This window comes from Pipistrellus kuhlii, unplaced genomic scaffold (assembly GCF_014108245.1).
Source record: "Pipistrellus kuhlii isolate mPipKuh1 unplaced genomic scaffold, mPipKuh1.p scaffold_m20_p_8, whole genome shotgun sequence".
In the NCBI taxonomy this organism is placed as follows: Eukaryota; Metazoa; Chordata; class Mammalia; order Chiroptera; family Vespertilionidae; genus Pipistrellus; species Pipistrellus kuhlii.
The window spans coordinates 33,850,614-34,124,586 of NW_023425584.1; the positions used below are offsets into that span (position 1 = coordinate 33,850,614).

General features: G+C 47.0%; 10 protein-coding genes, 1 non-coding gene and 1 pseudogene across 30 annotated transcripts; 6 read left to right on the plus strand and 6 right to left on the minus strand.

Moving 5' to 3' along the window:
- The first annotated feature begins 14,714 nt into the window (after positions 1-14,714).
- On the plus strand, positions 14,715-25,268 carry FGFR4 (fibroblast growth factor receptor 4). Its single transcript, XM_045576601.1, is given in 19 exon segments — positions 14,715-14,979; positions 17,454-17,596; positions 18,236-18,499; positions 18,588-18,659; positions 18,774-18,940; positions 19,399-19,522; positions 20,048-20,238; positions 20,359-20,497; positions 20,827-21,017; positions 21,118-21,263; positions 21,352-21,473; positions 22,698-22,808; positions 22,891-22,953; positions 22,956-23,080; positions 23,435-23,557; positions 23,638-23,708; positions 23,944-24,081; positions 24,359-24,464; positions 24,562-25,268. Coding segments are annotated over 18 exon segments (2,391 nt in total). The 5' UTR covers positions 14,715-14,979; positions 17,454-17,505; the 3' UTR covers positions 24,709-25,268.
- Positions 25,269-52,533: 27,265 nt separating this feature from the next.
- Positions 52,534-186,525, plus strand: NSD1 (nuclear receptor binding SET domain protein 1). 11 transcript variants are annotated; one of them, XM_036424009.2, is made up of 24 exons: positions 52,535-52,727; positions 54,702-55,645; positions 84,135-84,270; positions 89,148-89,320; positions 92,591-95,150; positions 104,042-104,166; positions 107,976-108,246; positions 109,430-109,539; positions 112,270-112,345; positions 117,452-117,570; positions 118,499-118,642; positions 122,827-122,950; positions 127,448-127,648; positions 129,744-129,923; positions 137,539-137,695; positions 139,730-139,935; positions 143,292-143,404; positions 144,650-144,919; positions 146,411-146,527; positions 149,076-149,217; positions 153,127-153,233; positions 156,385-156,589; positions 159,812-161,074; positions 186,354-186,525. In XM_036424009.2, the coding sequence occupies exons 2-24, from the start codon at positions 54,719-54,721 to the stop codon at positions 186,362-186,364; spliced, it is 7,737 nt and encodes a 2,578-aa protein (XP_036279902.1). In that variant the 5' UTR covers positions 52,535-52,727; positions 54,702-54,718; the 3' UTR covers positions 186,365-186,525. The 11 variants fall into 11 exon arrangements, with proteins under 11 accessions (XP_036279901.1, XP_036279902.1, XP_036279897.1 ...); XM_036424011.2 differs by lacking the exon at positions 186,354-186,525 and having other exon boundaries at positions 52,557-52,727; positions 54,702-54,815; positions 55,556-55,645; positions 159,812-164,387; XM_036424013.2 differs by lacking the exons at positions 52,535-52,727; positions 186,354-186,525 and adding an exon at positions 53,106-53,220 and having other exon boundaries at positions 54,702-54,815; positions 55,556-55,645; positions 159,812-164,387.
- LOC118711078 lies at positions 71,036-72,889 on the minus strand (annotated as a pseudogene).
- Positions 91,815-91,921, plus strand: LOC118711906. Its single transcript, XR_004985865.1, has one exon. It is a non-coding gene; the product is annotated as a U6 spliceosomal RNA (small nuclear RNA).
- LMAN2 (lectin, mannose binding 2) lies at positions 160,433-196,264 on the minus strand. Of its 2 annotated transcripts, XM_036424019.2 has the most exons (9): positions 195,868-196,264; positions 195,579-195,697; positions 190,961-191,078; positions 190,327-190,406; positions 190,001-190,162; positions 189,780-189,894; positions 188,127-188,246; positions 186,354-186,518; positions 160,433-161,074 (listed from the first exon to the last, which is right to left on the minus strand). In XM_036424019.2, exons 1-8 carry the CDS (start codon positions 196,061-196,063, stop codon positions 186,358-186,360), a joined length of 1,071 nt encoding a protein of 356 aa, XP_036279912.1. In that variant the 5' UTR covers positions 196,064-196,264; the 3' UTR covers positions 160,433-161,074; positions 186,354-186,357. The 2 variants fall into 2 exon arrangements, with proteins under 2 accessions (XP_036279912.1, XP_036279911.1); XM_036424018.2 differs by lacking the exon at positions 160,433-161,074 and having other exon boundaries at positions 185,870-186,518.
- RAB24 (RAB24, member RAS oncogene family) lies at positions 164,244-169,207 on the minus strand. 2 transcript variants are annotated; one of them, XM_036424023.2, is made up of 8 exons: positions 168,879-169,207; positions 168,732-168,800; positions 168,451-168,529; positions 168,276-168,343; positions 168,099-168,198; positions 167,844-167,894; positions 167,645-167,707; positions 164,244-164,753 (listed from the first exon to the last, which is right to left on the minus strand). In XM_036424023.2, the coding sequence occupies exons 1-8, from the start codon at positions 168,993-168,995 to the stop codon at positions 164,659-164,661; spliced, it is 642 nt and encodes a 213-aa protein (XP_036279916.1). In that variant the 5' UTR covers positions 168,996-169,207; the 3' UTR covers positions 164,244-164,658. The 2 variants fall into 2 exon arrangements, with proteins under 2 accessions (XP_036279916.1, XP_036279917.1); XM_036424024.2 differs by lacking the exon at positions 164,244-164,753 and adding an exon at positions 167,194-167,539.
- Positions 169,501-172,659, plus strand: PRELID1 (PRELI domain containing 1). Of its 2 annotated transcripts, XM_036424021.2 has the most exons (5): positions 169,501-169,646; positions 170,186-170,411; positions 171,621-171,734; positions 171,845-171,923; positions 172,141-172,659. In XM_036424021.2, exons 1-5 carry the CDS (start codon positions 169,555-169,557, stop codon positions 172,287-172,289), a joined length of 660 nt encoding a protein of 219 aa, XP_036279914.1. In that variant the 5' UTR covers positions 169,501-169,554; the 3' UTR covers positions 172,290-172,659. The 2 variants fall into 2 exon arrangements, with proteins under 2 accessions (XP_036279914.1, XP_036279915.1); XM_036424022.2 differs by lacking the exon at positions 171,621-171,734.
- MXD3 (MAX dimerization protein 3) lies at positions 172,907-177,804 on the minus strand. 3 transcript variants are annotated; one of them, XM_036424025.2, is made up of 7 exons: positions 177,588-177,804; positions 177,313-177,419; positions 176,912-177,017; positions 176,246-176,275; positions 176,004-176,118; positions 173,451-173,634; positions 172,907-173,375 (listed from the first exon to the last, which is right to left on the minus strand). In XM_036424025.2, exons 2-7 carry the CDS (start codon positions 177,380-177,382, stop codon positions 173,263-173,265), a joined length of 618 nt encoding a protein of 205 aa, XP_036279918.1. In that variant the 5' UTR covers positions 177,383-177,419; positions 177,588-177,804; the 3' UTR covers positions 172,907-173,262. The 3 variants fall into 3 exon arrangements, with proteins under 3 accessions (XP_036279918.1, XP_045432787.1, XP_045432788.1); XM_045576831.1 differs by having other exon boundaries at positions 177,562-177,682; XM_045576832.1 differs by lacking the exon at positions 176,912-177,017 and having other exon boundaries at positions 177,588-177,705.
- Positions 196,265-200,302: 4,038 nt separating the features above from the next.
- RGS14 (regulator of G protein signaling 14) lies at positions 200,303-215,468 on the plus strand. 4 transcript variants are annotated; one of them, XM_045576575.1, is made up of 15 exons: positions 200,306-200,524; positions 207,345-207,366; positions 207,555-207,733; positions 208,036-208,128; positions 208,217-208,360; positions 209,216-209,359; positions 209,464-209,575; positions 209,895-209,986; positions 210,456-210,659; positions 212,550-212,626; positions 212,861-212,987; positions 213,071-213,152; positions 213,272-213,511; positions 213,696-213,891; positions 215,455-215,468. In XM_045576575.1, the coding sequence occupies exons 1-14, from the start codon at positions 200,480-200,482 to the stop codon at positions 213,884-213,886; spliced, it is 1,752 nt and encodes a 583-aa protein (XP_045432531.1). In that variant the 5' UTR covers positions 200,306-200,479; the 3' UTR covers positions 213,887-213,891; positions 215,455-215,468. The 4 variants fall into 4 exon arrangements, with proteins under 4 accessions (XP_045432532.1, XP_045432531.1, XP_036279909.1 ...); XM_036424017.2 differs by lacking the exon at positions 215,455-215,468 and having other exon boundaries at positions 200,311-200,524; positions 213,272-213,318; positions 213,397-213,511; positions 213,696-214,412; XM_045576576.1 differs by lacking the exon at positions 215,455-215,468 and having other exon boundaries at positions 200,303-200,524; positions 213,397-213,511; positions 213,696-213,838.
- A 12,091-nt stretch (positions 215,469-227,559) lies between these two features.
- SLC34A1 (solute carrier family 34 member 1) lies at positions 227,560-241,145 on the plus strand. Of its 2 annotated transcripts, XM_036423263.2 has the most exons (13): positions 227,561-227,701; positions 228,936-229,065; positions 229,203-229,352; positions 229,435-229,563; positions 229,634-229,777; positions 230,709-230,820; positions 230,941-231,136; positions 231,216-231,311; positions 237,611-237,680; positions 237,887-238,054; positions 239,179-239,295; positions 239,375-239,499; positions 240,134-241,145. In XM_036423263.2, exons 2-13 carry the CDS (start codon positions 228,957-228,959, stop codon positions 240,638-240,640), a joined length of 1,923 nt encoding a protein of 640 aa, XP_036279156.1. In that variant the 5' UTR covers positions 227,561-227,701; positions 228,936-228,956; the 3' UTR covers positions 240,641-241,145. The 2 variants fall into 2 exon arrangements, with proteins under 2 accessions (XP_045432494.1, XP_036279156.1); XM_045576538.1 differs by lacking the exons at positions 237,611-237,680; positions 237,887-238,054; positions 239,179-239,295; positions 239,375-239,499; positions 240,134-241,145 and adding an exon at positions 232,597-232,839 and having other exon boundaries at positions 227,560-227,701.
- A 1,570-nt stretch (positions 241,146-242,715) lies between these two features.
- Positions 242,716-243,577, minus strand: PFN3 (profilin 3). The gene has a single exon (XM_036423279.2). The coding sequence runs from the start codon at positions 243,175-243,177 to the stop codon at positions 242,764-242,766; it is 414 nt and encodes a 137-aa protein (XP_036279172.1). The 5' UTR covers positions 243,178-243,577; the 3' UTR covers positions 242,716-242,763.
- A 1,064-nt stretch (positions 243,578-244,641) lies between these two features.
- On the minus strand, positions 244,642-259,260 carry F12 (coagulation factor XII). The gene is made up of 14 exons (XM_045576539.1): positions 259,140-259,260; positions 258,728-258,785; positions 248,657-248,756; positions 248,438-248,508; positions 248,110-248,220; positions 247,843-247,974; positions 247,577-247,681; positions 247,121-247,286; positions 246,846-247,020; positions 246,368-246,606; positions 246,040-246,176; positions 245,786-245,935; positions 245,074-245,222; positions 244,642-244,943 (listed from the first exon to the last, which is right to left on the minus strand). Exons 1-14 carry the CDS (start codon positions 259,194-259,196, stop codon positions 244,776-244,778), a joined length of 1,818 nt encoding a protein of 605 aa, XP_045432495.1. The 5' UTR covers positions 259,197-259,260; the 3' UTR covers positions 244,642-244,775.
- Positions 259,261-273,973: the final 14,713 nt, after the last annotated feature.

Below are 273,973 nucleotides of genomic sequence, written 5' to 3' on the forward strand. Positions count from 1 at the left end.
CTCAGAAGGTCCCCTTGTTTTTCTCTCTACATAGTATCCCCCAGAGCTGTGATGGGCAAACTGCAGCTCTCAAGCTAAATGCTGCTCTTTGGTCCCTTGAGTGTGGCTCTTCCACAAAATACCACCGCCTGGCGAGTCTATTTTGAAGAAGTAGTATTAGAAGAAGTTTAAGCTTAAAAATTTGGCTCTCAAAAGAAATTTCAATCGTTGTACTGTTGATATTTGGCTCTGTTGACTAATGAGTTTGCCGACCACTGCCCCAGAGGTAAACACTACTTTGACCTCTATCACCATAACTTAGCTCTGCTTGCTCTTGAATTTTATAAGAATGGAGGCATACATCTATTTTTGCTCAATATTATGTCTGTGATTTCATCCATGTTATTGTGTATATCAGAAGTTCATTTTTTTCATGCTGTGTGTTAACTTGTTATATGAATATTCCACAATTTAGCCATTCTACTGTTGATGGACAATTGGATTGTTCCTAGTTTTAAACTATCAATATTATAAATAAAGCTGTTGTGAATCATTTTGTCTGTGTTGTTTAGTGAACATGTGCACGAATATCCCCAGGAGTGGAATTGTTGCATCATTGGTAGGTACATTTTAGCCTAAATACTGCCAAATGGTTTTCCAGAGTTGTTCAACCAACCTACATACCCACCTGGATTATGGGAGAGTTCCACTTATTCCATATCCTTGCTAGGTGGTTCAGTTGGTTGGAGCATCCTACCATACATCAAAAGGTTGTGTGACTACCCCCTGTTGGGGCACACACCCAGTCGGGACACACAAGTAGGCAACCGTTTGATGTTTTTCTCTCACCTTGGTGTTTATCTCCCTTCCTCTTTTTATAAATATCAACAAAAGCAGCCCTAACCAGTTTGGCTTAGTGGATAGTGTTGGCCTACAGAGTCAAGGTTAAATTGTTAAATTGGTTAAAATCAGCTGCCTTTTGCACCACCATCCCCCCTCGGTTTGTGACTGTAACTTGGTTGTAGTCACATACTGAGGGGGGGTGCAGAAGGCAGCTGATTATTGTTTCTCTCTCACCGATGTTTCTAACTCTCCCTCTCTCTTCCTCTCTGTAAAAAAAAATCAATAAAATATATATTAAAAAACAAACAAAAGCATCCTTGAGCCCAGCTGGTGTGGCTCAGTGGTTGAGCCTTGACCCATGAACCAAGAGATCACCAGTTCAGTTTCTGGGCATATGCCCAGGTTGCCAGCTCAATCCCCAGTAGAGGCATGCAGAGACAATGTATCGATGTTTCTCTCTCTGTCTCTCCCCGTCCCTTCCACTGTCTCTCATAAGCAATGGAAAAATATCCTTGGATGAGGATTAACAACCAAAAATATTGTTAAAATATATCCTCGGGGAGGATTAAAAAATAAAAGTCCTGACCATTGTTCTCAGTGGTTAGAGTTGGCCCCTGCACCAAAGAGTTGGGGGTTCATTCCTTAGTCCGGGCACATGTGGGAGGCAGCCAATTGATGTGTGTCTCTCTCATGGATGTTTCTTTCTGCCCCTCCCTCCCTTCCACTCTCTCTAAAAATCAATAGAAAAAATATCCTCGGGTGAGGATTAACAAACAAATAAAAAAGAAGCTTTCCAGCCCTGCTGGTGTGGATCAGTGGTTGAGCATCGACCTATGGACTAGGATAGGGGTGTCGAACTCAATCAGAGAAGGGTCCAAAATCTAAAATCCAGCCTAAATCGCGGGCCGAATGGTTTACTGAACAGTCATAAACTGTCATTGTGATGGAAACGCAGCGGAGTGCAGTGATGACAGCGCGGTGCGGGCCACATTGCAAGGCCTGGCGGGACGGATTTGGCCCGCGGGCCTTGTGTTTGACACATGTGGACTAGGAGGTCAGCTTGATTCCCGATCCGGGCACATTTCTAGTAGAGGTGTGTAAGACGCAGCCGGTAAATAATTCTCTCTCATTACAGATGTTTCTATCTCTCTCTCCCTCTCCCTTTCTCTCTGAAATCAATAAAAATATATATGTTTTAAAAGCCACCATCTTTTCTCTCTCTCAAACACTCACTCCTTTCCTTCCCCTTTCTTCCCTCAAAGCATGCACCTCTGCTCTCTCCTAAGCTCCAAGGGTTTGTAAGTTGTTTCCTGAGTCAACACAACCCGCTTAGCTCACTTTTTCCACGGCTCATTTCTTCTACCTCTGTGACTTTTTAAATAAACTTTTGCTTGTTTAAAAAAAAAGGAAAAAAAGGAGAAAAAAAGCCTCCTTCTACTGCTGGGGCATCTCAGCTTTTCCCAGGCACCCCAGCCTCTGCAGCCAGTGACACCTGAGGGGACTGATGAACTGATGAAACCGTGCACGTAAAGCTCTTAGTCTAGAGCTGGCTGCAAAGCAAGTGTTGGAATGTAATAACCCCTCAGTGCAGACACAAAGCTAGCTCATACAGCAGCCATGGGGTGTGAACAGGACACTGGTCTGGGATTTGGGATCCCTGGGCATTGGTCTGAGCCCTGCCACCAGCTTTGTGGGACCTGAAGCCTTGATATTTGCTATGAAGTAGAAGTTGGAAGAAATCACAGTTCCCAGCTGGAGTCCTGAAGAGGTAGTGATGATGGGCAGTTGGGGTTCTTCCCCGAGGAGGTAAAGAAGGCCTTTCCTTCTTCACAGTGGCCCCTCTGAGGCAAGCTGCTCTCACTCCTAACGAGACTTTCTTCTGGGCAGTCACTAGCATCAAATACAACTTCTCCAGCACTGGTTGGTTTGGCTCAGTGGATAGAGCGTCGGCCTGCAGACTGAAGGGTCTCAAGTGTGATTCCGATCAAGGGCACATGCCCGGGTTGTGGGCTCAATCCCTGGTAGGGGGCGTTCAAGGAGGCAACCCATCAATGATTCTCTTTCATCATTGATGTTTCTATCTCTATTCCTCCCTCTCCCATCCTCTCTGAAATCAATAAAAATATATATATTTTTTAAATACAACTTCTCCCTCTGACCATCTGTCCACATAACAACCTCACTTACGCTGCCCTGTGCCAAGGCCACATTATAGAGAGCACATATCCCTGTTCTGACACTCCCAGGTTCCATGTCCACAAATGGTGCTTCTTCTGTCCAGGAGCTTCACACTAACAAAGCAACTTCCAGTCCTGTAAATGGACCTGTGCAATGACCCTGATGGCCACTAGATGGAAAATGCTCCTCTATTATTTATGTTATGTTACGTTATGTTATGTTATCTTATGATGTTATGTTGTTATGTTATGTTATGTTATGTTATGTTACCTTATGATGTTATGTTGTTATGTTATGTTATGTTATGTTATGTTATGTTATGTTATGTTGTTATGTTATGTTATGTTATGTTATGTTATGTTATGTTATGTTATGTTATGTTATGTTATGTTATGTTGTGATGTGATGTGATGTGATGTGATGTGATGTGATGTTATTTGCTGGACAAAGTAGACCAGCCTGAGGACCTTACTGTTGGGTTTAATGCAGAAGAGACTAGGATGACTTTTCCTGAGCCCCTAAGGCCTCCTGGCCCTTCCCTCAGGACATTTCCCTCCAGAGGACACCTCTCTTTGAGAGCTCTAATTTAGTCACCTACCTGGGATCACACCTGATGTCTGGCCTACTCATCAGCCTTTATCTAACTCTTCCTTTGGGTAGCATATTTGCTCCATTCTTAGACCTTGTGGTTTTGAGAGACTGATCTCACTTCCTGGTTCATAGGTTGATGCTCAAACACTGAGTCATGCCTGCTAGGAGCATCTACATTTTTTTAAATCTTTATTGTTAAAAGTATTATAAATGTTCCCTTCTTTCCCCCATTGACTCCTTCTAGCCTGCACCCGTCCCCCGCCCCAGGCCTTCACCATACTATTGTCCATTGAATTTTTTTTTTTTAGGCTTTTAAAATAACATTTATTTATTTTTTTTAAATATATATTTTATTGGTTTTTTACAGAGAGGAAGGGAGAGGGATAGAGAGTTAGAAACATCGATCAGCTGCCTCCTGCACATTCCCTACTGGGTATGTGCCCGCAACCAATGTACATGCCCTTGACCGGAACTGAACCTGGGATCCTTCAGTCCGCAGACCGACGCTCTGTCCACCAAACCAAACCGGTTTGGGCAGCGCCATCTTCTTTAGAAACCTCCACACCACGAAGGCCAAATGGAGGGAGAATCAAATGTGCAGGCTGAAGCGCAAAAGACAAAAGATGAGGCAAAGGGGTCACTGGGCGGGGCAGGGGGCAGACTTCCAGCGATCAAGAGAAATTGAAAAAGAAAGATGAGGCAGAGGTCCAAGCAGATTGCTAGTTTGTGCGCCCATCAAAGCCACAGAAACAGAAATAGGAACGCCCGAGGCCAGGGCTGCTACTACCAATTGTTGGACTGCATTCCTGTCTGGAACTTCTTAATGGACTCAGAATAGCCATCGCCATCTCATCACTGAGACCCCCTTTTGAAAGACCCACCTTGCTTGTATAAAAACAGCCCTTTTTGGTCCTTTGTGTTGGACCTGTGATAGTCTGGACTCGTTCTGTTCTCAGCTGTGGCTGAGTGTAACGTGTACAGTAAACCCTCTCTTCCGCTCTCTTAGCTGAAGAGAAAAAGACTCATTCTCTTTCCTGCTTTCTTTCCTCTGACTCTGTTCTCTGGCAGATGCTCCCTCACAGGTGACAAAGAAGGCTTCCCAACAGCTCTGGGTTCCAGACCTCCCCATTTAGCAATACCTTCCCAGTCATTTGAGCAGAAGCCAGGAGGACGGAGGTCATTCATATCCAGGCCCTAGGAGCTGAGGGTGGGGCTCCTTAAGGAAAATCCTACTTTAGGAAGAAAGGGATGATTACCTGGTTATTCTGGGAACCTTTATTACATAATAAACCACCCTCAAACTTAGTGATGTAAAACATGTGTCCTGGCTGGTGTGGCTCAGTAGTTGAGCATCGACCTATGAACCAGGAGGTCACAGTTTGATTCCTGGCCAGGGTACATGCCTGGGTTGTGGGCTCAATCCCCAGTGTGGGGCATGTAGGAGGCAGCTGATCAATGATTCTCCCTCATCATTGATGTTTCCATCTCTCTGTCTCTCTCTCTATCTCTCTCTCTGTCTCTCTCTCTCTCTCTCTGGAAGCACCGATAGGATTCAAACCTACCAACAACCTCTAGGTACATGGAACAATGCCCAAGCAAATGAGCCACACCAACCAGAGCTTTTTGCTTTTTTCTTTTCCCCCTAATATGTTTTTATTGATTTTAGAGGGAGAGGGAGAGAAAAATCCATCAGTTGCCTCCTGTACACACCCCAACCAGGGACTGAACTCATAACCTGGGTATGTGCCCTGACCGGGAATCAAACCAGCAACCTTTCAGTACACAGGACAATGCTCAACCAACTGAGCCACATGGGCTAGGGCCAAGACCACATAATCTTTTTTTTTTTTCTTTCTTCTTTCTTTCTTCTTTCTTTCTTCTTTCTTTCTTCTTCTTTCTTTCTATTCCCCGTTGATTTGAGAGAGAGAAACTTATTTATGTGCCCTGGCCCTGGATCAAACCTACAACCTTGGCATTTCAGGACGACACTCTAACCAACTTAGCACCCTGCCAGGGCTGAGGCCATGTAGTCTTAACTACCCTGTAACTGGGTCCCCACCTTGCTTTTTCCCACCTCTGTATAACCCTCATTAAGTTCCCTCCTTAGTCGCATATGCATAAGTAACACTGCAAACTATTATTCTCCACTGCATTGATCTCAGTGTGTTGAGATCTTACTTCCAGGTGTATTTTCTTTTTGGCATAAATAATTGTTGGTAAAAATTTTGAACAGGCTTGGATGTTCTTACTTCGATATTAGTGATTCACTCTGACATTTAGAAAAAGGTAGAAGTGTGAAGTGTGACTTTTGAGAGTAAGTCATAAAAGGGCAGTGTCAGTCCCTCCTGGATCATCAGCTCCAGGGAAACCAGCTGGCAGGTTGTGAGGTCACTCCCGCAGTCCGTGGAGAGGCTCACATGGAAAGAAATGGAGGTCTTCCACCAGGAGCTAGCCAAACGTTTATTTTAAGTTTTGGGGCTATTTTTATGCAGGAATAGATATCTAATACAGGTCTTCATCCTAAAAGCAATGGGAAGCCATGAAAGGTTTCAAACAAATAGGAGCAAGAACAAGATGAATTTGCTGACTTATAAACAATGAGTTACTTTTGGCCTAGGAGCCAAAAGAGGATAGTGGAGACATAACGGAGAGAGGAGTTTCTACCCAGAGGTCATTTATTAGGAGTCTTTTACTTATGAGTAAAATAAGAAGTCAAATTAGCTTAAGAAAAAACTTATTTGGCTCACATAGATGAAATGTTCAAAGAGGTAATTTTGGCTTCAGGCATGGCTCCATCCAGGCACAGCTCCATCTCTTGGCCCTCTTATTTCCTGTGTTGGCTTCATTCACAGGCAGGCTTTCTAAAGCAGCTCTGGGCTTATATATTCATAACTCAGTAACCTCTGAGAGTTAGTTTCCTATTAGTTCCAATGAACAACTCACATTGGCCCTCATTGGCCCTGCTTTAGTCACGTGCTCATCCTTGACCCAATCACAGTAGTCTGAGGGGGGTGGCAGTGAAATAGTCACATTAGCCAAGGTTCAGGGCATATACCCACCAGGAGAGCAAAGAAGAAGTGTTGGTTCCATCCAAACCCCTGGGGACAAAAAAGGGGTGCTGCAATAAATCATAAATTCCTAAATGGGAAGATCACACTCCAGGCCTATAACTTCTTTAGTGAAAGGTTTTTAAGCCAGTCTTGTCTATTGTCCTTGTGCATCTATTATAGATTAATACACCTTTGAAATGCCAGAAGTAATATCTCTAGAAAGCATAACCACCCTTAAGAGAGCACATAATCTTGTAATCCAATCCTCACTTTGCTTTCTCCTACCCTAATGGATCTTCCTTACTTCCCTCCTTAATTTCAAATGCATAAAAGAAACTACAAAACTGTCTTTCTTCGGAGTATTTGAGATCATACTCCCTTGTATGTTGGCTCAAACAAACTCATAAATATTCTCTGCAGGTTTGTACTAGAAATAGGAGAGGGCCAGGACCTCAAATAAAAATGAGGAGAGAGAAAGAGAGAGAGAGAGACAGAGAGAGAGAGAGAGAGAGAGAGAGAGCTACTATTTACATTTTGCAGAACACAAAACTGAGGCTTAACATTATCTAAGGACACACATTTTCAGGATTCAAATCCACAGCTGTCTGGCTCTAACACCCAACCTTCCACCACTCAGTTGCTGTCCATGTCACCTCCATTTTGAAGAGCCAGGCCAGACCGCCACAAAACCTGTAGGGGAAGCCAGGGTAGAAAAGGGTTGGGGGAAAAATATTGATAGTAAGAACAATTGTCAGTTCTGAGCAGCAACTGTACATTTCCCTGTGTACTTTTCCTATATTTTAGAACTTTCTCAAAATAAAAATTGTTTTTAAAAAATGAAAGAAAGAAGACAAGAAAGCACGGGGCTGGGTCAGAGGAAGGAACTGGGCCTGGGCCGGAGCGGGGCCGGGGCTCAGGGTAACCCTTCCACCTAAGAGCCCAGTGTTCCCTGGGCCGCTCTGTCCAAGAGCAACATGGTGGGCACCAGGCCATGTCTGCCCCCTCCCCACAACTCTGCTCCCAGGCAGGCGGGTGTGGGGCAGCGGCCTGGCCTCAGGAGTCCCTCCTGGCCCAGCCTGGCACTCCAGGAGCCCAGAGTCAGCAAACCTCTGCCAAGGGCCTGGCACTTCATAGGTGCCCCATCACTGCTGGTCAAATGGGCAGGAAAAGCAATGCTCAGAGCCAGCCCCCACTCATCCTCAGGTGAATTGCCTCCTTTCCGGCCACAGTTAAGGATGGGGAAGAAAGTGGGCTGATGTGTCAGCAATCCCAGCTCTCCCTCTGTGACCCAAATGGTAGGGTTAAAGTCTCAGTTCTATTGTTCACTTGCTGTGTGACTTTAGACAAGTCATTCCATCTGCTCCTCACCTACAAAACAGAGCTAAGGATCTCTACCCTCACTGGCTTGGGAGAAGGATAAAAGGATGTAATGCATGTATGACACCCAGCCTAGCAAATGCCTAGCACATAATGGGAGCTCAGCTAAGGTGTGGACTTCGGCTCTACTTCCTGTTCCGTCTGGTAAAACCTACTTCTCTCTCTCTCTCTCTCTCTCTCTCTCTCTCTCTCTCTCCCCTTTCTCTCTCTTAATATTTTAATTGATTTCAGAGAAGGGAGAGGGAGAAAGAGATAGAAACATCAATGATGAAAGAGAATCATCTATTGGCTGGCTCCTGCACCCCCCACCCTGGGGATCAAGCCCGCAGTCCAGGCATGTGCCCTGACTGGGAATCAAACCTTGACCTCTTGCTTCATAGTCACTGAGCCATGCCGGCCAGGCTCATCTCTTAACGCATTAATTTCCTCCAACATCTTGGAGTAAAAGAAAGCATGAGGGTGCCCATTTTCTGTTGTGGTTTTTTGTTTGTTTGTTTTAGTTTTGGTGTGTGTGTATGTGTGTGTGTGTGTGAGAGAGAGAGAGAGAGAGAGAGAGAGAGAGAGAGAGAGAGAGAGAGAGAGAGAAAGAGAGAGAGCCCGTGCGCACGTGTGCACATGCCCATTTTCTGGAGGGAAAAACTGAGGCAGAGATAGGTTAAAGTCAGGAACTGAGAATGGCAGGCTCCTGAGTCCCTGACTGGTGACAGTCTGTTGGCAAGAGAGTGAGACTGTGAGAGGGAGACAGGCCTGGATTCAAACCCTTGGTAGATCTCCTTCTGTGCTCTGTTTACTTATCTATGTCTTCCCACTAATATCAGCGGCTCCTTAAAGGGTACAGGCTGGGTCTGATCACTGCATTATCCCTAGGATTTAGAATAGTGCATACCACACAACAAGCCTTTGGCAAATGAATGAGTGAATGGATGGCCTTGTGAGAGCGTCATACTCCGTGGAGGGTCCGTGTGAGAGGTGGTGAGCGCCAGAAGGGCCTGGACAAGGGCGGTTCAGACCCAGCGGAGAGGCTGTGGGGGGTTTGCCAATCGAAGGGACTTGGGCACATCAGGAGGCAGCCTTTGCCTTGTCTCAGGTATACTGGGAGGTGCCTGGAAGTTGAATGAAAGCTGCGTGGGGTCCAGTTCCTGCTGGCAGCTCACCCCGCCGCCACCCCAACAAACATTCACTAAGGGAGCCAGCAGAGGACCAGGGGTGGGGGGCGGAGTTTCTCCAGGAGTCCAGGGGGTCCGGTAAAGCCCCCTCTGGGCAGGAAGCTTCCAATTGCTGGGCACCCCCAGCGCCAGAAGCCTCCAGCAAGGAGGGACCTGGAGGAGGGAAAGTAGGACAAGCTGTTTTTACTTATTTATTTATGTATGTATTATTTTCTTTTTGTTGTTAATCCTCACCTGAGGATATTTTTCTATTGATTAAAAAAATATTTTTTTATTTTTACAATATACAAAATAAATATATTACCAGATTGTAGTACAAAATAATTAGCCATTTACATGCAATAAACATTAATATTTCAAGAAGAAAGGATTTTAAATATAATAATATTACCCAAACTGTACTAACATAGTACTGTATATTACAAAAGTTGTAGGAAATATTAAAAATCTGCAAATAAAAGGATTACTTCTATTATATTCTAAAATATTTTTTCTCTCCAAAACCGGTTTGGCTCAGTGGATAGAGCATCGGCCTGCGGACTGAAGGGTCCCGGGTTCGATTCCGGTCAAGGTCATGTACATTGGTTGCGGGCACATCTCCGGTGCGGGGTGTGCAGGAGGCAGCTGGTCGATGTTTCTCTCTCATCGACATTTCTAGCTCTCTATCCCTCTCCCTTCCTCTCTGTGGAAAATCAGTAAAATATATTTTTAAAAAAATTAAAAATAAAAATAAATAAAATATTTTTTCTCTGGATCTGTTTTTGTTCATCGGTTTATGTTGTTCATTATATTCTACAAATTAGTGAGATCATATGATATTTATCTTTTTCTAACTGGCTAATTTCACTTAACATAATGCTCTCCAGATCCATCCATGCTGTTGCAAATGGTAAGAATTCCTTCTTTTTTAAGCGTAGTATTCCATTGTATAGATGTACCACAGTTTTCTAATCCACTCATCTGCTAATGGGCACTTAGGCTGTTTCCAAATCTTAGCTATGGTGAATTGTGCTGCTATGAACATAGGATTGGTGTTTCTGGTTTCTTGGGATATATCTTTCTGATTGGTGTTTCTGGTTTCTTGGGATATATTCCTAGAAGTGGGATCACTGGGTCAAATGGGAGTTGGATTTTTAATTTTTTGAGGAAACTCCATACTGTCCTCCACAGTGGCTGCACCAGTCTGCATTCCCACCAGCAGTGCACGAGGGTTCCTTTTTCTCTGCATCCTCGCCAACATTTGCCCTTTGTTGATTTGTTGATGATAGCCATCCTCACAAAGTATGAGATGGTACCTCATTGTCATTTTGATTTGCACCTCTCGGATGATTAGTGATTTTGAGCATGTTTTCATATGTCTCTCAGCCTTCTGTATGGCCTCTTTCCAAAGGTATCTACTAGATCCTTTGCCCATTTTTTGATTGGATTGTTTACTTTCCTTTGTTAAGTTGTATGAATTTTAGAGATTAAACCCTTATTGGAGATAACATTGGCAAAGTTCTCCCATGCTGTGGGCTTTCTTGTTAAACTTTTTATTTTGATGTAGTCCCATTTGTTTATTTTCTCCTTAGTTTCCATTGTCCTAGGAACTGTATCTGTAAAGCTATTGCTGCAACATGTGTCTGCTATTTTGCTGCCTATGGCTTCTTCTAAGATTTTTATGGTTTCCCATCTTATGTTTAAGTTCATTATCCATTTTGAGTTTATTTTTGTGTATGGTGTAAGTTGGTGGTCTGGTTTCTTTCTTTCTTCCTTTCTTTCTTTTTCTTTCTTTCTTCCTTCCTTCCTTCCTTCCTTCCTTTCTTTCTTTCTTTCTTTCTTTCTTTCTTTCTTTCTTTCTTTCTTTCTTTTTTGCAAGTATTTGTCCAATTTTCCCAACACCATTTACTGAAGAGACTCCATTATATGCTCTTGCCTCCTTTGTCAAATGTTAATTGAGCATAATGTTTTGGGTTGTTTTCTGGGTTCTCTGTTCGGTTCCATTGGTCTATATGTCTGTTCTTGTGCCAATACCAGCAGTTTTAAGAACAGTGGCTTTGTAATATAGCTTGATATCTGGTATTGTAATCCCTCCAACTTTGTTCTTCTTTCTCAGGATTGCTGTACCTATTCAGGGTCTTTTTTTATTCCGGATGAATTTTTGGAACAGTTTGTTCTAAGTCTGTGAAACATGCTGTTGGTATCTTAATAATTGGTGGGGTTTTTTAAAAACATATTTTTATTGATTTCAGAGAGGAAGGAAGAGGGACATAGAAACATTAATGATGAGAGAGAATCATTGATCGACGGCCTTCTGCACCCCTCCCACTGGGAATCAAGCCTGAAACCCAGGCATGTGCCCTTGACCAGAATTGAACTCGGAACCTTTCAGTCTGCAAGCTGACACTCTATCCACTGAGCAAAATTGGCTAGGGCTGCTATTGGTATCTTAATGGGGATTGCATTGAATCTATAGATTGCTTTGGGTAGTATGGACATTTTATTGATGTTGAGTCTACCAATCCATGAACACAGTATATTCTCCCATTTGTTTATGTCTTTTTCTATCTCTTTTTTCAACTCCAATGATTTTTTTAGGGAGACTAGAAAAGAGAGGGAAAGAACAGAGAGAAACACATCCATTGGTTGCGTCCTGCACACACCCCTACCAGGGCCTGGGCCAGACAGGTACGTGCCCTGGACCACGATCTAACTCAGAATCCTTTGGTCCACAGGCTAACACTCTAGCTACTGAGGCAAACCAGCTAGAGTAGGACAAGCTGTTTTTAAAAGATAGCCAATTCTCTTCTGATTTATCATTGGGAGGAGATTATCCTTTTGTTTGACAAGGAAAAGAAAAATAAAGGAAACAAATCACTATTTTTTTAATAAAAAAAAAACTTCTATGTAGTTTACTTCAATGTTTCTAATTTATGAGAATAACTTCTTTTTTTTAATATATTTTATTGATTTTTTACAGAGAGGAGGAGAGAGGGATAGAGAGCTAGAAACGTCGATGAGATAGAAACATCAACCAGCTGCCTCCTGCACCCCCCCACCGGGGACGTGCCCGCAACCAATGTACATGCCCTTGACCGGAATCGAACCCGGGACCTTTCAGTCCGCAGACCGACGCTCTACCACTGATCCAAACCTGTTTTGGCGAGAATAACTTCTTCTTTAAAAAATATATATTTTATTGATTTTTTACAGAGAGAAAGGGAGAAGATAGAGAGCTAGAAACATCAATGAGAGAGAAACATCCATCAGCTGTCTCCTGCCCACCTCCCACCGGGGATGTGCCCGCAACCAATGTACGTGCCCTTGACCTGAATCGAACCCGGGACCGCTCAGTCCGCAGACCAACGCTCTTTCCACTGAGCCAAACCAGTCTCGGCCAGAATAAGTTCTTAATGCTACATGCATCAATATTTAATTTGGAAAGCATAAGCAAGAAGATCCACCATTTTACTGGGACTACACAATTTAGCACAGTACCAGGCACCATACTAGAACAACAACAACAACAAAAAACACCCAAAATTGAAGTATGAGTGATGGCAGACGTTCTTAAACTCCAGGGTATCAATGAACCTCCCAATACTATCGTATGTATACAGAAAGTTGTGTAGTGCGTGCACTTTTCTGGGGAGAGGTCCCACCATTCCAATCAACTTCTAAAGAGGCCAAATAGCACAGAGCAGAATTCTAATCCCCTTCCCTATATTTTCAGTGAAGAAAGCTGTGGATGCACCTCAGGAAGTTCACTCCTGCAATTTTCATGGAAACAGGGTAGAAAGGAAAACAAATAAAAGTAACTTGCAAGGACTGGGCAGGAGAAAACTCCAAAGTACTGCTTACCTTTTAAGTTTAGTAACCTGTTCTGGTTTAGAGAAGAGAAACGGGACCTGAGTGGTAATATAAGCTGGAAGCAAGGAGACTCTTATCAGATTTTTCAAATCCTTAAAACACTAAAAACTTAACTATAAACAAAGCAATAGCAAGAACTCAAAATGCAATTTAATTCAAGTCCAGTTTTCAGTATCTGCACATTAACAACTTATTTTTATTTTTGAATATCACAGACTTCAATCAGAATATTTAAAATATTTAAGATATATACTGCATGCGTCTAACAAATCTGACATAGGACAGGTATCCAGTTTACTTGCATTATACTCTGAAGTTTTAACTGAACAGCCAATTAGCATATATTTATGATCATTAAGTACAGGTAACAATAAAAAAGGCAATGCATTAATCTGATGACATCCTATCACTGTGCAATGTCTATTAACAATACTACCCTAGAGCACAGGCAAAATGTAGACGGAGGACTTTCCCTCAAAAGCAAGCTTAAGGGATTAAATATCATCACCATCGTCACTACTGAGGGTTAAGCTGCTGCATGTAGGTAGCGCCCTTTCTTCCCAAACATTCCCCCCATACGGCCCACAGTCCCTTTCTCCCAAAATCATCTAACTTCTCACAGGAATCCTCATCTTCTAACATCTTTTCATCTATACCTTCTTCATCGTCCTTTGCATCTACTTCCTCCTTATTTTCGTCTAAATATTTTTAAACATCTTTTCAACTGCATCTTCTTCCTCCTTTTATCAGCATCTTCAAGTCCCTTTTCATCTGCATCTTCTTCAACCACTTTTTCATCCGACTCATCATCAAAAAAATTTTTATATGCATCGTCTGATTCTTCCTTATCAAACTCAGAGCCTTCCTCATCGATAACTTTTTCAGTGCTACCATCCTCAAATTGTGATCGTTCAGTCATTTTCTTTTAACTCTTTTTCAAGGCTTTAAAAAACAAACAACAACAACAAAAAAAAACACCTCATCACAGCCATTCTCACTTTAATGGGCCTTTTAGTTATGCAACTGAAGCTTCCATCCTCCTCCCCCCACACCCTCCTCCGGAGTAAGGGTGAGAGACTAGGCTCCTTGACATAACAATGGAAGTGGAAGCTGCTTTCCGATGGCCAATGTCTCCACCAGCCGAGGGCTAACTGGGGGGTGAGCTAAGACCCCAGTTGAGGGGTTCCCTTTCTTCTCCAGGAGCCTTCAAGGAGTAAAGGGTTTGGACATCACAGGAGTGCTGGGCAGAGATCGAAGTTCGGCTGACCTCCTATTAGGTCACCGTCAAGATCCTCAGGAGGAGGGCACCTACTGTGTGCCAGGCTCTTGAGATACAGTGGTGAAGTCAATAGTAATTGAAAGATTAAAAAATTTTTCCCTGGCCAGGTAGCTCAGTTAAACGTTTAATATCACTGGGAAGGTTGTGCAGAGATTGGACGGGAACGGGGGCAGGGGCAGTGTGCTAGGCACTCCATGGCGACTACGCAGAAGACAGAGGAGCCAGGCTGGGCCACGGTCTGCAGCGGCGAGAACTACAGGGTCTTGTTCCGGGAGGGTGTTGAGCAGGAGATGGAGAGCAAGGACCAGAGTAGAACTTCGGAGTCCGGCCTGAATGGGGCAAAAGAGGCGGGGTCTGGGGGGTGCTGCAAGCTGGGGCGGGGCCTTTGGGATGAGGCTGCTCCGGGTCGCTCGGCGCTCTTGGGTTCAGGATCTGGCCTCCAGGTGGGTGGGATTCCGCCCGCAGCAGCGCGGCTGTCAGGACGGCAGGTCCGGAGGGGCCGGCCGAGGTGGGCGGGGCGCCGGGCCGCCGGCTGCACGCGGCTTTCGCAAGCGCATTCCCCGCTCTGCGGCCGCAGGCGGAGGAGCGCCCTGCCTGCGTCCTCGGTCCCCGCCGGGCTGGGGGATCAGCCTGGGCGGGACTAGGACCGGGACCACCGAAGACCCAGGTGAGCCAGGACCCGGTGCCGGGAGCTGTCCCGCGGAGGCTCCAGGTGCACCGAGATCGCTCCCAGCCGCCAGGGGGCGAGCGGCGACGGGGCTCCGGGAGCTGCCCCATCCCAGCAAGGGGACCCGGGTGTCCGCTCGGCGGGGCGGGTGGAGGGGGGCGGTAAATCAGTAACCCGCCGTGCACACAGGGCCTTTTGTCCCGCTCCGTCCAAAGAGCACCCCGGCCACGGCGCTGGTTACTCATTGCCCACCGGGGCGGGGGCGGACAGGCTGTCTCTGCGGCTCCTCCTGGGGACCCGCCGACTCGCACCTCCCCCCAGGGCGGCGGCGTAGGGGTGAAGGAGGACGAGCTCGCCCGCTCCTCGGCTGCTGGGGTGTCTGCGCGCCCCGCGTGGCGATGAGAAAGCTCAGGCTCGAAGAGGTGCAGTCCTTTGCCCAGGGTCCCCCAGCGCGGGGGGTTGGAAGTAAACCCTGGACAACCTGATGCCAGAGTCAGGCACTGCGACCCCCTGTCCGCTTGTGACCTTGCTAAGGACCCTGGGGTGACGAGGTCAGGGTAGCCTGAAGGTGAAAATGTATCGTCCACTGGCCTCCCAACCGGAGCTGAGCTCCCTGCAGAAGTGAAGGGGGGGGGGGGTTACCAGGAGGGGCCACGGAAACGGGGTGGGCGCCGAGAGAGTGGCATCTGAGCCAGGTGGAGAAGAGAAATGGACGCAGAGGTCAAGAGACAAGATGTGCCCAGTTTTGAAAGCAGGTGGTTTCAGTGCTGAAGGTACTGGAGGAGCAGACTGTGCAACCTGCATGGCCCAGGCAGGGAGGGAGGCCAAGGATGCTGTACCCGCTGGGCACGGGCAGCCATTAAGGACTTGTAAGCTGGTGGGGAGGGGGCTGACATGGCAGCCTTGTAATTTTTAAAGCCTGCTGGAGAATAGAGGCCCACCCTAGAGATGCCTATGGCCTGCCCTGGGTCCAGAATGGGCTGGAAATGGGACAGGGGTGAGGACTGGGGATGAACAGAGATAATGCTCCAGCTGCAGAGGCAACCCAGGGAAGAGGGAAATAATGGCTTTGCCCAGAACAAGCCAAGTGTCCCCTGCCTCAGAGCCAGAGCTGGACAGGAGGCTGTGGCTGAAGAGAGAGAGTGTGGTGGGTTTCCTGGGCAAGGAAGACCCAGAGACATCAATGCCCCGACTGTCACCCAGCCCCAGGTGATAGCCAGTGGGTCTCCGGGCCTACACTGGTCCCCCTCTTCCCCTGCCCTAGCTGACGCTCAGTTCTGAGGGTGAGGAGACATCCCTGGTGGCATTTGGAGGAGGATAATCAGATGGGGTGGGTGTCCCGCGGAGGCTCCAGGTCACTCACACCTGACAGGACCTGGGTGTGACTGGCAGAGGGCAGACCCTGGGTGACAATTATAGGGAGGAGATGGGGAAGGAGACCATTCCAACATTCTGTGTACCCAGCCCCTACATACATTCTCTCTATATCTATTTTTTTTAATTATTTTATTGATTTTTTTTTTTACAGAGAGAAAGGGAGGGGATTAGAGAGTTAGAAACAACCATCAGCTGCCTCCTGCACACCTCCTACTGGGGATGTGCCCGCAACCAACGTACATGCCCTTGACCGGAATCAAACCTGGAACCCTTCATTCAGTCCACAGGCCAACGCTCTATCCACTGAGCCAAACCGGTTGGGACTACATACATCCTCTTTTATTCTCAAAGCAATCCTGTGAGGTCAGTGACCCAGACATGGCCAGGCACAAGCAAGTTGGTGAGAGCTAGGATTTGAGCTTGGTTCTGTCAGACTCCGGAGTCTTCATTCTTTACAAGAGCCTGCCTTGCCTTGCCTCAGGTGGAGTGGTGGGGACACAAAAAGCAGAGATATTCCCAGGCTGCAGTTCTGGTTCAGAAAGAGGAAGGACTGCTAGCCATGGAGTCTGCTGCCTTGTCAGTAGTAAGCACCCTGCCGTTGGAGGTATCCAAAGCTGGTCATGGAAATGTCAGCAATGCTAATAAGGAGTGGGGATCAGATCAGATAATATCCAGATGCTGCAGTTTGGCCTTGTATTATATTTCAGATTTTTTTTTTTTTCTCTTCAGAAATAAATTCATTTATTCAGCAAAAAATAAATCATGTGTGCTAAGAGTGAACAGAAGATATGTTTCCATTCTCTGCTTGCCTCCAAGGAAAGAATCCCAAAACTGCCCTCTCTGTGAACTTGTGCCAAGGTCTCAGCAGGACCAGTGCAGAGCAGGAAGCCCCGCCCCGCCCCGCCCCCCTGCACACCCTACTGTGCGGCAGCCTTGGGCTCTGCAGCAGCAGACCAGCTTCCAGTCTGCCCTGCCGCTGCCTGGCGGGGGGCTTGGAAGTGACCAGCCATTTCCTGTCTCCGCTTCCTCATCTGCAAAATAAGGGACTGGCAGCAGCCACGGTGCGCATGCAGCAGGAGCTCTTCTCCCTGTTTCAGGAAGGCCATCGGTGGGAAACCCAGCCCGGGCCCCGGGAGCAGCAGGAAGAAGATGCCGTTGCTGCTGGTCCTGTTGGGGGTCCTCCTGAGAGCATCCTGGGCTCCAGCTTTGCCCTTTGAGGCCTCTGAGGAAATGGAGCTGGGTATGACCTCTAAGGTGGGAGAGGGTGGCAGAGGTGGGAAGAGTTGGCACCAAAAAGGGGCTGAGCAAAGCTGGAGAGGATCCTGGCCCAGGCCCTGGGGAGGTGGCAGCAGGTGGCAACCATTGAGACTCAGTGTCTGGCTCCCAGAAAGCATCCACCTCTCTCTGTGTCCGCGAAAGAGAACTGGCCTTGCAGGGCCCAGGGCCCTGAGCTGGGCTGCAGAGCTGGTGGTGAGCCTCTTGGGTGTGTGTGTGTGTTCTGTGTACCGTGTGTGTGTGGCTTGGGAGGCCCAGACCGCACGTGTGGTATGTGCACTGGGAGGATATTATGCCTTGGAGTGGTGTGATGTGTGTCCTGTAGCATGTGCCGTGTGTGTGTGTGTGTGTGTGTGTGTGTTGAACAGGGTCGTGTTCAGCCCAGCAGGTGTGCTACTCACCGTGTGTGTGCTGTGAATCAGAGGCATGGCCTTACCTCTGCATGCAGCATCTATAGCATGTGGTTGTGTGTATGTTGAGGGCCAGTAGGTGTCTAGCATGTGTCTGAGGTGCTCATGCCCTGCATGGGCAGCATGTCCTCTCTATGTGGGGGCTGCCTCAGCTGGGGCTGTGGGGCTCACTCACGTCTGCCCTTGGCCCACAGAGCCCTGCCTGGCCCCCAGCCCAGAGCAGCCAGAACAAGAGCTGACCGTGGTCCTTGGGCAGCCTGTGCAGTTATGCTGTGGGAGGGCTGAGCGTGGTGGCCACTGGTACAAGGAGGGCAGTCGCCTGGCACCTGCCGGCCGGGTACGAGGCTGGAGGGGCCGCTTAGAGATCGCCAGCTTCCTACCCGAGGATGTTGGGCACTACCTCTGCCTAGCACGAGGCTCCATGTTTGTCCTGCACAATGTCACCTTGGTTATGGACGGTAAGGAGGTCTGGCAGGGGCTAGTGGGTATCTAGGGAGAGGCTCTTCCTATCCTGCCCTCATATATCTCCCTCTATCCCTGACATAGACTCCTCGGCCTCCAGCAATGGTGATGAGGAACACAATGGCCCTTCAGATAGGCATGTTTACCCACAGCATGGTCAGTACAAGCCCTCAAGGACTCTGTCCCTGCCTCCCAGCTGCTCCCTGAGAAGAGACCTGTGTGGAAGCACGTAGTCATCCCGAGGCCGCTAAGTTCTTCCTTCCCCTCCAGCACCTTACTGGACACACCCCCAGCGCATGGAGAAGAAGCTGCACGCAGTGCCTGCTGGGAACACCGTCAAGTTCCGCTGTCCAGCGGCAGGGAACCCCACGCCCACCATCCGCTGGCTCAAAGATGGACAGGACTTTCACGGGGAGCATCGCATTGGAGGCGTTCGGGTGAGTCTCCGGGTTCCAAGGCCACCTGCTCCCCCACCGCCCCCTCATACCTATAAATCAACCCCCAGTTCCTTCTCGAATAAAGAAGGCCACTGTGTGGCCCCAGAAGAAGCGCAGGCCGTGGACTTGGACAGCTCCGGTTCAAGTTCCCACTCTGCCACTCTCCGGCAAGTGACTTAGCCTCCGGAGTGACTCCATTTCTAAAGGAGGAGGGATCCCTGACCAGCATCAGTAAGTTTGGGCAGCTCATTCTCATGGTGAGACCCTGCAAGGCCAGCTCCAGGCTGTAATGAGGAAACTGAGACTCAGAGGGCAAGCTAAAACTCAGGGCTCAGGCATTTCTTGGAGTCTTCTCCTTTGTCCCAAAGTCCCTAGCCTTGCCCTCTCCCTCTCTCACCCTACTCCCCTCATGGGCATGAGTTAGTGACCCCTCATGGACACGTCCACTCCCCCCGCAGCTGCGCCATCAGCACTGGAGCCTGGTGATGGAAAGCGTGGTGCCCTCAGATCGTGGCACATACACCTGCCTTGTGGAGAATTCGGTGGGCAGCATCCGCTACAGCTATCTGTTGGACGTGCTGGGTGAGCGGATGGGCGAGCGAGGCAGGGTGGGGAGTGGAAGCCCAGAACTTGCCCTCAGTGAGAGCCCAGTCTGGCAGGCAGCATGGACTGAGTCTTAGATGACACTCAGACTGCTTAAAGTTTGCTGTTGGGGTGAGGGAAGCACAGAGGGTGAGTGGGCCTGGAGGAGCAGAGGTTAGCCAAGAAGAAAAGTAGGAAAGCCATTGAGGCAGAGGGTGTGGTTCAGCAAAGGCCTTCAGCGTAAAGAACAGAATGCCTTCGTGGGGAGAGGTAGGCCCGGGGTTTGGCATTTTCATGGGGAGCCAGGCCAGGAAGGGTTCTGAATGCCAGGCTGAGAAACTGTCCTTGACCCCGAAGGCAATGGGGAGCCAGGGAAGGTTGAAGCAGGGTGAGCAGGAGACAGACAGGTCTGAGCTGCGTATCAGGAAGGTCTCTCTCCCTTGAGCTGGGGAAGTGGGAGGCAGGTGACCAGGGTGCCTCTGTGGGTGCCGCTGGTCAGGGCTGACGGCCCGGCCCGGCCCCCAGAGCGGTCCCCGCACCGGCCCATCCTGCAGGCAGGGCTCCCGGCCAATACCACAGCGGTGGTGGGCAGTGACGTGGAGCTGCTATGCAAGGTGTACAGTGACGCCCAGCCTCACATCCAGTGGCTGAAGCACATTGTCATCAACGGCAGCAACTTCGGTGCCGACGGCTTCCCTTATGTGCAAGTCTTGAAGGTCCAGCCCCTGCGGTGCCTGAGCCCTCCCTACCCTTCTCCCACGGTGGGGAGGGTGACTGCCGCTCCCTCCCTGGCCCCGGGCCCTGCTGTGACCCCTGCATGTGTCTCCCACCTCCAGACAACAGACATCAATAGCTCAGAGGTAGAGGTCCTCTACCTTCGTAACGTGTCGGCCGAGGATGCGGGCGAGTACACCTGTCTGGCAGGCAACTCCATTGGCCTCTCCTACCAGTCGGCCTGGCTCACCGTGCTGCCAGGTGAGCCCCTGAGGCGGCCAGAAGAGGCTTCAGGATCCTGCTCTGATGCAGCAGGGGGCTGACCTGCGGGTGGACGTTATCCCTTGGCCTGTGGGATCTAAGCTCGGGACGTGGTGTGTGTGGTTCTGTGTTGGATTCTGCATGTAGCAGACCCTCTGCATGTCAACATGTGACTGTCAGTGGGACCCAGGACGACGCAGGACTGGGTGTCATTACAGTTTTCTTGGTGTGTGCATCCTGGTGTGTGGTGGGAGCTGTGAGGGCCTGAGGCAGAGGGCACAGGGTCAGCCATCTGACCACTGACTGGCCAGTTGTGTGTCTGCGGACAGAGGAGGACCTCGCGTGGATGGCAGCAGCGCCCGATGCCAGATACACGGACATCATCCTGTACACGTCGGGCTCTCTGGTGTTGGTGGTGCTCCTGCTGCTGGCCGGCCTGTACCGCGGACAGGTGCTCCACGGGCGCACCCGGCAGCCCGCCACGGTGCAGAAGCTGTCCCACTTCCCTCTGGCCCGACAGGTACTACGCCCCCCCGCCCCCGTGTCCCACAGGGAGACTCTCGGCAGCCGTCCCACTACAGCTCAGTGCCAGCAGGCTAACCAAGCCTCCCGCTTTGCAGTTCTCCCTGGAGTCAGGCTCCTCAGCCAAGTCAAGCTCATCCCTGGTGCGGGGCGTCCGTCTTTCCTCCAGCGGCCCCCCCTTGCTTGCTGGCCTTGTGAGTCTAGACCTCCCGCTGGACCCACAGTGGGAGTTCCCCCGGGACAGGTAGGCTGTGCTGAGGGAGGGTGTGGGTGCAGGCTCCAGGCAGGAAGGACGCCCGGACGGCTGAGACCTCAGCTTTCTTGATTCCTAGGCTGGTGCTTGGGAAGCCCCTGGGCGAGGGCTGCTTTGGGCAGGTGGTGCGTGCAGAGGCCTTAGGGATGGACCCGGCCCAGCCTGACCAAGCCAGCACCGTGGCCGTCAAGATGCTCAAGGGTGAGTGTAGCGGCCTGGGGGAGGTACGGTGGGCTTCGAGCTGACAGAAGGAGCTCATAGTGCTATCAGTTGAGCACTAGGGGCCAGGAGAGGCTGTCGGATCCCACCCACCCTTGGGCCTGAGACCCAACTCCTGAGCCTCAGTTTCCTCATATGTCCCTACCTCAGAGGTTCATAAAAATTCCTGATGCATAAAATCTTACCCATTGGGATGATGGTGACTCTAAGGATTGGGGGTAACTGGGGTTTACTATCCCCTGTCTGCCCTGACCCTATGTAAGCTTTGACCTCAAGTAACCTTGTCAGCTGTGTCGGACACCACCTCATTCCCCCCAGGCCACACCCTCAGCCTCCCCCAGGGCCCTTCCCAGATCTGTCCTGTTGTTTCTACCTCTCTAGACAGCCTTTCTGCTTAAATTCAGTCCCAGCCTCCAAGCAGGAGCCCCAAGGTGCCTAGGACACCCCTGGAATCTACCACAGGGGCCTCTCACCACTGTCTCCCAGGCCCCTCTGCAAGCACCCAAACCACTGTTCTTTTCTCCGCCTCCTTACTCCCAGCTCCCCTCTGCGCAGCTGGGGCCACCTGGCACTTTCCCGGAGGCAGAGATTGAGAAATGTGCATTGCGACGTCTGGTGGGGAGGGTATGTCATTGGCCCAGGGCCACAGGTCAGCCCTGAGGGCCCGCCCCTGCTCCGCAGCCTTCTTCCAGACCTCCCCGAGCTGTGCCCCGCTGGCGGCTCCTTGAATTCCCGGGCCAGATGGACGCCAGCCCCTGGTCAGACAGACCTCAGGGCGCCAGCCTGCTCTCCACTCCCAGGAGCTCTCACCCCATTCAGGGACTAATGCCAAGCCCTGCAGACAAGCTTCCTTCCTGCTCAGAGCTCTTCCCCCTCCTGCTTGCTGGCCCCTCGCAGGCAGGCCTACTGCTTTTAGATCCTTGATTCTTGTTGCATCCTCACAACTGCTCTGAGAGGCAGGGCACGATACGGTATCCATTTCACACAAGAGGATCCTGGGGTTCAGAGAGGTTAGGTGACTTTATCAAGGCTACGCAGCCTCGTGGGGACTCAGTCCCAGACCTTCTTGTCTCCTGTCCTCTCCGCCACCCTTCAGCCTACCTTGTGTAGTCACCCTTCATGTCCTCTCCCCCACCTACAGCCTTCATGTCCTCTCCCCACCCTACAGCCTACCTTGTGTAGTCACCCTGGCTGTCGCCCTTGCAGACAACGCCTCTGACAAGGACTTGGCAGATCTGGTCTCTGAGATGGAAGTGATGAAGCTGATCGGTCAGCACAAAAATATTATTAACCTGCTGGGTGTCTGCACCCAAGAAGGTGGGTGAGGTGGGCCTCGGGCAGGGGCGGTGGTGGCAAAGAGCACAGCCTTGGCAGCCGCCCTGCCTGCTCACCTTCGCAGGCCCCCTGTATGTGATCGTGGAGTGTGCTGCCAAGGGAAACCTGCGGGAGTTCCTGCGGGCCCGACGCCCCCCGGGCCCGATCTCAGCCCTGATGGGCCTCGGAGCAGCGAGGGGCCACTCTCCTTCCCTGCCCTGGTCTCCTGCGCCTACCAGGTGGCCCGGGGCATGCAGTACCTGGAGTCTCGAAAGGTGAGGGCGGCAGCAGCACTTGGGGCCACTCCCAGCTGCTCCATCCCCAGGTCTTTATGACCCTGGCATTCAGTGTCTCCCGCTTCTCCCTCTCTCCCCTTTCTCGTTACCCTGCGCCCTTCTGTGTGTAGAGTTCAGTGCATGGCCCGTTCCGGCCTCACATACTGCCTCACCATAGGCAGGGCAGGGGAAGAGGCCACATGACAGAACGTGAGGACCCTGACGTTGCAGTCTCGGGTCTCCCCTCTGCATCCTGACTTCCTCACCTGTAAAACGGGTGACGATCCCTACCCACCAAGGCGACCGTGGGGTGTCATGTGTCCTAATAAGCCTAAGTCCCTGCCCTGTCCCCAGTGCATCCACCGAGACCTGGCTGCCCGTAACGTGCTGGTGACAGAGGACAACGTGATGAAGATCGCTGACTTTGGACTGGCCCGAGGCGTCCACCATATTGACTACTATAAGAAAACCAGCAACGTGAGGGAGGCAGGGCAGCGCTGGGGGGAGCGGGCAGGGCCTGTGGGACTGGCACCAAGGCTTCCTCCTCTCCCCTCCAGGGCCGCCTGCCTGTCAAGTGGATGGCACCAGAGGCCTTGTTTGACCGAGTCTACACACACCAGAGTGATGTGTGAGTCCTGGGGGCTGAGGGTCCTGAGTGTCTGCCAGGATCCTTATACTACCCCCCAGAAAAGGCAAAGCATTTGCCCCAAGTCACATAACCCTGGGACCTGAGGTGGACCAAACTCCAAAAAAGGCTCCTACCCCCACCCCCGTTTGGTGAATTGTGCCCACAGGGGCCCCCTTTCCGGCCCCAGGAGCAGGGAGCGAAGCTGTGCCCTGCTGAGCCCTAGTTCTGCCTACAGGTGGTCGTTTGGGATCCTGCTGTGGGAGATCTTCACCCTTGGGGGCTCCCCATACCCTGGCATCCCTGTGGAGGAGCTGTTCTCACTGCTGCGGGAGGGGCATCGGATGGACCGGCCCCCGAACTGCCCTCCAGAGCTGTGAGGCCATGCCCTACTCTCCCCCACTTTCTGGTCCTCACCCTCTGCTCTGACCTAGCCTCAGGTCTGGCCCTGGGGAGGGATCAGCACCAGCTCACTGTGACTGCCACCTCCTCAGCCCAGGCCCAGTGGGAAGGTCCTGGCTCCTGTGCCCTGTCATCCACCCCTCAGGACACCCCTCCCCTTCCCCACCTTCTCTGCCCACCCACGCGGGGCCACGAGGTCCTCCCTTCACTCAGGCCTGTGGGTGCTTCTGACCCTGCCCCACCTCTCTCAGGTACGGGCTGATGCGTGAGTGCTGGCACGCGGCTCCCTCTCAGAGGCCCACTTTCAAGCAGCTGGTGGAGGCACTGGACAAGGTCCTGCTGGCCATCTCTGAGGAGGTACTCCTTCTCTCCCATCCTGTGACCCCCCTCGGCCACTCCCCTTTGGGCTTTATCTGAGCTGACTATCAGGGCTCACCTGCACTGTCCCCCGCAGTACCTGGACCTCCGCCTGACCTTTGCACCCTACACCCCAGCCGGTGGGGACGCCAGCAGCACCTGCTCCTCCAATGACTCTGTCTTCAGCCATGACCCCCTGCCACTGGGGCCCAGTTCCTTCCCCTGTCCTGGGGTGCAGACTTGAGCAGGAGCCTGAGGTTGTGCAGGCAGGACATCCAGCAGCCATGGGCCTCCCGGATCTGCTGCAACCTGGTGGTGCTTGATCTTGGCAGCCCCAGTCCAACTTCAGGGTGCAGTCCCAGGTCTCTGGTTTTGCTTTGGGGAGGTCTGTCCTTGGCCCTGGAGTCCCTAGTTGAGGCTTCCGGCTCTGGCCTTGGGTTCCCAACTCAGAATTCAACCCTAGTCCCAAGGCCCAGCCCATGGCCCGAGCATTCTAATAGCCTGAATACAGGGCTCTGCTTGGCATCCGGGGCCTTGACACTTGATCCTGATTCAGGGCTTTGGCTGAACCTGGCTGCAGGGCTATCCCAAACCTCCCTGCTCCCTACACCAAGAGAGATCTTGGGCCTCTGAAGCCCCTTCTCCCAGGCCTCCCCCCACTTCCGCTTTGCTGCTTGTCCCAGCACCTGGGTGGAAGGAGCTTTGGCCTCTGCGCTCCTAGCTGACCCTGGAAGACTGCCGAAAACACAGAAACCAATGGCCTTTTATAAATTATTTTTTTGAAATAAACCTCGTTGTGCCTGATGTCTGCCTTGCATCCCAGATGGAGGGGGGAAAGGGTGGAGGGATCCCCAAGCTGGGAGTTCTGCCTAGGTGACAGGCTGGCAGGGCTCTGTGCCAGGCCTTGGGTTCACATCCACCTCCAGTGCCTCAGGGTGGACCTCTGTCTTGGCCTGTCTCTCACTCACACCATCTTGTATATGTGATGGTGTGAACGAGCGCTATGGGCAGAGGAGTCCACACAGCACCATCCATCCACAGGGCGGGGCTCCTGTACCCTGTGCACATGCGTGACCTGGGGCTGTTGCCAAGGGAGCTGGCAGTGCCCCTCCCCCATCTGCTCAGCATTAACCAAGCTGACAGTTAACACAGCATGAAAGCCCAAAACCCAACCCCGAGGCTGCCTCCTGCTCCCACGCTCTGCCTGCCGTCAGGCTGGGAGCTTGGGCCGCGCAGCCCCGCCTGCCCTGGCCGGTCTCCGCGGCAGCAGCTGGTTGCCGTCCTCCGGGCTGGACTGCAGCTGTTCCTGCCTGCCTGGTCCTCCCCTAGAGAGCCCTCAAGGCCCTGTTCTCAGATGCCCTTGGGGTGGGGGGAGTAGAGAGGATCAGCTTCCCGGGACTGAGCCTGGAACCTTCCTCAGTCCATCCCAAGGGTTACTACTGCTGCTCCCCGGCCGCTGAGCCATGGGATGAGGGTGCCTGACCCAGCGCCTGGCTTTCTCCTGCCCTGTCCTCCTGGCACAGGGCTGTCCAGAATTTGGTGCTGGAAGACTGAGCAGCACCTCATGGCCATGGTTCTTTCCTCCTCTGGGTCTCCTCATGCCCTGTCCACGTCTCTCTGAGTCCCCAAACCCCCCATGGAACTACTCATCTGCCCCCAAAACGGCATCTCCTCCAGGGGCCTCCATCTCAGAGAAGGCACAGACCAGGAGCCACAGAGTCACCCCCAACCCCAACCCCATTCCCGAAGGAGGTAGAAACACAGTGGAAGGTTCGAGGCCTGACACTCCCAGGATCCCAAGGCCAGTGCTGTCACTTCTCCAGTGGTCACTGCCTTCACTAGTGTGAGTGGGTGCTCCTCCCTGCGTGCCTCTCTGGGCCTGGCTCTAAGGTGAGAAGAGGCGTGGGTGAGCACATGTGTGTGTGTGGGGGGGGGGGGGAGCAGACACCATGCAGAATTCATGAGTATTTCAGTGACACTAGTGCTTGGGCTTTGCTGCAGCCCAAGGTCCCCTTCACTCGCATTCCCCTGCGGGTGGCAGGTTCCTAAAGCAACTCTTGGCTTATGCACCTCCTGCACTCAAGAACCCAAACTGGCTCCCTGGAGCCCCTAAACTTCCTGATTGAGCCCCACCTTCTCTGAGTCGTCCCCCTGGATGCCACTGATCAGTGACTATGTCCTTCATCAACCAACCAATCACAGGAGAGGCAGGTCTCTCAGAGCCTGGAGGCAAAGTGTTGGTTGGGTAGTGTGTAAAAACAAGTGGGTAAGAGATGAGAGTCCCCATTTTCCACTTCCTCACCATGGGCCCACTGCCCTCTCAGACTCAGCCACCCCCACTCTCCCTCTCCACAGCCGCACCAGATAGACCATTCTTCCCATTTAATGGTAGGGAAACTGAGGGATGTCACAGCCCAAGGTTACAGGATGGTGCTCCAAAGGAGCTGAGTTGAACCCTCCCACCCCACCCCAGGTTCCCAGTGGGTCCTGCACCATGAGAGACCTGAGCCAGGTCACTCAGAGTGACGGGGCAGCTGCTGCCTGGTAGGTTCCAAAGGCCAACAGGAGCTCGGCTGCCCACCCTGTGCCCCCTCCCTGCCCACCTCCCTGGCAGGCACACACTTGCTAGGCCCCTTCCACATTCCTGATGTCGCATGTAAGAGTGAGACAGATGCTGCTAATTCCCGTGCAAGCTCGGCTGCCTCCCCTCCCCTCCCCCGAGCCTGCTCTGGGCAGCACGGCAGCAGCTGGAGCTGGGCCCCTTGGTCAGTCTGGATTCGGAGTGGCCTAGCTGTGACACCGGCCTCGGGAGCCTGTAGCAAAAGCATCAGTCACTCTGGACTTTGCCATGAAGGTATCAGTCAGGGTTCTGATGAGAGCAACAGATAGATAGCCACTGCTATCTGGGAGCCGAAGTCCGGGGACAGGAGGCTGCTGGTAGGGAAGGTCAGGTGGTCATAGTGTGGAAGGGGGGCAGCTATGACCGAAGTTACCCTCCGAGCCTGAAACACAGGAATGCTGCCACGCCTGGAGAGTGGTTTTAAGTGCTCTGTCAACAACTGGGATTAGGAGGGAATGGCCTCAGGGCCGGGCTGCCAGGATCTTATTCCTGCCTCAAGGCAACTCTAACAGAACGGCATTCTTGTCCTGCTGCCCAGATGAGGACAACTGAGGCTCCGGAGGAGAGAGTGGCTGGGCCGGGTTGCACAGGAGTAAGTGGGAGAGTCGGTGCCGATGACCGGCTGCCCTGTCCCACGGCAGAGCTCATTCCTGCAGCCCCAGTACCCTGGCCTTTCCAAGGACAGTGGAGGCTGGGTGTGCACAAGCAGGGACATCTGTTCATGGAGTGTCCACACTCAGGGGTGAATAGACATTCAGGAGGAGCCAGGCCCAGTATTTTGGGCCCCAGCCCACTGCCTTCGGTTCCTGCCACCTCAGGGCCTTCACATGGGCAGGATGTTCCTCCTGGGGCACACTCCTCACCTTTTAAAAAATATATGTTTTTATTGATATTTTTTAGAGAGAAGATAGAAATATCGATGATAGAAAAACATCGATCAGCTGCCTCCTGCAGGCCCCCTACTAGGGATCAGACCCACAACCCGGGCATTGTCCTCACCAGGAATCGAATCAGCAACCTCTTGGTGCATGGGATGATGCTCAATCCACTGAGCCATGCTCTCCTCACCTTTTAAGTGTCACGCAAACCTCATTTATCAGGTGCTCTCCATTCGGACCCCTCCCAGTTTGTCCCCCCCTTGCAGGCTGTGACCCCTATTCAGAGGTGCTCTCAGTCTCCTTCTTGCAAAGAGAGCACAGAAAGCCAGCACTACTTGGATGGATTCTGAATCAGTCCTGAAACCTCAGCATATTTCCAAATCACCTGGAGGCCCTGGACTGCTGGTTCCACCCTAGAATCTCTTATTGGGTAGATTTGAGGTGGAGCCTGAAAACTTTCAGGGAGTATAGCTGCTGGTCTGGGGCCACACTCTGGGAACCAGGGTTTTTATAGAGGTGTCACGTGTTCGAGGTTGAAACGACTCAACAAAAATTCCAATATCACAAAAGGTTTTCAATGAAAACCAACCCCCCAGTATGCACTCTCTTGGCTTCCTGAGGAAAACTGCCCCCATTCTCTGAGTCTTCCTGAATGCTTCCTGAATGCTTGCCCTAGACCCAGTTGAGTGGTTACTGTCCTTGTCCCCTAATTCCCCACCCCGGGCTGCACCTGGCAGAACTGAGGGGCAGTAAAGGGTTGAAGAGATGAAGGAGACCCATTCCCACGTACAGACACACTCAGGTGTGCACACTCAGCCACACTGCCTGTCTCTTCCCACACTCCAGACTCCGAGTGGGATGGGAGACCCCTCCCCACCCCAGGCCTCCACCTGCTGTAGGATTTGGCCTAATCCCGAAGGGAGGCAGCTGCAGCTCTCTCTGGGGGAGAAGGCTCCCCTCCGAAGGAAATCTCCTTTTATTCTCTTGCTGCCGAAATCTGACCTTCCTTGGCACCTGGGCCCCACAGCTGGGGCCTGTCCCCAAGAAGTGACTGAGGAGGAGGCGTGAAATCACCAACAGCTGAACTCACCCAGTCTTCCCCCCATATCCTCTCCAAATCAGTGGCTGCTCACATTCCATGGTGCCAGCCCCTTCCGGCCCCCCAGTGCCAGGTGCAAACGCGGATACTTTGGGCCCAGCCTGACCTGGCCTTACTGATCTCACCAGCTGACCCTTAGGGTATCACTAGGAGCTCCCCTCAGCTCTCCAGACCACACTTGTACCCTTCAGGCCTCAGCTCAGTTATCCCCTCCTCCAAGAAAGCCAGCGTAGGCACACCACTTCCATGCATGACTGAAAGGACCCATGTATGTCTCCCCTTCCCACTTGGGGCAGGGGCCTCTGGCTTCATCTCTAAGAATGCAAGTCCAGTCAGTGCAGAGGGCCACGCTAAGGCTTGTCCAATGACTAGGTGATCTGGTAAGGGGGACAATGAGGCCCCTTACCTTCCACAGCTGAGGCCCCTAGGAAATCAGGTTCCAGAAGCGGAGAGTTGGCTGGCAGGGCTAAAACGGTGAGACCCATATTGGACATCAAAACGCTAGAACCTTCACAGAGGGATAGCTCTTGGATCTTGGGGAGTTGAACAGAGATTGTTATTATCCCTGAAGGACCGACCCACTGCATATGATGAGGGGCTTTTCCAACACAGCCGAGCTTCTGTCCCCTTCCAAGCAACCCCTGAAGACCTCAATGATGGATGCCCTGGAATTCTGTATTCTCTATTTATTTATTTATTTTGGATGGGGGGGGGGGGTGTCTGGAATTTTCTAGAGAAGCACTAATAGAACTTTCTCTGGTGATGAAAATGTTCTATAACTGTGCTGTCCAAGACAGTAGCCACTAACCACATGTAGTAGCTATAGCATTTGAAATGTAGCTCGTGCAACTGAGGAGTTAATTATTATAATTAATTTACATATTAATTTAAAGAGCTGTGTATTGACAGAACAACTCTAGAGGTTTTACAAAGGGGCTGCTCGGAGTGCAATGGCAGGGAATCTCTCCCACTCACACCGCTAACGTGAAACTTCAAGGTACAAGCAGTGTGCATAGTGCGTAGTGCACTCTCACCTGTGTCAGATTTGTGCCTGAGGACATAGGGATGCAATCACTGGGGCAGGGGGCCACAGAGGTTGGTTCTGAAGAAACTAGGTGACAGGGGTGAGACAGGGAGGGGACCTTTGTTTTTCTTTATGTTTGAACCTGGTACATGCATTACTTATTTTCAAAAATTGAAAAATTTTTCCCGGAAATAATATCAGAGAAGAAAAACATCCCCTCTGAGTATACACCAGCTTCCAAAGCTTCCTGGCCCCCAAACCTCAGGCTGCCCCAGAGCCAGCGTGGGAGCCTCTGACCAAGTACCCTCCACAATTGTCCTCCTGCCCACTTCACACACCAACCAAAACTGGAACCCAGGGCTGCGGGCTAAGCCTGAGCGGATCCCTGCTCACTCGCAAACTCCCTGCACACCCCTCCCCCATCTAGTCTTCAGCCCCAGTGGCCTTCCTGTTTTTCCACCATCCTGAGCTCAGGCAAACCTCAGGGCCTTAGCACTTGCAAGTCCCTGCCTGTCTGGAATGCTAGTCCCCTGCTTCTTCCGGATGGGTGTCAGAACTGTCTATCAAGCATTGTTGCCATAACTGCTACAAACATCTTTGTCCCAAGCATTTTTACCACAAGCATTTTAGCCGCCCAACTAATTGTCCTTAACAACTGGTTGACAGTTCGATTTACATTCGGCAGACAATGTATTGAAGCTAGCTGTCAGATTGGTTTCATCCTCATGAGGAAGTTCTCGCCCCTTCACTTCCATTTTTATATTATACTAGTGGCCTGGTGCATGAAATTTGTGTGGGGAAAGGGGGTGTTCCTCAGACTGGCCTTTACCCTCTCCAATCTGGGACACACACCCCCACCCTAAACTGGCAGTTGGACATCCCTCTCGCAATCCGGGACTGCTGGCTCCTAACTGCTCACCTGCCTACCTGATCACCCCTAACCACTCTGCCTGGCGGCCTGCTCACCCTTCCCCTACCCTCCCCTCCTGGCCTAATTGCCCCTAACCGTCTTTGCCTCAGCCCCACCACCATGGCTTTGTCCAGAAAGATATCTCCTGGTCTAATTAGCATATTATCCTTTTATTAATATAGACTAGAGGCCTGATGCACAAAATTCGTGTAAGGGTAGGCCTTCACAGCCCCAGCTGCCAGGGTTTTGGCAGCCCTACCCCCTGCCCACACCCACCTTGGCCTGGCACTGCCTGCATCTGCCACCACACACACCCAGTTCCCTAGTTCTGGGGAGCCCCCCTATCGATAGCCCTGCGAAGGGTGGCATGGGCTTCCCTCTTTGGGGCTATTGCAGAGCTCCCCCCATTGATCGCCCTGCCTGGGCCTCCCTCTGCAGGGTGATCATGGGGTGAGGGCGGGACCCCGACCAATTGCATCGCACCAGCCTTGGCTAGCCTGGTGTCAGTGTGTGTCATAGCATGGTCATTCTGCCATTCGGCCGTTTGGGCAATTTGCATATTATGCTTTTATTATTATAGATAAATCTTAGCCCTCATAATGTCTATACAGTGAGAAGTAGACCTGGTGACCTTAAAATAGTGGATGATAAGGACGAAGAATATAGCCAGATTGTAAAGCTCCTTGTCAAGCCAGAATGCACGCATTCTCTACTAGAAAATGATAACATACTAGTTTGCAGATCCTTAGGTAAGCACAGTAATCCCTCCCACCCTAAACACTCATCCCAGCTATGCGCAAATATAAAAGGTGGCTACTAATTCACAAGTCTTCAGAGAGTGCTAATTATCGATTCTTTAGTTGGAAACTGACACCTCAATTAACAAAGGACAAGGACGAAAGTGCCAGTGCCATCCTAAAGGAGGAAATAAATCAACAAGCAAAAATATAAAGTATACTATGAATGAATACTTCAAAGACAATGTATTTAAATTCTTTCCCATAAAGTCGTTCGAGCCTGCATGTGCCCTGACTGGGAATTGAACCGTGACCTCCTGGTTCATAGGTCAACACTCAACCACTGAGTTATACCTGCTGGGCTAATGCCTCTCTTTTTAAATTTTTTTTTTCTTATTTTATCTTTTCAGAAAGATTACTTTTTGGCCAATTAGTTGTGTGGCAAAAATGCATGTAGCAAACATGTATGTTTATAGCAAAGATGCTTATGGCAAATATACCTAGAACATGTCAGAACAAAGGTCAGCTCCTCAGAGCAGCCTCCCCCAACCACCCCGGCTAAAGTCCTCCCTCTGTTATTCCATATTTTAGCCTCTTGTTTGTTCTCTTCTGTAATTACCTTGTTTGTTCACTCTTTACCAGCTGCCATCTCACTAAGAGGTGAGCTCTGAGAGGTCAAGAGGTTTTCCTGTCCACATTTGTACCTTGAATGTACTTCATAAACATTCGGAACAAATATATGTTGAATGAATTTCCCAAATTCAAAATTCAAATCCCAGGCTGGTGAGCTGATCTCAAAGAGGCTCCCAAGCCCTGTAGGAACTGGAACAGCGCCCCCCCAAACATACTGCAGTGTATTTAATGAATCCTGCAATGTCCACCGAGGATCAGTCCACCCCCTCACCTCCTCTGCCCTGGAGCCTAGTCCTCTGTGGAGCTGGGAACCCAGAGGGGGCTTGGGACTGCCACTGTCCTTAAGGTCCTTCAGGCTCAGGGTGTCTGCTTGTAAACAGCACTCACCCACACCGTGTTGAGGACAGCATGGGGCACAAGAGGCCAATATCTAAGGAAGGCCAACAAATCCATAAAAATAAAAAAAAGACAGACACCTCCAAACAATACAGAGAGGATATGATGAGGTGATTGGCTGACCAAGGAAACCTAAAGGTTAGGTTAACAAACATATGAGGAGATTCTGAAACTCAAAAATAATGCAAGAGCCCTAGCCTGCTTGGCTCAGTGGATAGAGTGTCGGCTTGCGGACTGAAGGGTCCTGGGTTCAATTCTGTTTAGAGGCACATGCCCAGGTTGCAGGCTCAATCCCCAACAGGAAGTGTGCAAGAGGCAGTCGATCGATGGTTCTCGCTCATCGTTGATGTTTCTTTTTTTATATATTTTTTAAAAATATATTTTATTGATTTCTTTACAGAGAGGAAGAGAGAGAGAGATAGAGAGCTAGAAACACCAATGAGAGAGGAGACCAGCTGCCTCCTGCACCCTCCCCACTGGGGATGTGCCTGCAATCAAGGTACATGCCCTTGACCAGAATCAAACCTGGGACCTTTCAGTCCGCAGGCCGACACTCTATCCATTGAGCCAAACCGGTTTCGGCCATCGTTGATGTTTCTATCTCTCTCTCCCTCTCCTTTCCTCTCTGAAATTAATAAAAATATTAATAAATAAATAAATAATGCAAGAGATGCTCTCACTTTGCAATTTGACAGACAAAAGTTAAAAAGCTAGAAAACAAATCCAGGAGTCACGGGGCTATGGGGGTCTTCCTGGACTGTGGGCACAGACATTCCGGAGCCATCTGGCAGCATTCAGCTAATTACTGTATATAAACACATGTCCTATGATCCAGCAATTTTGCCCTGAATATACACACACACCCCAATTCCTCACATATGACCAGGCCGGGAAAGTATGGGAGGGGTTGGAGGCCATTAGGAGTCCCCTGGGAAGTGGATAGATAACATGTGTGGAGGACCCAATGGACAAATAGTATGTCCTGGAGAGACATGGAGAGACCTCAGACTCCAAGTGCTAAGTGGAAGCATAAGAAGTGGAATGAGCTCTAAAGCATAAACTCATTTGCATGAAATAAATTATGACAACCTTGGCAGGCATGGCTCAGTAGTTGAGCGTCTACCTATGAACCTGGAGGTCACAGTTCAATTCCCTGTAGGGGAACATACCTGGGTTGTGAGCTGAATCTCCAGTGTGGGGCATGTAGGAGGCAGCTGATCATTGATTCTCACATCATTGATGTTTCTATCTCTCTCTCCCTCTGTCTTCTTCTCTGAAATCAACAACAACAACAAAAATATTTTTTTAAAAATCAACCGATGAGTGCATAAATAAGTGGAACATAAATGAATGTCTCTCTCTCTTTTCCAAATCAATAAATAAAAATAATAAATAAACAAAAGCTCAGAAAAGTGCTGTCAGCTGCAGCTATGAGTGTCTACAACAGGAACTGATCCTGATCTGGCTCAGGGAAGGGTTCCATGAAGAAGTGACAATTGAGTTGAAGGAGGTGAGCACTTGGTCTTGTGATGAGGGGAAGGAAAAGAATTTCAGGCAGAGGGAACAGATTCTGCAAAGGCCTGGAGGCAGGCAGGAATGGGAAGAATTTCAGGCATTCCAATCCGGCCACATGTGGACAGTGCACGTACTAGTACAATACAGCATAAGGGAGTCCATGGCCCCAGATGAAGTGACCACACAGTGGGCCTTGCAGGTTGCAGGATTTCATCCTTAGGAAGTAAAGAAACTAGAGAGTGGGGGCAGATGTGGGGAGACAGACAAGGGGACTGTTGCAGCATCTGGGGTAGAGATAGAGCTGAGAACTGGGACAGCACTCCCAGTAATTGTGGTAGGAAGGATAGAAAGGTGGTCAAGAACAAGCAGGTGAGAAGGGGCCAAGACTTGGGTGACCAGGTGGAGTCCTTGTGAATGCTTTAGAGCACATGTGTCAAACACAAGGCCCGCGGGCCAAATCCGTCCCGCCAGGCCTTGCAATGTGGCCCGCACCACGCTGTCATCACTGCACTCCGCTGCGTTTCCATCACAATGACAGTTTATGACTGTTCAGTAAACCATTCGGCCCGCGATTTAGGCTGGATTTTAGATTTTGGCCCCTTCTCTGATTGAGTTCGACACCCCTACTTTAGAGGCTAGAGGGAGGGTGCATGGAAGGCAGGGCAGATAATGGTGAAATTTTAACTCAGACCAATGTGCTCAGCTTAACCTGACTCTCTCACCACCTTAACTGTCCTTGGACCTTGCATCCAAACCACACAGCCCCTGTCCCTTGGCCTCTTCCTCTCCTTTTCCTCACCCACCTCTTCTTTCCTTTCTGGTCTTTTTCCTAATACACAATAGCACCCTGGGAAGGGTCTCCAGCTCAGGGAGCTGAGTGGAGGGACACACCGGGGTGATGGTGCCACCTCCTGGCAGTCACAAGGAGTACAGCATCTACCTTCGGCCAATGTGAAAGTGGGGCTGGGGGCCTTGGGCTGCACCCATGGAGGTTTCAGGTGGAAAATCTGTGAAGAGATGTCTTCCCCTGCTGGTGGTGGCGGGTCATTCTGGAAGCTCTACTTTTCAGAGTGATGCTGATAAGCCCTTCTCCACCCTACCCAGTTGAATAGATGATGAGCAAACTACTGTAACTACTCCCCACCCCTCACCTTTCCACAGCCCTCAGAATTGGGTCCAAACTCCTTAACACAGCACATAAGAATATAGCCTGCGCTGAGGGAAGGGGGTGGGGGGCGAAGGGGTCCTAATATAAGGTGACAGGAGAAGATTTGACTGTGGGTGGTGGGCACATGGTATAATATACAGATTTTGCAACATAGAAACCCACACCTGAAACCTATGTGCTCATGTTGACCAATGTCACCCCAACCAATTTAATAAAGAAAAAAAGACTCACCACCACCACCACCACCCTACCACCACACCACAAAAAAAAAAGAAAGAAAAGAAAAGAAAGAATGAATTTAGCCCTAGTCTTAGGCATGCCTCATTCTCTTTACTTTCAATCCTTCCCTTCATCTTCTCCCTCCCTGCAACGTGTGCACTCTATCCCTTTGCATGGGTTGTTCTCTTTTCCAGGAACACTCTCCCACTCCCTGTTGGTTTTCCAAACTCCCACTCCTCTTTCAGGCCTCCACACCCCTCCCTCCCACCCCCCATTCCCCAAGAGGAGACCTTCCAGCACCTCAGCATTAGCTAGGCAAAGAGAGGAGTGCTTCAGGCAGTGGAAACAGCATGTGCAAAGGCCTAAGATGCCTTCAGGGAGATGGGAGGAGACCATAAACCAGAGAGGATGACAGAACTGTCAGGGCTGCATCAACAGACCTCCACAGCTCATAGGCTCTAGTTAGGGGGTGAGTCCACAATGAGCAACAGAATTTTCTGCAGCAAAGGATTAGATTAGAAAGGTCCATACAAGTGAGAAAAGCAATGAAGAGGCTGGGATGGGCATAGGCAAACAGGCAAGGGTTACATAGATGACAGATGGTGGAGTTTGGGTCCCTGAGCCTGGGCTCTAGCCTGCCAGAGGGGGCCCAACTTACTCCAGTGTGCTCCACACCCTCCTCACTTCTCATCCCCTGGTGTGAGGTCCCCAATCACTGCCTGCTCCTCAAAGACAGCACCTGTGCCTGGCAGGAGCTGCCATCTCATTTTATTTTTAAAAAAATTTTAATGTATTTTTAAATTTCTTTATTGATTAAGGTATCACATATGTGTCCTTATTCCCCCATTACCCCCCACCCCTCATTCATGCCCTCATCCCCCTGGTGTCTGTGTTCATTGGTTAAGCTTATATGCATGCATACAAGTCCTTTGGTTGATCTCTCCCCTTTACCCCACCGTCCTCTACCTCCTCTGAGATTTGATGTTCTGAATGATGTTTCTCTGTCTCTGGATCTGTTTTTGTTCTTCAGTTTATGTTGTTCATTATATTCCACAAATGAATGAGATCATGTGATATTTATCTTTTTCTGCCTGGCTTATTTCACTTAGCATAATGCTCTCCAACTCCATCCATGTTGTTGGAAATGGTAAGAACTCCTTCTTTTTTATAGCAGCATAGTATTCCATTGTGTAGATGTACCACAGGTTTTAAATCCACCCATCTGCTGATGGGCACTTAAGCTGTTTCCAAATCTTAGCTATGGTGAATTGTGCTGCTATGAACATAGGGGTGCATATATCTTTTCTGATTGGTGTTTCTAGTTTCTTGGGATATATTCCTAGAAGTGGGATCACTGGGTCAAATGGGAATTCCCTCCTATCTCATTTTAGAAGAGGACAGAATGTTTGGGTTCAAAGTTGTTAAGTCAGTAGTGAGTGACAGAGATTGGATTTGAACTTAGGTCTGTGTGCCTCACCCACCATATTAGGTGTCCTAGCAGTTACAGGCAGGGCTCTGTCACTTGAGGGCTGTGTGGTTTGGGATGGATCATGTTACCTTTCTCTGCCTCCAATTCCTCTACTACTAAAATGAGAGAAATCCTAGTTACCTCCCCTATGAGGTTTTTGAAAGAAGAGTATACAGAATAAATGCTCATAAGAGCCCAACACAGTACCAGGCACACGGTAGGTGGTCAATATTGTCCCAGGAATGTTGCATGCTCACTGGGGAAATGTGCTTCATGCTTCTGTACAGGGGGAGGCCAAAGAGAGCTCCTGGAGGGCTGAAAGGGAGGAGAAAGCAAAGAGAGCATCTCAAGGTAAGTCCAGAGTTAAGTCACCCTGAGTTCCAAGCACAGAGTAGGTGTCAAGGGCACCAGCTCTGAAGGGCCTTGAATGCTAACTGAAGAGCCACCAAAACTCAAAATTCTGGAGTCAGAGAAGGCACAACCACAATGCCCTCAACCAAGAGGTGGGATACTTTCTCCTCCACCGGTGCCAGCACTGGCCTTGGAGGCCCGAGGGAGCCTGGGCAGCAGAAGAGGGCACTGGTGGCAGAGAGCACACTCTCAGTCTTCAGAGAATGCCAGAGTCCAGGCTGGAGAACCTTCCAAGGCTGGAGAACCTTCTCTATGTAATTCCCCAGCTAGTCACACGATGGCGATAGTGCATCAAAAAGCCCTGGTTTTCCTTTCCAAGTCTTTCAGCCAAAATAGCCAACTACCAACGCCCCCTACGTGCCTCTAAGAACCTTATGGAGAATTCTTGCCTCCAGAATTTGAACCCTGATCTGTGTACTTCCCAGGCTGGCTGCAGTTGCTGCTTATCCTAGGATGGCAGTTTGTAGGTGTCTTTCCTGCCTCCAGGAAAGAGACTGGGCAGTGGTGTCTTTGCTGAGCTGATAGATTAATTTGCCTGAGTGTGGAATGTTAGACAGGACAAGGGAGACTTTCATAAGTCTCTCTTAAGTTCAGCTCACTTACGCAGCTTTTGCATTGTGAGTGACAGTTGCCATTCCTGGAATAGAGAGAAGTCCGACTGAGGGACAAGGTAACTAATATTGATTGAGCACCTCCTTTGTGCCAGACACTATGCCAGATATTCATTCCTACATGGACTCAGCACACAGTAACGAAGCACTCATGGTGTGCTGGTCATGGGAGACATGGTAATCCTCCAAGTTTTTGACACACAGCAATAAATAAATATTTATATACTATGTTATATATAAATATATATTTTAAGACTATATTTATGTTTTAAATCAGCACTCAACTTAATAAATATTTATTGAAAAAATGACCTACATTGAGCTTTAGATACCCCTGAGACTTACAGATAGTGAGTTTGGAGCTCTGAAACAAATTTAGGCTAGAAATGGAGGTTCAGGCATTGCTGGCATTTAGGGGATGCCAGTGATGGAGTAGATTGGTTCCTCCGGGAGACTGATGAAGGAGCAGCAAAGCGGACCTGTTTGCTAGACAGGAAAAAGAGGAGAAGGGAGGAAAGCCCAGGATGTGGGAGCATGGAAAAGGGCTTGTGAAAGAGCTAGGGGGAACCAGGCAAGAGTGGAAGTCCCTGGAAACCTTGTTAACGGAGTCAAATGTAATCTGACGTAAACAGCAAAGACTATGAAAGGCCACGAGATTTGGCCAGAATGGGACTGTTGGTGACCAGCCAGACTGCCTAGGATGAGGAAGGAGTGGAAGGAGGGAACCCAATAGTAGGAGATGGGGGAGAAGAGCGGGGCCTGACTAGTGGGGCAATTGGGATTTTTCTCTTAAAACGAAGGAGAGACTACACTGTTGCCAGCATGGAGCAAGAAAACAGGGTTGGGCCGAGACCGGTGTGGCTCAGTGGATAGAGCGTCGGCCTGCGGACTCAAGGGTCCCGAGTTCGATTCCGGTCAAGGGCATGTACCTTGGTTGAGGCACATCCCCAGTGGGGGGTGTGCAGGAGGCAGCTGATCGATGATTCTCTCTCATCGATGTTTTTAACTCTCTATCCCTCTCTCTTCTTCTCTGTAAAAAAATCAATAAAATGTTTTTTTAAAAAAAAAAAAAAAGAAAGAAAAGAAAACAGGGTTGGAATTCCAGAAGAGCAAAAGGAAAAGATGCGCAAAAGGTAGAGGAATCCCTACTTTGGTAGCTCAGGTGGTTTGCAGTGGTTCTCAACCTTTCTAATGCCGCAACCCTTTAATACAGTTCCTCATGTTGTGGTGATCCCCAACCATAAAATTATTTTTGTTGCTACTTCATAACTGTAATTTTGCTACTGTTATGAATCATAATGTAAATATTAAATATATATATTTTCCAATGGTCTTGTGTGACCCACAAGTTGAGAACCGCTGCTGTAGAGCGTAAGACCATTGGAAAACGCAGATATTTACATTATGAAAGGCCATAATGTTGTGGGGGGGTTTTAGTTTATTTTAAAATATATATTTTATTTACTTATTTACATAAAAGAAGGTAGAGGGATAGAGAGTTAGACACATTGATCAACTGCTTCCTGCATACCACCTACTGGGGATGTGCCCACAACCAAGGTACATGCCCTTGAACGAATCAAACCTGGGACCCTTCAGTCCACAGGCTGATGCTCTATCCACTGAACCAAACTGGTTAGGGCACTAGGCACTTTTTGAAGCTCATATTAATGTTAGATAGGACAAGGGTCTAAAGGGCTAGGTCAGTGGTCGGCAAACTACGGCTTGCGAGCCACATGCGGCTCTTTGGCCCCTTGAGTGTGGCTCTTCCACAAAATACCACGTACCCTAATTAAGTTAATAACAATGTACCTACCTATATAGTTTAAGTTTAAAAAATTTGGCTCTCAAAAGGAATTTTAGTCGTTGTACTATTGATATTTGGCTCTGTTGACTAATGAGTTTGCCGACCACTGGTCTAGGTGGTTCTTACTAAATGCTGTTCTTACTAAATGTTAAAATGTATTTTGCAGAAGCAGCTGTAACCAGATGAGCTTGAGGCAACCCATTCTGATAAATGTAGCCAACTGCAAAGAAGAAATCCATGTGTCATTAACCAAATAGTGTATATAAGCAATGGCTAAGCCTCCCTTCCAGGAGACAGAGCTTTGGATGTGAATTCCATCTCCTTTACTTGCTGCAAGTAAATAAAACTGCCTAACAGCAGCAAAGTCTCATTTAAAAATATATATTTATTTATTTATTTATTTATTTATTTCAGAGAGGAATGGAGATTGGGAGAGAGAGACATCAATTATGGGTAAGTCATTGATTGGCTGCTTCCTGCATGCCCCACACCTGGGATCAAGTTAGCAACCAGGGCATCTGCCCCCACCCAGAATCGAACCATGACCTCCTGGTTCATAGATTGCGTTTCAACCACTGAGCCATGCTGGCTGGGCTCATTCATTTTTAAATATATTTTATTGATTTTTTTTTACAGAGAGGAAGAGAAAGGGATAGAGAGTTAGAAACATCGATGAGAGAGAATCATTGATAGCTGCCTACTGGGAATGTGCTCGCAACCAAGGTACATACCCTTGACTGGAATTGAACCTGCAACCTTTCAGTCTGCAGGCTGACACTCTACCCACTGAGCCAAACCGGTCTTGGCTGGGTTCATTCTTGAATAAAATACCACAAGCAGTGAACCCCTTCAGTTTGGCAACATTAATTCTCAACAACTCCATCTGTCTAAGGTCACAGAACTATTTAGTGTTGGAGCTGAGGGTACAAACCAGGCCTCTTGGTCAGAATCTGTGTTCATAACTCCACAGTGTGCTGCCTCTCAAGCAGCAGCACAGGCAGCTGGCCCACAGAACTCTGAAGAGGCTAGCAGTGACAGGGCGGGTCTTCCACATCCAGGCACCAGAGGAGGCCAAGCCCATAGCTCATAGTGGCTGAAGGGTGGGGAGGGAGAGGAACAGGTAGATGACAACGCTGGACTTGCAGATAGGACCACATCTTGCAAGGTGTGTTAGTCCACAGTGAGGACCTGGTGTCAGCACAGAGGAAGCGTGTGATTGGGTGTCTGTCCTAAGAATGTTTCTAACCCCTCACGGCCACAGGCTCAGGATGCAGAAGGCAGCAGGGGCCACTCTCTTTCATGGGTTAGCTTTGGTCACTATCTAGGCTGGAGATCTAGGACTCAATGTAGTCCAAGTCCCCTGGCTGCCTTAGGGATCCTGGGGCAGGGCTGGAGATGCCACACTCTGAGCCCCACCCTACCCCCCACCTCCTCCTGTCTGGTCTCATCCTTTGCCTTAGGCTCATTAATACAATGAATTAAGCCTTCTGAAATCACTTCCATCTTCCCATTGGCTATCCTACCTCTGTGCTTCCAGTTTTGGGTTTTGGGTTTTGGTTTTTGGTATAGCAAAGGGAGAGATTTATTGAAGAACAAGTACACGTGGGGAAGAGAAAAGAATCTCACAGCACAGACTCCCACAAGGGGCGGGGGAAGAGTCCCTGTGTTTCCAGTTTTGATTTTAAGGACTCCCTATCAATTAAGGCCTCTGCAGATCTCCCTGGGAGGGGCTTATTTTCAACTCTAAACTCATCAACTGACTTCCCAGGCAAGGGACCAGGATTTTTTTTTTTTTTTTTTTGTGATGGGGCCAGGGCAGGGCTTTTGTTGACTGTCAGGCTTCAGGTAGTAATCTCTTTAGTTTTGTCTTATCACCAACTCCTCTGGAAACCCCCTGGGGGATCTCTTCCTTAGATTTCCCCGGATTTCTCATCACCACTCCCATCCAATCAAAGACTTCAGGTTTTAATTCCTCTCTGATGACCCTCCTGGTACTCTCTCTCAACTGATTCTTCCTCCACATCTTCCAATTACATGTATGTTCAACCGATAACATGACGTCAGCCCCTGATAACCTCCAGGCTCTCTAACCCTAACATGCCAGAACACCAGCAGCTGCCTTACTTCAAAGCATTCTTCCCAAAAATGTTAACCCAAATCTAATCAAGACTCTGACTTAATGTCCAGTTAAAAGGAAATGCAGCGGCAGAGGAACAGGTTAAACATCATCAAGAGATAGCATCAGCCAATGGCAAAATGTGGGGCCTTCTTGGATAACTGGCTTGGCCACCTGCTTATTTCAGTCTGGTTTTCTTTAAAAAAATAAAATAAAATAAAAAGAAGAAGAAGAAAAGTCATGGAAAACATGAGGAGGGAAATTATAAGATCCTTGATTAGTATATAGTTCAGGAGAAGTACCATCTACCAAAGACATTTTGGGAAAATTTGAATATGGAAGAATATTAGGTATTAGAGAATTATTACTGGGTGGTATTGTGGCTTTGTAGGAGATTATCCTGATGATTTGAAGAAGTTCTGCTAAGTGTTTAGGTGAGAAGTATCAGACTGCCTGTAATTCACGTGGAAATGGTTCAGAAAAACTCTCTTTACTAAACAAATTGACCTATGAACCAGGAGGTCATGGTTGGATTCCTAGTCAGGGCACATGCCCAGGTTGCATGCTCAATCTCCAGTAAGTAGTGTGCATGAGGTAGTGATGAATGATTCTCTCTCATCACTGATGTTTCTATCTCCCTCTCCCTTGCTCTTTGAAATCAATAAAAATATGTTTAAAAAAGAAAAAGAAATAAAATGTTGCTGTGGTCAGGGGCCCTGTTTTGTGGCTTCTTCCCTGTCTCTGCCAACCTGAGCCCCCAGCCATTACTTACTTGTACCCTCTCCAGAACTTGACCTCTTTCTTGACACTTCATCTGATACCCCTTGCCCCACAAAACCCTAGCAAGCATGTCAAACTCACGGCCAGCATGCCACATGCCAAGTTTGACATGCTTGCCCTAGAAGGAATCCAATAATGAATCAATGGTGCCCACCAATTAGGCCTAACACTGGGCTGGGGCCCTAAGGTCACTCAGCTGTCCTCAGTCCCTTCCTTTCCTCTCAGTTCCTACCTCTCCAAGAAAACAGAGGCACTGGGTAGAACGTCCATCAATTTCCTTCCCTTTCCACTTAAAACAGAGCTGAGCCCCACTTTCCTTTGTCTACAAATCTCAGAGGATCAGGGGTTTCTCCTCTGCACCCAGGCCCATGACCTCATGACTCTATTCACACACCCTTGATTTCAGTGATCTCTTGGTCCTAGACCTTCAATCCTCCCTCCCAACAGCACTGTACTCACTTAAGAATTTGTTTATTCAAACCACAAATATTTATCAAGCATCTACCTTGCACCAGGCCTTATTCTAGTCTAGGCAATGGGAACACAACAGTAAATAAATCCTAATCCCTTGGTACTTCCATTCTAGACAGTGAGAAAGATGAGGGTGGAGACAAATAAAGTCAGGCAACCAAAACTGTATAGTACTGGCATAAAGATAGGCCTGTCTGGCCAGCATGGCTCAGTGCTTGAGCATCAACCTATGAACGAGGAGATTATAGTTCAATTCCTGGTCAAGGCACATCCCCAGGTTTCAAGCTCAATCCCCAGTGGGGCATGCAGAAGGAAGCAGATTAACAGTTCTCTCTTATTACTGGTGTTCCTATCTCTCTCTCCCTCTTCCTTACTCTCTGAAATCAATTATATATATAAAAGATAGCCCCCCCCCCAAAAAAAAGAGGCCCATTGATCAATGGAATAGATCAGTGATTTTCAACCAGAGTCCCAGAATAATTTTTTTTTTTTTTTTTTTTTTGGATGGGGGAAATTTTCACTGAGCATGCAGCTTCAGGAGGGACACATATGGAACAGTAAGGGAGAAAGGGGACACCCACCAAGCCAACCAGATTAGCTGAATCAACCCTGGTGATCAGTGGGATGACATGTTGCAGCCAGATCACCTTCACATCCCACAAGATTTTTTAAAACATGCAATACTTGTCCAACCAGTGTGGCTCAGTTGGTTGAGCTTTGTCCCATGCACCAAAGGCTTGTCATTTTGATTCCTGGTCAGGGTACATACTCAGGTTGTGGGCTTGCAGGAGGCAGCTGATTCACGTTTCCCTCTAACATCGGTGTTTCTCTTTCCCTCTCCCTTTCTCTCTCTCAAATAAAAAAAAATAGATTTTTAAAATCTTTTTTTTTTTAATTAAAACGTTTGTATTTCAAAGGATACCGTCAAGAAAGTGAAGACAACCCAACCCACACAATTAGAGAAAATATTTATAAATCATATATTTGATAAAAGGATTTGTATCTAGAATACATAAAGAACCCTAATAACTCAACAACAACAACAAAAGACAAATCATGCTGAAACTGGTTTGGCTCAGTGGATAGAGCGTCAGCCTGCGGACTGAAGGGTCCCAGGTTTGATTCCAGTCAAGGGCATGTGCCTTGGTTGCGGGCACATCCCCAGTGGGGGGTGTGCAAGAGGCAGCTGATCGATGATTCTCTCTCATCGATGTTTCTAACTCTCTATCCCTCTCTCTTCCTCTCTGTAAAAAATCAATAAGATATATTAAATAAATATTAAAAAAAAAAGACAAATCGCTCAATTTGTAAAATAGGCAAAGAATCTGAATTGAGCCCTAGCCGGTTTGGCTCAATGGATAGAGCATTAGCCTGTAAACTTAAAGGTCCTGGGTTCAATTCTGGTCAAGAGCATGTACCTCAGTTGCAGGTTCAGTCCTTGGCTCTGGTCAGGGCTCATCTGGAAAACAACCAATCAAACTGATGTTTCTCTCTCTGTGTCTCTCCCCCTGGCTTCCACTCTCTCTAAGAATCAATGGAGCCCTAGTAGGTTTGGCTCAGTGGATAGAGCCTCAGTCTGCAGACTGAAGGGTCCCAGGTTCGATTCCAGTCAAGGGCATGTACCTTGGTTGCAGGCACATTCCAGTAGTGCAAGCCTTGGCTGGCCTTGGTTACCTGAGCCTCAGGCGGCCCAGGGCGGCTGGGCAGCTGTCATCCAAGGCTTGCCTGTGCCTCAGGTTGGCTGGGCAGCCACCATCCAAGGCTTGCCTGCAACTTAGGCCAGCCTTGGGTGCTAAGGGGCTGAGGGCGGGTCCAGCCACACCGGCAGCAGGCCCAAGGAGTGGACAAACCCTCTTAAGGGCGGGTCTGGCTGTACAGTATGCCTGCCATCCCCCCAGCCCCAGCAGGTCCAGCCACACCGTGCACCTGCTGCCCCCCAAGCTGGGCTGAAAGGACTGGGGGACTCCAGTGGGGCTGAGGGGACTGGGTGCTGCCATCTTGTGGCTATGTGCTTGTAAATTTGCATATTCCCTCTTTATTATATAGGATGGTCAAAAGCACATCCATAGAGACAAATAGTAGATTAGTGGTCTGCAAGGCTTAGGGAAGGAAGGAATGGGGACTGACTACAAATGGACACAGGGTTTCTCTTTAGAGTGCTGAAAATGCTCTGAATTAGGTAGTGGTGATCATTGCACAATTATTTGTGAATATATTAAAAATCATTGGATTACATAATACCACTGATAAAGGTTTAATCTCCAACATCTACAGACAGCTTACACAACTAAATAAAAGGAAGATGAATGATCCAATTAAGAAATGGGCAATGGACCTAAATAGAATATTTTCAAAAGAAGACAGAAGGAAGGCCAAAGGCACATGAAAACATGCTCAAAGTCACTAATTATCCGAGAGATGCAAATCAAAACAACAATGCGGTACCATCTCACACCTGTCAGAATGGCCAACATCAACAAATCAACAAACGACAAGTGCTGGCGAGGTTGCGGAGAAAAAGGAACCCTCATGCACTGCTGGTGGGAATGCAGACCGATGCAACCACTGTGGAGAACAGTGTGGAGTTTCCTCAAAAAACTGAAAATGGAACTCCCATTTGACCCAGTAATCCCACTCCTAAGAATATATCCCAAGAAACTAGAAACACCAATCAGAAAGGATATATGCACCCCTATGTTCATAGCAGCACAATCTACAATAGCCAGAATTTGAAAACAGCCTAGGTGCCCGTCAGCAGATGATTGGATCCAAAAACTAGGGTACATCTACACAATGGAATACTATGCTGCCATAAAAAAGAAGGAATTCTCATCATTTGCAGCAACCTGGATGGAATTGGAGAACATCGTGCTGAGTGAAATAAGCCAATCAATGAAAGAGAAACACCACATGACCTCACTCATTTATGGATAATAAAGAACATTATAAACTGATGAACCAAAAGATAGATATAGAGACAGTAAAGCAACAAGCAAACTGTCAAATTACAGTGGGGAGGGAAGGGAGATCTGGGGGAGATAATAGATCAACCAAAGGACTTGTATACATACATATAAGTACAACCAAAGGACATAAAACTCTGGGGAGGGAGAGTATGTATGGGAGGGAGGAGGGCAAAAAATCAATAAAATATATTAAAAAAAACATCGGATTACACACTTGATTTTTTAAAATATATTTTTATTGATTTCAGAGAGGAAGGGGGGGAGGAGAGAGAGAGAGCGAGAGCAAGAGTGAGCGAGAGAGAGAGAGAGAGAGAGAGAGAGAGAGAGAGAGGAACAATAATGATGCATGAGAATCATGGATCAGCTATGTTCTGCATGCCCCCTATTGGGGGGTTCAGCCCACAACCCGGGCACGTGCTCTGACCTGGAATCGAACCATGACCTCTGGGTTCATAGGTCAATGCCTGCAAGGCTGGATTATACACTTTAAAAGGGTTAAAATTTTATTGTATGTGGACCCTATCTAAATAAAAGAAAATTATAAGGAAGAAACAATCAGATAATTTCAGAGAATAGTAATTGCTATAAGTCACTTGAACAAAAAGATATAATAGAGGGGCCTGGGTCAAAAGTGAGGAAGGAGCCAGGTGTGCCCTCTCTGAAGAGAGAGACTTTTGTGCTGATTGACAGGAAGAATCCTGGGAGATCTGGGAGAGGAGCCTGCCAGGCCGAAGAAACAATGAACACAGGCCCCAAGGTAAAATGATTTACACAAGACCAAGCCTCTTCAGCCTTTAGAAAAAGCCCTCCCTCTTTAGACCCCCTCTGACAAGTGGGGGGTTTTCCAATCATGGTTTTTGCCTAAAGTCTTTACCTGAGGGATATAAGATTTTCCAGATTATTCTGACCATGATCAGAGTTAAGGAAACAAGTTTCCAGACCTTTAACTTTCATATGAAATTCTTGGTCTGCCTGAGAAAGTACCTTTCTCCTGGTCTCCTTTCAGACAGTTTCCCACTCATAAGAGAAATCAAATGAATCTCCCTGGTAGGGCACCTCAGGAAATAAGGTGCTGGGAGAGCTTCCCAAGGACATAGCTCATGACAGTCTCAGGGCGAGGTTCTGACCTTGTCAGTCTGTCCTAGAATTAGAACCCAGCAAGGACATGGTTGCCATGGGGCGCATTTGAACATGCTGATTGTAATTAAGGAGTCAGATCTTTTCTGATAGTCAGTTGGCTGAGGGATTTGATGAGGGGGCCTGGCTTTGCTATTTTATTTTATTTATTTATTTTAAAAGAATAGTTTATTGATTTTTAGAGAGCCAGGAAGGGAGAAGGAGAGGGAGAAACATCAGTATGAGAACACAACATAAATCAGCTTACTCCTATACATCCCACCAGGGATTGAGCCTGCACCCTGGGCATGTGCCCTTGACCAGGGAATGGAACCCACAACCTCCTGGTACAAGGGACAACACCTAACCAACTAAGGAACACTTGCCAGGGCTGGCTTTGCCATCTAGACACAGCCCTATAGGTAAATAAATAAATAATAAATTAAAAAAAAAATATATATATATATATATACATACATACATTGAGTGGCCAGATTATTATTATCTCTGAACACATAATAATCTGGCCACTCAGTGTATATTCTAAATAATAAAAAGCTAATATGCAAATTGTCCCCTTGACTAGGAGTTCAACCATCCATGTCCAACCATCCATGTCCCCTCCCCACTGGCCAGGCTAGCCAGACCCAACCCATGCACAAATTCATGAGCCTCTTATATATATGTGTTCAGAGATCATACTAATCTGGCTACTCAGTGTGTATGTATGTATATATATATATACATATATATATATATATATACACACACACACACACACAGACACACACACACGTTGATTTTCAGAGAGGAAGGGAAAGGGAAAGAGAGATAGAAACATCAATGATGCAGGAGGATCATTGATTGGCTGGCTCCTGCATGTCCCCTTACTGGGGATTGAGTCCACAACCCAGAGCATGTGTCCTTGACCAGAATCAAACCTGGGACCCTTCAGTCCACAAGCCGATGCTCTATCCACTGAGCCAAACCAGCTCGGGCAGCCCTGTAGGTTTTGATTAAAATTTATTTAAAGTGCACATGCAGTACACCCAAAATTCTATTATTTGTAATATATGAATTAAAAGAAAAACAAAATTAGATGTCAACTTTCAAGTGTGAGTGGGTTATATACACACTATTTAAAATTCACAAAAGGGAGACTTGATAAAAAAAAAAAAGAGAGAGAGAAATTGGAAGACTATCCACTTCATTAAAGCCCTTACTCCAGTCTCATCTCTGCTTTTATCTTACCTGACCTCCTTTAGTATTTATTGAGCAACTTCTGAGTATAAACTTTATGCCACTCCACCACCTACCAGCAGGGAGCCTTTCACAAGCTTCTTCTTTCTTAGCCTCTATTTTCTTTTTATTTATTTATTTATTAAACTAGAGGCCTGATGCAGGAAGATTTGTGCAAGGAAGGGCCTTCCTTACCCTGGCTGCCAGCACCACCTTTGCTCAGTAGCATCATCCTATATACCAAGGTTGAGGGTTCAATTTCTAGTCAGGACACATATAAAAAGCAACCAATGAATGCATGAGTAGGTGGAGCAACAAATTGATGTTCTCTCTCTCTCAAATAAATAAATAGGAAAAGAAAATGTTTCCCCAACACTTGCTCTGAGCTTCTATGTTCTGGGCTTGGTGACTGAGGTTAGAGAAGCATAAGCCCCGAGTCACCAAGTGGCTGAGCCCAGATTTTGGAAGCCAATAGTTATGTAGAGGCTGGTTCAGGGGGTGGAAAATGACTGTCTGCAGGGGTGGGGTCAGAGAAAACTTCCAGGAGGAGGGCCCTGAAGGATAACTAGAAGCTTGCAAGATAGTTTTGGAAAAAGTCACAGGGTCCAGCATCAGCACAGCCTAGAAATGCTGTGTGTCCTGGGGCAGTAAGTACACTGGGAAACCAGGAAATTGAGGAGAGAAGAAAGGCAGATAGTGAACACCAACATGGGCTTCTAAAAGAGCATGTTTGAGAAAAAGAACACTTGAAAGTGGAAGCTGGAGTCCTTGTGGCTCTGGCTTAGGCAACATGGTCAGGTTAGCATGGAGGGCCATATGGCTTCAGATGTGGCCAGGTGTTTCTTGATCTTAAGCTGAAGCCTGATCCAGTTCTGGGGAGTCCCCTGGGTGTGTGTGGTGGAAGGGAGTGGAGAAGGAAACAGCTCATGGACCCACCAGAAGGGATGACTGTGCAAGTCATCAGCATTTGGGAATGATTACCAAAGGCCTTCGGTCTCTCCTAAAAACTGGCTGTTCAGTCAGAAAGCAGATGCTGCTCGTGTACAGTGTACAGTGGGGATGAAGAACTCCCACCCAGGTGTTGGGTTAGGAGTTTGGCTTTGAATAAGTGACTCTTCCTCTCTGAAATATAGGGATAGTAATAGTGCCCGTCTCAGGGTTAAATCAGAGGGTGTCTTAGAAAGTAGCTGGCACAGAGGAGGAGAAGCCCCAATCCTGGCAAATCCCAAGGCCACGCCCTGGTCAGTGTGTCTCCAAAGTCAGGATCCATTTCTTCTGGACACTGCTGGAGTGAGCTTTCTACTGCATAGATGCAAGCCTGAACTTGCTCCCTGACTTTTCATGGCTCCCTACTGTCCTCCAGATAAAGCCTAAATTCTTTATTTGACCAACAAGGCTCTGCACGAACACGCTCCCATGGCCTCCCCCATCCTTGCCTGAGGCCTCCTACTAACCTCTCAGTCCCCCCCTCACCCCATTAGCTTCTGGCCACACTGAGCTTTCTTCTCAGTGCTCAGCTCTCTGCTGTATTATTACTTATCTGTTCTCACAAGGCTGTGAGGGGGAGCTCAATAAGTATCTACTGATTTAATGAAGTGGTGGGGGGCAGTTCTAAGAAAAAAGGGTGGCTGCTGTGGCTCAATCCCCTGCATTGAAAGGTCTCAGGTTTAATTCTTGGTCAGGGCACATGCCTGGGTTGCAGATTCCATCCCCATTAGAGGTGCATATGGTAGGCAACTGATCAATGTCTCTCTATCACGTAGATGCTTCTCTATCATGTCAATGTTTCTATCTTTTTCTTTCCCTCTACCTTCCGCTCTCTCTAAAATCAATGAAAGCATACCCTTGGGTAAGGATTAAAAAATAAATAAGTAAAGCAGTCACTGTACACTGGCCACATTTCTTTCTTTTTTTTTTAAACTATATATTTTATTGATTTTTTACAGAGAGAAAGGGAGAGAGCTAGAGAGCTAGAAATGTCAATGAGAGAGAAACATCGACCAGCTGCCTCTTGCACACCCCCGACTGGGGATGTGTCCACAACCAACATACATGCCATTGACCAGAATCGAACCTGGGACCCTTCAGTCTGCAGACCGACGCTCTACCGCTGAGCCAAACCGGTTTCGGCTAGCCACATTTCTTGACAGGTATCTATGTCAGCAGGGTAGAAATTCTCAGTAATCATAATTTAAAGATGAGGTAACTGAGGCTAAGTTAATCTCATTTTGCCTGTCTGGCCCTAGCACACATAACACTGCCAATCTGACTTTGCACATAGGAACCTTCTTCAGGGTACCTCATTGTCTTCAACAGAAGGAGCAATTGGGGGGGGAGGGGAAGACAGTGCCCCCTCACCACTCTGATTCCCTTTGAGAAAGCCTGCTTGCTGTCTTGGAAGGGCTTGTATCCCAGCATTTACTGTGTGATCAGGTCTTGTAGTGTGCCTTCACCACTGGGCGGAGGGCCTTGCAGAGCAGGAGGCTTAGGGGCAACTTGAATTCCAAGCCTGTTCTGGTGAAGATGGGGAAGGCTGAAGGATGGAGGCCCAGAACATCGGCAAAAGCCGCTTTCCCAGGTGTGCTCAGGGTTAAGATATAAGGGCTGTGGGTGATCCGCTCCACACACAATAATTATGTACATCTACTAAGCTCTGGGAGCAGTGGCAGTCACGTGGCTCTCGAGGGCGGTGCTCAGCTTTTTAGATGGAGTTCATTGTAATCCCTGAAGGCTTTCTGGAGGAGGTGGGACTTTTTGCGGTGGCTGATCGTGGTTCTTTCCGAACAGTGAGGATGCACTTAGCACTCTAAGGAACCAGCTAGATCCCTAGGTGAGCTTTTTTTTTGCTGGGGAGCAAGCCCAGGGCGTTGGACCGGGTTGGGGTAAGGACCTGGGGAGCTGAACTTGCGAGGTCAACCTAGGCTTGGGTTTCCCGACCTGCCCTTGTGCTTTCATGGATGACCGAACGAACCGCGGCCGTGCTAGGTAGGCCGGTGCTGTGGGGCCGCGCAAGCTGGGTGCAGGCCTCGAAGTCCGGAGCGCCAGAGAGCAGAGCGCCCCGGACCGGGGGGTCAGGCCAGCAGGCTTGTCCGGGCCATCCCCGCGGCCCCCCCTCCCAGCGCTGGCCCACCGGGGGCTCCGGGTGCCCGGCCCGCAGGGGCAAGGCGCGCACTCCTCGGGGGGCCGGGCTGCGGAGCAGGCGGCCCAGCGCGTCTCCGGTGGCACGAGAGGGCCATCTGCCTGGGTGCCGAGAACTGCAGTGTCCGCGGTGCAAGGCGCGGTCCCTCCGGGGGCCCCCGGCATTGTCCCCCGTCCCGCGCGCACGCCCCGACCGACGCTGCCCGCACCCGCGGTCCGAGTCGCTGTGCCAGGCCCAGACCCAGACCGGGCGCGGGAGGGAGGCGGTGCAGGGATTAGCGGACCCCTCCCCCCGCGCTCCCCTCGCCCCGCCCGAGGCAGCGAGGACCCCTGGGCCAGGGGGTGGCGAGGGAGCCTCGTGCTGGCAGTGCCCGAGCGGGGGACTCGGCCTCACTGGGCGGGGGCCGCTCCGCGAGGTGCGGGCGCGCTGTCAGGCTGCTGCCCGGCTCGGGTGCGAGGGGTGGGCTCAGCGCGGGGGTCGCACGGCCGCATCTCTCAGCCGAGGCCGCGGCTGGGCGGGCAGTGCCCAGGCGGGTAACCCGACCCGACCCGGCTGCTGGTAGCCGCTCACCCCTCAAGGCCGGGCGAGGGGGAGGGAGAGGCCTGGGGGAGGGGAGGGGAGGGGTGGTGGGTGAGGGGCTGTGGGTCCCGCAGGGCCGAGTCCCCGGCCTGTCTGCGTGGCTGCGCGGCGGCTGCCTGCGGCGCCCGGGACGAACCGGCCCCCCGCCTCACGGGCGTCGGGCCTGCGGCAGGAGGGAGCCTGGGCTGCACAGGCTTGGCTCGGGGAGGCAGACCCGAGCTGCTGCCTCCATTTTGTTTCCTGCTCAGCTTGGTCTGTGGTGGTGGTGGTGTGGGTTTGGGGTGCGGCCGGGCACGGGGATCACTTGCGGCCGCGCCTGTTCGGGGCCCGAGGCCTCGAAGACCCCAGCCCGAGCCCCCAGGTGAGCCCCGCGATAGGAGGGGGGGCTGTTGCCTTGGCCTCGGGCCGAGCCGAGCGGGCTGAGGGCAGGTGCCCAGTGGATGGGGAGCCCGGGCGATAACCTAAGATGGAGGCCGGGACTGACGCGGGCCCGAGCAGGGCTGGCGGGGCGGTAAGACGGGCCTCAACCGGGCCATCAGCCAGTAGCCGCCCGGGTCGGGGCTGGGGACCGGCGGGGTGCGGGAGTCGTGTGCAGCCCGGGGCCAGCTCGGCGCCCTGAGGAGGTAGGTGCGGGGCGCAGGGTACCACCCACGACGCCCGTAGGCCCGGACTCTCCAGGGAGGCGCGCGAGGCTCCCAGGGAGCCCACCTCAGGCCCCGCCCGGGCTGCGGGCCGGCCCGTAGGCCCCGGCTGCGAGCGGGCGCTCCGGGGGAGGGGAGGGGGCTGCGGCGGCGGCCCCGCTGATTGGACGGCGGGCTCCCGAGCCCGACTTCACCCGCCCTGAACCCCGAAGAGTGAGGCGCGGGGGCGCGCGCGCGCGGTGGGGGCTGGGGGGCGCGCGCACTCGGGGCCCCGGCCGCACGCGGGCGGGCGCGAGGCGCTGGGTCGCACGCGCAGCCGCGGGGGCGCGCGCGGTGGGGGTGTGAGGCGGAGGAGGAGGAGGTGGCGGCGGACTAGGCCGGGGCAGGTCGCGCTCGCTGCCTTCTTCCCTGAAGAGAGACGCGGGGGGAGGGGGGGTGCGGCGCGCGGCTCCGCTCTCTCCCCCACCGCTCCGCTTGCGCCCCAGTGTAATGAGGGTCACCCCCTCCCCCCAGCCGGCCCGGGAGGGGGCCCGGGGCACGGTAACTAGTGCACTGGGGTGGGCGGCGGGCAGGCGTGAGGAGGGAGGAGACGGCCGGGCGGGGAAGATGGTGGTGGCGGCGGTGGTGGCGGTGAGGTGAGGGGCGCCGGGGAGGGCCGGGCGCGGCGCGGGGCTGGCGGCCGGCGGCTCTGCAGCCGCGGGCCCCTTCCTCCGCCCTCACTCCCAGCCGGGCTCAGGCCTAGCCGGCCGGCCTGCCGCGAACTTCCTCCCGGCACGGCCCGTGCTCCGCCGGCCTCCCGCGCGCACCTCGGCCTCTGCCTCCCCTCCGGGAGGCGGCTGGGGGGCGCCGGGCCCGCCGCCCTCCCGCAGTAAACTTTGCTTTTGCTGCTGAATATTGATGAGCGCGATCGGCTCGGCCCGGAGGGGCTGCGGCGGCTGCGGAAAGGAGCGCGGCCTGGGCAGGCGGCGGCGGCGGCGGCGTCGGCAGCAGCCATGTTTGTCAAGCTGTAGCAGCAGCTGCTGCTGCCCTGACTTGGCTTCGCCGGCTGCCTCCGTTTCTCCCCCTGCGGCGTCCCAGGCTCTGGGGCCTGCGGCCGTGGACCGAGCTGGCCTGCAGTCAGGAAGGCGAGCTTCGGGGTGCACCCACCCGCTTGGGCCGCCTGGCCTGCGGCCCGTGAACAGCCGGAGCAAAGAGGCTCCGGCGCCGGCTGGGCGCAGGGTGCAGCGCTATTGTGACCGCTGAGCAGAGGGAGCCAGGAAGGGGGGGGGGTTCTTTTTGTGCAGCGTTTGGGACCCCCCTCTCTAACCTCGTATCCCCTTTCCTTCCGGAGATCCGACCGCTAAGGTCCTCAGCGAGGGAGGGAGGGAGGAGAGGATTCCTATTTTGAGATTTTTGGGAATTTCTACTGCCAAATGGTTTTGAATTTTAGTTCAGCCTTACTGTCCACCAGTCTGCAGTGCAGGGAACAGGGACGGGCTGTTTCCATGTGGCAAGATCTGCCCAGCTCCGGGAAGATGGAGTTTAGGGAGGCTCACCGAGGCCATTTTTCTATCATCAGCTGGGGAACTTTTCTGCCCTTGGAAGTGCAGCAGAAAGACATCGAGGCCACTGGGCCTTAAGAAGTGGCTGCCATTTTGAAGATAAGTCTTATGACTTGTTAACTTGGATTAATTGCTGTGTTTTTTGGATTCCAGGTTGATGCTGGCGCAGGATGGATCAGACCTCTGAACTACCCAGAAGAAATTGTCTGCTGTCTTTTTCCAATCCAGTTAATTTAGATGCCCCTGAAGACAAGGACAGCCCTTTCGGTAATGGTCAATCCAATTTTTCTGAGCCACTTAATGGGTGTACTATGCAGTTATCGACTGCCAGTGGAACATCCCAAAATGCTTATGGACAAGATTCTCCATCTTGTTACATTCCACTGCGGAAACTACAGGATTTGGCCTCCATGATCAATGTAGAATATTTAAATGGGTCTGCTGATGGATCAGAATCCTTTCAAGACCCTGAAAAAAGTGATTCAAGAGCTCAGTCGCCAATTGTTTGCACTTCCTTGAGTCCTGGTGGTCCAACAGCACTTGCTATGAAACAGGAACCCTCTTGTAATAACTCCCCTGAACTCCAGGTAAACGTAACAAAGACTGTCAAGAATGGCTTTCTGCACTTTGAGAATTTTACTTGTGTGGACGATGCAGATGTAGATTCTGAAATGGACCCAGAACAGCCAGTCACAGAGGATGAGAGTATAGAGGAGATCTTTGAGGAGACTCAGACCAATGCCACCTGCAATTATGAGCCTAAACCAGAGAATGGTGTAGACGTGGCCATGGGAAAGGAACAAGACAGCACACCAGAGAGTAGACATGGTGCAGTCAAATCGCCATTCTTGCCATTAGCTCCTCAAACTGAAACACAGAAAAATAAGCAAAGAAATGAAGTGGACGGCAGCAATGAAAAAACAGCCCTTCTCCCAGCCCCCTTTTCACTAGGAGATACAAACGTTACCATAGAAGAGCAATTAAACTCAGTAAATTTATCTTTTCAGGATGATCCAGACTCCAGTACCAGTACATTAGGAAACATGCTAGAATTACCTGGAACTTCATCATCATCTACTTCCCAGGAGTTACCATTTGTAAGCAGTTTTTGGTACAACTTAAATATATACACTAATGTATATATACAGGCAACTTAGATGGAAACATAGCTTATTGGTTTTTGGTTACTTATTTCACAGCTTAAAGCCTGTTGCCAATGGTAAACTTTTTGGGGAAATATTACTTTGATTTTAAAATTTATCTCTATTGTAGGAGTTTGGTTCTTTCTAGATTTTCCCAATTAGGACAAGTTAAACTTTTAAAGGCATTTTATTTAGTTCAGATCTAATTTTTCAAGGTGGAGGTCTACATTTGTTTAGCTTTTTTGTTTTGTTTTGGCTTGCTGGTGTTATGAATTATAGGAGAACCAATTAATTACAGTACCCGGTGTCCTGTTTTAACGTAATACATGGCTTATTTTCTTAGTTAATGGGGTGACTCTTGCTGACTGTTGAAGTGCATTTTGTGTACAGATTGAAAGTAGCTAAGATGAGTTGAAGTTCTTGGATCAGTCCAGTTTTACCCCTAACACATGTCTCTGAAATATACTGTGTCAAGATTTAACTGGAATTTTATGGTATGTGATAATTGTTTTGAGTGTATTAAGTAATTTACTATACCATGTAGCCCTGCTGTTCTTTAAAGTTACAAAAGGAGATGTGGGTGTGTCACTTTTGTTTCTATTGATTCATATGTATCTTAAATATACTTTGGTACTTCTTGATTTCTTAGCTTGGTACTTATAGATTTAATAATTTTGTTTTTGGTAGTTACCTTGAGTCTGTATTGTTCTGGATAATTTTTAGCATCCATAAGCTATGTTGGCAACCTGTTGGCAGCTCAGACAAATCCTTTTTCTTGGGTTCACATACATTTATATATATATGTGTGTGTGTGTGTAAATACACACGCACACACATATAAACACATACATACACACATATACAAATACATACATACAGGGTGGGCCAAAAATAGTTTTACAGTGTGAGTACAAGTAACACGGTTTATTTTTGTATTGTTACTACTACTTTCTATAGTTTTGCTTTTGTATTTACATAAAAATCTAGAACTGATGGTGGAGATAGATGTTTCTCCAGAATCATACAAATAGAAATCTCATTGTTGGTTCTTATTAAAGAGATACCAGTGGAGTATTGGTTCTGTTAAAAACAATTGAAAATATTGGAGCCAGTATCATGTACTTTCTCTGTATTAGGTCCTGTGCTCAGGGCTGGAAATTTTAGAAAATCCTTAGCAAATGTTTGTCTTTTATTCTTTCTGTAATATTGTGATAGAATGAGATTCTCTGGGTAAAAGTAGAATAGTTATTAGGATTATAAACCCCATGTCTGGAATTAGATAAAGACACATAATTCAAGATCATATTGTCTGTTGTTTTGTATATCTAGCTATAAGCAGACTGTTTGCTTCCTCTCATAAACGAGCAACCTCTTCAGCTTATCTTTATGTGCTCTTTAGTTCTTTTCTTTGCATATAGTGATGTGAAATGATTGTCATTTTAGTTAATAATCCTGACCTGGTACTTTTATGTTTAATTGGGTTGATACCTTCTAATTCCTGCCAGTGTACATAAATTACTTTGTACATTGTAGGAGCTGGATTGAATGTTTAAAAATTTTTTATTTATTGATTTTAGAGAGGGGGGGAGGAGAAGCATCAATTTGTGTTCTATTTATTTATGCATTCTTTCGTTGATTCTTGTATGTTCCATGACTAGGGATTGAGCCTGCAACCTTGGCATATGGGGACAGTCCTCTAACGAACTGAGCTTACCCAGCCAGGGCTTGGAGAAGATCTTGAAGGAAAGTTGGTCCCCAGAACTCCCAAGTTTAAATAGGCAGTACCTTAGTTTATTAAGTGCTTTGGTCTCTATTTTCTCATTGGGTCTTCATAGCCTTTTAGTAAAAAAGAGAAGTCATGGACAGTGTACAAGGCACTTGAGATTATTGGAGACAGTACTGAAACCCATGAAAGATAGAATTAATTATTTGAGTTCTTTTGGCGTTCTTTCTTTGATTTGTCTCTCACAGTGACTTCTGAAGGTATCTGACATGTGTCTGCACCTGAAGTAACTTCTGGTTTTCTCACTAGGTTGATTTGCCAAGTTGTTTGTTTTCTATTCTTTCTCACTTAGATATTTTATGGAGAATTTATACTATAGTGGTACTCATGAATTTGGGGATTCTCAATGCTCTTAGAATGTAGCTAGTTTCAGGATGGTCTGATGTACATATACTGGTCCTATCTAAAGAAGAGGACCACTAAAAATGAATTCACTTAAAATGGGGACTAACTTCACCGGTTTGGCTCAGCGGTAGAGCGTCGGCCTGCGGACTGAGATGTCCTGGGTTCGATTCCGGTAAAGAACATGTGCATTGGTTGCGGGCACATCCCCAGTAGGGGGTGTGCAAGAGGCAGCTGATAATTTTTAGCATCCAGAAACATCTCATCGATGTTTCTAACTCTCCCTGTTCCTCTCTGTAAAAATCAATAATATATATATATATTTAAAAATGGGGACCAACGTCTCATAAATAGAGAAAGAATTATTTAGGATTTCATATTGAAAAGTAAAATTAAGAATTATAAAAATTTAAACCTTTATAAAAATTTTAGTTAGGATGGCAACTATGCTTTGTAATAAAAGGGTAATATGCAAATCTACCAAATGGTGGAATGACTAATTGCTTTGATACACACTGACTACTAGGGGGCAGCTGCTCAAAGCAGGAGCTGCTCCATGGTGGTCAGTGCGCTCCCACAGGGGGAGTGTTGCTCAGCCAGAAGCCGGGCTCATGGCGAGTGCAGCAGTGGTGGTTGGAGCCTCTCCCACCTCCGCAGCAGCGCTAAGGATTTCCGACGGATGGCTTAGGCCCGCTGCCCAGGCCGAAGCCATCAGTCGGACACCCCCTAAGGGCTACCGGACTGGGAGAGGGCACAGGCCAGGCTTAGGGACCTCCCCAAGTGCATGAATTTTGTGCACCAGGCATGTAGTTTCTTATGAGGGAAGAATCAAATTTTTAAAAATTTTGTCCAGTGAAATTGTACAATAAAAAGATGACATATGCACTTAAATTTTCTTTATTTTCTCATCATGATCATAAGGAAAATAAATTCTTTTTAAAAATATTTTTATTCATTTCAGAGAGGAAGGGAGAGGAAAAGAGAGATAGAAACATCAATGATGAGAGAATCATTGATTGGCTGCTTCCTGCACGCCCCCTACTGGGGGTGGAGCCCGCAACCCAGGCATGTGCCCTTGAACGGAATCAAATCTGGGACCCATTAGACCACAGGCTCTATCCACTGAGCCAAACCAGTCAGGATAGGAAAATAAATTCTTAGAAAAATATTTAAGGACTTAACAGTTTTAATGAGGTTTTCTTTTTAAAAATGTTTACTATGGAAAATTTTAAGCATATACCAAAGAAGAGAGAATAGTAGAAATGTCTGTGTACTCCACCCAGCTTCAAGAATTACTGCGCTGTCCAGTGTGGTGCAGTTGGTTGGAGAGTCATCCCTTATTCCAGAGCAGTGGTCACCAACCGTGAGGTCTGAAAGGTTAGCGACTGCTGCTCCAGAGGGTGGTGGTTCTGATTTCCAGTCAGGGCACACACCCAGGTTGAGGGTTCAATCCCCAGTGTGGTCTGGGTGCATGCAAGAGGCAACTAATGGATGTGTTTTTTTCTCACAGATTTTTTTTTCTCTCACAGATTTTTCCCCCCTCTCTCTTTCACCAATTATTATTATTATTATATTGTTTTAAAGAGAGGAAGAAAGAGAGCAAGGGGAGGGAGAGGAAGATACAGAAAGAGAAATATCAACTTGTTGTTCTATTTATTATGCATTCATTGGTTGATTTCCTGTGCCCAGACTGAGGATTGAGCCCACAATCTTGGCATATCAAGAGGACACACTGAACAAGCCGTCCAGGGATCGTTTTTATTTATATTGAATTAAAGAAACATGGCACAAAAAGATTTGTTTGTGGTTTTACCCCTTGTAATTGATTTGCACTGGTATACTCGTTAGGTGGAGATAAATACTATATATTGTCCATGGGGTGGATGTTTGAAAAATTAGATTTCTTTATTGCCATTTAAAAACAGGTATTTTGTTGTTTCAATAATATTTACCCTGTACCAATCTTAGGGATACAGAAAATATTCACAAACCACTCCATTTTAAGTTCTGTGCTATTGATGTTTGATGTTTGATTAGTTAAAGAAGATATGTGTAGAGATATGAAATCTAGAGTAGTCAAGGCTTTAAGGAAGAAATGGAACTTGAATTGACTTTGTCTGGGCTTGATTGGGTTTGGTTTAGAAGGGTACTTTGGGTGTGGAGAATTAGATGAACACAGTATTTTTAGAAGGTGTTTGTTGGATATTAATTGGGTAGGTTGAGGGTAGTCAGGTAATAGGGCATAGAAATCCAGACTCTGGCATTTTGTATTAATGTGATAGGAACTGGGAACCAGCTAGGGGTTTTAGTTGAGAAATGATATGAAATCTGTGTTTGGAAAACTTGGGCGGGGGAAGAATATAGACATGATTAGGATGTAGGGCCCTAACCGGTTTGGCTCAGTGGGTATAGCATCGGCCTGCGGACTGAAGGGTCCCAGGTTCAATTCCTGTCAAGGGCATGTACCTTGGTTGCGAGCATATCCCCAGTAGGGAGTGTGCAAGAGGCAGCTGATTGACGTTTCTTTCTGATCGATGTTTCTAACTCTCTATTCCTCTTCCTTCCTCTCTGTAAAAAATCAATAAAATATATTAAAAAAACAAAAAGATTAGAAGTAAGAGTCTGTTGTGATAGTAATTACATTAAAAAAAATTTATTGATTGATTTTTAGAGAGAGCAGAAGGGGGAGAGAGAGACATCGATCTGCTGTTCATTAATTTACTTATTTTTAATTAAAATTTTATTTTATTGATTTCAGGAAGGAAAAGAGAGAGACAAACATCAGTGAGAGAGATCTGCTGCCTCCCGCACACCCCAAATCGGGGATTGACCTGGCAACCTGGCATGTGCCCTGACCTGGAATTGAACCATGACCTCCTGGTTCAAAGGTTGATGCTCAGTCACTGAGTCACACCAGCTGGGCTGCTGTTCCATTTATTCATGCATTCGCTGGTTGATTCATCTGTGTGCCCTGGCTGGGGATTGAACCTGCAACCAACTCAGCTGCTCGATCAGGGCCACAATAGTAGTTAAAACTTAAGACTTGAGCAGAGTCAGGAGTAGAAAGAAGGAATCAGTACATTAATATTATTTCAAAGGGGGAAATTGACAGCCCTTTTGGGATTGCCTGGATATGTGGAAAGGTAGAGTTAAGAGTTGAGGAATAAAGGAGAGGAATGGGTGTAGATGATGTCCAAGGCTTGTCTTATTGCCCGAGCCAAAAAATAATTTCTCAAGGGTTTTCGTCACCCAGTAATTCTCTATTTCCTTCCTTAATCTGTGAGAAGAAAATTGATCCTATCTCCACAATTCTCAGGTTCTGCTCTCTGACTCTCTATGATATAGGGCCTTGTTTTATTCATTACTCCTTTCTCTTTCTCTCTGGGATCTTTGTTCTCTATCTCTCCACTACATCAATTTTTCTGCCTCAAAAGAGGATGACATCCTATTCTAAAGGGACCTTCTTTTGCCCTGTAACCCTCCAATTATCTTTCCCCTTTACTGGTGCATTTCTTGGAAGTGTTGTCTACTTTTTTTTACCTCTCCTTAAAGCTTTCTGGTTTGGCTTCTGTATCCTCCACTCAACCAAAGCTGTTCTTTCATAAGTCACAAGTGATACTTCCTAATTTATCCTATTAGATTTGCAGCATTTTCACTACCACTCCTTTAAACTTTTTTTTTTTTTTAAGTCCTGGCTCTTGTCCTCTTTCCTTAATTCTCTGCAGTATCATCCACTCTCATTGATTCATTTTACTGCTAGTCTGCTATGAAAACTCTTGACTTCTGAGCTTCAGACCAAGAAATCTGATTGCCAAGCAAGCTTCTTTTTTATTACCATTTGTTTCTTTCTGCATCATTCCTTCTGTTCAATGCTGGAAACCTTGGAATCACTTACTCACTTAAATTAGTGGTCTGCAAACCGTGGCTCACGAGCCACATTCAGCTCTTTGGCCCCTTGAGTGTGGCTCTTCCACAAAATGCCACATGCGGGCATTCAGTACAGTGCTATTGAAACTTCGTGGTCCGTGCGCAGAAGTCAGTTTTTGGCGCTCAAAAGAAATTTCAATCGTTGTACTGTTGATATTTGGCTCTATTGATTAATGAGTTTGCTGACCACTGACTTAAATGATTAAAACATATTCGATCATGTGTTTGATTTCAGATGATCATTGCTAGGCATTGCTAGTATAAAAGAAAGGAAAGACTTAGTCCTTGGGTTTTATTTTTCTTTTGAAAATAAAATATTTTTATAGCCCTAGCTGGTTTTCCTTAATGGATAGAGTGTTGGCCTGCAGACTGAAGGGTCCCAGGTTCTATTCTGGTTAAGGGCACATGCCCAGGTTTCAGTCACAACCCCCAGGAAGAGGCAGTTGATTGATTCACTGTCATCAAGGTTTCTCTCTGTCTCTCCTCCCTTCCTCTCTGAAATCAATTTTATATATTATGCCCAGGAAATCGAACCATGACCTCCTATTTCATAGGTTGACTCGCATCCACTGAGCCACACCTGCTAGGCTGGTTTGTGTTTGTTTTTTTTTTTAAACATATTTTATTGATTTTTTACAGAGAGGAAGAGAGCAGGATAGAGAGTTAGAAACATCGATGAGAGAGAATCATCGATCAGCTGGCTCTTGCACACCCCCTACTGGGGATGTGCCCGCAACCAGGTACATGCCCTTGCCTGGAATCGAACCCAGGACCTTTCAGTCCGCAGGCCGACGCTCTATCCACTGAGCCAAACCGGTCCCGGCTGGTTTGTGTTTTTAAGGCACTTTACTGTGTGGGGAAGACAAGTGTAAGTAGTGACAATACAGAATACTTGGTCTTGTAGGTGTTACAGAGGCAGTACTGTGGGAATGTGAAGGAAGGCATGCCTGGAGTAATCAGAAAGAACGTCACAGAGGAGTTATATATAATTTGAGCAGAGACGTGCTGGTGTGTAACAGAAAATAGCATTTTGCAAGTGTCAAGAAATTCTTTGATAGGAATCTGGGAGGAATGGGATTGTCAGGAGACAGGGTATAAGGATAGGCCTTATATGCCAGGCTGTAGAGTTGAATTTTTATGTTATTTATTTATTTATTTATTTATTTTTTAATATATTTTATTGATTTCTTACAGAGAGGAAGTGAGAGAGATAGAGAGCTAGAAACATCAATGAGAGAGAAACATCGACCAGCTGCCTCTTGCACACCCCCTACTGGGGACGCGCCCGCAACCAATGTACATGCCCCTGACCGGAATCGAACCCGGGACCCTTCAGTCCGCAGACCGACGCTCTACCACTGAGCCAAACCGGTTTCGGCATGTTATTTCTAAATTATACTTATTCCTTTATCTTTTCATGTCTTCATTCTCATTCTGCTAGAAGGTCTTTATCATTGGTCTTCATATAGTTTTTTTTTTGTCTATTTTTCTTTCTTTTTTTTTTTTTTAAATGGTATCTGTTTCATTTTTTTTTTTAAATATATTTTCTTATTGATTTTTTACAGAGAGAGGAAGGGAGAGAGATAGAGAGCTAGAAACATCGATGAGAGAGAAACATCAACCAGCTGCCTCTTGCACACCCCCTACTGGGGATGTACCCACAACCCAGGTACATGCCTTTGACCAGAATCGAACCTGGGACCTTCCAATCCGCCGACCGACGCTCTACCACTGAGCCAAACCGGTTTCGGCATTTTGTCTATTTTTCTTATACATAGTCACCTTGACCTCTGAAATGAGAAATACTAGGTCTCTGGTTAAAGACTTATCTTCAGTGCCTTACTTCTTTCCCCATTTGCCTACCAAATAAAGCCAAGTTCAGCATACTGACCATTCTAAAACTCATGCATGTGTTTACCCCGGGCATCCCGGGTTAAGCCAAACTCAATTGTGTTAGTGGTGCCTTGCTCTATACTGTCTCCTCACTATTGCCTTTATCTTCCTGGTTTGATTCATGTTTGCATCTTAGTGTGTAGTCTCTTTGTATTAGAGACTCATGTATCTGTTGAGTAAAAGAATGAATGGTGCTATTATAGAAATACAAATTAGATAGGGAAAGTAATTTTAGGTTAGGAAGGTGATGAGTGGAATCTCAGCTCTCATCCTCAATGTACCATTTTAAAAATTTAAGATTTTTTGTATTGATCTCCTTATGCACTCAATTTCTAAGGCCTTTGCATTTGAGCTTCTTAACATCTCTCAAGCATTACTTTTTCTCTTTGTTCTCACTTAATCCCGTAATCTATATATGTAAAAGCCTAAGTGACCGTTATGACTGAACCACTGGAACAACCGGTCAACCAGTTGCTATGACATGCACTGACCATCAGGGAGATAAATGTTCAATGCAGGAGCTGCCCCCTGGTGGTCAGTGCACTCCCACAGCCAACCATCCATGCCCGGCCCAGTGACTGTCACCTCCTCTCCAGACCCTGCTTTTGGGCCCTGGGCTGGGACAGGGAAGCGTGGGTAGGTGGGAGCAGATGCAGCCCCTTTCCCAGGGGGGGCTGAGGATCCTCTCCCTCCTCAGGTGGGTGGCCACCTTCCCCTCCCACCTCCCCCTCCAGGCTAGCAGTCCCCTATTGGTCTCTCCCTAATCGCCCTGATTGCCAGCTAGGCCTAGGGACCCCACCCATGCATTCATGCACCGGGCCTTTAGTTAAGGATATTATATCATGGCTTTATGTTGGACCAGTCTCTGAGTGTGTATTGTGCTACCAGTTTAATTGGAGAATTCCTTTTAATACAAATTGGATAGGGAAAGTAATTTTAGGTTAGTAATACAGTTCTTCATCTCTAAATTAGGGCTATTATCTTACTTGCAGGGTTGTTTGAGAAGGTGCAAAAGACAATTTATTTGAAGCAGCTAGCTCTGAAGTAGGTCCTCAAAAAGTAGTGCCTATTGTATGCCAAGAACCAAATGTAATTTGAAAGATTTAGCTGTGAATTTTGATAAACATCTTTGCATTTTTACTTTTGTTTCTATTCTTCCAAAATTTTTTCTTGTGTAATTGATAAGGACATCAACTACTGTTGACAGTTTCTATTTTTGTTTAATAATCAGGGATTTGATCCATTTTTGTTTGCTAACAGGATTTAATTTGTGCAATAGGATCGGTATCTTTCTGTACCCCAACAATTAAATGATGTTATTATGTTGTTGCATTTTTGCCAATTACCTTTTGTCATGGATATTAATGTTTCATTTTCACCTTCTGGTTTCTAGGGTTTGATTTTCATTGCAGATTAATTTCTAAAAATTTTTAAAAATATATATATTTTATTGATTTTCCACAGAGAGGAAGGGAGAAGGATAGAGAGTTAGAAATGTCGATGAGAGAGAAACATTGACTAGCTGCCTCCTGCACACCTCCCACTGGGGATGTGCCTGCAACCAACGTACATGCCCTTGACCGGAATCCACAGACCGACGCTCTATCCACTGAGCCAAACTGGCTTCGGCAATTTCTAAAATTTTTTAAAAATGATCTGTGATGTAGCCTTTTGAGGAAATTATTATTAATCTTTTTAGTTAGAAAAGTAATAAATATTTATGCTAAAAAAAAAAGACAGACTTAAAAATGGAATATAAAAATCTCTGTTTCTATCACCTCTCATCGTCTCCTTCATTTCCATCCTTGATATTTAATGAGAATTTTGTGTGTGTACTTTAATATTTTGGTAACACAAGTGGCAGGATGTATGTATTAATATCTTGGTTAATAAGTTTAAGGACAGATCTTGTCATATGAACAGGTAGATATATCTCCATTCTTCTCTTTATATGTAGATTTTTATTGATTTCAGAGACGTAGGGGGAGAGAGAGAGAGAGATAGAAATAGAACCATCAATGATGAGAGAGAATCATTAATTGGATGCCTCCTGCATGTCCCCCATTGGGGAGTGAACCCGCAACCCGGGCATGTGCTCTGACCGGGAAGTGAACTGTGACCACCTACCACTGAGCCATGCCGGCAGGGCAAAACATCAATTTTTTTGTTCCCCTTATCTTTACATTCATTGCTTGATTCTTGTTTGTGTCCTGAATGGGGATGGAACTTGAAACCTTGGCATATCAGGACAATGCTGTAACCAACTGAGCTCCAGCCAGGGCTAAAATTTTATTTCTAAAATGTTAGGTAGCCCTAACTGGTTTAGCTCAGTGGATAGAGCGTCAGCCTGTGGACTCAAGGGTCCCAGGTTTGATTCTGGTCAAGGGCATGGACCTTGGTTTCAGGCACATACCCAGTAAGGATTGTGCAGGAGGCAGCTGATTGATGTTTCTCTCTCCTCGATGTTTCTAACTCTCTATCCCTCTCCCTTCCTCTCTGTAAAAAATCAATAAAATATATTTAAAAAAATAACATGTTTGGTAAATGGAATTATAGTATGTAGCCCTTTGGGATTTTTTTTCTCCCCCCCATTTGGTATAATTCCCTGAGATTCATCCAAGTATTAAGTAAATCAATATTTTATTCCTTTTTTATTATTACTAAGTAGTATTTATTGTATGAATACACCACAATTTAACTTTTCCCTTGTTGTTGTTTTTTAGATATGTTTTTATTGATTTCAGAGAGGAAGGGAGAGGGAGAGAGAGAGAAACATCAGTGATGAGAGTGAATCATTGATTTGCTGCCTCCTGCATGCTCCCCATTGGGGATTGAGTCCGCAACCTGGGCATGTGCCCTTGACTGGAATCAAACCGGGACCCTTCAGTCCACCCGCCGACTCTCTACCCATTGAGCCAAACTAGCTAGGGTAGTATTCGCTTTTTAAAAGACATCAGGGTTTATTCTAGCTTTTTGATTATTAGAAGTAAAAGTGCTATGAACATACATGTACAGGTTTTTTTGTGTGAGTGAACATGCGTTTTCATTTTTCCTTGATAAATGTCCAATAGTACAGTTGCTGAATTATATGGTGATGTCATGTTTAGTCTTATGAGAAACTGCTAACCTGATTTCTAGAGTGAGTGCCAACATTCTCACCAGCAGTGTGTAAGTGATCCAATTTCTCTGCATCCTCACTGTCATTTGATGGTGTCACTATTTTGGCTATTGTGACAATTATGTAATGATATATCATTATGTGTTTTTGTTTTGCTTTTTTTATCCTCACCAAGGATATGTTTATCGGTTTTAGAAAGAGAGGAAGGGGGATACAGAGAAAAACCTTGATGTGAGAGAGACACATTGATTCACTGTCTCCCACACACACCTAACGGCCCAGATCGAACCTGTAGCCCAGGTATGTGCCCTTGATTGGGAATTGAAACCATGACCCTTCCATGCTTGGGAGCGAAGCTCTAATCACTGAGCAACATTGGCCAGGTCCTCATTTCTCTGGTAGGTAATGATTTGAACAACTTTTTGCTTGTTTATTGACCATCTATATGTGCTATTTGATGAAATATATTTGCATATTTTGCCCACTTTCTAATTGGACTGCTTGATTTTTTTTTAAACTATTGATTTTTTAAAAAAATTTTTATTGTTGAGAGTATTACAGATACTCCCCTTCCCTTCACCTGCTCCCACCTCACCCCAGGGCTTCACTATCCTATTGTCTGTGCCTATAGATAATGTATATATTCATGTAAATCCTTTGGTTAATCTCTTTCCTCCCTTCCCTTCCTTTTTCCTCTGAGATTCATCAGTCTGTTCCATGTTTCCATGCCTCCGGTTCTTTTTATTTTTATTATTATTATTTTATTCAGATTATTACAATTGTTTCTTCTTTTCCCCCTCATAGCTCTCCTCCACCCGGTTCCCACCCCACCCTCTGCCCTTACCACCACCCCCCACTGTCCTCATCCATATGTGTACAATTTTTGTCAATCTCTTCCCACACCTTCCACACCCCTTTTCCCCTGAGAATTATCAATCCACTCCCTTTATGTGCCCTTGATTCTATTATATTCACCAGTTTATTTTGTTCATCAGATTTTTTATTCCCTTGGTTTTTAGATTCACTTGTTGATAGATACGTATTTGTTGTTCATAATTTTTAAAAAATATATATTTTATTGATTTTTTTACAGAGAGGAAGGGAGAGAGATAGAGAGTTGGAAACATCGATGAGAGAGAGTCATCAATCAGCTGCCCCCTGCATGCCCCCCACTGGGGATGTACTTACAACCAAGGTACCGTATTTTCCGGCGTATAAGACGACACTGTGTTCTAGTAAAAAGCCTGCTCAGATTGGCCAGAGTCAGAGAGGCGGTCTATTAAAAAAAGAACTGGTGTTGCCTCGGAAGTGGGGGGAGGAGGGGGTAGTCTTATACAGCAAACATAGGCCTAAATCTATGTTTTAACTGTAAAATTGGGGGGTCGTCTTATACGCCCGGTCGTCTTATACACCGGAAAATACGGTACATGCCCTTGACTGGAATCAAACCTGGGACCCTTCAGCCTGCAAGCCAACTCTCTATCCCCTGAGCCAAACCGGTTTCAGCAGTTGTTCATAATTTTTATCTTTACCTTTTTCTTCTTCTTCTAAGAATACCTTTCAGCATTTCATATAATATTAGTTTGGTGGTGATGAACTCCTTTACCTTTTTCTTATCTGTGAAGCTCTTTATCTGCCCTTCAATTCTGAGTGACAGCTTTGTTGGGTAGAGTAATCTTGGTTGTAGGTTCTTGCTATTCATCACTTTGAATATTTCTTGCCATTCCCATCTGGCCTGCATAGTTTCTGTTGAGAAATCAGCTGACAATTGTTTGGGTGCTCCCTTGTATGTAATTGTTTTTCACTTGCTGTTTTTAATATTTTCTCTTTTTCTTTTGCTCTTGACATTTTAATTATGATGGGTCTTGGTGTGGTCCTCTTTGGATTCCTTTTGTTTGGGGTTCTGTGTGCTTCCTGGACTTGTAAGTCTATTTCTTTCTCCAGGTGGGGAAGTTTTCGGTCTTTCAGTATCTTGCTCTCTTCTTTTGGCACCCCCATAATACTGATGTTGGTACGCTTAAAGTTGTTCCAGAGGCTTCTTACACTACCTTCAACTTTTTTATTCTTCTTTCTTTTTGCTTTTCTGATTGTTTTTTGCTTCTTTGTATTCCAAATCTTTGACTTGATTCTTGCAATTCTGTAGTTTGCTGTTGGGTCTCTGGATAATATTTTTTCAGTCAGTGTATGCTTAATTTCTAATTGATCCTTTTTCATATCCTCAAGGGTCTCATTAAATTTATCAGTCTTTTCTAGGAAATTCTTGAACTCTATATTCAGTCTTCTGCTTTCCTCTGTTTCCTTCATTTATGGCCTACCTCTTTGTCTCTGAATTTTAACTGCTTCTCTGAGTTGATGGAGTGACTTTGTGTGCTAGGTGTCCTAGCAGGGTCCAGTGGCTCAGCCTCCCCATTACCTGAGGTGGACACTCTTGGTGAGCCCTGTGTGGGCTGTGTGCTGTCTTGTAGGTAAGCCTTGATTGTTGTTGGTATCACTGGGGGTAGTTGACCTCGTGGCCAATTGGCTGTGAGGATCAGCAGTGCCTCCGCTGGAAGAGCTTCTGTGCTCAGCTTGGATGGGGCGGAATCTCAGGGTGGAGCAGACAGCCTTGGTTTCCCTTCCTCCCCTTTCTAAGAGGCCCCTGTGTCTCAGTGTCCCACAGCAATGGCTGCACTCACCTCTGAGAAAAGTCTGCTCTTGAGTTTTGCCCGCTGCCAGACAGTCCAGTTTCTCCCCAAATGAGTCTGGTACCCAAAGTCTCACCCAGTGGTGGATTTCAGTACAGTCGCGAGGTTTGTTTCCCACCCGAACGAGAAAGCTAGCCTTGCACTTGCTGCCTGTCCTCTCGGTGTATGCTGCAAGTAAGACAGCCTTATATTCAGCCACCCGCCCTTTCCGTGTGCATGGGTCTCCGTACCTCCACAGCTCCTCTGAGTCTCAGTGTCCTTTTCTCTTTCCTTCTAGTTGTAGAATTTCCACTCAGCCAGCTTTCCAGTGGTTCTGGACGATGTCTGCTCTGTTGTCCAGTTGCAGTTTTGAAATTGTGCGAGGCAGCAGTATAGGTGTTTATCTATGCTGCCATCTTGGTTTCTCCCCTAAAATTTAAGTATATTATATATATAATTTCTTTTTTTTTTTTTCCAGTTTGAAAATGGACTTATTGAACAATGTTACTAGGAAGGCAATGACATTTGATTTGTCATTTAAAAAAGTTCTGTTTTTGCCCTAGCTGGTTTGGCTCAGTGGATACAGTGTTGATCTGCAGACTTAAGGGTCCTGGTTAAGTGAATATACCTGCATTTTGGGCTCAATCCCAGTGTGTGGCATGCAGAAGGTAGCCCATCAATAATTCTCTCTCATCGTTGATGTTTCTATCTCTCCCTCTCTGTTTCCCTCTGAAACTAATAAAAATATGTAAAAAAGTACAAATAAAAAGTTTGATTTTGCCCAGCCCTTGTTGCTTAGTGGTTGAGTGTCAGCCAGTGAACCAGGAGGTCATGGTTCAATTCCTAGTCAGGGCACATGACTTGTGTTGCGGGCTCCATCCCCATCGTAAGAGGCAGCCAATCAATGATCCTTTTTCATCATTGATGTTTCTATCTCTTCCTTTCCTCTTTTTCTCTGAAATCAATAAAAATATATTTTAAGAGAAGTTTTTTTTCCCCATGCTACATAATAATAAAGGTAATGTAAAAGGCTACAGAGTTAGAAACTTTTTTCTACTATGTTCTCTGATAGTATTGCACAGTGTAGTCATTTCTTCAATACTAGAATAAATAAAGCCTCTTTTATGCTTCCCTCTGAGTCAAACCAGCTAGAACTGTTTTTTTTTTTTAGGGTTTTCTACATAGGTATCATGTAAACTGTAAACAGGTCATTTTCTTTATTTCTCTCTAATTTGGATGCTTTTAAATTATTTGTCTTGCCTAATTTAAGTTCCAGTGCTATATTGAATAGAAGTGGTGAAAGTAGGAACACTTGTCTTTTTCTGGAATTCAGAGAAAAAGTTTTCAGTTTTTTCAATGTTTATTTTATTGAGTTAGCTGAGCTTTTCATGTATCTTTATTGTGTTATGATAAGTTCCTTTGCTATTTAATTTGTTGAGTTTTTATCATGGGAGTATTGGATTTTGTCTAATGCTTTTTCTGCATCTATTGAAATGATGATTCTCCCCACCACCTTCTGCGCCCCCCCCCCCCCCCCCCCGCTACTTTTTTGAATTTTATTAATGAAAAAGTCATGATGGTAAATCTCTAGAACATAGTTGATTTTCTTGGGTTCTGTCCTTGGAAATGTGACATTTTGATTTCGAATCACATGCCAGAGTGTATATGATTTCCAATTGTACTAAGTAGGTGAGAGGCTAAAATCCTAAAATGTTCATCTTCCAACTTTTCCCAATATGTGGTTTGTCTTTGGATCAGCAATAATTGCCTGAACAGTTACTATGGCTTCATTAATTTTTGTCAGTAGCTTTTATATGCAGTAATTACACAATTTGAGCAGCTTCATTAAGAACTGCATGCCCAGTTGTTGAGTGTCAGTGCATGAACCAGGAGATCATGGTTGTTTTTTGTTTTTGTTTTTTAATATATTTTATTGATTTTTTTTAACAGAGAGGAAGAGAGAGATAGAGTTAGAAACACAGATGAGAGAGAATCATCGATCAGCTGCCTCTTGCACACCCCCCACTGGGGATGTGCCCGCAACCAAGGTACATGCCCTTGACCGGAATCGAACCTGGGAACTTTCAGTCTGCAGGCCGATGCTCTATTCCAGTGTTTTTCAACCTTTTTTGGGCAAAGGCACACTTGTTTCATGAAAAAAATCACGAGGCACACCACCATTAGAAAATGTTAAAAAATTTAACTCTGTGCCTATATTGACTATATATAAAGTAATTCTCTTGAATAGGAATCAAATAAACACAAAGAAAGTATTTTATAATTACTTTATTATGAAATATTAAGTAAACAAAATAGTGAAAAATTATAAAATTCTTGTCTTGTCTGCACCTACGGCACACCAGGCAACATCGTTCAACATCGGTTGAAAAACGCTGCTCTATTCACTGAGCCAAACCAGTTTCGGCAGATCATGGTTTGATTTCCAGTCAGTGTATATGTCTGGTTGTAGGTTGGATCCCAGTAGGGGACATACAAAAGGCAGCGATCCATGATTCTCTCTCATTGATGCTTCTCTCTCTCCCTTCTGTTTTCTGAAATCAATTAGGTAAAAAAAAAAAAAAAAAAAAAAAAAAAAGGACTGCATTTCCACCCTGGCTGGGTGGTTCAGTTGGTTGGAATGTTGTCCTGGACACCAAAAGGTGGTGGGTTCAATACCCAGGTTTTGGGAATGATCCCTGGTCCATGTATGTACATGAGGCAACCAATTGATATTTCTCTCTCTCTCCCTATCAACAAAAACATATCCTCAAGCGAGGATTAAAAAAAAAAAGACCTGCATCTCGTGAGGGTGTGGGGTGGGGACATCTGTAATAGTGTCAACAATAAAAATAAAGTAAAAAAAAAAAAAAAAACCACACCAAAAAAACCTGCATCTTCTATGTCAGAACCAAGAACATGCTTGTCTAAAGCAATAGGAAATCCCTCTTTTGTTTTATTTGCTTTATTTACTGGTAGTTACTACATCCTGTGTCATACTCTCCTGGAACAAAATGGCAATTGCCTTAAGCATTGCCAGGTAATCATGAAGTTGACTCTGAAGAAGGTTAGTAAAAACCATTACACCAGTAAAAACCATTAAATTAGAATTATTTACACCCAAATTGACCGGTGGTTCTGCATTTTTAGCAACATTGTTAGAATTTTTTGTATTTTCAGGTTTTGATTCCTTATATTTTTCAACATATTTAAGTCTAACAATTAAACCAAGAAAGCAGTCAATTGCTTATTGTCTATCTTGAATATTGAAAGGACAGTTAACATCTGAGATGTTTTTCAAAGAACGTGGGTCAGTCACTACTGTGGATGTTTCTTTAATTATCTCTATCTTCAATCTTGTAGTATTTGATTTTCTAATCTTCAAGCCAGACAATAGAGTTTCTATATTCTGTTTTACCTTAGTTGAAGCTGGTAGGGTTGTTGTAGTTCAGGGTTGTCAGCTTGCCTTGGAACATAGTCCTGGCTTCTTGCTCTGGTCTCAGGGCTTTGGCAGCTGTGAAAGCATGAACAAGTGATTTTTATTTCTCATTATGTTAATTTAGTACATAAAACATCCAAATGTAAGTTAAAATTCAGTGGCATTAATTATATTTATAATGTTTAAACGTTACTATTATTTAATTCTATCCATTAAATAACAACTTATTGTTGCTCCTTCCTAGCCCCTAGTAACCTCTATTCAATTATAGAGATCTCTATAAGTTTGCTTCTTCAAGTCAAATCCTATATAATAAAAGGCTGATATGCACTGACCACCAGGGGGCAGAAGCTCAATGCCGGAGCTGACTCCTGGTGGTCAGTGCGTCAGAAGTCGGGACATCCCCTGAGGGCTCTCAGACTGCAAGAGGGCTCAGGCCAGGCTGAAAGGAAACCCCTCTCCCCTAGTTCACAAATTTTGTGCACCAGGCCTCTAGTGTTTTTATAAGTGGACTCATGCAACATTTATCTGTGTCTTGCTTACTTTACACACACACACACACACACACACACAAAAAACCCCACAAAAAACAGCTAAAGCTGTTTTTATTGCTTTCAAAGCAGAAAGGAGAAGGAGAGAGAGAGAGAGAAGCATCAGTGATGAGAGAGAATCATTGATTGGTTACATCCTGCAAGCCCACTATTGGGGATTGAGCCTGAAACCCGGGCATGAGCTCTGACCAGGAATCAAACTTGTGTCCTTTTGGTGCACAGGGCAACACCCAACCAACTGAGCCACACTGAGCAGCATTGTTGTTCTGAACATAAGCTAACTCTAGGCTCATGATTAGTATTACCCATTGGTGACTTGATTTTTAACAATGTTGATTTAAAAAAAAAATTATTGTCAATTAAAAAAAATATATTTTATTATTTCTTTTACAGAGAGGAAGGGAGAGGGATAGAGAGTCAGAAACATTAATGAGAGCGAAACATCGGTCAGCTACCTCCTGTACACATCCCACTGGAGATGTGCCCACAACCAAGGTACATGCCATTGACCTGAATCGAATTTGGGACCCTTTAGACCCCAGGCCGACACTCTATCCACTGAGCCGAACCGTTTTCAGCTGTTGATTGGTTTTTGTTCTGATTAAAGAAAAAGAGTTAGAAGCACAGGGGCATCTTCTGTTAGTTAAATCATAGTGTAAGAAGCATAGTATAAGAATCATACTTGTGAGGAACGTTTGTCAAGTGAAAGTTTTGTAAGCAGAAGTCCCTTATTGAATGAGAGTGTTAGGTCACAAATTAAGTTAAGTACAATTATCAGTATTAAAGACTGAAAAATACTGATATTTTTATTTGTTTTTTTGTATTGTGACCTAGCGGAAGGAACACAGGCAATTAAATGGAGCACATACGTGGCTCCGTTTGGTATTTAGCTAGCTCACTTCCCATTTCTTTCTTTTTTAAAAAAATATATTTTATTGATTTTTTACAGAGAGGAAGGAAGAGAGATAGAGAGCTAGAAACATCAATGAGAGAGAAACATCGACCAGCTGCCTCTTGCACATCCCCTACCAGGGATGTGCCAGCAACCAAGGTACATGCCCTTGATCGGAAACGAACCTGGGACCTTTCAGTCCTCAGACCGACGCTCTACCACTGAGCCAAACCGGTTTTGTCTCACTTCCCATTTCTGAGCCTCAGATTCTATACCTATCTGCCTCATTTTCACTAATAGGTTTAAAAGAGAAACAAATACATGAATACTAGAGGCCTGGTGCACGAATTCATGCATGGGGGCGGGGGGTGTGTCCCTCAGCCTGGCATGCACCCTTTCCAATCTAGGACCTCTTTAGGAGATGTCAGACTGCCGGTTTAGGCCCCATCCCTCTCGCAAATCTGGGACTGCTGGCTCCTAACTGCTCACCTGCCTGTCTACCTGATCGTCCCTAACTATGCCTGCCAGCTTGCTAGCCCCCAACTGCCCCCCTCCCTCTGCTAGCCTGATCGCCCCCACTTGCCCCTGCCACCCCCTCTCCCGCTTGCCTGATCACCCCCAACTACCCTCCCCTTTGCCCTGATTGCCCCTAACTGCCTCTGCATCAGTCCTGCCACCATGGCTTTGTCCGAAAGGATGCCCAGAAGGTCTCTAGATCTAATTAGCATATTACCCTTTTATTAGTATACACTTGAGGCCCAGTGCATGAATTCGTGCATGGGTGGGGTCTAACCGGTCCATTCTGATGGGGCCTCATCAGGCCGGGCTGGTGAGGGGTAGGGGAGAGGCCACAGGCAGTTTGTCAGCTAGCCCCGCCCCCGATCGGGGTATTGGGGACTGATCGGGGTTGGATCAGTTGGGGAGGGACTGCAGGTTGTTGGCTGGCTGGCCTTGTCCCTGATTGAGGTGTTGAAGGCCAGTTGGGGGCAGGGTTGGATGATGGAGGGCCTGCAGGCTGTTGGCTGGCCAGCCCAGCCCTCGATTGGGGTATTGGGGGCCGATCAGGGGCCAGGCTGTCCAGGGGCGGAGGGCTGATTGGGGCCCAGATGGGGCTTGTTGGCTGCCGCAGTGCACATCATAGCCACTGGTCATTTTGGTCTTTTTTTTTTTTTTTTTTTAATATATATTTTATTGACTTTTTCACAGGAAGGAAGGGAGAGGAATAAAGAGCCAGAAACATCGATGAGAGAGAAACATCGATCAGCTGCCTCCTGCACACCCCCTACTGGGGATGTGCCTGCAACCAAGGTACATGCCCTTGACCGGAATTGAACCAGGGACCTTTCAGTCCGCAAGCCGACTCTTATCCATTGAGCCAAACCAGTTTTCGCCATTTTGGTCTTTCTGGTCATTCCACAGTTCCGGTCACTGGGCTTTTATATATATAGATGCTAGCTATATGATACATTTGCTTCTAAAGATAACTATCAGAATTACACATGGCATTTTTGAAAAATTAGGTGCCATCTGGATTATGTGGTTCAGTGATACTGACTGTCCACCAGGAGATCATGGTTCTATTCCTGGTCTGGGCATGTGCCTGGGGTGTGGCTCCATCCCCAATGGGGGGCAAGTAGGATATAGTGGATCATTGATTCTCATTATGACGTTTCTATCTTTTCTCTCCCTTCTTTTCTGAAATAAATAAAATATATATATTTAAAAAAATTCCAGATGTACTATGTCTGTCAGAAGAACCCCCAGGCCTGTGGGATGGGGCTATGTTATTTTATAAAACTTCTCAGGTCATTCTGAGGTGCAGCCAGTGTTGAGAGCCATTTATTTGCTTCTTCCAACACTCAGAAACAAATCCCCGAAAGGCACAGACTAAAGCAGAAGTCAAAGGAAAAATAAATCCCATGTCATAACCAAGTTACGTGATGATGTAATGATAAAATTAAACTTGCTGGGTGCCTAGTAGGTTCTCAAATATTGAAAGAAAAAAATATGTCAGAATGGTTTGTCACTGGATTTCTATTGTAGGGGAAATGTCTATGGTCTAGAGCAGTTTGCCCACCCCTCATTGGTTTAGAGACCATGGAAGGCCCTGAACTAATGATAGAATCCTTCAGTTTCTATAACATACAGCAGATGCTATAGCAGTTTCTTTTGTTGGCTTAGGTCAGATAATATAGCTTTTCTTCCTCCTTTAAATATCCAGGCCTGTCTTTTGCACTGTCATTAAAACTCTTTTATTGTGAGTCTGAGGATTTATAAGGCATAAGCCAAAGGCCTGGGCTAGCAGGAATTTCTTGGCCTCCTAGGTTTCTCTTCTACCTCTTTATCAGGCTGCACTTTCTCAACAGCTTCAGTGCTCTAGGCTGGGCTTCTGCTGATAGTCTCATAGCCTCAGTGTTATTATATGGTCCTACATATACCAGTTTCCATGACTGGCCTACCTTTGCTTTCCAGCTTTCGTTTGGACAATTTCCTCCTTTTACTCTGTACTTTTCCAAGACTTAAGTGATTTCCTTTGACATATTGTCCGGGCTTTCTCTTTGATCTATTGTTTCTGGGATCTGTCTACTAAGCAAGGGTCTTTACTTATTCAGAAACAATTAACTTTAAAACAATAATCTTTTAGTATTTTGCCTTAGATAGCCGCAGGCTAAAATTGTAATGATGGCTGAAACCGGTTTGGGTTTGGCTCAGTGGATAGAGCGTCGGCCTGCAGACTGAAGGGTCCCGGGTTCGATTGCGGGCACATCCCCAGTAGGGTGTTTGCAAGAGGCAGCTAGCTGATCGATGATTGTCTCTCATCAATGTTTCTGACTCTCTATCCCTCTCTCTTCCTCTCTATAAAAAATCAATAAAATATATTAAAATAAAATAAAATCACCTATCTAACTCTTTGCTAGATTTGTTTACCTGGGCCTAGGTCCCATTCTCTTGTTAGCAAAAGTTAACAGACTGACCTCTGACCCAGTCTGCTAGTTAGAAAGGATTAGTGGAAGGAGACTTTAAGTATTCCATTTCACTTCTGTGTTCTGTGGTTGGTGCATTGCAGTAGGAGTCAGAAAATGATGGTCTCTAGTCTCTGTTTTTTGTTAAAGGGCTCTAGATCTTGGCGAGGTCAGGCTGATTATATTTTTATTGTATATAATTTCTAATTTAAATATAACCAAAGGAAATTAAGACTTTATTTATTTATTCTTCTTTCACATTTTATTATTTGTGTACATATTTTAACATTGCCCCTCCCTTCCATGGAAATTAAGACTTTAAAGGTTTAGTGGTTTACAAATGTGTAGGATAGTGTGGCTATTTATCTTCTTTCCCTTTTTACTTCTAGACTTAGACAAGTCATTTGTCCCTCTGCCTTTCATAGTCTTTGTTATCCCTCAGAATAGACATTCATTTTTAGTTACAATATAATATAAATCTTACTATTAAATTTAAGCTGGCCCAAAAGAAAAGGAAATGATCTGTTTTGGGTTTGATAATGTTGTGTCTACATATGTTTATCATGTATTGTAGTTTCCCTAGTAAAAAATGATCCAAGGTAGTTCTTAGTAACAGGGGCATCTCTACTGTAACACAGCATCTCTACTGTAAAACAGCACTGCCGAAGAGGCAAGATGCTGTGGGAGTAGGTTGAATAGGGAAGGGTTTGTTCTTTAAGGAAGCATGGGACAGAGTTATTTTTAACTTTTAAAAAATATATTTTTGTTGATTTCAAAGAGGAAGGAAGAGATAAATAGAAACATCATTTACAAGAGACAAACATTGATAGGCTACCTCCGGCACACCCCCTACTGGGGGTTGATCCTGAAACCAGGGCATGTGCGCTGACCAAGAATCGAACTGTGATCTTTGGTTCATAGGTTGACCTCAAGCACTGAGGCACACTGGCCAGGCAAGCATGGGACATATTTATTTAAAAAATATTTTTATTGATTTCAGAGAGGAGGAGAGAGCAAGAGAGAGATAGAAATATCAATGATATGAGAGAATCATTGATCAGCTGCCTCTTGCCCGCCCTCACTGGGGATCGAGCCCACAACCTGGGCATGTGCCTGCTCGGGAATGAAAATGTGACCTTCTTATGATTCTTAGACTGATGCTCAGCTACTGAACCACGCTGGCCATGCAGGACATATTTATTTATTTATTTTTAAAAAAATATATTTTATTGATTTTTTTACAGAGAGGAAGAGAGGGATAGAGAGTTAGAAACATCCATGAGAGAGAATCATCAATCAGCTGCCTCTTGCACACCCCCAATAGGCATGTGCCCACAACCAAGGTACATGCCCTTGACCGGAATCGAACCCGGGACCTTTCAGTCTGCAGGCTGATGCTCTATCCACTGAGCCAAACCGGTTTCGGCAGGCAGGACATACTTAAACAGTATAACGAAGTAGGGCATACTGAGGCAGTATGAGGAGATATTAATGCAGATTACACTCAGGTTAGATTTTATAGATAAAAAATAAACTAGTGTGGGCAGATTGGGGCCAGTTTATAGAGGGCTTTGTGTAAATGATATGTAAAATATCATTTTACATGAATGACATTAAACATTAAACATTAATGACATTAAAAGTTTTTAATGCTAAGTTGTATTTATATTTAAATATTTTTAGTTCATATTTCGAATTTGAAATATTTTTCTATAAACATAGTATTAGTAGAGGTTAAAATAATTGCAATAATATATCTATGCGAAGAAATACGGTGAGTAATATAGCAAGTGTCTTTTCAGTTGTTACTATGTCTCAGGCACTTTAAACAACTTTATGAAGTATGATTCCTGAGAACCCATGCTTTTAACCATTATGCTATACTCCTTCAAAATGGTTTCATACTAATTAAGGTAAAAATAAATAGAACCCTTGTATGTTGCTACTTAGGGTAGAATCAGGCCTGAATAGAGAAGGAAGAACAAGGCTTCTAATTTCAAAGTTTTAAAATAATATAAGCTAACATTTACAATGATTATATAAGCTAATAGCTACAGTGCTTACATCACACTCGCCTGCCTGCCCATGAATCAGTTAAACTAAAGTTAACTCAGCAAACATTATCTGAGCATCCCCTACTGTGAGACAGAGATAAAATAAGTCTCTATTATCAAGTGACCTAAGGTTTTTTTTAGTATTATTAAAACAATATAGCCTCAAATAACTAGAGGAGCAATGAGAGAAATTAAAAACCTTGTTTGGCAAGTTTTACTGATATCTTTTATACCCAAATTGCAAAAAACAATTACATTATTTTTAAAAAGTATAAAAAGGAATAAAAAACCCTACCAGAGTTTATTATACATAACATTTAAAATTTGTGTAGTCCTTTATTATGTACATTTAATTTTTTTATAGTGGTAATAGCATCTTTAAAGGTTTTGCCTTTTTTATTCTTTTTAAGAATATATGTATATATCTTTATTAATTTCAGAGAGGAAGGAAGAGGGAGAGAGAGAGATAGAAACATCAATGATGAGAGAAAATTATGGACCAGCTGCCTCCCACCAGGGATCAAACCTGAAACCCGGAATTTGATCCTTGACCTCCTGGTTCATAGGCCAACTGTCAATCACTGAATCATGCTGACTGGGTGTGTTTCTTATTTTTAATTTTTTTTTTTTCTGCTTCCAATGTAATTAAAAAATACATTTTTCTTACTGATTTCAGAAAGAGGAACAGAGGGATAGAAACATTATTGATGAGAGAGAATCATCAGTGGCTGCCTCCACACCTCGCTCTGGGGGTCAGTTCAGCTGCAACCTGGACATGTGTTCTGCTGGGGAATTGAAGTGTAACCTGCTGTTTTTTTTGTTTTTTTTTTTATCCTCACCTTATCTCATCCCCATCTTGGGATCAGATAAAATATATATATCTTATCTTATATATAATGCTTTTTCCTGTCTATACCTATGATAAAGTTAACTTATAAATTAGACACAGTAAGAGATTATCAACAATATTAGGTCTAGTAATAATTAATGTCGTTTTCTAATACTTTTTTAAATCGAATTTATTTAAACAATACAACAAAATTTAATCAACAATATAGTTGCCGTTGTTTTCTACTACTTGTGCCCAACGCTCAGGAAGCATTTTAATCCCTCTGTTGTAAAATTCTTGTGATTTTGATGCAAAAAATTCGGTCAATGCATTTTTGAGGCATTCTTCATTATTAAATTTTTTTCCAAGAAGAAAGTTTTGCAAAGAACGAAACAAATGGTAATCGGAAGGGGCAATATCAGGAGAATATGCAGGTTGAGGGAGAACTTCGCATTCCAACTGGCGCAGTTTTTCAGCAGTGATTCTTGCAGTATGCGGTCGTGCGTTATCGTGGTGAAGAATTACGCCCTTCCGATTAATCAGCGTGGGTTCTTTTTCTCTTAAAGCTTGGGCTAACCTTTCCAATTGGGCACTATACACTGCACTTGTAATGGTTTGGGTAGATGGTAAAAGTTCATAATGAAGAATTCCTTTAAAATTCCACCAAACACACAACATCACTTTTTTCGCATGCAAGTCAGGTTTTGGCGTGGGCTGCGGAGCCTCATTTTTGTCCAACCATTGAGGCCGCCTTTTCAAATTAACATACAGCACCCATTTTTCATCTCCGGTAACAATTTGCTCTCAAAACGGCAAACAGTTTTGACGAGAGAGGAGCGAACTGCAAATTGTGACTCTTTGATTACGGTTGTTGTCGGTCAACTCATGAGGAACCCATTTTCCAAACTTTTGGACTTTGCCAAGTGCATGCAATTGATTGGAAATTGTTTTTTGTGAACAATTTAAAGTTGTCGCAAGCTCTTGTTGGGTAATTTGAGGATTTTGCACCAAAAGAGCTTGAAGAGCTTCTTGATCAAAATTGGACACATGGCCTCGACCACTCTTGTCATCTAACGAAAAATTTCCCTCGCGAAATTTCTCAAACCAATGCTGGCATTTTCTGGCGCTAACTGCATCTTGACCAAGAGCACTAGAGATGTTTTTTGCAGCCTCACTTGCTTTTCTTCCTAATTGGAACTCGTAAAGCATGCAGTGCCAAATATGCTCTTCATCCGCCATCTTCTTAGCCCTAGTTTTGCAACAAAAACCAAACCAAACACAAACTTTTTCAAGCAAAACTTGTTAATTGCACTTCACACGTTCTGTAGATACCACATGTTTGAAGGTTATGTCAATACAAGTCAACGCCAAGCAAGATTTTAAACGAATGTTTAAAAACGACATTAATTATTACTAGACCCGATAGTAAAACTAGAGGCCCGGTGCACGAAATTCGTGCATGGGGTGGTGGTGGGGTGTCCCTCAGCCCAGCCTGCACCCTCCAATCTGGGACCCCTCGAGGGGTGTCAACTGCAGTTGGACATCCATCTCACAATCCAGGACTGCTGGCTCCCAACTGCTCACCTGCCTGCCTTCCTGATTGCCTACCGTACTTCCTGCTTGCTAGCCTGATCATCACCTAACCGCTCCCCTGCCAGCCTGTTTGCCTCCAGCTTCCCTCCTCTGCTGGTCTGGCAACCCCTAACTGCCCTCCCCTGCAGGGTTGATCGCCTCCAACTGCCCTCCCTTGCAGGCCTGGTCCCTCTCAACTGCCCTCCCTTGCAGGCCTGGTGCCTCCCAACTGCCCTCCCCTGCTGGCCATCTTGTGTCCACATGGGGGCAGGAATCTTTGACCACATGGGGGCAGCCATCTTGTGTGTTGGAGTGATGGTCAATCTGCATATTATTCTTTTATTAGATAGGATAGGAGTAATAACACAGTGTCTATCTTAAGAGGATTAAAGGGGGAGCTGTGCTTGTCACATAGCAAAAACCAAGTAAATGTTAGTTTATTTAAAGTTACAGTGGAACCTCTTTTCTCAAACTTAATTCAGTCTGGAAGTCTGTTCAAAAAGCAATTTGTTCGAAAACAGAATCATTTTTCCCCATTAGAAATAATGTAAATTGAACTAATCCATTCCAAACCCCCAAGTTATTCCATTTTAATGTTTTTATATACAGTACATGTCTAATACACAGTTTACAAATAAACAGTTCTTCTGTTAAATGTATCAAACCACCCCCTACTATCCTGAAAAGAATTTTTCACATGTCACTGCCTTGGAAATGCTGTCACCAGCTAACTGCTTTTTGTTTATACAATCAATAACAGTTTTTTCTACCTATTCAGTTGCCTGTGATTCTTGTTATGTGAGCACTTTCACACCCTTAGCACATTAGCACACTTGATGGCCTCTTTATGATTTAAAATTATACTAATTGAGGATATGCACCAGCAACAAAAGCATTCTCTCCTTTGTTGCCTGAGAGACTTTGTCACACTGGAGTATCAGCTTGAAAGGTCAAAAACTCAAGTTTTGCTCCACAACATTTTTTTTTCTGTGAACAACTAAGTCTGAGTTGTTTTGAAATGTTTGAAAACCGAGGTTTGATTAGAATTTAGGACTTGAATAAACAAGCAAATTTCATATTTAGCAATAATTGACAAATTAATTGATCACAAATAAAATTATGTAAAAAATTTGTGAGAAACCCACTCAAATTGTAGTTTTCAGTAGAGGCAAGTAAATATTTGTTTTTTCCACCTATCTTGGTATCTTGGTTTTAAAGTTCCAAAGCCGTGTAGCGTTGAAGTCATTTTTTTTTTCCTGATAACTTGCAAATGGATAACAAACAAAAATGGCCTGTTGGGCTTTAAAAAATTTATGTAATAAGATGTAGTTTGTCTCATTTCCTAGTAACTATATACATGAAGGAAATAATCAGTATTTTAAGTAAAGTCATTCTGTGAAATTTAACTTAGTTCTGTGTGAATAGTCTAAAAACTCAAATGGTAACTTATAAGTCATTAAATTGAACCTAGTTGTTTGATATTTTTAAGCCTCAGACATTGTTATTTTTATTTGAATTATATTAGTTCACTCAGCTTACTCTTTTTGAATACTTAATCTGTGCCAGGTGGATAGTATTTTCAGCATTAAGGAGGGAAGATTAAGTCTGAGGGAAGGAAGGCAGGAGATCTGTACTGTTTATTAGGTGTTAGAAGCATGGATATGGATTTAGATCCGAAATGGAGGTCATCAGATACTATTTTTTGAGAAAAGATTAACTTATGGTCTCTGCATTGGACAAGTCCAAAGGAGCTTGATGCACATTGTATTCCACATGAATGTTGTCCTTCGGAGCTGTGCAGTGCGCTGTTCTGGATGCAGCCTCTCCTGCATGTCCTGTGAATAACCAAGTCGGCTGTATTGACATTGCTGGAATCTAGCCTGTACCTTTCAGGGTTATTTCATTTGTTCCATTATTGTTCACTAATAAATAGGATGTCTGTTGGGAAGAATGTAGACTATCACCTTCAGAAGGGACCACAGTCTACTCCCCACCCTGGTTTTAATGAGATATAATTGACAAATAATGTACTAGAATCACACTCTCTTGACATTGTTACAGTTTCTTTTTATGATTTTCTCTCCACCCTACCCCCATGTTGTGTTGTGATCTGAGGACTAGAACAAAGTTAATCTTTTCCTCGGTGTGTTTCTGTTTATTTCAGTTTTTAGTTCTTTATAAATTAAAACAGCTGATTTATTTTTCCAGAATATGGATAGATTACTTCTATAAAACAAATACAAGTTAAGATTTACTACTGTATAAAGGGCTATGTTATGAACAATTAAGACAAGCATTTTAGTTGTAATTGTTGTTAAGCTGGAGTGTTTTCATCTAGAATATTTTAGGCATTGTTTTCTTAGAAAGCTAATGGGAAAAAGTTTGATTCTTATTGATGTCGATGTTTTTGTCTGTCTAAAGTGTCAGCCCAAGAAAAAGTCAACGCCACTGAAGTATGAAGTTGGAGATCTCATCTGGGCAAAATTCAAGAGACGCCCATGGTGGCCCTGCAGGATTTGTTCTGATCCGTTGATTAACACACACTCAAAAATGAAAGGTAATATTTCAGTTGATTTCACATGATAAGAAACAGTTTGGAATGATAAACTCGCAGTTCCCAATTTTTGTTGCTTTTAGCAGTAATCCATTTTTACCTTTGAGCATTTCATGAATGGGTTATTACTAATTTATTTTATTTTTTTGGATTTTTTTTATATGTTTGTTTTATTTTACTCTATAATTTAAACTTTTTCAATTATTCTATCTGTAGATGCCAGGAAAATGTCAGGCTTTACCTAAAGTTTACATCGTCTAGAATCCTTTTCAGTATATTTGTTTTTCTACTTTAATCTTTAGTTTTTATATTTTTTTTTGTTAAAGCTAAAACAGTTATAAAAATGAGTATGTTATAAATTATTTCATATTTTAAAGTCTTGATTTAGAATATTACCATTAATAACTTACATTGCTTATTCTCTTTGAATTTCAAATGATTAATCATTAAAATGATATAAGAAAAGATCTGAAAATTTCTTTGCTCCCTTTTTTCTATTAAGATGGTTTATGATTTTACTATAGTTTTAATATTTTTAGTTTTTGAATAGGTTATATATGCGCAAGATTCAAAAACTCATCTTATTCCTTCCTTTTCTCTGATCTGTTCCATTCTTTCTTTTCTTTTTTGTTTTTTTAAATATATTTTTATTGATTTTTTTGTTTTTTACAGAGACGAAGGAAGAGGGATAGAGAGTTAGAAACATCGATGAGAGAGAAACATCCATCAGCTGCCTCCTGCACACCCAGCATTGGGGATGTACCCGCAACCAAGGTACTTGCCCTTGACCGGAATTGAACCTGGGATCTTTCAGTCCGAAGGCCGATGCTCTATCCACTGAGCCAGACCGGTTTTGGCTGTTCCATTCTTTTTAAAAAAATGTTTCTTTTAGCCAAAACTGGTTTGGCTCAGTGGATAGAGCGTCGGCCTGTGGACTGAAGGGTCCCAGGTTCGATTCTGGTCAAGGGCATATACCTTGGTTGCGGGCATATCCCCAGTAGGGGGTGTGCAAGAGGCAGCTGATCGATGACTCTCTCTCATCGATGTTTCTAACTCTCTATCCCTTTCTCTTCCACTCTGTAAAAAATCAATAAAATATATATTTTTTAAAATGTTTCTTTTATTATTGATATGTTTTTATTGATTTCAGAGAGGAAGAAAGGAGAGGTAGAAATATCATTGATGAGAGAGAATCATTGATTGGTTGCCTCCTGCATGCTCCCCACTGGGGATGGAACCTGCAACCTAAATAAGCATGTGCCCTTGACTGGAATTGAACCTGGGACCCTTCAGTTCACAGGCCAATGCTCTATTCACTGAGCCAAACCAGCTGGGGTTGTCCTGTTCCATTCTTTACCCTTTCTTTCAAACCAATTGTTATGACTGTTTCTATAAATATACATATATTCTCATATCCCTACCCTTTTAATTTAATTTTATTGTTTAAAGTATTACAAATAATAGTACATATGTCTCCTTTTTCTTCCCCATTGACCTTCTCCCGGCCTCCCCAATGCCCCCCCTCCCTGCGCACATGCCCCCACCCCCCACCCCACCCTTGTGTCCATCGGTTATGCTTATATGAATGTATACAAGTCCTTTGGTTGATCTCTTATCATACCTACCCTTTTAATGTTAACATAAGTCGCACATTGTACGTTTGTTCCACAGTAGCTTTTTTTAACTTCCTCGAGTTTTTCCCCATTAGTGCATTAAAACTTCCTTTTTTTTTTAATAGTTGCATAGTTTTTCCACTTTTTAAATACTCTATACTTTATATAACCAATTCCCCTGGTGATGGATGCTAACTTGTTTCTAATTTTGTGTTGTAAAGAAAAGATATATATAAAAAACACACTTGTGTATACATATATGTGTTTGTGTGTACACGCAAGTAATGCTGTAAAGAAATACTGTGTATTTCATATATACATGTCCATTTATCTGTACAATGATTTACCAAAAGTGGGATTGGTAGATTTAATTTTATATATTGCATATTGAATATTGAGTTGCCCAAAGACCTTTATAATTCACTGTTTTTATAAAGTGGTATCTTGCCCTGGCCATGTAGTTCATTTGTTGGAGTGTTTTCCCATAATCCAAAAAGATTGCAGGCTTTATCCCCAGTTTCTGGTCATGGCGTGTAGGGGGATAATAATATATATATATTTTTTTAAATAAATCTTTATTGTTCAGATTATTACAAATGTGATCCTCTTCCCCCCCTCAATTGCCCCCCTTCACCAGGTTCCCACCCCACCCTCTGTCCTTTCCCCATCCCCCATTGTCCTCATCCATAGGTGCACAGTTTTTGTTCAGTCTCTTCCCGCACCCCCACTCCCCTTTTCCCTGAGAATCGTCAGTCCACTCCCCTTCCATACCTCTGATTCTATTATATTCACCCGTTAATATTGTTCATCAGATTTTTAAATTCCCTTGGTTTTTAGATTCACTTGTTGATAGCTACGTATTTGTTGATCATAATTTTTATCTTTATCTTCTTCCTCTTCCTAAATAACCTCCTTCAGCAATTCATATAATTCTGGTTTGGTGGTGATGAACTCTTTTAGCTTTTTTTTATTTGTGAAGCTCTTTATCTGTCCTTTGATTCTGAGTGATAGCTTTGCTGGGTAGATTATTTTTGGCTGTAGGTTCTTGTTATTCATCACCTTGAATATTTCTTGCCATTCCCGTCTGGCCTGCATGGTTTCTGTTGAGAAATCAGCTGACAATCTTATGGGTGCTCCTTTATAGGTCACTACCTGCTTTTCTCTTGCTGCTTTTAATATTCTCTCTTTGTCTTTTGCTCTTGGAATTTTAATTATGATATGTCTTGATGTGGTCCTCCTTGGATTCCTTTTGTTTGGGGTTCTGCGGGCTTCCTGGACTTGTAAGTCTATTTCTTTCCCCAGGTGGGGGAAGCTTTCTGTCACTATTTTTTCTAGTACTCTTTCGGTATCTTGCTCTCTCTCTTCTGGAATCCCCATAATTCTGATATTGGTTCGCTTGAAATTGTCCCAGAGGTTTCTTACACCATCTTCAACTTTCTGGATTCTCTTATCTTCTCCCTTCTGCAGAGGAGTGTCCTCTGGCTCTTTGTGTTCTAAATCTTTGTCTTGATTCTTGCGATCTTCCAGTCTGTTTTTAGGACTTTGTATAATATTTTTTATTTCAGACAATGTTTTCTTCATTTCTTGTTGATCCCTTATTATTTTTAGTTGCTCCCTTTTCATATCCTCATAGGTCTCATTTATTTTATCGGCCTTTTTTAGGATATTGTTGAATAACCTTATAACTGTAGTTTTGAACTCAATGTCCAATCTTTTCTTTTCCTCCATCTCCTTCCTTTGTGTCCTTCTTCTTGTCTGCATTTTGGTTGTTTCCCTGATTTGATGGAATAGCTTTGTGTGCTAGGTGTTCTGGTAGAGCCCAGTAGCACAGCCTTCCCAGTTACCTGCGGTGGACAGTCTTGGTGTAGCCCTTTGTGGGCTGTGTGTGCAGTCTTGTTGTTAAGCCTTGCTTATTGTTGGTATCACTGGGAAGCGTTGATCTCCAAGCCAATTGGCTGTGAGGATCAGCAGTGTCTCAGCTAGGAGGGTTTCCGTACTCTGCTTGAATAGGGCGGGGTCTCAGGGTGGCGCAGACAATCTTTGGTTCCCTGTCAGTCTCGCCTTAGAAAAGTCCTGTTCGTGGAGAGTTTTGGAAGATTGGTTGCAGGCGCGCACGCACCTCTTTGGTAAAGGCGCAGACAAGCTTTGGATTCCTGCAAGTCCCTCCTTAGAGAAAGCGAGCCTCTGGGAGAGCTTCTGTGCTCAGCCACAGGTAGGGCGGAGTCTCGGGTTGGTGCAGACAAACTTTGTTTTCCCTTCGGCTCCTCCCCAAGTCCCGCAGTAATGGCCTCTGGCTTCACACACCTCCAAGAGATCTCTGCCCACTGCCTGACAGTCTGGCCTCTCCCTGTCTGGGGCCGTTTATCAGAGCAATAGGCTGATTCTGTTTTCCTCTCGGACAAGAAAGCCAGCCGCGTTAGCTGTTCGCCCTCTCTGCGCCAGGAGTAAGCCAGTAGCGAACTCAGCCCGGCCCGCCCTCTCTGCGTGCAGGGAGTAAGGCAGCAGCAATCTCGCTCCGGCCCTTCCTCTCCGCGCCGGGATTAAGCCAGCGCCTTTTCGCGCACACAGTTCTCCGTACCTTCACAGTTCCTGAGGTTCAGCGTGCCTTCTCTCTCCTTCCCAGATGGCAGAGCCTCCTCTCAGCCAGCCGTCTGGTGCTTCAGGGCAATGCCTCCCCTGTTTTTCAGTTTTAAATTCAAATTTGTTGTGGTAGGCTGCATTCGGATGTCTACCCTATGCCGCCATCTTGGTTTCTCAATAATATTTCTTTTATTATAAATATATTTTTAATATGAGTTTCTTCCTCTCTCAAGTAAATAAAAACATATCGTTGGGTGAGGATTAAAAAAAAGGTATCTTGGCGGGCCTGTGTCACTCAGTGGTTGATTGTTGACCTATGAACCATGAGGTCATGGTTCGATTCTAGTTGGGGTATCTGCCCAGATTTTGGGCTCTATCCCAGTGGAGGTGTGTAGGAGGCAGCTGATTGATGATTCTCTGTCATTGATTTTTCTATCTCTCTCTTTCTGTTCCTCTCTCTGAAATCAATAAAAACATATTAAACATTTTTCCCCCTTCTATCTGACCTATGGCAGAGTTTCTTGTCGTGCAGGTTTTTTAGCTTATTGATTTTGGGGGGCTTCTTTGGTGACAGGGGCTTCTTTGGCGACAGCGGTGTGTGTGTGTGTGTGTGTGTGTGTGTGTGTTATCTTAATGATAAACAATCATCTTTTTAAAGTAATGACACTGTTTTTTATCTTTATCTAGTTTCCAACCGGAGACCTTATCGACAATACTATGTGGAAGCTTTTGGAGACCCTTCTGAGAGAGCTTGGGTGGCTGGAAAAGCAATTGTCATGTTTGAAGGCAGACATCAGTTTGAAGAGCTTCCTGTCCTTAGGAGAAGAGGGAAGCAAAAAGAAAAAGGATATAGGCATAAGGTACAAAACAAAACAAAATACATACACAAAAGAACAAAAGCCTCTCAAATTATCTTCTGGAGGGTAGGCATAGAGAAGGCAAGGAAGAAGCATTCTATTTTTGAAATACAAGTTTATTCCCTTTGGTAGATGGATATTTGTGAGAAAATAGGTAGAAAGCAAGGGTTTTTTTTTCAGAGATGAAATGGGGCTAGCCTTTCAAATATTTATGTTCAATTTTTTGAGAAATGATACCAGTTAATTTTGCCGTGTCACTTACATATGACAGTACAACATGACAAAACCAATCTTCTTTGGTTATATCTTATGTAAAAAGAAACTGATCATCAAAATGAAATTCCTTACTCTCTGGATTAATTATTTCTTTTTAAAATGAGAAAGATAGCCGAAACCGGTTTGGCTCAATGGATAGAGCGTTGGCTTGGGGACTGAAAGGTTCCGGGTTCGATTCCGGTCAGGGGCATGTACCTTGGTTGCGGGCATATCTCCAGTGGGGGCTGTGCAAGAGAGAGCTGATCGATGACTCTCATCAATGTTTCTAACTATCTCTCTCCCTTCCTCGCTATACAAAATCAATAAAATATATTTTTAAAAAAATGGGAAAGAGAAAAAATGGGAAAGATAAAGCTTTAAACATTTTTGTTTTATTTGTTTTGATTTTTGTGTTTAGTTATTAGTGCTTCAGATTGTAGTTTCATACCTGGTTATGGTTTTTTTGTTGTTTTTTTTTGGTTATGTTTGTTTTTTTTTTAATCTCCACTCAAGGATATTTTTTTTCCCATTGATTATTAGAGATATTGGAAGGAATAGAGAGACAGAAACATCAATGTGAGAGAGACACATTGATTGATTTGTCCCCAATTTCTGGTCAGGGCATGTAAGGGGGGCAGTTGATGAACATTTCCCCCATGTGCCCCAATCAGGGCTGAAGGTCGAACCTGCAACACTGGTATATGCCCTTGATCTGGAATCAAACCCACATCACTTTGGTATGCAGGCCAAAACTCTAACCATTGAGTAACAACGGTCAGGGCCATACCTGGTTGTTTTTTTTGCTTGTTTGTTAATCCTCACTTGAGGATATTATTTTTTTATTGATTTTTAGAGAGAGTGGAAGGGGGAAGGAAGGAGGGAGGGAGGGAGAGAGGAAGAAAGAGAGAAAAAAAAAGAGAAATTGATTGATTGCCTCCCAAACATTCCCTGACCAGGGCCAGGGATCGAACCCACAACCTAGGTATGTGCCTTTTACTGGGAATCGAACTTGAGACTCTTTGAAATCATGATAATCAGGATAATTTAGAATCGATATGCAGTCCCTACTAATTTTTAATTTGAGTTCTTTTTGTTTATTAAATTTTTTTTTTTTAAATCCTCACCCGAGGATATTTTTCCATTAATTTTTAGAGAGTGGAAGTAGGGAGGGAGGGGAGAGTGAGAAACGTTAATATGGAGACATTCATGGGTTGCTTCCTGCATGCCCCTTGACTGGGATTGAGCTCACAACCGAGGTATGTGCCCTTGACCTTGACCAGGAATTGAATCTGTGACCCCTTGGTCTGAGGGCCAACGCTCTAACCACTGAGCCTAAGCAAAATCAGCCAGGGTGAGTTCGTTTTAAAAATATTTTTATTGAGTTTTAGAGTGAGATAGAGGAATGGAAAGAGAGAGCAAAACATTGATCTGTTGCCTTCCGCATGCCCTTTACTGGGAATTGAGCCCACAACCTCGGCATGTGCCATGACTGGGAATCCAACCAGCAACCTTTCTGTGCATGGGTCGATGCCCTACCAACTGTAGCAAAATCAGCCACGGCTGATTTATGTTCTTTGAGGACTAGTGTCTTTAACTCAAAAACTAGTATAATCATTATACATTCTTGTGCAACTATTGTGTGGATTCGAAGTAATTATAAATATTTAATATGGCATAAGGTTGATGCTCTAAAACAGTGGTCAAAAACCTTTCGGACCTCACGGACCACCAGTGGTCTGCAGGCCTCCGATTGGCAACCACTGCTCTAAAACAACTAGTGTTTGCTGCTGTTAGGATTAAGAAGGCTAATAAGTATATACTATCTAACACTTTGGGTACTAGTCGGTCAGTTGGTGTCAAGAGTTTTTGTGCCAAGCCTTTAGCTGTGTAGATTAAACAACTACTGTGTAGATTAAAAAGTTCATTAGATCTTTCAGATTCTGGAAAATTTATTTACTCTGATCACACTTCTGAGAATTGACAGGTATATGTGTGCTTGTAAAATAAACCAGATGATATTATAAGAGGAGGCTATCTATATAGTGTCCTGAATTTTTACATGCTCAGCAGAACATCCCTTTCACAAGTATTAAAGTAATTTGTGAACACTAAGTGATGGTTAGAACCATGACTAATTTCTATTTCATGAAGCCAAGGAGAGAAAAGGGGGCCTGGAAAGTTGGGTATATTTCACAGAGTCTTAATGTCCTCATACTGTTAGAAATTAAGATAAGAATATGTTGTGCTCGCTTCAGCAGCATGTATACTAAAACTGGGACGATACAGAGAAGATTAGCATGGCCTCCACACAAAGATGACACACAAATTCGTGAAGCATTCCATAAAAAGTGTAATTTGTTATACCCAGAGTGTTTTGGTGTCTCTGGATGACATCATTAAATCTAGGAGACTGCTTGGTTATAATCCAGGTAACATGTATAGAAGAATCTTGATTAACTAAGGACCTACTGATAACCAGAGGTTAAAATTTCAGGTGTCCTAGGACAGGTCTGACCCACTTATTTTTATTTTTCTCATTTTTTCATATTTATCTTCTTTATTTAGTCTTTTATTCTTTCTCTTATGCAGCTGAGCAAATGCTTGGCTTTCATAAGTCGGGAAGTAAATATATCGTTATTTAAGGTGTAGAGGGATAGTTGGAAGGGTCTGGTTATTTCCTGATTTGGTAATATGATGTTAAATTAGTAATGTAATGTTGTAGTCCAACTTATGGTCCACTCTTGTGCTTACAAAGGCAGGGAGAATGGAGAAAGGTTTATTAGATCAATCTTTCCTCTAAAGAGAGATCCTAGTGGTAATGTAGTGTTGAGGAATCTCCATTAATTAAGCTCTGGGTGAGCTGTAAGTGCTAATCACCTAACTGGTGCCATAAAAGGGCCTTGAAGAAGTGCAATAAGACTTTGAAAAACTGATTTGTGAAGTGTTCATTGAACATCTCCCTGTTTCCTTCTCTCATTTCTTTGATAAGTAATAACTTTTTTCTCCTTTAAATTTAAGGTTCCTCAGAAAATTTTGAGTAAATGGGAAGCCAGTGTTGGACTTGCTGAACAGTATGATGTTCCCAAAGGGTCAAAGAACCGGAAATGTGTTAGCAGTTCAATCAAATTGGACAGTGAAGAGGATATGCCATTTGAGGACTGTACAAATGATCCTGAATCAGAACATGATTTGTTGCTTAATGGCTGCTTGAAATCTCTGGCTTTTGACTCTGAACATTCTGCAGATGAGAAGGAAAAGCCTTGTGCTAAGTCTCGAGCCAGAAAGAGCACTGATAATCCAAAAAGGATTTGTGTGAAAAAGGGCCACATGCAGTTTGAAGCAAATAAGGAAGAACGGAGGGGAAAGATTCCAGAGAACCTTGGCATAAACTTTATTTCTGGGGATGTATGTGATAAGCAGGCCTCTAATGAACTTTCCAGGATAGCAAACAGCCTCACAGGGGGCAGCAGTGCCCCAGGAAGTTTTCTGTTTTCTTCTTGTGCAAAAAACCCTGCAAAGAAAGAATTTGAGACTTCAAATTGTGACTCTTTACTGGGCTTGTCTGAGGGTGCCTTGATTTCTAAACGTTCTGGGGAGAAGAAGAAACTTCAACAAGGTCTGGTGTGTAGTTCAAAAGTACAGCTCTGCTATATTAAAGCAGGTGATGAAGAAAAACGAAGTGATTCCATTAGTATTTGTAGTACTTCTGATGATGGAAGCAGTGATCTGGATCCCATAGATCACAGTTCAGATTCTGATAACAGTGTCCTTGAAATTACAGATGCTTTTGATAGAACAGAGAACATGTCCTTGCCGAAAAATGAAAAGGTAAAGTATTCCAGGTATCCTGCCACAAACACTAAGATAAAAGCAAAGCAGAAGTCCGTCATTACTAACTCACTCACAGACCACTTAACAGATTGTACCAAGACAGCAGAGTCTGGAACTGAGACATCTCAGGCTAATCTCTCTGATTTTAAAGTGTCTACTCTTGTCCGCAAACCCCAAATGGATTTTAGAAATGATGGTTTCTCTACAAAATTCAATACCCCATCAAGCATTTGCAGTGAGAACTCACTAATAAAGGGTGGGTCTACAAATCAAGCTCTGTTACACTCGAAAAGCAAACAGCCCAAGATCCGAAGTATAAAGTGCAAACATAAAGAAAATCCAGCTGTAGAACCTCCAGTTACAAATGAAGACTGCAGTTTGAAATGCTGTTCTTCTGATACCAAAGGCTCTCCTTTGGCCAGCATTTCCAAAAGTGGGAAAGGGGATGGGCTAAAACTACTGAGCAACATGCATGAGAAAACCAGAGATTCGAATGATATAGAAACAGCAGTGGTGAAACACGTTCTGTCTGAGTTGAAAGAACTCTCTTATAGATCCTTAAGTGAAGATGTCAGTGAATCTGGAACATCAAAGCCAGCAAAACCATTACTTTTTTCTTCTGCCTCTAGTCAGAATCATATACCTATTGAACCAGACTATAAATTCAGTACATTGCTAATGATGTTGAAAGATATGCATGATAGTAAGACCAAGGAGCAACGGTTAATGACTGCTCAAAATGTGGTCTCCTATCGGAGCCCGGGTCTTGGAGACTGTTCTACCAGTAGTCCTCTAGGGACTTCTAAGGTTTTAGTTTCAGGAGCCTCCAATCATAATTCAGAGAAAAATGGGGATGGCACTCAGGATCCAGTCTATCCTAGCCCCAGTGGGGGTGACTCTGCACTGTCTGGGGAGTTGTCTGCCTCCCTGCCTGGCTTAGCGTCTGACAGAAAAGACCTCCCTGCTTCTGGCAAGAGTCGTTCAAACTGTGTTACTAGGCGCAGCTGTGGGCGATCAAAGCCATCATCCAAATTTCAAGATGGTTTTTCAGGTCAGATGGGAAAGAACACAGCGGACCATAAAGCCTTAAAGACAGAGCGCAAAAGAAAATTGAACCGGATTCCAGCTGTGATTCCAGAGTCTGCACTGCCTGGAGACAGACAGAATGCAGCCTCAGAGAAGGGCTCCTTGAGAGGTGGAGAAGACCCTGCTAAAGAAGAACCCCTTCAATTAATGGGCCACTTAACAAGTGAAGACAGTGCCCATTTTTCCGATACTCATTTTGACAACAAAGTCAACCAGTCTGAGCCTGATAAAATTGACAAAGGCCCCATCTTTGAAAACAGAAAAGGTCCAGAGCTGGACTCTGAAATGAACAGTGAAAATGATGAACCCAATGGTGTTAATCAAGTAGTACCTAAAAAGCGGTGGCAGCGTTTAAACCAAAGGCGCACTAAACCTCGTAAGCGCACTAACAGATTTAGGGAGAAAGAAAACTCTGAGGGTTCCTTTGGGGTCTCGCTTTCTGCTGACCCGGTAAAGAAGGGGGGTGAGTTCCCAGAGCAGAGACCTCCTCCTTCAGCGGACATGTTGGAGGATGTGCTGACAGCTCCAAACCACACTGGCCACTTTGATTCAGTTGAGCCGCTGCTGAATGTTTGTGATAAATCCAGTGCCAACACTGAGGAGATGGAAAAGGAACCAACAATTCCCACTTTGACTCCCCAGCCTGAGCTTCCTGAACCAGGTAAGAATGTCTGACTTCATGGAAAGAGATTAAAGGAAGTGATGACATAATCCTCTTTGAAGTTGTTAATGGAAGGGCTAAGTGTAAATTGGGAGGGAAGAATTGATTGTCACTTGAAGAAAGCCTATTGCAGAAGAGTCTGAGTTCTGAGGACCAGCCTTTCATATACTTTAACAATTGTGCTCTGTGTTTTTCCTCTTGTTTTTGGTAAGTTTCAGAACATTTTGTTGTGTTTCTTACTTTTAAATCTGTGAACTTTTTCTGTATTCAATCTGATATTGTATGTAGTTGAGAAGCTCTGAGCCCAGTTAAGTTCAATTGTTATTTTACAAAAATTAAATAGATTTTATTGAATGTTAAGCTTCCTTTGACCACAACTTAAGGTAGGTTCATCTGTTACCCTGTTTCCCCGAAAATAAGACAGTGTCTTATATTAATTTTTTCTCCCAAAGTTGCGCTAGGTCTTATTTTCAGGAGACGTCTTATCTTTCCATGCGCTAGGACTTATTTTCGGAGGATGTCTTATTTTCGGGGAAACACGTATTGAACAATAACTTTCCATTTCCTCCTTTGACCAACCCTAGCAACCACCATTCTGTTTTTGTTTCTATACATTTGATTGCTATAGATACCTCATGTATTTCATTGTTGTTAATCCTCACCCAAGGGTATTTTTCCATTGGCATTTATTTATTTGTTGTTTATTTATTTATAAACATTGGTTTTTAGAGTGAAAGGGAGGTGGAGAGACAGAGAGAAACATCGATGTGAGAGACATATTGATTAGTTGCCTCCCCGAATGCACCCCAACCAGGGCCAGGGATCAAGCTGCAACTTGCATGTGCCCTTGACCAGAATTGAACCTGAGACCCTTCAGTCCACAGGTTGACACTCGAACCCCTGAGCCAAACCAGCTAGGGCTACCTGATGTAAATGGAGTTGTAGTATTTGTCTTTTCTGATTGGGTTATTTCATTTAGTGTCGTGTCCTCAAGGTTCATTCACATAATAGGATTCCCCCTCCTCCCCTTTTTTTTAAAGCAGGGTTTACAGTTGTGAGTATGCAAAACACTTTATTTTTTTATTATTAATCTCTTATTTTGTGTATGAACCAAACAAATCTACTTTTTTGGTGCGTTTTTGTTGTTAATCCTAACCTGAGGATATTTTTTCCATTGAATTTTGAGAGAGAGAGAGACTCTCTAGAGACATTGATATAAGAGACACATTGATTGACTCTCACAAGCGCTCGACCAGGGCAGCAATGGAACCTGCAACCCAGGCATGTGCCCTTGACTGGAAATCGAACTCAAGACCCTTTGGTGGGCCAGTTGACGCTCTAACCATTGAACAACACTGGCCAGGGTGTATTTTTAATTCTTTTAGATATATACCCCGAAGTGGTATTGTTGAATCATATGAAAATGCTCTTTATAAGTTGTTTTCAGGAATCTTCATACTTTTATTCCAGTGGCTTCAACAGTGCTATAGGGTTCCAATCTCTCCACATCCTTGACAATTGTTATTTTAATTTTTTTATTTTCATAACAGGTGTAAGGTGATAATGCATTTTTGTTTTGATTTACAGTTCCTGATAATTAGTAATGTTGAGCATTTTCCATAATGCTTTTGGGCCATTTGTATATCTTCTTTGAAGAAACATCTATTCACCCATCCAGGGTCGTTCAGTGGTTGAGCATTGACCTGTGAGTCATGAGATCACAGCTTGATTCCCAGTCAGGGCATATGCCCAGGTTGCGAACTCCATCCCAGGTAGGGGGCATGCAGGAGGCAGCCTGCTGATGTTTCTCATCATTGATATTTCTATCCCTCTCGCCTCCCTTCCTCTCTGAAATAAAAAACATACTAAAAATAAATATAAAAATGGGCAAAGAATTTAAGTAGATGTTTCTTTTCTTTTTCCCATATATATATATATATATATATATATATATATTTTTTTTTTTTTTTAAATATATTTTATTGATTTTTTACAGAGAGGAAGAGAGAAGGACAAAGAGTTAGAAACATCAATAAGAGAGAATCATCGATCAGCTGCCTCTTGCACACCCCCTACTGGGGATGTGCCCGCAACCAAGGTACATGCCCTTGACCAGAATCGAACCTGGGACCTTTCAGTCCGCAGGCTTACGCTCTATCCACTGAGCCAAACCGGTTTCAGCTCAAATATATTTTTATACATCAACTAGAGGCCTGATGCAAAAAATTCATGCAATAGTAGACCTTCCTTCCCCTTGCTGCCAGCTCTGGCTTCCCTCCAGGGCCTGGCCTTCCCTCCAGCTTTTGGTCTAATGGTCTAATTAGCATATTACTGTACGCTTTTAGATGATGAGAGAGAAACATCACTTGGCTGCTTCTTGCATGCCCCTTACTGGGGATCAGTAATTTGGTTATACATCTAAGGGTTTACTTCTGGTCGGCAACTAAGTAATTGCGGATTTAAAAGAAAATCAAAGACAATTTTTTCATGGAACTAAATAACTTTATTCTGTAATATATTGCCCATTTTGATCAATGACCTTTTGCCATCTTTCAGGCAGCATCATAATCCCACGTTCAAAAAACTTCTGGTTTTTATTAGCAAAAAACTGAATCAGGTACGATTTGACATCATCATCATTATTGAAATTTTTACCATTCAAGGAGTTTTGTAAAGATCGAAACAAAAAGTAATCAGATGGTGCAAGGTCAGGACTATATGGTGGATGTGGCAAAACAACCCAACCAAGCTCCATTAATTTTTGCCAAGTGACCAAAGATGTGTGTGGCCTTGCATTGTCATGATGGAATACAACACCTTTTCGATTTGTCAATTCGGGCCGCTTTTCTTCAACTGCATTGTTTAATTTCGTTAGTTGTTCAATGTAGACATCAGAATTGATCGTTCGGTTGGGTGGTAAGAGTTCAAAGTAGACAATTCCTTTGTAATCCCACCAAACTGATAACAAAACCTTCTTTTGATGAATATCAGCTTTTGATGTTGTTTGAGTTGGTTCACCTGGCCTGCTCCACGATCTTTTCCGCTTGATATTGTTGTAAACAACCCATTTTTCATCGCCAGTTATCAGTCGTTTTAAAAATGGATCATTTTCATTACGTTTCTTTAGCAAATCGCAGCTGCTAATGCGTTGCGTTAACTGTGATTCTTTCAGTTCGTGAGGAACCCATGTATCGAGTTTTTGAACATAGCCAAGTTGTTTTAAGTGATTTTCAATGCATGTATGTGATACATGAAGCTTCTCTGCAATCTCACGTGTTGTACTGTGACAGTCCGAATTGATTATTGCTTTGATTAGGGCGTCATCAACTTCAACTGGACGACCAGAGCGTTTTTCATCTTTGAGTGAAAAATCACCAGAACGAAATTTGGCAAACCAATTTTGACACTGCCGTTCTTTTAAGGCTTCGTCACCATAAACAGCACATAACTTTTTATGAGCTTGCGATGCGTTTTTCCCTTTGCGGAAATAAAAAAGCAAAATATGACGAAAATGTTCCTTTTGATTTTCCATTTTTCAACGAACGCCAAACGAAAACTACAAAACAGATCAAAAAACTTTTTTTTACTGATTAACAGCTGAATAGCCAACTATCAAATAACAAAATGTGTTTTACATTTGTACTACGTCTGCAAACCTAAAAATTCAACTGAAGCCATATATGTGTGAAACCCGCAATTACTTAGTTGCCGACCCAATATTTGTTTCCTGAGTCTGATCTTGATGATAAGCTCATATTGCTTTGATTATTGCACCAAATGTACCAGTTAATAATGTGGATTAAAAGAAAACATGATAATTTCAAGAGAAACATCAAAATGCTTTATTTATAAAAAATATATATTTTATTGATTTTTTTTTTTTTTTTTTTTTTACAGAGAGGAAGAGAGAGGGATAGAGAATTAGAAACTGATGAGAGAGCCGAGACCGGTTTGGCTCAGTGGTAGAGCGTGGGTCTGCGGACTGAAAGGTCCCGGGTTCGATTCCGGTCAAGGGCATGTACCTTGGTTGTGGGCACATCCCCTGTAGGGGGTGTGCAAGAGGCAACTGGTCGATGTTTCTCTCTCATTGACGTTTCTAGCTCTCTATCTCTCTCCCTTCCTTTCTGTAAAAAATCAATAAAATATATTTTTAAAAAAAAAAAAAAAAAAAAAAAAGAAACTGATGAGAGAGAATCATTGATCAGCTGCCTCTTGCACACCTCGCATTGGGGATGTGCCCGCAACCAAGGTACATGCCCTTGACCGGAATCGAACCTGGGACCTTTCAGTCTGCAGGCTGACGCTCTATCCACTGAGCCAAACTGGTTTCGGCAAAAGTGCTTTATTTAAAGTAATGTCCATTGCTAGCTACACATTTCCCCCATCTTTCAGGTAATTTGTGGATACCGTCCTAATAGGACTTTTTATTTTGAGGCAAACCATTCAGAGACCCAATTTTTCACTTCTTTGTACTTTAAAAAAAAATTTTTTTTTTTATTTCAGAGAGGAAGGAAGAGGGAAAGAGATAGAGACATCAATGATGAGAGAGAATCATTGATTGGCTGCCTCCTGCACGCCCCCCACTGGGGATCGAGACTGCAACCCGGGTAGGTGCCCTTGACTGGAATCGAACCTGGCACCCTTCAGCCCACAGGCCGACACTGTATCCACTGAGCCAAACCGGTTAGGGCTCCATTTTTATTTTTCATTGTCAAAGTTACTTTGGGATCTTTTGAGATTTTGTGTTAATTTTAGAGTGGATTTTTTTTTCTATTTCTATAAAAAAATGCCATTGGGAGCCCTAGCCCGGGCTCTTCTACAAAATACCATGTGTGGAAACAGTGCTATTGAAACTTTGTGATCCATGCGCAGAAGTCTGTTTTTGACCTGAGCAAGTCTATTTTGAAGAAGTGGCGTTAGAACACTCAAGGGGCCAAAGAGCCACATGTGGCTCTTGAGCTACGCAGTTTCTGATCACTGAGCTAAAGGGTTGTCAGTTTTTTCTTTAAATATATTTTATTGATTTTTTACAGAGAGGAAGGAGAGGGATAGAGAGTGAGAAACATCGATCAGCTGCCTCCTCCACACTCCCAACTGGGTAGGTGCCAGCAATCAAGGTACACGCCCTAGACTGGAATCGAACCAGGGACTCTTGAGTATGCAGGCTGATGCTCTATCCACTGAGCTGAACTGGTTAGGGCAGTTCTTTCTTGAGAAAAAGATGCCTTAGTTTTGTTGATACTTTTTAATTTTCTATTTTGTTTATTTTTACTCTAATATTTATTTACTTCCTTTTGCTAACACTGAGTTTAGTTTGTTCTTTTTCTCATTCTTAGGGGTATATAGTTAGGTTGTTGATTTAGTACCTTTCTTTTTTCTTAATGTAGGCACTTTCTGCTTAGTACTTTTCTGCATCCGATAAGTTTTGGCATATTGTGTTTTTATTTTCATTTGTCTCAAGATATATCTATATCTATATATATCTATATATATCTATATATATATCTATATATATATCTATATATATATCTATATATATATATATATATTTTAAATATATTTTATTGATTTTTTACAGAGAGGAGGAGAGAGGGATAGAGAGCTAGAAATGTCGATGAGAGAGAAGCATCGACCAGCTGCCTCTTGCACACCCCCCACCGGGGATGTGCCCACAACCAATGTACATGCCGTTGACCGGAATCGAACCCGGGACCCTTCAGTCTGCAGACCAACGCTCTACCACTGAGCCAAACCGGTTTCGGCTGTCTCAAGATATTTTAATAATTTTAATGGAATCTCATCTTAGACCCATTGGTTTGTTTAAGAGTGCATTATTTTCCACATGCCTGATTTTTCCAATTTTCCAACTGCCATTGGTTTCTAGTTTCAGTCCATTGTGATTAGAAATGATGCTTGGTATAATTTCAATCTTCTGAAATTGTTTTGTAGTCTGTTACATGATCTCTCTTGGACAATGTTTTATGTGTACTTATAAATATTTCTCTCTTTTCTGCGTCCAACGCGGCTAGAGAGTGAGTGATCCAGTTCCTGAGTAGGGGCGGCTGGGGATTGAAAAATGAAAGACAGACAGAGATAGCTGGGGCTGGGTAGGACGGCTGTCCTCTAATGGCAAGACTGATCCAGAACCTATACAGACTCTGAATATAACAAGATTAACATGTATACAAATATTCTTGTTTTGGCAACACTTACTGCACTTCCCACAGCCCATTAGCTACTTAGGAAGGAATTAGGAGGGCTACAAGGTCAGGCTTAACAATGCTAGGAGAGCTTTCCCCTCCAGGCTGGGACTTGTTTGTGGCCCTGCCACCGGTCAGCCTGAGGCTTGACCCTAGAGCTGCTCCCTAAGTGTACTTAAGAATGTGTGTTCTATATATGTCTATTAAGTTCAGGTGGTCTCTAATGATGCTCAAGTTCTCTGTTTTCATATTAATGTTCTGTTTGATATTTCTATTAATTATTGAAAGCCCAGTAGTAGACTATGCTATTGTTTTCCTATCTAGTTCTCCTATCAGTTCTTCAGTTCTATGAGTGTTTGCTTCATATATTTTGGTGCTCTGATGTTATGTGCATATATATTTATAATTATTTTCTAATATATATTTAAAACTTTATTTTCCTAGTAAATTAACCTTTTTATCATTACATAATGATCCTATTTATATCAAGTTAAAGTTTTGAGTCAGGTCTATTTTGCCTAGGTCAGGCCACCTCTATTCTCATTTGTGTATATATTTTTTTAGCCTTTTAATTTGTCTGTGTGTTGGAGATTCTACCCCCTGATGGTCAGTGTATGTAATAGCTACTGGTCGACTGACCGACTGCCTCCCTGATGGTCAGTGCATGTCATGGCAAGTGGTTGAGTGTCCTTACCATATCATTAGCATATTATGCTTTGATTGGTTGAACAGACTACTGTAAATTTAGCATATTAGGCCTTTATTATATAGGATAGATTTTATTCCCCAAACTGTACTTTACATCTGGTGATTGCTTTGTAACTGCCAATTTATATTAAATCCCTTCTCCTTTTTCACCTAGTTCCCCCACATTTCTTCTATCACTGTTTTTCTAAATATCTATGAGTCGGGATATCCCACCAGAGTGGTACATTGTTGCAATTGATGAACCTACCCTGACACATAATTACCCAATGTCAACAGTTTACCTTAGGGTCCATTCTTAGTGTCAGACATTCAGATGAATGTATAGTGACACATACCCACCACTGTGATATTATACAGAGTATTTTCAGTCCCCTGAAAAATTCTCTGTGCTCTGCTTATTTAACAACCCCCTTCCTCTACTCTTCGGCAACCACATTTTATAGTCTCCATTGTTTTGCCTTTTTCAGAATGTCCTAGTTGGAAACATAGTATTTAGCCTTTTTAGTTTGGCTTTTTTTCTGCTTGGTAAAATACATTTAAAAAATTTCTTCTGTGTCTTTTTGTGGCTCAAAAGTTCATTTCGTTTTAGTGCTGAATAATATTCCATTTTCTGAATATACTACATTTTATAGATCCATTCACTTGCAACTTGGTTGTTGCCAAGTTTTCACAATTATGAATAAAGCTGCTGTAAAAACAATTTAAGTTGCAACTCTTTTTAAATTATCTTTAAACTAGAGGCCTAGTGTACGACATTCATGCACTGGTGTATGTGTGAGTGTGTGTGTGTGTGTGGGGGGGGGCTTTGCCCTCTCACAGAGCTCCTCAGAGGATGTCTGCCTGCCTGCCAGCTAAGGACCATAGGCCTGGTCCTTAGCACTGCTGTGGAGGCAGGAGCGATATCCTCTTCCCCTCACCAGCTCTGAGCTCAGCTTCTGGCTGAACAGCGCTTGCCCTGTGGGAGTGCACTGACCACCAGGGGGCAGCTCCTGCATTGAACGTCTGCCCCCTGGTGGTCGGTCAGTGCGCATCATAGTGACAGGTCATTCTGCTGTTCAATTGATTTGCATATTAGCCATTTATTATATATTATTTTACCACATTGAGATTTTATGGCTTGTTTCCATATGTAATGTCTAGGAGTAAGAGCCTTTGCCAGCTTGCCTATGACTTTTTCTTTTTGGTCTGAACTTTTGTGATCCCTTTATTGAAAGATCATTGGCATTACCACATTCAACTGAGACAGGAACAGCTTCCTCTGAGATCATCATATCATGAAATCCCTCTTGCCTCTTGAGTAGACTATATCCTGCATTCTGTAAGCTTTATCTTCTCCCAAAGAGCTTACAGTATAACTGGAGCATGTTAAGTGTGTTAGTTTTATAGGGAAATTATAATAGTTACTTGTTTTATCATTAACTCAAAGAAAAGTGGTGTGATACTTTGATATTCTGATCACAAACATGACAAGAGATTTTTAAAGCAAGTACCCATCTATATTTTCAGATTTTGACATTCATGGCATACATTTTTTTATGTCATTGAGGTAATGGTATATATATATATTTAATTCTTTTTTTTTTGGTGAGTCTCTTTAGAAATATTTCTGTTTTATAATGTGAAATTCACTGCAACCATGATAACGTATATATAGAATACTTTTAAAATTCATGTGATAGTACTGATTAGTAAATATTCTATCTGAATATCCATCCAATATGTTGCATAATCCAGAGATGTTATTTTAAATAATTCATGAGAAATTTTATGATTTTTATCTGACTTAGAATCTATATTTGAATGTTAATTGAATCTGTCATTATATGATACTAATTTCAACTTTAAATCTCTTAGAGCTTAAGCCAGAGTGTTTTTGAGAGTTTCGCATCTTTGTATCTTTGAGAGTACAGAGATGGCTACATGAAAGCAATGAGTTTTCCTCTAACTTTTTAGTTAATACTGAACTTGTTTCTCCTCTTTTAGTTGTGCGGTCAGAGAAGAAAAGACTTAGGAAGCCAAGCAAGTGGCTTCTGGAATACACAGAAGAATATGATCAGATATTTGCTCCTAAGAAAAAACAAAAGAAGGTACAGGAACAGGTACACAAGGTATGTTCCAACATTTCTGTAGTCTTTTAGTAGTCCTTTTAAGATGCTGCAGTTTTGCCTTCTTATATCATGTTTTGTCCTTGTGGGATAATATTTTCTTTAACTAGGATCTTACTTTTGTTTTTGCTAATCTTCACCTGAGGATATTTTTCCATTGCTTTTTAGAGAGAGTGGAGGGGAGGTGGGGAGAGAGAGAGAGAAAGAGAGAAACATTGATGTGAGAGATACACATAGATTGGTTGCCTCCCACACATGCCCAACCAGGCCCTAGGATCCATCTTGCAATCAAGGTAAGTGCCCTTGACTGGAATCGAATCCACGACCATTCAGTACAAGGGCCGATGCTCTGTTCACTGAGCTAAGCATGCTAGGGCAGTGGTTGGCAAACTCATTAGTCAACAGAGCCAATATCACCTGTACAACAATTGAAATTTCTTTTGAGAGCCAAATTTTAAGTTTTTTACCTCTAGTTTCTGGTACAATACTTAGTGTATTGTGGTTAGAAAGAAATATATAAATTAGTTTTTGTGTAGTGTGTGCACATGTGTATTTCCCCCTTTTCTGCCAAAACTGATTTTTGGTGATTTAAGGATAAATGTTAGTAAAAAACGGCATAAAGATATATAGTATGATCCTAACTTTTTAAACAAATGTCATCCCTTATTTGATTTTTTTTTTTTTAAGGTATATTTTTATTGATTTCAGAGAGAAAGGGAGGGAGAGGGAGAGGGAGATAGAAACATCATTGATGAGAGAGAAACATCTATTGGCTGCCTCCTGCATGCCCCCTACTGGGGATGGAGCCTGCAACCTAGGCTCCGTCCTGTAATCGAACCAGTAACCTCCTGGTGCATGGATTGACTCTCAACCACTGAGCTACACCGGCTGGGCGTGGTTGTTATATTTCTTAACTTTCTTTAAATGTAGAAAAGTCCCTTTTTTCATTTCCCTATCTATAAGCAATACAAGTACCACATTTGGTTTACCCATCTTCTAATGCAATTGTGTGTGATTGCTTCTTAATAGGTATCACTAAGCTTGGTTCTCTATCATCTATGTTCCTTGTTAAGTGGAAATTGTAGCTAACAATTTGACAGATTTAACTTAAAACATTTTTAGCTGGATAATATCATAGGTGATATTGTGTTACATAGTGCATGACATTGGAAGACATTTAATATCCAATTAATTATTCACAGTAATGAATAACTGATTTTTCCCTTTTAGGTTTTATTTCTTTTGCTCAAAAAGCAGTATGGGTCAGCCATTTTCTTTTTCTTTTTTTTCTTTTTTAAATATATATTTATATTTTACTGATTTTTAAAAAATATATTTTATTGATTTTTTACAGAGAGGAAGGGAGAGGGACAGAGAGCCAGAAACATCGATGAGGGAGAATCATCGACCAGCCACCTTCTGCACACCCCCACTGGGGATGTGCCCACAACCAATGTACATGCCTTTGACCGGAATCGAACCCGGGACCCCCTAGTTCGAAGGCTGATGCTCTTATCCACTGAGCCAAACCGGTCTTGGCATTTTTTCTTGATAGCTTTTTAAATACCAGCTGAAGATCCTTGCCTGTATTAGGAGTTAACAAAATGAAGACTTATATCTTTTTTAAAAATCCTCACCCAAGGATGTTTTTTCCATTGATCTGTAGACAGAGAGTGGAAGGGGTGGTGGTGCGGGGGAGACAGAGAAACATTAATGTGAGAGAGAGACATCAACTGGTTGCCTCCTGTACTTGCCCTGACCGGTGACGGGGATTGAAGCTGCAACCAACCAATGGATGCGTCCCTGATGGGAATTGACCTGAGACCCTTCTTCAGTCTAACATTGAGCCAACTGGCCAGGGCAAAACTTACGTTTTATTATTTCTTCTATTTTTATTAGCTGGAAATCTTAAGATTTCTTATTTACTGAACATTTTAATTGTTGTGAAATATATGAAAGGCAAAATAAATGCTTCTTTTCCATTTATTTAACAACTTAACATTAGGAGTTCATTATTAGCTTCTTTAATAGGTGACATATTAGGGAATCTTTTTTTCTTCCTTTTTTTTTGTGTGTGACCTAAATGAATTTTTATAGCTCCAATCAACTGCATTTCCCCCCTCTTTAAAAATTTATAGTAAATATATACAGTAGTCTCCTATTCTTTGGTATTAGTTACCATGATGAGAAAATATTAAATGGATCATTTCAGAAATGAACAATTCATGTTTTAAACTGTTTGCCATTCTGAACAGCATGATGTGAAATCTTGAGATGTAATGTTCTTCCCCTCCTAGGACATCAATCATCCCTTTGTTTAGCTCTTAGTCACTTACTAGTCCTCTTGGCTATCACATCAAGTATGGTGATATTGCAGTCCTTGTATTTAAGTCACTCTTATTTAATAATGACTCTGAAGTGCAAGAATAGTGAGGCTGGCAATTCAGATATACCAAAGAGAAGCAATAATGTGCTTCCTTTAAGTAGGGTGGGGAACATCTGGCCCAAGGGCCGTATGAGACCCGAGAAATAACTTGGTCTAGCCCTGCCAAGGTATTATGAGTGAGTTAATTAGCTTGCAAAATATAACAGGTTAATTTTAAGTAGATAATTTTGTATGGCCTGAGAATGATGTTGTAAATATATGAATAGCTCTTGGCAGAAGAAAGGTTCTCCATCCCTGCTAAATGCAGTTCTCAACTTAATAAAGAAAGAAATAATTGTAGGCTGAGATTGCTAAGATACCATAAGAATGAGTCTTCTCTCCGTGAAATTGTAAAGAAGGAAAAAGAAATATGTACTAAATTTGGCGTTGCACCTCATGCAAAAGCTACAGTCCCAGTGCATGATAAGTATTTATTTAATGTGAAAAGGCACTAAATTTGTGGGTGGAACACATGAACAGAAAGGTGTTTCAATTGATGGCAAAGGTATCTTCAGCAAGGATTCCCTGAAATGAATGACACCAGGGCATTGGCTGCAAGTAAGGGATGGTTACTCAGATTCAGTAGTAGATTTGACATTTTATCATCTCATATTATCACAAGAAGAAGAGTACAATGTAATAAGATATTTTGAGAGAGAAAGACTGCATTCACATAACTTGTATTACAGTACACAGTTATAATTGTTAACTTTTTTTTATTATTAACGCGAGGCCCCATGCACAAAATCATGCAGGGGGCTTGGTCCCCGCCACTGTGGAAGCTGGCTTTGTCCAGAAGGATGGCGGGTCTAATTAGCATATTATGATTTTATTATTATAGATTATTGTTAATCTCTTTCAGTACTTAATTTATAAATTAAACTTTATCATAAGTGTGTTATGTATAGGAAAAAACATAGTATATATAGGGTTCAGTATTCGCAGTGAATGGGTCTTAGAGCATTCCCCCACGGTACTACTTTATAACATAAAATTTATAATTTTAACTATTTTTAGGTGTATAATTCTATTCCATTAAGTGCATTCACATTGTTTTGCAACCATTACTACCATTCATTATCTCCAGAACTTTTTCATGTTCCCAAACTGAAACTTTCTATTTAAAAACTTCCTATTTACCCCTTTCCTAACCCATGGCAACCACTATTCTGTTTTTTTATCTCTGTGAATTTTATTATCTAGGTACTTCAAGTAAGTCAAATTATACAATATTTATTTGATTGTGATTAGTTTATTTCACTTAGTGTAATGCTTTCAAGGTTCATTCTCATTGTAGCATGTATTATAATTTTCTTTTTAAGTGCATTATTCTTTTACAGTCAAATTACTTTGGCCTATGGATTCTATTTTCCTTTTTTGCTCTTAGGTAAGTTCCCGCTGTGAAGAGGAAAACCTTTTAGCTCGAAGTCGATCTAATGCTCAGAACAAGCAGGTGGATGAGAATTCTTTGATTTCAACCAAAGAAGAGCCTCCAGTTCTTGAAAGGGAGCCTCCGTTTTTGGAAGGGCCCTTGTCTCACTCAGAACTTGGAGGTGGACATGCTGAGTTGCCACAGCTGACTTTGTCTGTGCCTGTGGCTCTGGAAGTCTCTCCACGGCCTCCCCTTAAGTCTGAGGAATTGCTAGTTAAAACAGCAGGTAAGATGCGGATGGGGTCTCAGTATGTAAGTGGATATGACTAGAGAAAGTAGGAGATTTTAGTATGTTTTGTTTTAGGTGTGTTTTGATGGAAAGCCAGTGGTGTATCTCTACAACAAAACTATCCCCTTTGTCCTGAGAAATCCCTAAAGTAAATGACCATAAATTGGTGGCACACTGTTAAAAAGACATTTTGAAAAACTACTCTCCTTTCTCCATTGTTGCTGTTCAGGACTGTTGATCAATTACCATGTGAGTCAACACCAAGATAGCAGGGTTTTTGAGGAGAGTCACTGCACACTGTGAAACTTATGCTTCAGATATTGGCTCACCAATCCTTGTGTTACTTAGGAAGTTGTTTAACTGCTAAACTTATTTCCTCATCTATAAAATGGAGATTATAATGTAATAATGTACAATATAATATGATTTACTTGACACATAAGAAGTAGTTTTGTGTAAATATTCTCTTGAAGTGAATTGCCGTTGGTTTTCACTTTGTTATTCTTTATTTATGTGTCACCTGATGACAACTGGCTCTAACTAAACATACTTTGTCTAATTCCTCTTCTGACTTTTGAATATTGTGGTCAGTAAAAGTTGGTTGTAGCTTTTTACATTCCCAAGAATACCTTGTGATGACACTCCTTTAAGAAAAGTATCCTGATTGTGTTTAATCGAGTAAGGCAGAATAAAAAAGACTTTTAAATAGAATAATAATTACTATTTTATTACCTACTATGTGTCAAACTGTTATTAGGCTTTTAATATAATTTTTAAGAACAATCCTGCAAAGTAAATAAATGTTTTTTTATTAATTAGGAGCAGGACAAAAATTCTAAACCTAGTTCATTTATGCCCAGAATTCAGGCTGTGTTTCACCTTACTTCTCCTTTGGTCCTTACTATAATAGAATTGCTCTAAAGGCAGTTCTGCCTTTTGATGTCTTCTTGTATTCTTTTGTGATTCACACATACACACATTAGTTTGTCTATATTGGGAACTACATTTTATATTAAGTAACATTCTAGAATAAATAAATTCCTACCCTGACCCTCCCCACAATATGATGAGAAAAACATTAAAAAATATGGTGACTCATTTTTGTGTAGTATATAGATTTTTAAAAATTAGCTTGTGCTCAGTTTCTACATCATCTAATAAAAAGATCCATGTATTTCAGGAAATTATGAAAGTAAGCGTCAGAGAAAACCAACTAAGAAACTTCTTGAATCAAATGATTTAGACCCTGGATTTATGCCCAAGAAAGGGGATCTTGGCCTTTCTAAAAAGGTATGTTATTTTAGTCAATTTAAATGCTGAACATATACATAGAACTTATAGAATGCCAGCATACACTTGGTCAATCTGAGAGGTTCTATATTAAGAAACTATTTTGCATTTATGTGGACATGTATAACATTTGGTTTTAGGTTTTCATTACACATGAAAATGAAAAAGCTTTTAAGAATGAGTAAAGCATAAGCTATTCAGAGAAAGATAAATATCACATGATCTCACTCATATGTGGGATATAAGGATCAACATACTTTGATAAACAAAAATAGATCCAGAGACAAATGGCAGGGAAATGGGGGAGTTAGAGAGCAACCAAATTGGTTGTATGCATGCATATTAGCACAACCAATAGACACAGACACTGAGGTGGTTGGGTCTTGCCCAGGGTGGGAATGGCTGAGAGTTGGGTTGGGGGCAGGTGGAAACACGTCAGTTGGGATGAAAAGGAGACATATGTAAAACCTTAGACAATAAAAAAAAAATTTAGGATAGCCCTGACCAGTTTAGCTCAGTGGATAGAGCATCAGCCTGCAGACTGAAGGGTCCCAGGTTCTATTCCAGTCAAGGGCATGTGCCTTGGTTGCAGGCACATTCCCAGTAGGGGGGTGTGCAGGAGGCAGCCGATCGATGTTTCTCTCTCATTGATGTTTCTAACTCTCTATCCCTCTGCCTCTCTCTTCCTCTCTGTAAAAAAATCAATAAAATATATTTAAAAAAAAACCAATAGGATAAAAACAAACAAAAAAAAGATTGATTAAAGTTTGTTTGTTGTAATTAAACATTATACTTAAGGTTTTGAGTTTGCAATCTTGGTTTTTCATTAGCCAAGCAGGCATCGTTAAATAGTAGATGGAAATAGAAAATTATTTTCTAATTCTATAATGGAGGTAAAATATCTTAAGGATACTGATTCTTTAAGAAACATGTGCCAAAACCAGTTTGGCTCAGTGGATAGTGTGTCGGCCTGCGGACTAAAAGGTCCCAGGTTCGATTCCCGTCAAGGGCATGTACCTTGGTTGCGGGCACATCCCCAGTAGGGGATATGCAAGACGCAGCTGATCGATGATTATCTCTCATCGATGTTTCTAACTCTCTATCCTCTCTTCCTCTCTGTAACAAATCAATAAAATATATTTTAAAAAATAATCTGACAGATACTACCTTTAAAAAAAAAAATGTCTTGTGCCCCTTAAGTGTGAGGAATGATTGTTAGAATTTCAGTTGTTGGATGCATAGATTTGCTATTAAATTTTTTTTAAAGAATTTAAGTGCATATTTTAATTCAATAATTTGAGTTTATGAACTTCTTTCTTTAGCAATAGGAAATTCTTATTTTTTTAATCCTACATTAAGGCCTCTTAAGTTTTTGTTGTTGTTTTTTTTTCATTATTTAATACATTTTTATTGATTTTAAAGAGAAAGGGAAAAAGGGATAGAAAAATAGAAACATCAGCTATGAGAGAGAATCATTGACCCACTGCCTCCTACATGCATCCCACTGGGGATCAAGCCTGCAACTCAGGCATGTGACCTTGGCCAGAATTGAACCCAGGATCCTTGAATCCACAGGTTGACACTCTATCCACCTAGCCAATCCAGCTAGGGCAAGGCCTCTTAAGTTTTCACACATCTAGATTAGTATACAAATGTAAATTTTAATTTATTTGTATTATTTTTAATTTCCTTTAAAAAATTAAATTTTTATTGTTGAAAGTATTACATATGTCCTCTTTTTCCACCATTGTCCCCTTCTGGCCTGCCCCCCTCCTCACCACCTTATTGTCTGTGTCCTTGGGTTATCTTATATAATAAAATAGTATATGCAAATTGACCATAACTCTGCTACACCCACCAGTCAATCAGAGCGAGCATGCAAATTAACCACAACCAAGATGGCTGCAGCCACAGAGAGCAGGAGGGAGGCTTGGGTTTCTCTGGCAATGGAAGAAGCCAACCTTTCCGCCTGCTCTAGCTGGCCTAGTGCTTTCTCTCCTGGCTGTGTCTTATTCAAATCATAGCTGTTTTGTAAGATTCTGGAAGAGGTAAATGGGAAGGGTGAGAGAAACTGGAATTCAGTTGAATACTTTGCACATAGAGTGACATTTGCAGTCAGATGATAAATTTAGTAGTATTATACAAGGTGAGTCATGGAGGGCTCACATGAATATGAGGAAAGTAGTATTCTTATTATTAATGTTTGTCCTCACACTTTGGGAACTTCATATCAAGGATGGTATCCATTTTGTTGTCTTTTTATGTTGACTAAATTTTGTTTTATATTAATGATGAAGAAAATTATTTTTGTGGGAAAAATACGTTTTCTTAAAATGAGACTAATTCATACTGTGAATTATTCTTGATATACAACTGTTTTGTCTTAATGTTGCTGTAATTTATATTAATTAGAAAGATATTCCATGATTCATAGTTTTTTAATATAATTCCATCAAGTAAACAACTGTATAAAATCTAATAATTATACATACAACTTTAAGAATGGAGATTTTAAATACAGGGTAGAATAGAACTGAGAGAGTGAGTCTTTGGGTACATAACCTTTCTCTTCTCCCACTTTAGAGCTATATTCTGTATCTACATTTGGAGCATTTTAAAAAAAAAAAATCTGAAGTTTCCATTAAATCAGGATTCTGTATCTAGCAGTAGACTGGTCAGCTTTCGGTATATACTATAAAGTGTTTATTTCATGTTACATTTTACTTGTAGTGTTATGAAGCTGGTCACTTGGAGAATAACATTACTGAATCATGTGCTGCATCTCATTCTAAAAAGTTTGGTGGAGGTGAGTATTTATGACATTTAAAAAACATAATGCAAAGAAAGAGTGTGAAGCACCTTGTCAGTTAGCTAGAAAAGTTAGGTATGTAGGGAAGGTCAGTGAGGTGGAAAGTTTAAAGACTTGTTTGCCCAAAATATGCATACTAAAAAACTATGCACAACACTAGAAAATTATATCACTTTCAGCTTGATCTGAAATTAGTTAAATGGAATTAGAATTATATTACTGTAGCCATGGCCATTTTGGCTCAGTGCATAGAATGTTGGCCCATGCAATTACGGTTTGTGCGAGAGAAAACTAATTGATGTGTCTCTCACATTAATATTTCTCTCTCCCTCTCTTGCTCTGTCTAAAAATCATTGGGAAAATGTCCTTGGGTGGGCATTAACAACAACAACAAAATGAATTATATTAGCTTAAGGAAATGTTAGGAACAGTAGAATAAAATTAGCTTCTTAATTTTTAAAAAAAATAATTCTCCCGAATGCATCATTTTTTTTTGTTTTGGTTCAATTTTTGTTTCTATAGGACAGAAAATATGGACTCTGAATTGAGAGGGAAATTATAAATCATCTAAGCCAGTCTTTGACAAATAGTTTGTTTCTTTTTTATCACATTATAACCTGAGCATATGCTTGAAAAAGAGAGCTTACATTTGCACCTAGTCCATCATGGTTACTTCTTCTTCTTCTTTTTTTTTTTAATATACCGTATTTTTCGGACCATAAGACGCACTTTTTTCCCCCCAGAAGTGGGGGGAAAAAGTCCCTGCGTCTTATGGTCCAAATATAGCCTACACATATACTTTAAAAAAAAAGTTTTTTTACTTGCCCGGCTCTGTGTGGTCTCTATGTGCTTGCCCAGCTCTAAAATGGTTCTAAATGCTGCTGTTTACTTTACAGGGTTGATTACATGTGTTTATGACTGTGATGTTGGGTTTTAATGCACGTAAAATATTTTAGGACACTATTTGTTTCAGAATCTTTTTTTATTCATTTCCCTTCTCTAAAAACTGGTGCGTCTTATGGTCCAGAGCGTCTTATGGTCCGAAAAATGCGGTATATTTTATTGATTTTTTACAGAGAAAAAAGAGAGAGGGATAGAGAGCTAGAAACATTGATGAGAGAATCATTGATCAGTTGCCTCTTGCACACCCCCTACTGGGGATGTGCCCACAACCAAGGTACATGCCCTTGACCGGAATCCACAGGCCGATGCACTATCCACTGAGCCAAACCGGTTTCAGCTGTGGTTACTTCTTAAGGGCTTTGGAATATTTTCAATTAAATAGTAAGAGATTTAGAGGCCCAGTACACAAAATTCATGCATGGGTTGGGTCCCTAGGCCTGGATGGTGATCAGGGCTGATTGGGGCCTTCCTTCAGCACACAGGTGGAATGGACAGTCCTTCATTCAATTATGGATATAATTGTTAGAGTTGAAGCAATTACTCTACCAGGTCCCTTGCATAGGACTATTACTACTAATCCATCTAAAGCATTATAAAGAGTTAGAATATCCTATATAATAAAGAGGTAATATGCAAATTGATCCTCACATTCTTGCACAAGATGGCCACCCTCATGTGGTCAAAGATGGCTGTCTCCATGTGGTTAAAGATAGCTGCCCTAAGATGGCCAGCAGGGGAGGGCAGTTTGGGGCAACCAGGCTGGCAGGGGAGGGTGATCGGGGTGATAGGGGAACATTTAGGTGCCGATCAGCTTGGCAGGGGTGTGGTTACGGGGTGATCAGGCTGGTCGGCAGGCGAGTGATTGGGAATCAGCAGTTCCGGATTGTGAGTGATGTCCAACTGCTGGTATGGGATCAGGCCTAAACCAGCAGTCAGACATCTCCCAAGAGGTCCCAGATTGGAGAGGGTGCAGGCTGGGCTGAGGGACACTCCCCCTCCCAAGTGCACAAATTTTGTGCACCAGGTCTCTAGTCTATATAGTCTATATATAAAAGTCTAATATGCAAAGTGTCCCCTAGGGAGTTTGACTGGGAGGCCAGGATTTCCATTGCTTGCTATGATGTGCACTGACCACCAGGGGGCATCACAGAAAGAAGGAAGGCCCCGATCACCAACCAGGCCTAGGGACCCTACCCAAGCATGAATTCTGTGCACTGGGCCTCTAGTTATTAATATTATCTATTTTATAGAAGAAAAATGAACATGAAAGAGATGGCAGTATTAGAGAACTATATCCAGACTCAACTAAATTCATTGCTACACTACTGTGTTGTTATCCACCCCAGATTTTCTCCAGGCTAGTTTTTTTAATCACTTTGATAATTTGTCTGGCAATGACATTTATTGATTATTATAATTCCTGAGATATTAGCCCAGATTTGTGCCCACTGCATCAGATGTGGTCTGCCAGAAAAGGGTATCATGGGAGGATTATATTTCACATAGTATTAAATGCATACTTTTTTAAAACCCAACTTTCTTTTTAAAATATATTTTTTATTGATTTCAGAGAGGAAGAGAGAGAAAATCAACGATGAAAGAGAAACATTGATAGGTTGCCTCCTGGACGCCCCCTACTGGGGATTGAGCCTGCAACCCGGGCATGTACCCTTGACAGAATCAAACCGAGGACCCTTCAATCCCCAGGGTGGTTCTCTATCCACTGAGCCAAACCTTCTAGGGCCACAATTCTTTAAATGTGTTGTGTGATTATTAAGTTTTCTAGTAAGTAAATGTAGCAATATGTTAGATTATTTTAACCTTGGGTACAATTGCAATTCTTAGGTTTATCAACTTGCTTGCTTGCTTTTTTTGTTGTTGTTGTTCTCACTGGAGAATTTTTAAAAATTGATTTTTAGAAGAAGTGGGAAGGAGGGTTAGAGAGAACTAATGGGTGGGAAGGAGAGAGAGACATCAATGTGAAAGAGACACATTGATTGGCTGCCTCCCTCACCTGCTGATGCTCCAATTGCTTGGCAACACTGGTCAGGGCTACTTGCTTGCTTTTTAAAAAAAATTGCTTACAAAATAATATTAGCTCTTATATTTTCATATTTATTTATTTATTTATTTATTTGTAAAACATACAACTTGCACTTTATTCTTTGTATATTTCACTTAAATTTTTCTTCTTGTGCCCTGGCCAGTTTGGCTAAGTGGATAGAGAGCATTGGCTTTCGAACTGAACAGTCTCAGGTTCGATTCCGGTCAAGGGCACGTGCCTGGGTTTTGGGCTTGACCCGCAGTAGGAGGGATGCAGGAGGCAGCGGATCAATGATTCTCTCTCATCATTGATGTTTCTATCTCTCCTCTTTCCTTCCTTTCTGAAATAAATAAAAATCTATATTTAAAAAATTTGTGTGTGTTATTTTTAATTTTTCTGCTTGTGAGAATTTTGGACCTTCTGTCATTACATTACCTCTTTATTTAGTCTTAGACTATCAGAATCATTGATGGCACATCTTCATTTCCATTATGCAGTCCAAGAAAGAACTAAGGCAGTTTTCCAAAGTCCAGACTCCGCTGATACCTAGCTTAAATATCTTGAGTGAATCAACTCTTTAGATTCCTCTTGATGTTTCTATAACAAAGATTTAAAGTATGTGTAATAGAAAATGAGAGACTGCAGTTTCATTTTCTTTTCTTTTTTTTTAATATATTTTATTGATTTTTCACAGAGAGGTACATGCCCTTGACCGGAATCGAACTCGGGACCTTTCAGTCCCCAGGCCGACGCTCTATCACTGAGCCAAACCGGTTTCAGCATGCAGTATCATTTCCTAAATATGTCAGTTAGATCACACTTTCACTTTTTGTTGAATGTTCAAGGTTATAGTACCACTGTATGAATATATGAATATTCTTTTTCCCTTTCCGCTATGCCAAATTTTATATTTATTTTTTGTTAATCCTTACCTGAGAATATTTTTCCATTGAGTATTGGAAAGAATTTAAGGGAGGGGGAGAGAAATAGAGAAACATTAATGTGAGAGACATATCACTTGGTTGGCTCCTGCACACACCTCAACCAGGGCCAGGGATCAAGGCTACAACTTAGGTATGTGCCCTTGACCGGAATTGAACCCAGAACCCTTTAATCTGATGCTCTATTCACTGTGCCAAACCCACTAGGGCTAAGCCAGATTTTATATATGTCAACTTTCCATCTTAAGCCATACATTGGTATAATTTACTATCTTTACTTTTGGAAGCCAAGTTTTAATATTTTGGTCTGACTATATACGTAAATGTATTTTTTCCTCATGTATGGCATATTAAAGTGCTTTGAGGAACTAGGAAGTCTTTTATTTCAGCCATGCCGCACGCGTAGTGATTTTCAATCTGTGTGCCACAAGTATTTTTAAAATATGTAATACCTATTTTAGTCTGGGGCATTGACCTCTTTTCCTTAGATTGTTTAAAAACTAAAATAGCCGAAACCGGTTTGGCTCAATGGATAGAGCGTCAGCTTGGGGACTGAAGGGTCCCGGGTTCGATTCCGGTCAAGGGCATGTACCTTGGTTGCAGGCACATCCCCAGTAGGGGGTGTGCAAGAGGCAGCTGATCGATGATTCTCTATCATCGATGTTTCTAACTCTCTATCTCTCTCCCCTCCTCTCTGTAAAAAATCAATAAAATATATTTTAAAAAAATAAAAAATAAAAAAATAAAATAAAAGCCAATAGCCAACACAATAATAGCTGTCTGGTGAATGAATCAAAATTATTCCTTTTTTTTGTTTTGTAAGATCCACAAAAAATATATAATACATTTTTTGGTGTGCTGCAGAATTTTAGTAATTAGTCTGTGTGTGCCATGAGATGAAAAAGGTTGGAAATTGCTGTTGTAGAATGAAATTGCTTTAGTAACTTACCTTTACACTTAATATTTAATCTATATGAGACAGAATTTGTACATTTGTAGCTAATTTCCCAACTACTTATGCAGTCATTGGTAAGTCTCTTTACCTCTCTGCCCCTGGTTTCTTCATCTACAAAGTTGGAGAATGAAACACTAAATTTAAGGTTAGTTTTTACTCTTAACATTCCGTAATTGTATGAGGTTTCTTTTAGTTGACGATAGGAGTTCTTGGACATGGTTATCATTCACTAGCAGGTAACGCTTATTTTTCTGTCATAGGCACTACCAAGATATTTGATAAACCACGAAGGCGAAAACGACAAAGGCATGTTATTGCTAAGATGCATTGTAAAAGAGTGAAAAATGAAGACTCGTCAAGAGAAACTCCAGGCTCAGAGGTATTACTCTGTTCCTAATCTTTTGATGTTCCAAAGTGAAGCTACTTTTCGCAGTGGAGGCCACATTCCTCTTTCCCTTGAGTTTAATAGTATTCTCCTGAAATGGCTAATGGATATAAGGAATCCTAGAGAAAAAGGATAGCCTGATCCTAGTAAAAGTCAGACAAGGCACATATGGCATCTGTAGGGTGTGACCTTTTTACAAGATCATATTGTATGCTCTAGGTGTCAGATGAAATTTCACGTTTCATCATGAAATTTCTAAAAACCAAAGAACACAATAGCTAGTAACCATATAATCCAAATGTTGCCCTTTAAAAAGGTTGAGACTGCTGCAGTTAGGGGGAACATTCATTTGCTTATTTTTTAAGACCATCCATTGCTTAATTTTAGAATAAAATTTGTAAATATCAGTTTTTAGGAAATAGAGATAGATTTAAAACAATCTTTTGAGGAGCATCAGTGTAGTCATTGATGCTAGATCTGGCTTTTATAACTCAGGTTAAAAGAGCCTTAGAACAAGTCAGGCCAGCATCATCATACATTATAATAAAGATTGTTTCTTTCCAGGATGATTTGAATAGAATGCCCAAGAGGGGCATTATTTAGGAAACACTGATCTTGGAAGGACAAATAAGTAATCAAATAAACTTAAGAATGTTTTCTCTCCCTTAGTGAACCCTTAAAATGGAACAGCTCAAAAAGTTCCAGTGGAACAGCCTCAGAGCAGTTAGTGGCAGGGCATGAGGCGCCCACTACCCGCCCAATCACAGCAGGGTTAGAACTAACATTGCATGCAGTCCGCCCGCGTGATTGGCTGAACATCTGTAAGTGCTTAATGGCTAGACAAATAGCAGTCCAGAGGGAGGGGGTCAGATGGAAGAGACATCAATAATGCAGATATGGGACATAATTTTTTCTTTGCAAGGGAGAACTGATGACACACAGGATGGCTGCAAGTCTCAAGGAGGCTGTTGAAGAGGGCATAGAAAACGACCATGGGATGCCTGCATCTAAAAAACTGCAGGGTGAACGAGGTGGAGGAGCTGCACTCAAGGAGAACGTTTGTCAGGTAGAAAATGTCCACTTGCCTTCTGATTGCATGCTTATCTTTTAAGAGAAGCCCTTTCCATTTTTTGATGGCCAGTTCATTATTAGGATAATTTTATTGAATGATTCCAGTTCAGTCGCTTCCCTTTAAGGATTTAACTCTTCTCCCTCCACACAAAAAGAGAAAGTAAGAGAAGTATATAATGTTGGTGAACCACTTGCCTCTTGTTGCCCATAAGTAGATGACCTGAAATAGGTCTCAAATGGGAGGAGAGAATCTGTGAATCTGTGGTTGCTCACTCAAAGATAATTTTCCTGTACCTCTCAAGGCGTGAGAATCTTTGGGTTTCTAAGGAATTCCAAGGGTAATTTTTGCTATAAGATTTGTTTAAAAAACAAATGTTATAGCAAATGTTTTTTGCTTTAAAGTAGTAACTTTAGAGGACCTACCATTTATATAATTTTAGAGACCCAACTCACTGCCTATATTTTGCTAATTAATTAATAAATGTTTATACAGTATTTACTATGTTTTAAGCATTGTCCCAAACAGTATAGATATTACATCATGTCATATTGATTACAATAATCTTATTAGGTAGATTATTATCATTATTAACCTCATTTTATACTTGAGGAAACAGGAACAAAAATATGTTAAATAGTGAAGCCACAATATAAACCCAGGCAATCTGCGTTTAGAGTCTTAACCAAACCACTGTGTTGTATTGCCTATTTATGAGATATGACTCTGTTGTTTTCAGAGCCTTTATTTATTTGACTTGGAAGTAGAGTCAATTAAATGATTGTTTTGTTTATGTTCTCTCTTTATGATCATGATTTACCTTTATAAATTCTTAAAAATTAGCATATAAAAATTTTGAAGATATTTGTTTGTTTGTTTTTGTTTTATTCGTAACTGAAATAGCTAAAAAAATAAAACTAACCCAAGCCAATATAATTTCAACTCAGTTTCTTTGTTCATTTTCACTATTGGGTATACATACACACACACACACACACACACACACACACACACACACACACACATTTTGATCAAAGAGGGTTGACCATATTCAGACCAGCTCCCAAACACAGGGTTAGTCCTCAGAGACTTATACCCACAAAGATTATTAACAGAAAATGATAAGTGAAATTATGGTGACTCAGTGGTCTTGGCTTGTTAAGATCAGTCTTTGTTTAAAAATGTTTTCCTTGTGTAATTTACTAATAGTGCCTCATTTTACTCTCAAGTGTCCCACTTTGAAAAATACAGTATTTGTCCATTTTTATGTATGCATAGTGGATAATGGGAGAGCCAAACGTTTGAGACTAGTTTAGACTACAAGTTGATTAAGATCTTGAGATCCCCTCATAATCTCTAGTTGCCTCTGGCCTTACTCCCTGCTAAAGTTCTACTCAATCGTTTATTTTATGTTAAGTGACCAAGACCTTTTCTATTTCTTTGGGTTCCTAAAGATAGTAGATTTACCTAGCCACATGTTCCCTCTCTTCTCTTACAGAATAAGTATAAAGCTTTTTTTTTTTTTTTTTTTTTTTTTTTTGCTAATCACTATGGGAAAACTAGTCAAGATTTGGGAAGGGTAAAAAGTAACAAATATTCGGAATTTGCAGAATTTTCATAAATCTTCAAATGTTTTCAGAGCAACAGATCTAGACTGATCTTACTTCTTAAGGCCCTATCTTAAGTGGCACCCTGTCTTAGATGAGATCATTTGAGAAAGATGATATCTCTCTTTAAAAAAATATATATATATTTTATTGATTTTTTTTACAGAGAGGAAGAGAGAGGGATAGAGAGTTAGCAACATCGATGAGAGAGAATCATCAATTAGCTGCCTCTTGCACACCTCCTACTGGGGATGTTCCCGCAACTAAGGTACATACCCTTGACCAGAATTAAACCTGGGACCTTTCAGTCCACAGGCCGACTCTCTATCCACTGAACCAAACCGATTTCGGCATCTCTCCTTTTAAAACAAAAAATATTTTTATTGATTTTAGAGAGGAAGGGAGAGGGAGAGATAGAAACATCGATGATGTGAGAGGATCATCGATTGACTGCCTCCTGCATGCCCCCTATTGGGGATCGAGCCTGCAACCAAGGCATGTGCCCTTGACTGGTATCGAAACTAGGATCCTTCAGTCTGCAGGCCAATGCCCTATCCAGTAAGCCAAACCAGCCAGAGAAAAGATGATATCTCTTTTATCTCAAGGGTTGTTTGTATCTCAAGGGTTGTTCAAACCTTAATTGGAGCTCTTTTAGAACAGTTGTGACCTAAGTCTAGCTAGCTAGTATCTCTTGTTGAACCTTTGCAGTAGTCTTCTCAATTGTTTCTTTGCTTCGTTTCTCATCTTTCTACTTTCTATTTTTTGAAAAAATTTATCTTTACTGTTAAAAGTATTAGAGATGTCCCCCTTTCCCTCCCTTTGACTCCTTCCTCCCTACTCTTACCCTCTTTCCAGGCCTTTACCACATGGTTGTGCATATGTTATTTGATTAATCTCTTCCTTCCTCCCTGCTTCCCTTCTCCTGCTTCCCTCTACGAATTGCCAATCTGTTAAATGCTTTCATGTCTCTGGATTTAGTTTGTTTGTCACATTTAAGTGAGATCATGTGATATTTGTCTTTTTCTGACTGGCTCACCATAATACTCTGTTGTCTCAAAGGGTAAGAGAGCCTTCTTTTTTACAACTGCATGGTATTCCACTGTGTAAATATAACAGCTTTTAAAAATATGTTTTTATATAAAAATATAAAGAATATATTTATCCACTCTACTGATGGACATTTGGACTGTTTCCAGATCTTAGCTACTGTAAATAGTGCTGCTATTGTAAATATTTTCTTTCTTTAAAAAAAAATATTTTTATTGATTTCAAAGAGGGAGAGAGAAATAGAAACATCAGTGAGAAAGAAAATCATTGATTGGCTGCCTCTGCAATCTGGGCATGTGCCCTTGACTGTAATCGAAACTGGGACCCTTCAGTCCACAGTCTAACACTATCCATTGAGCCAAACCGGCTAGGGCCATGGTCGGCAAACTGGCTTGCGATCAAATGCAGCTCTTTGGCCCCTTGAGTGTGGCTCTTCCACAAAATACGACAGCCTAGGTGAGTCTATTTTGAAGAAGTGGTGTTAGAAGAAGTTTAAGTTTAAAAAACTTGGCTCTCAAAAGGAATTTCAGTCATTGTATTGTTGATATTTGGCTCTGTTGACTAATGAGTTTGCCAACTACTGGGCTAGGGTGTAAATATTTTCTTTCTGATTGTTGTTTTGGGTTTCTTAAGATATATTCCCAGATCAGTTTTCTATTCTTAAACTAATTTTCCATGTAGCAATCACAAGGATCTGTTTTTAAATGAGTAACTGATTTTAGCCTTCCCTTAGTAAAGCTATCTAATGCAACACCTAAAATCTGAAACTCTGTACCATAATCAGTAAGGTCACATAATCAGGCCTTTGCCTCTCTTGTACCTCATTTTCTACCACTTACAACTTTTGTTGACTTTGGTTCCATGACACTGGCTTTCCTTGTGCTTCTCAGACATGCCATGGTTTTTTTCTATTTGTGGATTTTCTGTTCTTGCTGCTTTCCTGGCCCTTCCTTCACATCAAATGGCTGACTTGTCATTCAGAGATAATCTGAGCAGCTACTCACCCAGTCCAAAGTATCTATTTGAATTTTCTACCTTTAATTCTCTACAATAATGCTTCTCATGTCTGATATATTTTCTGTTTAAGTTTTTACTTGTATTTTCTATCCTTAGAATATAAGAACCGTAAGAACCAGGTATTTTGTGCTACCTGGTAAACATTAAATATTGCATGAATGGTTGGTGGGATTTCCTGTTTCTGGCAAAGCTACTTATTAATCTTTGCCTTCTTAAGGCCTTCTTGGGATTTTTAAAAACCTTTTTCTATAGCCCTAACCAGTTTGGCTCAGTGGATGGAGCATCGCCCCAGGGTTCAATTCTGGTCAAGGGCACATGTCTGGGTTGGGGGCTCAGTCCCCATTAAAAGGGTATGCAGGAGGCAGCTGATCAGTGATTCTCTCATCATTGATGTTTCTCTCCCTCCCCTCACCTTCCTCTTTGAAATCACTAAAAATATTAAAAAAAAAAAAAAAGACAAAAACAACAACACTTTTTCTATAGACAGATCTGTTTTCTTTTTCTTAACAGAACTGTGAGAAATTGGGTGAGCTGCTGTTATGTGAGGCTCAGTGCTGTGGGGCTTTCCACCTGGAGTGCCTTGGATTAACTGAGATGCCCAGAGGAAAATTTATCTGCAATGAATGTCGCACAGGTAAAGTTAGATATAGAGGGATCTTCTTCCAAAGAAGGTTTGAGTTTTATGTTTTTCATTTATAGGAGACACTGTTTTGTAACAATACTGAGCTATTTGCTAGTGACAGAGATAGCTGCTATGCAGTCTTTGCCCTCAGAAGAGCTTCCAAATTTGTAATGAATGTAGCATAATGTAGTGCAAAAGTGTTGTAATGGAGATATTAGTACATTTAAAATGCTGTGTGAATAAAGATGAGATGGTACCATAGGAGATACCTGAGTTTGGCTTTAAAAGAGAAATAGAAATTGGTGTGGAGATGGGAAGGACAGAGGGCCTACTAATGAAATTAGAGAATATTTGTTGTGTGTGAACTGTAGATCATTGCTTTTAGAATTAAGATATTTTAGGAAAGAGGCACTGCTTAGTGAAAGGAAGGCTTCTGGGCTACTGGTTATTATTTATATTTCTTGATTAGAGGCCCAGTACACAAATTTGTGCATGGGTTGGGGTCCCTCAGCCTGACAGGCGATAGCAGGGGTGGGGGTGGGGGCTAATTGGGGCCATGAGAGCTTGGTGGTGGGGAAGGGCTGCAAGAGGTTCCAATCGGGGCTGGCAGGCTGGGGGGGAGGGACCATGGAAGGTTGGCCAGCCATGGGAGGTTGGCTGTAGGATCGTACTGACCATCAGGAGGCAGCTCCTGCATTGAACATCTGTCCCCTGTGGTCAGTGCATGTCAAAGCGACCAGTCAACTGGTCATTTAGTCATTCAGTCACTTAGGCTTTTGTATATATAGATGTGAGGGGTGATTGCATAAGCATATTTACTTCATGATTATTTATAAACTAGAGGCCCATTGCATGAAATCGTGCATGGGTGGGGTCCAGCCAGCTTGGCCCTAATCAGGGCAGATTGAGGCCGGACCTATTGGGAGGAGGAGACAGCAGAAGGTTGGCTGGCCAGAACTGCCCCAATGGGGCCAATTAGGGCTGAGCCAGCTGGGGGAGGGTCTGCACGCAATTGGCTGGTGTGCTCTGCCTCCAATTGGTGGAGATGGGGCTGTGGGCTATGGGCAGTGAGTTGGCTGGCCCCACCCACAATTGGGGGAGGAGCTGGCTGGGAGGAGGAGTCAGGGGCAGTTGGCCAATAGCCTTGCCTCTGATTGGGGTTGGGGGGCCCATGTGGGGTGGGGCTGGGTAGGGAGAGGGGCTGCAGGAGGTTGGTTGCCCAGCCCCGTTCCCTATAGCAAGCAGTTTTGTGGCCTTAGCATATCTCTCTATATAAAAGTCTAAGTGGCCAAACAATTGGTCAGTGGGTTGCTATGATATGCACTGACCACCAGGGGTCAGATGCTCAATGCAGGAGCTGACCCCTGGTGGTCAGTGTGCTCCCACAGCCAACCTCCCACAATCCTTCCCCCCAGTCAGCTGTCTGTGTGTCGTGTCTCCCCCCCCCCCCCCCCCCACAGCCCCGATGGCCAGCCAGGTTGAGGGACCTCACCCATGCATGAATTCATGTACCAGACCTCTAGTCATCAGCATATTATGCGTTGATTGGCTGAGTGGCTAACTAGTCGGACAGACACTTATATTAGGCTTTTATTATCTCTAGAGGCCCAGTGCATGAAATTTGTGCACGGGAGGTGGGTGTGAAGCCACAGGAGTGGGGTGTAATAATCAGGGCAGATGTGGCAAAAAGACAAGATCCAGGAGATTGTCGAGTGAATAGAGGCTGTTGTATTTACTGTGATAAATGGTTCACTTTTTGCTAGAGAGTGCCACATTAAAATAGGATGAAGGTGAATGGGTAGAATAGATACTATTTTCTTACAGACACTTGATTTCAATGGAAAAGAGGGCAGTAGGTGATGTGAGGATATTATAGGGTCAAAAGGAAGAACAGCTTGAGTGTCATAGGATGAGGGTTAAGAACTGTGTAGGGAAGTAAATATCCTACGAGGAGAGTGAATAACTGGTAGGGACAGTCACAGATAGGAGAGGATAAGAGATGAAAGGTAAAATGGGAATGTATCATGCAGCTGTGAGAGAGGAGAAGGAAGCTAACGCAGTTTTTCCTTGGCTTGGTGAGAAAGAGAAGATGTTTTTAACGGGAAGAGAAAAGTAAGTTTAGAGTAGGTCCTGTGGGAAATGAGACAGAACTGACTGGTGTCTGTAAATAGATGGCCATGTTCTTTCATCTTCATGCTGCCACCTTTGGTGGGGAAAGCTAGAGGACAAGATAGTTGTTGGGTTATTTGTCAAATCTTTTTTTTATTTTGTAAGGACATTTATTGAGTAAATTACAGAGGTAGAAAAAGTAATACATACCCAGAAGAAATGGGCTTAGGAAACAAGTTATAGAGGTAAAGGAAGGGCATTGGAGCTTGGGAGTGAGAAAGCTACTGTACCTGGGGGAGAAGGAAAGAAAGGGATGGGCATGCTTCCCAGAGAGGGCCTATTTTGTCAGATTTTAGAAAAATCTTTTTTTAAAATGTATTTTATTGTTTTTTTAGAGAAAAAGGGAGAGGGAAAGAGAGTTAGAAACATCGATCCACTGAGCCAAACCGGTCAGGGCTAGAAAGATCTTTTTTGTGCCAATGATCCAATTTTCCTAGTTTATATTATTATATTAATATTCTCTGGCTTCAAAGGAGGGGATAGGGGTTGGAAGTTGAAACTGTCTCCAATCATGCCTATGTAATGAGTCATCCATCAAAACCCAAAAGAATGGAGCTCCGAGAGCTTCTGGGTGAACATACGGAGATTCGGGGAGAATGGTGTGCTTGGAGAGAGCATGGACTCTCTGAGCCCTTTCCCCATTCCTTGCCCTATGCAGCTCTTCCATCAGTGGTTCTCAGCCTTTCTAATGCCGCAACCCTTTAATACAGTTCCTCACGTTGTGGCGACCCCCAACCATAAAAATATTTTTGTTGCTACTTCATTACTGTAATTTTGCTACTGTTATGAATCATAATGTAAATATTGTGTTTTCAGATGGTCTTAGGCAGCCCTGCTAGTGCTTTTCAACCTGTGGGTCATGAACCGCTGCTGTAGAGCCTAAGGCCATCGGAAAACACATATATTTACATTAGGATTCATTAACAGTAGCAAAATTACAGTAATGAAGTAGCAGCAAAAATATTTTTATGGTTGGGGGTCACCACAACATGAGGAACTGTATTAAAGGGCCGTGGATTTAGAAAGGTTGAGAACCACTGAAACTGTTCCTGAGTTACAGTAAACACTCGATTTTTTTTGGACCTTGATTTAACAGATTGAATTTAAGGGACTAAATTTCAGGTCCATATGTCACATGTGAAAATTAGCAGCCTGTTAATTTTAAAACGCGTTTAACCAAGATTTGCTTATAATTAAATTAATAGATTATTTGTTGTTGTTATTAATTTACTGTTGTTTTTTAACGTATTTTAACAAATAGGCCATATGTTGGGGAAAAAACACTGTAGTAATATTGCTGACATAAATAAATATTATTTATCTACAACTATAGTCTATATATTTAAATCCAAGAGTCACCACTTGTAAACAATGTTTGGGGAATGTTTAGCACATGATCACACTGCATCTTAAATGATAATTGTTTTTGGATCTGTTATCTGTGATGTGACTTTCTGCAGCAGTTTTGTTGTTGTTAATCCTCACCTAAGGATTTTTCCACTGATTTTTTTAATTTTTACTTTTTTTAAGAGAGATTGGAAGGGAGGGGACGGGGGTCAGAGACATCTGTGTTAGAAGGACACATCAATTGGTTGCCTTCCACACATGCCTGGCTCTGCAGCAGGTTTAATGTCTGATGTTCCAGTATGAATTAAGCCCGAGTATGTGCAGTTGTTTACTAGCAGTGACTGGTGAATGCACTCATTTACTAGATCTATTCAGTATAAATTTAAAATTACAGTAATACGTATAGAAAACTTTCTGTGAAATTAAACTTTTCACACATACTTAATTGCACAAATATGTCTACATAAGTAAAAGCAGGTAAACTCACTTTTGTCTAATTTTTAACACATGCATTCGGAAAACCTACTTTATTATATAACAGTCTTTTGGCTTTAATGGACACCCCCAGTAAGCACCATGTTTCCCTGAATCCTGTGAGCTGCTCTAGCAAATTAATTTAACTCAAGAAGGGGATCGTGGGAACCCTTAGATTTATAGTTAGTTGTTCAAAAGTACAGGTGACAATCTGAACTCAGCAATAATTGGTGTCTGAAGGGGGCATGTACATGACAGTTTAATAGGACTGAGCTCTTAACCTGTGGGATCTGATGTTATCTCCAGGTAGATATTGTCAGAATTGATTTGAATTATAGGGCAGCGAGATGTTGTAGAATTGCCTTTTGAGGTGGGAACACATCCTACACCCAACATCTCCCCCAATCCCAGATGGAATGTGGTACAGGATTATGTATTCACTAAATTTGTAGCTAATGGTTTAGCATTGGATGGATTCTTGAATTGGTATTATTTGTTAACTTTTTTCTCTTTTCCTAGGAATCCATACCTGTTTTGTATGTAAACAGAGTGGGGAAGATGTTAAAAGGTGCCTTCTGCCCTTGTGTGGAAAGTTTTACCATGAAGAGTGTGTCCAGAAGTACCCACCCACTGTCATGCAGAACAAGGGCTTTCGGTGCTCCCTCCACATCTGTATAACCTGTCATGCTGCTAATCCAGCCAGTGTTTCTGCATCTAAAGGTATGGCTTGTGAACCAATGTAATTGTGAACTTTCAGTGGCAATGTATGTTTCCAGATGCCACGTGGCATGTCGCTTCATGTCCTCCAGCTTTTGTCAGAGTACCAGTATTTTATGAGAGAGACAGAGTAATGGATTAGTTAGGTAGCCATCACATTGTATTCTATGGAGCACTAACATTATGTGGTTGTTTTAAATACTGGATTTTGTGTCTTCATCCCCTTATCTACTCCATTACACCATAGTATATTCTCCTGTGGACCCTTTATATCTGCAGTTGTCAGATGTGATATCATTTAGACATGCATGTAGATCAGAATTGAGGTTTTTGTTTTGTGTTGATTTGCTTTTGTTTGTTTATTTGTTTTTTAATGGGAACACCTATCTTGAAAGTCTTTTTCTGCTTCATAGGTGGAACTATATGTGCATGTAGATAACTTAAGAGCTTTTTTTTTTTTTTTTAATATATTTTATTGATTTTACACAGAGAGGAATTGAGAGTGATAGAGAGTTAGAAATGTCGATGAGAGAGATACATCGACCAGCTGCCTCTTGCACACCCCCTACTGGGGATATGCTCGCAACCAAGGTATGTGCCCTTGACCGGAATCGAGTCCGGGACCTTTCAGTCCGCAGGCCGATGCTCTTATTCACTGAGCCAAACCGGTTTCGGCAAGAGCTTTTTTTTTTATTATTGATTTCAGAGAGGAAGGGTGAGAGAGATGGGGAGAGAGGTAGAAACATCAATGATGAGAGAGAATCATTGATCAACTGCCTCCTGCACACCCCCTACTGGGGATCGAGCCCGCAACCCAGGAATGTGCCCTTGACCAGAATCAAACCCAGAACCCATCAGTTCCTAGACTGAAGCTCTGTCCACTGAGAAAAACTGACCAGGGCTTGTTTTATTTTTGTTAAAATTAATGGGATATTGTTCCCATTATTATTATTATTATTATTATTATTATTAAAGTGAGAGGGAGGGGAACAGAGAGAGAAAAACGTCAATGTGAGAAGACACATCAACTGGTTGACTCCTGCACCCATCCTGACCAGGGCCTGGGATTGAACCCACAACCTAGGTATATACCCATTACTTGGAATGGAACCCTATGATCCTTCAGTCTGAGAGCTTGTGCTCTAAGCACTGAACAAACCAGCCAGGGAGATAACTCAAGTTTTTAAATCTGTTCCTAATGAGAAAACAGTCATTGTTTCTGTTCAGTAGTAGTGAATCTCTTACTGGTCGTCTTTTTTTGTTGTTGTAAATCCTCACTTGAGAATAGTTTTTCCATTGAATTTTAGAAAGAGTAGTGGAAGGAAGAGGGAGAGACCAAAAGACTTACTGAATGGTGCCTCCTGCAGGGGAACCAGGTTCAATTTCAGGTACCTGGGTTGCACACTGGCCAGGGCAGTCTTGCCTTCTATCTTTTAAGCAGATTGGCAATACCTTTGGTAAGTTCATTTCCAGGCCCTGTAGATCTCATTAGTCTTAAGCATAGTAATTTAACATGCTTGATCAAAATTGCAGTTTAAACATTAGGTACCTTCCTGTTTTCAGTTATTATTATAGGTTAGGTGACTTGGTGAAGTATTTAGAGGATATAGTTCATCTAAAAGGGGTAAAGGAGTTCATTCAAGAATCACAGCACCAGGTAACAAAAGCAGGCGAGAGTCTACCTGCCAGCTGTCTTTGTTCTGGTAGTTCACATCTCTACATCCCATTTAGTTCTCAAGTGATTCCAGGTTTCCTAGGAGGAGGGCAGTGGTTTGAAAAGGGCTTTCCTTGGTGAGAAATACTGGGAATTGATGTCCTGAATTAGTGATAACATAGCAGAACTTTCAAACTTGGGTTTGTTCTCCAATAAGGAGAGGGTTAGTTTTTATTTTGAATAATGACTTGATTTTTATTAAAATGTTAAAAAATTAAAGCACTAAAGAAAAAGACAGGAAAAAGGAGTCAGAATCACTCTTAGAAAATGAGGTGATGCTGTCAACTGGTAATGTATAAGTTTGAATAACTCACATTTTAAGTATTTAATCTCTCCGTGTGTTTTTTTGTTCTTCCCTGGTTTTCCTGATTCTCATGGTTTTAGGTCGTCTCATGCGATGTGTCCGCTGCCCTGTGGCATACCATGCCAATGACTTCTGTCTAGCTGCTGGGTCAAAAATACTTGCATCTAATAGTATCATCTGTCCAAATCACTTTACACCCAGGCGGGGCTGCCGAAATCATGAGCATGTCAACGTTAGCTGGTGTTTTGTATGCTCAGAAGGTAAGACTTCATTTCTTGATGTATGAATAGTGTAAAAAGACAGTAGTGTGTGTGTGTGTGTGTACACACACTTTTAAATTCTCAACTGAGGATATGTTTGCATTGATTTGAGAAAGAGAGGAAGGTGGGGGGTGGGAAAAAGAGAGCAACTCCAAAGTGAGAAACATCAGTTGCCTCCTGTCACTCCCCAACCAGCAATCAAACCCAAACCGTTAGGTATGTGTCCTGACCAGAAATCGGACCCACAGCCTTTTGGTTTATGGGACTATGCTCCAACCAACTGAGCCACTCAGCCAGGGCAGGTTAATACAATACTTAAATTGCAACAAAAAGTTTTCTTCACGTCGCCACTGCAAGAAATACCGGGAATTGATATCCTGAATTAGTGATAACATAGCAGAAATTTCAAACTTGGGTTTGTTCCCCTATAAGGAGAGGGTTAGTTTTTATTTTGAATAATGACTTGATTTTTATTAAAATGTTAAAAAATTAAAGCACTAAAGAAAAAGACAGGAAAAAGGCGACAGAATCACTCTTGGAAAATGAGGAGATGTCAAATGGTACAAACTTCTAATTATAGTACTAATAATTTGGGAGGATAGAATGAAAAGCATGGTGACTATAGTTAACAATATTGTATTATATAGTTGAAAGTTAAGATAATAGATCTTAAAAGTTCTCCACCACCAAAACAAACAAACAAATGTAACTATGATATGATGGATGTGTTATCTAATTTATTGTGGTAATCTTTAAATAATAATATACGTATGCCAGGACCGGTTTGGCTCAGGGGATAGAGCGTAAGCCTGCAGACTGAAAGGTCCCAGGTTCGATTCCGGTCAAGGGCATGTATCTTGGTTGCGGGCACATCCCCAGTAAGGGTTGTGCAAGAGGCAGCTGATCCATAATTCTCTCTCATCGATGTTTCTAACTCTCTATCCCTCTCTCTTCCTCTCTGTAAAAAATCAATAAAATATATTTAAAAATTATAATATATACATATATCAGGTCATTATGCTATACACTTTAAACTTATAAAATGTTATATGTAAACTATATCTCAATAAAGTTGGAAAATGAAGAAGAGGAAAATAAAAAAGAATGAAAAAACAAACCCCAAATCACCTGAGTCTCACCATCAGAAAAAAAAACCCATTGTTTAATATTAAGTGATATTACTTCAGATATGTCCATATAACTGGATAGAAGCAATTCTAGAAGATGATATCCTAGTATAATTGTGTGTGTTTGGTTTTTAATTTTACATGAATTTAAATGGAAGAAACAAGGAGAAAGTGGAGAGATTTATGAATTCCCTACTATCATGGATATTAATATGTAACTAAAAGGTCTTATAAAGTGGAGGAAGAAGTAATTTTATATCCTTTATATACAATTTAAAAATATTTATCTTTTAAAATAGAGTCAGTATTATCCTTATACGGTTTCTTTTTATGATTTTTGCTAGCTAAGTGGAGGATTTAATATTCATTGCTGGTCCACTTACTGTGGTGGTTATTCTGAATTTTTCTCTTGATTTTCTGAATGTCTAAGAAGGACCCACAGGTGCTATAATTCTCTATTTGAGGTTGTTTGGCATTTACCTGTATACTAGAAGCATATTTTGGGTTACTTTACCTTTGTACTAGAAGCACATGCTGCCTCATTATAAATGTTTAGGCTACATGTGTGTGTTTTTTAAGACTACTGTGGACATTGCTCCACTGTCTTCTACTGTTGAAGATGGCACCAGTTTTCTTAACCAATTTTATCATTCCTTTTTATTTATTTATTTATTTGTTTATTTTTAATTTTTAAAAAAATATATTTTATTGATTTCTTACAGAGAGGAAGAGAGAGGGATAGAGAGTTAGAAACATCGATGAGAGAGAATCATTGATCAGCTGCCTTTTGCACACCCCCCACTGGGGATATGCTCGCAACCAAGGTACATGCCCTTGACCGGAATCGAACCTGGTACCTTTCAGTCCCCCAGCCGACGCTCTATCCATTGAGCCAAACCGGTTTCGGCTATCATTCCTTTTTAAATTGACTAAATTTTGTTGATTAGTAACTTTTTGGCAACAATTTCTCCAACTTCATTTTTTTAATATCTACTTACTAGAGGCCCAGTGCATGAATTGGTGTGTGACTGGGGTCCCTTGGGGTGGCCTGCAGAGATCTGGCCCCAGTTCATGCCCCCTGCCCTGCAGCCCCACATGGCACGCGCATGCTAAACACACACACACACACACACACACACACACACACACACACACACACACACACACCTGCTCCACCATCCCACCTGTGGGGAGATGGATCAGGGCCCGGGGAGGCCTCCCATGCCTGACACACTCAGCATCTGGGAGCCAGGCAGCAATTGCACCTGCCATGTTCCACGCCTCCCCCTTGTGGTCAGTGCACATCGTAGCAAGCTGTCGAGCTCTGTTGAATGACCATGCAAGGGAACAATTTGCATATTAGGCTTTTATTATATATGAGGATTGGTGGTGCAATTTTATGAAAACTTGGCTGGTTATAAACATGTTGATGGACTAATTTAAAGAAAACAAGGAACGTGTAATTTAACGAGCATCACTTTTGAGGAATTTGGGTATACGAAATAGTGCTGCTCTGGCCATTGTGGTTCAGTGGTTAGAGTGTCAGCTGGCACACCCAAGAGTCTCTCTCTGGTTCAATTCCCAGCCAAGGGCACATACCTGGGTTGCAGATTCAATCCCCGGCGCATGTGGGAGGCAACCAATCGATGTGTCTCTCTTGTATCAATGTTTCTCTCTCCTCTCCTTCCCTCCCACTCTCTATGAAAAGCAATGGAAAGAATGTCCTCAGGTGAGGATTAAATAGCAAAAGTAGTGCTAAAGCCAACAAAGAAGTGGAAAATTTTTCATTTGCTCTTAAGATTTATTTGACATGACAAAGTTCAAATTCCACCTATTGATTAGGGTTTGCAACAAGACATAGTTGGTATCCTCAGACTGTGGTATTAGTATGTAATAAGTAAAGTAGAATATTAAGTTAATATGTGTAGAAAATGAAGCTTTGTTGTAGTTAGCAATGTTTTAATGCACAAAAGAGGACTGTGTTAGCTTTGTTATTGTCCTGTGTTAAACTTTATGAATCATATATTCTTTTTTGTTCTTGTAATATAAAACTGTCTTGTGAAAACTGCTGCCTATTATTAATCACCTTTCTTTTGTGTAGAATAAAGTTAAAAACAGAATTTTGGTATTTAATAGCATTTAAATATAACATTCTGTAATTCTCCCCTTAGAATGTAAACATGTATCTGGGATGCCAAAGTGCAGGCTCCAACTTCTTCATGTTTCTTGAACTTGGGAAGATGAAATTGTTTATGCATTAGACTTAAAATAATTTTTTTGAAATACTTGAGGATATGTCTTGACTGATTTTTTTAGAGACAGATGAAGGGGCTGGGGTAAGAGAACCATAGATTTGAGAGAAAAACATTGATTAGTTTGGTTGCCTCCCGAATAAGCCCTAACCAGGGATCGAACTTGCAACCTTTGATGTATGAACAATACTCCTGCTGAACCACCTGGCCAGGTCTAGGTTTTTTATTTATTTCAGAGTATGATGAAATGAATGGGAATTGGTTTCAGAATAGAAGTGCCCATGTGATGCCAGTCCTAGCTGATGGAATGGTTGGACTCTGAAAAGATATCGAGTTCCATGAGTGCCCAAGAAAACTTAGTAGTTGCAGCAGCAGCTCTCAAAGTGTGATCCATGTACTAATATTGCTGAGAAGCAGGGAGTGCCTAGATACCCTTTCAGTGGCTTCCATGAGATTGTAACTCTTTTGTATTAATGTAAAGATGTTATTTGCCTTTTTAACTTTGTTGACATTTTCACTAATGGTGCAAATCAACGGTAGGTAAAACTGGCACCTTAACACAGGTCATGGTGGTGGCTCCAAAACTTTACAACTCCAAGTGTTCATTGTATTCTTTGTTACACATACTTGCAGTAAAAATCATAAAAGTGCCGAAACCGGTTTGGCTCAGTGGATAGAGCATCGGCCTGCAAACTGAAAGGTCCTGGGTTCGATTCCGGTCAAGGGCATGTACCTTGGTTGCGGGCACATCCCCAGTAGGGGGTGTGCAAGAGGCAGCTGGTCGGTGTTTCTCTCTCATCGATGTTTCTAACTCTCTGTCCCTCTCAATTCCTCTCTGTGTAAAATCAATAAAATATATTTTATAAAAAATAATAATAATAAAAAAAATAAAAGTACTCCTTTTTCTAACTATTTATCTGTGAGGGATAAATTTATCTTTTTCTTTTTTCTTTAAATAAATTTTTGTTTTAAATTGATTTTTAGAGGGGGTGAGAAAGAGAAACATCACTTGGTTGCCTCCTATAAATGACCTGCCTAGGGACCAAACCTGCAAAAAATAGGTACGTTCCTTGACGGATTGGAGCTCACAACCTTTTAGGTCTGTGGGACATTCCAAACAACTGAGTCACCTGGCCAGGTCGAGAGATCGTTTTCTTCATGGACATCATTCAAACAACATATTGCGAAAAATTTAATTTAAATATTTGTAAAAATGTAAAACCTTGAGCTCACTAATAATTTTTTGTTTTGGAAATATATATATAAAGTATATTAAAATGTTATTTATGTTAACAATATATTTGTTATTAAAAATGAATTAGTATTAAATTTTTATTAATTTCAGTTTCTGTTTGGTAAATATCAATAGTTTTAGCCTTTGGGAATCTCCCTTGTTTTTTTAGTATGAAGTGCTGATGCAAAAAAAAAAGCCTGAGAACTTCTGATCTTGTTATCTAAGATTATCTTGGTGGTCGAGCACTGGGAGAGAATAAAGTCTTAGAATTTTATTTATTTATTTTTTTGCCCACATATAGGAAAGACTGAAGGTGTTATCCAGAGTATTAGGATAATATGATGAATTGCCAAATTGGAAGGAATCCATTCCTAGAATTCAGCAATGTTTAATTTTTTTTTTTTTTATCCTCTTTCACCAAATGATACTTTTTCATATTTTGGTTCCTTTGATGGTCCGTGGGTTTTTCCTCTTCTGTCTTCCTACCTTTATCCTGTACATGTCCTTTACTGCCAGCATAGCCCTCCTGCCTGCTTCCCACCTATCTACTCAGATTAATCTTGCTTATTTCTTTCCTCATATTCCATTATGTCCTTCCTGCAAAGCTGATGTGCTTGTCAATTAATTTCTCTCAGCTCTGACCTTTGGCTGTTTTCATTGGTTGTTTTTTTTTTGTTGTTGTTTTTTGTCCAGATATCTTATGTAATATCCTTCTTTGAACATATAATTCAGATACCTTTATTGTATGTGAAATATTCCTAGTGTATCATGAATGCCATATTGGTAAAAGGAAAGTTTTTCTGTTCAGTCCATGTAGTTGGTAGTATTGTGACTCAGCAGATAAAGCATAGATAGGAATGTTATAGAAGGTATTACATTATTGGAGCTGTTAAACTTATGTGACTATGTCATTCTTTTTTTTTTAATTATATTTTATTGATTTTTCACAGAGCGGAAAGGAGAGGGATAGAGAGCTAAAAACATCCATGAGAGAGAAACATTAACAGCTGCCTCCTGCACACCCCCCACTGGGGATGTGCCCGCAACCAACGTACATGTCCTTGACTGGAATTGAATCTGGGACCCTTCAGTCCACAGACCGACGCTCTATCCATTGAGCCAAACCGGTTTTGGCTACTATGTCCTTCTTAATGTCCCCTGCTAAAATTGTTTCACTTACCCACAAAATGCACAAGAATAAATGAGTTTCAGAGCATAGAGTACAGGCTATATATAATATATTGAGTAAACAAATTATTCAAACTTATTTTGTAACAGTCTTTTCCAAATGATATCTCACTCTGAATTTGAACTCTTGTAAACAACACAGATAAAAGGATAACTTCTATAATTGAAGCATAGTTGGGTCTTAAGCACATGTACCTGGCCCCCTCAAAAAAAAAATACCCCAAACCTTGTTTTAAGAGCCTGCTTTAGGTCATTGAGAAAAGGAAAGGAACACAGGTGGAAATGTACAAGAATAGTGTCACAAAATTAAGTTTCTCTTAGGATCTTACAAGGTAAAGGAGGCACAGTGAGACCACAATAGATATGGATATATACCTTGTTAAGGTTTTATTCCTCACTAATTCCTTAGGGTGAAATTTAAGAGGTACATGTTTGAGTCTGGCATGTTATGCTCATTTCTGGCATAAGATAAATAAGGTCTTTTTTTTGTTTTGTTTTTTTACTTTATTTTTATTGATTTCAGGGAGGAAGGTAGAGGGGGAGAGAGAGAGAGAGAAACATCAATGATGAGAAATAATCATTGATTGTTTCCCTTCTGCATGCCCCATACTTGGGATTGAGTCCACAATTCTGGCATGTGTCCCAACCAGGAATCAAATTGTGATTTCCTGGTTCATAGGTTGATGCTCAACCAGTGACCCACACTAGCCAGGCTGAAATTCTTTATTAGTAGCCCTAACGATTTCAGATTCAAGTGTGTAAATTGAGTCACTTTGAGTGAAAATTCTTAAGAAGTAAAAATTATCACTGCAATACATATAATAAACGTCTGAAAACTTGAATGGAGGGGAGGAGAACTTACATGTAACTGAAATTTATGCAATAAAGTACATTACTAGGTGTGCTTTTTATCACCAGTGCTACTGCTAGTCCTTATTATTTATACATTACAAAGAAGTAGAGTTGTTAGAAATAACTAATCTCAATATTTTGATCATTATATTTTATTCTGTGTTCTTTTGTTTTTGATCATTGTATGGTACCATAATCTATATCCTTTTTATCTTAGGTATTACATTTGTGCATTTATAAATGTGATTTTTGAAAGGTGCCATAAGTGCCAAACCAAAAAAAAAAAAGCAATTGTAAAAGTCAGACACTACTATGCAATTTAATCACTTATATACTTATTTATTGTTCATTGTAGAAAACACCTTACCATTGAAGGAATCACAGCTCAACAAAAAAAGTGAATTCCCAAACAAAGATAGGACTTGGGTAGTGAACATACAATAAAATGTGCAAATGATGTGTTGTAGAATTGTACACCTGAAATCTGTATAAATTTGTTAACCAGTGTTACCCCAATAAATTAATAAAGGTGGGGGGGAGAAAAGTGAAGTGAATTCCCCAAGGCCATATGATCTTAGAGCTTAGATCTAACAGCAGTTGAAGGTTGTGCTTTTTTATATACTGATCATTGTTTCTCATTGATATTCTCTTTAGTGTTTTGCCTTTTAGTGAAAGGAAAGAAATGTATATATGTATGTATATACACATGACTTTTAGATGTTTGCCTTAACCTAATTTTGCCAATAAGATCACATGTTTATTTGCTGTTAACCTAACTAACTTTTAGGGGTGTGGTTTAGGAATATTGGAAAGGGAGCACCCTTGTAGAAAAGTCTCTCTGAATAACTAATTAAATTACTAGGCTCTTGGCTGAGAAATAATTGGTCAGGAACCAATGTTTTAGCTGGATCTTTATATGTAGCCTTGTGATTCTGAGTGTCACATTTTTTTTATTCTTATAGGAGGCAGCCTTCTGTGCTGTGATTCTTGCCCTGCTGCTTTTCATCGGGAATGCCTGAACATTGATATCCCTGAAGGAAACTGGTATTGCAATGATTGTAAGGCAGGCAAAAAACCACATTACAGAGAAATTGTCTGGGTAAAGGTTGGACGATACAGGTGAGTAAGGATGAAGACAGGCAATCATTTCTTATATCATCATGTTTCTTGGGAACTCTTAGATATGGTGTTTCATTCATAAACACACATGCGCACACACATGCACACCAGATGCTTGGTGCACAGATTTGTGCATCAGTGGAGTCCCTCAGCCTGTGCCCTCTCGCAATCCGGGACCCGTCGGGGATGTTGGAGAGCGAGTTTCAGCCAGATCCCCACAGGTCAGGCCGAGGGACCCCACCAAATCTGTGCACTGGGCCTCTCATCCTATCGAATAAAAGAGTAATATGCAAATTAACCATCACTCTGCCACACACAAGCCAATCACGAGCAAATATGCAAATAAACCAAACCAAAACTTTGTACCTTAAGTAGAGGCCTAGACTGGCAAAGTTCCAATTATAGAAGATAAATAAATCCCAAGAGAAATGGCGTCCCTTCAGGCTAAAAAGTTTCAATTGTAGAAGATAAATAAACCCAGATATCAGGGCCTCCGCTTGGGTTGACGGGGCATGGCTGGCCTGCAAACTACCACAGGCCCCTTGCCCAGGGGCAGGCTGGGCTGAGGGACACTCCCCTCCTCTGTGCATGATTTTCGTGCACCTGGCCTCTAGTACTATATAATAAAGAGGTAATATGCAAATGTTCATTATGCTGTCACTCCTAACATCCTATCACCAGGAGGGCGGGGCCTTGAGCTATGAGCAGGGAAGAGCTACAGGAGGGTGGGGCAGCAAGCTATGAGCTACAGCAGTGGTGGGCAGGGCTGCCAGCTGAGGCAAGCGTTAGCGAGCTACTCATGCACGAATTTTTGTGCAGGGCCACTAGAATAACAAAAACCTGTGTATGTACCTTCTAGTTAAACAAAGAGTTTATTACTGGTGCTTTTGAGTCTTCCTTTCTGAATTCATTCTCTTCCTACCCTCAGAGATAACCACATACTGCACTTTGTGTTTTTTATTCCTTTGTTTTGCAATATAGATTAACTATATGTATAATATTTTGTTTGGCATGTTTTAGGTCTTTATATAAAGGAATATTTATATTTTCCTGCAACTTGCTTTTTTCATTCTCTGTTCTCTTGAGATTTATTGTTAATAAATCTCACAGTACTCTAGTTCCTTCGTACAACATAGTCATACATTGTTGTCTGTGTAGTTCATTTAATCATTCTCGTTTGCACTATGAACATTTTGTTAATATGTTAGTGTACATGCACAGAAGCTTCTCTGGTGGCATTCTCAGGATAGAATAGCATGGTAGGGGTTTCTAGCTTTAATAGCTAATATCAAATTGTCTTCCTAAGAGTTGTGGGGTTTGGGGACAGATTTCTTTCTTTCTTTCTTTCTTTCTTTTTTTTTAATATATTTTATTGATTTTTTTACAGAGAGGAAGAGATAGGGGTAGAGAGTTAGAAACATCGATTAGAGAGATTCATCGATCAGCTGCCTCTTGCACACCTCCTACTGGGGATGTGCCTGCAACTGAGGTACATGCCCTTGACCGGAATCGAACCCGGGACCTTTCAGTCCCCAGGCCGACGCTCTATCCACTGAGCCAAACCGGTTTCGGCATGGGGGCAGATTTCTTGATGTCATTTTTCTATCCTTTTTGAAGGCCAAATTATATTTCATGACAGTGTACTGTAGTTCTGTCATTCCCTTAATGTTGAGTATTTAGGTTGTTTCCAGGTTTTCATTCTTCTAGATAATAAATTCTAGAATAATTTATTATAAATAATTTTGTAAAGCTTTCATATTTCTAATTATTTCCTGTTATATAATCCGTGAAATAGAATAACTGAATATAAGGGAGTATGTCTGTGTATGGAAGCACATTTGTGCAGGTAAGTGTTCTCAGGCTTTTGGCACATAATACTTGGTTTTTCTTTAGTTTGATTATTAGAATGCACAAATCAGATTTTAATGTGGATAGGTAAATATTGCTATTCCTTATTCCTGTTCTAAAAAGTCAGTTATCTTCCTAGTGCCTTGCAGTGTTTTAGTTTTCTTTCTTTGTTTTTACCTTTCCCAGATGGTGGCCAGCTGAGATCTGCCATCCTCGAGCTGTACCTTCCAACATTGATAAGATGAGACATGATGTGGGCGAGTTCCCTGTGCTCTTCTTTGGGTCTAATGACTATCTCTGGACTCACCAGGCCAGAGTCTTTCCCTACATGGAGGGGGATGTAAGCAGCAAGGATAAGATGGGCAAAGGAGTGGATGGGACATATAAAAAAGGTAACCATATATTTTTTATTTCTCAGATCAACACAGACCTTCGTTGGCAAAGAATTTCTTCTGTGTTATAATTATGTGTTATAATTCATATACATTCCATTAGCAACTGTGTTCTGCCCTCAGGATATATGTGGCTGTAGTTACAGGATTTTGTGGGGAAGTTGACTATCATAATTCTTTTTGTTATTTATCTTCACCTGAGGATATTTTTCCATAGAGTAAAAAAAAAAGATATGGTTGTTGCGGGAAGAGACTGAACATAAACTGTGCACCTATGGATGAGGACAATGGGGGGTGGGGAAAGGGCAGAGGGTGGGGTGGGAACCTGGTGGAGGGGGGAAGAAATGAGGAACCTTTGTAATAATATGAACAATAAAGATTGATTTTTTAAAAAAGATAAAGATAAAAACACATCAATTGGTTGCCTCCTGCTGGGCCGGGGAGGAACTTGCCACCAAGATTTATGCCCTTGACTTGAATTGAACCTAAGAACCTTTGTTCTACAGCCCAACATTCTATCCTCGAGCCAAAACGACTAGGGCCATAACTCATTATTTTTCAATCCAACCTTTACTTAACTGAAATTTCCTTCAGGAGGTTTTTTGTCTCATCAGTTCTGTTTTTAGTTTACTGGGAAGAGATAAAATTCACCAAAAAATTATGATGCAAGATAAGAGTGAAAGTCTAGCAATGAAGGATTTGGGGCCAGGAGGGGTCGAGTTAACTATGAATTTTCTCTTACTGTATAATGAGTAAAGGTTGATCTGATAATTGAGATAATAAAAAAAATCACCCTGCAGGGCATAGAGTTGGCATCCCCTCAATGATAATTATCTTCTTCTATTAGTTGTACTTTGAAAGGCAATATAGGTATCTCTTGTTATCTATCTATATTATAAAAGACCCATGGCCGTAACACCTTAATGACCAAAGGAGCAGCTGCAGGCAGGGCGGGGCGCAAGCTACTAGAGTTATGAACGGCAGAGAGCATGCATGAGCTACCTGGGTGATGCGCAGGACAGCCAGCTGAGGCAAGTGGAAGCGACCAAACGACTGGTCACCAGGAGGTGCATGGAGCACCTATTGGCCCCTCCCCTGGGCCGTGAGTGGCTAGTGGGAGAAATGTTTCTATCTCTCCTATTGGTCCACAGCCCCTCCCCACAACCTATCCCATCCCCTATCAGCCCCCACCACCCTGATTGGCCTGAGGCCCCTCCACTCAGCCAACTCTGCCCCTGATTGCCCCCCATACCAATCTGGGGTGGGGCTGGCTGGCCAACCTCCCACCAACCCCCACCTACAGGGAGTGGGCCTAAGCCAGCAGTTGGACATCCCCCAAGGGCTCTCAGGCTGCAAGAGGTCACAGGCTGAGGGCCGCCCCTCCCCCGAGTGCACGAATCTCATGCACTGGGCCTCTAGTACATATATAAAAGCCTAATGTGCAAAGTGTCCCCTAAGGAATTTTACTCACTGAGAGTTCGATTGCTAGCTATGACGTGCGCTGACCATCAGGGGTAGCACAAAATGAAGGAAGTCCCCGTCTGATAGCCGGCAGCTGCTATGGATCCTTCCCTGCATGAATTTTGTGCACTGGGCCTGTAATTTGAATATAGGTGAATATTAGAATATAAGATTTTGTCTGCATAGTAAAGAGGGGTTCTAAGCAAGTGAAACTTCGTGGTTAGGTGTAAGAAGATATTAAGCCAATGAAACTTCCTGGATAGAAATGAGAAAGGTGTCTGTTAGCAAGATAATTGATAAGATATTTGCCTAATATTATTTCCATGAGTCCTCAGATGTTGGTGATGTCGTTTCTTGTATAGATATGAGCTATAAGTACTAATACTGTAGGAACTTGAGTTTAGACTCAAGTTCTCAGGGACCAACTGACCAACATTTTTGCCTGAGATGGCTACTGACTCTGAACAAGTTAATAAAGCACATGTGGAAACACACATTGAATCTAACATGCTAAGTAAGGGACTTTCAAGTATTTGGTACAGTTTTAAGCACAGGGTCAGGAGAGCACTGAGCTATTTGTCTGAAAAGGTAAGTAATTTATATGGTCAGATCATAGTTTTAGAAATCTCAGTCTGAGTAGATTGTATGGCCATAAAAGGTGAGAGAATGCCATCAGGAATGTCAGTGTTTTAATCGTTCTGGGGAAAGATGACTAGACTTGTCACAGGGAGGCCTCTATAGGGTAGAGAGAATAATGATTACTAGATAGACACTAAATAGATAGACTAGGCAGAATATGCTCAATAATAGGTTGAAGGAAGGAAGGACTTTAAGAGGGACTTTAGTAAAATTTAGAGAACACCAGCCAAAACAAAACTCTGCTGGATGGCGACAGAGAAATGGAGAAAAAGGGATAAATTTTAAAGAATTGACAGCCTGGGGAAAGCCACAGAGAGGAAAGAGGGAAGAATTTAAATTATTTTCAGAATTTTTAACTTACGTAATCAATAATGAATTAAATTTTATTTATTTAAATATATTTCCAATAATTTCAGAGACGAAGGGAGGAGGGAGAGAGAGATAGAAACATCAGTGATAAGAGAGAATCATTGATTGGCTGCCTCTTGCACCACCCCCAAAACTCCCATTGGGGATCGAGCCCGCAACCTGGGCAAATGCCCTGACTGAGAATCAAACCAGTGACCTCTTGGTTCCTGGGTTGATGCTGAGCTACACCTGACTTAGCATGAATTAAAATTTTGATTTAAGTATAGAAGAATGAGAATCCTAAGATTTTGTTGAACTTTTCAGATGTATTACAATCTTTAAAGCAGTGTTTCCCAACCTTCTCTCATGATGAGAATCACCTGGTGGAGTTGTTAAAACAACAGATTCCCGGATCCCAACTAAGAAGTGCTAAACTAGAATTTTTGGGAACATATAGGTAAAATTGTATACTTAACTAGTGCTCTAAGACAGATTTTATATACAGAGCACTAAGTTAGGTATGCAATTTTACCTATATGTTCTCAAAAATTCTAGTTTAGCACTTCTTAGTTGGGATTCGGGAATCTGTGTTTTAACAACTCCACCAGGTGATTCTCATCATGAGAGAAGGTTGGGAAACACTGCTCTAGAGAATAGGCAAGGAAGAAAAGAGAACTTCAACTTTGGATTTTTTTCCACAGGAACACAGCATGTTTTTATGCTGTATCTGAATACCCTAGGGATTATAACTTACTGAAAGTAGCAGTCATATATATTTTAGTTTTATTTATAGCGTTGGTGATTTTTGTCTAAAATATGAATTTTTCTGCTACTTAAAAGGGGAGGGGGGGAAAGGTAAAATAACTCCATTCACAGGCTAAATGACTTATGCTGTTGTGTTTTCTTAGCTCTTCAGGAAGCTGCAGCAAGATTTGAGGAGTTAAAGGCCCAGAAAGAACTAAGACAGCTGCAGGAAGACCGAAAGAACGATAAGAAACCACCACCTTATAAACATATAAAGGTGAGAAAAGACTTCATGAGACTCCATCTCAACAAGAGAGACCCTTAGAGATTGCCCCCTTACTATTATACTCAGCTAAAATGGCACCACCATGTGGCAATAGCAAAAACCAGTTGCAATTTACTTGGCCTATCAGCTTTGAAATTATGATTTTATTAGAATGATAGCCTAGCCAGTGTAGCTCAGTGGTTGAGCATCGATCCACCCAGGAATCAAGAGGCCAACAGTTAGATTCCTGATCAGGGCATGTGCCTGGGTTGTGGGCGTGATCTCCTATAGGGGGCGTGCAGGAGGCAGCCAATCAATGATTTTTCTCTCTCATCAATGTTTGTATCTCTATCCCTCTCCCTTCCTCTCTAAAAAATCAATAAAAATATTTCTTAAACTTTTTTATTTAAATTTTTTCATTATATATATTTTTTTATTTCAGAGAGGAAGGGAGAGGGAGAATCAAAACATCAATGATGAGAGAGAATCATTAATTGGCTGCCTCCATATCCCCACTGGGGACTGAGCCCACAATCAGAGCATTTGCCCTTGACCCTTCAGTCCATGGATGGATGCTTATCCACTGAGCCAAACCAGTTAGGGCTAAAAACCAATTCTTTTAATGACTTAAAAATTTTGTGGGGTTCATATTTTGTACGTTACATAAGGCTTTATTTTTTGACAAACTGCCTAAATATTTCCTCCAAATTTTTTATTGTGGTAAAATACAGGTAACAGAATTTACTATCTTAACCCTATTTAAGAGTTCGACAAACGCATTCATAATATTTATACTTATTGCTAGCATTCATCTCTAAAACATTTTTTATCTTGTAAAACTGAAACTCTGTACCCATTAAACAATAACTCATTGGCCACCTCTTCTTTTTGTCTCTAATTTTGCTTCTCAAAGTGCATTATTTAAGTGGGACCATACAGTATTTGTCTTTTGTGACTGGCTTGCTTCATGTAACATATCTTCCAGGTTCATCCATGTTGTAGCATGTTTCAAAGTTTTCTTCCTTTTTAGGCTGAATAATAGTCCATTATTTGCTTAGCCATTCATCTGTAAATGGACACTTGATTTGCTTCCACATTTTAGCTGTTGTGAATAATGCTGCTAAATCTTAATGCTTCAAAATCATAAAAAAATGTGATATGCAACTTTAAGGAAAAGAAATCTCCCTTTTATAGGTCCTGAATTGTCTTGTGTTGACTTGTCTGATGTACTATGTATAGTATGTGTTTCTTTTCCAGGTGAACCGTCCTATTGGCCGGGTACAGATCTTCACTGCAGACTTGTCTGAAATACCCCGTTGCAACTGTAAAGCTACTGATGATAACCCCTGTGGGATAGACTCTGAGTGCATCAACCGCATGCTGCTCTATGAGTGCCACCCCACAGTATGTCCTGCCGGAGGACGTTGCCAAAACCAGTGCTTTACTAAGCGCCAATACCCAGAGGTGGAGATTTTTCGCACATTACAGAGGGGCTGGGGTCTTCGAACAAAAACAGATATTAAAAAGGTGAAGAAAACTTCTTAATTTCCAATTTTTTTCTCATTAATTGCTTAATATGATTAATTCTTCTTGATGACTATGAGAAAATTGATCATAGGGAAAAATAACATAGTGTAAGGATAAACCTTGTTACTGTTCTTGCAAAGCATATCCTTCTAGAGTTTAGAGGCTTAAGAATAGGTGTTCTCCTTATCTGTAACATCCTTAGTATTGATCATGTTCATTGTGTGTCAGGATGAGAAAACAAGGGAAATTCAGAGATATTATGCCCTTATTTGCTTTTTTTCTTTCTGACTATCTTATCACCTGTAAGCACATCATTTAGATGTGTAGATCACTTACTAATAAAGTTAAGTGTATTTATACTGAGGAAAAGTAGGTTTGGGTTCATAGAACACAAAGGAAAAGATGATTGCTCCTTTTCTAATGAAAATGAAGTAATATCTTCAAATTTAGAAGGACCAGCAAGTTTCTAAAAAATAGACAATATTGTGAAGTTTTTTGTGTAGAATAAATCTTATTTGACATTTAAATAAAATAAACCTTATTCTGGTTACACTTTCTAAAGAATTTCACTGAATTTGTCTCTAAGAAAGGAAACGAATCCAGGTTGACCTGTTCAGTCATTTGCCAAGACATTGTGCTAAGGATGCAGTGATCAACAAAGAAAACATGTTCGAAGCTTTCATAAAGTTTACATTCCAAAGGGGGAGAGACATTGCAGAAATCATCACCCAGGGTAGAAGCAGAAAGGTTTCTGGAGGCATGTGGCAAAGGTTTTTGAAAATATTTTAAGTTGAGACTTAGAAAATAAGTACTTATAGGCTTAGTCAGCTGAGTGTCAAAGCATTGCATATAGAGGAGACAGCATGAGTGAGAGCCAGTATGACTGTGGTGATTAAGTCAGTGGAACAGTAGTCTGAAATGGGTAAGGGCAGCAGGGCATGTTTCAAGAAAAAGGAACCTGCCTATTAGGAAAACTGACTTTACTAAAGTATTTGGATAGGTAAAGGGGAATTAACTATTTCACTGTTATATGGAGCTTTAGTTTATTTCCATTTTGGTTGTCCAGTGTTTTCCTCTTTCTCCAAATGGCAGAGGTAGGAGTGGGGAGATGATTTTTAATATCAGATAGTTGAAGCATTGTATTTGTTAGTTTTTTGAATAAACCTTTTTTAAGTGACTAGTTACATACACATGAATTGCTTTGGAGAGTTAGTGGGAAATATTGAATCTGTTATTTTTTAAAGTAAGGTGTACTTGACCCTGGCCCATGCATTCAGTGGTTAGAGCTTCGGCCCATACACCAAAGGGTCTCTCTCTTTCCCCGTCCCTTCCAGTCTCTCAAAGTAAAAAAAAAAAAAAAAAAAAAAAAAAAAAATCACAATGGAAAATATTCTCAGGTGAAGATCAATAAAAAATAAAAGTAAAATGTACTGTACTTGTAAATATAGTTGTGTGTTTTGCCGTTAAGTCAATAGCTCTTTCTTGTTCTAGGGTGAATTTGTGAATGAGTATGTGGGTGAGCTAATAGATGAAGAAGAATGCAGAGCTCGAATTCGTTATGCCCAAGAACACGATATCACTAATTTCTATATGCTCACCCTAGACAAAGTAAGTAATGGATTGTGAAATTAGTGTTGTCCTAGCCATAGTGTTTGTAGGCATGTCATACACTACCTAAAATAGTGTTCAGGGTTCTAAAATAGGTAAGTTTGCTCATTTCTGGCTATACATACATGGCCAAAGGCAATACTGCTTTTATCTATTTTTTTTTTAGCTATGCAGTGTAAGTTGGGGACTATATCTGTTAGTATTTTCTGAACCCAAGTCAGCTTTTCAATTATAGGAGTTTTCTGATGAGTTACACTTCTTTGGTACCTAGAATTATATTTGGAACTGTTCCTAATGCTAGCATTATAATGTATTTATTTTTTGTGTATCTAAGCTTCCTCTTTGTACCTGAGTGTTAGGTTCTACTAGCCCATCTCCCCGCAACCCTTTTCTTCCACACAGGATTTTTTCCTGGTGTGAAACTTCGTAAACATTTCATTTTTATCAAGTTGTATCCTTATGGTTTATGAGATACTCAATTCCAGGTGTTCTCATCTTTGTTTGAAATGGGTCTTCAGTATTGGTATTAAAGTCTCCTTAGGTGATTTCTGAGGGACTACCTAATTTAGTGGATGGGGCAAGCTTCTTCTTTTAGGTCACATGTGTCAAACACAAGGCCCGCGGGCCAAATCCGTCCCGCCAGGCCTTGCAATGTGGCCCGCACCGCGCTGTCATCACTGCACTCCGCTGTGTTTCCATCACAATGACAGTTTATGACTGTTCAGTAAACCATTCGGCCCGCGATTTAGGCTGGATTTTAGATTTTGGCCCCTTCTCTGATTGAGTTCGACACCCCTATTTTAGGTCCTCAAACTTCAGCATATTATCAGAATCACCTAACAGGCTTATTATAGCACAGATTGCTGGGCCCCCACCTCATAGTTTCTGCAAATTCCCAGGTGGTAATGCTAGTGCTGATCCAACAAGTATACTTTAAGAATCACTCTTCTGACGACCAGCATGGCTCAGTGGGTAAGCATCAACCTGTGAACCAGGAGGTCGGGGTTTGATTCCCAGTCAGAGCACATGCCTGGAATGCAGGCTCCATCCCCACTAGGGGGCATGCAGGAGGCAGTCAATCAATGATTCTCTCTCATCATTGATGTTTCTATCTCTGCCTCTCCCTTCCTCTCTAAAATCAATAAAAATAAATTTTTAAAAAACAAAAGAATCAGTGGGAAAATACCCTCTGGTGAGAATTAACAACAGAAAAAAAATCTGAATTGACATTTCTCCAAAGATTTACAAATGGCCAAAAAACCAAGAAAAGGTGCTCAGCATCATTATTCATTAGAGAGATGCAAATTAAAACCACATTGAGATACCATTTCATACCCACTGAAATAACCATATAAAAAAGGCAACCCCGGCTGGTGTGGCTCAGTGGTTGAGTGTTTTGTTTTTAAATTTTTCTTTTTCTTCCACGTGACAGCAGTGATGCTGACCACAATGGGAAGAGCAGGGACCTGAGCAGATGTTAGAAGCGTGCCCTGCTGGTTCAAGCTCTGAGCTTCCACACAGGTTTTCAGCTGTCTCGCTAGACTAAAGCAGCGAGTTACCCCCCTCTCACCTCCACACCACCCTGACCAGAGAGGACAGGATGTACCTGGCAGCTCTCCTTTCCATCTGACCTCAGAGGTTGAGTGTTGACCTAGGAACTAAGAGACCAATGGTTCCATTCCCAGTCAGGTGGCATGCATGAGTTTCTGGCTCAATCCCCAGTAGGGAGCATGCAGAAGGCAGCAGTTGGGTGATGTTTCTCATCTATGTTTCTATCTCTATCCTGCTACCTTTTTCTCTCCCTAAAAATTAATAAAATATGAATAAATAAGTTAATGAATAAAGGCAAATAATATATTGGTGGATATATGGAGAAATTAAAATTCTCAGACATTGCTAGTGGGAATATAAAATGCTGCAGTCACTTTGGTAACATTCCTCAAAAAGTTTATCAAGAAGTTCACATATAACCCAGCAGTTCCACTCCTACATGTATATCCAAGAGAAATGAAACATATGTTCTCACAAAAATTTGTACATTAGTGTTTTGTTCATTCATAGCAATATTGTTCATGATAGTCCCAAAATGGAAGCAACCCAAATATCCGTGAACTGATGGGCATCAACTGATAAACAGTGTGCTCTAAAGACTAAAAATGAAAAAGAAGACAAAAGAATGTAGTCTATCCAAACGATGGAATATTATTCAGTCATAAAAAGGAATGCAGTGCTGCCCTAGCCGGTTTCGCTTAGTGAATAGAGCATCAGCCTGCGAACTGAAGGGTCCCGGGTTGGATTCCAGTCAAGGGCACATGCCTAGGTTGTGGGCTTGATCCCAGTAGAGGGCATGCATGAGGCAGCCAATCATCAATTCTATCTCATCATTGATGTTTCTATTTCCCTCCCTTCCTGTCTGAAATCAATAAAAATATATGTTGTTTTTAAAAAATAATAATAATCACTCTTCTGGGAGACTCAAACTATGCATAGAACCTCTAGTATGTTAAAATTCTCAGAAAGTGATGAGCAGTATCTGTTGGAATTCTAGGATCGGATCATTGATGCTGGTCCCAAAGGAAACTACGCTCGGTTCATGAATCACTGCTGCCAGCCCAACTGTGAAACACAGAAGTGGTCTGTGAATGGAGATACCCGTGTTGGCCTTTTTGCCCTGAGTGACATTAAAGCAGGTAAGAATCACCTAAGAAATATGGAGCTAAAAATGGAATTTCAGATTTTATCATCTTAAAATCCCATATGTCCTATGATCTAAAACAAGGTTTGCAAACTCCTGAGGATATATATAAAAGACTTGCATGGTACTTGGCATGGATTTTGTTGGTGATGGTGGGGTTGTGATAAAATATACATAACATAAAATTTATCATTTTTAAGTGGCATTAAATCCATCGACATATACAACTATCACCACCATCCATCTTCATAACTCGTCATTTTCTCCTAGTGAAACTCTGTACCCATTAAACACTAACTTCCCATTATCCCCTCTTCTAGCCCCTGGCAATCACCAATTCCATCTCTGGATTTGACTGCTCTAAGAATCTCATTTAAGGGGAATTATATAGGATTTGTTCTTTTTTTGTGACTAATTCATTTCATTTTACATGGTGACTTCAAGCTTTGTTATGGATGATTTTAAAGGAATACATTTCCAGACCTTTTATATGAAAACCTCGCTTCCCTCTGGCCACTGGCAGGCACCCAGGACCTGAGCTTCTCTCATAGCCCTGGCTTCATCCAGGACATCTGGTCTAATTAGCATATTCTGATTTTATCTACACTAATAAAAGGTGCAAATTGACTGTACCTTCGAGACACCTAACAGCCAATCTGGAGTGAGTATGCAAATTAACCCAAAAATATTGTGGGTTAATTTGCATACACAGGCGCCTAAAGGCCTCTGCGCTGCGTGGAAAGGCAGAAAAGTGCCCCATTCCAGAGCAAAAGCAGTGCTGGCAGACAGGGAAAGGAAGGCCCGTTCTTTTTTTTGTTCTTTTTAAATTCATTGATTTTTTTTTTACTGAGAGGAAGGGAGAGGGATAGAGAGCTAGAAACATTGACCAGCTGCCTCCTGCACACCTCCTACCGGGGAGGTGCCTGCAACCAATGTACATGCCCTTGACCGGAATCAAATTTGAGACCTTTCAGTCTGCAGACCGATGCTCTATCTAGTGAGCCAAACCGGTTTCGGCAAGAAGGCCATTCTTGCACAAATCTTTGTGCATCAGGCCTCTAGTTATTATAGATTTATCTTGCCTTAGAAAAGCATCAGCAATCCATGGCTCCTTACCACCCCTTTCGCAGGACCACCGCCCCCACCCCCCCCCCCCCAAACAAAAAAAATCCTTTTCTCTATAATTTAAATATACTGCCTAGGAGTTGTTTTGACTTTTCAGAATTTTAAAGGTTCTGACAATTTTCATATTTCAAAAATTTAGCCACTAGTTCTCTCCCGTGTTGCACTACTTAAAGTATTAATTGCGGAAGGTAATAAATTTTGATTGTCACTGTGCACTGTGGTCTACTCTGTGATGCTGCTTTTAAAAATGATGACTTGTATCAAGTTTTTTAATAGATGGCTTCAGAATAAATTCGATAAATTGCTACATTGTAACAGGAATTATGAAGTGAATACAATAACAGCTACCATTTATCAGATGCCAGACACTGTTCCAAACATGTTACCTAATATAATCTTCGCAAAAGGGCTATAAAGTATGTGGTATCATACCTATGTTACTTGGATTTTTGGGTTTCACTTCTCTCATTCTTTTCTTCATTTTTCTCTCTATCGACCCCAGGATGAGGGTATGATTCCTCTGTATTAATTACTCAGAAGATACTCGGTTATATGACTTTAGTTCTTATATCTGTCCTGACTGCTTTCTCTAGTACATTTGTTCTCAGAACTGTAGTCTCCATGGGGATGGTTTCCTCTGGCATATCTAGCTACAAATTTTCTCTTCTCTCCTGTATCAGCTCAGATAGCATGTGTGGCAATTCATAGATCTTCTTGTCCTCACTGGACTTCCAGTCTGTATGGGTGTGATGGAAAAATGAGACAGAATCTGCTGAATGCCATGCAGAGTGCCTGTAGGAACTGTGGCCTTGGCAAATGGAATCAGAACTTTTCAGCCTACTCTTCTTACTCATCCAACTTCCTTAGCTCTTCACATACCTGTGATTTTCTGCCTCCCACATGTGTCATATATACTCCCTTCCCCATCCCCGATGAGTTCAGACCTCTCAAGGATTATTGTATGTTGGACTCTTCTAGGATGCTCTGAAGTCTTTCCTTTATGTGCACTGATACATTTTAATTTATCCCCTTATGTACTTATGTTTACATAGTGGATGCTGAATGAGCAGCAGATTATTTCAGGTATCCTGCTATCTTATACTTATGTATAGCATTGAGTTGCATTATAAGCACATAAAATTTATGAAAATTGAATCATATAGTTTTAATTTGCTTAATAATAATAGTGTGATAGAATTATCTGTTATTTAGTCCAGTAAATTCACAGTGGATGTGAGAGGGGAAACATGATTCTGCTGTTATCTTGGTCAATCTCAGTTCTTGCAGGTTCCTTGCATTTTAAGCCTTTCACCAGGCCATGAGTGGTTTTAGTATTCAGACCATTTTGTACCCCTAAATATAAGCTAGTTGCTTAAAAATGTGCTTGACCAAATAAATAATCAATTTCTAATATTTGATGGAAAACTATATTGATTATTCTCACTGGTAGGTAGATGAATCCATCTGCAAAGTGAAATTTAAGATTTGACAATTTTGACTGAATGACTATCATCTAAGCCATTACCTCTGCCCAGAGACATCCTCTCGGTATACGTATATAAAATTCTTGTATTTATTTGTTAGGCCTTTACTAATGTGTTTTGAGTTTGAATGTGTTTTATTTGCTTTCTTGGTTTTGATGACGTGCACAACAGAAAGGAGACTTTTCCTACCTTAAAATCTATTTGTACTTCTCTTTTTAAAAGTTTACAAATTATTGCTATGTTATTATATCATATTCTCTCAACAAGCCTCTGTATGAGGTTGCTATTTCTCCATTTAATGGATATACTTGGGGCTCAAATCACTCAGATTATAATGTATATGGGATGTAAAGCCAGGACTTTATTTAGGTCTATGATATAGAGTTCTCTCATATTATTCTATATTGAGATGTCTCCCCTTTAGTGCTGCCAGGTGCTCACCTTGGCACAAACAGGTTTTCTTCATACCTGCATTTCCAATACCTGGCACATCACTGTAAATTGTTGTCTGTTTTTGGTAATGAATTAATATACCAGTATTTTGGATCTGAATGGTTAGAAAACAAATTTTAAAAACCAATTTGAGCTGAAGCCGGTTTGGCTCAGTGGTAGAGTGTCAGTCTGCGAACTGGGGGGTACCGGGTTCGATTCCGGTCAGGGGCATGTGCGTTGGTTGTGGGCACATCCCCGGTGGGGGATGTGCTGGAGGCGGCTGGTCGATGTTTCTCTCTCATCAACGTTTCTGGCTCTCTGTCTCTCTCCCTTCCTCTCTGTACAAAATCAATAAAATATATTTAAAAAAAACAACAACAAAAAACCAACTTGAGATATTAACACTTCTTTAGTAAAAGTTAGTTTAAATATTAGTTGTTAAGCCATTTAAGTTTTTCTCTTATTAAGTTGTATTAGGTGATTAATAATGTTATAGGATTGGAACTTAACATTTCATTAATACAGTGGGATTTGTAGTTAGTTTTTAATGTATTTTTATTGATTTCAGAGAGGAAAGGAGAGGGAGAGAGAGAGAAACATCAGTGATGAGAATCATTGATCAGCTGCACACACCCCCACTGGGGATTGAGCCCACAACCTGGCATGTGCCTGACTGGGAATCAAACCATGGGGTCTTGGTTCATAAGTTGACACTTAACTACTGAGCCATGGCAGCTGGGCTGATTTTTTATTCTTTCAAAAATTAATAATTTCCCTTAGAAGTCAACATACTTTTTGTTATTAATGCAGAAATAATATAATTAATACCACAGATATTAATCTTTTCATTGTCTCTTATGCAGGCACTGAACTTACTTTCAACTACAACCTAGAATGTCTTGGGAATGGAAAGACTGTTTGCAAATGTGGAGCCCCAAACTGCAGTGGCTTTTTGGGTGTAAGGCCAAAGGTACTTTCTAAACATTTGAATCGAGAATAGTGGTGTGGTCCTCCCGCCCTATCATTGCAGGACTGGGTCTTTATTTTGAGACTAGTGTCCCGGAACACGAAATTAATGCATGGAGGTGTGTGTCCCTCAGTCCAGCCTGCACCCTCTCCAATCTGGGACCCCTCGAGGGATGTCCAACTGCCTGTTTAGGCCTGATCATGGTAGGGTCAAGCCTAAACAGGCAGTCAGACATCCCTCTCACAATCCAGGACTGTTGGCTCCCAAATGCTTGCTTGCCTGCCTTCCTAACCACTTCTACCTGCCAACCTGATCACCCCCTAACCACTCCCCTGCCAGCCTGATTGATGCCTAACTGCTCCACTGCCAGCCTGTTTGCCCCTAAATGCCCTCTCCTGCAGACCTGGTCCCCCCTAACTGCCCTCCCCTGCATGCCTGGTCCGCCCTAACTGCTCTCCCCTGTAGGCCTAGTCCCCCCTCAACTGCTCTCCCCTGCAGGCCTGGATCCACCCCCAACTTCCTTCCTTTGCTGGCCTGGTTATCCCTCACTGCCCTCCCTTCCAGGACTGGTTCCTCCCAACTGCCCTCCCCTGCTGGCCATCTTGTGTCCACATGGGGGCAGCCATCTTTGTGTGTTGGAGTGATGGTCAATTTGCATATTATTCTTTTATTAGATAGGATTAGATAGGAAAGAGGCCTGTTGTACAGGTGGGGGCCAGCGGGTTTGCCCTGAAAGTGTCCCAGATTAGGGAGGTGGTTCCCTTGGGGCCTGGGACGGCCTGGGTGAGGGGTCTGTGGCGGTTTGCAGGCTGGCTACACCCCTGGTGACCCAAGCGGAGGCTCTGGTATCTGAATTTATTTATCTTCTATAATTGAAACTTTCTAGCCTTTACCAGAGCCAAGCCTCCTGCTCGCTCTTTGTCCGCAGCCATTTTTGTTGGGATTTATTTATCTTTTATAATTGAAACTTGGTAGCCTTAAGCAGATGCCAAGGCAGTCCAGGGCTGTGGAAACTTGGCTTCCTCCAGTGCCAAGGGAAACTCAAGCTTTCTTCTCCCTACAGCTCCATGGCTGCTACCATTTTTGTTAGGATATATTTATCTTCTATAATTGAAACTTTGTACCCTTAAGCGGAGGCCAAGGCAGGCCAGGGCAGGTTTAAAGCTTGGCTTTCTCCATTGCCGGGGAAACCCAAGCCTCCTGTTCTCTCCGTGGCAGCAGCCATCTTGGTTGGGTTAATTTGCATACTCACTTCTGATTGGCTGGTGGGCATGGCTTGATGGTGTGGCGGAGGTGCGGGTCAATTTGCATGGGTGTCTCTTTGAAATAATGACAGAGAATAGTTATCATGGTCACTGGCAATTTGCTATGTAAAAATTCTGATGATCAGTTTGGTGACACAGAGAATCTTTGAGTACTGTTAGAGTGTTTTAAACAATCTAACTTCTAACTGGGGATATTTTTTAGCTAAGAAGCCTGTAAATAGAAATCTTAAAGTGGGTTATTTGCCATATTTTTATTGGTCTCAGTTGGTAATCTTACTCATATTTCCTAATAAGCTACTTATCTATATATATAAAAGCCTAAGTGACCATTACAACAAAATGATCAGAACGAGTGGTCAACTAGTCGCTATGATGCACACTAAACCCCAGGGGTCAGACGCTCAAAGCAGGACCTGTCCCCGATGGTCAGTGCACTCCTACTGTCAACCTCCTGTGGCCTCTCCCCACAACCAGCGTTGATCGGCCCTCATGGTGGTGCCGGCTGTTACCTCCTCATAAGCTTCAATTGCTGGCCAGGCTAAGGGATTCTACCAGTGCACAAATCCGTGCACCGGGCTTCTAGTATTATATAATACTGTCAATAAACATAGGATCCTTAATTTTATCATTGTAACAAAGTATAAACATTGTTGTGAGTTTATAGTATTTTATATATGCTGTTTAACTGAATTATAATTCTATAACTGTTAAGAATTGTCTATAAGTCTGCATCCTACTTTTGTTAAATATTATAAACTCTCCTTGCTGTTCCATAGTCTTCTCAATCATTATTGTTAGTGACTGTTAAATTTTTTATATAATGGGTGGACCATAATAGTTGAACATCTGGATACTTCTAGATATCTCTCTCATAAGTAACAGCACACTGAAAATTTATGTTTAATTTTGATGCATAGTAGATTATACAGTGACTCTAGTTGGGTATTTCCATTATGGTTTTTTGATTATGAAGTCAATATTAAGAACTGAAAAATTCAAATTAGTATAGAAACCTATAACTAAAGATAATAATCTGTTTGAGCAGTTACACATCAAGATGAAGAGTATCCAGTAATTATTTTATTAAGTAAGGAAAATTATTTTTATATTATGTTGGATTTTGTTTAGCTGGTTGAGTTAAATGGTCTTATTCCTTCAGATGCCCAGTTGACTTTTTACCTATAAATTAAAATATAACCGAATTTAACCCGAATTTAATGATGTTATATACACTGGGAATGTTAGTTTCTGCATCCTTAAGGTCTTGGCAACTTTTCACACATGAATCAATAATAAGAGAATTTCAAGAGCAGAAGCTTATGAAAACCACTGGGTTTGATGACCAAGAATGGGAGCACAGAGAAAACCTGCTGTTCTAGGATCTGTCTTAAGTGGCGGACATAATTTGATTTAGATAAAAATGCATATCTTGTTGAGGCCAAGGACCATGAACTAGATTTTTTGTGTCTTCCAAGCACATGGCTCATACTAAGTGCTCAGTGAAGGTTTGTTGAATAAACTAAGAAATGTGTATGCACACAAAGAAGTCTTCCTTAGTTATGAAATTAATGTAAAAATAAAACTTATGAAAGGGGTGACCTTTAACATCAGCCTGTATGTCAACAAAAAGAACATATCTCTCTAATTTCATTCAGGTAGCAGGGTAGTTGGTACAAAAGTTAATTAATACAACCACTTATTGGGTACCTTACTATAATACTGTGATGGGTTAGGTGCCTTTTCTGCCTTTTCTCATACCTTTACAACAGTCTATAAGGACTGTCTCTTCCCAGAGGAGAGACTGAGACACAGAGAAAATAGTTAACCTGGTCAAGATCATGCAACTAATGTGTTGACAGAATGCTGACTACTCAATATCTGACCTCTAGAATCAACCCATTGCCACAGAAGAAAAGTCAAAGAAATTCAAGAAGAAGCAACAGGGGAAGCGCAGGAGCCAGGGTGAAATCACAAAGGAGCGAGAGGATGAGTGTTTCAGCTGTGGGGATGCTGGTCAGCTTGTCTCCTGTAAGAAGCCGGGCTGCCCAAAAGTTTACCATGCAGACTGTCTCAATCTAACCAAGCGACCAGCAGGTTGGTGCCAAAATCTGTAAAGAGTGTTCCTTGTTCTCAGCCAGAATTCTCAAAGCCCTCTGGTCTTCCCATGCATCCCATGCATAGTATTGAGGGGATTTGGGTCCATGTTCTTAATCTTGGACTAAATAGCAAAAGTTTAGAACCCTATTTTTATAGAGAAGGGAACAGAAATTCACTTGCTATATATCAAGTATTTTATTTCTGTTATGTTATTTTATCCTCCTAACAACCCATAAAGATGAGATCTTTTCACTTTCCCATGACGTAGATAAGGAAACTCAGAATCAAATTTGGTGAGATGATTTGTCTCATTAGAACATATAGATGTAGGAGCTGGATTGAAAGCCAGGTTTTCTGACTGAACTGTGTCCAGCACGGCCAGTGGTGAACCAGAGGAGGGACGGTAAGGATTAACATGGTAAGGTCCCAGTCACTGGTGACTGACACTATACTTTCTGTCCAGAAGACAAAACAGGCTGGGCGCTTAATGTGTTAAAGAAAACAGACAAGGGAATATAGTTCGGGCCAGGTGGATCAGTGACACAACCTGTAAGCCGAATCTTTATAGTTAGATCACACAAAGCAAAACAAAAGAGTGGTCAAGATGTTTATAATGTTCTTGTGAGTTTCAAGTCTACTTCTTTCCTGTTGCAATTCTCTGAGCTCTATCAAACTTTATTTTGGCAGCACTTGCTACACCGCCCTCAGCCCACAGCCCTCAGCTACATAGGACTACAGGGTCAGATTATAAGGTTAAGCTTACAACCATAGCCTTTGGCTGTAATTGTGCTTGGGAGGGCTTTGTCCTCCAAGCTGGGACTTATAGATGGCGTTGCCAGAAGAGGACCTTGCCCTTCTGTCAGTCCAAGGCTTGAACCTGTCCAAACACTGCAGCCACTCCATATCTGACCTCGTTTACTAAAACACGTTCCCTTTCTAAACAAAGAGCAGTTGAGACAGAGTGGAGCTTTAGATCAGTTCTAGTCAGTGAGGTGTGGACTGATACCCTTTTAGACCTCGTTAACACACTTCCCTCTGAAGGAGATGCAGAGGTGTCAGTTAGATGAGGAAACTGCTTAGGCAGATGTGGTACCTGGAAATTTGTGTGTGGAGAAGTCACTAACTTGGTGGTGATTTGGAATTAGCGTATTTTAGGGGTTTGGACCTGTCATCTATTTTAAATTTACAAGGATAAGAAACCAGTGGGAAGCCATTCTAGGTGAGATGATTATACATCACTAGAGGACTGTTTCCTGGAATTGCAGAAAGAGAACAACTATGGGGCGGTAGTGAGAGGAGTTTGTCCTTCAATATGTGGTTGCTAGGATAATGAAATAATAAAAAATGAGATAGTGTGGGGGCAGGTCATAACATTAACCTAACACTTCCAGGAAGTGGAAATGGGAAATTGTTTCAGAATCAATTACTCATGGCCAGGCTGTGATAGACTGATCTGGCCAGGAACAAAGTCTAGCCAGCATAGTTTATTGGAAGGAACTGGGGAAGAAACACTGTCCATGACAGAGACTCTCAGCTATCATGAAGTGGAGACAAACACACCTAAGGTTAGCTTTGGGTTTTTCCCACTGATTCTGTGTAGACAACACAGATAAAGTTTGTGCTAATTTCAAGACTTAAAATTGAGCAAAGGTAAATCTGCTTCCTTTTTTTTTTTTTTTTTTTTTCCACATTTGTATATCTGCTCCCACTTTCTACTAATAACTAAATAAGCAGGAGTTTAAATAGCTGAAATGTTCCCCTTAGAGTTGAATATTTATTTATTTAAAAATATATTTTTGCCAAAACCGGTTTGGCTCAGTAGGTAGAGCGTCGGTCTGTGGACTGAAAGGTCCCGGGTTCGATTCTGGTCAAGGGCATGTATATTGATTGCAGGCACATCCCCAGAAGGAGGTGTTCAGGAGGCAGCTGGTCGATGTTTCTCTCTCATGGATGTTTCTATCTCTCTATCCCTCTCCCTCTCTGTAAAAAAAATCAATAAAATATATTTTTAAATAAATAAAATAAAATATATTTTTATTGACTTCAGAGAGGAAGGAAGAGAGAGAGAAATAGAAATATTAATGATGAGAGAAAATCATTGATCTGCTGCCTCCTGCACACCACTCACTGGGGAGAGAGCCTGCAACCCCAGCACGTACCTGACTGGGAATCGAATCTTGACCTCCTGGTTCATAGGTTGACACTCAATTACTGAGCCATGCAAGTTGTACTAGAGTTGAATATTTAAAGGACAAAAGGAGTTTGCAAAATATGAAAGTAATATCCTCATTTTTATCTAAGACAAGCATGTCAAACTCAAAGACTAACATGGGCCAAATAAGGTTTAAGTTTATGTTCGCCGCAAAAAAATAAAGCTTCAATTTTCATAGAAATGTAGGTTTATTTCGATAGAGATATGCTGAATACAAAGGGCTGCAATAAATGAGTAATCATTAACATGAAATAATCCCTCTCCCTTCCTCCCTATAAAAATCAATAAAATATATATTTTTTAAAATTTTTTCTTGAACATTAACTTACCAGACACTGAATAACTGCACAAATTAATATGTGTAACACAAATAAAACCTATTTTTCTTGTTCTCCAGAAGCTAAATATATCCTATTTCACACAGCCAACAAGTCAGTACAAGACTATTGATGTAGCAATCGGCTGTTAAAATATTCTCTGCTAGTATTAGTGGAGAGAACTGGTACGCTTGAGCATAAGGTGCATAAGGGAACACAATTGTAGTAATCAGTTGTTAGTGAACATTGTCATTCGTTTTTAACAATTATGTATAACCGGATATTGTAAAAATTAAGTTATGAAATTTTTATTAAAATGTTTCTTGACATACTGTTATATTGGTTGGGCTGCAAAAATATTGTGGGCTACATGTGGCCCTCGGGCCAAAAGTTTGACATGCTTGATGTAAGGGGAGCTTTGGGGTCTTATTCCTTGCTAGGAATAGAAATAATAGAAATAGAAATAAGGAATTACTCCTGCCTGTATATTTAGTTGATGCTTAGTTGCTACTTGATACTGGCAGTTATTTTTATATGCAGTTGTGCAGAAGAGGAAGCTGAGCTCCTGGGGCTGGGGAAGCATGAGCTATCTGCAGAACAGGGCAGTTTGAAATCACTCCTTTGACCTAGTTCCAGAGCTGTGGCCCATCTCTTGTTTTCCTAAGCTCTTGTTTCACATCTGTGTTTCAGGAAAATGGGAGTGTCCTTGGCATCAGTGTGACATCTGTGGGAAGGAAGCAGCCTCCTTCTGTGAGATGTGTCCTAGCTCCTTTTGCAAGCAGCATCGGGAAGGGATGCTCTTCATCTCCAAACTGGATGGACGTCTGTCTTGTACTGAGCACGACCCCTGTGGGCCCAACCCTTTGGAACCTGGGGAGATCCGTGAGTATGTGCCTCCCCCGGTACCACTGACTCCAGGCCCAAGCACTCAACTGGCAGAGCAACAGTCATCAGGAGTAGCTGATCAAGGGCCCAAGATGTTGGAGAAGCCACCTGCTGAAGCCAACCAGACGTCACTATCCAAAAAACCTCTGGCAGGGACTTGTCAGAGGCCACCACCCCCTGAAAGACCTCCTGACAGAACTGACTCCAGGCCCCCGCCTGTAGAAAGGGTCAGGGCCCTTGCTGGGTCAGGGACCAAACCCCAGTCCTTGGTATCCAGCCAGAAGTCATTGGACAGGCCATCTACAGTGGGAGGACCAAGAACCCAACTATCTGACAAACCCTCTCCAGTGACCGGCCCAAGCTCTTCACCCTCAGTCCGGTCCCAACCACTGGAAAGACCTCTAGGGACAGCTGACCCAAGGCTGGATAAATCCATAGGTGCTGCCAGCCCAAGGTCCCAGTCGCTGGAGAAAACCCCAGTCCCTACTCTCCTGAGACTTCCACCGTCAGACAGACTGCTAGTCACCAGCAGCCCCAAACCCCAGACTTCAGACAGGTCTCCAGACAAATCCCATGCTTCTTTGACCCCGAGATTCCCACCTCCTGATAAAGTGCTATCAGCTGTGGTCCAGACACTGGTAGCTAAAGAAAAAGCACTGAGGCCCGTGGACCAGAATACTCAGTCGAAAAACAGAGCTGCTTTAGTGATGGATCTCATAGACCTAACTTCTCGCCAGAAAGAACGGGCAGCTTCTCCTCATGAGGCCACACCACAAGCTGATGAGAAGATGCCAGTGTTGGAGTCCAGCTCATGGCTTGCCAGCAAAGGTCTGGGGCAGATGTCTCGAGTTGTGGAGAGAGGCAGTGTGTCAGATCCTGTCTTTCAGCCTCCTGGGAAAGCCGTGGCCCCCTTGGAGCACCCCTGGCAAGCTGTTAAATCACTCACCCAAGCCAGACTTCTTTCTCCGTCCCCTGCCAAGGCTTTTTTATATGAGGCAGCAACTCAGGCTGCAGGAAGAGCACCTGCAGGAACTGAGCAGATGCCAGGGCCTCCCAGCCAAGCACTGGGTCTGGTGAAGCAGGTGAAACAGATGGCTGGAGGCCATCAAGTACCTGGACTTGGTGCCAAGAGTGGGCAGTCCTTCAGGCCTCTTGGGAAGGCCACATCCTCCCTCTCCACTGAAGAGAAGAAGTTGACAACCACAGAGCAGAGTCCCTGGGCCCTAGGAAAGACCTCACCAGGGCCAGGGCTCTGGCCCATGTTAGCTGGACACACACTGGCGCCGTCCTGCTGGTCGTCTGGGAACACACAGACATTGGCACAAACTTGCTGGTCTCTTGGAAGAGGGCAAGAGCCTAAACCAGAGCAAAACACATTCTCAACTCTTAACCAGGCGCCTTCCAGTCACAAGTATGCAGAGTCAGAACAGAAATAATACCAGTAAATGTCAGATGACCAGCCCAGCTACCCCCAGGGTTCTTGGGGAGGGAAATATTATTCTTCTCCCTTATAAAACAGACCCCACTACCTTTTCACTGTTATTCTTTCTTTATATCCCAACACTCAGAACTCTTGTGACATTAGCAAGTGGGGGCTTAATGTTATGTGAAACATGTATGGAAATCCAAGTGGGCCTCAGCCAAGGAGACAGACAGAACTTGGGTTTCTTTCCCTCATCCTTTACACATGGTCAACTTGAAATAAAAAGTCCACTCTGGAGTCAAACATGGGATTCAATTCCACTGGTCAGGTTGGAAGGTAGAGGGGCTTTCGATGCTATTTCTCTATGCCTACAGAGCCCCACTGAGGGCACTTGATGAACTCTTGGGAGGAACTGATACCCATTCAAACCAGTGGCAATTTCTTGAACATTCATGGGTGTGAGGCCAGGTGCTGGTCACTGATAGGAGATACAGAGATAAATAAGACCTGATCCTTATGAGCCTAACATACCTGCCTGGGTTTCTAGGCTGTTTTTAACCTTTGGCCAGGAAATAACATGAAGTTCTGAGGGCCCTGAGGCATGGTCCCAGAAATGATTGTATTGTTTCTTCGGGCTAGGTGTGCATGTGTGCATGTGCATGCATGTGTGCTCATGCAGATGTTTATAGGCAGGGTGGGCTGCAGAGGCCAAGTGGGATTGTTGGCTGGGCAGCCACCATCACTACTTGTCTGGGTTTCGCAGAGTCTGAAGATCTATACTTGGTGGAATAGCTGGTTGTGTGGAGGCTGGGCTCTACAATGACGTAGCTTTCCCCCAGAGTAAGAAGGCAATTGGCAAGCTTATCTCTCTTTTTTTTTTACCTATTTTCCTCCTTTTACATCAACCCACCCTATGCCCGTCCCCACACACTCAGGTGCTTTCAGATTTCAGAGTCTTGGGCAGTGGACCTAGGAATCTCCAGCAAGCTCTGAGCTAGATCCACCACCAGCTCAGGGAGGGTGCCAGATCCTGACAGAAAATTGCTTCCCTTCTGATCCTTTGCTCTCCTGCCTGAATGGAGGGAGTCCTCTTCTTCACTAGTGGATTTTACCACCCTCCCCTGAGAATTGTGCTCTGTGTTGAAAGGACTTGCCTGCTGACTCGAATTTAAAGGGAACCATAACCCTTCCTTTATGACTGGCAAGATGTGGCATTGAGAGAAATGTCCAGTCTGAGAGTTGACTCCTCATATCTGCTGATTATCTGTTACTGCTGCCCTGAGCTGGGGCTCAAGGGCTGGGAAATCTGTTGGTGCTACCCTGCCCTACCATTCACCCAGCTCACTGACTGCCAACAGGAAGTGCTGTTTGGCCAGTTTCTTCCCATTCATCCATGTCTCTTTTGTCCCTAGACCAAATGTATTTACCTATCTGCTTTGCCAATTTAGCCAGCAGCTTTAGCCAACCAGGCCATCTGGCCCAAACGTCTCCTAGCCATTCTGTCTCATTTATGACTTTTATATCAACAGGATTCTGTATTTTGTCCCAGTTTCCTCCTGAGTTCCTGGCGAGGCTATTCTAATCACTCTAAAGGAGGAAATAATAGCTACAGAAGCATTTGCGCTTTATATAAAAATTAAAAAGAATTTGCTTTTATTTCCCAAAGTGGGTCTCTGGGATTGAGACACTTGAACTCAGGCAGAGGCACAAGGCTGGGCAGGGCTGCCCCGAGTTTAGGAGCCTATCCTTGCATCTCACTTAGACCTCGGAATCTCCTCTGTAAATTCCACCTGCCTAGTTCTCTATTTTCGCCCTGTCCCTCTTCCCATATCATCAGAGAAGAAAAATTCTTGGTTGAAAAGGAAGAGAAAACAAAGCATCTTATTTTCTTTTTAAAAAATTTTAAACCATGGAAAAGATATTTTTAAAGAAATCCACCCAGAACGTTAAAGTTCATTATATTAAGTATTTATCATGTGTGAGAATAATAAGTATATAACTGCAGCTAGTAGGTCTTTTTCCCTAATCTCTTAGGTTGTACGAGTAGGGTTTGCTTGGTGCCAGTCCTGTGCCCTTTTCTCTCCTGTCATCTGTAGTTGCAATCAGAAAAAGTATCCACACTGCACTGTCAGAATCTCCTTTCACTATGTTGTGTGTTAAATTACCGTAGTTCTTTGTTTAATGGAATAAACTGTGAATTTTTTTTGTGTGTGTGGTGGGGGGTTGTGCAGGCTTTGTAAAAAATTGTAAGTGGAGAAGTTCGATCCTATAATAGCTTCTGAAGTAGGCTTTGGTAGGTAATTTTCTTGACAGCCACTTTAGACATGTCTCATGGGACAGGAAGGAGTGAGGGAAAAGTGGGCCATGATCGACCACTTCATGGTTTTGTTTTGGTCCTTTCCATTTTCCACCACTCACTGAATACTTCCTTCCAGACCTGCCTGGGAAAAACTGAACTCTGCTTGGGTTGGGGGATAGGAGGCAGTTCTTTATCTACATGGATGGAGTGCCAGGCTTTCCTGGGTGCCATTTGAAAAGATTCTAAGCTTGAATGGGACCTAGAAATTCAACTGTGAGGCCCACTGATCTCAGCATCTCATTCTAGATTATTAACATCTTATCATGAAAGCAGTCACTGTACAATTAGAAGCACAATCAGGACTGTTGGGAATTGAGACTTGCATGATGCTGAGAGGGAGTTACTAGCCTAGAGGACTCTCTTAGAGCCTGTGCTAAGACCTTTTCTCTAAGGATTGTGAGTTGGAAATTAAAAGGTAATCTTTTCTCTTAGATATTCCTGATCTTTATGCAGGATGGTATTTGGCCAAGTGCTTGGAAATCGGATATCAAGAGAATATGCCTCAAAGTCCCTTTCCCAGGAAGCTTTTCCCAGGGGGAAGCCATAGCTTCCATAGATAGCTAGAGAACAAATACCTCTCCTAACCCTGTTAAGTCAGGGGAAAATTATGGAAACTGTTAAATTCAAAGCCTCTGCTTCTACTGAAGCCAACCCATTGTGATAGCAAATAGCTCTCATCGCTACAAAAGCATCCAAGTTTTTAAATGTCTGCATCTCCCTAAAGTTCCTGAGTTTGAGGTGATTTAAATCACTATGTTGATCCTCTTCTGAACAACTACCAAATCTACATCTTTGGCATTGAAGAAAATAATTGTATTCATATCTTCTACCCCACACCACAGTCAGGGCATGAAGTGTATCAGTGATTTTTCACAGGTTTTGGCAGCATCTACTCACTGGAGCTGGACTCCCAGGTCGCCTGTGAGAACACTGGCAGGAAGGAAGTCTGGTCCAGGCAGCTTCCCCTGTGGAGGAATTAGGAGAGCACTAAACATGGACAGATGTTGGCCTCAGCTCTACAAAACAGTTTTTCTCCTAAGGCTTTCTTGGGAGATAGCGTCTTGGGGTTTGTCAGAGTGGCCCAAGGTATCCCCTCTGAGATCATGGCAGGAAGGGAGCTACCATAAGTTCCTTTCCTATAAATAATGTTTAGGCTGTTCCATGTGTTGGACATTCCACATCATTTAAACTAGGTAGCTGCTTGAGACTTTATTTGGCTATGGCCAGTTAGCTCTCAGCTGAACTTCCTAGGGCCAGATTGCTGTAGTATAAATTGAAATAAGAATAGGTAATTGCTTTGTACACACTCAAAAAATGTAATGATGGTGCTAATTTCCTGGTATAAATAAGCACTGCCAAGGGTTGAGGAACTGGTGACTTGAGAAACCCGAGTTCCTGTTTGGGAGAAAAAGGTTTTATGTAGAACAGTTCTTTGAAGCTCTGTTAGGAGAGGGCAGAGCCTCGGTGAAGGCTATACCCAATCCTGGAGTGGTCCAGCGCAGTCCAGAGATGGAAGAGATGCCATGTCCAGGTGAGGGTGGCCATTGAGTTTTTCAGGGCTGGTGTCACCTTGTCCATAGCCTCTGTCCACACTGCCTAGAATAGGTTGGTAGAGAGCTCCAGGTATGGGTTCTCCCTCAGTTACCTTCTGCCCCTCTCCACCTCTCTCATGGGAACCTCTACTGCCTATGAAGATTAAAGGTATTATTTAAGGAAATGTAAAAGTTAATTAGAAATCCACAGCCTGGAAAGCAGTGTTTCCTATCAACATAAGCAAAACACAGCACATGTTAAATTCTTAAGTGGTTCCTTCTCTAGAGCTGCTTTCCCACGACTTTCCAAACACCAGGCTATTGAGGGGCTTCAAGGGTAACACTCTGAAGCTGAGCAGAGCTTTGTGGAAAGGAGAGCCCAGGGAGCAGAAGCAGATATGGATGGCTGTGGTGTTTTAGACTTCCAGAGGTGGTCTCCAGGTCTGAGGTGGGTGCTGTGTGTGCATGGAGGTGAGTGTGTATCGATGGGTGAGTGCAGCACACAGCAGCTCATGGAAGAGCAGATTTCAAAGACTTGGCAAAGAAACAAGCTGACAGTAGAGATCTACCTTTATATTTTTAAGAAAAGGGGTGTGGGGGGAACAGCTGAGGTCCATCGCTTTTTTTTTCTTCCTCACCCCCATAGATTGTCAGCTGTGAAACTTTTAGTGGAAAAGAGGGGAGCCCTGTGGTAGGAGTCCCCATAAACATGTACTGTAATTCTTTGTATATAGAAAAAAATTACTGTAAAGTAAAGTTTAACTTTACTCTTATGGCCCTTGCCCTGTGTTGTGTTTTGTTGTTGATGGGGAGATGTAGCCCAAAGGAGGGAGGGTGGGTTTGGGGTGAGAGCAGAAGCCAGCCCCTGCATTAGCGCCCAGGTGGGACACTGGAGCTGAGCACTTTCCCACGCACCTCATGGGAGTGGTGGGTTTCCTCTCAGGAGTCATTAGGTGCCAGAATGTCTTGAAAGTGGCTGGTGTTTTCATCTCTATCAGGAAGTCTTCATCACCCATGAAGTGAGGGTATTTTGAGGAATTGGTCTTTAAAAAGGAAGTAGAACCAAATGATTTCCTGAGTGTGAATCTGACCAAAATGGCTGTTTTTAGTTCTTCAGAGGCAGGCGCTCTTAGACGTTACAGAGGATCCAGTCTAAGGCAGGAAAGCAGAAACAGAGGCCAAGCCTCCATACAGGAAAGGGCTGTCGTGTCCTTTCTTTTAGTTAAATTGGAAGTGTGAGCCCTGTTTACAATTAACACCTGGTCCTCCAAGGTCCAAAAATAAAATTTGAGGCAGCCTTGGGAGTCCGACTCCTTTTCTGACCTAGTCTTGAATTTCCTGTTCCTTCAGCAAAAAGCCCTTCATGGGAGATAAGCATTTAGTCAAAGTTATGTTTCTTTTATGATCTTCACAGTCCTGAACTGGTCAGTGGTTACCTCATTTTACAGATACATTCAGGCTGAGTTTAAATCCCTTTTCTAAGTATCTGAATTAGATACCCACCCGAAAGAATTTTGTGTGTTGCAGTAACCTATGATATTTCTACCATTAAACCACATTGTAGGGTGCTGATGGGAAGCTGAGGACATGAGCCAAAGGTATGATGTGACAGGTGCGGTAGAACCAGCCAGAGGAAGAAGTGCTTGATCCTTTGATCTCTGGACAGCACTTAGTTCTTGCTTTGCTCTTCTCAGCACCAAGAAGGATTGCGAGTTTTGCGCTTTCCCAATCCTAAAGTGTAGGAAAAGGCTCTTGTTTCTCCATTATCTCAGCTGCAAACTTGGGCTTTAGTTAACTTGGTTTCCAAAAGAAAATTAGGGCTGGGAGGAATCATAATATTAGAAGTGAGGCCTAAGAAAGGGGCTGAGTGTGATTCACAGTGCATTGATTTTTATTTACAAATCAGAAGCCACTTAAGTAATCTGCAGACACAGTGCTGTCCAGGGAAGAAGCCTGGAGTCCAAATCAGCCTTTATCCTCCTGATGACCGTCAGCCAGCCCAATGCTGCACGTTCCATGGGCCAGCACAGACAGATGCCACTTCTGCTGCCATGGAGACCTGGGGTAGCTTACATGTTTGACCAAACCCAGACAAGAACTAGGTCCAGCCCCTTGGGGAATTCCTTTAATTCCCCAGGCCAAATCAGTGGTGATTCAGTGATGACAACAGCTGTAGAAGTAGGGGTTTGCCTTCTGGCCCAGGTCCACGCCCTTGTCCTCTGTTAAAAAGAGAGGTGGCAGCTCAGCACCATTCTGTTGGGGGATCAGGTAACACGGGAACGGGGTCTAGAGGAAGTCTCCAGAGAGACCAGGGAAGTACACACCTGTCATCACCTGGAAGGCAGCCACGCTGACGTAATCCTCTGCCACTTTCTGGAAGAGCTCGTCTGGCAGGAAAAAAGGCCATCAGTGGAGGCCCAATGCCAGGAGCCCTGGGATCACCCAGTGACACAGCCCTCTAGGCTCTTTGCTTCCTCTGGTGCCCCCGCCTGTTCCTGCTGTGAGGCCCAGGACAGCACTCACCCACACTCTGGCCTGTCTTGCTGGATGTTTCAAAGAGCTGAGCTTTGATATCTGAAAAGAAAAGCGCCTAAAGCTTCATATCTGAGAATCAGGTGAACACAGACAAAGGGGAAGTCTTCTGGACCCCACAGGTTCAGCGAAGCCTGAAAGCTTTCCCAGACGATCTTATCATGGTAGCCAAACAGTCCCTATTTTCTGTGACCCACCCAAACGGCCACTTCCCTTCCCCGCCCCCAACAACTGAGAAGCAACTACTGTCTGCATAGTCCTGGACATCGTGGAAGTCCACACGTCGACGCCGCTTGTCCTCCTCCAGCAGGTCACTCTTGGTGCCACACAGGTAGATCTGACAGCCCTGAAGCAGAAGACAAGGTCAGGGTAATCCATACAGACCACCAGCCTCTGGTTCTCTGGGAAGGTCTGGCCACCTACCTCCTCTAGGTTTTGCAGTTCCTTCACCCAGAACTTTGCCCGCTCAAAGCTGCTGCTGTCTGTGAGGTCTTGGTATAGAGCAGGAAGGAAACAACCAAAGGTCGGGGGCTAGTCGGTAAGGCCAGCCAGGCACCCACCCCTTCTTGTTCGAGGAGCAGATGAGAACCTCCCTTACCATAGCAGACGATGGCAGCCTTGGCACCTCGATAGTAGATTCGGCTCATAGCCTCGTAGCGCTCAGAGCCTGCTGTGTCCTGAAGGGCAGGGGGGAAGCTCATCGTTGGTCTGAGTTACTGAGTTTCTCCCCAAGACTGGAAACTAATACGTCCTCCAGACCCCATTTTTAAACCGGGGTCTAGAGAAGAGAAATTGCCTCTACAAGGCCACAATCAGCCACGAATAGGCAGGACTAAGCCTCAATAGACATTCCCAGGGCTACCTGCCCAAGGGACTTACCCAAATGCCCAAAGTCACTGTCCGGTCTCCGACAGACATCACCTTGGCCACGAAGGCGGCTCCGATGGTCTGCAACCAGGGGGAAGCGATGAGGATCGCGGGAGCGGGCTACCTCCCACCCGCGCCGGACCCGCGGGGCGCACTCACGTTCTGATAGGGCCCCACCAGGAAGCGGTCGTGCACGTATCGCTCTACCAGGCTCGTCTTACCCACGTACTCCTTGCCCAGCATAACCACCTTGAGGTCCACGCGCTGCCCGCTCATGCTCTCGGGGCCGCCTCGCCCGCGACAGGGGCCTGGGCCCCGTGCGAGGCAACCCCGGGCCGGCGGCGCCCAAGCCCCAGTCACTACCGCTCCAGACGCGGCGTCGGGCTCGCGCTCCGGCAGCGCCCGCCTGCCCCCGCTCCGCGGCCCGGGCGCCGATCCTCCCAAGCGCCCCGGGAGCGTGTGGGGCAGCGCCCTCAACGGCGCCGCGCTCCGCCGCCGGGCTAGGACGGACGGACTGCCCACCGCGCTCGGGGGCCGCTCCAGCCCAGGTCCCGCTCGCACCGACGCGGGTCCCGCTGGGGGAGTGGGCAGGAGGGGCGGGACCCAGGGTCACGTGCTCCGGCGCCGGAAGTGGTGGGTGCAGCGAGCCTGCGCCGGAAGTGGCGGGCGGCCCGACAACTCCTCATGGCGGCGGCTGCAGTTGGGGTGCAGTGGGGCGGTGACTGAGCTGGTGCCTGGCGGGCGGGCGTGCGCCGAGCCCGGGCCTGGCCTCCGCGTGCCCCCCGGGCTGCGCGCCCCTGATGCTGCTCGGCCCTGACCCCGCCCGGCCGGGACAATGGTGAAGTATTTCCTGGGCCACAGCGTGCTCCGGAGTTCCTGGGACCAAGTGTTCGCTGCCTTCTGGCAGCGGTACCCGAATCCCTATAGGTACGTGGCCGCGGGAGGAGCCACCCCACCCCCTCGCTGTTTGGTGATCGAAATGTGGGACCGGAGACGACTCATCTTCGAGTCCAGGGTAGGGGATTGCCGGAACCGTGGCCGCCTGGAGGACCCAATGGAGGAAGTGGCCAGGCCTGCAAGGGGGTGGACCTGGGCGGTGGTTTTCCTGAGGCCCCAGTCCAAGGTTCTCCGGGGTGGCGAGACAGGAAGAGGCGGCGGCACAGGAATTGGGAGGGATCCTGGGGTTGGAATTCCAGACGCTCTCCTCCTCTGCCCGTGGCCCTCTCCAGCGGTGCAATAAATCATGAAGACCAGCCATGCTGGAAAGTCCAGGAATCCAGGTCAGCGAGAGGGCGGGAGTTGGAATTTGCCCTGGGGTAGGTTCAAGGGAATGAGCCACAACACACATCACTGCAATTTTGAGGGAAGGCCTGGCCATTCTGGACCAGGAGGCTAGAGGTGGGAACCCCAACAGGCAGTCCCTCAGGGGCAGGCTCCTGAGGTCACCTTCATTCTGACACCTGCAGCAAACATGTCTTGACGGAAGACATAGTGCACCGGGAGGTGACCCCTGACCAGAAGCTCCTGTCCCGGAGACTCCTGACCAAGACCAACAGGATGCCCCGCTGGGCTGAGCGACTATTTCCTGCCAATGTTGCTCACTCAGTGTACATCCTGGAGGATTCCATTGTGGACCCACAGAACCAGACCATGACCACCTTCACCTGGAACATCAACCACGCCCGGCTGATGGTGAGCCTCCCTTGGTCCCTCAGACAGAGCTCCAAATAGGTATGGCTAGGAGCCAGTGATGGAGAGGGAGGGAGGCAGTGGTTTTCAAACAGGAATCCATCGAGCCATGAGGGTGCCTGGGTGTGCCTCAGAAGGGAGAGGATCTGGGCCCCATACCCCATGTGGTCTAAAGGAGCAACACTCTTACTTGTCTTACATAATGGATTTCTGCCTAAGAGTTTAGGGAGCAGGTTCTATATACCTTTGATCTCTTGTCTTTAAAACTTGATGGGTGATGGGCACAAGGTGCAATATACAGATCTTATAACCTAGAAACCCACACCTGAAACCTGTATGTTCATGTTAACCAATGTCACCCCAGTAAATTTAATTAAAATAAAAAAAAAAAAACTTGAAAATATTTGGTTTATATGAGGCAGCAGTTACCAACCTTCTTGGCCAAGCACGAACCATCGGTTGGTGACTGCTGGTTTAAAGAACACTCTACAATATCTTCTCAAGTGTGAATATCCTGAAGCGTTCAGAAAACTTTCATTCTCTTTCTCACTTAATCTTCAAAATAACCGGGGTGGGGTGGGGGGGGAGGTATTACTCTCTTGTGCAAAGAGAAAAGTTAGGTTCAAAGAGGGCAAATGTCCTACCAAGTCACAGAATGAGCTGCCGACTGAATACACTGCCCCAGGGTTATACTTCCCTGAGGATACCACCCGTTTTCTATGTTACCAAGATAGTGGTCCTGCTGTGAGAAACGTCTTTCAGCCCAGCCATGAGACAGGTCTTTGAAGGTTTCTGTTGGAAGTACCAACCTACTTTTTCCCCTCTGATGAGAGCTGTGACAATTGTCAGATTTCCATTTTTATTTGGACTTCCAGCGAGCTCAAGAGCTGCAACAGGTGGAAAACAGGCTAAAAACTCTACTCATGACCAGGCAAAGCTACGAAACCAAATCCAGGGCCAGGATGAGCTAGAAGGCCCTCTGCTGTCTCATGTGCCTTCTAGTTTAAAGGGTCAGAGGAAAGGCTGTAGAGAGCAAAATGACCTTAATGTTCTTGTTCTTCTGTAAATTCAGCTTGGGGTGCATTCAGGGAAAGGAATGGATTTTCATTTTATTGCTCTACCTCGTGAAAAGAGGCAGGAGATCAAATTTATGTGAAGTGAGCAAATCGAAAGAATCCCACACAATTGAGGTTGGCCTGACTCCTTGCACAGGTGGTGGAGGAACGATGTGTTTACTGTGTGAACTCTGATAACAGCGGCTGGACCGAAATCCACCGGGAAGCTTGGGTCTCCTCTAGCTTATTTGGCGTCTCCAGAGCCGTCCAGGTGAGCAGCACCGTGGAAGTGCTAGGGCTCTGAGGCCCAGAGCATCTGACATAGACTGGGCTGGGGGTCCGTGGGCGCTCAGAATTCTTCCCCTTCCCATCTTTTGCCAGGAATTTGGTCTCGCCCGGTTCAAAAGCAATGTGACCAAGTCAATGAAGGGTTTTGAATACGTCTTGGCCAAGCTGCAAGGTGAGAACCTCCCAGGCACAGGCCGGGGTCAGGTCCTAGCTGCCCTGACTGGTGTGGGCTGTCGCTGCTCCTGTCTAGGCCTGGGATTCCTCATCTCTTCCTGGGGAAATACCCCCTTTCTGATGGGGCCTGGCTTGCAGGAAGTGAATGCTGTAGGGAGCGATTAGGTGGGTCTTCTTGGCATCCTCTCAAGCCAGCCTCCTGCCCTTTGCTGCAGGTGAGGCTCCTTCCAAAACCCTAGTTGAGACAGCCAAGGAGAAGGCGAAGGAGAAGGCAAAGGAGACGGCACTGGCAGCTACAGAGAAGGCCAAGGACCTCGCCAGCAAGGCAGCCACCAAGAAGCAGCAGCAGCAGCAGTTTGTGTAGCCAGCCCAGACCCTGTGCGGCAGCACCCCACCCCACCTGCTGCCCCCCCTCTCCCTCCCCCTGTATTTTATCATTAAAAGTCAACTTCCAGCCTGAGCTACTCTCTGGGTAGTGGGTTGGAGGTGGTATCCGTTTGGCATCTGCAATGTATCAGACATGCTATCCATGTCTGGGCCAGGCCTGCTGCTTCCGGCATTGGACAGCTGAGGAGGGATTTGCCCAGGGTCACAGACAGCATGCAGGCAAGGTGGTCTTAAACACTAGACTGTAAGCTCCACGAGGGCAGGGACCTTTTTCTCTGCTGTGTCCCAAGTATCTGGAACAATATCTAGCTCATAATAGACACTCAATAAATGTTTGTTGAATTCAACCAGCCCCAGCTGTAGAGTCAGAAAGCTTTGGTTCAAATCTTGACTCCACTGTATCTTGGTTTGGGGCCTCAGGCAAGTCCTGTCACTTGGCCTCAGTCCCTCGCAAAGTGGGGAAAGAGCTTAGCTGTGAGGGTTAAAGGGGCCCTGCACACAGTCGGCCGTGTTCGTGTAGCAACTGATCTCATTTCCTTTTCCATTTTGTGGCTGGAGTTTCCCCATTTTCATCAGGCAAGACCATGGGCAGGAAATGATGAAAGCCTTTTAATGAAAACACTGTACAGTATCTGTGGGGCAAAGGCCAGGGGGCCTTGTCTAGGAAGAAAGGTGGAGGTGGGCCCAAGAGGCTTCCTGTCCCTGTGAGGACAGCGGAACGAAGTGCTACAAAAAACGCCTGGACGGTGGCCCAGGCCTAAGCTGCCTGTCGTGCTGGGCCGGGGAGGCCAGGCCCCCTCCCTCTCCTCTCGGAGGCGCTGCAGCTGCCAGCAGAGGGGCCGGAGGAGCGCCTGCTCCCGGCCAAGGTCCTTCTAGTCCATTCCAACAGGAGGTGCCTGACAGCCCCTGAGGCCTGGGGAGGGCAGAGGCTCGCGCTGGGGTGGCGAGGGTCATAGCCAGGCGCCGCTGTGTGAGTAGCTGTGCTCCTGGCCGGCACTGAAGCCCCGCAGCAGCTCGGCCTCACCCCCGAACACCACGCTCTCCACGTCCACCTCCAGCTCCTCTGCGCAGGGAGAGGTCCAGTGAGGAGACCTGGCCCACTGGCCCACTGGCCCACCCCCCGCTTCAGGGCACTCACCGTGGTCTGAGTCAGACCGCTCAGAGGAGAGGCCTGAGGAGTCCAGGCTATCAGCCCGCAGCCGCTCCCGTTCGCCAGCCCCCGCCGGCGCCCGGAGCTGCTCCAGCTGCTGCCGCAGGCTCTGCTGCTTGCTGCGCAGCTGCTCCTTGAGCCTCTGGGCCCGCTGCTCCTGCTCCTCCAGCTTCTGCGGATTCCAGAGGAGCAAAGGGCTGGGGTCAGCTGCCTGGGGCCTGGGCCTCAACCAGCGTAACTCAGCAGCAGGCCATGGCTACTTGGTGACTGCCTGTTCCGGACGGGCTCTCTAAATCTGAGCTCCACAGCCTCCAGGGAATCAGGCCCTTCTGCCCCATGTAAATGGCCCGTGAGTTCTGTCTAGCTGGGCAAGGGAGGGGGGGCAACAATCTCAAAAGACCTTCAGGGTTTAGTCAGGTGAGGCCTAGATAGGTGATGTGGAGTGATGAGTGCTGGTATCAAGCAACAGGGATGAGGTGTGGCAGGGGCTATGACATGATGGCAAGTGTGAACTCCAGCTGAAGGAGGCAGCCACCTCATGGAAAGAGGCCCTGTGTGGTCCAATCTCGGTGTCTTTAAGAAAAGCTGGAAAGGCAGATGTTTCATGTCAAATGTCCTCTTAAGTGTTGCCAAGTAGCTAAACTTTTAGAAAACTATAGACTAAACCACATGTGTCAAACACAAGGCCCGCGGGCCAAATCCGTCCCGCCAGGCCTTGCAATGTGGCCCGCACCGCGCTGTCATCACTGCACTCCGCTGCGTTTCCATCACAATGACAGCTTATGACTGTTCAGTAAACCATTCGGCCCACGATTTAGGCTGGATTTTAGATTTTGGCCCCTTCTCTGATTGAGTTCGACACCCCTAGACTAAACAATGGCTACCAGTTTGTAACTCCTGGTCAAGACCCTCCTAGGAACCCTAAGGTTTTTCCATCATTAATCTGTTCCCCCTCCCTCACCACCCCTACCAGAGCTCATGGGCAGGAGCCCGCAGTCACCAAGAAGGAAAGCATGGGAAGGGACATTGGGGCTGGGTGTGGAAGGATGAGTGGCAGCTGCCTAGGTGAAGATCGGGGAGGAGAAGCACTCAGGCAGAGGGAGGTCAGGAAGAGCACCAAGAATTCGGCTTTTGGCCCTGGCTGGTTTGGCTCAGTGGATAAGAGCATTGGCCTTCAGATTCAAGGGTCCCAGGTTCGATTTCAGCTAAGGGCATGTACGTTGGTTGCAGGCACATCCTCAGTGGGGGATGTGAAGGAGGCAGCTGATCTGCTGATCTTTCTCTCTCATTGATGAATCTACCTCTCTATTCCTCTCTCTCTCTGTAAAAATATCAATAATATATATTGATATATTGATATATTTATTTTTTTAAGAATTCGGCTTTTGGTGGGGAACAGGGAAGAGATGAGACTACAAAAGCAGGTAGCGGCAGCAGATGAGTGGTGAAAGGCCTTGAGTTCACAGGAAGTAAGGACTGAGACTTTCCTGTCAGGAGCCATGGAAGGTTGTCAGCAGAAGAGGCACCTGGACAGATCTATGTGCAGCAAAGAAACCCTAAGGCAAGGCGGAAGTGGAACAGGAAGCAGGGAGCACAGGGCGAGGTGATGGGGCTTAAGGAAAGAGCAATCCACAGGTCCTGCCCACCTGCCAGTCAGCACTTAAGGGGCACCCCATCCCTCCAAGACCCAGGCCAGGCGAGCCCAAGTGAGAAACAGGCCTGCTGTTCAGCAAGGGTGTTCCTCAGGCACCATGAGGGGAGTGCAGGCAGACAGTCCCACTCTGATTTATTTACTACACGGCATATCTGTCTGCCATGGCCTGGGTACCTAGAAAGGCCTAGCAGAGCAGGTGCTCAGTACTTAAAGGAAAGAATGCAAGTCAGGGGACCTGAATCTGCCTCTGCTAAGCCCGGCTGTACCTCCATTTCTTCCTCTGAAGGACCCAGAGGGCAAGAAAGGCCTCTACTATTTCAAAGGCCACTCCTAATCCCCTCTCTGGGGCTGCCTGGGGCTTTGAGTCTGCACTCACTACTCATGTCCACCAGGGGGCAGCAGCGAGAGCCCTGGGAAAATGTTGACTGTCATCCTCAGTCCTTAAGTATTCCTGGCTTCTGGAGCTACTTCCCAAAGTGGCTTCAGGACAGACTGCTCAGAACAGGAGGTCTTAAGGATGGGGAGAGGAAGAGCGTGGACAAGACCTCTTACAGTCTAAGAGACCCTTACACATGACCCATCACATTATCTTCAACAGTCATGCCTCCCCATACAGAGGAGGAAAGGAAGTCCAGAGAGGTTAAGTGCCTGGCCCAGAGCCTCACAGTTGAAACAGAGGTAGTAATAGCTGTAATAACAACAGTGAACAGCTTAACATCATTTGCCCAATAAATCCTGAGTTACTTTTTGCTTTTCTTCCCATTTAACAAATGTGGAAGCTAAAAGCACACTGGGCCCCTCTCCCCAGTGCCACCCAAGCCCTTCCCTGCTAAACCTCTCCACACGCCCTGGTAACCTGGCTCCCGGGGGCAGAGGTAGCCCCTCACCTGGATGTGCATCCTGGCCCGGCGCAGAAGGCTCAGTGTGGTGTATCTGGCACAGTCAGCCCCCAGGGGCATCTGCTGCTTCAGCTGCTCCAGGCACCGCTTCAGCTGGGCCCTCCTGCAGGGAAAGGGGTCTGGAGGGCAGTGCCAGCCCAGCCTTGATAGCTAAGGGCTGACAGGGGAGGGAAGGCCAGAGAGAGACAGTCCCTGAGGCCCAGTGCTGTCAGGGCATGGCTGGGACTCACCTGCGCTTCTCCAGCTCGTTGTGCACAGACCTGCCAATGCCAGAGAGGGTGGGGTGAGGGGCCATCAGTTGCTGCCCACACCCTCAGTCCCAGGCTCCCAGAGGCTCAAAATCCACTGCAGATCTCTGCCCCAGACTAGCTCAGTATGGCAACCTTGTGCTGGCCTCGGGCACCTGAGTTGCCAGGTGGAGGCAGAGACTCATGGGGAGCAGGTGGGAGGTGGGGCTAGGGGGCAAATGCTGAAAGAGGCCTGCCCAGGTAGCTGTGGAGTGCAAACAGAGGTGACAGTTGAGCTGAGCCAGAAACACAGGTCACCCAAAGCAGGTGGTGGAGAAAGACACTCAAATTGGAGGGAACAGCTTGTGTAATGGGTGGAGATGAAGAGAGACAAGGAGCAAGCCTGTGGGGGAAAGGGAGTGATGTGATAGGTGGAGTATGGGAGTGTGAGTGGAAGTCTTGTTCACATCAGGGGCGCTCAAGAAATAGTCTTTGAGTGAATAGAGGGGTGTGTTTGGGGGAAGGGGAGATGGCAGGAGGGGTTTGAATGTCTCCAGAGAAGGGTACCTGGCCCAGAAGACGCAAGCAACAAGGAGGAAATGGGCTGAGGAGGGGCCCGAAGAGGGACAGTGCCATCCTCCCGCTCCCCATCACCATCGCCCTCCTCACCGCCCACTGTCCAGCGCGCCAAGAGCTGGGGGGGGGCCCTTCCTCTTTCTGTGGACCGGGCCTGGACTTCGGTGCGGGAACAGGGACGCGTATCCGTGCTCAGCCTCTGCCAGAGAGAGCCCGCGTCTGCGTCAGGCTGGAGCTGGTCCCAGCGGGGGCCCCTGGCATGGCACGGTCATGGACAGGCTTTTGGAGCCAGGACCATGTCCCCAACCCCCCCCCCTTCCCTCCCACCCCCAGCCCGAGGACTCCACCATTTTAAGACGGGTTGACCCGGGGCTACTGTATTGAAGCCATGCATGCATCCTTCAAGTTGGGAGCCAAGTCTACCCCAGGCCCGTGTCAGCAAGGTCGCAGCCTGGGGTCCAGCCACGGGTCCTGCCTCACCGGTCCTGCCTCACCTCTCTCGCGGCGTTCCAGGAACTCGGCCGCCTGCAGCAGGACCTGGATGTTGCTGGCCACAGATTCCATGTCGGCGACAGCTGGCGGCGGGCGGGCCGGAGTGCGGCTGGAGGAGCGGCAGCACCACTTTTGTTACAATGTAACTGACACGGCGCAACCAACACAGGCGCCCGCCCCGCCCCCCGACGCCCCGCCCGCGGGACGCCCCGCTCTGGGCCCGCCCCCCCAGGACCCGCCCCCGCCCCCACCGCGAGCCGCTCGCCCCCGCGGACACCGGCGGCATCGATCAGGGCGCCAGCTCCAGGCTCTGCCCCTGGGCAAATCCTCGGACTGGGAGGTGAGTCTCCTGCCCGCTTTGCCCAGCGACCCCGCACTAGCTATTCGGCGTCTCAGGGCCTCAGTTTCCCGCACGTGCGGGCGGCCGGGGCCTGGCAGAGCGAGCGCTGCTGCTCCAGGAGCCCCGAGCCTCCGGAGGCCCCGGGCCAGCGGCTGCACGTGGGCGCCGCGGAGACCCGGCGAGGGCCCTCGCCCATTGGCCGGGCGGCTCGGGCGGCTCGCTGTCGTCACCTTCGGGGCGGGGCCTGGGAGCCTCCGAGGCCCCATTGGCTGCGCGCAGCCCCGCCCTCGCTCGCGGCTGGTCCACACCTTCGGGCGGGAAAAGGAGCAGGTTTCAAATTTGAAAACCCGGGCGGCGGGGCGGGGCTGAGCGGGGAGCAGGGCCGCAGTGCGCAGGCGCCAGGACGGGAGCCGGGACCCGGGACCCTGCTCGGCTTCGCTCCGGGCTCGGTGCCTGGGCCTGCCGGCCTCCTGCTCCGTGGGCCCCGCTGGGCTTCAGATTGCTGTCGTGACGAATGGGAGTAGCCTCCCAGCTTGTCCCGCTCACCGACAGGGAAGCTGCTGCCGCTACAAAACGTCAGCAGGACCCCAGCTTCCAGGCGGACAGCCTCGCTGGAGAGCCCTGCGTTCTGGAGCCAACGGGGTTGGGTGTCTCCTGTCACCGCTGCCTCTCAGCTCTGTGACCTCCCTCCTGTAAGCTCGGGGACAGCGTTGTTGCAGGAACAGAGCCCGCGCCTTTGCCGTGCCCAGTAGGTAGGAGCTGCTTATTTCTACCACAGGCCACCAGATGGCGCCCTCTTCCTCCTCCGGAGCCCCTGCGGGCACAGTGACTGCTATGGGCGGAGGCAGGAAGATGAAAGCAGGTGTTTTAGGTGTGGCATTTCTGCCAGTGGGGGGCGGAGTCTGAGAACCGGCAATAGAGAAGGGGAATCAGATTCTTTATAAAGACTGTGGTGCTGGGTAAACATATAGCACCTGGAAGTCAGTCTTCAGTTCCTTGGAGTTTCTCTGAGTCACTCCCAGAGAAATCACTTGACCGGCTCAGCCAGGAGCTAAGCCATTCGCCCATCCCTTCACTCACCAAAAATCTGCTGAGCACTTACTGGACCCCAGGAACTGTGCTGGGGGCCAGAGAACAGAATCATTGGCCAAACCAGACAGGGCTCCTGCCTTTGCAGAGCTCACAGGCGAGGGGGAGAGAGATGGACGTAGCAGACACATACGAGTTACAGTTTTGACAGGTCCTCACAGGGAAAGACACAGTGAGAGGGCATGTCTTAAGGAGCATTGGACCTAAACAGGTAGGTCAGAGAAGGCTTTTCTTTTTTTTCTTTTTTTCTTTTTAAAAAAAATATATATTTTATTGATTTTTTACAGAGTGGAAGAGAGAGGGATAGAAAGTTAGATACATCGATGAGAGAGAATCATCGATCAGCTGCCTCCTGCACATCCCCCACTGGGGATGTGCCTGCAACCAAGGTACATGCCTTTGACCAGAATCGAACCCGGGACCTTTCACTCCGCAGGCTGACGCTCTATCCACTGAGCCAAACCGGTTTCAGCGGGAGAAGGCTTTTCTAGGGAAATGGAGGAATAGGTGTTATCTATGTATAGGAAGGAAGTAGGAGAATCCCAGACAAAGGAACAGCTGGTGCAAAGGCCCTGAGGCTGAAAGCAATGCATGCTGACTGAGGCAGCCACTGTGGCTGGCTAGCATAGAGAGCGCAAAGAACAGGTGCAGGCCGACTCTGAAAAGGTGGGCAGGGCTCAGAACAGGCTGATGTTTCCCAGATCCCCACCTGCACTTAGTTATGTCTGAAAAAAAGGAGTCACAAGGTTTGTAAATGAATTTCTAATTTTTTTTTTCATTAAGGTCTGTACCCACATAGCACAGGCACAAGCCCACCGGTCAACTATCTGGGACGCAGAAGGCCTGGTGCGGGGCAGGAGGAAGGGAGCGATTCTGAAGGAGTGAGTCCCTGGCAGAGGAGGGGAGAGGGCCACACTCCCACAGCTGACGATGCTCCCACAGGAGGTTGTGGCAGGGAGACGGGCTGCCTGGGGCTGGAGTGACCACCCTGAGGCGTCTGGGCCTCCTCCTAGGAGCCATGGGTAGAGTTCAAACTAGGGAGCAATATGGAGGCTAAGTACAGCCTGGCCGCCGGCCTCCATGACTGTAGCTCAGGGCCACAAGCCAGGGGGACTGGAAGGAATACCTCCAGGGAGCAGGGCTGGTGGGGAAGATGGAGGCCCCGCCCCGAGCCCGCAGATGTCCCGGGCCCCTCTGAGGAAATGCTAGTGCTGGAACCTTCTGGGTTCGGGACCGAGCAGAGGACCTCGGTCCTCCTCCCCCCTTAGCACTGGCTTAGCATCTCTGTTCCAGGCCCACAGGTCCGACAGCGCCGCCCTGCCGGCTCCCCATCCCGCGGCCTGGCCGGCCCTCAGTAGCTGTGGCTATGCTGCGGGCACGTCAGTACAGGTTCTGTTGGAACTAGTGTCCTCTGGGCGCTAAGGGCAAAGCCTACATCTGTGCCTGAGGGGAGGGAGAAGGGGGCCCACACCCTGCTGCTTGGCCCTGGTCAGGACCCCCTGAAGAGGGCAGCTTACAGGAGCCTCAGCTCCAGGCTCACCATCCTCTCCCACCCATTGGACAGGATGTCCCCCCAAACGCCTTTCACCACTTCCCCACGGGGAGAGTAGTGGTGGAAGGTGAGGGCAGAAATGGGCAATATTGGATCTGGAGCCTGGCTCAAACCCTGGGCCCCTACCCAGCCCCTTCCCTGGGCTCCCTGCCCCAGTTTCTCCCACTGCACTCCACCCTCCTCCCTTCCCAGAGAGCAGTGTTCCTGGGTGATGGAGCCAGCCAGGCCATGCCCTTAGCGAAAGCCCACTGACTCCCTGGCGCTCAGGGAATTTAAGCTGTGCCCCTCCTCCCCTCTGTCAGCCAAGACACCGCCCATCTGTCTGCTTCCACCAGCTTAGCTTAGATGTCACTTCCTCCGGGAAGTGTCCAGGCTTCTCTCAACAAGACACCTTTTGGAAAACAGCAGTGTTCCTCTGTCCCTCAGGGTCAGCCTCTTCCGCCTGACTGACCAAAGTGACCGAGGACACCAGTGCTGAGAAAGGAGAGGGGGCCTGGCTGGCCTGGGTCTCCATGCCCACAGGAGGCTGTTGGTGTAGCATTCAGCAGACCCCAACTTGGTGGCCACTACTGGAAGGCCATCCCAGGCTGTCTGGGGCAGCACAGCACAAGGATTAACAGAGTCTGGGGGCCAGGAAGTCCCTCACTTGAGATTGCAGGTGACTAGACCATGGGGCCTGGCTAGTCCAAGTCTCACAAGTGGCTGCCAGTCCCAGTTACCTTGGGGATGGAGGTGGAGGCACTAGGAAGAGGTCTCTGTAAGAGCTGTAATATGTCCCTTATTGATTCCTTATGTAGGTAGTGTCTCTCCTCTCTCTCTCTGTCTTCTTACTAAGTGTTCTTTTAATATTTTCAAAGAACCAGTTTTGGATTTAATTTGCTCCTTTGTTCCTAGCTGCTGCTGCTGCTGCTGCTGCTGCTTCTTCTTTTTAAAGGGGAGGTTTTCTTTTCTTTTTCTTTTTAAATATATTTTATTGACTTTTTTTACAGAGAGGAAGAGAAAGGGATAGAGAGTTAGAAACATCGATGAGAGAGCATCATTGACCAGCTGCCTCCTGCACATTCCCCACTGGGGATGTGCCCGCAACCGAGGTACATGCCCTTGACCGGAATCGAACCTGGGACCCTTCAGTCCTCAGGCCGACGCTCTATCCACTGAGCCAAACCGGTTTCGGCTGTTCCTAGCTTCTTAAAGTGGAAGGGTAGATAACCTATTTTATTCCTTCTTTCTTCATATTGCTTTAACTGCATCCTACAAACTCTCATGTATTGTAGTTTTGTTAGTTTTTCTTTTTTAATTCTCACCTGAGGATATTTTTCCATTGAATTTTAGGGAGAGTGGAAGAGAGAGGGAAAGACAGAGAGAAATATTGATGTAAGAGAGACACATTGATTGTTTGCCTCCTGCATGAGTCCTAACCAAGGTACATGCCCTTGACCAGAATTGAACCTGGAACCCTTTGGTCCACAGGCTGACGCTATCCACTGAGCCAAACCAGCTAGGGCTTAAAACATTTTGATTAGTGTTCTTGTGGTATATTTTTCCCCATCTTTTTGCTTTGAACCTACAAGTGTCCTAATAGACATGTTTTTTTTTTCCTTACAAACAGCTTATTGTTTTCTCCTCTGTGATCTGATGATCTCTGTCTTTGGATTGTGTTTAATAAAATTATTTTGATATGGTTGAGTTTAAGATCTATCAGCTTTTTATTTTGCTTTTGTGCCAGCTGTCCTTTTCCTTTTTTTCCCTTTTCTGACTTCTTTTGGGTTGAGTTTTTATTAGCATTCCATTCTATATCCACAACTGGCTTCTTATCTGCACCTTTTCTAAATGGTTACTTTATTTATTTATTTTAAACGAGTGACATTTTATTTATTTATTTAATATATTTTATTGATTTTTTACAGAGAGGAAGAGAGAGGCATAGAGAGTTAGAAACATCAATAAGAGAGAATCATCAATCAGCTGCCTCTTGCACACCCCCTACGGGGGTTGTGCCCGCAACCAAGGTACATGCTCTTGACCGGAATCATACCTGGGACCTTTCAGTCCGCAGGCCGACGCTCTATCCACTGAGCCAAACCGGTTTTGGCGGTTACTTTATTTTTTATTTTTTTAAAAATATTTTTGTATTGATTTCTGAGAAGGGAGAGGGGAAGAGAGAGAAAAGAGAAACATCAATGCTGAGAGAGAATCATTGAATGGCTCCTACTGCATGTCCATCCCGGGGAGCAAGCCCAGAACCTGGGCATGTGCCCTGACTGGGAGTCAGACCATAACCTCCTAGTCATAGGTCATGCTCAACCACTAAGCCACACAGGCCAGGCTGCCTTCTAGTTTTTGTGGCTTTTTTGGTTTTTTGTTTTGTTTTGTTTTAATATTTTTTTATTGCTTTCAGAGAGGAAGAGAGAGAGAGAAACAATAATGATGTGAGAGAATAACTGATTGGCTGCCTCCTGCACGCCCCCCACTGGGGACTGAGTCCACAATCCTGAGCATGTGCCCTTAACCGGAATCGAACCTGGGACCCTCTAGTCCACAGGCCGACACTCTAGCCACTGAGCCAAACCAGTTAGGGCTTGTTTTTGTTTTTTTATCTTTATTGTTGAAAGTATTACATCTGTTCCCTTTTTTCCCCCATTGACTCCCTCCAGCCCACCCCCACCCTGCACCCCAGGCCTTCAGCAGCCTATGGTCTGTGTCTATGGGTTATGCATACATGCATACAAGGTCTTTGGTTGATTACCTCCCACTCACCCATCCTCCCCCATTTTCCCTCTAAGATTCCACACACTGTTCCATGCTTCCATGTCTCAGGATCCACTTAGTTCATCAGTTTATTTTGTTATAGACTCCACATATGAGATCATGTGAACTTGGCTTTTTCTGGCTGACTTATTTCACTTAGCATGATATTTTCCAGGTCCCTCCATACTATATCAAAAGGTAAGAGATTCTTCTTTTTACTGATGCATAGTATTCTATGATATAAATGTGCTACAGCTTTTCTATCCACTTGTTTATTGATGGGCACTTGGGCTGTTTCCAGATCTTAGCTATTATAAATTGTGCTGCTATGAACATAAAGGGTGCATACATCATTTCTGATTGGTGTTTCCGGTTTCTTAGGATATGTTTCTAGAAGTGGGATCACTGGGTCAAATGGCATTCCATATTTAATATTTTTTTTAGGAAACCATAGTTTTCCATAATGGTCTGCATTCCCACCAGCAGTGTACTAGGGTTCCTTTTTCCCCCACATCCTCACCAGAACTTGTCGTTTGTTGATGTATTGATGGTAGCCATTCTGACGGGTGTGAAATAATGTCTCATTGTCATTTTAATTTGCATCTCTCTGATGATCAGTGACTGAGCATTTTTTCATGTGTGTCTTGGCCATCTGTATGTCCTCTTTGGAGAAGCGTCTGTTTAGGTCCTTTGCCTATTATTTAATTGGATTGTCTTCCTTTTAAATTGTATGAGTTCCTTATATATTTTTGGATATTATCCTTTATCAGATGCATCATTGCCAAATATATTCTCCCATACAGCAGGCTCCTTTCTCATTTTGTTGGTTTCTTTTGCTATGCAGAAGATTGCTATGTGTATGGCAGCGTTTTCAACCGCTGTTCCGCGGCACACTGTGCCGTAGATGCAGACAAGACAAGAATTTTATAATTTTTCACTATTTTGTTTACTTAATATTTCATAATAAAGTAATTATAAAATACTTTCTTTGTGTTTATTTGATTCCTATTCAAGAGAATTACTTTATATATAGTCAATATAGGCACAGAGTTAAATTTTTTAACATTTTCTAATGGTGGTGTGCCTCGTGATTTTTTTCATGAAACAAGTGTGCCTTTTCCCAAAAAAGGTTGAAAAACACTGGTGTATGGTATTTGTGGTCTAGTTTCAGTTTTTTTGCATGTACCTATCCAATTATCCCAACACCATTTATTGAAGAAACTGTCTTGACTTCGTTGTATACTCTTACCTCCTTTGTCAAATATTGAGTATAATGGCTTGGGTAGATTTCTGGGTTCTCTGTTCTATTCCACTTAACTATATGCCTGTTCTTGTGCCAGTATCAGGGGGCTTTGATTTGGTGGCTTTGTAGTATAGCTGTGATCCCTCCAACTTTGTTCTTCTTTCTCAAGATTGCTGCAGTTATTCAGATTCTTTTTTGGAGTATTTGTTCTAGATCTATGTAATATATTGTTGGTATTTTAATAGGGATTTCATTGAATCTATAGATTGCTTTGGATAGTATGAACATTTTAATGATGTTAATTCTACCAATCCATGAACACAGCATATTCTTCCACTTGTTTATATCTTTTCTTCCAACATTCTGTAGTTTTCTGAGTACAGGTCTTTAACCTCTTATTTAAGTGTATTCCTAAGTGTCTTAATTTTTTTCTTACAGTGGCAAATGGGATTTTCTTTAGTGTCCGTTTTCTGAAAATTCATTATTGGTGTATAAAAATGTCATCAATTTTTGGGTGTTAATTTTGCATCCTGCTACACTGCCAAATTCATCTATTAACCTAGTTTTTTGGTGGAGTCTTTAGAGTTTAGTGTTTTCTGTGTACAATTTCTTGTCATCTACAAACGAGTATTACATTCTCCTTCCCAGTTTGGATGCTTTCTCTTCTTGTCTGATCACTGTGGCTAGGACTTCCAGTGCTATGTGGAGTAAATTCTTACTCTTTATCTACTATTATTACCTATTTTTTACAATGAGAATCTAATTGACACTGTTAATTACAAGAAGCCTGCTTGCAGCTGTTTTAGGATTGCTCTTGCTTTTAAAATGGAGACTCAAATGTTATTGAACTGAGTGCAGACACTGAAAGTGGCTCTGGACTAGACGAGGACACACGGCTCCAGGGGGGGCCGGATGGTCGGAGGGAGGACTGGACAGCAGAGGCAGCCAGAGCCTGGATGGAGAGAACCATGAAAGCGGCCAGGTGGCAGCACTTCTTCTCGCTAACTTTCTTACCAAGACACCTCAAAGGGAATACCACTGCCGGCCCCAGCCTGTCCCCATGCCCAGTCTCTTCTACGTCACCCTGAGCCTCCTAGAGTTTCCATAGGCTGAGGTCACACTTTTTTTTTTTTCTTAATATTTTATTGATTTTTTACAGAGAGGAAGGGAGAGAGAGAGCTAGAAACGTCGATGAGAGAGAAACATCGACCAGCTGCCTCTTGCACACCCCCTACCGGGGATGTGCCCGCAACCAATGTACATGCCCTTGACCGGAATCGAACCTGGGACCTTTCAGTCTGCAGACCGACGCTCTACCACTGAGCCAAACCGGTTTCGGCTGACATCACACCTTCTGCACGTTACCTCAAATTCTCCCACCAGACTTTCCCCAAGAGGCCAGAGCAAATGAGAGGTGGCATGGGAACACATAGCGCCTGTCCCTGACTCCGTGCAGGTGACACTGGACAAGCTTTGTGCCTCCCTGGGACAGGGAGCTCAGACCTGCCCGGGGGGGAGGCTGGGAGCTGGTGAGCCTGGCTATCTGGAAGGTATTTGAAGGAAACAAAAGGCCCTTCAGGATAGTCACACAGGGTGGTTATTTCACTTTATTTAGCACGTGTGGTCTCACTCTGGGCCCACAAACTGCTCCCCGAGGCCTGCCTTGAGGGTCTGCCCTGGGAAGCTCAGGTGAACACGAAGGCCCGGGCTCCACGCTTGGCCTCTGCCACCCGCAGCACAACTCACTGCTCGTGTCCCGGGCGCCACCGTGTGGCTGGGAGGGGTCTCCAATGTTCCAGGCCTCCTACTGGGGCCTCAGCCCAGCTCCGGGCACAGGCCCCTGCTCCTGAGACGCTGGCAGTGGGCCAGGCCTCTGTCCATGGCTGGAGGGACACCAAACCCTTACTCCCAGCCCTGCAGCCTGTCCCTGCTGGGCAAGAAGCAAAATGTATGAAAATACTTTAATTATTTCTTTTAGACGGTTAAGAAATAAGGTCATCTTGTTTTTCTCTTACAATCCCAGTAAAAAAAAAAAGTTCACATTAGTGCAGGGCCAGTGCCAGCCCTCCAGCCGCTCAGTAGAAACGCTTGTTGCGCTCCTGCCGCTTCTGAAAGACCACGGCGCCCACGACGGCACACACGATGATGCCCAGGAGCGCGCACAGCAGCAGCAGGAACACCCGCCACCCCGTCAGGGGCCCGCTGCGGAAGTTCCCCGTCGGGTCGTCCACGTTGTCTGAGGGGAGAGGAAGGGGGAGGTGAGTGAGTGTTAAAGCGGCTGGCAATGGCCCTGGTGAGTCCCATCCCCATCAGGTGGCAGCTGCGGCTGCACACAGCTGTAGTGAGGGGCAAGGGAGTGGGCAGAGGGGCAACGCTGAGAACCCCACAGATCAAGGCCTGGGTGCCTCTCAGCTGATGGACATTGGATCCTGGGCTTCCCAGGAGCCCAGTCTGCCCGGGGAGGCCTGGGATCTGCTTCCACAAGCCCACCCACCCCAGTGCAGTGGTCCGAGGTCCCCTTCTGCAGAAACACTGCCCTGGCCAAACGCCGGCCTGACTCACACCTGAATGCCTTTGGTGACTCCCAGGGGTCCCAGGCCTCCACCCTGTCCTTCTGCTCTGGCCACATCACTACCCTGCCTGCTAACCTTGTCAATGGTGAGCGCCAGGCCTGCAATTCCAACCTCCAGGGACAGGGTTCTCCTCCAGACAGGCACACCGACACCCTCCCTTCCCAAAAGCCCTGACCCGGCAAGCTGCCATCCTGCCACCAGCTGCCTTCCACCCTGCACCCCCTTCCATCCTGCACCACTTTCTACCCTGCACCCCCTTCCACCCTGCACCCCCTTCCACCCTGCACCCCCTTCCACCCTGCACCCCCTTCCACCCTGCACCCCCTTCCACCCTGAACCCCCTTCCACCCTGCACCCCCTTCCACCCTGCACCGTGACAACAATGGCCTCTGACTGGACCGGGAGCTCCATGCAGAGGCACTTCCAGGAAGCAGCCCAGCCTGAGGGCCCCCAGGGCTCCTCAGCCCTCTCTGCCCCCCTCTCCGCTTCAGTCACTAGCCTGAGCCCTGGGGCAGCGCCAGGACACAGCCAGGCACTGAGCGGAAGCTTTGGAATCGCCCACTGAAGGAACAAATGGATGGACACGTGTGAAAAGTTAATCCCCATCTGGTAAACCACATTGGGTTGCTGGGTAATTCAGAGCACATGAGTCCTCCGAGTCCTTGGCAGCCAGAACCCTTCAATCAAAATGGCAAGACAGTAGCTTATGGCAAGGACTGTGACTCTCAAAAGATTTAAAAGTAACCTGAACCTTAAAAAAGTGACATGTCTTCCCTAGCCAGTTTGGCTCAGTGGATAGAGCATTGGCCTGTGGACTGAAGGGTCCTGGGTTCAATTCCAGTCAAGGGCACAGACCGGGTTGTGGGCTCAATCCCCAGTGGGGGGCATGCAGGAGGCAGCCAATCAATGAATCTCTTTCATCACTGATGTTTTTATCTCTCTCCTCACTTCCTCTCTGAAATCAATAAAAATATACACATTTTTCAGTGAGATATCACATAAAATGCTGCGACTCCAGCTCACACACTGCATGACGACTCTGGGCTGGGCTGAGAGGCCGTCGGTGCTTTCCAGACCATTCATGGAGGCCATGCATGTGCACTGTCAATGCCCTGCCAATCACCCACAGCAGACTGGCCCCTGTGGGCTTCCCCCGCCACTACCCAGCAGGCTCCAGGCTCACACACTGCTCGTTAACATGGCTGCAGATCCAAAAGCCCCGGCCACACCCACAGCCAGACCCGGCGAAGGCAGAGGGACCATAAACATACCTTTCGGCGACTTGAAGAAATGGACGCTGGGCTCAATCTTGGTCCAGTCGATGTTCTCCTCCTCAGGGCTGTGCTCCACCATCAGCTGGAACAGCTTCATGGAAATAATGTCGTGGTTGTCTGCAGGGCCAAAGTGGTAGCTTGTCAAAGGCCTGCCACCATGGCTCCTGCGTCTCCCAGCCACATAAGGCGGCCACATTCCTCAGGGAGAAGCCTGCTCCTGCCTGGCTGAGGGCTCAGCCCTGATACATGGTCAGCAATTGCACCTGAGACTTGGGAATGGCCCAGTCCAGGGCTTGACAGTAACTGATCGCCCCATTTCTGAGGTTAGGAAGTTGAGGCTCAGAGCCAATGTAAGGGTCCCATCTGTCAGCTTTGCTAACCTAAGGGAATCTAAGGAAAGGCCTGGAAAGGCAAGACCTAAAGAGCAAGGACCTGGTGGCCAGGTGGGCAGAGCCAAGCAGCACCGTTATGTGCAGCCCCCGGAGGCCCAGGGACACACTGACTGAAGTCAGACTGCAGTTCCCATCTGAGCTCTGCCCTCCCCTCCTGGGGGTAAACCTTGGGGGATTCCTTCAACACTCCTATTCCCAATGGTCTCCGCTGTGTGGACAGGGAGAGACCGCTAGCTGCCTAAGCATGTATCACGTGACTTTATAGGAAGTGTGCAGGTGTTCGGGGCGTAGTGTACAACTTTAAACAAGCGAATCCGGGAAGGCCCCGAGGAGGAAGTGACATCTGGCTTGAAGATGAGAGAGAGACAAGCACAAAGGCCGAGGCAGGAGGGCACTAGTGTGAAGAGCTGGAGGCCATGGAAATGGGGAGCTGGGAGCCAAGAATCAGAGGTGATGGCACTGAGGCCTGGCAGGCCACTGCAGGGCTCTGAGCGGAGCAGCAGTGACGGCTCATGTGAACTTTAATGGGATCACTCTGGCTGCAGAGCTGGGAGTGACCTCTGGGGCTGGCATGGAAGGAGGACCAATTGGGGGCTGCAGTTGTCCGAGTGAGGTAGGATGGTGGCCTGGGTCCTGTTTTTAGCCCGAGCAACTAGGACAGAGGTGTCATTTATGTCTTGGTCTTCAGCCCTAGCCAGTTTGGCTCAGTGGACAGAGCGTCAGCCTGTGGACTGAAGGGTCCCGGATTTGATTCCGGTCTAGTACATATGCCTGGGTTGTGTGCTCGGTCCCCAATGCAGGAGGCATCCAATCAATGATTCTCTCTCATCATCGATGTTTCTATCTCCTTCTCCCTCTCCCTTCCTCTCTGAAATCAATCAAAAATATATATTTTTTAAAAATGTAGTTTTCTCATTGTGAGCATGTAAAGACAGACACCTACTGGGCATCCAGGTGGAGATGTTGAGAGGCTTGTTGTTAACATTGTGCTGCAGATGGAAATCTGGGGTCCAGATACAAATCCTAAAGAGAGGGGAAGATCACCGAGGACTGCTCACAGTGCGTGCGTGCGTGTGTGTGTGTGTGTGTGCGCGCGTGCGCGTGCGCACGCCAAAATGGACAGACAATGCAAAGAGGAGGAAGAAACCAGGCCAGTGTGGAACCAATGCAGGAAGGAAAGTGTCAGGCTGTGTTACAAGCTCCCAACAGACCAGGGAAGGTCAAAACTAAGACTTAACACCCTGCACAGCCCACTCACCAGACAGGTCACCAGTGCCAGCAGAGGCTCCGAAGTAGTAGCCGGTGGGGAGGAGCACACCCGTGATGTCAATGCAATTCTTCCATTGGTTCTTGTCCTCCAAGTCAGTCATCACCTGCAGCCAATCGGCAGGTAAAGCATGCCCCGGGCTCAGACTGCCCACCTACGCCTGCAGAGCCAGCGCAGGCAGAGGACAACCCACACCACCACCTCCTGCTCACCGTCAGACGGCCCCGGGAGTAGCGGACAGCCAGAAAGGTGTCATGATCACTGTTGCGGAAGTCAGCCGTGCAGCCCGCCAGCTCGGTCCAGCGGCCATCCTTACTATGGTCGTAGGACAGGGAGCCATTGTTCACCATCACCGAGATGTACGGGAACACACGCTGAGACCAAGACACCGGTTACTCTATGGCCAGCCCAGCGTTTGGAAGTGGAGGGGTACCACCACCCCAAACTCTGGAGGCTCCTTTGTGCTGGGGCCGGAGGGAAGTCCCTCAGCCCCATGCCTAGCCTTCCTGTCCTGTTCTATGGAGGGAGCAGGGCCTACCTCCGTGGCCTCATCATTGGGATACGTGTCCAGGAAGATGGCTAAACCGTGGAAGTTGTCTTTGCTTCCAAACACAGGCCCTGGAATGAGAAAGAGATGCTCTAGTCATGGAGAAAACTGGGGTTGTACTCTGGGTAGCCTAAAGGACAAAGTATTGCCAGCGGAGGGGGGGTAAGAGATGGTAATCTGTTGGTCTTTCACCCAAGAAAGAGGAGAGACCCCTAAGAAAGAAACCTGGAGGTGGTCTCGGAGATGTGAAGAGAGGACTCAGGTTTGAAGCCTGAACGTGAGGGGACAGCACCTGGCCATGTGCTCAGCAGTATCACTGACAAGACGGTCCCCAGCCTGTGTGTGAAAAGCAAGTGGCTACCAGGAAGCCCTATCCTTAATCCAGGAGTCAGCAACTTGCTGTCCAGGTTGAGAGAAAATATTTTGGGCTTTGTGGGCCACATACAGTCTTAGTCAGTCTTCCTTGCTTTTGCTTTTAAAACATAACCCTTTAAGATGGTAAAAAAAACATTCTTAGCTGGTGTACAGCACCCAGCCCCTCCTCAAAGGTCCCAGGTTTCCTCAGAGAAGAGCGCGGCGCGGAGAGTCCTGGCACAGATGCTCCCACACACGAGTGCAGCCCTACCTTGCACAAGACGGTCCCGAGTGTACCACAAGGCAATGCCGTCTCCATGGAGATTCTTCTTCCCAGCACCGTGGACTTTGAAGTGGACATGCATCTCCCAGTCTTTGAGGAAGCAAGGCTGGAGGGAGAGGAGAGGGTTGCTCTGAATTCTCTGGAGCTGCCACCTTCCTGCCAGCTGGAGGTGGCCTGGCCCAGACCCTGACCCACTGAGACTAGGCACTCCTTTGTCAAAGAGCACCACTGACCAACAGACCCTCTAGCTTTCTCAGCAGGAAGACCCTCCCAGCCCAGCACCAGTCTTCTCCACTTGAATTCACTTTCCTCAAAACCAGCCAAACCTGTCAACCCTGTTCTCTCTCCATCCCCACTGCTCTAGCCCTGGGATCTTGTGAAAGGATCTGTTTGAGCGACACAGTTTACAAAACAGAAAACACATTCAGAGACAAAATAACTTGTGCAGGGAGTGTGCAGGTGCCAGTGGACAGTCTTGAAAAACACCAAGGTCTGTCTGACGCAGAAACTGCGCTCTGTCATCTATACCGCCCATGGCTCTCAGGTCTTCAACACAAACTGCCTCAGGTCCTTTCCAGCCTCCCACGCCCACGTCTTCCCTTCTAATCCACCTTCCAAACTGAGGGACTCAAATCCAGGTCTGGCTGACTCCAAACCTCAAGCTCTTGGCCAGCATACCTCTGGACCCCTACAGCCCCAGTCTGACCCCAGTGTGGAGTCTGAAAGGGTCATGCCCTGGAGCCTCTGGGCTACCATGATCTGAGGGAAGGTAGGTGCTCCCTGGCATTCAGGAACACCAGGTGCAGAGCTGGCACTGCTGCAGCAAGGAAAACAGCCTGGCCTTACACACCAGGAAGTTACTCATGAAGACTAGTGTGACACATACTTTGTCAAGAATCCACGAAAGGGAAGTCTGCAGATGATTGTGTGAGCAAGTGATTAACAAAGCCCCATCAGACAGGCAAATGGAAACAAGATATTGTTGACGCATCAGATTGGCAACTATTAAAAAGATCAATAATACCCCTGCGGATGAGGATGGAAAGAAACACACTCAACCAGCAGGACTGTGAATGTTCCCTCCGTCGTCTTGGGGCAATCTGGCAGTCTTTGGCAGGATGAGGCAGAGCCACAGCACTTACATTTAATGATATCAAAGACACCACTGCAAAACAGTATCAATGCTGTGTTCCCAATTTTGAAAAAGAAAACAATTAGTATATGTGTAGAGAAAGAAAAAAATGAAAGGAATATGAACCAACAATAACAACAGGTGACTCTGGGAGGGGAACTACTTTCTATGTTTGAATTTTGTATAATGAATGTATTACCTATGTAATCAGAAAAAAAACCTCAAATAAAAAATAAAGACCTTTATGTCCCATCATGGCGAACTGTTGTTCATTCATGAAGTCGTCAGACTCTGTTCTGGCTCTCGGCATCAAACCGCAGGAGATGCGGCCCTGCCCCGCCTCTGAGACACAGCTAGCAAATGCCACGAGTAAGGAGCAATCAGCCTCCCTGTTCTTTACAGCTCACTGGCTCTGAGAAAACCTGCACAGTCCAGGGGAGCAAATGAAGGTGATGAGAACCAACTCTCAAGGACAGACGGACAAGGAATGAGTCCACAGCTGCTGAGGGAGTGGCAGTTCTGATTAGCTAACCTTGCTTTGGTTTGGGACCACAGACAGTAAGCCCAGACTAAGAGTGAACCAAAAAGGCCCTCCCAGGAACGATAACTCAGCTGAGTCATGTCAATCCCTGAGATTAGATTAAAGAGACTCATCTAATCCTCAGATTAAAAAAAAAAAAATCTTACAAATACAGTATCTAGTACACAATAAAAAATACCAGACACATGAAAAGACAAGATATGAACAAAAACCAGAAGGAGAAGAAAGGGAAGGAGAAAGGTAGGAGGCTGACAGGAATTCCAGATATTGGCCTTTAAAATAACTAGTTTACTATGTTCAAGGAGATACAAGACAAGATTGAGAATTTGGTAGATAATGAACATTTTTTAAAGTCATACTATAAAAAATTCCAGGCGCAGCCAGCATAGCTCAGTAGCTTGAGTGTCGACCTATGAACCATAAAGTCACAGTTCGATTCCCAGGCACATCCCCAGGTTGTGGGCTCAATCCCCAGTATGGGGCCTGCAGGAAAAATCTCATCATTGATGTTTCTCTCTCCCTCTCTTCTCTAAAATCATTAAGAATGTATTTTTCAAATTCCAGAACAAAAAAATACAATAAATTAACAATGTAATGAATAGGTTTACAATAGATTTAAAATAGATGAAGAGAGAATAAAAGCATGGCAGACACAAAACACTAGGTACGAGGCAGAGGAAAGAGTGAGAAAATATAATTGGAGTTTCAGAATGATTAGCAAAAGAATAAAGAAAAATTTAAAGAGACATCTAAGCACTTATCAATAAAACTGACTCTGACACTGTGCCACAAATCTTAAGTCTTACAACCAGAGATTTTAAAAAAAACCAACAAATCAAAAGCATTAAAAAATAAATAAATAAATAAAAACACACACACACAAAAAAAACAAAAACAAAGAAAAGGAATGGATATCAAGTTGCAATATTTCCATTCCGCTGAATACATTTAAGGGTACTGAACAGTTTTAACTTAAAATGGCATTATTTAAAGTATGCTGGAAACTAGATCCTTTGCATATATTTAAACCTGTGTCAACTTTTAAAATATATATATTTTTTATTGATTTCAGAAAGGAAGAGGGACAGAGAGAGAGAGAGAGAGAGAAACATTAATGATGAGAATCATTGATCGGCTGCCTCCTGCACACTGCTTACCGGGGATCCAGACTGAAACCTGGGCATGTCTCTGACCAGGAATTGAACTGTGACCTCTTGGTTCACAAGTGGATGCTCAACCACTGAGCCACACCAGCCAGGCCCTATATCAACTTTTTAAAAGTGAAGGGGTCATACACTTTCAGACAGTACATCAGCAAAAATAACACCAAGACCATGCTGCAGCCTCCACACAAGACGCCCCTCAGGATGGGCCTGGCCAGTCCCCCAGGCTTCCCTGTCTTGTTCTCCAGCCATGAGGCACTTGGAGTTCTAGTCACCACTGGGCCACTCCTTCATCCGGACCAGTTCACCCCAACACCCTAACAGACACTGTCTTATCTCTGCTCAGAAGACAGCTGGTATTTGGTAGTGTTTGCTAATTTGCTGCTCCTCCCAAATGGAGTAAATGGGGACAAAAACAGAAAAGTCTAGAAAACACCTCTCTAGCTCAGTAAAAGAATAGTTGGCTCTTGGTAAACACTGGGCAGAAAATTTTAAGAGTTCTAAGCAGTTTCTTTCAGTAACTATAGGAAACACTCCAATCCTTTGGGAATATCTGTAGCGCCAAACAGCAGGAGCTGAATGGGAAGGAAGACTGAAAATTTGATGAAGGCAAGTGCAAAATCCTGTCAGCCCAATGACATTGCCATACCACTGACAATGGCAACCACCAACCTACCTACAATCATAATTAAGTTACTTGTGACTGAACCCAATTTCCAACAGTTCCAGCACTATTTGTACCTTACTTACACACACACACACACACACACACACACACACACACACACAAAACAAAAACAACCTTAATGTTATACTGAATTCATTTCTGGAAAACTTAAGGCTACATTAACATTTTTAATTGACAAAATGTGACTCAGCGGAGTTTCTGAAATACTCTTGAGTGGATGGCACTCAGATGAGAAGGAAGCAAGCAGGCATGAGAGCCAGAAGGCAGTGTCCCAGACAGAGGGGACAACAAGTGCAAAGGTCTTGAGGCAAGAAGCAACCAGAGAGGCTAGAACAACATTAACAAAGCAAATAACTGGCAATGCCAGGTACCAGGAGCCAGAATGTGTTCACTAATGCATGTTTATCCCCCTTCACAGGAGACCCAAGGCTCCAAGGATCAGACTGAGAGCTGAGGAAGGTAACCCCACATGTTCTTAGCAGTTAGGGAGAGGACACGATGAGGGAACAGCCAGATGAGGCAACATGAAGACAGTGTGGACTCCCAGAACTAAATGGGACGTCAACCAGGGAGAAAACAAGGACAATGACCAACACCTTGGGCAGAGGAAGGGTTGGGGTCAGACAGGCTGAGGCAAGAGCAGATTCTACCCTGAGCTGTGATCCAGCCCAAATGGTGGGACGAATGGAAGGAACGGGATCTTTTTTGGGCATTTTGCTGCGTGTTATGCACTGACTTTAACATGCCTTATTGCATTTAATCCTCAAAATAGGAGGGTTCAATTCGGACAACATGACAGCTCCACTTAAACTGAGTCGTAGCTTCTTAGTAAAATGGAAATAACATCACATACTTCACAGGGGCTTTAAAGGAATTAAGTGAGAAGGGTGTAAAGTGTCAAGCACAGTTCGTGATAACACAGTAACTACACCAGCCATTACAGATTATTACTGTGACTAAAATGAGGAAGGGGCGGACGAGGGAGGGGCAAGCCTTCAAACCAATCTGAGGTCTGCGCTGCAGCAGAGGCTGGGAGTCGTGGCATACTCAGGGCCAAGCCTGGCCTCTGGGGACCCACTCACCTGGTGGTTCCAGATGGAGCCCTCTTTGCTGCGCTCATCGGGAGTCAGGCGCACGTACTGGCTGGTGAGGATAGTGCTGCCCTGGAAGTCCCAGAGGGGCATGGAGCTGGAACCGACACCTGTGGGCAGTGATGGGCACAGACAGGCGCGTAAAAGGCCATGCCAGGCCTGGCCTCGCCAGAGGCAGGAAATCCACAGAACCGCCCTGCTCGGAAGAAAGGGCCACCCTTTTCCCAGCCCCGTGCGGCCTCGACCTCACCCTGAACTCATTTCCCGCCTCAGGCCTCACCTTGGTAGGGCTTGATAAGCGAATGCTCCCGCTTGAGGTGTTCACTGTTGCCGTCAGTTATGTCCGCAGCCACCGGCCCCAGCAACAGAAGGAGAAGTAGATGTGTCATGGGGCCAGGGCCGGGGCCGGGAAGCCCAGGCCTCCCCGGGCACCGCCGGCCCCAGCCCCTGCGCCAAATCCAACCTTCCGCCGCCATTCTCCGTTTCTCTCCGCCACTTCCGCTAGGGGACTTCCGTCTTCCGGGTGTCTCATCGAATAGCTTCCGGCCGGAAACCTTCCAACGTCTGTCACCGGGCGTTAAATACAAAGCCTCTCAGCCTAGGGGACGGCGACTTTATTTGCTGAGCAGACCCCATCCAGGTCAAGTGCAGTTCCATAGCCTCGGCCGCTCCGACGTACCGGTCGCCCAGTCTCGGCAACGGGCTCTTACGAGCCACAGCCAATCATGGATCAGCACGTTAGGATTGTGAGCAAATGGAGAGCAGAGGAATGGTTTAGTCGGGGGCGGAACCAAGGTCGTCCTCGAAGCGCGGCATGCTGGAACTTGTAGTTCTGGTGGGCCACTCGCGTGGACTGAACGAACGAAGAATACAACGCTCTAGGCCTTTGGCCTCTGACCGCGTCTCTGGAGTAATATTTCCCATTCCGAGGGTTAAGGATCTCTAATTTGAAGGCAGATGCCTAAATTCCAACCGCCGTGCCACCTCGGACTCCCTGGGTGATCTCGGATGAGCTTTAGCTGGCTCTGGCTTCACCCGCTGCAGCTTCACGCCTTTGAAGACTTAGAATTACCAGTGATTTGAAGTCATCCACTTCTCCCAGGTCCTCAGGCCCATTGGGTTTAAGCAGGACGGCAGACCTGTACCCTGCCCCGGATCCCAGTGATGGCTGGGACGCATACAGATCCAAGTGGTCACAGTGCTTGCCAGCTGCAGCAAGAAGTGTCCATGAGCCCCAGCTGCTTTGGCTCAGTGAATAGAGAGCTTCAGCCTGTGGACTAAAGTGTCCGAGTTTCATCCCATCAAAGGCACATGCCCGGGTTGCTCCATCCCCAGCAGGGGGTGTGCAGGAGGCAACCAATCAGTGGTTCTCTCTCTCTTTCTCCCCTCTCCCTTCCTCTCTGAGATAAATAAAAATATATATTTTAAAAACAAAATAAATTATTTAACCTCCAATATATTTAAATGAGGACTCTTAAATTCACATTATAAATCCAAATTTTCAGTTTCTTAGGAAAAATTGGGAGATCCAACCAAGATAAGCCCACAGGCTGCCCCCTAAAATGCTGTCCTCTTCGAAGTTAGTCTCCAGGCTAATTGACCCCACCTGTCTGGTCCCTCTGGGCATTTAAATTAAACACCCGTGTTATAGATCACAGCATGGGACCTGGGTTGGTTGCTCCTTTATTTTATTTTAAGAAGCTTCCCTTTTGCCGAGACCGGTTTGGCTCAATGGATAGAGCGTCGCTTGGGGACTGAGGGGACCCGGGTTCGATTCCGGTCAAGGGCATGTACCTTGGTTGCAGGCATATCCCCAGTAGGGGGTGTGCAGGAGGTGGCTGATCGATGACTCTCTCTCATCAATGTTTCTGAATCTCTCTCTTCCTCTCTGTACAAAATCAATAAAATATAATAAAATAAAAAAAACTTGGTGTAAAAAAAAAAAAAGCTTCCCTTTTGAATGAATTAACTTATTCAGGATTAACTGATGAGACATCTTTACCGGCTCATGTATTTTTAATGAGTCAGACATGTACAATAAGGGTCTCCTGCCACTCCTCTCCCACGGGTTATACCCTTCCAGAGGTTTACTTATGTCCATACAAACAAGGACATGTACATTCCACTAGACTTCCATGAGGCTGGGATGTTTGTTAGCTATGGTCACTACTGAATCCCCAGCAACTAGAACGGTGCTTAGCATATAGGAGGTGATCAGGGGAAAGGCATCTTCAACAGAGGGAACAGGAAATGCAAAGTCAGGGAAGGTCCCCTGAAAGGATAAGGAATGCAAGCAGTCTGGAATGGCTGGAGAGTGGTGTGCAAGAGTTTGGTTGAGGTCGGAACTCTCAGCTAAGGAACATGACCTTTTTCCAGAAGGCAATGGGGTGGTTTTAAGCATGGGAGTGACCAATGTGGGGTTTTCTCGCTATGGTGATGAGAAGAGACTGGAGCCAGATAACAGGTAGGGAGATTGAATAGGAGGTCACTAGGACCAGATGCGGGAGGGCAAGGCCTGGGCCAGGGAAGTCTCCATAGGAAAGGGGATCAGAAGTGCCATAGGAAGACTGGACATCAGTAACTGATCCCCTTTGGGAAGCCAGAGAGAGAGAAGTTGAGAATAGTATTCTGTGGAATGGAGTCCCACACATACCTATGGAGGGGAGAACAGTAGATAAGGCTGCCTGGGGCCCCTGAGGTGAATATGTGGTCAGAGTTAAGACTGGCATCCGTGATGAAGAGGGAGGGAGAGGTGTCTTAGTAGTGGGAGAGGATGACCTTAGGAAGGGGTCCCAGGCAGAGCCTGTGATTGGGCCTTTGGGGGAAGGAAGATGAACTGTTGGCACTTGGACTGATGGTGGCCCAGGCCCAACTCCTGGCACCCAGGCACAAATGTTCACAGCTTAGCATATCTCTAACTTGATGCCAACCCTTGGGCAACTCACATCTCTCAGAGTCTTAGTTCCATGATCACTACAGTGGGAATAGTGAAATCCACTCACAAAGAGGTGGTGAGGATCAAATGAGGTCAGGATGGGAGAAAACCCTGTAAATCGTAAAGCCCCCTCTGAAACCCAGGCCCAGACCCATCATGGCACAGCAGACAGACAGTGTGTGATGTCCACTCACATCACACACTCCACACCCCCTCAGAGGCACATTTACACTCCTTATTAAACCCGCCACGGGCAATGCTCCAGGCTTCCCCAATAAAAGTCCCATATACACACTGAGTCTGAATGAATCTCTCTGTCTTGGTGGCCTGGAGCAAGGTGTGTGGAAGGAGATAAGAGTCAGGGGTGATTTAACTAGGGTAATGCTAGCTGCTGTAACAAATAGACCCTAATGTGTGTAATGGCTCACAGTTTATTTCTGCTCATATGTAACAGTCCAAGACTGCTGTTTCTGGTTGATGAGGGGCTTGCCTTTGGGCACTAATGCATAGACCCATGTTTCTTCCTTCTTGTGTCTCCACAATCCCCTGGAGCCTCATCATCTTTCGTATCCAGCCAACTAAAGGGAAAAGAGAGTGTGGAGAGCAAGTACTACTTCAAAGCCTTGGTCCAGAAACAGCACACATCATTCCACTCATATTCAATTGGTGGGAACTAGTCACGTGGCCACCATACCTTACAGCAAGGGAGCCTGGGAAGTTAAAGTTTAGCCATGTTTCCAGGAAGTAAAGAACGTGAATTTGTGGTAAAGACTTAGTTTCTGCCACCGAAGGTTTCAGGCCACCTGTCTAGAAAGGGGCAGGGTATTGAGGGTAGAATATGAAAAAGGGGGTGTCATTTTTTCCTTCAGAGAGAGGGGTCCAAACCGGAGTAATGGGTGACTTAAAGGCTCTAAGTCCACACTTAAAGTAGTGGGTGCATGCATGTTCAAGAAAGAGGCAAAGCGAGGATTCTGTCTAAAGGGTCCGAGTTCATCTGGAACAGGGCCAGGCTGAGAGGGCAGGGTGGCACTCTTCAGTTGGCAGGGCTCTACCGAGGTGAGTGGGATTTGTATGTGAGCAAGGTGAATGTGACTGCACGTGTGTCTTTGAGCATAGGTGCACCTGATCCATGTCCCTGCCCAGATGGGCGAGCGTGGGCTTGCACATGCCTATGTGCACGTGTGCCGGTCACATGTACCTGTCCACAGGTACCTGTCCATATGTGCATACATAGGACTGAACACCAGGTGGTCCTTATGAGGGAGAGCCTGTGTGCTTATAGACAGGCACACCTGGATGACCTGTATGTGCATGACCAAGCATGCAAGGTGCCCATCTGTCTGCACAATCAGGCACCTGCCTGAGAAGTGTCTGGGCACAGCTGCCTGGAGGAGGTGTGCTGAATGTGCACAAGCCCAGCACACCGCAGGTGTGAGATAAGTGTGTGCTGGGTAAAGTCCACATGTGGATACACGGTGAACATGTGCACAAGCCCATGGAAGCCCCTGCCAGGGTGTCCAGAGCCTGCACTTCTGTGTGGCTAGGCATGGCCGTGGGGCTCCCCGGGCAGGACCAGACCAGGCTGAGCTCCTCTCTGGGCACACAGAAGCTTCTGTGTATTGGTGCCTGTGTGGGGCGCTGCAAGGCTGTGTTGGTGGCATGTGTGAGAGCACGTGTGTGTGTGTGTGTGTGTGTGTGTGTGTGTGTGTGTGTGTAGGAAGAGGCTGTTCACTCTCTTAGACCTTGCTTTTTTTTCTGTGGTTCCGTTTCTATAGAGACACTTCCTGTGGCAGAGAAAAGAGGTAGTGAGCTGGTCTTTCAGGATGTGAGGGCCCACAGGAGCGGAGCTGGGCTCTCTCCGCCGCCTGCCTGCCGCCCTGCCAGCTCTGCCTGCGGCGCTGCCCACAGTCCCCATGGTGGGTCCCCCCCGAGGCGGGGACCCGTGAACAGCAGAGGCATGCCAGGGAAGCCCAAGCACCTGGGCGTCCCCAACGGACGCATGGTGAGTGTAGGCTCCGGGCCAGGCTCTTGGGGAGGGGAGGGCACACCCAGGGTGGAGCCCAGGAGCTCACCGGGCAGGGCTGGGCAAGAAGAGCTGCAGGCTGCTTGTGGGTGGAAAAAGTTGGGTACAGATAGCAGGTGTTTGGACCTGGTGCCCTCACCCAGCACCTTCCAGACTGGCCTGCTGGGGACCTGGTCACAGGCTCTGGGTCCAGCCCCTACTGCTCCCTCTCCTGCTGCTTTGGCACCATCTGGAGCTGCCTGCATCCTAGGGTAGCAGGGACACATGGCACCCCCTTGGCCCCTGCACACCCCATGATGGCCCAAGCCCCCACACCTCATTTAGCCCCAGCCCTCCTCTCTGCACCCCGTGTTCTGATGCCAAAGGTCAAGTAAGGGGCAGCCGGCACTGGGCCACTGCCTGCAGCCGGACCTATTCCAGAGGCTTCCTGCCGGCACTGGCAGTCCTTGGGCAGCCTGGCATGGGTGCAGCTCGTCTGTTCTATCCCGGGGCTCCCGGGAAGGGGAGAGGTAGCCGGGCTGTAGGATGCCCTGGCTGTTGCTGCTGCCCCACCCCCTAAACCCTCTCCCTGGCTAGGTGGCCTCTGGGTCAGAGCCGCCCTTGAAGGTCCAGCTTCTTTATTCCTGCAGCCGATGGGGCAGCCTGTGCTGGGCCTCCCTTCTCTCCTAGATCACCAGCCCACTTGGCAGATCCCTCGTCCCCCCAACAACTCCAGAAAGGCCTGCCTGTGGCCTCGCCCCTTCCCAGGCCTCAGCCTCGTATTACGGAACAAAGCCATTGGGTCTGGAAACCTGGGTTCCATTCTGTCATACCAGGGGGTCCCCACTGACCCTCTGTTTCTTCATCTGTAACATGAGAATAGAGCAGATATCGAAGGCTTATTGAGATGATTAATAAGGTGAACATGAGGCCCGGACCCATTAGGGGGCTCCATAAACGTCAGCCCAACCCCACCCCTTCCTCACCAGCCCCTCCTCAAGGATCCCCCCCTCATCAGGAAACTGAGCCACCCCCAAGCACACTGCTGCCTCCTAACTCTCAAGATCTGTTTCCATCGCTCCTTCTTCCAGCATCTGTTTATCGTCCAGCCCCGGGCTGGCTGTGAGGGAGATCCCTCTACGTTAGCCCAGTCGTCCACCTCACTGTTTCCACCCTCGAGCTTAATGGAAGTTCAAGAACCCCTGGGCCTCCCACTCCTGCCCTGGAGGCACTACACTGGGGTGTCCAGACCAAGGGGGGACCATGCCCACTCCCATGCCCACCCCAGCCGGTGGCTGCGGAGCCCGGAGACAGACTTTACCTCTACCCTTCCCTCATCAACGACGTCTGCTCTGCCCAAAGTCATCGAGAGCGAGGAGGGCACTCACGCTGAGCGCCCGGCCTCAGCAAGCCACAGGCTTTCCTCTCAGCCGCTGGCACACGCGTTTATCTCTGCCCTTCCTGGGCCTGTTCTGAGTGTTCTGTGCCACCTTGGGAGTCCCGAGGGCCACACACTGCCCACTTGCGGGTCATCGAGAGCTTTCTGAGGCCACGTTCAGCTAAAACAGGGAGAGGCAGGCACGCAGTGGCATCTGCAGCAGGGATGAGCATAGAGAGGCACCTGTGAGCTGGGTATCTGGCTCCTTCCATGACTTACCTCCAGACAGAGGCCCAGAGGAGTAAATGACTTGCTGAGGGCAGCGGGCGGGCAGAAGGGCCTGCATTTGAACCCTGCTAGTCTGACTCAATGCCAGGGCTCCTTTGCCTCCCCGAACTGCTTGGCTCTGTCCTCCCCCTCCTTCCCCAGCTGCCACCCCACTCGCCATCACTCCCTGCAGAGGCAATTTCACCCGTCAGCCTTGTCTGCCTGCCACTCAGCACGTCAGGCAACTGCAAGGAAACCTGTCACTTAGAGATGACTCTCAGCCCTCTTCCCAGAGATGTCTTCACACAGCCTCACACAGCTCCCACCGCCACTTCGTCTGTTCTCCCCTTCATTCAACCCCTCCCCTGGGCCTGCTCCGTGCCACCCCTGCCCCGGGCGCTCAGGACCCAGGCCCATCATCCTGTCCCCTGCCCTCAAGGAGCTCCCCGTCTGGCAAGACACAAAAGACGTGAGCACAGACACCAGGTTTGGGGAAGGGCACTGGTCAGGGATAGAGAAGGTGAGAGGGGGCCTGGGGAGGGAGAGCTGACCTCTCCCCTCCCGGGGTGCGCTGTGGCATGGAAGGCATTTTAAAGGGATGTGCCCGCTGGCGGAGGGCATGGCCTGAGGAAGGCCCAGATGTGGGAAGCACTGGGGAGTGGTGGCTATTGTGTCTGTCAGTCTCAGAGGCCTGGTTAACCGTCCCCACCCTACAAGGAGACCTGCGAGGCACAGCCCACGCTCCCTCTGGACCATCCATCTCAGGGCCAGGCCCTGAGTGACAGGTGGCCTTGCCGAGGGGCCAAGTCTGGGGCCAGCTCCACAGGGCTGCCTCAGGCGGAGGGCCAGGCCCCCAGGGTTCTCTGTGGGTATCTCTGGACCTCTGTTTCCCCAAGTCAGAATGGCATGAGATGACGGTACAGAGTGCCCAGCACAGAGGACACTCAGTAAACTGACCCTCCCTTTGAGGTCTGACCTCTCCAGGGGTCAGGGTTCATAAGGAGCCACTAGGCTCTATACTCCCACTTGACCTTGCCTACCTGTGGCCCAAGGGCTGAGGCCCTGGGCCTCCAGCTCCCCTGGGCCGTCTCCTTTCCATCCTAGGAGGCAACTTAGCGGAGGGGAGACCTCAGACTCCAGAGTCAGGCTCGGCCACCTCGCAGCCACGTGACTTCTGGGGCCGAGGTTTCCTCACCTGGGAGATGGGAGTAATAATTGCTGCCGCACAGGATCAGGATGAGAGGATGGCGTGAGAGCAAGGACACGGGCTGTCAGAGAGTGCCTGTCACACATGGGAGCTCAGGAAATGGGGCCACCCTCACCTCAGTGTTCTCAAGGTCCGTTCCCTAAAAACAGTGTGGCACACTGAGGCCCGACCTGGGCTGGGGATGCTACTGGCCACCACACCCTTCCTCAACCTCTCTTCCCCTTTTCTCCCCATCCACTCACCACTTCTCCTCAGGCAGGCCGGGTGGGGCCGGGGCAGCCCTGCTCAGCGCCATTTCCCCAGGCCTGGGAGCCTGGGCAGGTGGGAGCCGGGGCGTCCACATGTCAGCGGAGCCCTGACCACCACAGGCCGGCGGCTTTCACATACGCCCCAGCAGGTTGGGAGTGCTGAGCCACACGCTACCCAGGGGGAAGTTACTTGCCCCAAAATAGTGGAACTGGAACTGGATTCCATCTCCGTCCCTTCCCACCTTTGCATCTCGACCTCAACCACAAAGTTCAGCAACCAGAAGGGCAGGAGGGGTTCAGGAAGGTGAACTGCAGGCTTCAGAGATGGGGTGTTCATGGTGGAGCATCCCTGGTTGGGGGGGAGGGGTGCTGGGGCCACCTGGGGGCAGAGGAGGGCTACTTGGGAGCACTGGGTCTTTGTGGAATGGGGTTCAGGTTGGTTCCCTCCTACAACCCAGGCCTGCGCCCCGGATGCTACCAGGCTGATAAGGGAGAGAGGCCCAGGATGGGTGGTAGAACCTGGGTGGCAGGGGGTCCGGGCAGCTGGTATTTGGGGAGGACTGATGTCAGTGGGCAGAGATTGGAGACCTGTTGGGTAGGGGAGCAGGAGAAAATACCAGGCAGAGGAAAGAGCAAAGTGGGAAGCAGGAGTCTGCAGGGGTGAGGGGGAAGGTTTGGTAAAGTGCGGGGTGGAGGTGAGGGAGGGGAAAGAGGGAGGCTGAGGGGGTCAATTCCCCAGGCCCAGGCATGGCTTCAGCTGTAACTCAGCACCGGCTCAGCCTCCCAGGGCAGGGAGTGGGGCCTGCGGAGGACCTGGGAGCCGGCTCCACCTAAAGACACAGAAAACCAATGCGACCCAGTGCAAAGGAGCAAAGGAAGCAAGAGTGAGGGCTGGCTCCGGCGTGGGAACCTTTGCCCTCTCTGAGGCCCTGGCCTGGCCCCTGCAGTCACGGGGGCTCTGCCCAGGCTGGAGGGCAGGCCAGAGGAGGCCAGTAGATACCGAGAAAGGCAGGACCACGTGGCACCCCGGGAGGGGTGGGGGGGTCAGGGTGGTGCCCAGAGACCTGCAGGAGGCTCTGGCCATGACCACGAGGCTGGAGAGCAGCCCAGGCAGGCAGGTGCCAGGAAGGGAAGGAGCAGGCTGGGAGGGACCTGTGGGCTTCACAATCCCAGCAGCTCGGACTTTCTCCTGCTGCTGCAGCGATGACTCAGATGAAACCGTTAGATGGGATGGAGCAGAGGCAGGGGTGAGGGCTGGGCGGGGTGCCCTGGGAAAGGATTCCAGGCCCAGCCATGCCCTGCGGAACCTTTCCCCGCTCCGCAATATCTGATCCTGGTGCTCCTGGTGGGAAAGGAGGCTCCGGGAGGAGACCAGGGCTATGAAACTAGAAAAGGGCAGGGCCGGGCTTCGATCTGCGCTCTCTCCTCTACACAGGGCTCACACACTTGAAAGTGGGAGCAGGTTCAGACACCAAGACTAATACAACCACAACAATAATGTTGTCAATATTATCTACATATGCCAGATAGTGTCCTGCGTTCTTTATATATTGATATATTTAGCTTATTTAATCACAGCAACCCTTTGAAGTCAGGGCCTTTATGTGCTCCATTTGTATAAAAGAAGAAACTGAGGCACCGAGAGGCGAGGCACCCTGTCCAAGTCACATAGCACAGACTTACACTCACACAGGCTGGGGCAGCACCTGCTTCCATAAGCAACATCAGCACATCAAACCGGCCCAGGGGCCCGGGGAGAGCCTGAGCTCCTTCTCTTATTGATTTCAGAGAGGGAGAGGGAAAGGAAGATAGAAACATCAACGATGAGAATCACTGATAGGCTGCCTCCTGCACGCACCCTATTGGGGACTGAGCATGCAACCCCGGCAAGCGCCCTTGGCTGGGATCCAAACCAGGACCCTTCAGTCCGCAGGCTGACACTCTATCCGCTGAACCAAATGGGTTGTGTGTGTTTTTGACTCTGGCTGCGGCTCAGTGCCAGCCATGCTGGAAGGACTCAGGGTAGCTGGGGCATTACAGTCTTAAAGGGGAGATAGATAGCTGGGGTTTTCGGTAAAACTCCCGATTTTTAAAATATTTTTATTGATTTGGGAGAAGGAGAGGGGGAGAGAGAGACATTAATTGACTGCCTCCTGCATGCTCCCTACAGGGGATGGATCCCCAAACCCAGATATGTGTCCTGACCAGGAATTGAATCGGCAACCTTTCTGTGCACAGGAGGACACCCAACCACCTGAGCCACCTTGGCCAGGCAAAACTCCTGATTTTTAAATGTGAGAAACCGCTTCAAACCTAAAAGAAAAAGAAAAAAAACACACACAACATTTTGAGGACTAAGATATCAGTAATGTCCTATGTCTGCAGGCCAGCTCTGTGACTGAGCGCTCGGGTTCCCTGGGGCAGAGAGGGAGACTGCAGCCAGAGAGGGAGGCGGGGGGCTGCCCGGGGGAGGGGGCTTTGCAGACTAGTTTCCAGTGGGATGGAAAGGAGGCACAGGTGGTGGGAGCTCCTGTGTCAGGGCCTCGTGAAAATGTAGGAGGTGAGAGGGTAGGGAAATTGGGGATGACTCAAGCCCTGATGTTGGGAGCTCAGGTGATGAGAAGGCAGGATGCAGGGTAACTGGTTGGGTGTCCTGCTGTGCTGGTGGCAGAGGTGGCTTCCATTTGGGCCTGGACGAATTTGAAGCGCGTGTGGGACATTGGGCGGAGATGTTAGCAGGAGCTGGGGATACGTGGATGAAGAAAGGGCCCAGCACAGAGTGAGGGAGAGGTAGCGGCCACGTTTTGTGGGTACAAGATGACGAGGAAGCTGGAGGAGCTGCTGGGAAGGTAGGAGGACCACACTAGAAAGGAAGGTTTTCCTGTTCCACTAATGACTGGATTCCCAGAGCAGTTGGAGTTGTGTGTGGAGGGGAGGACGGGGAGGAAGTTGGTCTCTACAGCAATGCTATTCAGAGTGGGGTCCATGGACCAGCAGTGTCCGCACCACCCAGGAGCTCGCTGGCAATGGCCCCATCCTGGACCCACTGACCTTGAATCTCTGGAGGTGGAGCCCTCTGGTCTCTCCACTGAGGACCACTGCTCTGCTCTGTGAAGTAGTTTCCCGTGTCCTGCCCAAGGTGGGTAGGACACAAGGAGACCCTGACCCCCAAGAGGAAGCAGTTGCTGTAAGGAGATCCTCAGCTTTAGAGGCGCCTCTCCTTCCTCAGAGACAACATTGACCCAGCCCCAAATGCTGGCCACTGTGCCCGGTGCTGCAAATACTTTACCCCGATTTGATCCTTACAGCAGCCCCAGGAAGTGAGTTACTATTATTATTATTATTATTATTATCATCATCATCATCATCCCCTATGAGCAGATGCAGACAAACGAGTAACTTGCCCAAAGGCATACCGCTAGCAAGGCAGAGACAGGATTCAAAGTCTACCCACCATGCTGTATGCCTGGGCTTACCCAGCAGGCGCTGGAGGGAGCCAGGGCGACTGGAGGACACCAGCACACGGGGAAGGGCACGTGATGGAGGGACCTGGGGACAGCCTAAGCAAAGCCTTCACAAGCAGGGGGCTGGCTGGCAAGGCCCAGCACGGTCCTCCAGGCAGAAGAGAGCACAGCTCCAGTCTGGGGACTGGCCCCAGGACTGTTCTTTGAGAATCCACCCTGGGCTGCACTCTGATTTTCTACCTCGGATCTCTTGTAGGTTTTGGCTGTCTCCGATGGAGGTAAGCGACAGGACACGTGGAGGAAGCCTGGCTGGGGGTGGGGTGGGGCGTATGTGAAAACGGGGTGGGATACCCCTGCCACTTGCACCCTTTTCTGGGGAAAGTATCTGCAGATGGGGTAGGGCCAACGGGAAGGCTGCCAAGCTCACGCCCACTTGTCCACCCCCCCCCCGCCCCCCTGCCCGCAGAGCTGAGCAGCACCGTGGGACCCCAGGAGCAGAGCGAGGGCCGAGGCAGCTCCCTCAGCGTCCACAGCCTCCCCAGTGGCCCCAGCAGCCCCTTCCCCGCGGAGGAGCAGCCTGTGGCCAGCTGGGGCCTGTCCTTCGAGCGGCTGCTGCAGGACCCGCTGGGCCTGGCTTACTTCACTGTAATCCCTGGGGCGGGGTAGGGAGGGTGGGTGGCAGGTGGGGCTGGGGGCATGGACGGCGCTCCAGGCTGGCCAGTGGGACTCCCCTGTCAGCTGCCTCTCCCACAGCTTTGCTTTGGCACCTTTTCCTCCTCTCCCAGCCGGGCCCTTGGCTTCCCTCTGCCTCCCTGTGCTCTGAGTCTGGCCCCGTCTGCTTGTCGGACACAGTGGGTCTTGCTTGGCCTCTTGGCCCTGAGTCTCCATCCCCATCTCTTTGACCACATCCCGGGACTGGGTTTCTGACCCTTCACTCCCCGCCCCAGGAGTTCCTGAAGAAGGAGTTCAGTGCCGAGAACCTGACTTTCTGGAAGGCCTGCGAGCGCTTCCAGCAGATCCCCGCCAGCGACACCCAGCAGGTGGGGGGACCCGGAGCTGAGGCAGAGAGGTGGGTGGGACCAGGGCCTGGGCGGCGCCCCTGACCTTTGCCCGTCCCGCCTGCCCCAGCTGGCTCGGGAGGCCCGCAGCATCTACCAGGAGTTCCTGTCCAGCCAGGCGCTGAGCCCCGTGAACATCGACCGGCAGGCCTGGGTCGGTGAGGAGGTGCTGGCGGAGCCGCGGCCGGACATGTTCCGGGCACAGCAGCTCCAGGTGAGAGGGCGTGGCCTGGGCGGGACCCCAGCGGAAAAGGGGCGGGGCCAGATCCAGGGGCGGAGCCTGAACGGCGTAGGCAGTGTTTCCCAAACTTCTCTCAAGATGAGAATCACCTGGTGGAGTTGTTAAACTACAGATTCCTGAATCCCAACTAAGAAGTGCTAAACTAGCCGAAACCGGTTTGGCTCAGTGGTAGAGCGTCGGCCTGTGGAGTGAAAGGTCCCGGATTCGATTCCGGTCAAGGGCATGTACCTTGGTTGCGGTGCAAGAGGCAGCTGGTCGATGTTTCTCTCTCATCGACGTTTCTAGCTCTCTAGCTCTCTCCCTTCCTCTCTGTAAAAAATCAATAAAATATATTTTTTTAAAAAAGAAGTGCTAAATTAGAATTTTTGGGAACATATAGGTAAAATTGTATACTTAACTAGTGCTCTAAGCTATGGATAAGCACTAGTTAAGTATACAATTTTACCTATAAGTTTAGCACTTCTTAGTTGGGATTCAGGAATCTGTATTTTAACAACTCCACCAGGGATTCTCATCATGAGAGAAGTTTGGGAAACACTGGCGTAGGGTAAGGGGTGAGGAATGGGGAGGGGGAATTTGGTTGTGGGCTTGGGATCAAATAGGGCGGGCGGGCGCTGTTCAGAGGTGGGAACCTGAGGCTGCGGAGATGGAGGGGTCAGGGGCGGGGCCCAGCACAGGGGGGCTGAGCTGAGCTGAGACGTGGGCGGGGCCAGGAGCAGGGGCGGGGCCTGGGCTCGGAGGAGGGTCCCTCCCTAGGTTAGGGACCGGGCCAGCTCCGCGAGCCCGGCCTGGGACCCGAGCTCACGGTCCAGGCGCCTGTCGCCGTAGATCTTCAACTTGATGAAGTTCGACAGCTACGCGCGCTTCGTCAAGTCCCCCCTGTACCGCGAGTGCCTCCTGGCGGAGGCTCAGGGGCGCCCCCTGCGGGAACCTGATTCCTTGCGCCTCGGCAGCCCCGACGCCACCAGGAAGGTGCGGACACTGGGCTATGGGGGATGGGGACAGGGTGCCCGGTGCAGATCTACGGGGGTGCTCGGGGTCTGCATGCGGTGCCAGTGCCTCCCCTGTACCTGCAGAAGCCGAAGCTGAAGCCCGGGAACTCGCTGCCGCTGGGTGTGGAGGAGCTGGGGCAGCTGCCGCCGGCTGAGGGCGCTGCGGGCCGCCCGCTCCGCAAGTCCTTCCGCGGGGGTGAGAGCTGGAGCTGGCCTGGGAGAAGAGAGGGGGCGGGAGTGTGGGCAAGCCTTGAGAATGCCCCTTCCTCCTACTTGTCCCACCGTCTGTACGTTCGTGGAAACCGAAATAAATGCAGGTCCCAGTGGCCACCACGTTCCCCAGGTGGTTTGGTTCCCAGGCTAGACACCAAAAGTCTGGGAAGCTCCCTCAGGAGCGATGCTTGCAGGAACCCAAACTTCGTTAAACCCCTGCAAAGGCCTCCAACGGGGCCCTCTGGCGGGGACAGGTCTCAGCAGAGGGAGGCGCTGCCCTGCTTATGCTCCCTCTCCCCTAGAACTGCCGGGCTCAGCAGCAAATTCGGCCTCCCTCAACTCCTCCGCCAGTCTGGACCTGGGCTTCCTTGCCTTCCTTAACAGCAAATATGAGGTAAGCATCCTGCTGGGGGGACAAAGTGCGGGCTAGGGCCACTTTGTGTGGCCACCATCGTTCCTATCACCATCCCACGTCCATCTCTCCAGCTTGCTCCTTGTAGCCAGTCCCTCCATCTCCTTACTTTCTACCCGTCCTCACCGTATTGGGCCCGATGCATAGCATGGGTGCACCTCCTCTTCACCAGTGTGTGTGCCCAGATGTACAGTGTGTGTGTGTGTGTGTGTGTGTGTGTGTGTGTGTGTTTGTGTGTGTATAGGGGAGGAACAATGGACCTGCCTCTGGGTGCTCATATGCCCAGTTGAGCATACAGTATATGTGTTCCTGTAAGAGGGCAGGTGTGCTCTTGGGGCGGGGGTGTGCATGTTTGTATGAATGTGTCCCAGTGAGCTTACCTGTCTGTGTACTGTCCGCGTGTCCTTGAATGTGTGCACATGACCTCCTCACCGCTCCTGCCCCGAATCAGCACCATCGGAAGAGCCTTGGGAGCTCAGAAGGTGAGAGTGAAAGCCGGACGGGGAAGTACTGCTGCGTGTACCTGCCTGATGGCACCGCCTCTTTGGTCCTGGCCCGGCCTGGCCTCACCATCCGGGCCATGATGGCAGGCATCTGTGAGAAACGAGGCCTCTCCCTACCTGACATCAAGGTCTACCTGGTGGGCAACGAGCAGGTGCGAACGTGGCCTGGTCCCCAACTCCAACTCCCTTCCTGGTCCTGATCCCAGCCCGATTCCTGTCTCTGCTCAGCTGTGACTTCAACCCCATTGCCATTCTGAATCTCCTGGACCTCTGCTTCGAATTCCATCCCATATCCTCACCCCCTTCCTAACTCCAGCCCCTACCCACCTATCCCTGTCTCATGCCCAACTCCAAATCAGCTCAGCACCAACTCCTCACTTAAACTCAGATATCCACTCTCAACCTCCAAAATCCTACCCCCCCCCCGCAACTCCCAGCCTATCCTGCTTTCCAGTTTCATCAACTATCACTCTGATGGGTTCTGGGGTGTCCAGTAGGGAGAAGCCCTGCTGGAGGAAGGTTTTCCTGCAGCACCCCCCGCTCAGACTGCCCATCCTGAAATGACCATTTGGGGGAGCCCTCGCCTCCTCTACTACTTGGAGCACCTAACCTATGAAAACCTTCCTTTAGGTGCAAATGAGCATAGCTTTAAAGCACATGTGTCAAACACAAGGCCTGCGGGCCAAATCCGTCCCGCCAGGCCTTGCAATGTGGCCCGCACCACGCTGTCATCACTGCACTCCGCTGCGTTTCCATCACAATGACAGTTTATGACTGTTCAGTAAACCATTCGGCCCGCGATTTAGGCTGGATTTTAGATTTTGGCCCCTTCTCTGATTGAGTTCGACACCCCTACTTTAAAGAGAGGTCTGAGGAAAACTCACTTTAAGGGAAGGCTCCCATAGGGGGTCTAAGTAAGACTGCTGCAGAAGGCCCGTCAGGATTCATTCACCCCGTAGAGAGGGCTCAGGCCTGTCAGGTGGGTGGCAGAGGGACGTGGCCTGGGCTGTCCTCCAGGACCATGGCTGGGGGTGAGCCAGACAGGATGCGATCAGGGAGGAGGTGTGAAACCTCCCGGGGGTTTCTGGGGTGAGGAAGGCATTCCTGGTTGGTGGCAGGAAGGCTTCCTGGAGGAGGCAGCAGTGGAGAGGAGGAGGAGGAGCTGTGGGAGGAGTGAAGGCCTGGTGGGTAAGAAGTTCAGGGCATGTTCAGGGGCTCAGAGCGTGGGAGTGTGAGGGCCGGGGAGGAAGAGCTCTGCCCATTCCCTCAAGCCTCCAGAGCAGCCTCCACAGCCCGGACTTCCACGTCTGCTAAATATAACGTCACCGCCCACACTCCACCTGCCCCTGCAGCACAGCACAGGCCCGGGGTGAGGGTGGGCTGCCTCCCTGCCCGGCTGGTACAGGTGGCAGAGCCTCGGGGAGCAGTAATCACTGCAGCCTGGCCTCACCGTTTATGTACCTACTGTGTGCCAGGCACTGCGCCAGACACTTCACATCCCCCAGTCCTCACAGCAGACATGGGGAAGAGCCCTTTTTGCAGTGAGGACGCAGGAAGTGTCCTTACTAGGTGGGGATGGAGAGAAGTGGACAAATGTCCAAAAAGGCACAAGGCCTGGATAGCTGCCCCAACGTGGGTGTGGAGGAGGAAGTGCGGCCACTGCTCCAGGTGGGATTCACAGGCCTGAGGGACACGGGACAGCTGTCCAGGGGGCAGACCCTGTCCTGGACCAGGAAGAGGCGCTATGATCTAGGACCTAAGCCTGCCTCTTACCCAAGCAACCCCATTACCATTTCGTGCCCCCGCCCCCCACCTCCCAGGTTTCCCAAAGCTCCCTCCTTTTGCAATCTGTCCAGCATTCTGCCACCCTTCTCCGTAGCCTTGGCCAGGTTCCTAACGCATCCTCCTCTGTGCCTCTCACCTGCCCATCCGCCCTTCCCTCTAAACGTCAGGGCAGCCCCTAAAGAGGTGTAGGTGGTCCCCTGGGGCAGCGGGGATCACCAGGGGTGGGGGAGGACTCAGACCCTGCCTGGCGTCTGCAGAAGGCCCTGGTCCTGGATCAGGACTGCACCGTGCTGGCGGACCAGGAAGTGAGGCTGGAAAACAGGATCACCTTCCAGTGAGTGCCCCTCCCGCCAGGCCTGGGTTGGGGGTCGGTGTTCTAGCCTCTGCTCTTCCCTGCATGTCCTTCCCCGGGCGCTTACACCTCTCCCGGGACTAAGTTCCCCCCCCCACCCCCCCGCGCCGGCAGGAGGGTCTCCCGGGTTCGGGCCCCGCCTCCCCCGGGTGGACGGTGTGGGGCGGGAGGAGGGCGGGCCGGCGCGCCGCCCTTCCGCAGCCCGGGTCCCCGCAGGCTGGAGCTGGCGGCGCTGCAGCGCGTGGTGCTCATCTCGGCCAAGCCCACCAAGCGGCTGCGGGAGGCGCTGCAGCCCATCCTGGCGAAGCACGGCCTGAGCGCTCACCAGATCGAGCTGCGCCGGGTGAGCCGCGGGGCCGGGGCGGGGCCGGGCCGGGCGGCGGGCTGCGGGCTGCGGGCCCTGCGGGTGCTGACCTGACCCCGCAGCCAGGCGAGAAGCAGCCGCTGGACCTGGGGAAGCCAGTGAGCTCGGTGGCGGCCCAGAGGCTGGTGTTGGACACCCTCCCAGGTAGGGAATGTGGGCCCCAGGTGTGGTCCCCCGGGCTGACCGACCCAGGAGTAAAAGGGGAGGGGGGAGGTGGGCTCCAGGCGGGAGATGGACGCAAAAGGCGGCGCTCTCTGCCACAGGTGTGAAGATTTCTGAAACCGGCGACACCTGTCCCCGCCGAAGCCAGGTGAGCGAGAGGCGGAGGGCCTTCCCTTGCCCACCGCACCTCCCTCCTGGTTGTGGTTCTGACCTCACGTTCCCACAGCACACCCCGCCTGGAACACAGGACAAGGGCATCCCCCTCCCTCCACTGTCGCTCAGCTCCCTGGCCGAGGCTCCCAGCAGTGTCTCTGGGAAGCGACAGACCTGTGACATTGAAGGTACCCTGGGGAGGGTGGGAGCTAGGGACCAGGGGAGGTGGGACCATTGAGATGGCATCAGGGGACCAAATGTCACTTGAGCTGGAACAGGAAGTTGGAGGGCCAGCAGGGCAGGGGCAGGGGGTGGAATAGTGTGTGTGGGTCTGTGTGGGTGGGCCCCTGACTCTGTGGCCACCACCCCCAGGCCTGGTGGAGCTGCTGAACCGGGTACAGAGCAGCGGGGCCCATGACCAGAGGGGCCTTCTGCGCAAAGAGGACCTGGTGCTTCCAGAATTTCTGCAGCTGCCTGCTCACGGGCCCGACTCCCAGGAGGCCCCAGCACAGACTGAATCATCAGCCAAGCCCAAGAGGGGCCCCTGGGACTCTGCCCTCTGACAGCCGTCCGACAGGCCAGATTGGCCGTGTGGCCCCCGGCGGGCCCAGCATGCCACGTCCCGCTCTGCATGCCGTGTCTGTGCTGTGAGTGTCCCTGGCCCTTCCTGCCACGGGCAGGCCCGGAGGAGGAGCCAGGAGGGTTTGGAGAGGGGCTCTGAGCAGCCACACAGCCACCACCCCTTGGTCCCTCACAGGCTTGCCCTCCATCCCTGCAGCCAGGCCACTGCGGGGAGGTGGGGCTCCCCTCCTTTCTTTCTCTACCCTGTGCAGGCGTGCCCATCACAGAGGGGTGGTGTTGGCAGTGCCAGCCTCCCCACCTGTGCCAGCTTCACCAGGGAGCAGGAGGAGGGCAGGCCCCCCCTCAGGGAGCCAGTATGAGTAAGGGCCGGGGGAGGGGGGGCAGGTGGGTGGCTCCTCCCTCTAGCCACTGCACTCTGCTGGATGGACAGATTTTGCACTTGGGTTGGGGCAGCTAGGTTTGTCCTGGATGTATAATATTGTTATATAATAATTATTATTATTCTGCCTTGAGGCGTGTTCCTTGTGTACCCTGTACTCCACCCCCTCAAACCACACTGCACCCCCCAAACCACAACGCATCTGTCATCAAGGTCACAGGGCGCGGAGCGCCCCCTGATTTCCTGTTATCAGAACTTCTCTTCTTGACTGTACAGAGTATGGAGGGCAGGGGAGAGAGAGAGAGAGAGAGAGAGAGAGAGAGAGAGAGAGAGAGAGGTAACACTGAAGAGGGAGGGAGAGGAAGGGGAAGACCCTCTGGGCAGCTGTGCCTCTGCCGGGTTTTTCCTTGGTTTTTGATCTGAGTACAGTGTCTACTCACTTTCTGCTTCTTTATGGGACTGGGGGTCCCTGAAGACTTAGCTGTGGTTTCTGAGGATGCATTGAAGGCCTTGTAGGGGGCACTGGGCGTTGCTGCTGGGGCAGGTCCTGCCCCTTTCCTGCTCTCGCTGCGTGGCCTTCCCTGTCCCAGGCAGCCAGGGCAGCCCCATGCAGGGAAGCCCGCCCAGAAGAAGGGTCCCGCCTGTAGGCAGAGAAGCCAGATTCAGTCCCGGTGGTGAGACAGAGGAAGCAAGGGGACGCAGGAGATGCAAGATGGTATCTGGGGAGTGAGGGGTCCTTTTTTTAAATATATATATATTTTATTGATTTTTTACAGAGAGGAATTGAGAATGATAGAGAGTTAGAAACATCAATGAGAGAATCATCTATCAGCTGCCTCTTGCACACCCTCTACTGGGAATGTGCCCGCAACCAATGTATTATACATGCCCTTGACCGGAATTGAACCCGGGACCTTTTAGTCTGCAGGCTGATGCTCTATCCACTGGGCCAAACTGGTCTCGGCGTGAGGGGTCCTCTTGATCACCTCAGCAGGCTGAGCTCTCATCCCCACTCCAGCTCTTTGCACTTCCTGCCACCTCTGCCGGCAGCTCCAGTGGCACCAACACCCCACCATGTCACTGGAGAGATGGGGAGGGGGATGCGTTGCTGGCCCACTATGCTTTTCTCCAGACGTCAGAGCCAAACCTTCCTATTTAAGAGGGCTTCAGCACTCTGCCCCCTCAGTCCATGTTGTTGGGCTGTGTTGACCCCTAGCTGCTGGCATGAGCTCATGACCCAGGCCTGACCAGTCGGTTTAGTTCAGGGATGATCTCACGCAGTGAGGACACCAGCCCTGGCCATTTTCTACCATCTCCCGGGGACGTGCAGAAAGGACCTGCAGGGAGAGAACCTACATGCAAATGAAGGCAACATAGGAGACGAGGACTGAGAGACGGAAGGAGACTCCTGACAAAATTATCTAAATGCCTACATTCCTGCACGCTCCACGTTAGCCACCTGTAGACTTCCTCCTGCGATAAGCCCACGCGCTGATTCTCTGGATGTGGATCTAGTTGTTACTGAACTGGGGTTTCTACGATCTGCAACCACAGAGTCCTGGTTCGTTGAAGCTCTTGTCTTAAACACCTCAGAGGAGCCGTCCCTCGTCACCTCACACTGTGACCTGTGTGTGTGTATGTGTGTCCCCACATTCATATGTTCAAATCCCAACCCCCAGAGTGATGGTGCTTACAGGTGGAAGGTGATTAGTATGAGGCAGTCAGTGCCTTTATAAGAAACCCCAGAGAGCAGCCTCATCCCTCCCACCATGTGAGGGACACACCGAGAGGACGGCCCTCGGCCCTCGGCAGCCTGAAGAGAGCTCTCACCACACCCCAACCATGCTGCCACCCTGGTCTCAGACCTCCAGCCTCTGCAACTGTGAGAAATACGTCCTGTTGTTTATAAGCCACCCAGCCTCTGGCAGAGTTGTTCTGGCAGCCCAAGGGGACGAAGACATCACATCCCACGTGCTCCCCAGCGTTATTCTCCACCGTGTCACCCAGCTTTCTTCCTTCACAGCACGGGCCCCCTCTAACAACCTTATTTGCTCATTTACTAATACACACATTTGTTGACCATATGATGTCGGTGCCTTAATGGCAGGGACCTCGTCCCTCTTTGTCACCTCTGTATCCCCTTGGCCTAGAGGGCTGACAGGTGATGCCACTGCCTCGGTTGGTCCCAACAAAGGATGCGGGGCCAACAGGGCAGTGGGGGTCCTGGGCAGCGGACAGCTTAGCACCGGGGTCACAGCCTGTGGCTGAAGATGTGGGTAGGGAGACAACCCGTGTCTCTTCCCTGATCAGCTGCAGAACCACTCACACTTCCTGGGCCCCAAGGCCTCACCCTGAGGCAGGAGACACCCCTCCATGCCCCAGGGAAGAGAGGTGGGGGCACGAGGTCACAGACAAAGTCCTGGTTCGTTGAAGCTCTTGTCTTAAACACCTCAGAGGAGCCGTCCCTCCTCACCTCACACTGTGACCTGTGTGTGTGTATGTGTGTCCCCATATGTTCAAATCCCAACCCCCAGAGTGATGGTGCTTAGAGGTGGAAGGTGATTAGTATGAGGCAGTCAGTGCCTTTATAAGAAACCCCAGAGAGCGGCCTCATCCCTCCCACCATGCGAGGGGTGTCTCAAAGTTGGCAGATCCTCAGGCCAAGCCCACCCTTCCGCAGACCTCCCAACTGCCAGTGACGTGCCTGCCAAGCTGAGGGACCAAGGAGACTGCCTCATGAGAAAGGGGGCCGTGAGTCAGGTGGATGAGCCTTCCTGAAGGTTGGCCCCTGCAGGGGGAGGAATTCACATCTACCAAGGCCCCCAATTTGGCACATTCCATCCTTTATCTCATTTTCGTCACAACAAAACAGCCCAGTGGGTCTGAAACCAGGGCTGCAGGAAGGAAGGGAAGTGACCAGCCCAGGATTCTGTAAGCAGCTTGACCAGCCAGCCCCCAGGCTCTGACTTGGGGACACACCCAGGAAGGGCCTGGGTGCTGCAGAAATCCCTTTCATGGAGGGGACATAGATATGGCTGCTCCGGGAGGCAGTTTGGGAATTTCTGCCGACAACGAAAACCACACAGCAGAGCCTCTCACTCCTGGGCATGACCTGGAAACTGGCAGACAGCCAGATGTGCACGGTGAGGGGTGCGGTGGGTGGGGAGGGGAACAGTACTTGGCGGTGTACCCATGCTCTGCAGTGCCACAGCAGGTAAGGAACCGAGTACAGTGTGTCCTGATGTGGAAAGTTCTCCAAGATGTGTCATTATTCTTAAAAAAAAAAAAAAAAAAAAAATAGAGCAATGCATATGGCATGAGATCTTTATATAAACCACAACCACACAGGCACTTGTTAGTGAACAGAAAGGGGAGGGAATGTTCTAGAACACATGTGTCAAACACAAGGCCCGCGGGCCAAATCCGTCCCACCAGGCCTTGCAATGTGGCCCGCACCGCGCTGTCATCACTGCACTCCGCTGCGTTTCCATCACAATGACAGTTTATGACTGTTCAGTAAACCATTCGGCCCACGATTTAGGCTGGATTTTAGATTTTGGCCCCTTCTCTGATTGAGTTCGACACCCCTATTCTAGAAGAATACATGTCAAACTGATGGGGGTAGAGGTCAAAGGAGATTTTTCATCTTAGCTTTAATTTTGTTATTGTTGTTAACCCTCATCCAAGGACATTTTTTCCATCAATTTTTAGAGAGAGTGGGAGGGAGGGAGGAAGGCAGAGAGAGAGAGAGAGAGAGAGAGAGAGAGAGAGAGAGAGAAACATCGATTGGTTGCCTCCTGCATGTACCTGGCTGGGAGCAAGGGATCAAGCCTGCAACCCAGGTACATGCCCTTGACCGGCAATCAAACCCACCACCCTTTGGTGCACTGGCCAACAGAACGCTGTCCAGGGCCTAGCTTTATTTATTTATTTATTCTTAATATATTTTATTGATTTTTCACAGAAAGAAAGGAAAAGGGATGGAGAGCCAGAAACATCAATGAGAGAGAATTATTGACCAGCTGCCTCCTTCCAACCCCCCACCGGGGATGTGCCCGCAACCAATGTACATGCCCTTGACCGGAATTGAACCTGGGACCTTTCAGTCCACAGACTGACGCTCTATCCACTGAGCCAAACCGGTTTTGGCCTAGCTTTATTTTTTTAAAGGATGCAATTTAAAAAATAATCAACCTCTGTGTCACTGCTGGCCTGCCAGCCCTTTCTCCATAATAAAACCCAAGTCTTCCTTCGGGGCTTCACCCACCACCTGGAGGCACATTTTGGCTGGCCAGGCGTATTCTCTGCCACCATCTCCTCTGTGACCCCTCCTCCAACATGTCCTCTGCAGCTGCTTGGACAGAGGGGAATCTTCATTCCCAGAATCCCTCAGCCCCACCAGGCCCAGAGGCAGGGGATCAGTTGGTCCACCCACAGGCCCTGTTCCAAAGCCCCTGCATGGATCTAGACTCCCAGTGCTCGAGAGGGTCCCACGGCTGCTTCCCCTCGCCTCACCGGGTGGGAAGCCAGGAGAGGAGTCGGTCTGTCCACCTAGACCCCAGCAGAAGGGAAAAGAGAGACCACACATTTGCTGTCTGCTCTGCAGCCTCCAGTACCACCATCCTCGGAGGACACAGGCTGAGCCAGCAGGTGCGACTTCCTTAGGACCCCACGGAACCCACGTCCTCTGGCTCCAAGCCTCGGAGAGAGAATCTTGTTCCCTGTCTCTCATCGCCTAATCCCCCTTAATGGCCTCGGGGCTGGGGAAGGGGTTGGCATGAGACGGGCACAGGGTGAGCACAGGCACACAGTGACCTAGGCTCTGAGCCAGGGTTGGGGCGGGGAGGGGCAGGGGCTGCTCACCTGGGGCCCAGATGGAAGTGCTGAGGCAGCTGTAGCTCATGTTCCCTGGGCAGCCACCCCCGCCCCCACGGGTGAGCACAAGGTGCACCCTGCAGAGAGGCCGGGCCTGGTGGTCAAGTGACTCTGACTTGTGGGGGATTAGAGGCTGGAATTCAGCTTCCACAAGGAGGCAAAGGCCCAGGTAGAGAGGAACACGCGCGGCTGATTACATTGAATGAGATGCAGCCCGGGCTGGGCACAGGCCCATATGGCTGCACAACTGTCAGAGGTGCCATTCACATCACGTTGGTCCTGGGGGGTCCAAAGGAGCTGGGGACATGCACATGAGTATGTGTCCTGTGACCCCTGCAGGGTCTGGGTGAGGGGTGCTCTGTGGCCATCTCAGCTGCTCTCTCCAAGGTACTGGCTTGGGGATGGAGCCAAGGCAGACGCCAAGGAGAGGCACCATAGAACCAGCATCCCACCCACCTCCAGCAGAGCCCAGGGTGCTGGCTCCCAGGATGAAGTCCTCGCCAGCTGAGATGTGTGGGGAGGGATGACCCCACCAGCCAAGGAAACCACCTCTTCCTGTGGCTCCTTGTGCTGAGAGGCTGAAGGAACCCAGAACCCAGATGCAGAGCCACAGCTTGGATCGGAGAACTTAGAACGCAGGGCATCGAGCTACCTGCAGCATTCAGCTACCAGGAACTGGAGCCCAGGGCCTGGAGTCTAAAGCCAGATCTCAGAGTTTCGGAAGCCAGAGCATGGCCCGCCATCTCAGAGCGTGCTGCCCACAGCCTCCCGCTCAGGCCTGCTCTCCGGGGCCAGCATGACGCCCTGGGCCTAGGGCTGGAGAGACATGAGGAGGAGAGCTGCAGGGGAAGAGGTGATTTCTGAGAAACGCCTAAAGCTGCCTCAGCTCTTTGGGCCACAGACTTTGGCCTCATCAGTCAATGAGTGACCTACCCCTGAGCCACCAGGATCAATCATTACCCAGGCGCCTGTCCCCCAAACAGAGACAGGACATTCTCAGGTCAGCTGCCCATGCCCCGCCTCACAGGACCTATCGTCGCTTTGGAAAACGGGGCTTGGATGGGACCTCTCAGGGCCCTGCCTGCCTTGTGTCGGGCAGTTCAGAGTGAAGTCCAGGATCTCCAAGAAAGGACAACGTCAAGAGGGCCAGGGGACAGATTGCTCTGTTTCCCAAAGGGAAGTGTGCAGGTGGCCCCTACTGTGTCACCCACCTGACGGTAAAAACGGGTGCCTGGACCACAGACCAGAGAGAATGCATTCGTGTGTGTGTGTGTGTGTGTGTGTGTGTGTGCAGTGCCCTCACAGCCGTGTCTGTGTGCAGGCGTGCTGGCCTGGCTGCTGGAGCAGAGTGTTCACGGCCGGATCCCCAGTGCACAGCCCCGTGCTGACTCAGTGGGGCTTATAAGTTGGTTGAATAAATAACCATGTTGGTGAGAAGAGGCAGGAGTTCTCAGACTGTGGGTATGAGGAATCTTGCTGTGGGATTACACTGCTCGTTAGCCGGTTCCCCCCACACACACACACAAATTCCAGTTCCTAGACAGATGGCCTGGAATGTTAGTTTTTCCTCCCTTGATTGTCCTCAAACTTGAGAGATTGCAGGAAACTCACCTGCATCGAACTGCGTGTATGTAAGGAGCAATGGGTCTTTTTAAAAACATATATATAGCCGGCACCGGTTTGGCTCAGTGGTAGAGCGTCGGTCTGCGGACTGAAGGGTCCCGGGTTCGATTCCGGTTAAGGGCATGTACCTTGGTTGCGGGCACATCCCCAGTAGGGGATGTGCAAGAGGCAGCTGGTCGATGATTCTCTCTCATCGATGTTTCTAACTCTCTATCCCTCTCTCTTCCTCTCTGTGAAAAATCAATAAAATATATTTAAAAAAAAATAAAAAAAAAATAAAAACATATATATATTTTATTGGCTTTTTACAGAAAGGGAGAGAGAGGAACAGAGAGTTAGAAACATCGATGAGAGAGAAATGTTGATCAGCAGCCTCCTGCACACCCCCTACTGGGGATGTGCCTGCAACCAAGGTACATGCCCTTGACCAGAATCCAACCCAGGACCCTTCAGTCCGCAGACCGACGCTCTATCCACTGAGCCAAACCGGTTTCAGAAGGAGCAACGGATCTTGACGGAGAGCTGCGGAGACAGCCGGGGTGCCCACCTCCACACTTGCTTTGTTCCCGGACACACATGCTTGTTCCTGGCACTGTTCTCCCTGTTCAGCAGCCCTGTGGCTCCCCGGGAACTTGTTTTCGTTGGTGTGAGGAAATTCAATAACCGGCAGCCTCGCACATGCACGTTGGCCATGCTTTTCACCCATCCCCCTCATGGCCAGCTGCCTCGTCCCCCTCCCCCCCCCCCACTGGCCCCGAGGGCTCTCAGAGTCACTCACCTGCTGTTCTCACCTTGGCTGCCATCTCAGCAGGCCCAGCTGACCAGGGTGTCTTGGCGACTCCACTTTTCCTGCTTTCCTCCTGAACCCAGCTGCGGGCGGGTCTCGGTTTCCCTGGCTCAGTTTCCCCTTCCTCCGCCCCCTCAGAAACGTGGGGGCTCCCGGGGGCTTAGCCCGGCTGCCCTCCTCACACGCACACGCTCCCTGGGGCACCGTCACAGGGGAGCCACGTTGTGCTGGGCCCTCAGGCCATGACGGTGCTGCCTTCAGGCTGGGAGGCGGGCAGGTTTGAAAGGGAGAGGGGGACATGATAAGAAGGGCATTTTGGAAAGCTGTCTGGCTGCATTTTTTGGAATCTGGTTTGGGAGCCGTGAGGCAGAGCAGGGAGAGTATCTGAGAGGCCATTGCAATAACCCAGGTAAGGCCTGGGGCCCGGAGCTCCTGGGAAACAAAACTGGGAGAGTCTGGCGATAGATAAGAGATGACGAGGTAGAGGAGACGGGCCTCACAGGCGCCTGCTCCATCTCCCGCTCGAAGGACCCACCTCACGCTGCTCCCTGAGGTCCTGACACGCAGGAGGCCCCGGGAGGTAAGGCGCACGTCCTGTGCCTTAGACCCAAAGATCCCACTGCTCCCCCCCCCGCTCCTCAGACACAGCTGGCACAGACAGGTCTTGGCATCTTCCCTCCACGACTCCTCCCCCTGGAGTGAGACACCACCAGCCACCCAGGCTGTGGGCCCAGAGGTCCGGGAGGCACGCGAGCAGACAGGGCAAAAGTCATCCTTCAGGGACACCCGAGTCTGTCACCGGTGGGGAAGAGGCTGGCTGGGAGTGGGGAGGAGGCTGCTGAAATGATCAAAGGGGCCGAGAGGCTGGGGCTGGAGCTCGGCCGCCTTCTCCGCTGTTCTCAGGAGTCCAAGAGGCAGGTCAGCTCCAACACTGCAGGGCTTTTTCTAGGGCTGTGGCAGCCCCACCCCACCCCCAGAATGTTGGGGAGCAGTTTGGATGTGTACTAGTAAATCCACAGCATTCTGTAATGGTCTCACTTGTAATCAGAGCAGGGAAGGGAGAAGTCAAAACTGTCCAAGATTATTAAAAAGGAGAAGCGTCCAGTTCCTAAGGAGCGCCTTTGGTACCAGCTGCTCCTGCCCGGGTCTGACCTCAGTAGCGCAGGAGAGACGGGGAGCAGGCCTGGGGACAGGGGTCTCTGGGCACACTGTGGGCGTCAGGCTCGGGGTGGGGTGCTCCAGCAGCCTCAGACCCACCCCTAATGGGACTTGAACAGGCCCTCTAGTTCCTACAAAAGGACTCAGTAGCAACTGCATTTCCATGGCTCAGCGACATTCCTCTATTCAGGCGTCTTCAAACTACGGCCCGCGGGCCACATGCGGCCCGCAGAGGAGTCTGATCCGGCCCGCCAGGTTTTTGGGCAGTGAGCACAGCCGAGGTGTTACAGTAGGAATTAGTAGTTCATATAGTCCGGCCCTCCAGCTCTCTGAGGGACCGTGATCTGGCCCCCACTTTAAAAAGTTTGAGGACCCCTGCATGAACCCTGACCTCACCCAATTCACTTCATGCAGGTGGAAGAGGCTCCAGGACACCCAGAGGGTTCCTATGTAAATTAGGGTTCATGACAGAATGTGATGGGACCATTAAAAACCACATCTGTGCTGAGTGTAAGGCACAGGAAAAGGCTTAGAATAGAAGGGTAGATGAAAAAGCAACTCAGTCTCTCATAGACAAGGAAATTTGATGCGGATTAATAAGACAGAGAGAGTCGCCCTGACCGTTTTGGCTCAATGGATAGAGTAGGGGTGTCGAACTCAATCAGAGAAGGGGCCAAAATCTAAAATCCAGCCTAAATCGCGGGCCGAATGGTTTACTGAACAGTCATAAACTGTCATTGTGATGGAAACGCAGCGGAGTGCAGTGATGACAGCGCAGTGCGGGCCACATTGCAAGGCCTGGCAGGATGGATTTGGCCCGTGGGCCTTGTGTTTGACACATGTGGGATAGAGCATCAGCCTGCAGACTCAAGGGTCCCAGGTTTGATTCTGGTCAAGGGCATGTACCTTGGTTGCAGGCACATCCTCAGTAGGGGGTGTGCAGGAGGCAGTTGATTGATGTTTCTCTCTTATTGATGATTCTACCTCTCTTTCCGTCTCCCTTCCTCTCTAAAAAATCAACAAAATATATATTTTTAATTGATTTTTTTACAGAGAGGAAGGGAAAGTGATATAGAGTTAGAAACATCAATCAGCTGCCTCCTGCACGCCCCCTACTGGGGATGTGCCAGCAACCAACGTACATGCCCTTGACTGGAATCAAACCTGGGACCTTTCAGTCTGCAGGCTGACGCTCTATCCACTGAGCCAAACCGGTTTCAACAATAAAATATATATATATATATATATATATATATTTAAAATATATATATTTTATTGATTTTGTACAGAGAGGAAGGGAGAGAGATAGAGAGTTAGAAACATCGATGAGAGAGAGTCATCAATCAGTTGCCTCTTGTACACCCCCTACTAGGGATATGCCCGCAACCAAGGTACATGCCCTTGACCGGAATCGAACCCGGGACCTTTCAGTCCCCAAGCTGACGCTCTATCCATTGAGTCAAACCGGTTTCGGCAAAATATATATATTTTTAAAAAGGCAGAGAGAGTCCCTTTTTAACTCCGCATGTACAAAGGGACGTGCAGAGCATCGCCCTCCGGGATACTGGTGATTTGCTTCCCAGCATGCCATCAGTTTCCCTCAAATAAACTCTTTAAAACCTTAAAAAAGAAAAAGTCAGCGAGAGAAGGATGGAAGGCAGTGTTCTAATAATTACAGCCATGTTTCTGAGAAGCAGGGTTACTTTTCATTTCCTTTTGCTACGAATGGAGACTTTTCTAGTAAACACCAGGTGGCTGGTTCCCTGTCCAGCTCCCCCGGGCCCCAGAACAAGCTGTAAGACTGTGCAGGGCACGTTTCAGAGCAAAAGGGTCGCTGGGCCGAGATCCATGCAAAACAGGACTTGTGGTCGCTCTACCAAGCCAATCCCAGCCGCACCTTCACTGCCCCCTCTTCATCCCCTGGGGGTTCTGGGGCCTAAAGGACACAGCCACGATGTGGTGGAGCTGGGACGCCAAGCCAGGCTTTCTGTGTTCTCTGCTTTAGCCACTTTGGCAGAGTTTATTCCGACCATTACTCCTTAGTGCCCGGCAAATGATACACTAATTACTTAACCTTTGTCACATTAAAGGGGGCACTGTGCAGGTTTCTGTCTTCCTGCTCTGTGTCACCCTAAAATATGCTCAGTGTTGTGGAGGACTTCCGCTCAGGGGACCTGGCTGGTGAGCCAAAGGACGTTGTTGGCCTGAAACAGGACTGAGAAACTGAGGCGGTGGGGCTGCTTCCTTCGCCAGCGCACTTCAGCCACCTGGAGACGGCCAAAGGGCACGAGAGCATGAAGAGAGCAAAGGCGCTGAGGGGCTCCGTTCCAGGCACAGAGATGGGCCACTTATCTTACTGAATTCCACAATTCACTGAAAAAGCCCAGCCAATTGTCATTTTACCAGTGAGGGGCCTAGGGCTCTGGGAGGCGAGGTGGCTGGCCTCAGAATCCCAGGCTGGCTCAGGGTTTGTACCATTGGAGCAAGAGAGAAGCTGACCTTGCCAATCTTGGCCCAACATAGAGTAGGAACTCAGCTAATGAGCTTAGAAACCAACCGATGGACAGACACAGGCCAGCTGGCTGGCTAGGTGAATGGGTAGGTGGATGGATGATGGGTGGATACTAGGTGTACCGGTTAATAATGCGGATTTTTTTTTTCAATTGATGGAGTTAGACATATATTGATACGTATGCAATTTGATATGTATGCTATTTTATTGTATTGACAACAATCTCCTAAACTTCATATGTCGAATTTTCTGAAGACGTTAACATCATAGATATTTTTACACTTAAAAATATCGAATTTTATGCCCCCCAAAAAAGAGCATTTGCAGGAAGTTTTAATTCATTACTTTATTTTGAAGAGAAGTGCTGCTGAATACTTCGGGAAGCTTATGGTGAACATGCTCCATATCAAGATACTTGTGAACACTGGTTTAATCGCTTTAAAAGTGATGATTTCAATGTGAAAGACAAAGAACGTCCAGGTCAACCGAAAAAGTTTGAAGACCAACAATTGCAAGCATTACTGGATGAAGATGCACATCAACTCAAAAACAACATGCAGAAAGATTAAACATTGCTCAGCAAACAATTTCCAGTAATTTACAAGCAATGGGAAAGATTTTAAAGGAAGGAAATGGGTGCCACATTAACTGAACAAAAGACAAATGGAAAACCAAAAAGTCATCAGGAAAAGGTTGCTTCAACGGCATGAAAGAAAGTCCTTTTTGTATCAAATTGTGACTGGTGATGAAAAGTGGATTTATTTAGAGAATCCCAAACGCACAAAATCATGGGTTGATCCAGGTCAACCATCAACGTCGACTGCAAGGCCAAATCGCTTTGGAAAGAAGACAGTGCTCTGCGTTTGGTGGGATCAGGAAGGTGAGGTGTATTATGAGCTGCTAAAACCAAGTGAAACTGTTAATACTGATCACTACCAACAACAAATAATTATTTTGAACCACACTTTGATCGTAAAACCACCAGGATGGGCCAGAAGACACAACAAAGTAATTTTGCTTCGTGATGATGCACCATCACACACTTCAAAACCAGTTAAAGACACGTTAAAAGATCTTGGCTGGGAAGTATTAACTCACTCGCTGTATTCACCAGACCTTGCTCCTTCAGATTAGCACTTGTTCTGATCGATGGCACATGCACTTTCTGAGCAGCACTTCAAAACGTACGAAGAAGTGGAAAACTGGGTCTCTGAATGGTCTGCCTCAAAACAAGAAAAGTTCTATTTGGACCGTATCCACAAATTACCTGAAAGATGGGGGAAATGACTAGAGGTTAAAAATGCAGATACCGCTGAAACCGGTTTGGCTCAGTGGATAGAGCGTCAGTAGGGGGTGTGCAAGAGGGAGCTGAAAGATGATTCTCTCTGATTGAGAGAGAGTTTCTAACTCTCTATCCCTCTCTCTTCCTCTCCGTAAAAAAATCAATTAAAAGATTATTGCTGGATCTGACCAAACCATAATCTCTTAAAAAAAAAAAAAAAAAAAAAAAAAAAAAGAGAAGCTTCCTTCTCATCCTTCTGTGAATCTGTTCCCCAAATCGGGCTCCATAGTCCTGTGAAAGGGAAACAAGCTCTGAAAGACTTCCCTAGACCCCTCTGACTTTCATATCCTCATCGGTTTCTCAATCCAGAAACTGAACTTTCATATCTTTCCTTTCCCTCCCACCTCCCACCACCAATTCTACTGCCCAAGTACCCCCGGGATGTATCCTGTTCTCTCCATCCCTCCTGTTCCCACCTTGGTTCAGGCCTCATCATCTCTCAGCCTCTTAACTGGTCCCTCTGCTTCCAGACTCACTCCTATGACACATTCCACCTCACCCAGAGGGACCATTCCAATATGCAGGCAGGCCCTTCTTGGTCTGACAAGGGGCTCCACCGTCTGATAGGCTTTACTTCCCGGATCCGTGGTTGGGCATTGGAGATGCTCCCAGATTCCACATACCCAGCCCCTCCCGTTTGTCTCCTGTTGTTTCCGCCATTACACACACCCCTCCTCCAAACACCCCCAAAACACACAGACCCACAGACACTCAGACACTCGGCAAGGCCACAAGATGTTGGATTGCTCTTCGGGGAGTCCTGGCAGCGGGAGCCACAGAATCTCTTTGGGGCTCTGGGAGGAGGCTCCCGAGAGCCTGCATGGTCTCTGCCTGGGGGCGGGTGTGTCTGTGCCCTCACTGGGTCTGGGTGGTGGTTCAGGCTGAGCATCTGTTGGGGGAAGGGAGTCTAACTGCAGACTCCCCCTGCAGAGCTGACGATTAGCAATTAACTGGGAGGAATCTCAGGGGTGAGGTTAATCGGGGAACAGAGGGAGGGCAGCTAGGGTTCTAGGGACTTTGCCCTTGACCCAAGAGTATAAAGTGGAGGGTCCCAGCTTCTCTTTGGGTCTTTGGGACTTCCCTGAGCTGCTGAGCAGGAGCTGAAACACAGAATCCTAAGGTGAGCCCACAGTCCCCTTGTCCCAACCTCATCTTCAACTCTTAGTAGAAACAGTTCATTACCCCAGCCCACCTCTTGCTGCCTCCATAACATCTCAGTCCCAGCCCAGCCTGGCTCACTCCCAAAGTGAAAGGACTGTGCTCTTTCTTCCAGGACTGGGAAATCAGCTCAGCACACTCCCCCATCCCACAGCCAAGGCCCCTGGGACAATGTTAGGGGTGGGAGTGAGGGCAGCCTGGGGCACTCTCACCCCAACAGCCAAGAACTCCAGGGACAGTTCGCGGGGGTGGGGGTGGGGGTGGGGGGGTGGGGGGAGCATCATGCATGGGGGTGTGGGCGGCGCTAACACAAGCCTGGACTTCCCAGACTTGGGGACTAGGTGAGGGCCCTCCTTACCTAAACCAGTCCTGGTCTGAGCCTCATTCACGGGAGCAAGGTGGCGGGATTTGTTTCCTGTTGAGGACGTGAGCATAGGAGAGGGTGGTTCGCCGAGGCCAGGGGGAAGCCTCCAGCTGATCCCTTGATCCAGACAGAACAGGTGTCCATGGTCCTCACTGCTCTTGAGATGGGCAAAACGGCTGAGCAGCCGGTGCCCGGCCCGGCCCACAGCCGCAGCCTCTGCGCACGTTCCCAGGCCCCTCCAGCTGCAGGATGCCCGCGGCTTCTCCCCGCACATGGCCCTTGTACAAGTGCCGTCCCCTTCTCCTCCTGGTAGGGCCTGCTAACGGTTCCCCTCAGTGTGATCCCTCTTCCCTCCGCCTAGGGCCCACCCACCGTGAGATTCTGGTGCACCATTCCTGCCATTGGAACACTTGTTCCCATTGCCATTTTCTATCTATTTGAGGGATCATTTCATTGACAAATGCCTCCCCACCACCCTTTGAATTTCCTAGGGGCAGACGTGTCTGTATGTAGTCACCACTGTACCCCAGCATCCAGGATAGAATCAATGCTCAATACATACTTGCTGAATGAATGAATGAATGAATGCCTGAATCTGTGCTGAGCACCTGAGTGTGCTTCCCTGGGTAGGGGAGTAGGGAGTTAGGGGGTTAGGGAATAAGGGGTTAGAGGGGTAGGGGAGTAAGGGGAGAGAGGGGAGATATGTCTATGGGTGTGTGTTTGGGATCACACTTCATGAATGCTTGTGCAAGTGAGTGTGTGGGTGTGGGCGGTAGAGGTGTGAGTGTGGGAGTGCCCAGGACGCAGCAGTTGTCACTCGATGTTGTTGCAGACACCACTGCGTGTGGCCAGGATGATGTCCTACAGAGAGAGGCTGGGGGGCCCTGCTGTCTCTCCAATCCCAGTCCGCAGGGGGCCCATCATGCATGGGGCAGCCTTTGCCTATGTGCCCAGCCCTCAGGGTGAGTGTGCCCCCACTCCCGGACCCTTGCCCCAATTGCCCACATCCCGGGTGAGACCTCCACCCCTCCACTGCACCCCTCCTGCCCTCCCTGGGACCTGGGGCCTCTGGGAACTCCTGACCAGCCTCCCTTCCCAGTCCTGCACAGGATCCCAGGAACCTCCGCCTATGCCTTCCCCAGCCTGGGCCCTGTGGCCCTCGCCGAGCACGGCTGCCCCTTTGGGGAGGTTCTGGAGCTCCATGACCCGCTGCCTGCCAAGCTGGCCCTGGAGGAGGAGCAGAAGCCAGGTGGGCTGAGTGGGGCGGCAGGGACACCAGCAGTCACGCCCCAGCCCTCTGGCCGCTGTGCTCACGGTTGTCCCCTCCCCAGAGCCCGGACTGGCCCACAGGCTGCGCCGGACCGGCCTGACCCTCCTCAAGGTGCCGCTGATGCTCACGTTCCTCTACCTCTTTGTCTGCTCCCTGGACGTGCTCAGCTCAGCCTTCCAGCTGGCTGGAGGTAGGGCTCAGGCGGGGCCTGGGGAAAGGCCCCTGAAGGGCCTCCAGCGATGGTGACTCATGCTCCCCAGGGAAGGTGGCCGGTGACATCTTCAAGGACAACGCCATCCTGTCCAACCCGGTGGCGGGGCTGGTGGTGGGCATCCTGGTGACCGTGCTGGTGCAGAGCTCCAGCACCTCCACCTCCATCATCGTCAGCATGGTCTCCTCTGGCTGTGAGTCGGCCCACGAGGGCCAGGCAGGGAGTGTGGGAAGGCCGGTGCGCTGCACAAGGGCTGGGGGAGGGGCCGGGAGTGGGAACAGGGGACTGAGGGCTAAGGGCAGAGCTCTGGCAGCTCCCACTCTGCCCTCGGAGGCCGAGCCAGGAGCCTCAGTGTGGAGGGTGCCCAGGAGCCTGAAAGGTAGCAGATGGGGGCACAGCCCCAGGAAGGCTCACCTCCAGAACCTCACGCAGTTCTTCACCCATCGGCCAGGGAAACAGAAGGGGAGAAACGAGAGTCAGGGAGGCTGTGGGAGAAACAAATGGTTTATTGCAGGGAAGTGGCTGCAGGGAAGGGCGGGCAGCCGGGAGCCCTGTGCACACAGAGGTGCCACTCCTCCCTCCTCAGGGAAGCCTCTGTGCGCGCTGAGGCCTTTTGCCTCATTGGATGAGGGCCACCCAGAGTACTGAGGTGTATCTCCTTTGCTGAAGGTCAGCTGATTGTAGAGGTGAATCGCATCTGCAAACCCCCTTCACAGCAATGTTTAATGTTGGATTGAAAACTGGGTACCAAAGCCTCGCCAAGCTCACACCTGGAACTGAGAGTCACCCTCATATATGCATGCCACGCCTAGTTGATTTGTAATGGCATGTACATATTTGCATACAGGACACATGCCCTCTTATACACATGCCCCCCACACATGTTCACATGTGGGCACGTGCAGTGCACGTGCGTGGTTTCACGTGCATACACATATATGTAAATATGCAGCACGTGCCCACATGTACCTGTGACACGGAGGCTGGGCGGAGTTAGCAGCATGGCGGGAATGCCCACTAGTGGCCAGAACACGGGCAGCGGGTCTGGCAGGAGGTGCTGTGGGGACAGGAGCTGGGTGGACACGACCCATGTATTATAGTTACGAGGCCCCTTCTCCTCCCAGTGCTGGAGGTGAGCTCCGCCATCCCCATCATCATGGGCTCCAACATCGGCACCTCCGTCACCAACACCATCGTGGCCCTGATGCAGGCGGGGGACAGGACCGACTTCCGTAGGTGAGGGGTGAAGTGGTGGCGGGTCCGTGTTTGTGCGGGGAGGGTCGCCCGGATGCCAGGAGCCCCAGAGTGAGCAAACCCGGGCTCCGGCCTACCTCCCAACGTGGCCTCCCCGCCCAGGGCCTTCGCGGGGGCCACTGTGCACGACTGCTTCAACTGGCTGTCAGTTCTGGTCCTGCTGCCCCTGGAGGTCGCCTCTGGGTACCTGTACCACGTGACTCGCCTCGTGGTGGCCTCCTTCAACATCCGCGGCGGCCAGGACGCCCCCGAGCTGCTGAAGATCATCACTGAGCCCTTCACCAAGCTCGTCATCCAGGTGGGGCAGGGCTGGCGGGGCGGAGGCCGGGCGCCGTAAGGGCCCCACACTCATCCCCTTGCCCACATCTGGCCCACAGCTGGACAAGACCGTGATTACCAGTATCGCCATGGGCAACGAGTCCCTGAGGAACCACAGCCTCATCAGGATCTGGTGCGACCCAGACCCCGTGAAGGTAAGTCCCAGGTCTGGCCCCCGGTGAGGAGACTCCTTTTTCAGACAGCTGATTGTTCGTGTCATTATGTCTTTTAAATGCTCCAAGTAGACCTTACAGGCCATTATTAGCCTAGAGAGGGGACGACATGACACTTTGACCACGAGACTGTGCCTGCAGCAGATGTTGCTAATCTCTCCCAGCCTCACGCCAGCTTTAGGCAGCCATTACCAATCAATGAGAGTTGGCATGTCAATCGATCTAGCCCAGTGGTTCTCAAAGTGCGGACCAGTGGCACCTGCACTGCCTGGGAACCTGTTAGAGATGCAACGGATTCGGCCCTTCCCCTCCACCTTCTAAATCAGAAAAAACTCAGGGATGGGGCCCAGCAGCCTAATTTCAACAACTTCTCTGGTCTGCTCCATGCTCAAGTTTAAGAACCACTGCTCTGGCTCCACCCTCTGGTTTCACAAACAGAGAAATAGGCTCCAACAGGCTAAGAAACCTGCTGGAGCTTGTCCTGCCATGTAAGGGCGCCGAGCCCAGGTCTCACCTCCTAGGCCTCCTTCTTCTCCGGCGGGGAGCAGGGGTTCGGTGACTCAGCCCTGCGGATATTGGGGCACAGGCGTGCGGGGAGAGGGCAGGACGAGAGTGCCATAAGGATCCCCAGGAAAGCAGGATAAGCAGGCTACTGGCCTAGGAGCAGGACACGCGGGCCATGTAGAGGCCTCACTGGAGACACCACAGCCCCTCGTGCCAACATCGGGGCTCCTCCCCTCGACACACACACACAGGCATGTGTCCACTTGCCCTTCTGCACTATTCCTGCTGCTTTCTGGCTTCTGCTGCCTGGGATGAAGATCTCTTTGATTGAGTTGGACACCCGTGGACCGGCCACTACACCAGGCTAACAAGGAAGCAGCCATCCAAAGCCTAATCCTCAGTGCCTGCTTCCCCTTGATTACACATCAAATGTAACTCCACTTAGAACAAGAGAGAAAGAAACTCAAAGCCCAAGCCTTTCCCCCTCATCATCTCCTCTTGGCCACTTGAAGTCACGAAGCCTTTATCCCCGCGTGAATGGAGAGCAACCTTCCCGCCGGCCCTGCGAGGTTCCCTGCTCTGAGTGCCGCTCAGCTCCGGCCCAGCCCCGCTGAGGCTCAGAGGCAGTCTGACATCAAAATGCCCACGCAGGCAGCTTTGATGCTGCTCTGTGACCTCTCTAACGACCTCTCTACCTTCTCACCAGCTCGCAGGGGGCCCTCCCCAAGCGCTGCGGCTCATCACAGTCCTCTCCACTTCTTAGCAAAACCGGGAGGGAGAGGAATCACACGCTTTGATCTTCACAATAAAACGAGCCGGCATTCCTCGCTGCCCCGAAACCCTGCATCCAGCAGGGCCCTTGCAGCACATTCCACTGAGCGGAGCCCTCCCTGTGACATCCCCATCCAGGGCGGGGGAGGACTTTCCACAGGAGGAACCTGAGGTTCATAGGCCTAAAGCAACCTGGGTGAGGTCACTCAGCGGGGGCTGAGGTCCCTGCTCCAGCTGCCACCTGCCTGAGCACTGGTTTCTCGGCCCAGCTCTCCCAGGAGACCCTTTAAGAGCAGTTCCCTCGGCTGCGAGAGTGACCGGCGGCTGGGACTTGAGCTCCCTGTTCGTACTCTCTCCCTCACGCTCTCGGGAGGTGATGTGTGGTAGCAGCTCCCCCTGCGCCAAAGCCTCGCATTTTGCTTTGGCCACGAGTCTCTCTGTGGTCCCTTCCAACCTGTCCCAGCTGCCTACGGCTTTCACCAAGCTGGACCCGACTCAGTCTCCAAGAACCCTGGCCCAAAGGAGAGAATTGAGAATCTGAGCTTATCTTTGGGGGGGGGGGGGGGGGAGACAGAAACAGGCAGTTTTAGTGCTTCAACACCTCTTGGCATTCTGGAGGCCTGACGCTGCCCTGGGAATTACCTCCTTGTGTGGTCACACTGTGGATTGTCAACCAGACCTGCCTGGTTCCAACAAGTGTGTTTTTGAGGACTTACAACCTGAGAAGCAGGGATTATTACATCCCTATTTACAGATGAGGAAACTGAGGCTCAGAGGGGTTTGTCCAAGTCCATGTGACTGAGGAAGGACTAAAATCCTGGTGGGATTTGGAGCCTGCGTCCCTGAGTTTTCACCTTTATAGCCTCTTCCAGATGCCAACCTGGTGTCCCACCATTCGTGCCCATTCCCCACTCTGCCATCATACCTGAAGGCACAGGGGACCTCTGCCACCCAGATTACCATCCGGGGGTGATGTTCCGCTCTAAGGAATTCTCCTCTTCGCCACCAGGTGGCGATGCTGGCATGGTGCTCTCCCTCCGCTTTCAGAAACAAAGACCCTCACGCCCCTTCCCTAGAAGGGAAACTGCTGGGCAGGCACACATCCTGGCCTTTCTCCCCGGGGAGCGGATTCTTGGCTCCAGCATTCCTTTGTGAGCTTAATATTTAGGATGGCTGCTCAGGCATTTAAATCCCAACTCTCTCTCCCAAGATTCCTCACAACCCGCTCCTGGGGAGACTGGCAGCACAGGGACCTCATGATGCAGAGGGAAAATGGACGCCCTGAGAGGTTATGTGTTTGGCCCGATGTCACAGCTCAGAGTGGCTCAGCTGGGGTTTGAGCGCAGGCTGTCTGAGCTCCGTTCTGTTCTCCCCACGGAGTTCACCACCCCACCCCGTCCCCTTCCCACTCCACCACGCCTGGAGGCAGGAGGGATGGCCTCCTGGGGTGTGCCCCAGACCCTGGGCTTGCTAGCTCTTTATCTAAGCTTCCACCTCCTCCCTCCTTCCCTTTACAGTCTCTGGACACCCCCCTCCCCGCCCCCACACACACACCCTGTGAGCACAGCCAGGGCCACACAATCTCGCAGGAAACCCTGAGATCTTAGCCCTCACTCTTGTCCTAACTCAACGCTGCAAGTCCCAACCAGACCCAGAGAAGCTCTCCTCTTCCTCCAGCCTCTCAGGACCCCACAAGCCCTCCCCCCACCTCAGCAGTCATCTGCTTCCCAGGGCTCCAGGCTGCAGGCTGGGATTCCCAGGAAGGAAGAGCCACAGAGTCCTCCCCACAAGGCCACGATTCTCAGGCAAATGTGCAGGAACCATTGATCCTGACTGAGGAAGCAATCACACACACACACACACACACACACACACTCACACTCACACACACTCACACACACACTCACACACACATAAACACACACACACACACTCACGCTCACACTCACACACACACTCACACTCACACACACACACACACACACTCACGCTCACACACACACACACTCACACTCACACACACACACTCACACACATAAACACACACTCACACACACATAAACACACACACATTCACACTCACACACACTCACATTCACACTCACACACTCTCACTCACACTCATATACACACTCACACACACTCACGCATACACTCACACTCACTCACTCACATACACACATATATACTCACACACATACACACACACACACACACACACACACACACACACACACCTTTCCCATCCTATGGGTGCAGGAGGCGAGCGATTTGCCCTTATTTGAAGACACTGTCATGAGCTAAGACCTTAGGTGAGGGTTTTACACACATTTTCTTTTGTAACCTTTTAAACAGCTCTTTTATTGTCCTGCTTTAGAGAGAAAAAATCTCAGGGAAGTGGTATGACATGGCTACATTAGTTAATATAAGAATCAGGATTTGAACTCAGATCTGCCTAACAGCAAACACCTGGCCCTCTCCCTCACACCTGGCTCTCCCTCACACCTGGCCCTCTCTCTCACACCTGGCTCATTCTCACACCTGGCTCTCCCTCACGCCTGGCTCTCTCCCTCACACCTGGCTCTCCCTCACACCTGGCTCTCCCTCACACCTGGCTCTCCCTCACACCTGGCTCTCTCCCTCACACCTGGCTCTCCCTCACACCTGGCTCTCCCTCACACCTGGCTCTCTCCCTCACACCTGGCTCTCCCTCACGCCTGGCTCTCTCTCACACCTGGCTCTCCCTCACACCTGGCTCTCTCCCTCACACCTGGCTCACTCTCACACCTGGCTCTCCCTCACACCTGGCTCTCTCCCTCACACCTGGCTCTCCCTCACGCCTGGCTCTCTCTCACACCTGGCTCTCTCCCTCACACCTGGCTCTCTCCCTCACACCTGGCTCTCTCCCTCACACCTGGCTCTCCCTCATGCCTGGCTCTCTCCCTCACACCTGGCTCTCTCTCACACCTGGCTCTCTCCCTCACACCTGGCTCATTCTCACACCTGGCTCTCCCTCACACCTGGCTCACTCTTACACCTGGCTCTCTCTCACACCTGGCTCTCTCCCTCACACCTGGCTCACTCTCACACCTGGCTCTCTCACACCTGGCTCACTCTCACACCTGGCTCATTCTCACACCTGGCTCTCTCTCACACCTGGCTCACTCTCACACCTGGCTTATTCTCACACCTGGCTCTCCCTCACGCCTGGCTCTCTCCCTCACACCTGGCTCTCTCTCACACCTGGCTCACTCTCACACCTGGCTCATTCTCACACCTGGCTCTCTCTCACACCTGGCTCACTCTCACACCTGGCTTATTCTCACACCTGGCTCTCCCTCACGCCTGGCTCTCTCCCTCACACCTGGCTCTCTCTCACACCTGGCTCACTCTCACACCTGGCTCTCTCTCACACCTGGCTCACTCTCACACCTGGCTCTCTCCCTCACACCTGGCTCTCTCCCTCACACCTGGCTCTCTCCCTCACACCTGGCTCTCTCTCACACCTGGCTCACTCTCACACCTGGCTCTCTGCCTCACACCTGGCTCTCTCCCTCACACCTGGCTCTCTCCCTCACACCTGCATAGCAGTTCCTACCACTTGCTTGGCTTTCCTAACTGAGCCCACCAGAGATTATTTCCTGCATTTGGGGCTGGGCCTGAGGGTACCCCATGGCTCTGGTGTGGCTAGCTGATAATACAGCTAAGCATGCTGCCCCACACAAGGGAGCACATACCACTAACTTAAAGCCAGGTGTCACAAATAGGTCTTATCTTTATCATACATTTTTAAATGACACAGTTTAGACTTAAGCCTAATGGAGCTGTAACATCAAAGTGCCAGGACCCCGGCTGTGCCCCTGCCTCAGCACCAGGGGAGTCCAGAGGCTGTGGATGCAGTTCCAGGGGGAAAGGAATTAGTACCCATATCAGAATGTGTTTGTGGGGGGAAGAGAGAAGTTGCGGCTCTCGCATTTCGCCTGCGGCCCTGGGAGTAATTGTCTCTTCCTGGCTCCATTCCCCTCTGAGAGATGGCAGGTTCCAGCCAGCCCAGCCCACTTCCTCCTTTCATGCTCTGGTCTGGGGGAAAGGAAAGGTGTACCAAGTTGCATTAAAATTAATAATAATAAAATAATAAAAAATAAAAAGCTCCTTAACCCAACGAGGCTACAAATTAGGGCTCCCTAGACCAGACCAGCCTTCACAGATTTGTACAGCATGTCTTAAAGTGGAAGCCAGCATTTACAAACTTGGAGATTTAATTTAAAATTATAGAGCTGTGGCCTCTCTTGTAGAATCAGACCCTTCGGCCTTGCTAGGCTCTGTCCCTGGGTGGTGACCGTGGCCCGGATCCGAGTGGCTGCTCCCCCTATAGGCCCAGCACATTGCCCCCACCACCGCCAGCCTGAGCCCCTCACTAGGCTACCTGCCTGGCCGGGTCCTCTGAGTTAGGTGCCTCCCCAGGAACCCCCATCACACCACTGATAGTAAGCGGGGGAGGAAAGCCGTGTGGGCCCGGACTCTGCCCTGCAGCCTTCTCCAGGTAAGGAACTGAGCAAAGACAAAGAGAGCTTGGGCTAGGTGCCTCAGATGACAGGCTGGAGCAAGGATGCCGGGGGAGAGGGGGCCCCAGGAGGGAATAAAACACGAGGAAAAGAGAGTTTTCAGAAGAGAACATGGACAGCAGCATCATGCCAAGAAGACGGGAGAAGCAAGGATCAGGAGGCCACCAGATCAGGAGGCCCCATGCGCCCGAGAGAGCCAGTTCGGTGGATAACAGGGCAGAATCGCAAAGGGCTGACCGTGGCCAGATTCTTGGGTGGCAGGTATTTTCAACCCCACCTCTTCAGCAGAGGAGACAGGCTCAGCAAGGGCAAGTAGATCACCCAAGAACACGTAGCCAGGAGACCCATGGTCGTCACCACATCGCTCCCTCATCTCCATCTGAGCCCCAACTCCAGGCTGCATTTCCCTAAATTCCCTACGTCCCTCTCCTCCTAACCTAGGCTCGCACCCCCATGCCCAGGGCAGAGGCCAACATCAGCCGGACCCTCGGAAACGCCACCCTGGAGAAATGTGAGTGCCTGCAGCATGGGAGGGGTCCGCTGGCAGAGGTAAGGCTGTCCCCCAGGAGGGATGGCTGCGAACCAGCCCAGCTCCCGAGGCTTAAGGAGACCGAGGTGGGGCCTTGGGCTCCAAGCCCAAGGGGTTGGCAAAGGTGGGGGACTGGGGGCTGGATTGGGGGGGGTCAGTTCTCAGCAGCTTGACACCCCTCCCAACAGGCAACCACCTCTTCGTGGACACGGTGCTGCCTGACCTGGCCGTGGGGCTCATCCTGCTGGCCGGCTCCCTGGTGCTGCTGTGCACTTGCCTCATCCTCCTCGTCAAGACGCTCAACTCTCTGCTCAAGGGCCAGGTGGCCAAGGTCATTCAGACCATTATCAACACTGGTGAGCGCCAAGCAGGGGGGGAAGGGGGAGGAGAGAGCAGGGCCCCAGATTGGGCCCTTCCGGATCCCACTAGCTCCTGCCTTGCTGTGCGATCTGGGTAAAGCCCTACCACACCTGAGCCTCAGTTTCCCCGTGTGAACAAAGAAGAGGTTTGCCTGGGTGATTTCTGAGGCCCCTGAGATGCCGGCCGCTGGGGGTCTGTGGTGCCTCTGGCTATGGTTCCATTCCAGCCGGAGCTCCAAAAAGATTAACAGGGGCCTCTGCTCGACTGAATCAACAAATAGTCATCAAGCCTTCACCATGGGCCAAGCGCGCTGTAGTGCTGGGAGTGCAGAGGTGAGGCACGCAGCCTAGGGCGGGAGATGGCAATGAAAACCAGCTTAGGGGGGAGGGGAGAAAACGCCAAGGAGAAAGCAAAACGGACAGCACCACAGGGAACAGAAGAGGCTGCTTTGGCCAGTAGCCTCTGTGCTGATGTGACATTTGAGCAAAGACCTAAATGGAAAGGAGTCCAGATGTGGGTGGAGGGAACAGCAGTGCCGAGGCTTGGAGGCAGGGACCAGCTGGGCAGGTTTGCAGCACAGAAAGGTAGCCACCAGCATCCTGGCCGGAGCTCCGTGAGGGAGGCGGAGAGAGGCAGGGAGCCGTCAGAGAGGTGAGGAGGAGCAGATCACAGGCCGCAGGCTGCGCTCAGAGCCTGGACTTCATTGAGGATAATGGGGGCAGTTGGGGGGTTGAGGGCAGCAAGTGGCACCGTCTGATTCTTATTGGAAGCTTCATTCTGCACAGGCAGAGGCTGCATGGCGCGCGCGGGAAAGGAGCTTGGAGGAGGGCGGAGGTGGAACAGTCTGCCTGAGCCTGGTCAGGAGGGCTTTCTGTGGCAGCGATGTCCACCCTGGCCTGCAGGGGGACTCTAAGAGTGGGGAGGATAGGCAGGCCAAGGGGACAGAGTCAGGCTGAGAGGAGCCTTCAGCCCAAGATCAAAGGGCCAGGAGAGGCCTCCCAGCTGAGCAGGGGACTGGCAAAGGTCCCATTGGAAATGGGCCTCCAAGCCCTCCTCCCCAAGGAGTTCCTCTCCGGTCCCAACCCTCCCCCTGACCCTGCTGGGATGGTTCCCCCCACAGACTTCCCCACCCCCTTCACCTGGGTCACCGGCTACTTCGCCATGGTGGTGGGTGCCGCCATGACATTCGTTGTCCAGAGCAGTTCCGTCTTCACCTCGGCCATGACCCCACTCATCGGTGAGTGCTCACGGGGGTGGCAGGGGAAGGGGTTGAGGGGGGAGCTGGAAGACCACATCTTCCTCTCTTCCCCCCTCAGGCCTGGGTGTGATCAGCATTGAGCGCGCCTACCCCCTCACACTGGGCTCCAACATCGGCACCACCACCACCGCCATCCTGGCCGCCCTGGCCAGCCCCCGCGAGAAGCTGTCCAGTGCCTTCCAGGTGTGCCTGGGGGCGTAGCCCTGCCAGAGCGAGGACCGGGCTGGCCCATGGTGGGGCACTGAGTAACAAATTGTTGACTGTTAACTAGGCCACCGGCTATGCCACCGTCTGTGGCAACCATATGGGCAGAATAGGGCTGGTGCCACCCTCAGGACCTTGCTGTCTACCAGGGAGACTCAGAGCCGCACCAATAAAGAGCGGGTGGGATGCACTCTGAGGGAGAGGTGCTGTAAGAGGGGGCCTGGCCAGTCTGGGGGGATCAGGATGAGTGGGGGGGACACGGCAGAGGAGTGGCTGTTGGAGGAGAAGTAGTAACCACAGGCAGGGGATCAGGTCACTATGGGGACCCATCAGGAGGCCAGAATTGCTGAGGCAGGAATTAGAAGTCCTTTAGCTCCTGGATTTGGACAGGATCTCTGCGGGATACCTAGGAGAAGGGTTCGAGGGGGAGACATGGGGAGTTCGGGCAGTAGTTATTTGCCAACTGACCCAGAAGTGTTTCAGTATTTTACTGGGGTCACAGATGTCCCTTCTGCCCAGACCAAGCCGGGCCCCTATATCTGTTCCCTTGGGAGTGTCCTGGCTTGGGAGTGGGCCCATGCCCACCTCAGCTCCTTGGCCCTCTTCTCTGCAGATCGCCCTCTGCCACTTCTTCTTCAACATCTCAGGCATCCTGCTGTGGTACCCGGTGCCCTGCACCCGCCTGCCCATCCGCATGGCCAAGGCCCTGGGCAAATGCACCGCCAAGTACCGCTGGTTTGCCGTCCTCTACCTCCTGCTGTGCTTCCTCCTGATGCCCTCACTGGTGTTTGGCATCTCCATGGCAGGCTGGTGGGCCATGGTGGGCGTGGGTGCGCCCTTCGCGGCCCTGCTGGCCTTCGTGGTGCTCGTCAATGTCCTGCAGAGTCGCAGCCCCAGGCACCTGCCCAAGTGGCTGCAGACATGGGACTTCCTGCCCCGGTGGATGCACTCCCTGCAGCCCCTGGACCGCCTCATCACCCGCGCCACCCTGTGCTGTGCCAGGCCCGAGCCGCCCCACTCGCCCCCACTGCCCCCCAGGGTCTTCCTGGAGGAGCTGCCCCCTGCCACACCCTCTCCCCGCCTTGCCCTGCCTGCTCACCACAATGGCACCCGCCTCTAGGCTTCAGCCCAGACTGCCAGGTGGGGCGAGGAAAGGCCTATGCCTGGTGCCCAGGGTGAGAGGGCAGAGGGGTGTGTCTGCGTACACACTCCTGTCCTTGTGCAGGCCCTCCGAGGTCTGGGCTGTGTGACCGAGTTGCTGTGTGAGCCTGTGTCGGCCTGCATGTGTCCCCCACGGAGCACCTGGGGTGGCGCTGCAGGCTGCAGGGCCCCTGTGATGACTCGTCCTTTGCACATTGTCTGGAGGCTGGTGCTTGTGTACTTGTGTCCACGCAACTCCAACGGGGCTGGTGGGGACGAGGGTGGTCTCAGCACCTGGCTCCTAACTGTTTGCTCATGCACAGGTGTCCCTGGCTGAATTCTCACCCTCTCCCTTCCACCCCTTCCTCCACTCCATTCTCCTCATCCCACCCAGCTCTCTGCATCACTGCTACAGCCCCCTTCCCCAACACTGCCTGATTTTAAAAAGGAAAAAAGGAATTAAACGTTCATTATGCATTTGAAAATCTGTTCTCATTCTGGGGGAGGAGAGACCATAGCTAGGGGTTCGGCAGCACCATCTCCCCTCCCAAGGACAGCCTGCTGTGCCCTGGGAGACCAGCCCATAAGCTCACCCCACAATTTCCCGGCCCCGTCCTTAATGAGTCCAATCCACAGCTCAGACTCCCTGAAAGCCCCCCAGTGTCTAGGGGCCACCCCCAGGGCCAATGTTAGCAGGGCTCTCTTACCTCCAGCCCCAGCCCACCAGGCTGACCTCTGGTTTCTCCTGGCCTCTGGACTCGACTCCCTCACTGACTCCCTCCCTCTCTCCCGCATGAGATCAATTCTCCCCAAAGCAAGTGGCATGTGGGGCTTATCAGGACCACTGTGGGAGGGGATCAGGAGGGTCGAAAGGCACAGGACAAGCCAGGATTCAGGGGGGCAGGAACCAGCCATCCTCCCTCCTCCTACCTTTGTCCATCTTTGACAATGAGCCACATCTCATGTAGGTTTTCAAAACCCACTCAAGTTTCCAATTCCTCTTCCTCTGTAGCCTTCCCCCCACCCCAGCTGAGGCCTACAGGGGAGGGTCCAGGGGAGGGAGGCGCCAACGTTCCTCCCTCTAGTCCAGGGATATCTGTGGAGCCTGTGGACCCCAAGGGGACTGGAGGCTGCAGGGCTCAGACGTGGCTGTGTGATCTTGGACACATTCCTCCACCCCACCCTCTGGGAGGTGTGTGGGGAAGAGGCAAGAGGCTGGGAGCCGCCGATGGTTTTGGCTCATCGTTGATGTTTCTATCTTTCTCTTTCTCTCCCTCTCTGAAATCAATAAAAACTTTTTTTTTTAAAAGATGCCACATCAGCCCTAACCAGTTTGGCTCAGTGGTAGAGCGTCAGTCTGCGGACTGAAGGGTCCCGGGTTCGATTCCGGTCAGGGGCATGTACATTGGTTGCGGGCACATCCCTGGTAGGGGGTGTGCAAGAGGCAGCTGGTCGATGTTTCTCTCTCATCGACGTTTCTAGCTCTCTATTTCTCTCCCTTACTCTCTGTAAAAAAATCAATAAAATATATTAAATTAAAAAAATTAAAAAAAAGAGGCTGGGAGCCCCAGAGACGCTCCCCAAGCTGCCAGCCACACCCTGTCACCTACTCACAGCCCCTGCCAGTGCTTCCTCTAGCTAAGTGGAAGAGGCTAGAAGCACAAGGAGGTCCAGCCTGGGGAGGGGCGTGGGGCGGTGGGAGGAGACTCCCTCGGGGTTCATGCTGCAGGCTGTGGGGAAAGTTTTGTGGGAAAGGATGCTCAGGTCTGAGCTAGAGGGTTTGAGAAGGCTACTGCCTGGGACTCCTGCTCAGCTTCGGTGTCCCTAGGACCCTGGGAGTCTCCGAGGCCCACGCCCCAGACTCTGGCCTGGGAAGTCAGGTCAGAAGCCTCTGCAGGGCACGCAATGGAAGTGATAATACCCACTCCACCAGTGACCTTTCTGCGAGGACCTTCCAGGAACCGGTGTCCTCTTCAGCAACCCCTCCCACCCCCGCCCTCCTCCCCACTCCCCACCCCCATCCCTACTCCCTGCAACCCAAGGACGAGTCCGCCATTCCCAGGTCTGAGTTTATTTTGTCTCCGCTGACAACTGGCTGTTGTGCTAGGTGCCCTGAATGCGCAGCCAGTGGATCAGCTCGTGCACCTTCTTGTTGAGGATGCCCCCGTGCACGCCGCGCCGGGCCATGAGCACGAGCAGCGCGCGCGGCGTGTAGCCCACGCAGACGGCGCGCCCGTCCAGCCCCTTGGTGCGCGCGTCCAGCACGCCGTCGCCCTCCGCCAGCAGGTGGTCTCGGATGACGCAGCAGCGGCGGCCCGCCACGCTCAGGCCGGCCTGCAGGAAGGTGCACCGGTCCTGCCCGGTGAGCACACCCACCTCCTGTGGTGAGATGGCTGCCAGCAGGCCCCCGGGCCGGGAGGCCCAAACACAGCGATTGTCTGAGTGGCCCACGATGGCGACGTCGTCGATGCGCTGGTCCTGCAGCACTGCGCTGATGTAGGCTTTCCACTCGCCCATTCCGGCTCAGAGTCGGTCCCTCCCTCCCTCGCCTTGCACTGCGGAGGGTTGCCGGCTGCTCTGGCTACAATGCGTGGGGCACTGTGACGGAGGTGAGGGCGGGGCTGTGACGCTGAGGCTGGCGGGATCGCTGACCCGCTACCTTCCGCTGGAGAATGGGGGCGGGGTTGTATCTGTCACCTGGTGAAGTTCACATTTAGCCTGAAGGAGGAGGTTGCATGAGCGTCAAAACAATCCTTGAAAACCAATTTAGATGGCCCAGCAAGCACAGTGCACATGGGTTTAAAAACAAAAAGGTGCGCCTGGCAGGTGTGCCTCATGGTTCAGCGTGGACCTATGAACCAGGAGTTCAGGGTTTGATTCCTGGTCAGGGCACATGCCCGGGTTGTGGGCTCCATCCCCAGTACGGACAACTGGGGATGTGCCTGCAACCAAGGCACATGCCCTTGACAGGAATCGAACCTGGGACCTTTCAGTCCACAGGCCAATGACCCAAACTGGTTTTGGCTCATCGTTGATGTTTCTATCTTTCTCTTTCTCTCCCTCTCTGAACTCAAAACAACTTTTTATTTTTAAAGATGCCACATCAGCCCTAACTGGTTTGGCTTGGTGGACAGAGTGGCAGCCTGAAGGGTCAGGGTTTGATTCTGGTCAGAGGCACATCCCCAGAGAGTGTGTGGGTGTGGTGTGCAGGAGGCAGCTGATTGATGTTTCTTTCTCATCAATGTTTCAGACTCTCTCTCCCTCTCCCTTCCTCTGTAAAATAAATAAACAAATAAATAAATAAATAAATAAAATATATATATTTTTTAAAATAAAAAGCTGCCACATCTGGACAGTGGGGCCTCTCCGCCTGGTCCCCAGAACATGGTTCTCTAATGTTAGGAGCTCCAGAATCGCCTGGAAAGCTGTGATACAGACCGCTGGGCCCCAGCTCAGAGTTTCTGCTTCAGTAGTATGGCGTGTACCCTGAAACTGTGCATTTCTACAAATTCCCTGGCACCACTGCTGCTGCTGGTCCCAGGTTAGCATTCTGAGGCCCTAACAGGGTTGGGTGGGAGTGAGGGACTCCACTCTGGTGGTCAGCCTGAAGGCTCCACATCCGTTTTAAGGTTGAGCATTTCTAACCCCGGTCCCACCCCCGCCTGAACATGTCATCACCTGAGAGCTTTTAAAACATACCACTTGGCCCGTGCCCCATCCCTAATTGCTCTGCGGTGGATCTCTGTCATAGGTTCTGACATACAGTTGAGGTTGAAAACTCTGGAAATTTAAAATATGAATGTCTCATGTGAGGAATAATATGTGGAGCCACTCTGCACAGGGCTCAGCAAGAGTCAGCTGGACAAGAATCTAAATCTTGCCTAAGATCCCAATATGTCCTGTTCTCTAGGGGCCGTGGAGAAGCTGCGCCCCGGCATTTCCCGGCAGGAACGCGAAGAGCTGTGCCTCTGGAGCATTTCCAAAAGCGCTTTATTGAGTGTTTAGACAGTGCCTGGAGCCGGACTGACGGCGCTGGCACACATCCTGTGGTCCAGGATCGGGTCCAGCCATCTTCCCATCCCAGAACGACCGAGGAAAGGAGGCGTTCCGGACGGTCAGGAAGCCATGCGCTCCTGGATCCACTCCAGGTAGCTGGCCACATCAGTGTACACGCCCGGCTTGTTACGGTCGCCACAGCCCGAGCCCCAGCTGACCACGCCTCGCAGGGTGAGCTGACGCTCTTGGTCTTCATCCTCACACACCAGCGGGCCCCCGGAGTCACCCTGGGTGGAGACACACAGCTCGGCGCCCTGGGCCTGGGCTCTGCACTTGACGGGGCGGGGCAGGACGTCCTGGGCCTGGGGTCTGCACTTGACGGGCGGGGTTGGGCGCGAAGCAGGCCCCGAGGCTCACCTGGCACGCGTCTGTGCCACCCTCGGCGAAGCCCGCGCAGAGCATGCCGGGGAGGAAGGCGGCGCCGTGCATCTCCCGGGCGGAGCAGCGCTCGTGCGGGATCAGCGGCACCTGCGCCTCCTGCAGAAAGCTGGCGTACTCCTCCGCCCCTGGGGGCGAAGAGCGTGTCCATCCCGCCGCTCCCAACCCGGCGCCCCGCCTGGACGGTGGGCCTGGCCGCACCAGGCTTTCCCAGATCCGCTGGTCACCCGCCTCCCCTGCTACGAGCCCGGGAGGGAGGCAGCCGCTGGCAGCACATCCATAGACCAAGAAGCGGGCCCGGGAGGAGCGGGATGTGAACGGGATGTGCACGGGCGGGGCGGGGCGGAGCAGGACTTCCTCTTCCCGGACAGCATCTCAGAACCTCAACTCCCCACCCTGTTCGTTCGAGCGCAGGGCCGGTGACCTACTTAGCATGGCAGCCCAGTGTCCAGTGGGCACCAAGAGGAAGTGTGATTCTCCTTGTACTCCTCAGGGGTTTGGGGGGGGGGGCGGAGAGACAACAGTGAACCCCAGGCCCTGGGAGCGGTGGCTGCAGAGACAAGGGCCCTGCGCGTCCTCACAGCCCGGCAGGCCGTGCCTCCTGTCCCTGGGGATGGATACCAAAGCGGCGGGCTTTCCTTGCCCACCCGGCGCCAGAGGTCTCCCTCCCGCCCCCAGCGGGTCTACCTACCCTCGAATTGGTGGCCCCAGCCGGCTACCTCGCAGGGCGCGGCCTCGGGCTCCGTGGGGCGAGCGGCGCTGCTCGGCAGGCAGACGGGCCCCACCGTGGGCGACGGGTGCGCGCAGCTGCCGTCCTCGCGCTCCTGCAGGTGCAGCAGCGCTGACCCGGGGAGGGAGAGGGGGTGGGGGGAGCGTGAGGCCCGTGCGCCGGCCTCCGAGCCCCCCTACCCCCCCTCCCCCATCCCGGGGGGCGCCCCCGCGCACCCAGGTCGTGCTGGTAGGTGACGGGGGAGAAGGCCTCGTGCAGGTGGTAGGCGCGCACGGCCAGGGTCTGGCACCGCGCGCAGCTGTGGTTGTGGCGTTCCTGGCCCAGAACCACCGTCAGCTCCTCGGGCGCCGGCCTGCGGGCGGGGCGGGAAGAGGAGGCTCGTTCAGCGCCGGCCGTGGGCGGCCAGGAGGAGCCCCCTGCTCCGGAGCCCCTGCCTGGGTTTCAGCTTCCTCCTGGGGAGCGTTGGAGGGGGAAGGGCGGGTGAGGGCATGGGTTGGGGTGTCGCGCGGCCTGAGCCTGCGCCGGGCGGCGGGCGGTACTGGCCGGTTCTGCAGGCAGTGAGCCGCGGTCAGCACCCAGCAGGGGGCGATGAGGCTGCCGGCGCAGAAGCTCTGGCCCCAGTACAGCGCGGCGATGTAGGGGTGCGCGCCGGGCAGCGCCACGAGTCCCCCGACGACGCGTTTGTGGGAGGACAGCCGTTTCCGGAGCCGCTGTCCGCAGACGGGGATCTGCTCCTCCTGCGTCCAGCCGGAGCTCTGGATCAAGGGAGGCAGCTCCGGCATCTCGAAGACCCTGGGGTGCTCCTCCCGCATCGCGTCAAACTGCAAGACCGGGTGCCGCCGCTCCGGCATCAAGCCAGGGCCTGGGGCGGAGTCCATTCTGGGGACAGGGAAAGCCACGAGTGGTCAGAGCTGTGCGCAGTGCCAGGCCCTGGCCGCGCGCCTGCCACCCGCACCTACTTTATGCCCTCTCCGTTCCAAATATCCGGGATCTTTGGTAGAAGCGAGGTCTGGGTCGTGGCCTGAGGCTCCTGTACTGAAAGGGAGGGTAAGGGGGGCTCCTGGCGCCCAAGGGGTGCCTGCGGGGGAGGCTGGGTCTGGGGCGCTGCTGGGCACCGTGGCAGGTCGCAGTATTCCCAGCTCAGCCGGTTGTCGCTCCACACGTAACACCACGGGTGGGTGTCGTTGTCTGGGTTCCTGTAACCACAGGAGAGGGAGGGCCTTTTGGAGTTGGGGAGCCCCAAAGGGCCCTGGAAAGGAGGGGGACGCCCTGCCCTGCCCTGCCCGCTGGGCGCACCGGCAGAAGGCATGGTGGCCCAGGCCCCACTTCAGTGCTTGCTCTGCAGTCAGGTTCTGATAGGTGGTCTCCGCCGACCACGGCTGACACGGCGCGCCCGAGACCGTGGTCCCAGCAGCGCCTCGGTAGCTGAACCCATGGCCCTCGTAGCAGTTGGACTCTTTGTCTGGGGAGAGAGGAGGCTCCCTGTAGCCAGGGCTATTGTGGTCCCCCTGCCCTGCCCTGCCCTGTCCCGTTCTCCCCTCCCCTTCCCTCATCTCCCCTACCCTCAGCTGTCTTTGGGTGCTAGCCGCAGCTCACCCTCCTCTCCCCTCCCCGTCCCCCCTCTCGTCTCTGTCTCGGTCTGAGTCTCTCCCCCTCCCCCTCTCTCTTCTCCCTCTCCATGAGCCCTCCCCATGTGGAGGCAGGCCTTCTGCCTCCAGCCAGACCTTCTGCCTCCAGCCAGACCAGACTCACCCACGTCGCAGAACCGTCCTGCGTAGCCCTCGGGACAACTGCACAGACGATGTCCCTCCGCCTCGAGGCAGCGGCCCCCGTGGAGGCATGGGTTGCTGCGGCAGACTGAGAGAAGGAGGCTCTGAGCCCCCTCTGGGCCCAAAGACCCCACCGAGAGCTCTCCCCTCCCAGAGGCACACCACCTGACCCTCGCCAGCTTCTCCTCCCTTCTCCCGACCTTTGACCTTGGGCTCTCCTCCCGGACTGGTTCCCCACCATTCACTCACCCTGGCTGGCCAGTGGCTTGCAATGGGCTTGGGGACCTTGGCACTGGCACTTGACCACACCTGCTGGCTCAAGCCTATGCCATATTTCATTCTCATGGAAGAACCGGAGAAGCTGGGGCTCGAAGCACTTCTCTGGGGACAAAGTGGGGTGCTGGTCTCCGGACAGGCTGGGACCATGCCAGGTCTCTGAGGGTCCTGGGACCTCTTCAGGCAGGGGCTGCTCCTGTTCCCCAGCCCCTGCCCACCCCCGCCCCAGCATCTCCTTACCTCTCTGGCAGTGCTTCCCGGTGAAGTGTTCTGGACAGATGCAGCGGGGCCCACCTGGCATGTTCATACAGGTGCCGCCCTGCTGGCAGGGGTTGTGTGTGCTGCAGTGGTCTGAGAGATGGGCACAGTGGGAGGAAGCAGGAACCTCAGTCAGACATAGTCTTTTGGGCTTTGTTTATCCCCATGCAAAATGGGGCTACCCCCTCCCAGAACTTCTCCCTCTGGAGGGAGGGCCCAGAATCCCAGGTGTGTCGGGTCTGATGAGACTCGGAAAAGTAACGAGGGCCAGAAGAGGGCCTGGGGCCACCCCAGAGGCTGTGTGTGGCACCTTGTACTTTCTGGGGCTCCAGGCAGTATGCCCATCGTTTGTCCTGGTCAAAGTTGGGGGTGGTAGCACACCTGGAGAAAGAGACAAGGCTCCCTGCTCTGCCCAAGGGCTGGCCCACCCTCCCGGTCACAGCCCCTCTCCAAGCAGGGTTCCTTGGGTAGAAGCAGGGCAGAGTCCATCTCCCCAGGCCCCTGCCCCAACCCCTCTGGGTCATCTTACCAGGGCCGGAAGCCAAGTCGGCCCCTGCGGGTGCACTTGTGATACAGCTGCCGTTGGTACTGGAAAGGGAAGTAGCAGGGCTCCCCAGTGACGGTGAAAACTGCAGAGAGAACACATTCTCTAACGCATTCCCTGGGCCAGTCTCCCAGGCACCGCGCTCAGGGTCTAGGTGGAAAGAACAGCCCCTCTAAAAGATCACTGTGCTGCCTGGCCCTCAGTGTGGCTCAGCTGAGCATAGACTCAGGCACTGGGAGGTCACGGTTAGATTCCTGTCAGGGCACATGCCCGGATTACAGGCTCAGTCCCCAGCGGAGGCCCTGCAGGAGGCAGCCAACCAATGATTCTCTCTCATTATTGATGTTTCTATCTCTCTCCCCCTCTCCCTTCCTCTCTCTGAAATCTTATTTTATTTTATTTTATTTTATTTTATTTTATTTTATTTTATTTTATTTACTTATTTTTTTTAAGTCACTGTGCCTTCAAACATCCTGCTTAAGAAGTTGGGTCCACATGCATATAAGCCTAACTATATGAGGTCATGGACAACAGGGGTTAGAGTATACGTGGGGAGGGGTTTGGGATGGGGATGGGGGAATGAGGACAATTATGTGATACCATAATCAATAAAGAAATTTTAAAAAGAAGAAGAAGAAGTTGGGTCCAAGAGTTAGATAGTTGGATTGGTCTCAGACTCCAGGACCTACTAGGTGTATGACCTTGTGCAAGTCTGCAGCTGCCCCCATACACACACACACACACACACACACACACACACACACACACTCTAGAAGAGTGCTTGCTACAAAGGAAGTGCTTTATCAATGCTTGTTGAATGTTGAAGTCACTTGACCACGCTGAACCTCAGTTTCCTCATTTGTAAGACAGCAATAACAATGGTACAGTCAGCCGAAACCGGTTTAGCTCAGTGGATAGAGCGTAAGCCTGCAGACTGAAAGGTCCCGGGTTCGATTCCGGTCAAGGGCATGTACCTTGGTTGCAGGCACATCCCCAGTAGGGGGTGTGCAAGAGGCAGCTGATTGATGATTCTCTCTCATTGATGTTTCTAACTCTCTATCCCTCTCTCCTCCTCTCTGTGAAAAATCAATAAAATATATTTTAAAAATATAATGGTACAGTCAAAGCGTTTTAGTTTTGCAAAATGAAGAGTTCTGGAGACAGGTGGTGATGATGGTTGCACAATATGAATTCACTTAATACCACTGAATTATACCCTTAAAAAGGGTTAAGACAGAAAATTTTATGTTATGTGTATTTTACAACAATAAAAAATGTAAATGATGATGTAGATATATTAGTACAGAAAGGTGTTCATAATTTGTTTACTTATTTTTATTATTTTTTAATATATCTTTATTGATTTCAGAGAGGAAGGGAAAGGGAGAGATTTATACATCAATGAAGAGAGAGAATCATTGATTGTCATGCCCTCCACTAGGGATTGAGCCCACAACCCTGGGCAAATGCCTGACTGAGAATTGAACCATGACCTCCTGGTTTATAGGTCAATGCTCAACCACTGAGCCATACTGGTCAGGCACTTTTATTATATTTTTAAATCCTTATTCGAGAACTGATTTGGGGTTTACAAATAAATTTGTAAACATGCTTAGAGAGAGGGAAGAGAGAGAGAGAAACATGTGAGAAACATCAATCAGTTGCTTTCCATGTTTCCCAACTGGGGATTAAACCTGCAACCCAGGTATGTGCCCTGTCCAGGAATCAAAAGGGCAACTTTTTAGTGCATGGATGACACTCATCCAACTGAGCCACTCCATCTGGGAGGGTATTCATATTTACATGAAGAATACCAACTTATAAACAGCATGTTTGGTATGATTTTATTTTTGTTTCTTTAAAAAAAATTTTTTTTTATTTATTAAATTATTATCTGTGTACATATTTTAACATTGCCCCCCCCCACATACCCTCCCTCCCCAGAGTTTTGTGTCCATTAGTTGTACTTATATGCATGTATACAAGTCCTTCGGTTGATCTCTTATCTCCCCCAGATCTCCCTACTCTCCCCGGTGTAATTTTACAGTCTGCTTGTTGCTTTACCGTCTTTATATCTATCTTTTGGTTTGTCAGTTTATAATGTTTTTTAATGTCCATAAATGAGTGAGGCCATGTGGTATTTCTCTTTTATTGACTGGCTTATTTCACTCAGCATAATGTTCTCTAGTTCTATCCAGGTTGCTGCAAATGATGAGAATTCCTTCTTTTTTATGGCCGCATAGTATTCCATTGTGTAGATGTACCATAGTTTTTGGATCCAATCATCTGCTGACGGGCACCTAGGCTGTTTCCAGATTCTAGCTATTGTAGATTGTGCTGCTATGAACATAGGGGTGCATATATCCTTTCTGATTGGTGTTTTTAGTTTCTTGGGATATATTCCTAGGAGTGGGATTAGTGGGTCAAATGGGAGTTCCATTTTCAGTTTTTTGAGGAAACTCCACACTGTTCTCCACAGTGGTTGCACCAGTCTGCATTCCCATCAGCAGTGCATGAGGGTTCCTTTTTCTCCACAACCTCGCCAACACTTGTCGTTTGTTGATTTGTTGATGTTGGCCATTCTGACAGGTGTGAGATGGTACCGCATTGTTGTTTTGATTTGCATCTCTCGGATAATTAGTGACCTTGAGCATGTTTTCATGTGCCTTTTGGCTTTCCTTCTGTCTTCTTTTGAAAATATTCTATTTAGATCCATTGCCCATTTTTTAATTGGATCATTCATCTTCCTTTTATTTAGTTGTATAAGCTGTTTGTAGATGTTGGAGATTAAACCTTTATCAGTGGTAACATTTGCAAATATGTTCTCCCACACAGTGGGTTTTCTTGTTGTTTTGTTGATGGTTTCTTTTGCTGTAAAAAAGCTTTTTATTTTGATGTAGTCCCATTTGTTTATTTTCTCTTTAGCTTCCATTGCCCTAGGGGCAGTATCAGTGAAGAAGTTCTTTTGGCATACGTCTGAGATTTTGTTGCCTGTGGATGCTTCTAGTATTTTTATGGTTTCCCTTCTGATGTTTAAGTCCTGTATCCATTTTGAGTTTATTTTTGTGCATGGTGTAAGTTGGTGATCTAGTTTCATTCTTTTGCATGTATCTGACCAATTTTCCCAACACCATTTATTGAAGAGACTGTCTTGATTCCATTGTATATTCATGCCTCCTTTGTCAAATATTAATTGAGCATAGAGATTTGGATTGATATCTGGGTTCTCGATTCGATTCCATTGATCTATATGTCTGTTTTTGTGCCAGTACCAGGCTGTTTTGAGAACAGTGGCTTTGTAATACAGTTTGAAGTCTGGTATTGAGATCCCTCCTACTTTACTCTTCTTTCTTAGGATTGCTGTGGCTATTTGGGGTCTTTTATTGTTCCAAATGAACTTTTGGAGAGTTCTTTCTAGGTCAGTGAAATAAGCTGTTGGTATTTTAATAGGGAGTGCATTAAACCTATAGATTGCTTTAGGAAGTATGGACATTTTGATGATGTTGATTCTACCAATCCATGAACATGGTATGTTCTTCCATCTGTTTATTGTAGTACTATGTCAAAGAGGAGTGGCGATAGTGGGCATCCCTGTCTTGTTCCTGTTCTTAGAGGGAATGGTTTTAGTTTTTGCCCATTGAGTATGATGTTGGCTGTGGGTTTATCATATATAGCTTTTATTATGTTGAGGTATGATCCTTGTACTCCCACCTTGTTGAGAGTTTTTATCAGGAAAGGGTGTTGGATTTTATCAAATGCTTTTTCTGCATCAATTGATATGACTATATGATTTTTATCTTTCAATTTGTTTATGTGATGTATCACATTTATTGATTTGCGGATATTGTACCAACCTTGCATTCCTGGAATAAATCCTACTTGGTCATGGTGTATGATCTTTGTGATGCTCTGCTGGAGCCGATTTGCTAGAATTTTGTTGAGGATTTTGGCATCTATGTTCATGAGGGATATTGGCCTGTAATTCTCTTTCATTGAGTTGTCTTTATCAGGTTTTGGTATTAGAGTGATGCTGGCTTCATAGAAGGAGTTTGGAAGTGTTCCTTCCTCTTGAATTTTTTGGAATAGTCTGAGGAGGATAGGTTTTAGTTCTTCCTTGAGTGTTTGGTAAAACTCTCCTGTGAAGCCATCTGGCCCTGGGCTTTTGTTTGCTGGAAGCTTTTTGATGACTGTTTCAATTTCTTCCCAAGTCACTGCTCTATTGAGATTTTTAGATTCTTCCTGATTGAGTTTTGGAAGTTTGTATTTTTCTAGGAATATGTCCTTTTCCTCCAGGTTGTTCTGTTTGTTGGAATAGAGTTGTTCGTAGTATTTTGTAACAATCCTTTGTATTTCAGCGGGATCTGTTGTTATTTCACCTCTTTCATTTCTGATTTTGTTTATTTGGGTCCTCTCTCTTTGTTTCTTGGTTATCCTGGCTAGAGGTCCATCTATCTTGTTTATCCTTTCAAAGAACCAGCTCTTGGTTTTGTTGATCTTATGTATTGTTTCTTTGGTCTCTATGTCGTTTATCTGTGCTCTGATTTTTATTATTTCCTTCCTTCTGCTTACACTGGGCTTTTCTTGTTGCTCTTTTTATTTTTAACTCTTTGAGTTGTAGAGTTAGATCATTTGTTACCATTTTTTCTAGATTTTTGCAATAGGCTTGTAGGGATATGAACTTCCCTCTCAAAACTGCTTTTGCTGTGTCCCATAGATTTTGGATAGTTGTGTTTTCATTGTCATTTGTTTCCAGGATGTTTTTAATTTCTTCCTTGATTTCTTTGATAACCCAGTCCTTGTTTAATAGCATGCTGTTTAGTCTCCATGTGTTTGGTTTCTTTGGATTTTTTTCATTGTAGTTAATTTCCAGTTTTATGCCACTATGATCTGAGAAGATGCTTGATATGATTTCTATCTTCTTGAATTTGAAGAGACTTTGCCTATGTCCCAAAATGTGGTCTATCTTTGAGAATGTCCCATGTGCACTTGAGAAGAATGTATATTCTGTGGCTTTGGGGTGGAATGTTCTGAAGATGTTGATTAATTCCATCTGGTCTAGCGAGTCATTTAGGATTGATATTTCTTTGCTGATTTTTTGTTTAGATGATTTGTCAAAGGGTGATAGTGGGGTATTAAAATCTCCTACTATAATTGTATTGCTATTAATCTCTCCCTTAATGTCCTCCAGCAGTTTTTTTATATATTGGGGTGCTCCCATGTTGGGTGCATATATATTTACCAGGGTTATTTCTTCTTGTTGGATTGCTCCCTTTAGTATTATGTAGTGGCCTTCATTATCTCTTGTTATGTCCTTCACTCTGAAATCTAATTTGTCAGATATAAGTATTGCTACCCCAGCTTTCTTTTCATTTCCATTCTCCTGGAAAACCTTTTTCCATCCCTTCACCCTCAGTCTGTGTGCATCTTTTTTTCTGAGGTGGGTTTCTTGTAGACAACAGATATATGGGTCTTGTTTTCTTATCCAATCCGACACCCTATGTCTTTTGATTGGAGCATTTAGTCCATTTACATTTAAAGTTATTATTGATGGATACTTATTTGATGCCCTTTTTATTCTATACCCCTGTGTTCCTTCTTTGCTTTCTATTTCTTTAATTTTACAGTAGACCCTTTAGCATTTCTTGCATTGCTGGTTTGGTGGAGATAAATTCCCTTAGTCTGTTTTTGTCTGTGAAGCTCTTGATTTCACCTTCACTTTTGATTGATAGCCTTGCTGGGTATAGTATTCTTGGATTCAGACCCTTCCTTTGCATGACTTTGTATATTTCATCCCATTCCCTTCTGGCCTGATAAGTTTCTGTGGAGAAATCAGTTGCTAGTCTGATGGGGGTTCCTTTATATGTAACTTTCTGTCTCTCTCTGGCTGCTTTTAAAATTCTTTTTTTGTCGTTGGTGTTTACCAGCTTAATTATAATGTGCCTATGGGTTGGTTTTCTGGGGTTCATTTTGCTTGGGACTCTGCGAGCATCTTGGATTTGTGTGGGTTTTTTCTTCTCTATCTCCGGAAAGTTTTCTGTCATTATTTCTTGAAATATGTTTTCCATGTCTTCCTCAATTCCCTTTCCTTCTGGAACCCCTATTATTCTAATATTGTTTTGTTTTGTATTGTCCCAAAGTTTCCTTAGACTTTCCTCCTGTTTTTTAATTTTTTTTTTCCAGAACTTGTTCTAATTGGGTATTTTTTTCCATCTTGTCTTCTAGCTCGCTGATGCGGTCCTCTGCTTCTTCTAATCTACTCTTGATGCTTTCTATTGAGTTCTTTACAGTAGCAATGTCATTTTTCATTTCTTCTTGGTTTTTCTTCATTTCCTCTTGGTTCTTACTCATATTGTCAAATTTGTCTTCCATTCTTTTTAGCCATCTTATGATCATTACTCTGAATTCTTGCTCAGGTAGGTTGCTTGCCTCTATCTCGTTTACTTCCTTTTCTGGTGAAGCCTGCTTTTCTTTCATATGCGGGGTGTTTTTTGGTCTCCCCATGATCTAGGATGTCTGGTTGTGTAGTTCTCTCTCTCCTGCTTTGATTTAAAGGCACAAAATACAACACAACCAGGTACAACACACAAGGCACTGAATAGAAATGTGTTTGCGATATTAATAACCACCAATAAGGGTGGTTGTGTTGACTAGAACCCAGAATAACAAAGACATACAATCAAACAAAAAGCATAGGCAAATCAATCTTATAACAAAAGGCATACAACTTCAGTATAGTTAATATTCAACATACAACTTCAAAGAGTTAGAGAGAAAGACTGGTTTTTGTTTTGTTTTGTTTTGTTTTGTTTTTAGGACAACTGCGAGGGAGGTGTGAATGGGTTTGGAGCAGGTAGTTGGAAATTAGATATATACAAGTAGGGTGAAATTTTAGGAGGGGGTAGACAGAAGGAATGGGGAAAATCTAGAGCAGGAAAGGGTTAAGATAAACGGGGGTACCAAAGGAAAAGATCGGAAAGAGGGTGAAGGCATAAAGGTAGGGTTGAGATAGAATAAAGCGTTGGAGAAGAAAAGATAGAAAAAGACTGTAGAACAGTAATCCTGAAATTAAAAAAAAAAAATAATATATATATATATATATATAATCAAATGAAATAAAAATAATAAAAATAAACAAAAGAAAATAAGATGAAAAAGGTAAATTAGTAGTAGTAATAATGTTGATTACATATATTATACAATGTAATAATTATAAAGATAAAATCAAGTGAGGAAAAAGAAAAAATAGTTTCTTAGTAAACGTTGCAAATAATGAAAACAAAAATAAAAAACAAAAATTTAAAAATTTAAAAAATTTTTTTCAAAAATTTAAATAAAATTTGCAGTAATGAAGGTCATTCGCTTCCTCTATTGTTATGATCCAGTCCTGATTTGTAGGCAGGTTTTGCTTTGTTTTTATTACACTAGAGTCACTTTGTGGATTAGCCTCTGGGGGCAGTGTTTCTAGGTTGACTTCCCAGACTAGAGCCTCTCCAGCTTTTTTTTTCTTTTTCTTTCGTCCTCTCTGAAGCAGGAACTACGGAGGGGGGGGAGGGGGCAAGTCCGAGCAACTGCAATCTCCCTCAACTCTCCGATATCCAACTCTCCGATATCCCTCCGAGGCAGATCCAAATGTGTTGCTCTTTAGATATCTCCCCTGTTAGGAGCCCCGTCCACTTTCACGGGTGATAACCGCCCAACAGCTGGGGCTTCTACTTGTAATCACCACCCTTGTCCTCCAGCTTCCGAGCGCGCAGGCTTTCTGTCTTCGCAGCAAGCACTCTCCACCCTCTCCCTGCAAAATCTGACCTTTTCGCCGAGCAGTGGGGCACTCCAGTGCAGCCAGGTGTTCGCACTGCCTGGGATCCGTGTTCTGGGGGTCACAGATGCTTGGTGGTCGCTGCGGCTGTGGATATTCAGGCCTCTGACACGATCCTATTTTCCTCTCATGATCTGATTTTATTTTTGTACAAATACATTTATGCGTAAAAGAAATCTAGAAGGACATTCTCAAAATTTGCAAGAGTGGTTTTTGTAGCTTGTGACTAATGACAGACATTTTTCTTCTTTTGTATTTTTGTACTTTCTGAAGTTTTGACAATAAAAAAATATTGCTATTATTGCCGAAGCTGGTTTGGCTCAGTGGTAGAGCATCGGTCTGCAGACTGAAAGGTCCCAGGTTTGATTCTGGTCAGGGGCATGTACATTGGTTGTGGCACATCCCCGGTAGGGGGAGTGCAGGAGGCAGCTGGTGGATGTTTCTCTCTCATCGACGTTTCTGGCTCTCTGTCTCTCTCCCTTCCTCTCTGTAAAAAATCAATAAAATATATTTTAAAAATATTGCTATTACACTTTTTAAAAAATAGTATAGCCAAGCCTTATCATTCACAGATTCTGTGCTTGCAAATCTGCCTTCTTGCTAAAATTTATTTGTAAACCTCAAATCAGTTCTCAAGGGGCTTTCACAGTCATTCATAGACATGCACAGATGGTGAAAATTTGAATTATTGGAATCCAGAAGTGCACATTCCCACCTGAGGTCAAACCAGGTGTGACACAGCTTCTTGCTTCAACTCTCCTGTTGTAAGCAAGTGTCCTTTTCACAGTTGATTTAGTGCTACATGTTTCACATTTTGTGCTTTTGTTGGTGAGCATGGCTCCCACAGGCTGAAGTGCTGTGTTCCAGCGTGCAAGTGGGCTGTTCTGGGCCTCACAGAGAATGCATGGATCTTAATAAGTTTCATCCAGGCATGAGTTAGTGCCATTGGCGGGGAGTTCAATGTTAATGAATCAACAATACATATTAAGCCGGTGTTTTTAAACATAATCCCACATAAAACAAGGTTGTATATTGACAGTTGATGAAAACTTTATGACTTGAGGCACACAGGAACCCAACCCTATATTTCCTCTAGGACCAATGGTTTGGTATTTGTGTATTCAGTGTTCACGGTGACTAACAAAACAAAGCAAGAATTGACTGTATCTATTTTAGGGGAACACTGTGAAGTTTAAATGAGATAGTGCCTTTAAAACACTTAGCGCAGTCTGGCATATAATACCTGCTCAATAAGCATTAGCTGTTAAAGGCACAGTGGCACTTGCTGAAAACCAAACCTGCGACAGGACAGTAAAAGAAGAGAGAAGGGTCTGAGATGGACTTTTAAGAGGCCAATGGATGAACAGAGAAGAGCATCCTAAGTAGGTGATGAGGCAAGGGCAGATCACCTAGTTGGACTAGGCAAGAGGGTGGAGAGCAGTTCAGATGGCTGTGGAGGGGTGAGGAAAGGAGGCTGAGGCAGACAGGGTTGTATGTGCTAGTCCTCAGTGCCATGCTAGGGTGCTAGGCTTGACCCCACAGGCCAGGCTCACCAGGGCAGGGGCCATCCGTTCACAACTCCAGGTGAATATTTATAGCCTGGAAGAATGGGGGCGATGGGGAACTCTGGTTGGGTTTGAGGAGCGGGGAGATGGCAGACATCCCCACCTAAAAGAGAGCTTAATTAGAAAAGCTAATATATTTTAAGCTCTGACCATGCACCTGACAGTAATCTGAGTATTTTAACATGAATTTATGACTCATTTCTCCTCCCCCAAGAACCCTAAGGTGTTTAGTATAACCAGCCTGGTTTTACAGATGGGGAAACTGAAGTTTGGAGTCACTTGCTCAGAGGCATTTGGGCTCCAGATGCCTGCTTTTGAACCCTCCTCGCCTATCATGGCCTCTGGGGGCATGGCTGATGCCTGGGAGATGTGTTGAGGAAAGGACAAGAATGGGGGAGCATGAGGAAACAGAAACTGGCAGGTGCTGGCCTGGGCACTCAGAAACCCCCTGCACACAAGGAGCATACAGCTACTAGCATTCTGGGCCCTCAGTGCCCGTCAGCATAGACTTGGCACACAGCAGGCACTCCGGCCTGAATGCCAGCCCGGTGACTCTGGGAACAAGAGTAACAGTTGTGCCCAGGGTTCTGCCCCTGGTTCCCAGGGCCTGAGACAGACCCAATCACACTCCTTCCCACCCAAGGGTCTCTTAGGAGGCAGGTCCAGGCTACTTACCCACTGTGTGTTCATCTGCTCTGGGCTCAGACACATTGCGGCCTTTCCAAGGTGGAATCTACAGGAGGAGAGAAGAGGACAGGGAATTTGCCCAGAAAGTCACAGCCTGCCCCTGATCCCATGCTAGTCCCCAGCTTCTTCTCCAGCCCAGAGGAACAGAGCTTTCCTCACGAGACCCAGACCCCTTCTCCCCCTCCCTCCTCAAGGACCACCTCCTCCAGAAACACAGGTCATGTCCTCGTATCCACAGGCTTGGTGTCTCTCTCCTCCTCCTGGGCCTTCTGGGCTGACCTCACCTTTCCACACAGGCCTTCGGCCACCTGGACCAAGAGGTCACAAGCAGAGGCCAAGCTTGTGACAGGGACCTCCAGGGCCACCCCAGCACAATCCTCCTGGTTCCCACAGCCCTCACCAAAAGTGCTGATTCCAGGCTCACCAACAGGGACCCCAGGAGCAGCAGAGCCCTCATGGCTTCTGTCCGCTGGTCCACCCGCCTACGCAGGCAGGAGTCCAGATCAATAGAGTTGGCCAAAGGTCTCTGAGGCCTGGGAAGTGGAGATTCATTGAGCTGCCTGGTGGGGCACAGGCTGTTTGTGCAAAGCCAAAGGCAGGGAGCTGGCAGGGGTGGGGGGGTTGGGGGTAGAACTATGAAGACCTTGTTTCCTTCTCTCTTTCCCAGATGGTGGGACTGGAAGCAGGAAGAGAGACTTGTGTTCTGGGGATGAAAAGGTTAAGGAGACCCAAGACAAGCTCCCTTCTATAGAGATTGTACAGTCCATTGGGGAGTGTGTTCCTTTTCTATTGCTGCCGAAATGGAACCATAAACTTCACAACTTAAAACAATATCCATTTAGCCGAAACTGGTTTGGCTCAGTAAATAGAGCGTCGGCCTCCAGATTGAAGGGCCCCAGGTTCAATTCCGGTCAAGGGCATGCCGTACCTTGGTTGCAGGCACATCCCCAGTGTGGTGTGTGCAGAAGGCAGCTGATCAATGTTTCTCTCTCATCGATGTTTCTGACTCTCTGTCCCTCTCTCTTCCTCTCTGCAAAAAATCAATAAAATATATTTTTTTAAAAAAGAAGTCTCTTTAAACACACACACACACACACACACACACACACACAAAACCAATATCCATTTATTTGTTCACAAATTCGTAGGTTGAAAGTCCAGCACTATGCAACTAGTTTTTCTGCTCAGGATCTCACAAAAGTGAGACCAAGGCTGAGTTCTCTGGAAGCTCTGGGGGAAAACCCACTTCCAAGCTATTCAGATTGCTGGCAGAATCCAGTTCCTTGCATTTGTCAGACTGAGGTCACTGTTTCTTTGCAGGCTGTAAGTCAGGGCCCACCCTTCGCTCCTAGAAGCTGCCTGAAATTCTGACCATACGGCCCTCTCCACTTCCCAAGCCAGCAGTTGAATCTCCTTTACCAGGAAGAATGCTGCTCCTCCTAAGGGCGCACCTGGTTAGTGTAATATCCCTATCTTAAAGTAACTCATTTGGGACCTTAGTTACATTTGCAGCATTCTTCCACAGAAGCATCTAGATGAGGGTTTGATTGGGTAACTGGGAGAAGGTAAGCATACACCTTGGGGGCCATCTTAGAATTCTACCAACTACAGAAATTGGAGCACAAAGGAGGGAGATGGGTGGACATATGTGTTTTTCCTGCCTTGGTTCACTATGGCATCCTGATTTATTTTATTTTCTTTCTTTTTTGGGGGGTGGGGGGGAAATCCACTCCTCCTTGATTCTCTGTGAGTCCCTAGTGCTGCCAACTCTACCCTCCATTCTAGGGCTGCGGGTGTGGCCTCGGTCTGACCAATAAGAACGTGGTATCTGGACCTCAGTGATTAGTTCAGGGAGAAGCATAGACACAAGTTTGTCCTGTCAGAGTCAACCTTGGGACTTTCTCACCAAAACTTTTGGGAAAGGGGCATTTTCTTCCCACTAGAGTCGCTGAGAATGGGAGCCTGAAGATGTTGATGGCCATCTTTGTCCCTATTTGTCTCAGGAAGGCCTGCCTGAGAATGAAGCCTGCACATAGTTGAAAAGCAGAGCAAACCAAAAAGGAATGAGTGGGTGCAATGTGGGAGGCAGTCTCCAAGATGGGCCCCAGTGTTCGCCTCCTGCAATCCATGCCCTTGTCATGGTCTTTTCCCACAGTGAGGCAGCGCTGTTCTGTGTGTCCAACAGGTAACTTTCTGGTGCTTGACCAGAAAATTCCAGATGGTTGACACTGCAATTAGATCAGATATTAAATCTATTTGATGTCATGGGTTTTTATTTTATTTTATTTAAATATATCTTTTATTTATTTTTTTTTTTTTTTTTTTTTTTTTTTACAGAGAGGAAGGAAGAGAGATAGAGAGTTAGAAACATCGATGTGAGAGAATCATCAATCAGCTGCCTCCTGCATGTCCCTACTTGGGATATGCCCGCAACCAAGGTACATGTCCTTGACCGGAATCGAACCTGGGGCCCTTCAGTCTGCAAGTTGGCGCTCTATCCACTGAGCCAAACCGGTTTCGGCATGGGCTTTTATTTTAGCATAAGCAACATAATTTTGGGCTGATGGCTGCTGTTTTGTTTGTTTGTTTGTGCCTGTAGGTCCCTCTGGCTATGCTATGGTAAGGACAGGATGCTCTGGTCCGTTAGGCTTGCACAATGGGAGATGGTCACTAGAAATGTTTTACCACACAGCCACAGCGGGGGAGAGGTGACCCCCTCAATGGAAAGTAGGAGACAAGAGGAAGAGGAAGGGGGAATAGATGTGAGCATCCAAATCCTTACAAATGTCCATCATTGATCAGTTGTTTCTCCCTGAACCTGTTGCATCAGACCTTACCATCCCTCATAAAAAGAAGAGGTACTCTCCACAACAAAAACCCTTAGCTTTTCTTCCCCCAAAGAAAAGATGCTCCAGCTCAAAAATATTTCTTTCTTGCCCTAGCTGGTTTGGCTTAGAGTGTCAGCCTATGGACTGAAGGGTTCAATTCCTGTCAAGGGCACATACCTGGGCTCTGGGCTTGGTCCCCAGTAGGGGGCGTGCAAGAGGCAGCCATTCAATGATTCTCATCATTGATGTTTCTACCTCCCTCTCCTTCTTCTCTGAATTCAATTAAAAAATGTGTGTGTGTGTGTGTGTGTGTGTGTGTGTGTGTGTGTGTGTGTGTGTTAAAGAAGCTTAGTGCCTATGTTTAAAATTTTTTCTTTCCTTTCACTGATAGCTCCCTTGCCCTGAACTCCTTCCTATAAAATTCTTCTACTTTGTACAACCCCTTGGAGCATACTTCTAGTTGTTAGGTGGGATGCTGCTCAATTCATAAATTGCTTAATAAAGCCAATTAGATCTTCAAATTAATTCAATTTAATTTTGTTTTTTATTTTTTTTTAATAAACACAAACTTGGCCAGTGCGTGCTGCTGTCTCCGAGGACTCTGAATCCTGAGCAGACCACATGGATAATGAGAAGAGTTGCAGGTCTAGCACTGTACCGCCTGTGCCCTGACCAGGCTGTCCCTGCTACAAGGCATGTCAGGATGCCTTTGAAAAACCAACTTAAGCAGTGAGGAAATTCAAATTCTCCATTTCATGTTGCAGGAGAGCTAGAGTAGAGGGCTCCAGGAACACAGCTTTCCGTGGTTTTACAATGTCATCAAGAACCCAAGGTATTTCTTTTTTTTTTTTTTTTCTTTTTTTTTGTTAATCCTCGCCCAAGGATATTTTTTACCACTGATTTTTTTTTTTTTTTTTAAAGAGTGGAAGGAAATTGAGGGGTGGGGGTGGGGGAGAAACATTGATGTGAGAGAGACACATCAATTGGTTGCCTCCCTCACGTGTCCTGACCTGGGCTGGGGATCGAACCTGCAGCCCAGGAACATGCCTTTGACCCAGAAGCAAACCCTTGACCCTTCAGTGCATGGGCTGGTGCTCTAACCACCAGGCAATAACAGCCAGGGCCCTTCTTTTTTTCTTTTCTATGGCCACTGGTGTACCGAAACCATGTAAACTCCAGTAAGAAGGAACTTCCCTTCCAGTAAATCCTTAAAAAATAAGAAAACCTTCCTCACAAAAATCCCAAGCAGGCCTCCCCGCATGGCTCATTGGCCAGAAGTGGGCCACCTGACACCCCTAAATCAACTCTGGTAAGAGTAGGAGATCTTCATAATTGGCTTAGGCCAGACATGTCCACCTCTTTTCATCTCGTGGTGCACATAAACTAATCACTAATATTCTGTGGCACACCAAAAAAATGTATTTGTTGCCAATGTGACAAAAAATAGGTATAATTTTATTCATTCATACCAAATAGCTATTGTTGTGTTGGCTGGGTTTTTTGTTTGTTTATTTGCTTTTTGCTTTGACAATCTAAGGGAAAGGAGGTCAGTGCCCTGCAAACAAACAGGTATTGCATGCTTTAAAAATTCTTGCAGCACACAGGTTGCAAATCGCTGACTTAGTTAAACACGACTGTGTCATGAAGCCTCCATAAGAACCCCAAAGGGCAGCTCATTGGCTGTTTTTAGGAGAACGGCATGTGGTGGAGCCACGCTCCACATGGACGGACGCTCCCTGCTCCGGACTTCACCCTCCGCCTCTCTTCACCTGGCTGTTGATTTGTGCCCTCTAATACCCTTTGTAATGAATTGGTAATCGAGTGAGTACGTGAGTTTTCCTGCGTTCTGTGAGCCGTTCTAGCAAACTAGTCAAACCTAAGGAGAGGAACCTCTGATTTATTTGTAGCCCGTTGGTCAGAAGCACCGATAATCATCTGGACTGTTCCTGGCATTTGAAGTGGAGGGCAGTCCTTTGGGGCTGAGCCCTTTACTTGTGGAATCTGGTGTCTGGTGTCTGCTTGGTGTGGGGAAGCCTTCCTACACACACATTGGAATTGAGTCCAGAAGCTCTTTTAGCCTTTCAGTGTTCCTTTGGGGAAGCACCCATCTCCTCCTCCTCCTCCTCCTCCTCTTTGTCCTCCTCCTCCTCCTCTTCCTCCTCCTCTTCCTCCTCCTCTTCCTCCTCATCCTCCTTCTCCTCTTCCTCCTCCTCGACATGGATACAATAAAAGACCATCCCATCCTCAGCTGAGGATGGAGTGGGCTCGTGATCCAGACCTAGCTAATCAGAACATTGCCTCTCTCTGTCCTCGGTGATTGGTTCCAAATGAACACCTGACTCAAAGCAAGCCACTGGGAGGCAACCCCTGGATTTTTGCTGGAATCATCAAGATAGAGGTTTTCTCTTTTTGTATAAGTTGCCACATTGGTAAGAAGTGAGCTCGGAGCTGCTGGCAGCCGTTTTTACCACCTCAGAGGAAACCCTGGCTGACATTACAGACAACACAGGTTAAAGCAGTCAGAGAATGGGAAAGACACCGTTGAGACCTGAGATCCCAAAACCCTGTAAGTCAGAAATACTTCCTATACCTTTCAGTTCTTGAACCAAGAAATTTCCTCTTTTTACCTAAGCCAATATTAGTTGCAACCCAAAGTCCTAACTGATGCAAGAACTTACACATTTTACCAGGAAGTTCCTAAAACAAAGAAACAAAAAAACCTCATGAGCTCTGTAAGTCAGTAACTTAAAGAATATGGAGCTAAAACTGGTTTGGCTCAGTGGATAGAATGTCAGCCTGCGGACTGAGGGGTCCCGGGTTCAATTCCGGTCAAGGGTATGTACATGAGTTGCGGGCACATCCCCAGTGGGGGTGTGCAGGAGGCAGCTGATGGATGTTTCTCTCTCATCAATGTTTCTAACTCTTTGTCCCTCTCTCTTCCTCTCTGTGAAAAATCAATAAAATATATATTATTTAAGAAAAGAATATGGAAATAATGACCTTGGAAGCAGGAACTAGAGGGCGGGGGGGGGGGGGCAGCAGTAAAGGTGAGTCTTCACATCCTATCTTGGCCACTGACCTCCAGCACAACCAGGGGCTCAGCCTCCTGGAACCTTGCCAGCCTCTTTAGGAGGGACGGGCACTCCCACGGGCAGAATTGTTGAGATGTTTGAATGGGAATGCATTTGAAAGTGCAGAACCTGGCATATGGTTGGGACTCAGTCTACAGACGTTCACAACAAAACATATGAATGCATTCCTCCTCCTCGGCAATTTCTACACATCTGCCCCGTCCTCCCTGTCTATGTGGGCCTCTTTCATCAACTGGCTTGGACCAGAGGAGAAAGGCACCGTCTCCTCGCCCAGGCCTCTCTCTTCTACAGCTGGGATGTGGATCTATGGGATGAGAAGTGGGAAACCATCAGGTTCCTGCTCCCAGTGCCTGGACACACACACACACACACACACACACACACACACACACACACACCAGTCCTCATTTTCAAAAGTATAGCCCACCTCAGAAGGGCCCCTGTTGAAAGACACGTTTAGAAGATAAGAAAGTCCCCGTGCCTCCAGCCTTCATCCTTCCTCTGCTGGTGGCACCATTTTTCTCTCAGTCATTCAGGCTGTCACCATGGAACCTTTATGCAAATGAAAGCCACTCCTTCCCGCAGACCAGTGCTGTCTGACAGGACGTTCTGTGATGATGGAAACATTCTCTGTGTTGTCCAACATGGTAGCCACTAGTCACGCACGGCTGCTGAGCACCTGAAATGCGGCTAGTGTGACGAGGAACTGAATGTTCTTTTTCTTTCATTTTAACTAAAATAGCGGCACGTGGCTAGTGGCTACTGTATGGGACACGGCGGCTCCAGGCGGTGGCTGACCTTCTCACCGAATGAAAGAGGGAGTGGGCTGTGAGAGAAAGTGGGGAGAGCTATGGAGGCCCAGATCAAGTTGGGCCCTGATAGGCCATGGGGAGGAGGAGTTTGGGTTTAATTTTTAAGTGTAACAGGAAGTATATAAGTTATCTATTGCTGTTAATAAGAAATAACAAAGTGTCCCAAAATGAAACAGCCTAAAAAAACACATTTATTGTATCACAGTTTTGGGGGGTTAAGAACCCGGGCACTGATGCCCTGACTGGTGTGCTCACTGGTTAGAGCGTAGCCTGTGCACTGAAGGGTCTCAGGTTCAATCTCCCACCACAAGGCAACTGGTAGATGTGTCTTTCTCACATTGATGTTTCTTTTTCTCTCTCTTGTTCTCTTTCTCCCTCCCATCTTCCCTCCCTTCCACTCTAACAATCAATGGGAAAAATATCCTTGGGTGAGGTTTAAAAACAAAAGCAAAAACCTGGGCTCTGTTTAATTGGATGCCTCTAGATTAATCTCTCACGAGGCTGCAGACATCTCAGCTGGGGCAGGATCCACTTCCAAGTTCACTCACAAGGCTGGGGCCTCAGGTCATTCTTGGTTGTTGGCTGGTGACCTTAGTTTCCTGCCCTGGAGGCCTCTCCATATGACAGCTCACAACTCAGAAGCTGGCTTCCTTCAGAGTGAGCCAGCGACAGGGTGAGAGTGGGCACTGAAAAACAGAAGCCGTGGCCTTCTAGTTACCGAATCTTGGAGGTGACCTTCCAGCGTGTTTTGCTACATGCTTTTCGTTAGAAGTGAGTCATTGGGTCCAGGACAGGAATCACATCAGAGGGGAATACCAAGAAGCGGGAGGGAGCCGGGCGGTGTGTCAATAGGACCACCTCAGAGGCTGCCCACTGGAGGGCTCTGAATAGGAGAGTGATAAGATCAGGTTGATTATTTTTTAAATAAGCAATACAGTCTTGTGATGAAAGATTAAAAAGTCCAAAAGGGTCTATGATGTAAAGCCTCCTTCCTACACCTGACCCTGGCCACTTAATTCCCCTTCCTAGAAGCAACCCGTGTTCCTGGGCCTCACATGTCCTTCCAGGGGAAGTCCGTGCGTATGGAAGCTAATCTGTCTGTGGCAGTTGTTAGTGTTGTATGTGCTGCGCCCGCACGGCCAGGTTTGGTGAGCCTGAGGAGGGGCGGTGAAGGATTAAAGAAGACAGATGAGAGAATATAGCTGGGGCTCAGGAAGCTACTTCTGTGATAGAGAGACAGCACCATGACCTGCAGGGTGAAGTTTTATTTATTTGTTTGTCTGTTTGTTTTTGGTACAGCAAAGGTGGAGATTTATTGAGGAACAAGTACAGAATTCCACGTGGGGAGAGGAAAGAGTCCCACAGAACTGACTCCCATGTGGGGAGGGGGAGAAGGGTCCCTGAAGTTTTATTTTACAGTCAGAACACACAAAGCAAAACAAGGGTAGTGGTCAACATGTTTACAGTGTTCTTGTGAGGTTTGCCTTGCTTTGGCAGCTCTTGCTGCACCGCCCACAGCCCATTAGCTTCCTAGGAAGGACTATAAGGTCAAGCTTACTTATGTGAAGAGGGCTCTGCCCTGCAGACTGGGACTTGTTTGTGACCCTGCCACAGGTCAGTCTGAGGCTTGTCCCTATAGCCACTCCCTACAGTGGTCCTCCAGATATTGCCAATAATATTCTCCTTCCAGACATACAGTGGTTATTCCAGAAAACTATTTCTGTTTAAAAACAGCAAAACAAACAAACAAACAAACAAAAACCACTCCCAACTTAGTGGCATAAAATTACTATTTTATTATGCTCGTGGGTTTTGCAGGTCCAAAATTAGGCAAGACACAGGAGGGGTGGCTTTGTGTCTGCCACAAACGCCAGGGCCCTCCGCTGGGGAAACTGGAATGGCTGGGGCTGACTCCAAAGGTCAGGAGCTGGAATTGCCTGGAGGCCCCCTCACTCCCGCCTGTGGTGCTGTGGTAGGACTGTCCGTGGGAGCAGAGCACCTACGCAGGGCCTTTCCCTTCCCTCTGGGGTTCTCACAGAATGGCCACTGATTCCGAGGGAGCATCCCCAGAGAAGCTTGGGGAGAGCGAGCATTGTCCAAGAACCAGGCTGCCTGGCCTTTTCCGGCCTGGCTTCAGACCTCGTGGGCATCAGTACCCTTAGATTCTACTGATGACAGACTCATAGGGACAGGGAAATTGCAGCCCACCTCTTGGCGTGGGGGTGGCAAGGTCACACTGCAGAAGTGCCTGTGGGATGGAAGTCTATTGCTACACCATCTTTGGAAAATACAATCTTCCCCTGAAGTGTAGTACGGCACACTCCTGTCAAGTCAGTTGTGGCCACGTGGTTTGCCTTGACTAATGTGATCAGAAGGGACTTACTTCACTTCCAGCTGCAAGCTTTAAGGGCTACGCAGAATTCACATTTCCTTTCGCCAGCTGTTACTGTGGAAGCACAAATTGAGATGGAGCCCATCAACATCGATCCCTGAGTGATGACGCTGATTGGATCCTGCCCACCTCCCAACAACCTGCATGAGACATGTGGTGAACCTGAGAAATAAACTTGTTTTAAGATTTAGAGATTGTTACTGCAGCATAACCTAGCTTACCCTGATCTTTTTTTAAAAAAATGGTAGCAAACCTTACACACTGCTCTGTGCTTTCCTTTTTTATTTAACAACTAGAGGCCCAATGCATGAAATTCGTGCATGGGGGAGGGGGTGTCTCTCAGCCCAGCCTGCACCCTCTCCAATCTGGCCCCTCGAGAGATATCTGACTGCCCTCTCACAATCCAGGACTACTGGCTCCCAACTGCTCACCTGCCTGCCTTTCTGATTGCCCTTAACTGCTTCGGCCTGCCAGCCTGTCACCCCTAACCACTCTCCTGACAGACTGATTGATGCCTAACTGCTCTCCTGCCAGCCTGTTTGCCCCTAACTGCCCTCCCCTACAGGCCTGGTCCTCCCCCCCAACTGCTTTCCCCTGCAGGCCTGGGTCTCCCCGAATTGTCCTTCCTGCAGGCCTTGTCCTTCCCCCAACTGCCCTCCTCTGCTGGCCTGGTCACCCCTAACTGCCCTCCCTTGCAGGCCTGGTCCCTCCCAACTGACCTCCCCTGCTGGTCATCTTGTGGCGGCCATCTTTGGGACAGCCATCTTTTGTGTTGGAATAATGGTTAATCTGCATATCACTCCTTTTTAAAAAAAATATATATATATATATATTATTGATTTTTTTACAGAGAGGGATAGAGAGTTAGAAACATTGATGAGAGAGAATCATCAATCAGCTGCCTCTTGCACACCCCCCAATGGGGATGTGCCCGCAACCAAGATACATGCCCTTGACCGGAATCGAACGTGGGACCTTTCAGTCCGCAGACCGACGCTCTATCCACTGAGCTAAACCGGTTTCAGCTGCATATTACTCTTTTATTAGATGGGATGTATCTTGGAGTTTGTTTATATCAGTGCAGGAAGAGCACCTGCACTTTTTTTTTTTAACAGCTACATAGTATTCCTATACCAGAAAGGACCAAATTTTACCTAATCAGTCCCTGTTAAGGATAATTAGTGCAGGACAGTCTTGGCTCCTGGTTGCCCTGGTTTCCTGCTTCAATAGTGCTTGGGCAGCCCCAGCACTCATATCCTACCCCTATGGGCTGCATAGATCCAGCCCTCCTTCACTCCTCTTGGTGCCCTAAGATGCCCCAAGGCCCCTGCCACCCACCCAGAAAATTGTGTCTCCCTCTCAGTGCCAGAACTACCACCAGGACTTGGAGGCCGCCATCAACCACCAAATCTACGCCTTCTACATCTACCTATCCATGTCTTACCACTTTGACCATGATGATGTGGCTTTAAAGAACTTAGCCAAATATGTTCTTCAACAATCTCATGAGAGGAAGGAACATGCTGAGAAACTGATGGAGCTGTAGAACCAACGAGGGGGCGGAATCTTCCTTCAGGATACCAAGAAACCAGATTATAATAACTGGGAGAATCAGATGAATGCAATGGAGTGTGCGTCACACTTGGGAAAAAAGTGTGACTTAGTCACTATTGGAATTGCACAAACTGGCCACTGACAAAAATGACCCCCATTTGTGTGACTTCATTGAGACTCATTACCTGAATGAGCAGGCGAAATCCACCAAAGAATTGGGTGACCACGTAACCAGCTTACACAAGGTGGGGGCTCCTGAACCTGGCAGACAGAGTATCTCTTTGACAAGCACACCATGGGAGACAGCGATGAGAGCTGAGCCTTGGGCTGCTTCCCATAGCCATGGTGACTTCCCTGGTCACCAAAGCAGTACATGAACCATGGGGTCACCTTTTTCTTTTCTAAAAGTTGTACCAAATCAGCTACTTGTGTTCTTTCACTTCTACCATTCCTTCAAATAAAGTAATCTGGTATCCAAGGATAATTAGCATAGTTCATCTTTTCAGACAATGCTGCAAGGAATAACCTTGAAAATTCATTTCTTATTTTGCTTGCGTGCAATTATGTTTGTAGGATAAATTCCTAGAAATGCATATCTCAGATGGTGGGTGGCAACTTCCCCTTTTAAAAAAATCACTTTGCCTGTAGATAGAGAATGGGCTGAAGAGCAAGAACCTGGGAGTTATGCATGACACTGTCCCCTCTTTACTCCTATCCACCACCAAGTCCTGCTTATACCAGCTCCCTGGCTGCTCTCAGTCTGGCCACTTGTTTGTGGCACCTCCTGATCACTGCCCCAGCACAGAGCATCCTCATTCCTCTTTCTAATGGTTTATTCTGAAAGGCCTCCTTCCCTGGCCAGTGGGGCTCAGTGGTTAGAGTGTCGGCCTGTGCATGGAAGGGTCGGGACCCTGGGTTCAATTCCCGGTCAAGGGCACATACCTGTGTTGCAGATTCTCCCCAGCCCTGGTCTGGGTGTGCGCAGGAGGCAACCAATCTGTGTGTTTCTCTCACATCCATGTTCTCATCTCTCTCTCGCCCCCTGCCCCCCTCCCTCTTTTCCATTCTCTAAAGATCATACTTGGCTGCAAAGAAGGAAGACTATTCTGGGTAACAGGCAGACAGATGTTCCTGGTCCTTCCTGCGTCCCCATGCTCCAGAAAGAGCCCATCTGACCTCCTGCCCCGCCCTTTCCACTGCCTCCATATGGATCCTAACTGGTCCCTCTGATGTCTCATGTTAATCACCTGAACTGGATACAAATACCGATTTGGAAGCAATGGAAACATGTGCCAGCTATGCGAAGCCTTAAAGAGGACATTCTGCCTCCCCTCTGATTTCCGTGGTGGAATGCAGGGCCTGTCTTTGCATTTCATAGGTTTCCTCCTAAGGAGGAGGAGTGTCCCGAGGCCCCGCACCAAAACAACAGGTGCTCACAAGGCAGCTGAGCCCCTCTCTCCTAACCCTTGATCCCTACTTCTAGCAGTTCCTCTGCTGTGTGGCACAGAGTAAGCAAATCTGATCACACTTCTCCCGGCTTAAAACATTCTTTCTTTCTTTTTTAATATATTTTTATTGATTTTTTACAGAGAGGAAACATCGATAGAGAATCATCAATCAGCTGCCTCCTGCACACACCCTACTGGGGATGTGCCCGCAACCAAGGTACATGTCTTTGTCCAGAATCAAACCTGGGACCTTTCAATCCGCAGGCTGACGCTCTATCCACTGAGCCACACCAGTTTTGGCTTAAAACATTCCTGACAGCTCCTGCTACCCTCAAAGTGAAGCACAAACTCTACAAGGCTTCCAAAGACCTCCATGATCCAGGCCCCTCCAAAGCCTGGACTCACTTCTTGGCTCCCAGCTCAGGGCTCGGCCATGGGGGCCAAATGCATGAGCCCTTACTGTAGACCTCCACAGAGCTTTTTTTTTTTTTTTTAATATATTTTTTTAATTGATTTTGTATAGAGAGAAAGGGAGAGAGATAGAGAGTCAGAAACATCGATGAGAGAGAGTCATCGATCAGCTGCCTCTTGCACACCCCCTACTGGGGATATGCCCGCAACCGAGGTACATGCCCTTGACCGGAATCGAACCCGGGACCCTTCAGTCCCCAAGCCGACGCTCTATCCATTGAGCCAAACCGGTCTTGGCTCCACAGAGCTTTGAATACGTGCTGGCCCTTGGTCCAGAAGGTTCTTTCCCTCCCCACTCCAGTTACCAGTCACCTCTGAAACCTGCACATTCTCACTCAACTCTCAGGTCTCACTTGGACACAACAGCCTTCACTGGATGAAGTACTTGCCCTTTGTCCTACTAGATGGGTTTCCCTTCTTCAGGGTACTTACCTGTACTTCCAAATGTGTCCTAGGTCCACGTACTTTTCTCCATGTCAGCAATTTTCAACCAGTGTGCCGAAAGAACGTTTGAAACATGAAATACCTATTTAGTCAGGGGCACTGACCTCTTTTCCCTTAGATTGACAACAGCCAATGCAACAATAGCCATCGGTGTGAATGAATAAAAATTATATCTATTTTATTGTCATATTGGCAAAAAAAAATGTCATTTCTGGTGTGCCACAGAATTTTAGTGATTAGTTGATGTGTGCCGTGAGTTGAAAAAGGTTGAACACTGCTGCTACATATCCACTGCCATCCTCTCCCTACTGGAATTCTGTAGCCTCCCAACTGCTCTCTCTGCTTCCACTCTCTTGCCTCCTTAATGTCCACTAGCTAGAGTGATCTTTTAAAATATAAATCATCCTTCCAAAGGCTTCACATGTCACGTAAGAAAAACAAATGCCTGGCCTTGTTCCTCCATCTCATGCCAGACCCCTGGGCGCTGAAAGGACACAGGCCTTCCTCTTCCCTGAACACATCCCACTGGCTCTAGGCTCAGAGCCCTGGCACTTGCTCGTTGCCTCTGCTTGGAACTCTGTGGCCCCAGATCTTTGTGCGACTGGATCTGCTCAAATGTCATATACACTGAGGCCATTTCCCTTCACTCCGCTCATTTTTGTCTTGTTGTCCTAAAAAATAAAACAAATTAAAAAAAAATAAAACAGCCCGTTATTCTACCGACAAGGGGGGTTTATTCGGGAATAGCAGAGATTTGCAATTCAAGACAAGCATGCTATAGCAAAACCCTAGGCAAGTTTGAAAAGCAAAGGAGAGGAACATTATTTCATAAAGAAAAAGAAGGAAATCGAGAGAAGTTGTTTTAAAAGAAAGTCCACGCCCGGCCAGCATGGCTCAAGGGTTGAGAGTTGGCCTATGAACCAGGAGGTCATGGTTTGATTCCCAGTCAGGGTACGTGCCTGGGGTTGTGGGCTCCATCCCCAGTGTGCTGCAGGAAGAGGCAGCTGATTAATGATTCTCATCGTGGATGTTTCTGTTTCTCTCTCTCTTCCTCTCTGAAATCAATAAAAATTTATTTAAGGGGGGGAAAAGAGCATTTACTTAAAAATAAATAAGACAGTCCGCTTTCTTTTAAAGAGAGAAAAGGGAGAGTTCGGAGTAAGAAAGGAAGTCTTCCTACTGGAGTAGTAAAGTAACATCAACTGGCAAGGTGTGTCTCTTCCTGTTGAGGTTCCTTCATTTCGGGTTCCGTAATTGACCTCTAGTGGTAATGCAAGAGGGCTCCCCCTTCTGGACTCCATTTCAAATGAGGGCTTTTATTAATTTTCAGTCTTAATGGCACTTACCACTCTCTGAAACCATCCTACTTATTTATTTATTGGATTTTCATCTTTATCCTCCCTCTAGCAGTAAGCAGGGAGCTGTATGCCCCAGCACCTGGCTCGGTGCAGAGCACAGAGCAGATGCTCTGCATTTGGGGATGAATGAATGGATAGGTAACAGAAGCCCAGTTGAATCTGGTTCTTTCTTCCTTTACTCGCTGAGTTTGGGCAAGACTCCGTTTCCTGGTGTATGAAGTGGAGTGGGGGGAGTCGGATGTTGAACTAGACCGTGTTGAATAGCTGTCAAGTTTCGGCCTTTCTTTCTCACTAGTCTTGGGCCGGGAGCCAGCCCCGGGGTCCGGGACGCCTCAGCTCCCCACCTGTGAAATTGGTGTGAGCTCCTCCCAACGTCTCGGGGTGGTGGCGCTGCCTTATAAGGCCGCAGAGGCCGAGGGCGGGCGCGGCCGTGTGGGTGGAGAGAAATCACAACATCCTGCAGCGGGGGCGGGGCGGGGTGCCCGCAGCGCCGCGCCGGAGGCCGGGGAGTCGCTGGGGAGGCCGGCCGCCCCCTCCAGGTCTTTCCCCGCTTCTTGTGGCGCCTCCCAGGAAGGGCAGACTCAAAGGAAAACGACCGGACTGCAGCCCAGAGCGGCTGGCGGCCCGGGGGCCCCGGATACCCAGTGTGTCCCCCCTGATCCCCTGCAAACCCCGGCAAAGCCTCGGCGGCCGCGGGGCCGGCCACACCCCCGCCCGCCGGCCCAATCAGAGCGCGCGGCTGAGAACAACTGCACATCCGGCCTTCGGGGCGTGACCCACCGGACCCGCCGCCTCTGTCCTGGCGGAGGCTCGGCCCTAATTGGCAGCTTGGTAA

Excerpts from the sequence above, each read along its gene's own strand:
- NSD1 (XM_036424004.2), top strand. The coding sequence starts at position 54,719 with ATGGATCAGACCTCTGAACTACCCAGAAGAAATTGTCTGCTGTCTTTT. Across the intron at positions 139,936-143,291 it reads GGATGGGACATATAAAAAAG|CTCTTCAGGAAGCTGCAGCA; the intron begins GTAACCATATAT and ends GTGTTTTCTTAG. Across the intron at positions 144,920-146,410 it reads CAAAAACAGATATTAAAAAG|GGTGAATTTGTGAATGAGTA; the intron begins GTGAAGAAAACT and ends TTCTTGTTCTAG.
- RAB24 (XM_036424023.2), bottom strand. The coding sequence starts at position 168,995 with ATGAGCGGGCAGCGCGTGGACCTCAAGGTGGTTATGCTGGGCAAGGAG. Across the intron at positions 168,801-168,878 it reads TGGTGGGGCCCTATCAGAAC|ACCATCGGAGCCGCCTTCGT; the intron begins GTGAGTGCGCCC and ends CCCTGGTTGCAG. Across the intron at positions 168,530-168,731 it reads CAGTGACTTTGGGCATTTGG|GACACAGCAGGCTCTGAGCG; the intron begins GTAAGTCCCTTG and ends CCTGCCCTTCAG.
- PRELID1 (XM_036424021.2), top strand. The coding sequence starts at position 169,555 with ATGGTGAAGTATTTCCTGGGCCACAGCGTGCTCCGGAGTTCCTGGGAC. Across the intron at positions 170,412-171,620 it reads TCAACCACGCCCGGCTGATG|GTGGTGGAGGAACGATGTGT; the intron begins GTGAGCCTCCCT and ends CTCCTTGCACAG. Across the intron at positions 171,924-172,140 it reads CGTCTTGGCCAAGCTGCAAG|GTGAGGCTCCTTCCAAAACC; the intron begins GTGAGAACCTCC and ends CCTTTGCTGCAG.
- MXD3 (XM_045576831.1), bottom strand. The coding sequence starts at position 177,596 with ATGCCGCCGGTGTCCGCGGGGGCGAGCGGCTCGCG. Across the intron at positions 173,635-176,003 it reads GGGCCAGGATGCACATCCAG|AAGCTGGAGGAGCAGGAGCA; the intron begins GTGAGGGGCTAC and ends TGGAATCCGCAG. Across the intron at positions 173,376-173,450 it reads GCGGTCTGACTCAGACCACG|AGGAGCTGGAGGTGGACGTG; the intron begins GTGAGTGCCCTG and ends CTCCCTGCGCAG.
- LMAN2 (XM_036424019.2), bottom strand. The coding sequence starts at position 196,063 with ATGGCGGCGGAAGGTTGGATTTGGCGCAGGGGCTGGGGCCGGCGGTGC. Across the intron at positions 195,698-195,867 it reads GCTTATCAAGCCCTACCAAG|GTGTCGGTTCCAGCTCCATG; the intron begins GTGAGGCCTGAG and ends CACTGCCCACAG. Across the intron at positions 191,079-195,578 it reads GCTCCATCTGGAACCACCAG|CCTTGCTTCCTCAAAGACTG; the intron begins GTGAGTGGGTCC and ends CTCTCCCTCCAG.
- RGS14 (XM_045576575.1), top strand. The coding sequence starts at position 200,480 with ATGCCAGGGAAGCCCAAGCACCTGGGCGTCCCCAACGGACGCATG. Across the intron at positions 207,367-207,554 it reads TTTGGCTGTCTCCGATGGAG|AGCTGAGCAGCACCGTGGGA; the intron begins GTAAGCGACAGG and ends CCCTGCCCGCAG. Across the intron at positions 207,734-208,035 it reads TGGGCCTGGCTTACTTCACT|GAGTTCCTGAAGAAGGAGTT; the intron begins GTAATCCCTGGG and ends TCCCCGCCCCAG.
- SLC34A1 (XM_036423263.2), top strand. The coding sequence starts at position 228,957 with ATGATGTCCTACAGAGAGAGGCTGGGGGGCCCTGCTGTCTCTCCAATC. Across the intron at positions 229,066-229,202 it reads CTATGTGCCCAGCCCTCAGG|TCCTGCACAGGATCCCAGGA; the intron begins GTGAGTGTGCCC and ends CTCCCTTCCCAG. Across the intron at positions 239,500-240,133 it reads AGCTGTCCAGTGCCTTCCAG|ATCGCCCTCTGCCACTTCTT; the intron begins GTGTGCCTGGGG and ends TCTTCTCTGCAG.
- PFN3 (XM_036423279.2), bottom strand. The coding sequence starts at position 243,177 with ATGGGCGAGTGGAAAGCCTACATCAGCGCAGTGCTGCAGGACCAGCGC.
- F12 (XM_045576539.1), bottom strand. The coding sequence starts at position 259,196 with ATGAGGGCTCTGCTGCTCCTGGGGTCCCTGTTGGTGAGCCTGGAATCA. Across the intron at positions 246,607-246,845 it reads TTTCAGTACAGGAGCCTCAG|ATGCCGGAGCTGCCTCCCTT; the intron begins GCCACGACCCAG and ends AGGGTCTTCGAG. Across the intron at positions 245,223-245,785 it reads CTGGGGCCACCAATTCGAGG|GGGCGGAGGAGTACGCCAGC; the intron begins GTAGGTAGACCC and ends CTTCGCCCCCAG.